The sequence below is a fragment of the Calonectris borealis genome, chromosome 35, assembly GCF_964195595.1.
Source record: "Calonectris borealis chromosome 35, bCalBor7.hap1.2, whole genome shotgun sequence".
In the NCBI taxonomy this organism is placed as follows: Eukaryota; Metazoa; Chordata; class Aves; order Procellariiformes; family Procellariidae; genus Calonectris; species Calonectris borealis.
In genome coordinates this window covers 640826-922303 of record NC_134346.1, presented here as the reverse complement: position 1 = coordinate 922303, position 281478 = coordinate 640826, and the positions used below count along the sequence as shown (strand labels likewise).

At 58.0% G+C, this 281478-nt stretch overlaps 12 protein-coding genes and 1 long non-coding RNA gene across 18 annotated transcripts in view; 10 read left to right on the top strand and 3 right to left on the bottom strand.

Annotated features, from left to right (window-relative positions):
* Positions 1 to 24274, bottom strand: part of FCGBP (Fc gamma binding protein) — a 26934-nt gene extending 2660 nt beyond the window's left edge. The window contains exons 1-16 of the mRNA XM_075134988.1: positions 20609 to 24274; positions 20187 to 20518; positions 19362 to 19977; positions 17108 to 17709; positions 16082 to 16649; positions 14796 to 15382; positions 13556 to 14123; positions 12681 to 12880; positions 12017 to 12158; positions 11135 to 11466; positions 9336 to 9909; positions 8296 to 8894; positions 7255 to 7819; positions 5543 to 6144; positions 2506 to 3019; positions 201 to 400 (exon numbers count right to left, since the gene is read on the bottom strand). Coding sequence (XP_074991089.1) covers positions 201 to 400; positions 2506 to 3019; positions 5543 to 6144; positions 7255 to 7819; positions 8296 to 8894; positions 9336 to 9909; positions 11135 to 11466; positions 12017 to 12158; positions 12681 to 12880; positions 13556 to 14123; positions 14796 to 15382; positions 16082 to 16649; positions 17108 to 17709; positions 19362 to 19977; positions 20187 to 20518; positions 20609 to 21716 — 8109 coding nt within the window. The 5' untranslated portion in view covers positions 21717 to 24274. The remainder of the gene's footprint in view (positions 1 to 200; positions 401 to 2505; positions 3020 to 5542; positions 6145 to 7254; positions 7820 to 8295; positions 8895 to 9335; positions 9910 to 11134; positions 11467 to 12016; positions 12159 to 12680; positions 12881 to 13555; positions 14124 to 14795; positions 15383 to 16081; positions 16650 to 17107; positions 17710 to 19361; positions 19978 to 20186; positions 20519 to 20608) is intronic.
* Positions 24275 to 28728: 4454 nt separating this feature from the next.
* Positions 28729 to 35086, top strand: LOC142074354 (sushi, nidogen and EGF-like domain-containing protein 1). Of its 3 annotated transcripts, XM_075134952.1 has the most exons (8): positions 28729 to 28822; positions 29390 to 29453; positions 29572 to 29607; positions 30010 to 30140; positions 30627 to 30908; positions 32959 to 33096; positions 34644 to 34834; positions 34936 to 35086. In XM_075134952.1, the coding sequence occupies exons 2-8, from the start codon at positions 29417 to 29419 to the stop codon at positions 34937 to 34939; spliced, it is 819 nt and encodes a 272-aa protein (XP_074991053.1). In that variant the 5' UTR covers positions 28729 to 28822; positions 29390 to 29416; the 3' UTR covers positions 34940 to 35086. The 3 variants fall into 3 exon arrangements, with proteins under 3 accessions (XP_074991053.1, XP_074991051.1, XP_074991052.1); XM_075134950.1 differs by lacking the exon at positions 28729 to 28822 and having other exon boundaries at positions 29190 to 29453; XM_075134951.1 differs by lacking the exon at positions 28729 to 28822 and having other exon boundaries at positions 29385 to 29607.
* A 16293-nt stretch (positions 35087 to 51379) lies between these two features.
* Positions 51380 to 52658, top strand: LOC142074388 (alpha-tectorin-like). Its single transcript, XM_075134987.1, has 2 exons — positions 51380 to 51652; positions 52293 to 52658. The coding sequence occupies exons 1-2, from the start codon at positions 51380 to 51382 to the stop codon at positions 52656 to 52658; spliced, it is 639 nt and encodes a 212-aa protein (XP_074991088.1).
* A 244-nt stretch (positions 52659 to 52902) lies between these two features.
* On the top strand, positions 52903 to 54149 carry LOC142074356 (alpha-tectorin-like). The gene has a single exon (XM_075134953.1). The coding sequence runs from the start codon at positions 53203 to 53205 to the stop codon at positions 53677 to 53679; it is 477 nt and encodes a 158-aa protein (XP_074991054.1). The 5' UTR covers positions 52903 to 53202; the 3' UTR covers positions 53680 to 54149.
* A 646-nt stretch (positions 54150 to 54795) lies between these two features.
* LOC142074387 (IgGFc-binding protein-like) lies at positions 54796 to 63286 on the top strand. Its single transcript, XM_075134986.1, has 7 exons — positions 54796 to 55414; positions 56541 to 57133; positions 57671 to 58244; positions 58817 to 59016; positions 60084 to 60464; positions 60670 to 60956; positions 62733 to 63286. The coding sequence occupies exons 1-7, from the start codon at positions 54796 to 54798 to the stop codon at positions 62788 to 62790; spliced, it is 2712 nt and encodes a 903-aa protein (XP_074991087.1). The 3' UTR covers positions 62791 to 63286.
* A 65017-nt stretch (positions 63287 to 128303) lies between these two features.
* Positions 128304 to 139461, bottom strand: COX6B1 (cytochrome c oxidase subunit 6B1). Of its 2 annotated transcripts, none has more exons than XM_075135001.1 (4): positions 139444 to 139461; positions 133320 to 133429; positions 133118 to 133218; positions 128304 to 128559 (listed from the first exon to the last, which is right to left on the bottom strand). In XM_075135001.1, the coding sequence occupies exons 2-4, from the start codon at positions 133423 to 133425 to the stop codon at positions 128506 to 128508; spliced, it is 261 nt and encodes an 86-aa protein (XP_074991102.1). In that variant the 5' UTR covers positions 133426 to 133429; positions 139444 to 139461; the 3' UTR covers positions 128304 to 128505. The 2 variants fall into 2 exon arrangements, with proteins under 2 accessions (XP_074991102.1, XP_074991101.1); XM_075135000.1 differs by having other exon boundaries at positions 133320 to 133427; positions 139424 to 139457.
* Positions 139462 to 142034: 2573 nt separating this feature from the next.
* On the top strand, positions 142035 to 161092 carry FBL (fibrillarin). Its single transcript, XM_075134996.1, has 9 exons — positions 142035 to 142085; positions 143315 to 143368; positions 145411 to 145545; positions 146562 to 146656; positions 149374 to 149544; positions 152829 to 152961; positions 157320 to 157432; positions 159867 to 160012; positions 160909 to 161092. Exons 1-9 carry the CDS (start codon positions 142076 to 142078, stop codon positions 160928 to 160930), a joined length of 879 nt encoding a protein of 292 aa, XP_074991097.1. The 5' UTR covers positions 142035 to 142075; the 3' UTR covers positions 160931 to 161092.
* Positions 161093 to 162178: 1086 nt separating this feature from the next.
* Positions 162179 to 196287, top strand: LOC142074394 (dual specificity tyrosine-phosphorylation-regulated kinase 1B-like). 3 transcript variants are annotated; one of them, XM_075134995.1, is made up of 11 exons: positions 162179 to 162291; positions 168455 to 168594; positions 171414 to 171533; positions 172432 to 172614; positions 174389 to 174536; positions 177851 to 178137; positions 181019 to 181165; positions 183187 to 183327; positions 187049 to 187352; positions 190665 to 190771; positions 195548 to 196287. In XM_075134995.1, the coding sequence occupies exons 2-11, from the start codon at positions 168532 to 168534 to the stop codon at positions 196226 to 196228; spliced, it is 2181 nt and encodes a 726-aa protein (XP_074991096.1). In that variant the 5' UTR covers positions 162179 to 162291; positions 168455 to 168531; the 3' UTR covers positions 196229 to 196287. The 3 variants fall into 3 exon arrangements, with proteins under 3 accessions (XP_074991096.1, XP_074991095.1, XP_074991094.1); XM_075134994.1 differs by lacking the exon at positions 162179 to 162291 and adding an exon at positions 166353 to 166469 and having other exon boundaries at positions 174470 to 174536; XM_075134993.1 differs by lacking the exon at positions 162179 to 162291 and adding an exon at positions 166358 to 166469.
* LOC142074399 (uncharacterized) lies at positions 191591 to 192088 on the bottom strand. Its single transcript, XR_012670597.1, has 3 exons — positions 191929 to 192088; positions 191716 to 191888; positions 191591 to 191675 (listed from the first exon to the last, which is right to left on the bottom strand). It is a non-coding gene; the product is annotated as an uncharacterized LOC142074399 (long non-coding RNA).
* A 15128-nt stretch (positions 196288 to 211415) lies between the features above and the next one.
* Positions 211416 to 214664, top strand: LOC142074396 (kallikrein-8-like). The gene is made up of 5 exons (XM_075134998.1): positions 211416 to 211468; positions 212929 to 213076; positions 213416 to 213669; positions 213965 to 214101; positions 214355 to 214664. The coding sequence occupies exons 1-5, from the start codon at positions 211426 to 211428 to the stop codon at positions 214505 to 214507; spliced, it is 735 nt and encodes a 244-aa protein (XP_074991099.1). The 5' UTR covers positions 211416 to 211425; the 3' UTR covers positions 214508 to 214664.
* A 10539-nt stretch (positions 214665 to 225203) lies between these two features.
* On the top strand, positions 225204 to 238345 carry LOC142074386 (trypsin-like). The gene is made up of 7 exons (XM_075134985.1): positions 225204 to 225442; positions 226222 to 226253; positions 227595 to 227717; positions 230699 to 230873; positions 233794 to 234041; positions 234381 to 234517; positions 237993 to 238345. The coding sequence occupies exons 1-7, from the start codon at positions 225204 to 225206 to the stop codon at positions 238143 to 238145; spliced, it is 1107 nt and encodes a 368-aa protein (XP_074991086.1). The 3' UTR covers positions 238146 to 238345.
* Positions 238346 to 250684: 12339 nt separating this feature from the next.
* LOC142074397 (kallikrein-14-like) lies at positions 250685 to 263797 on the top strand. The gene is made up of 5 exons (XM_075134999.1): positions 250685 to 250721; positions 255335 to 255497; positions 257393 to 257646; positions 259195 to 259331; positions 263622 to 263797. The coding sequence occupies exons 1-5, from the start codon at positions 250685 to 250687 to the stop codon at positions 263781 to 263783; spliced, it is 753 nt and encodes a 250-aa protein (XP_074991100.1). The 3' UTR covers positions 263784 to 263797.
* An 8165-nt stretch (positions 263798 to 271962) lies between these two features.
* On the top strand, positions 271963 to 280269 carry LOC142074385 (kallikrein-14-like). Its single transcript, XM_075134984.1, has 6 exons — positions 271963 to 272011; positions 272240 to 272332; positions 272422 to 272584; positions 274424 to 274677; positions 277938 to 278074; positions 280117 to 280269. The coding sequence occupies exons 1-6, from the start codon at positions 271963 to 271965 to the stop codon at positions 280267 to 280269; spliced, it is 849 nt and encodes a 282-aa protein (XP_074991085.1).
* The last annotated feature ends 1209 nt before the right edge of the window (positions 280270 to 281478 follow it).

Here is a 281478-nt window from a genome sequence, read left to right as displayed (position 1 = left end):
GGGGCGTGCAACGCTCCCCTCGCAAGGGCGCGAGCGCCCGTGGGGCGTGCAACGCTGCAACGCTCCCCTCGCAAGGGCGCGAGCGCCCGTGGGGCGTGCAACGCTGCAACGCTCCCCTCGCAAGGGCGTGAGCGCCCGTGGGGCGTGCAACGCTGCAACGCTCCCCTCGCAAGGGCGCGAGCCTCCCCAGCAGCACCCACCTCAAAGTAGCGGCCACGGTGCAGGCACCCGCAGGAGTCCATGGGGACGCACTCGTCCCCGTTGAAGAGGAAGCCCTCGTCGCACTGGCAGCCCTCGAAGCACTTGTTGGTGCACTGGGTGCTGGCCGAGAGGCTGGCGCAGGTGCGGTCGCAAGTGCGGGTGCAGAGTTCGTAGTGGCTGTTGGGAGGGCAGGAGAGGGCTGGCGGGCGAAAAGCAGAAAGAAAAGCGATGACTTCACTATTTGCTGTTTATTTGCTCCTTTTCCAAGGAATTTAAAAAAAAAAAAAAAAAGCACTTTGCAGAAGTCGTTGCAAGAGTAAATATTGCACAAAGGCGGATGCTGCACGCAAACCACTTCCCCCAGCAAAAAATCCCCCCCCCCCGCCCCAAACTTGCGCAGCTGGCTTTCCCCTTGCAAAAAAATTCAAAGCAAAACCAAATTTTGCGGGCAACCGCCTCCCCGCCTTGCCAAAAGTTGCAGAAGTAAAGCACCGCTGCGTGCGGCTGTTTCCCCCTTGCTGAAAGTTCCAATCGCTGCGTGCAACTCCTTTCCCCTTGCAGAATAAAGCCACCGCTGCATGCAACTGCTTTCCTTCTTGCAACTTTTGCAAAACTAAAGAGCAGGTGCATGCAACCACTTCCCCCCCCCCCGCAGAAACACAAGCCTGCTGCATACAACCACTTTCTTGCAAAAATGCAACCCTGCTGCAAGCAACCGCTTTCCCTTGTGGAAATGCAAGCCCCTGCATGCAACTGCTTTGCCCTTGCAGAAACTCAAACCCACTGCATGCAACTGCTTTCCTTCTTGCAACCTTTGCAAATCAAGAGCAGCTGCAGGCAATCGCTCCCTCCCTTACAGAAATGCAACCCCCCTGCATGCAACCGCTTTCCCTTGCGGAAGTGCAACCCCCACATGCAACCACTTTCCCGTGCAGAAATGCAACCCCCGCATGCAACCACTTTCCTGTGCAGAAATGCAACCCCCCTGCATACAATCACTTTCCCGTGCAGAAACGCAAACCCGCTGCATGCAACCACTTTCCCTTGCTGAAATGCACCCCCCCCCCATGCAACCACTCTCCCATGCAGAAATGCAACCTCCCCGCATACAACCACTTTCCCTTGCAGAAATGCAAACCCGCTGCATGCAACCATTTTCCCTTGCAGAAATGCACACACACCCCCCCCCCCCGGAACCACTTTCCCTTGCAGAAACGCAAACCCGCTGCATGCAACCACTTTCCCTTGCAGAAATGCACCCCCCCGCATGTAACCACTTTCCATTGCAGAAATGCACCCCCCCGCATGCAACCACTTTCCCTTGCAGAAATGCACCCCCCCCCCATGCAACCACTTTCCCTTGTAGAAATGCACCCCGCCTGCATGCAACCACTTTCCCTTGCAGAAATGCACCCCGCCCCCCCACCCCCGGAACCACTTTCCCTTGCAGAAACGCAAACCCGCTGCATGCAACCACTTTCCCTTGCAGAAACGCAAACCCGCTGCATGCAACCACTTTCCCTTGCAGAAACGCAAACCCGCTGCATGCAACCACTTTCCCTTGCAGAAATGCACCCCCCCGCATGCAACCACTTTCCATTGCAGAAATGCACCCCCCCGCATGCAACCACTTTCCCTTGCAGAAACGCAAACCCGCTGCATGCAACCACTTTCCCTTGCAGAAACGCAAACCTGCTGCATGCAACCACTCTCCCATGCAGAAATGCACCCCCCCGCATGCAACCACTTTCCATTGCAGAAATGCAACCCCCCCCATGCAACCACTTTCCCTTGCAGAAACGCAAACCCACTGCGTGCAACCACTTTCCCTTGCAGAAATGCACCCCCCCGCATGCAACCACTTTCCATTGCAGAAATGCAACCCCCCGCATGCAACCACTTTCCCTTGCAGAAACACAAACCCGCTGCATGCAACCATTTTCCCTTGCAGAAATGCACACACCCCCCCCCCCCCCCCGCCCCCCCGGAACCACTTTCCCTTGCAGAAACGCAAACCCGCTGTATGCAACCACTTTCCCTTGCAGAAACGCAAACCCGCTGCATGCAACCACTTTCCCTTGCAGAAATGCACCCCCCCGCATGCAACCACTTTCCATTGCAGAAATGCACCCCCCCTCATGCAACCACTTTCCCTTGCAGAAAACGCAAACCCACTGCGTGCAACCACTTTCCCTTGCAGAAATGCACCCCCCCCCCCGCCCATGGAACCACTTTCCCTTGCAGAAACGCAAACCCGCTGCATGCAACCACCCCCCCCCCCCCCCCGATCCTCCGGTGACTCACGGCACTTGGCAGCTGCCCGCCACTCCTGCAGCTGCCCGCCGGCGGCCTGGCAGGCAGCGGCGTAGGCCTGCAAGCTGCGACACAACGCTCCGGCGCCCGGCTGACCGCACTGCTCCTGCATGCACCCAGCCACGTGCTCCTGGGGTGCCACCACCCCGTGGCACCCGGCGAAGGGTCCCGTCGCCTCCGTCAGCACCCCGCAGGGCCCCGGGGTGGCCGAGGGGCAGGTGGGGGGTGGGGACCCATGGGTGCAGGTGGTTGTGAGGGTGCCCCAAGCGGCCCCCAGCTCCTGGGGGGTGGTGAGGTCATCGCTGGCGTCGCCGTTGAAGTTGCCGCAGAGGCCCTCGGTGCGGCGGCGGTAGGAGGCGGGGAGGGTGAGCAGCGCGTAGGCGCTGCCGTCGTAGAGGAGTTTGAGGGCGCCCTGCACCTGCAGCACCCGGTGGGTGCCCTCCTGGGACACCGTCACGGCCCCTGCGGCCAGCGTCAGCGGCAGGAGGTGCTGCTCGCCGTCCACCTGCGGAGAGGACAGAGGGGTGAGTGGGGGGTGTGCAGCCCCAAAGTGGGGTTTGCACCCCAAAAGAGGGTTTGCACGTCCTGCTGTGCACCCCAACGTCAGGTTTGCACCCCAAAGTGGGGCTTGCACTGCCTGCTGTGCACCCCAAAGCAGGGTTTGCACCCCAAAACAGGATTTGCATGTCCTGCTGTGCACCCCAAAGCAGGGTTTGCACCCCAAAACAGGGTTTGCACATCCTGCTGTGCACCCCAACGTCAGGTTTGCACCCCAAAGTGGAGCATGCACTGCCTGCTGTGCACCCCAAAGCAGGGTTTGCACCCCAAAACAGGGTTTGCACATCCTGCTGTGCACCCCAATGTCAGGTTTGCACCCCAAAGTGGGGCTTGCACTGCCTGCTGTGCACCCCGAAGTCACGCTTGCACCCTGAAATGGGGTTTGCATGTCCAGCTGTGCACCCCAAAGGGGGGTTTGCACCCCAAACCAGGATTTGCATGTCCTGCTGTGCACTCCAAAGCAGGGTTTGCACCCCAAAACAGGGTTTGCATGTCCTGCTGTGCACCCCAAAGCAGGGCTTGTACCCTGAAGCAGGGCTTGCACATCCTGCTGTGCACCCCAACATCAGGTTTGCACTCCAAAGTGGGGCATGCACTGCCTGCTGTGCACCCCAAAGCAGGGTTTGCACCCCAAAACAGGGTTTGCATGTCCTGCTGTGCACCCCAATGTCAGGTTTGCACCCCAAAGTGGAGCATGCACTGCCAGCTGTGCACCCCAAAGCAGGGTTTGCACCCCAACACAGGGTTTGTACGTCCTGCTGTGCACCCCAAAGCAGGGTTTGCACCCCAACACAGGGTTTGCACGTCCTGCTGTGCACCCCAACATCAGGTTTGCACCCCAAAGTGGGGCATGCACTGCCTGTTGTGCACCCCAAAGTCATGCTTGCACCCTGAAATGGGGTTTGCATGTCCAGCTGTGCACCCCAAAGCAGGGTTTGCACCCCGAAGCAGGGCTTGCACATCCTGCTGTGCACCCCAACATCAGGTTTGCACCCCAAAGTGGAGCATGCACTGCCTGCTGTGCACCCCAAAGCAGGGTTTGCACCCCAAAACAGGGTTTGCACGTCCTGCTGTGCACCCCAATGTCAGGTTTGCACCCCAAAGTGGAGCATGCACTGCCAGCTGTGCACCCCAAAGCAGGGTTTGCACCCCAACACAGGGTTTGCACGTCCTGCTGTGCACCCCAATGTCAGGTTTGCACCCCAAAAGAGGGTTTGCACATCCTGCTGTGCACCCCAACATCAGGTTTGCACTCCAAAGTGGGGCATGCACTGCCTGCTGTGCACCCCAAAGCAGGGCTTGCACCCCCGAAGCAGGGCTTGCACATCCTGCTGTGCACCCCAATGTCAGGTTTGCACCCCAAAGTGGAGCATGCACTGCCTGCTGTGCACCCCAAAGCAGGGTTTGCACCCCAACACAGGGTTTGCACGTCCTGCTGCGCACCCCAACGTCAGGTTTGCACCCCAAAGTGGGGCTTGCACTGCCTGCTGTGCACCCCAAAGCAGGGTTTGCACCCCAAAACAGGGTTTGCATGTCCTGCTGTGCACCCCAAAGCAGGGCTTGTACCCCGAAGCAGGGCTTGCACATCCTGCTGTGCACCCCAACATCAGGTTTGCACTCCAAAGTGGGGCATGCACTGCCAGCTGTGCACCTCAAAGCAGGGTTTGCACCCCAACACAGGGTTTGCACGTCCTGCTGCGCACCCCAAGGTCAGGTTTGCACCCCAAAGTGGGGCTTGCACTGCCTGCTGTGCACCCCAAAGTCACGCTTGCACCCTGAAATGGGGTTTGCATGTCCAGCTGTGCACCCCAAAGGGGGGTTTGCACCCCAAACCAGGATTTGCATGTCCTGCTGTGCACCCCAAAGCAGGGCTTGCACCCTGAAGCAGGGCTTGCACATCCTGCTGTGCACCCCAATATCAGGTTCGCACCCCAAAATGGGGCATGCACTGCCTGCTGTGCACCCCAAAGCAGGGTTTGCACCCCAAAGCAGGGCTTGCATGTCCTGCTGTGCACTCCAATGCAGAGTTTGCTTCCCAAAGCAGGGTTTGCACGTCCTGCTGTGCACCCCAACATCAGGTTAGCACCTCAAAGCGGGGCTTGCACAGCCTGCTTTGCACCCCAAAGTCACACTTGCACCCTGAAATGGGGATTGCACATCCTGCTGCGCACCCCATAGCGGGGTTTGCATGTCCTGCTGTGCACCCCAACATCAGGTATGCACCCCAAAGCGGGGCTTGCACCCCAAAGCAGGGCTTGCACCTCCTGCTGTGCACCCCAACATCAGGTATGCACCCCAAAGCGGGGCTTGCACAGCCTGCTTTGCACGCCAGAGCAGCGTTTGCACCCCAGAGCAGGGTTTGCACATCCTGCTCTGCACCCCAAAATGGCATTTGCAAGCTAAAGAGGAGTTTGCACACTGGGCTTTGCACCCCAAAGTGGTTATTGCACCCCAAAGCAGCTCCACTCACCGTCACCTCCCACTGGGTGCCCCTGGCCATGCCAACGGTGACTCCGTGCACAGCGACCAGCAGCCGGCGGATGAACGGTCCCTCCTCGCCGCTCTCCTTCTCCACCTCCACTGTGAAGGGCACCAGCGTGTCCTCGGGGCCGGTGGCCTCGACCGCCGCCAGCGTGTAGGTGCAGGTGCCGGCAAAATGCAGCGGGCGCCCGTCGAAGGTGCTGTAGGAAACGGCACCCAGCACCTGACAGCGCCCGCACTCCTGGGGGTAGCAGCCCCGCACCCCGTCCTGCACCGTGCACACCTCGCCTGCCGCGCAACCCTCCGGCCGGCACTCCACCACCCCGGCTTCTTTGCAAGTGCAACGCTCGCTGCAACGAGGGCAGGCGAAAAACTCCTCGCCCATCTTGTAGTAGTGACCCTCGTGCAAGCAGCCGCACTGGGCCAGGGGGACGCAACGGTCGCCGCTCAGCAAGAAACCATCGTCGCAGAAGCAGCCTTCGGCGCAGGGTGCGGCTTCCTCACATTCCTCTGCTTCTGCTTGGCCACGGCACGTGGCCGGGCAGGCTGGGCCACAGAGCTCGTAGTGCTGGTTCGGGGGGCAGACGGGGCCTGCGAGGGGGGGAAAAAATCAGCAAGGGTGGTGTTTGCAGAGCTCCAAAACCTTTGTGCATGCAAGCCCTAAATCTCCCGTGCAACCCAGAAAGCCTCGGTGCATGCAAGCCCCAAACCTTTTGTGCAAACTGGACAGCATTAGTGCACACGAGCCCCGAACGATTCGGGCATGCAAGCCCCAAACCCTCCGTGCAAACTGGAGAGCCTTCATGCATGCAAGTCCTACCCCCCCCCATGCAAACCAAAAAGCTTCCGTGCATGCAAGCCCCAAACAGTTCATGCATGCAAGCCCCAAACCCTCTGTGCAAACCAGAAAGCCTTCGTGCTTGCAAGCCCAACCACCTTCATGCATGCAAGCCCTAAACCCTTCGTGCAACCCAGAAAGCCTTTGTGCATGCAAGCCCCAAACGATTCATGCAACCCAGACAACCTTTGCGCGTACAAGCCCCAAACAATTCGTGCATGCAAGCCCCAAAACCTTGGTGCAAACCAGACAGACTTGGTGCATGCAAGCCCAACCACCTTCGTGCATGCAAGTCGCAAAACCTCGGTGCAAACTAGAAAACCTTCGTGCGTGCAAGCCCTTCATGTCTGCAAGCCCCAAACTCTTCGTGCATGCAAGCCCAACCACATCTGTGCAAACTAGAAAGCCTTCATGCATGCAAGCCCCAAGCCCTTTGTGCAAATGAAAAAGCACTCGTGCATGCAAGCCCCAAACCCTTAGTGCAAGCAAAAAAAGCACTGTGCATGCAAACACCGACCACTTCTGTGCATGCAAACACCAACCACTTCTGTGCATGCAAACACCAACCACTTCTGTGCATGCAAACACCAACCACTTCTGTGCATGCAAACACCAACCACTTCTGTGCATGCAAACACCAACCACTTCTGTGCATGCAAACACCAACCACTTCTGTGCATGCAAACACCAACCACTTCTGTGCATGCAAACACCAACCACTTCTGTGCATGCAAACACCAACCACTTCTGTGCATGCAAACACCAACCACTTCTGTGCATGCAAACACCAACCACTTCTGTGCATGCAAACACCGACCACTTCTGTGCATGCGACCCCCAGGAGATCCCTGAGCCCCACGTACTGCAGAAGGCGGCGGTGCGCCACTGCCTGATGCGGATGCCCTGGCTCTGGCAGGCGGTGACGTAGGCCCTGATGGAGTGGCAGACCACTTCCTGATGCCCCTCGTAGAGGCACGTGTCGAAGAGACAATCGTCAAAGTAGGGAGCCGGGTCGATGGCGCTGTGGCAGGCGGTGAAGGGTCCTTGCTTCTTCACCAGGAACCCGCAGTGTTTGTCGCCCCGGTAGGCACGTTTCTCTGCTTCGGTGCAAACTTTGCAGCCCTCGGTGCAACCGGCCCAGCAACCGGGAACGTCGGCCACCTTCCAGGAGTCGGCAAATTGGATTTCGTCGGTAGCCGGCTGCCCGTTGGGCAAAGCGAAGTCATCCTGGGGGTCGCCGTCGGCGTTGCCGCAAAGGCCGCAGACAGCCCCCGAGTAGGTGTTGGGGAGGATGACTCTGGCGTAGCTGTACCAGTCGAAGGTGACGATGACCTCAAAGTCAGTCTTGATGAAGCCGTGAACGCCCCTGAGGTAGACCTGGAGCTTGTCGCCGTGGTTGAAGGGCAGATCCACCAGGAGTCCGTTGACCTGGAAAGGCAATGCGGGTTGCATGATACCATGCGACGCCTTTGAAGCCCACCAAGGCGCCCCGCGACGCCTTTGAAGCCCACCAAGGCGCCCCGCGACAAGATTGTGACTCAACCGCATGCCATGCAACGGCCTTGAAATCCACCAGATGCCAAGCAGTGACCTTGCAAACCAACCAGGCATCATGCAATGAGCTTGCAGCCCACCTGAACACCACACAACAAGCTTGCAACGCACCCGAACTCTACGTGATGAGTTTGCAGCCCACCCAAATGCCATGCAACAACTGTACAGCCCATCCAACCACCATGCAACAACCTTGCAACCCACCCGAATGTCTTGCAATGGGTTTGCAACCTAGCAGGACACCATGCATCAACCTTGCAACCAAACCCAACAGCATACAAGGACCTTGCAGCCCACCCAGATGCCATGCAATGACCTTGCAACTCAACCAGCACCTTATTCTCCCCTACCTTGAGCTTCTGGGGGTGCATCTGACTGAAGCTGAGGGTCACGTTGTAGACTTTCAGTGTGACCTCCTTGGTGTAGGAGACCACGCGGTTGCCCCGGTTGTTGTTCTCCACGGTGACGGTGAAGGGGACGAGGGTGGGGTCGTCGGAGCAGAGGGCAGCCAACTGGTAGACGCAGGTGCCCATAAAATCATAGCGGCGCCCATCAAAGGTGGTGTAATGGGGGTCGCCGGCGGCCACGCAGATGGAGCGGCTCTTGGCCACGCACCGCCGCACGCCCTTCACCACGGCGCACTTCTCGCCTAACTTGCAACCGGCTTCCTTGCATGTCACCATGCCCAAATCCGGGTCACACCTGCACCGAGATTGGCAGGTCTCATCGGCCCAAAACTCTTCACCGGGACGGTAGTAGCGACCCTCATGGGTGCAGCCGCAGCTGGCCACCGCCACGCACTGGCCGCCGCTGAGGACGTAGCCCTCGTTGCAGGCGCAGGTCTCCACGCAGGGCTGGGTGCAAGCGGCGGGTGCATCCCGATTGGTGCACGTGGCCGGGCAGGCGTTGCCACAGGCTTCGTAGTGGCTGTTTTCGGGGCAGGGTAATGCTGAGGGGGGGAAATGGGGCAATTAGAGGGGGAGGATGCAGCAGCGTCACGTGGGTATTGCAAAGAGTTCATGCGACGAGCGCTTTGCATGCAATGTCCCAGGGATGGATATTGCAGCGTGCGAACGCACCGAGCGCTTTGCACGCAACCTCCCAGGGATGGATCTTGCACCGTGCAAATGCACCGAGCGCTTTGCACGCAACCTCCCAGGGATGGATCTTGCACCGTGCAAATTCACCGAGCGCTTTGCATGCAACATCCCGGGGCTGGATATTACCCTATGCAAATGCACTGATTATTTTGCATGCAATGCCCCAGAGCTGGACATTCCCTTGTGCAAATAACACCGAGCGCTTTGCATGCACCATCCCACGCTAGATATTCCCCTTCTTTGCAAAAACCACCCCGCCACATAGACCGAGGAGGAAACCCGTTGCTTACGGCAGCCTGACGGTGTCCTCCAGTCGTGCACGACGGCCCCGTTCTTCTTGCAGGTGGACGTGTAAGCCTCCAGCACCTGGCAGAGGATTTTCTTCGCCCCGTCGCTCATGCACACGTCGTAGAGGCAGTTGCGATAGAAATCCCGGGGCTTGACGACATCGTGGCAAGCCTTGAAGGGTCCCTGGAAGCTTTTTTTGATGAGACCGCAATACTGGTTACCCCCATACAGCTCCCTTTTCTCCTCCTCGCACACCGGGCAGGTGCCTTCGCAATAATCCCAGCAAAATGGATCATCGTCGTCGGGGACTTTCCAACCTTTGGCCCAGGCCACCACGGCGGCGAGGTCGCTGCCGCTTTGGGGGACGTCGTCCTCGGGCTTGAGGTTGAAGTTGCCGCAGAGGCCGCAGGTGTGTTTGTAGTAGCTGCTGGGGAGGTCGATGAGCAGATGCCAGTTCCAGTCGTACGTTACCCGGAGCCCGAAATCTGTCTCCAGCACGGCGCTGAGCCCGCTCTGGAAGACCTGCACCTTGCCATCCTCCAGGCTCGCTGGGAGCAGCGTCACCATCCCGTTCACCTGCAGGTGGGGAGCACCAGATGTCAGCACGATGCACATGCATGCTGCGGTTGCACGCCCCAAGCCCACGTCAGTGCAATTGCCCCACTGCGGCACGAAATCGCTTCTGCAGCCGTTGCTCGCTGCAGTGTGCGATCACCTTGCTGTGGCACGTGATTGCCCACTGCAGTGGGCAATTGCTACTGGGGTGCTGCAGCATGCAGTCGCCTTGCTGCGGTGATGCAGCGGCATACAATCGCTTTGCAGCGGCGTGCAAGTGCTCACGGCGCAGTGCAATCGCCTTGCAGCGGCATGCAACGTCTCTGCAGCTGCCCACTGCATCATGCAATTACCGCTGGGATGTTGCTGCAACAGGCGACCACCGTTATGGCATGCAACCACGTGCTGTGGCATGCGACGCCCCGCTGCAGTGATACCGCAGTGTGTAACCACCCGCTGCAGCAATGCTATAGCGTGCAATTGTCCTCTGCGGCGTCCAACCACGCGCTGCAGCAAGGCTGAGGCCATGGAACCACTGCTTGATGTGCAATCACTGCTGTGGTGATCCTGCGGCAATGCAATCACCCACTGCAACGTGCAACCGTTCACCGGGGTGTGCAATCAGTGTTGCAGCACTACTAGAGCATGCAGTCACCCGCTGCAGTCTGCAGTTGCTGCTGCGACATTCAATCACCCGCTGCAGCATGCGACCACTGCTGCAGCGATGCAAACACCATTACAGCGTGCAACCACCCACCGCGAGCTCCGTGCCCGCCTGGCAAGATCCAAACTTGGAGCCAACCCTCATCAGGGGCTGCCGAGATGCTCCGTGCATCAAAACCTCTCCCAGTTTCACCACATCGCCGCCTTCGTCGGGCTTTGCTTTCACCTCACCCAACTCACATGCGCCGGCTGCCGCCGCAAACCTCCCTGGGGGGTGTCCCACCCGTTTTGAGGTTTCTTGGAGACCTACTGCAGGTGTCTTTGGTGGTTTTGGTTTCCCCAAGAGCCAGAAAACAACCTGAGGTTGCCCCATGCAAAGCAGCGTATTCCCGGCATATCCCAACGTTTCAAAAATCCACATTCCAGTTTGATTGATTTAGCCAAAAATAACGGTGGCCCTGATGAAGCAGGAAGGGGTGTTGAACGTGGTGGAGGAGACGGATGAAAAAGGAGGTGGGGAAGAGATGGATGAAAAAAAGAGATGGGGAAAGGCCAATTTCCTCTCCGTTTTAGGCCAACTCACCCTGACTTTGCCCACTTCCTTCCGGTGGATGGAGACGTGTTGACCGTAGACTTTGATGTTGGTCAAGCTCACGTAGGAGACGGATTTCACCCCGCCACGGATGTCGTTCTTGCCCTCCACCTTGAAGGGTACCAATCTGGTGTCGTTCCCGCAGGATTCGGCCATGGTGTAGGTGCAGGTGCCTTGGAAGTCAAAATCGAGCCCGTCGAAGGTGTGGTAGTGGGGGTCCCCCCAACCCCAGCAGGTGGCAACCAGGGACGGGACACACTTGGCTTGGCCATCCTTCAACTTGCACCTCTCCTTGGGCCGGCACCGAAGGGCTTTGCAGGGGTCTGGAAGGAGAAGAAACCATGGGAGAAACGACGAGAGAAGTCCTGGTGAAGGGCACATCCCATATCACCATGCAAACCAAGCATCTTCACCAGTGTTGTGGTCCCACCAAGTCTCCTCTGCTCCCCCTTGGGCTTTGGCAGGAGATTGGCAGCTCCAAGATGGAAATCAGAGCACAACAATCCCTCGCCAAACCCAAATTTCCCCTTTTCAGCTGTCTTTCCCCCTGCCATCGCTTGGAAAAGTGTCAAGATTGGGTTCATCGTTACCCAAGATTGCAGCCGTCCTTCAAGAAGGTGCCGCCACGGTTAAAATAGGACATCTGAGTGGATGCAAAGCCAAGGGATGGCTTTTCTGAAGCTCCTCCAAAATCCTCCCACCACATCCCTGACCCTCTTAGGGTTGGAGATGGGATCTGTGGCCTCCATCTCACCTTGCTGTAGGGTTTCCACCTCAGCCCACACCTCTAAATGAAACATCCAGAGGATCTGCTCTGGCGCCGAGATCCCTTTTTTCCCCCCCCCCCACTCAAGCAACCCCATTTTTCCTTACTTTGGTTGATGCAACCCAAGACCCCATCCCGGATTTCGCAGGTTTCGTCATCGGTGCAGCTGTGGCTGCTGCAAGTCAAGTCCTTGCCGGGGACACAAGTGCAACGCTGCTGGCACTTATCCTTCAAGACCGACTCGTGGGGCTGCAGGGCGAGAGGTTGCAATGAGAAGAGCAAACTGTGTTACGCATAAATGCATAAAAATACGTAGAAGGAGAAAGACGTCGTATATTGAGGTCTACGGGAGAGAATAAGCAGCTTTGCAAAATGCAAAAATGTTGAAGAATTTATCGCTTTTGTTGAAATTAAAAAAAAATGCAGAAATAAACCCCCTCCCTTTGCCCTCTTCTACCTCCTCTGAAGGAAAAATATGTTATTATTTAGTACCTTCAGCTATAGAAAGTGTAGCTACATCTGGGCATCCACATCTGTGCTAGCACCTTTATGCCAAGCGATAAAAGAGATGGAAACGCCCCAATTTTCTTCATAGGAAACCACAGAATCGCTCGGCAGATGGAAGATTTTAAGGGTTGGTTTTTTTTTTTTCCCCGCAAGGTGCTTTGGGCCGTGCACACGTCGCCTTTGGAGCGACGTGCTGCAACGCAGACAGGCGGAAAATGTTAAAAAAACCACCCCAATCCCCCCCAAAACTCAGGAGATTCCTACCTTGTAATATCTCCCATCCACAAAGCATCCACATTTGTCCTTGGGAACGCAGCCTTGCCCGTCAAAGATGTACCCTGTGTCGCAGCGGCAGCCTTCGAGACAGGTTTTGGGACATTTGGAGGCATCTACGAGCCCTGTGCAGCTGTTGGCGCAGAGGTTGGTGCAGAGGGAGTAGCTGCTGTTGGCCGGGCAGCTGAGGGCTGGAAGGAAAAAGGTGATAATTCCAAGACCCAACATCGAGTAGAAAAGCGGTGCCAGCCCAGGGTTGCCCCTCAGGGAGATGGCAGAACCTGAACGCTGATGAAAACGCAACCCGTTGGCGCTTGGTGTTGGAGATAAGTGGGAAAAACCAACACAAGCCCAAGCAGGTGAATTTTTCTTGGTGTCGGGCTTTTCCCATCTGCCCCCAGCATCAGTGAAAGTTCACGCCGTTGGCTTTTTGCATTGGCGCCCCGATACCAACGAAAATGCACCTGGTTGGTGCTTCCGTTGGTTCTTCCCACTTGTCCAAAATGCCAATGAAAATCCACCTCGGCGGCACTTGCGTTGGTTTCTCCTGCTTGCCCAAAACATGGGTGAAAACACACCCGGGTGACGCTTGCGTTGGCTTTTCTCACGTATCCCCAACGCCGCTGAAAATGCAACCCCTCGCGTTGGCTTTTCCCAGGTGCAATTATTTTCATGCCGTCATCATCCTCCCCACCCTGGGCTCCCAACCCAACAGCACCCCGTGCATCGAGGGTGGGCAGCGCCGACACCTGGCCCCAACGTCCCTTAGAAATAAATTGTAAAGCCCTGCCTATTATTTCAATTAATCCCAACGAGATGTGACTTCACGGCGTGGAAGGCGTTTCCCACCCGTGACCCCCGCTTACGGCAGAAGGATGGTCTTCTCCAAGCCTCGATGACGACACCGGCGTCTTGGCAAGCTGTGGCGTAGCTCTGGATGCTCTGGCAGAGGACGCGGGTGTCCCCCTCAGCGAGGCAAAGGTCGTGGAGGCAGGTTTGGAAATACAGGGCTGGGTTGATGAGGTGGTGGCAGGAGTCAAAGGGGCCTTTTGGGACCGTGAGGATGCCGCAGTAGTTGGGTTTCTGCAGGACCGCCGCCTTCTCCTCCGTGCAGACAGGGCAGTCATCCTCGGGACAGTCATCGTTGCAGGACGCATCAGGTGTTTTCCAAGCAGGGCCAAAGACCACCGCGTTGGGGGCCTGTTGGCCATTGGGGAGGAGGAAATCATCGTTGCGTTGCCCGTTGTAGTTGCCACAGAGCCCACAGAGGTGGCCCTGGTAGCTCTGCGGGACTGTGACCATCACGTGGTAGAGGAGGTCATAGCGTATGACAAGGCCGAAGTCAGTCTGAAGTAGGACGCCCATCCCGTGTTGGAGCACCTGGACCCGTCCATTGCTCAGGATGGCCGGGAGGTGGTGGGATATGGAGTCCACCTAGGACAGGGAGAGAGAAATCCTCCAGTGAGCCTCAAGGACGCTACCAGGAGAAGGCTATGGAGGTAGGAACAAAAAACCTTGCGGGAAACACCCTCCAACCAACTTTTAAATGAATTTATGGCTCCCACTTTGAAACTGGAAGGCAAAGTGGGGATGAGCACGGCTTTGTCTTCGAGATAGGGGCGAAGTCTTCCCTCCATCAAGGAAAAATGATTTTTGGGCTCCCGTGTTCACACCAGAAAAGAGGTGGACCACAAAACATGGCCTTGCTGTGGCCACGCAGCTCTTGCTTCATGCCAGAGTCAACGTGAGCCTGTAGACTTTGACACCAACACGCTTGCAGCCAAAAAGAGGTACAGCTCTGCTTCAAGGACCATGACAGGTCCCTTGTTGCCTCACACCAAGGTCGACATGAACCTGTAGACGTTGGCACTCGAAAAAGAGAAGGACCACAAAGCACAGACTTCCTGCGATGGTTCCCCTCTCACCTTGTGTCGAGGTCAACATGAGCCCATAGACTTTGACACCAGCACATTTGCATCCTAAAAGAGGTGGACCATCAAAGCATGGACCTACCACAACTTTTTCCCTCTTGCCTCATGGCAAAGTCAACATGAGCCCATAGACTTGGTTGGCCAGAAAGAGGTGGACCACGAAGTACCGCCTTACCGTGACAGTTCCCCTCTTGCCTCGCGTCAAAGTCAACGTGAGGCCGTAGACTTCAACGGACAATGCTTGGATGCCAGAGACCTTCCTCTTCTGCCGGGCGTCCTTCTTGATTTTTACAACGAACGGTTTGACGTTGTCACCGGCACAGGTCTCCGTGAGGATGTAGGAGCAGGTGCCCGAGATGTTGAAAGCCATCCCATCGAAGGAGATATAGGTACGGTCCCCAGTGGCCACGCAGGCCCCGGGTGAGGCAGGTGGGCATTGGAAGACGCCATCGATGACTTTGCCTTCGCTGCCTCCTGGGCAAGAAATTTTTTGGCAGACCACGGTACCGCCAGCCTGGCACTGACATTTCTCCTGCTTGGTGGGGAAGAAGGTCTCCTCCGCCTTGTAGTAGAAGCCCTGGTGGAGGCATCCGCACTGGGACATGGGAACGCACTCGTCGCCGCTAAGCACGAAACCTTCGTCGCACACGCAGCCCTCCCTGCACCGCTCCAAGCATTTCACCGGGGTGTAGATGCTGCTGCAGGTCTGGCTGCAGTCCTGGGAGCAGATCTCGTAGTGGCTGTTTGCAGGACACGAAATACCTGCCACGAGACAAAGGAGATTCGTTAGAAGCGAGGAAATTACAGGCTGGACCCTGCAATTTTCCTGCAATTAGGGACGCAGTTGTGCCTGGTGATGACGTTCACCAGATGTAGGGTTTTTTTTTACCCAATTGCTTCAGGGCTAAGTCTGATCTCTTGTTCAGAGTGGACATGATGAGGGAAGAGGTGTCCATAAGGGACGTTTCAACCCTTCTGAGGTGGGGGGTTTAGGCCCCTGAATCACCCGGTTTTTCCCATAGTCGTGGAGGAGACGAGGACCTTCCCTCAAGCAACGGAATCGCTCCCCTGTTGGTCCCCAATCAGCTTCCAGGACAGGTCCCTCTCCCTTAATGTAGACATTTTGGGGGCATCTGATGTGTTTTGACCTCCAAGCGAGCCAGGCAATTAGCCCTCACTCCTGTTTTAGCCAATGCAAAGGAATTGGTGCTTATTGGGGCTAAATTATTCGACCGGATGAGACATCTCGTTCCCTGGAAGGGTTTGTTTCTGGGCATTGGCTGTAAACAGAGACGATGGGACCAACCTAGACTTTCGGTGGGATAAAGCACCGCTAAATGAGATGATTCCCACCTCTGGTTTGTCCCCACATGGGTTTGGCCCAGGATTGGGGTTCCCTGGGATGTTCACGATCCCTCGTGAAGCAAAAAAAAAAAACCCCTTCCGATTAACCCAACTTACTGCAGAAATCGTCCGTCCTCCATTTCCTGATGGTCACCCCAGCGTCCTGGCAGGCAGCAGCGTAGCGGGCGATGATCAGGCACATCACACTTTCCTGGTCTGGGAAGAGGCAAAAATCATGCACGCAGTTTTGGAAGTATTTGACGGCGTCCACGTGAGCATGGCAAGCTATGAAGGGGCCATCCACTTGCTGGATGATTCCGCAACCCATTTTTGAGAACTTCTGGTGCCGCAGAGCCGCTGCGATGGTAGGACATTCCACCTTCGACTCCTCCACGCAACCTGGGATGTCGGTCACCTTCCAGCTGTGCCCGAAGGTGTCTGGGTTTGATGTCACTTGGCCGTTCTTCATCATCATCTCATCGTCCGTGTTCCCGTTGTAGTTCCCGCAAAGGCCACACAGGGCGTTTGCGTAAGCCCTGGGCGCCGACACGGTGATTTGGCTTTGCCAGTCGTAGGTGACAGTGAGGCCGAAGTCGGTCTCTACCACCACTTCCTGCCCACCTTTGTAGATGGAGATCTTCCTATCTCCGTGGCGATATGGTAGGTTGACCAACTGGTCATTGATCTGGGGACAAAAGCAAAAAAAAAAAAAAAAAAAAAAAGAAAAATTTGGTATCCATTTGGTATTTTCACACCCACCTGCAATTTGGGCTCCAGCCAAAGCACCCAAATTATGTAGATGAAGACTCTTCAGATTTAATCATCTGCCCCAAATACAGATGCCCACCAGCTTTGAGTGCTTGAGGCTCCACGGCTTCTATCACACACCAATCTCCCGCTTCAGGTGGAGATCCTTACATTTAGGCAATTAAATCTCCTCTTGATTAACGTGGGGCAAAGAAACCTGGTAGCTCTGAATCTCAGCAGTGGTGTTGGATAAAAATATTCAGGGTTACCCAATACAGGAAAAAAAAAGATAGAGGAGTGAGGGTGGAAGAGAAGAAATGGGACAAGGAGGTTGGGGTGAGGAGCAGAAAGTGAAGAATGTGGAGATTGGATAAAAAAAACATTTGCTAAACTCACCGTGATTTTGCCAGGGTGTTCCTGGCTGATCACAATGTTTTTGTCGTAGACTTTGACTGTCACGAGAGTGATGGAGGAGGGAGGTTCGTCGTCCTGGTGGCCATTCTGCACCAGCACCTGGAAGTCCACCAGATCTTGGCTCTTCTTGCACAACCCAGCGAACTGGTACATGCACGTGCCCTGGAAGATGAATTTCCTGCCGTCAAAGCTCTCGTAGTGGGTGGCACCGACCGCCGTGCAGATCCCATAGTTCTTGGGATAGCAATCCTGGATGCCTTCCTCCACCCGGCATTCTTCCTCGGCACGGCAGCTGGCCCATCGGCACACGGCCCTCCGGGATGTCGCATCGCAGACGCAGCGTTTGGTACAGGTGTTATCACCCCAAAACTCCTCGCCGAGACCATGGAGGCGACCCTCGAAGACGCAACCGCACTCATCCCGGGGGATGCACTCGTTGGCGTCGAACACGAAGCCCTCCTGGCACTCGCAGGTCTCCACGCAGGCCGAGGCGTCGCAGTCAGCGGGCATCGCACCGTCGTTGCAGGTGGTGGGGCAGGCAGTGCCGCACGCGGTGTAATTGCTGTTCTTCGGGCAGGAGAGAGCTGTCAAAGGGATGGGACACCATGGTCATGGTGGGGATGAGGCTCCTTGGCCGTAAGAAGGCGCAGCAGAGCGTTAAGGAAACCTGCGTGGGCTTTCTGGAGTTTTACAAGTACTTTCTAGAGTCTCCAGGGACTTCCCAGACCTTCTGCATGGATCTTCTGAATGTACTTTCTGAAGTCCAGGACTTCCTGAACTATCTACCTGGACTTTTGGGACTCTCCATAGATTTCTTGGACCTTCTGCACAGATTTTCTGAATGGACTTGCAGCAGAGACTTTTGGGAGTCTCCACAGAATTTCTGCATGGAATTTTGGGACTTGGATTTTCCGCGCAGACTTTCTGGAGCCTGCGTGGACTCCCTGGACTTTCAGCAGAGACTTTTTGGAGTCTCAAAGGACTTTCTGGACCTTCTGAATGGATTTTCTGCATCGACTTTTGGGACTTGGACTTTCTGGACTAGCTACTGCGGCTTTTGGGATTTGGACTTTCTAGACTAGCTACTGGGACTTTTGGGAGTCTCCATGGACTCCCTGGACCTTCTGCATGGACATGCTTCTGGAGCCTGCGTGGACTCCCTGAACTTTCAGCAGAGACTTTTCAGAGTCTCAAAGGACTTTCTGGACCTTCTGAGTGGATTTTCTGGACTTTCAGCAGAGACTTTTGGGAGTCTGTACAGACTTCATGGACTTTCTGGTTGGACTTTTGGGACTTGGACATTCTGAAGTTTCTAGACAGACTTTCTGCATGGACTTTCTGCTTGGACTTGCTGCAATAACCTTTTCCAGCCCACGAGGCCAACCGTCTCCTGGGCTGCATCAAAAGCAGCGTGGTCAGCAGGTCGAGGGAGGTGATTCTGCCCCTCTGCTCTGCTCTGGTGAGACCCCACCTGGAGTATTGCGTCCAGCTCTGGAGCCCTCAGCACAAGAAAGACATGGACCTGTTGGAGCGGGTCAGAGGAGAGGCACAAAAATGATCAGGGGGATGGAACGCCTCTCCTATGAAGAAAGGCTGAGAGAGTTGGGGTTGTTCAGCCTGGAGAAGAGAAGGCTTCGGGGAGATCTTATTGTGGCCTTTCAGTACTTAAAAGGGGCTTCTAAGAAAGGTGGTGCAAAATTTTTAGCAGGGCCTATTGCAAGAGGACAAGGGGGAATGGTTTTAAACTAAAAGAGGGGAGATTTAGACTAGATAGAAGGAAGAAATTTTTTACAATGAGGGTGGTGAAACCCCGGCACAGGTTGCCCAGAGAGGTGGTAGATGCCCCATCCCTGGCAACGTCCAAGGTCAGGTTGGAGGGGGCTCTGAGCAACCTGATCTAGTTGAAGATGTCCCTGCCCACGGCAGGGGGGTTGGGCTAGATGATCTTTCGAGGTCCCTTCCAACCCAAACTATTCTATGATTCGAGGAATCTGCATGCTCGGGACCCACAGCCCTTTCAGGCCCAACTTTGTGCAGCCTCATTCAAAACGACCTGGCCCCACCTTGCTTGGGAGAGCAAGAGCGCTACGGAGAAACAAACGGCCCTGTTGATGCAGTTTCCCTTTTCTGCCCACTCCCGTACCTTCGCCCCTTAATTACACCCACTTTAATTAAGGTCGCAGCACCCTGCCCACCCCCCAGGGGGAGGATTTGCTGTCAACCAGGAGCTACTCACAACAACGTGCCAGCGTCCTCCAGTCAGAAACGGTGATTCCCTCCTCCTGGCAGTCGTCCGCATAGGCTTTGAGGGCTCGGCACAGCATGATGTGGAGCCCATCGTTCACGCAGAGGTCGTGGACGCAGTTTTTCAGGTAGACGCTGGGGTTGATGGTGGCGTGGCAGCTCTTGAAGGGCCCCAGCCGTTGGGTGAGCAACCCGCACGACGTCTCCCCCTTGTACTTCGCCGCCTCATCCCATTGGCAACGTCCACAGTCCCCGCTGCAGCTGTCCCAGCAGCGATGGCTCTCACTGGCCACCTTCCAGCTCCGGCCCAGCTCCACGGTGTCCTGCGCCAGGTTGCCATCAGGCATGAGGGAATCATCCTGGGGGTTGCCGTTGCTGTTGCCGCACATTCCGCACACTTTGCCGGAGAACATACCGGGGAGCTTCACCACCACGTGGTCATCCCAGTCGTAGAGGATCTTCAGCTTGAAGTCGGTTTTAATCAGCACAGACTTGCCCTTCTGCTGCAGCCGGAGTTTCCCTTGGGCGAGGGAGATGGGGAGGCGGGAGCGATGGTTGTTCACCTGGAGGAGGAAAAAAAAAAACAAACCATGAAAACCAAACAAATAACATCAAACATGGGGCAAAAAACGGAGTTTGCTGAGCTTTGAGGTGTCTTCCTGCAAGAGATGACCACGCAGTAGCGTCACCGACTCATGCACAACAAATCATAGAATCATTTAGGTTGGAAAAGACTTTTGAGAGCATCGTTAAATACATTATTCCAGTGAAATACCATAATATTGCTTTGGATTTGATAATTATTTTTCTTACATACCCTCACGATCCCGTTCTCGGACCTGACCACAGCGATGGTAACGTCATAGACGCGGACAGTCAAGGCACCGATGTGGGAGACTTTCAGGTTGCCCCTGTGTTCATTTTTGGCCTCAACGCTGAAGACGGGCAGGGTTGGATCCAGCTCACAGGTCTTGGTCAAGGTGTAGGTGCACGTTCCCATGAAATCGAAGGTTTTCCCATCAAAGGTTTGGTAGTGGGGATCGCCGGTGGCCCAGCAGGTCGAGACGGTTCCTTGGATGCAAGTGGGTTGTCCGTCCACCACCTCGCAGTTCTTGCAGTCCAGGTCTTCGCAGGAAAGCGGAGCAGAAGCTGCAGAAAAAGGGAAAAAAACCCATGGATGGCAACCATGGAGAAGACCCAGCCGTTGGCAAGATGCAACCATGTGTTGGTCCTACTTACTCGTGGCACAAAGACCAGCGAAACCGTAACCGATGTAATTCTGGAAGCCGAAGACCAGGAGCCCAAAGGGTGTCTGCTGGTGCTCAGCGGTCTGGATTTCTGCCGGCTTCCTCATGGTGACGGTGGCCCAGGAGAAGTCTGTGCCGGGAATTGCTTGCCAGGACATGCTCCTCTCTATCTTCTGGTTGAGGGTGGTGGTGCTGGCTTCTGTGTTACGGGCGATGAGGACCACGTGGTTCTCGTAGCCATCCAGGCTGTTGACCCGGTAGGACGTGCAGTAGGTGGAGACGGGTGGGATGTTGAGTAGGAAGGGGTCTTGCCTAAGTGAGCCCTTCTTGGAACCGGTGAAGAAGAAAACCACCTGAATTGCAGCTGTAGCGCTCACGTAAAGAGGTGAATTTTGGCTAATCTCAAACTTCCGGACCTCCCCAGCCGCAACGTTCTTGGCGGCAACTGAATTACCCCTGTTGTAGGTGATGGAGGCTTCCTTGGCCGCCACCACGTAGGCGAAGTCGGTGTCCTTCTGCAAGGGGTTGGGGGGGACGACGTAGGTTTTCCCCCACGCGGCGACAGGCAGAAGCTGCTCAACCACGTAATCGCAGCCCGTGCGCACCTTCACACAGCTGTGTCCGCTGAAGACGGCAACAGCGTTGTCCGATGTGATCTCGGTGCCGGACAAATCGTGGCTGCTTTGCAGTTGCAAGCTATGGTAGGGGTTCAAGAAGATGCGGAGGGTGGAGCCAGGGGAGTAATTCCTCCCTCTGTAATAAAACTTGCCCTTCATGTTGATGGAAACGGTGGTCGAAGTCTTCCCGGCCGCCACGACAAACTCCTTCAAGCCTTCTTTGTTGGTGCTGTCTGGCGTCACCACGTAATATTTGTTGCCCAACTTATCTACAGGCAAAACAGTGGTGGCACCCACGGTGTAACTTTTGGAACTGACAAAGACCACGGAGATCTCCTTGGTGGATTGAATCAAGACGGCTTTATCCGAAAGCCGGCTGCCGACAAGCTCCATGTTCCTGGGGACGCGCATGGAAACCGTCTCGTCTTTCCCAAGGGTGACGGTGTCGGTGAAGGTGCTACCGTGCGTCGTCACCGTCACCATGGTGGAGTCGAAGTAAGCTGTGAAGAGGAGCTGGATGTCGGCGCGGGCGCCTTCCTCGTCGTTCTGCAGGAAGACGGTGAAGAATTCCTTGCCACGGAAAGTTGCGGTAGAAAGACCTGGGAAAAGCAGGGAAAAAGTTTTTTGGTTTTCTGCAGAAATTATAGTAATTTCTGCAAAAAAAAAAAAAAAAAAAATCAAAAAATAAGGCTGCTTTTTTGGTGCAGAAACTTGCAATAGGAAGTTCTGCAAAAAAACAAGGAATGAGGGGTTTGGAGCTGAAAAAACCTGCCATAAAAGGGTCTGAAAAAAAAATAAAAAAATAAGGGAATAACATTTTTTTGCAGCAGAAACACACAGTAGAAAGTTCCAAAGAAATAAGTTTTGCGGCAGAAATTGCAATAGAAGTTTCTGAAAATTAGAAACTGGGGAATAAGGGTGGTTTTTTTTTTTTTTTCCTTGCAGAAAGATATAGTTAGAAAGTCTTGAAAACTGAAAATGGGGAACAAAGACTTTTTGCTGCAGAAATTGCAATAGAAAGTGTGGGGTTTGGTTTTTTTAAAGCACATAATAAAGGGGGTTTATTGCAGAAGTTGTAGTAGAAAAGCCCCCCCCAAAAAAATCAGGAAATAAGGGCATTTTGCAGCAGAAACCTGCAGTAGAAAGGTCTAGGGGGAAAAACAAAAAAAGGGTGGAAAAGGTTTTTTTGGATGCAGAAATTGCAATAGAAAGTCCTAAAAAAACTCCACTGGAAATAAATCTTTTTTACTGCAGAAACTTGCAGTAAAAAAATCTTAAAAAACAGGTAGTAAGGGCTTCTGTTGCTGAGGAAAATAAAAATAAGAGTCTTTTGCTGGGGAAAAATGGGGAATGTGGGCTTTTTCTGGGGAAAAAAAATGAGTAATGAGGGATTTTTGGTGAAAAGAAAACAGGTTTTAAGGGCTTTTTGGAGAAAAACTCCTAGGCAATAAGGGTTTTTCTTTAAAAAAACCAAACAAAACCAATAAAAAAAGGTAATAAGGGCTTTTTCTAAGTTTTTTTTTTTTTTAAGGAAAAACACACCCAGGTCTGTGGCTGTTTCCTTAAAAAAAAAAAAAAAAAATTAAGGGTTTTTTCTTAAAAAATGCAGATAAGGGCTTTTTCTGAAAGGGAAAAAACAGATAAGAGGGTTTTGGTGAGGAACAGGTGATTTTTTTTTTGTGAAAATAGAAGAGGTGATAAGGGTTGTTTTTTTTCTCTGAGAAAACAGGTAATAAAGTGGTTTGGTTCCCCCCCCCCAGGGGAAAAAAAACCCCAAATACCACAAACCAAAAAAAGCAGGAATTATGGGCTTTTTAATGCTATAAAAACATGAAGGATTAAGGGCTTTTTCCTGAAAAAAAAAAACCCAAAACAGGTTAAAAAGAGCTTTTTTTTTTTCTTCTTAAATTAAAAAACCCACCACAAATCAAACAGATAATATGGACTTTTTTATATATATAATAAAAACCCCCAAACAACAGAGAATAATGGCATTTTGTATCATGAACAGGTGAGAAGTATTGTTTTTTGTAAAAAACAAGACCATAGGGAATAATAGTGTTTTTTTTCTTAAAAAAACTCCGACAAACCTGGGAATAAGATTTTTATGCTCAAAACCAAACAGGTAATATGGACTTTTTGGTGAAAAAACCCAGGAAATTAGGGCTTCTGCTAGAAAAAAAAACCACCCAAAGACATGGTAAGAGCTCTTTGATTAAAAAGCAAACAAACAAACAAAAAAAACCCCACAAAAACCCTCACCCACAAAAAAACAAGGGAAAAAAACAGGTGATAAGGGTTTTTTAATAGAAAAAAATAGGCAATATGGGCTTTTTTTTGGTAAACCCAGGAAATTTGGGCTTTTTTTTTTTTTTCCCCTTAAAGAAAACAGGGAATAAGGGCACTTTGGTGAAAAACAGGGAATGATGAGATTTGGCTGGAAATAAAAACAGGTAATAAGGGTTTTTTTTTTTCTGACAGAAAAAATAAATGAGTTTTTTTCTGAAAGAAGAGTAGCTAATAAGGGGTTTTTTTTGCTGGAAAACAAAGAGGTGATAGCGGGGGTTGGTGAAAAAAAAAAAAAAGGAATTTATTTCCTACAAAAAAGGTTGATAAGGTCTTTTCCTTGTAAGGAAATTGTGATAAGGGCTTTTTTTTTCTGAAAAAGAGACGATAATAAGGGCTTTTTGGTGAAAAAGAGCTGGTGATAGGGGCATTTCAGTGAAAGAAAACAGCTAATAATGACTTTTTGGTAAGAAAAAAAAAAGAAGACAGGTGGTAAGGGCTTTTTTTCTGAAAGAAACAGGGAATAAAGACTTTTTTTTTCCTGGGAAAAAAGCCAAACCAGATAAGGGCTTTTTTCCTGAGGGGAAAAAAAACAGGTAAAAAAGGAATAAGGGTTTTTTTCTTAAAATAAAAACAAATAAAAGGGTTTTTTCCTTAAAAATAAGAAAAAAAGAGAAGCAATGAGGGCTTCCCCCCCCCCCCCAAAAGAAAGCCCTAGGGGTATAAGGGCTTTTTTTTTCTAGGAAAAAAACCCAAACAGGAAATAAGAAATTTTTTTTACCTCGGAAAAAAAAAAAACCAACAACCTCAAACAAAGAGGGAACAAGTGCTTTTTTCTTTAAAAAAATTAGGAAATAAAGGCTTTTTTTTTCCCTGAAAAAAAGGTGATAAGGGCCTTTTGCCAAAAAAAAAGAAAAGGAGGTGATAAGGACTTCTTGGGGTGGGGTGGGGGGGCGGAAATCAGATGAGAGATTTTTGCTGAAAAGGCAAAGAGGTAATAGAATCTTCTTTGCTAGGAGAAAATGAGGGAATACGGGGAAAATGAGGGAATAAGGGGAAAATGAGGGAATAAGGGGAAATTTTTTGAAAAACAGGGAATAAGGACTTTTTGCTGCAGACACCTGCAGTAGAAAGCCCTAAAATAACATCCAAACCTGGGAAATCAGAGGGTTTTTTTTTGGGGGGGGGGGGGGAATGGGGTTGGGTTGTTGCTCACCACAGAAGAGAGCCAGCCAGGCTGGGAGCTGCCAGGTCCTGCCCATAGCTGGAAAAAAAAAAAAAAAAAGCCAAAAAATATGAAACCGCGCTTTTTTTGCAGGAAAAAAAACCACGCAGGGATGAGCAGAGGTGACCCAGGTGTCTCCAGCATCCTCTTTTGGTCCAAAATTGTCCCAAAAGACTTTTTCTACCCCATGGAAACCTTTTCCAACTCACTTTGGATTGGGCCTGAATTCTACTCGAACCCCTCAGCCCAATGACACCCCAATTGTCCCATTGCCACCCCGTCCAACCCAACAATCCCCAACCCCTTCCTGATGCCACCTCGAAGACCTCTGTTGCCATCAAACCCTCCCAGTAACCTTCCACAAGGATGAAATCCCCCCTAAATTACCAAAACTCAGGTCAAAAAAGGGGCCGAATTACTAGGACAACCCTCCCTCCCACCTTCCAGATGTTCTCACAGCTGCTGGTCCCCCACCATCACTCAACATCTGTTGGGGTTAACACCCAGATTGTTGCACCCAATGGGGATTTACGGCACGGGTTTCATCAAAAACAACTCAACCTGGGTTTGGGAGAGAAAAAAATCTCTTTCTTATATAGTTTTATGGTCAATTTAACCCACCTGGGACTCCTGCTTGGTGGGTGAAGGCATCATTGACACCTTGTTTTGCTCAGATGGGACCCACCTGGGCTCATGCCCGAAAGGACGAGGAAAAATGCAAGAAAAAAAAGGCAAATTAAGACCCCCAACTTACCGGCAGGCTCCTTTCTGCCTCAGCGTCTCTCTTTGCTCTCCCCGAAGCCCATGGACACTTGAGGATGGATGAAAAAAAACTGCAGGGTTGGTCCCAAAATCTCCCTTTTTATAACCAGATGGGGTTTATCTGTGTTTTCCTGAGAATCTTCTCGCAGAGCTCCCTCTGGGACCAGCGAGAGAAGGAATTGGCTCCGAAAAGGGCTAATTTGGGCCGATTCAGCAGAATCTCGTGAAAGGGGATGGGGTAGGGGCTGCCGAGTCCTGGCACGGCCCAAGGAGGTCGGGTTGCGAAACTGCCCCCGGGGTTCCTGAGAATTGGAGTTTCTGGGGGATGTGGTGGAGCCAGGACATGAAAATGTGCAGCTGGTTTCCTTCACCTGCAACGTTTTCCTTGCAAAAAGTCTGCTGAGGATATTGCGACGGGTGCAGGATCCACAGGGAACATTGCAATGGGTGCAGGATCCACAGGGGAATGTTGTGACGGGTGCAGGATCCACAGGGGACATTGCGATGGGTGCTGGATCCACAGGAGATGTTGTGATGGGTGCAGGATCCACAGGGGACGTTGCAATGGGTGCTGGATCCACAGGGGACGTTGTGACGGGTGCAGGATCCACAAGGGACGTTGTGACGGGTGCAGGATCCACAGGGGACATTGCGATGGGTGCAGGATCCACAGAAGATGTTGCAATGGGTGTAGGACCCACATGGGATGTTGCGATGGGTGCAGGATATGCAGTAGATGTTGCAATGGATGATGGAGCCACAGGAGACAGTGATGGGTGCAGGATCTACAGGAGATGTTGCGATGGGTGCAGGATCTGCAGCATATGTTGCAAGGGATGCATGATCCACAGGAGACAGTGATGGGTGCAGGATCCACAGGAGATGTTGTGATGGGTGCAGGATCCACAGGGGACGTTGCGATGGGTGATGGATCCACAGGGGATGTTGTGACGGGTGCAGGATCCATAAGGGACGTTGTGACGGGTGCAGGATCCACAGGGAACATTGCGATGGGTGCAGGATCCACAGAAGATGTTGCAATGGGTGTAGGACCCACATGGGATGTTGCGATGGGTGCAGGATATGCAGTAGATGTTGCAAGGGATGCGTGATCCACAGGAGACAGTGATGGGTGCAGGATCCACAGGGGACGTTGCGACGGGTGCAGGATCCACAGGGGACATTGCGACGGGTGCAGGATCCACAGGCAACATTGCAACAGGTGCAGGATCTACAGGGGATGTTGCAATGGATGCAGGATCCATAAGGGACGTTGCGACGGGTGCAGGATCCACAGGGGACATTGCAACAGGTGCAGGATCTACAGGGGATGTTGCAATGGGTGCAGGATCCACAGAAGATGTCGCAATGTGTGTAGGACCCACAGGGGGCGTTGCGATGGGTGCAGGATCCGCAGGGGACATTGCGACGGGTGCAGGATCCACAGGGAACATTGCAACAGGTGCAGGATCTACAGGGGAATGTTGCAATGGGTGCAGGATCCACAGAAGATGTCGCAATGGGTGTAGGACCCACAGGGGGCGTTGCGATGGGTGCAGGATCCACAGGAGACATTGTGATGGGCGCAGGATCCACAGGGGACATTGCGACAGGTGCAAGATCCACAGGAAATGTTGCGATGGGTGCGGGACCCACAGGAGACATTGCGATGGGTGCAGGATCCACAGGGGACATTGCAACGGGTGCAGGATCCACAGGGAATATTGCGATGGGTGCAGGACCCACAGAAGATGTTGCGATGGGTGCAGGATCTGCAGTGGATGTTGCAATGGATGCGGGATCCACAGGGAATATTGCGATGGGTGCAGGACCCACAGAAGATGTTGCGATGGGTGCAGGACCCACAGGGGACGTTGCGATGGGTGCAGGATCCACAGGAGACATTGCGATGGGTGCAGGACCCACAGGGGACATTGCGATGGGTGCAGGATCTGCAGCAGATGTTGCAATGGATGCAGGACCCACAGGGGACATTGCGATGGGTGCAGGACCCACAGGGGACGTTGCGATGGGTGCAGGATCCACAGGAGACATTGCGATGGGTGCAGGACCCACAGGGGACATTGCGATGGGTGCAGGATCTGCAGCGAATGTTGCAATGGATGCAGGACCCACAGGGGACATTGCGATGGGTGCAGGACCCACAGGGGACGTTGCGATGGGTGCAGGATCCACAGGAGACATTGCGATGGGTGCAGGACCCACAGGGGACATTGCGATGGGTGCAGGATCTGCAGCGGATGTTGCAATGGATGCAGGACCCACAGGGGACATTGCGATGGGTGCAGGACCCACAGGGGACGTTGCGATGGGTGCAGGATCCACAGGAGACATTGCGATGGGTGCAGGACCCACAGGGGACATTGCGATGGGTGCAGGATCTGCAGCGAATGTTGCAATGGATGCAGGACCCACAGGGGACATTGCAATGGATGCAGGACCCACAGGGGACATTGCGATGGGTGCAGGACCCACAGGGGACATTGCGATGGGTGCAGGACCCACAGGGGACGTTGTGACGGGCGCAGGACCCACAGGGGACATTGCGATGGGTGCAGGACCCACAGGGGACGTTGTGACGGGCGCAGGACCCACAGGGGACGTTGCGATGGGCGCAGGACCCACAGCCGTCACTGCTAACATCATTTAATATTTCTTTGCTGTTGCAAACGCCTTTGGACGCATAAATCCCGCTTGCACGCACGACGTCCCCAGCTGCACCCCGCCACCCTTCCGAGGCTTTCACTCTTCCGGCCCCCCCCCCCCCCCCCACTGCTGAGACCCCCCCCAAAATTTCATCAAACTGCTGGAAACGCTATGCACAGCGCATTTTTGCCCCGTGACCCCCTGTTCGCTGCCTCCGGGGCGGGGGGGGGGGGGGGGCGGGGAGGAGCGAACGGGTGTTTTTCTGAGATTAATTAAAAAAATCCCTTATGGGAATTCCCGAGAACTTCAAGCCCACCCCGCATCCGCCGCGTCTCCTTGCCAAACCCTTATCTGGGATTCAGAAAACATCAGGAGGAGCCAAATGTCTCCCGTGTCTTGAAATTTATCTCTCCGGAGACTCCGGGGGACTCCGGATCCACGTTGCCTCGATGGGGCAGAAAATTGGCAGATTCCACCGTATTTATGGAATTTTTTTTCATGGTGGAGGGGGGCCGGGAGGGCTGCGTGTTAAAAGAAGGGGCAGGATGCAACCGAAAAGCCATTTCTTGGTGGCTGAGCTCGTGTCGCTGCCTCTTTTCTCCTCTCCTCGCCTTTCCCTGGGGAAATCGGGACGCAGCGAGATCTCGAGGTAAGAGATTTTATTTCCGTTGCGCGCGTCCATCGCTCCCGTAAATCCTTTCTCTTTAAATTGCTTAAATTGCACGAATTCGAGCAGTCCCTCTCTCTTCAAATGGCTTAAAATTGCACGAATCGAGCAGAAATGCTCCTAAAAAAAGCAAAGGAGGATTGTGCTGCTCCGGCTCTGGAGTTTGTTTTGCAAAATGCCCACGTGGGTGCTCATCAAATCACCCCGTGCGTCCTCCATCCTGCCTCAGTTTCTCTTTTTCCAGCCAGGAAAACAATCAGGTGGGTTTTTTTTTTTTTCACCACGTTCGGGCAAAATGGGATGAGTAAAGGGTTAAAATACACTCGGGAAATCTGATTTTTCTCAAGTCTCGGTCGGCAATAAAAATAAAACTTTCCTAGTCGTGCAATTCTTTAAAAAATGGACAAAATAATTCATCCCCATCACACCGTGGGGTAAAAATACCATGAAAAGAGCCCAACTGATATTTTAATGAGAAACCTTTCACCTCCAGAGCATCGTTGGGCTGCTTCATCGGCTCGGATTTTTTTTTTTTTTTCATTTTTACAGGATTTTTACAATTTTGCAAGAGCTGGGATGAAGCCCTCCTTCGCTTTCCTGCTCCTGATGTTAGGTAGGTTATAAACCAACCAACCAACCAAAAGACACAGTTTTCTTCTGAGGATGCTGCTAGATGGAAAAGTCATGGGTGATGGTTCCTGGGTTAATATTTCCCCCCATCTCTTCTCCAGGAGCTGTGATGAACGTCCAACCGCCGCAAGAAAAAGGTGGGTATTTGGGTTGCGGGGTCTTGCATTAATTGATGGTATTTCCACCCAAAACGGGGTTGTTTCTGTTTTAGTTTGGGAAACGGGAAGGGAGCAGAGCTTCCTCCTGGCTGCATCGTGATTATATGGAAATCGGATGTTTTATTTTTTGCCCTCTTTGCCCTCAAATTTGCGTATACCCCGTGCGATTCCCATGGGGTAATTCCCTTCAGCCCCAGTTTCAACCCAACCGTTGGACATCCAGGAGAAGCCAACCCCATTTTTAGGTAACGTGGAGCACGGGTCCCATTTAAAAATCAGGAATCCCAAACCCCGCGGGTTTCACCCCCAAATCCATGAAGTTGGGATGATATTTGCCCCCCCCCCCCCGCCCCCAACACCTCAACCTCTGCCTTCCTGCAGCGTCCCTGCTCTACCCCTACGGTCTGAACCAGGGTGACCATAAGAACCCCAAACTTGATGATGGGACATCGAAGAAGGTCTCCCTCGCCGTGCCCTTCACCTTCTACGGCAAAGAGTACCGGACCCTTTACGTACGTGAACCAAAATTCCACGTCTTCCTTGCACTTCTCTCCATTTTCCGATTCCTCCCCCCCCCCTTTTTTTTTTGCTCCCTTTTCCAGTCCAGGTTGTCACTTGCCCCCCAACAAAATCTACCCGTCCATGGGATTGACCTGGTTGCCTTAATACGAGGTATTTTCTGGTGCATCAAAGCATCCTCGTATGGTTGGTGGATCTTGGGAGGAGACCTACACCCTTTTGGAGCAGTGGTTGGGAGGTCTGTGGCCAAGTTTAGGGTGTTATATCCCACCGCCACCCTCTTTTTGATAGAGCTGGAGATGCAATAGTGACCTAAACACCTCCAATATGGCCGTTGGGATGCAGAAGTCGGTGGTAAGACCACATCTGGGTCCTGTGTCCATCTCCAGGGTACCACAACCAAGTCAAGGGGTTGACCACGCGATAGGGTTCCAACATAGGTTGCTGCCCTATCGGGGTTGACCCGGTGTCTTCTGCAGGTGAACAACAACGGCGTGATTTCTTTTGACACCCGGGTCAGCCAATACACCCCCGACCCCTTCCCCCTGGCTGACGGACGCCCCTTCGTGGCCCCGTACTGGGGAGACGTGGACAACGTGCTGGGAGGGGATGTCTTCTACCGAGAGACCACCGACCCTACCCTGCTGACACACATCACCGAGAACATCAACCAATATTTTCCCAAGATCCCCTTCACCGCCACGTGGGCTTTCGTGGCCACCTGGGACCACGTGGCCTACTACGGCTCTACCACCCAGAAGGTAAGGTGCGCAGTCATGACTTGAAGGCCAAATGAGGTCACGCACCTGAAAATGAATTTATCCCACCCTGACTCGGGGCAGAGGCAAGCAGGCAAATGCCTTTTGGAGAGCAAAACGAATCACGACCTCGAATCTGTCATCGATTTGATGACTGAAGGTGGAGCCAAGCCCAAACCAGAGCTCGGCTGCAGGCGCTCAATTTGGTGGCCTTCGCAAGCCATTCGTTCGCTCTCGCAACCCCCGGCGTTTGCCTTGTGACCCCTGCGTTGGCCTTATGACCAACCGCGGGCTCTCATGACCCGCTTGTTGTCCTTATGACCCATTTGTTGCCCCTGCAACCCTTTTGTTGGCCTCACATTCCATTCGCTGGCCTTTGCGACCCATTTGTTGGCCTTACAATCTATTTGTTGGCCTTTGTGACCTCTTCCTTGGCCTTCGCGTTCCATTCGTGGCCTTCACGACCCATTCGCTGGCCTTCACGACCTATTTGTTGGCCTTACAATCTATTTGTTGGCCTTTGTGACCTCTTCCTTGGCCTTCGCGTTCCATTTGTGGCCTTCACGACCCATTCGCTGGCCTTCACGACCCATTTGTTGGCCTTACAATCTATTTGTTGGCCTTTGTGACCTCTTCCTTGGCCTTCACGTTCCACTCGTGGCCTTCACGACCCATTTGCTGGCCTTCGCGACCCATTTGTTGGCCTTACAATCTATTTGTTGGCCTTTGTGACCTCTTCCTTGGCCTTCGCGTTCCATTCGTGGCCTTCATGACCCATTCGCTGGCCTTCGCGACCCATTTGTTGGCCTTACAATCTATTTGTTGGCCTTTGTGACCTCTTCCTTGGCCTTCATGTTCCATTTGTGGCCTTCACGACCCATTTGTTGGCCTTACAATCTATTTGTTGGCCTTTGTGACCTCTTCCTTGGCCTTCACCTTCCATTCGCTGGCCTTCACGACCCATTTGTTGGCCTTACAATCTATTTGTTGGCCTTTGTGACCTCTTCCTTGGCCTTCGCGTTCCATTCGTGGCCTTCACGACCCATTCGCTGGCCTTCACGACCTATTTGTTGGCCTTACAATCTATTTGTTGGCCTTTGTGACCTCTTCCTTGGCTTTCGTGTTCCATTCGTGGCCTTCACGACCCATTTGCTGGCCTTCACGACCTATTTGTTGGCCTTACAATCTATTTGTTGGCCTTTGTGACCTCTTCCTTGGCCTTCACGACCCATTCGTGGCCTTCACGACCCATTTGTTGGCCTTACAATCTATTTGTTGGCCTTTGTGACCTCTTCCTTGGCCTTCACGTTCCATTCGTGGCCTTCACGACCCATTCGCTGGCCTTCGCGACCCATTTGTTGGCCTTACAATCTATTTGTTGGCCTTTGTGATCTCTTCCTTGGCCTTCACGTTCCACTCGTGGCCTTCACGACCCATTCGCTGGCCTTCGCGACCCATTTGTTGGCCTTACAATCTATTTGTTGGCCTTTGTGACCTCTTCCTTGGCCTTCACGTTCCATTCGTGGCCTTCACGACCCATTCGCTGGCCTTTGTGACCCATTTGTTGGCCTTACAATCTATTTGTTGGCCTTTGTGACCTCTTCCTTGGCCTTCGCGTTCCATTCGTGGCCTTCACCACCCATTCGTTGGCCTCCATGACCCATCCATTGGGCTTTCCCACCCATTCATTTGCCTTCATGACATTTGAGGTGAGCATGTATCCTCCGGTCCCTCTGTCCCACCTGCCAATCCTGGATGGGTACACGAAACCCCATGGAGCTCCTCGACTGTCCCTAGGTGCTGACAACTTTGCCACGGCACTGTTCCTCTGGCCACCTCATGCCAAGATAGAGGCTGTGGTAGAGCCCCGAAAGTGCTCGTCTGAAGGTAGACACCAAAAAACCAACCTGGATGGGTCATGCTTGACCAAGATGGCTTCCTTGCACAGCTCAGGGCAAGGAGTCTACACCTGCGTGCAGCCCTCAGGGTTAAATCCCATCCATATCTGCTCATCCCACCACTGATGGTGTTATCTCCTCTTCCCTTTTTGCAGGGGAACACCTTCCAAGCCACCCTGACCACTGACACCAAGACGTCCTTCATCATCCTCAACTATTGGGATATCCAATGGACTACGGGGGCGGCAAGCGATGGTGACCCCGAAACAGGTCTTGGAGGCACCCCGGCCCACGTACGTGGGGTTGAAGGAAAAGCGGAGGGAAATGGGATGAAGGGAGTTGAGGAATGGGGGAGGAGGTTGATCAATAATGGGGTTTTTTTTGGGACAAGACCAGGTTTGCCGAAGGTAGGACTTCGGTCCCCAATGTTTTTGGGGAAAAAAACACTGAAGGTAGGACTTTGGCCCATAAATTTTTTTGTAGAAGATAATGTTGAAGATAGGTTTGGCCCCTAATTTTTTGGGGGGACAACACCAGGTTCATCCAAGACTGGAAGTTGGCCTGTACCATTCCAGGGGGAACAACAATGCCAATGGGAGGATGGTGGCCCACAACGTTTTTGGGGGAAAACACCGGGTTCACTCACGGCAGGAGGTTGTCCCATACCATCTTCTGGGGACAATGGTGGTGAAGGTTGGAGGTTGGCCCACAACGTTTTTGGGGGAAAACACCAGGTTCACTCACAGCAGGAGGTTGTCCCATACCATCTTCTGGAGACAATGGTGGTGAAGGTTGGAGGTTGGCCCACAACGTTTTTGGGGGAAAACACCAGGTTCACTCACAGCAGGAGGTTGTCCCATACCATCTTCTGGAGACAATGGTGGTGAAGGTTGGAGGTTGGCCCACAACATTTTTGGGGGAAAACACCGGGTTCACTCACGGCAGGAGGTTGTCCCATACCATCTTCTGGGGACAATGATGGTGAAGGTTGGAGGTTGGCCCACAACATTTTTGGGGGAAAACACCGGGTTCACTCACAGAAGGAGGCTGTCCCATATCATCTTCTGGAGACAATGGTGGTGAAGGTTGGAGGTTGGCCCACAACGTTTTTGGGGGAAAACACCAGGTTCACTCACAGCAGGAGGTTGTCCCATACCATCTTCTGGAGACAATGGTGGTGAAGGTTGGAGGTTGGCCCACAACATTTTTGGGGGAAAACACCGGATTCACTCACAGCAGGAGGTTGTCCCATACCATCTTCTGGGGACAATGGTGGTGAAGGTTGGAGGTTGGCCCACAACATTTTTGGGGGAAAACACCGGGTTCACTCATGGCAGGAGGTTGTCCCATATCATCTTCTGGGGACAACGATGACAAAGGTCGGAGATTGGCCCATAACGTTTTTGGGAGGACAATGTCAGGTTTGCTGACAGTAGGAGGTTGGCCTGTGATGTTTTGGGGGACGACATCAGGTTCACCAAAGATAGAAGGTTGGTCCACCACACTTCTTGGTGACAACAGTGTCAAAGGTAGGAGGTTGGTCCACCACACTTTTTGGTGACAACAGTGTCAAAGGTAGGAGGTTGGTCCACCACACTTCTTGGTGACAACAGTGTCAAAGGTAGGAGGTTGGTCCACCACACTTTTTGGTGACAACAGTGTCAAAGGTAGGAGGTTGGTCCAAAGGTAGGAGGTTGGTCCACAACATTTTTTGGTGACAACAATGTTGAAGGTAGGAGGTTGGCCCAGAACGTTTTTTGGGGACACCACACCACCACCAGTAGGAGGTTGTCCCACGCCATTAATCCCTCCAAATCCTTCATTTTGGCCCCCTTTCCAGGCCGGCTTCAACAGCGGAGATGAAACCAACTTCTACAACATTCCCGGCTCCCAGACCGAAGCCATCATCAACATCACCAAGACCTCCAACGTCAACGTCCCGGGGCGTTGGGTCTTCCAGGTGGATGACTTTAAGGTGACGGGGGTCCCCACCGAGGTGCCCAAGATCGCCGACAGCAACAACTGCTGGTTGTAAGTTGGATTTTTTGGGGTGGAAACCTAGAAAAAAGGGAGAATTGAGAATTGCGTGGAAACCGGTTTCCTCCTCTTGCGTTCTTGGTTTCTTCCTGCAGATAAATCAAGGCGTCTGGGGCAGAGGAACCGTCCCCATTGTCCCCGTCATCCCCGTCCCCATCGTCCCCCCCCCCCCCGTCAGACGCGTAGGATGGGGTCGCACGATGGGACGCATCAACCTCCACCAGACCAATAAAATCCCAGCTGAGACGTCGCGGCTCCCGTGTCGTCGTCATTTCTCACGGGTGTCCACGTGGCGGGGGGGGGTTGGACGAGGTGGGCGTGAAGTCATCTTTTTTTTTTTTTTTGCCTCTTTGTGCATTAATTTCTGGGGTTTTGCACTCTACGTGCATGAATTTACGAATTTTTTACACATTTTTGCCCCCGGCCTACACAAATATATATATATTTGCATCTGTGTACGTGAATTTATGATTTGTTGCCCTCTGTGTCCGCGAATTTATGATTTTTTTTTTGTACATTTAGGACTTTTTGCCCTCTGTGGGCAGAAATTTATCTTTTTTTTTTTTTTTTTTGCCTGCGCGTTCAGGAATTTGCGATTTTTTGCACTCTATGGGCACAAATTTATGCTTTTTTTTATGCCTCTCTGCGTGCATTTATGATTTTTTTCATGTCTGTGTGCGTGAATTTATGATTTATTGCTCTCTGTGGATGATTTTTTTTTTTTTTCACTCTCTCTGCATATATTTACGAAATTTTTTTGCCCCTCTGTGTGTGAATTTACGATTTTTTCTTTATCTGTACAAATTGATGAAGTTTCGCCTTCTGCACGCACAAATTTATGATTTTTTTGCCCTCTGTGTACACAAATTTATGATTTTTTGCCTCGTCTCTGCACAAATTTATTATTTTTTTTGTTTGGGTGCATGAATTTGAATTTGTTGCATTCTACATGCAAACATTTATGACGTTTTGTCCCATTTGCATAAATTTTTTTTTTTTTGCCCTCTGTGTGTATGAATTCCTGATCTTTTTCGCACTACGTGCACAAATTTTTAATTTTTGCCCTGTGTGCATAAATTTCTCATTTTTTGCCCTCTTTGTTGTGATTTTTTGCACTCTTTGTGCACAATTTTTTTTTTTTTTTTGCCGGTGTGCCCGATTTTTTTGCACTCTGTGCCGGAATTAGTGATTTCTTGTAGTCTATGTCACGCGTCTTTTGCAGAAAATGCCAAAAAATGATTTCCAAATGCTCTGGGCTTATTTTGTTTCTGATAATCCCGGGATTTTTCCCCTGTTTATGGGCATTTTCCTACAGGAACAGGAGATTGGGATTGTGTCAAGAGGCCAAGTGACTAATTTAGGGGAACCCCCCAAATTTTACGGGAAAACAATCAGCTAAAAAAAACCCCACAAAGTGGGAATTTTTTTCCCTAAAGATGAATTTTTTTCCGGAAAGAAAAATTTTTGCCCTAAGGAGAAAGTGGTTTTGCACGTGGAAATGAACACGGACACGCAACCTTGCGACGCACAGCACACTGGTGCGCACAACACGCAACACGCACGCGAAGGACACACGTGCGCGTGACACACGTGGGCATGGCACACGTGGCACGCGAACGACACACGTGCGCGTGACACACGTGCGCATGGCACACGTGGCACGCGCACGACGTGCTAATGTGCACAGCATGCATGAACACAACACGCTACAGCACACGTTTGCGCACCGTGCAGGCCATGGGTGCAACACGACACGTGTGCAACACAACGCACGCTAGGCGTGCACACATGTGCGCAACACACAACACACAACACATGCGTGCAACTCAACACATGCATGCAACACAGCACATGCATGTAACAATACACGTGTGCAACACAACACATGCGGGCCACACAACAGTCAACACAAGGTGCACACGCATGTGCACAACACAACACGTGTGCAACACAACACGTGTGTGCAACATAACACAGCGCACATGTGCACAACACACACACACCACAACACACACGAGGTGTGCACACAACGTGCACAACACACGCCACGCAACACGTGTGTAACACAGCCCAACACAACATACACGAGGTGTGCACACAACGTGCACAACACACATTTGCACACCACGCCACACAACACACGCAACACAAGACAACACTCGGCACATCAGGTGTGCACACAGTGTGCACAACACACAACACACAACACGTGCGTGCAACACAATACATGCATGCGATACAACACAACAGTCAACACAAGGTGCGCACGCATGTGCACAACACAACACGTGTGCAACACAACACGTGTGTGCAACACAACACAGCGCACATTAGGTGTGCGCACATGTGCACAACACAAAGCACAACACAACACACACGAGGTGTGCACACAATGTGCACAACACACAACACACAACACATGCGTGCAACACAACACAACAGTCAACACAAGGTGCGCACGCATGTGCACAACACAACACGTGTGCAACACAACACGTGTGTGCAACGCAACACAGCGCACATCAGGTGTGCGCACATGTGCACAACACACACACACAACACAACACACACGAGGTGTGCACACAACGTGCACAACACACATTTGCACACCACGCCACACAACACACGCAACACAAGACAACACTCGGCACATCAGGTGTGCACACAATGTGCAGAACACGCAACACACAACACACAACACGTGCGTGCAACACAACACATGCATGCGACACAACACAACAGTCAACACAAGGTGGGCTCGCATGTGCACAACACAACACGTGTGCTACACAACACGTGTGTGCAACGCAACACTCAGCGCACATTAGGTGTGCGCACATGTGCACAACACACACACACACAACACAACACACACGAGGTGTGCACACAATGTGCACAACACACATTTGCACACCACGCAACACAACACACGCAACACAAGACAACACTCGGCCCATCAGGTGTGCGCACAGTGTGCACAACACACAACACATGCATGCGATACAACACAACAGTGAACACAAGGTGCGCACGCATGTGCACAACACAACACGTGTGCAACACAACACGTGTGTGCAACGCAACACAGCGCACATTAGGTGTGCGCACATGTGCACAACACACACACAACACAACACTCAATACACACGAGGTGTGCACAGAACGTGCACAACACACATTTGCACACCACGCCACACAACACACGCAACACAAGACAACACTCGGCACATCAGGTGTGCACACAATGTGCAGAACACGCAACACACAAAACATGCGTGCAACACAATACGTGCACGCGACACAACACAACAGTCAACAGAAGGTGCGCACGCATGTGCACAACACAACACGTGTGTGCAACGCAACACAGCGCACATTAGGTGTGCGCACATGTGCACAACACACACACAACACAACATACACGAGGTGTGCACACAACGTGCACAACACACGCCACGCAACACGTGTGTAACACAGCCCAACACAACATACACGAGGTGTGCACACAACGTGCACAACACACATTTGCACACCACGCAACACAACACACGCAACACAAGACAACACTCGGCACATCAGGTGTGCACACAATGTGCACAACACACAACACACAACACATGCGTGCAACACAATACGTGCATGCGACACAACACAACAGTCAACAGAAGGTGCGCACGCATATGCACAACAACACGTGTGCAACACAACACGTGTGTGCAACACAACACAGCGCACATTAGGTGTGCGCACATGTGCACAACACACACACAACACAACATACACGAGGTGTGCACACAACGTGCACAACACACATTTGCACACCACGCAACACAACACACGCAACACAAGACAACACTCGGCACATCAGGTGTGCACACAATGTGCAGAACACGCAACACACAGCACATGCGTGCAACACAACACGTGCACGCGACACAACACAACAGTCAACAGAAGGTGCGCACGCATGTGCACAACACAACACGTGTGTGCAACGCAACACAGCGCACATTAGGTGTGCGCACATGTGCACAACACACACACAACACAACATACACGAGGTGTGCACACAACGTGCACAACACACGCCACGCAACACGTGTGCAACACAGCACAACACAACATACATGAGGTGTGCACACAACGTGCACAACACACATTTGCACACCACGCCACACAACACACGCAACACAAGACAACACTCGGCACATCAGGTGTGCACACAATGTGCACAACACACAACACACAACACACAACACATGCGTGCAACACAATACGTGCATGCGACACAACACAACAGTCAACACAAGGTGCGCACGCATGTGCACAACACAACACGTGTGCTACACAACACGTGTGTGCAACGCAACACAGCGCACATCAGGTGTGCGCACATGTGCACAACACACACACACAACACACACGAGGTGTGCACACAACGTGCACAACACACGCCACGCAACACGTGTGCAACACACCACAACACTCAATACACACGAGGTGTGCACACAACGTGCACAACACACATTTGCACACCACGCCACACAACACACGCAACACAAGACAACACTCGGCACATCAGGTGTGCGCACAGTGTGCACAACACACAACACATGCGTGCAACACAATACATGCATGCGACACACCACAACAGTCAACACAAGGTGCGCACGCATGTGCACAACACAACACGTGTGCAACACAACACGTGTGTGCAACGCAACACGGCGCACATTAGGTGTGCGCACATGTGCACAACACACACACACACACAACACTCAATACACACGAGGTGTGCACACAACGTGCACAACACACATTTGCACACCACGCCACACAACGCACGCAACACAGACAACACTCGGCACATCAGGTGTGCGCACAATGTGCAGAACACACAACACACAACACATGCGTGCAACACAATACATGCATGCGACACACCACAACAATCAACACAAGGTGCGCACGCATGTGCACAACACAACACGTGTGCAACACAACACGTGTGTGCAACGCAACACAGCGCACATCAGGTGTGCGCACATGTGCACAACACACACAACACAACACTCAATACACACGAGGTGTGCACACAACGTGCACAACACACATTTGCACACCACGCCACACAACACACGCAACACAAGACAACACTCGGCCCATCAGGTGTGCACACAGTGTGCACAACACACAACACACAACACGTGCATGCGACACAACACAACAGTCAACACAGACTAGGAGTGCACACACATGCACAACACACAACACACAACATGCTACATGCACCATAGGACAACACGCAACACCCAACACACAAGGCGTGTGCACAGCACACACCGTGTTCGCACACAACACACGTACACAACACCAACCACAACACAACAGATACCACACGCTCTGCCCCCCACACCCCGGGGGCGCACACAACACACACTACTGTGCACATACAACACACGTGAGGTGTGTGCCCTAAATACACGCCATGGGGGACGCACAAAAATGTCACACCAGCAACACACTCTGACGTCACACACACACACCCCCCACACACAACTTGGCACAAACACCTCCAAAACGCTGTACGCACAACATGCTTGACACCGCACACCACACACAACACACAATTTAGCACAACCCCCCCCAAAATGCCGCACCCACAACGTGCTCTGACATGACACAACACACAACACAACACGCAACTTGGCACAAACACCCCCAAAACTTCACACCCACAACACGCTCCGACATGACACAACATGCACACAACACACAATACACAATACAACACACAATTCGGCACAAACACCCCCAAAAATGTCGCACCCACAACACGCTCCGACATGACACAACACACACACACCACACAATACACACAACACACAACTTGGCACAAACACCCCCAAAACACTGCACCCACAACATGCTCTGACATGACACAACACACAACACAACACACAATTCGGCACAACCCCCCTCAAAACTTTGCACCCACAACGTGCTCTGACATGACACAACACACAACACACACCACACAACTTGACACAAACACCCCCAAAACATTGCACCCACAACACGCTCTGACATGACAAAACGTACACACAACACACAATACACACAACACACAACTTGGCACAACCCCCCCCCCAAAACACTGCACCCACAACACATTCTGACATGACACAACACACAACTGACAACACAACACACAACTTGGCACAAACACCCCCAAAACTTCGCACCCACAACATGCTCTGACATGACACAACACACACACACCACACCACACACAACACACAATTTAGCACACACACCCCCAAAATGCTGCACCCACAACACGCTCTGACATGACACAACACACACTACACACCACACACCACACAACTTGACACAAACACCCCCAAAACATTGCACCCACAACACGCTCTGACATGACAAAACGTACACACAACACACAATACACACAACACACAGCTTGGCACAACCCCCCCCCCCAAAACACTGCACCCACAACACATTCTGACATGACACAACACACAACTGACAACACAACACACAATTTAGCAAAAACACCCCTAAAACTTCGCATCCACAACACGCTCTGACATGACACAACAGACACACACCACACCACACACAACACACAATTTAGCGCAAACACCCCCAAAATGCTGCACCCACAACATATTCTGACATGACACAACACACAACACACAACTTGGCACAAACACCCCAAAAACATTGCAACCGCAACATGCTCTGACACAACACAACACACAACACACAACACACCACACAATTTAGCAGAAACACCCCCAAAACGCTGCACCCACAACACGCTCTGACACGACACAACACACACAACACACACCACACGCAACTTGGCACAAACACCCCCAAAACGCTGCACCCAAACGCTGCACCCACAACACGCTCCGACATGACACAACACACACACAACACACAACACACCACACAACTTGGCACAAACACCCCAAAAACATCGCACCCACAACACGCTCTGACACGACACAACACACACACCACACACAGCACACACCACACACAACTTGGCACAAACATCCCCAAAACTTCGCACCCACAACACGCTCCGACATGACACAACACACACACAACACACCACACACAACACACAACTTGGCACAAACACCCCCAAAATGCTGCACCCACAACATGCTCTGACATGACACAACACACAACACACAACACACAACTTGGCACAAACACCCCAAAAACATCGCACCCACAACATGCTCTGACACAACACACACACAACACAGAACACAACACACAATTTAGCAGAAACACCCCCAAAACGCTGCACCCACAACACGCTCCGACATGACACAACACACACAACACACACCACACACAACACACAATTTAGCACAAACACCCCCAAAATGCTGCACCCACAACACGCTCTGACATGACACAACACACACACCACACGCCACATGCAACTTGGCACAAACACCCCCAAAACGCTGCACCCAAACGCTGCACCCACAACACGCTCCGACATGACACAACACACACACAACACACACAACACACAATTTAGCACAAATGCCCCCAAAATGCTGCACCCACAACACGCCCTGACACGACACAACACACACACACCACACAATACACACAACACACAACTTGGCACAAACCCCCTCAAAATGCTGCACCCACAACACGCTCTGACATGACACAACACACAACACACACCACACAACTTGGCACAAACACCCCCAAAAACATTGCACCCGCAACATGCTCTGACACAACACAACACACACACAACACACAACACACCACACAATTTAGCAGAAACACCCCCAAAACGCTGCACCCACAACATGCTCCGACATGACACAACACACACCAAACACAGCACACACCACACACAACTTGGCACAAACACCCCCAAAACTTCGCACCCACAACACGCTCTGACATGACACAACACACACCACACAACACACAACTTGGCACAAACACCCCCAAAAACATTGCACCCACAACACGCTCCGACACGACACAACATGCACACAACACACAATACACAATACAACACACAATTCGGCACAAACACCCCCAAAAATGTCGCACCCACAACACGCTCCGACATGACACAACACACACACACCACACAATACACACAACACACAACTTGGCACAAACACCCCCAAAACTTTGCACCCACAACACGCTCTGACATGACACAACACACACACACCACACCACGCACAACACACAATTTAGCACAAACACCCCCAAAATGCTGCACCCACAACACGCTCCGACATGACACAACACACACACACCACACAATACACACAACACACAACTTGGCACAAACACCCCTAAAACGCTGCACCCACAACATGCTCTGACACGACACAACACACACTACACACCACACACCACACAACTTGACACAAACACCCCCAAAACATTGCACCCACAACACGCTCTGACATGACAAAACGTACACACAACACACAATACACACAACACACAACTTGGCACAACCCCCCCCCCAAAACACTGCACCCACAACACATTCTGACATGACACAACACACAACTGACAACACAACACACAACTTGGCACAAACACCCCTAAAACTTTGCACCCACAACACGCTCTGACATGACACAACACACACACACCACACCACACACAACACACAATTTAGCACAAACACCCCCAAAATGCTGCACCCACAACACGCTCCGACACGACACAACACACAACACACAACTTGGCACAAACACCCCAAAAACATTGCACCCACAACATGCTCTGACACCACACAACACACAACACACAACACAACAAACAATTTAGCAGAAACACCCCCAAAACGCTGCACCCACAACACGCTCTGACATGACACAACACACACAACACACACCACACACAATTTAGCACACACACCCCCAAAATGCTGCACCCACAACATGTTCTGACATGACACAACACACACCACACACCACACAACTTGGCACAAACACCCCAAAAACATCGCACCCACAACACGCTCTGACACGACACAACACACACCACACACAGCACACACCACACACAACTTGGCACAAACATCCCCAAAACTTCGCACCCACAACACGCTCCGACATGACACAACACACACACCACACACAGCACACACCACACACAACTTGGCACACCCCCCCCCAAAACGCTGCACCCACAACACGCTCCAACATGACACAACACACAATACACACAACACACAACTTGGCACAACCCCCCCCAAAACGCTGCACCCAAACGCTGCACCCACAACACGCTCCGACATGACACAACACACACACCACACACAGCACACACCACACACAACTTGGCACAAACATCCCCAAAACTTCGCACCCACAACACGCTCTGACACGACACAACACACACCACACACCACACAACTTGACACAAACACCCCCAAAACATTGCACCCACAACACGCTCTGACACGACACAACACACAACACAACACACAATTCGGCACAACCCCCCTCAAAACTTTGCACCCACAATGTGCTCTGACACGACACAACACACACTACACACCACACACCACACAACTTGACACAAACACCCCCAAAACATTGCACCCACAACACGCTCTGACATGACACAACACACACCACACAACACACACCACACAACTTGACACAAACACCCCCAAAACATTGCACCCACAACACGCTCTGACATGACAAAACGTACACACAACACACAATACACACAACACACAACTTGGCACAACCCCCCCCCCCAAAACACTGCACCCACAACACATTCTGACATGACACAACACACAACTGACAACACAACACACAACTTGGCACAAACACCCCCAAAACTTCGCATCCACAACACGCTCTGACATGACACAACACACACACACCACACCACACACAACACAAAATTTAGCGCAAACACCCCCAAAATGCTGCACCCACAAAATGTTCTGACATGACACAACACACACCACACACCACACAACTTGGCACAAACACCCCAAAAACATTGCACCCGCAACATGCTCTGACACAACACAACACACACACAACACACAACACACCACACAATTTAGCACACACACCCCCAAAATGCTGCACCCACAACATGCTCCGACACGACACAACACACACACAACACACAATACACACAACACACAACTTGGCACAAACCCCCCCAAAATGCTGCACCCACAACACGCTCTGACACGACTCAACACACACCACACAACACACAACTTGGCACAAACACCCCAAAACATTGCACCCACAACACGCTCCGACACGACACAACATGCACACAACACACAACACACACCACAACACACAATTCGGCACAAACACCCCCAAAAATGTCGCACCCACAACATGCTCCGACATGACACAACACACACACCCCACACAATACACACAACACACAACTTGGCACAAACACCCCCAAAACGCTGCACCCACAACACGCTCTGACATGACAAAACGTACACACAACACACAATACACACAACACACAACTTGGCACAACCCCCCCCCCCAAAACACTGCACCCACAACACATTCTGACATGACACAACACACAACTGACAACACAACACACAACTTGGCACAAACACCCCCAAAACTTCGCATCCACAACACGCTCTGACATGACACAACACACACACAACACACCACACACAACACACAACTTGGCACAAACCCCCTCAAAATGCTGCACCCACAACACGCTCTGACATGACACAACACACAACACACACCACACAACTTGGCACAAACACCCCAAAAACATTGCACCCACAACATGCTCTGACACAACACAACACACAACACACAACACACCACACAATTTAGCAGAAACACCCCCAAAACGCTGCACCCACAACACGCTCTGACATGACACAACACACACAACACACACCACACACAATTAGGCACACACACCCCCAAAATGCTGCACCCACAACACGCTCTGACATGACACAACACACACACAACACACAACACACCACACAACTTGGCACAAACACCCCAAAAACATCGCACCCACAACACGCTCTGACATGACACAACACACACACAACACACAACACACCACACAACTTGGCACAAACACCCCAAAAACATCGCACCCACAACACGCTCTGACATGACACAACACACACCACACACCACACACAACTTGGCACAAACATCCCCAAAACTTCGCACCCACAACACGCTCCGACATGACACAACACACACACCACACACAGCACACACCACACACAACTTGGCACACCCCCCCCCAAAACGCTGCACCCACAACACGCTCTGACATGACACAACACCCAACACCCAACACCCAACACACCACACAATTCGGCACAAACACCCCCAAAACTTCGCACCCACAACACGCTCTGACATGACACAACACACAACACACAACACACAACTTGGCACAAACACCCCCAAAAACATTGCACCCACAACACGCTCTGACACGACACAACACCCAACACCCAACACACCGCACAATTCGGCACAAACACCCCCAAAACTTCGCACCCACAACACGCTCCGACATGACACAACACACACACCACGTGACTTCTCACAACCCCCCGGCCCCCATAGCCCCTATTCGTCATCCCCCAAAAGGGATTTTTTTTTGGAAAAAAAACCCACCTCCCTTTTTCCTTTTTTTTTTGCTTTTTTTTGGCCCATTAACGCACCCCATTCCTGCAAAAAAAACCCCACCCCACCCATTTTGTACCCCTCGCCCCCGCTTGTAATTTTGGGGCAATTTCAACCTCGCCGGCAAAAAAAAACCCTAAAAAATCTTCTTATTTAGTAATTCAGACCTTTTTTGCCATTTGCATCAACCTCCGGCCTGGCTTTAATCAAAACAATGTTTTTCTCCCCGTTTTCACCTTTTTTTCTCGCCAAAAATGATGTCAAAGCGCTGGGTGGGTCGGTCCCCTGGGGTCATCTGCATTTGTCATTTTTTTTCCTTTCTTTCTGCAAAAAATAATAAAAGGAGGAACAGGAGCCGGTTGCCCTGGGTCGCTCTCGGCATTTGCATCAAGGATTTGAGGACAAAACAGAGCTTTTTGGGGCTGGATAAAAACCAGAGGCAGGTAAGGGGGAAAAAAAAAAAATATAAATAAATAGATTTTTTTGCAGCGAAGAGCCCAAAGTGCGAAAGTACCTCTGGAAATTCCTCAAATATCGCCCCAGCGCTGGGTTTGTTCCCAGTAGGAGCTGAATTCAACTGTTTCTGAGGGGATTTGGGGGGGAAAAAAGGGAAAAAAGGGGAAAAAAGGGGAGGAAAGGGAAAAAAGGGGAGGAAAGGGAAAAAAGGGGAGGAAAGGGAAAAAAGGGGAAAAAAGGGGAGGAAAGGGAAAAAAGGGGAGGAAAGGGAAAAAAGGGGAGGAAAGGGAAAAAAGGGGGAAGACGAGGGAAAGGAAAAAAGGAAGAAAAGGAGAAAAAAGAGGGGATTTGGGGGAAAAAGAAGGAAAAGGGAAAAATGGGGCAAAATAAAGAAGGGAAATAGGGAAAAAAGGGAAAAAAGGGAAAATGGAAAAAAGGGAAAAGGAGAAAAAAAGAAAAGAGGGGAAAGGGTAAAAAGGAAAAAAGAGAAGGGGAAAAAGGCAAAAAAGGGGGGGGGAAGGGGAAAGAAAGGAAAAAAAGGGGAAAGAGGGAAAAAAAGGGGGGGAAGGGGAAAAAAGCAAATATGTTCAGAGGAGAGATTGAATTTTGTAAAAATTTGGGGGGACCCAAATGCATCATCCTGGCTCTGTTTCCGTGGAGATGTGAAATGATGGGGGGGTGGTCTTTGGATAGGGGGGAGGGCACGTGTAAATACCAAAAAAACCCAGATTTTGGGGCCAGGTGCAAGTGCAATAAAATGTAGATTTTTGGGACAGGTGTAAGTGCAATAAAATAGTGACTTTTGGGATGAGTATGAGTGAAAAAAACAGATTTTGGGGCGAATGCAATAAAACGCTTATTTTGTGGATGAGTGCAAGGGCAAAAACCGCAGATTTTTGAGGATGCGTGTGAGCCCGAGTGCAATAAAATGCTAAATTTTGGGACATGTGTAAGCGCAATAAACCTCAGAATTTTGGGCCATGGGCAAACGCAAATGCAATTTAAAAAAGTCAGAGAATTTGATCGTTTTCTTACCTTCTGCAGCCAAAACACCATGGACGGCAGCCTGGCCCGGGGAAAAGCTGATGTGCCGCTGCGGGTCTGGACCATCGTGTTATGGGGTGAGTTCAAACAGGGTAAAGAAATGCATCATAACCTGGAAAATTCCCCCCCCCCCCCCCCCAAAATGTGAATCACCTCAAAATAAGATTTTTCCAGTCCAAAAGGCCACATTTCACACCCCCATCCCGTGCAATGATTGAGAAGAGACAAAATCCCCCCCCGTGACATGTAGAGGGGAAAACCAAGAGGCAAACACCCCACCCAAGACATGTTTTGGGGGGATTGGTTGAAAATAGGACAATTTTTGCCCCTGGTTGCAACCCAGCGCCTGCCATGGTCCTTCAGCATCATCTCTGAGTGTGGCTGTCCACATTTCCACCCCCGTGGCCTTTTGGAGGTGAAAGGGGACGCCTTAAAAATCCCAATTCTCCCCATCGAATTCCTTCATCCGGCACGAAACCCACCCAAAAAGCCCATCTTTTGCCCAGGAAATTAATTGCTATTTCTTCAAATTGCTATTTCTTCAAATTGCTATTTCTTCAAATTGCTAGCCCGTCAAATCAAAAGTCCGTCAAATCAAAAGTCCGACAAATCAAAAGTCCGTCAAATCAATGTTAATTCAAGCTGTTATTCCTCAAAAATAATATTCCATCAAATCAATAGTCCATCAAATCGCTATTCCTTAGCCATCAAGATTAAATCAGGTGCCACCTCAACCCCAACTTGAGTCTTGGTCCCCAGCTAGGGTTGCCAAATCTGACCTTATGGATGATGAAGGCGCTGATGGCAAATTCTCCTCTTCCTCGGGCTTTTCTAGGTGTTTTTTACTTGCTCAATGTCGCTGCGTCGGCTCCGCATCACCTGGGGGAAGACTTTGTGGTGGCCTTCATGCAAAACGGTTTGCAGCAGACCCTCAACAGCGACTTCAAGCTGCTCATCACCGGTTATTCGCCCTTCACGTCCGTAACCATCTCCATGAAGAAGCCAGGCTTGAGGATGACGGTGCAGGTGACCACAGGCCAAACCATCCTGGTGAAGATCCCGCCCCAAGCAGAGATGGTGGGAAGTAAAACCTTCGACAACACCGTGGTGGTGAGGGCCAACAATGCCATCTCCTTGGTGATGGTCAACGAGAAACCCACCTCAATTGACTCAGCCGTGGTATACCCAGTGCACAGTTGGGGCACGGAGTACCACGTTGTGACGCCCAACGTGGGCACTGACCGCTATGGTGAGTTTGTGGTGGCCGCTTGGGATGAGCCCACCATGGTTGACGTGCACCTCAAAGCCACGGTGACCTACCAAGGCCGGTCTTACCCCCGGGGCTCAGTGCTCCCCATCAGATTGGAGCCGTTCCAAGCAGCCCAGCTCCAAAGCCCATCTGATATGTCTGGCACAAGGATCGTGGCGCAGAAACCCGTGGCCGTCTTCACCGGCCACACTTGCTTGGCCAGGTTCACCCACTGCGACCATTTGGTGGAGCAGCTCCAACCCACTTCCAGCTGGGGCACCACCTTTATCGTGCCGCCGTTGCCTTTCGAGACTCAGTCCGATATCATCTACGTCTCCACCTCCCAGCCGACACGCGTGGAGTCTCAACACGGGGTGACCAGGACCGTTCGGGAGCTACGGCCCAGCCGGTCAACGCTCTATGGACTCCAAGCCTTAAATGCCTTGTACCTCTCTGCCAACGCTGGCATCCAGGTCATTTTTTTTGCCGACGGAGGTAATAAAGATGCCATCTCTTATGATCCATTTTTTATGACCGTCCCAGATGTCTCCAGCTACTGCCACTCCTATAACATCTTTACCTTGGATGGTTACGATAATTACGCCCTGTTGATAGCCAGGACCTCGGAGACGTCTGGTATGACGCTCAACAAAATGCCGTTGAGAAATGTCGTGTGGAAGCCTGTCCCAGGCACCGACTATGCCTGGGCCGGGCAGAGTTTGGGCAGTCAATTCGCTGTCCATACGGTGGAGCACAAGACGTCCCCTTTCGGGTTGCTCAGCGTGGGGATCCGGGAACAAAAAGCCTATGGGTCGGCGGCCGTTTGCGACAGCGGTGAGTGCCCCGTGGTCACCTCCAGCACCCTTCACCCCCTTTTGGCTTCCCACCTGCCCCCTCTCAAAAGCGTGGTTGCAATGCAAGGCAAAACCACACGTTTTTAAGAGTCAAAATTTAGTCCTTCGAGCCGGGTGTCTATAACATCCCCTTTCCATCCCCGGAGCCGATAAACGCTGAGCTCACATCTAGAAAAGTATCTAAAATTAGCTGTTTTGAGCTGAAACCCAGCTTTTTTTCTTGCAGCACAAGGATAAGCAGGTTTAAAAAGGGGGTAATTCATCCAAAATGGCTTTGGAGGGGATATTTCTTCTATAAATAATCCATAAATAAATCACCTGTAATTAAACAATCAATGAAAGGAGCCTCAAGCGATCAACTCAGACATTCAAGTTTAAGCTTAAGGTGGCTAAACCCACCCGGGATAAATTTTTATCTATAAATAATCTATAAATAAATCATCTGTAATTAAACAATCAATGAAAGGAGCCTCAGTCGATCAACCCAGATGTTCAAGTCTAAGCTTAAGGTGGCTAAACCCACCCGGGATAAATTTTTATCTATAAATAATCTATAAATAAATCATCTGTAATTAAACAATCAAAGAAAGGAGCCTCAAGCGATCAACTCAGACATTCAAGTTTAAGCTTAAGGTGGCTAAACCCACCCGGGATAAATTTTTATCTATAAATAATCTATAAATAAATCACCTGTAATTAAACAATCAATGAAAGGAGCCTCAAGTGATCAACTCAGACATTCAAGTTTAAGCTTAAGGTGGCTAAACCCACCCGGGATAAATTTTTATCTATAAATAATCTATAAATAAATCACCTGTAATTAAACAATCAATGAAAGGAGCCTCAAGCGATCAACTCAGACATTCAAGTTTAAGCTTAAGGTGGCTAAACCCACCCGGGATAAATTTTTATCTATAAATAATCTATAAATAAATCATCTGTAATTAAACAATCAATGAAAGGAGCCTCAGTCGATCAACCCAGATGTTCAAGTCTAAGCTTAAGGTGCCTAAACCCACCGTGGATAAATCCCTGCTTTAATATAGTAGAGATCTGGAGGTGCTGGTTGACCTTCTACAGTGACGGTGATGCTTGCACTGTCCCCGAGGCCACATCTGGCAGCCAAGTCATCCCCGCAAATAATTGTGCGCGATTTCTTCCAGATCCCTGCCGGCTCGTGAAATGCCGCGCGAAGGAGACGTGCAAGATGGAAAAGGGGGAGGCGGTGTGCGTGCACGACTACATGGGAACCTGCATGGGGTCGCAGTCCCCGCAATACCACACCTTCGACGGGATGACCGTGGACATCCGGGGCGGCTGCACCTACACCATTGCCAAGTATTGCGGCAACGATCCCACCCTGGTGCCTTTCGTCGTGGAGGAGAAGAAGAGCGAAGGCAATTTTAAGGAGTGGTTGACCAACGTCTACGTGTATGGCTACAACATCTCCATCCACAAGGGAGAGGGAGGCAAAATCCAGGTGGGTTTTTCCAGGCCGTGGCAGTGTTCTTCTGGACAAAGCCTTCTGGGCCAAGTGGAAGAGGATAAAACATTGCGGTGGGGGAGGTTGAAATAAAAATTTAGGAGAACCACCAAAACCACCGAGTATGGGGAAATTTTCCATGACAAATCAAGACATGGCAAAGGAGAGAGGGTGCTTTGTACCTAACTCCAGATGTCTTTAATTAAACCATGCTCGCTTTTTGATTAGCATGAAGAAAAAGGCAATTTTAAGGTTGGCTTTATCCATGAGGTCCACCAACCATGGAGGTCTACCACAAAAAAGGAATCTAGGTGAGACCTAGGTCTATTTTGCAAGGTTAGATGTGGTTTCTCCCACCCGTACAGTTTGGTGGTCTTAACATAAATGAGATGTTAAGCTTAGAAGTTGAAGGAGATGGTTCTCCCATGACCCATTTGGGTTTTGATCTTTTCCCGTTAAAGCCTATTGCGTATCTACAGGACGTGGGACAAAATTGCCGGTTTATGCTGACCATTGCTTCTTCCTGAAAGAAAATTTCTCTTTCTGATTGTATCTCTATGCTTTTTGGGAGTTGCGAACTCTTAGCAAAGCCACCATCCGCTGAGATTTAATTCTTCTTTTTCTCCTTTCCCCCAAGGTCAACAACAAACTCACCAGCCTACCAGCCAACCTGGAAGCGGGGAAGATCCAGATCTCTCAAAACGAGGGCCGGACCATCCTGCAAATGGATTTTGGGCTGCAGGTGACCTACGATGAAGACTGGGCCATAATGGTGGCGGTTCCCAGTAGCTATTTCGGGGCCACCTGTGGACTCTGCGGCAACTTCAACGAGGACACGGAGGACGAGACGACACTTGCCGATGGCACTCAGGCTGCCAGTGTGGAGGATTGGGCCGAAAGCTGGCGAGATCCCTCCTGTCAGGATGATTGTGAAGGCCAGGAGACGCTGCAGGACACAGCAGGCTGTGGTGAGCTCATATGGGGGGGTCCCCAAGCATTTTGAGGGAGAAAGAAGGGGATCCACATGGGGATCTGGCCGCGGGTATCTGAGAGCTGCTGCCCAGGCCACCAAGTTGATGCTTGTAAGCGTCAACTTAACCAACATCTCCAGCATGGGGGAAGGGTCGCGTTGCTCTTTTCATGCCAAACCACCCCAAAATCCACATTATCTGACTTCAGCTGTCCATAACACACCGAATTACGTAGGGGTTTTCTTGAGGGCCATCCCCACGGGGTGTCTCATGGACTCTGAATCACTTGTGGGCATCAACTGAGCCAACATCTCCAGCGTAAGAACCCGATGTCCCTCTTAGGAAAGTGCTTAGCTCATCCCTTGTGTTGCCCTTTTTTTTTTTTTTGAGATCTTCTGCTCAAATATCATCCTCACAGCTCAGAGATGCCCCAAAAACAGCCACTTCGAGGCCTGTGGGACGGCGTGCCCTGCCACCTGCGCCGACCCCAAAGCCCCCGCGTCCTGCAGCGAGCCGTGCACGGCGAGCTGCCAGTGCAACGAGGGCTTCGTCCTCCGCGATGGCGCGTGCGTCCCAATGGAGACCTGCAGTTGTTTCCACAACGGTCGCTCCTACAAGATCCAGGAGGAGTTTTGGGAGGACGGGAGCTGCCAGAGCCGGTGTCGATGCGAGGTGGGGGGCAAGGTGGCTTGCAAGAAGGCTGGGTGCAAGGCCCACGAGAAATGCATCACGGTCGACGGCGTCCCCAGCTGCCAGGCGAACAAGTACTTCACCTGCATCGGGACAGGCGATCCTCACTACACCACCTTCGATGGGTTGAAATATGACTTCCAAGGGACGTGCATCTACCAGTTTGCAGCCCTCTGCACCCAGGATCCCAAACTGGTCCCCTTCACCGTCAAGGTGGAGAACAACAACCGGGGCAACAAAGCTGTATCCTTCACCAAAACCGTCACTTTGGAGGTCTACGGCAACGTCATCAGCATGAGCCAGGAGCATCCGCGCAAGGTCAAGGTAGGTGTCCACCAAGGACCTCATGCAACTTGCACCTAAACTGCTTGTTTGCTCTGTTTTCCCCCAAATCCCCCCTTTTTTTCCTCATGCACGCCTCCGTGGAAGCATCAATTTCTGTCTGCCGTCTCCAGAGGGAGCCCTGAGCAGCTAGTTTGGATTTAAACACCTTATTTTTAACCACTTAAAGAAATCCATATTAAAAAAAAAAAAAAAGAAAAAAACCCTACAACTTGTTTATGGCGTGCTGGAAACAGCCGATTTTCCCTCCGGCAAACTAAACGAGTAAAAAATATCCATGAATAATAGCAAAAATACTTTCACATTCAAAAGCATCCACTTCGCTTGACGTCTTCAGCTTCCTTTTTTTGCTCCCATGCGGCCGTCTGAGTTTATATTTCCTTTCTCCCCGACAGCTGCAAACTGACTCAATTAATTTGGGAAAAGTTCAATTCCCGCCTTGTTTCAGCCAAAGTGTTGCACAAAAGGGTTAGCTACAACTTTTCCTTTGTTTTTTCTCTCTGAACAATAATATTTTCCGCTTAATATCGAACCCTATGCCTGGAAATCCTCCTCATGCGAAAGGTTTTTGCAGAAACACCCAAATCTCAAGGGATTTTTTGCATTTCTGCTGGAAATTCTCTCCAGGCGAAGTGTTTACCAAAAAAACACCCCAAACTTGACTGATTTGAATTTGCCCTGAAAATCCTCCCTTTGCAAAAGGTTTTGCAAAAATGCCCAAATCTCAAGCGATTTGCGTTGGTTTTGCAGAAACGTGCAATTCTTGAGTAATTTGCGTTCGCCTGGAAATCCTTCCTGGGTTTTATAAAAACACCCAAATCTCAAGCAATTCGCATTTTATCCAGAAATTCTCCCCATGCAAAGAGTTTACCAAAAATGCTCCAAACTCGCCTGATTTGAATTTGCCCAGAAATCCTCCCCGTCCAAAGGTTTTTTGCGAAAACGCTCAAATCTCAACTGATTCGCGTTTGCCCAGAAATCCTCCCCGTGCAACCGGTTTTTGCAAAAAACACCCAAATCTCAAGTGATTTGCATTTTGTCCGGAAATTTTCCTCATGCAAAATAGTTACCAAAACCACCCAAATCTTGACTGATTCGGCCCAGAAATCCTCCCCGCCCGGATCTCGAGCGGCTTGCATGAGCCGTTTGCCACCCGGTGCCACCACCGACCCTCCACACCACCTCCCCCAGGTCAACGGCGCCTTTGTGGAGCTGCCGTTCACCCAGAAGGGCCAGTTCGAGCTCTACCACAGCGGCGTCCACGGCTTCGCCCGCACCGCCTTCGGCTTGCGGGTCAGCTTCGACTGGTACAGCTACGCCCGCGTCATCCTCCCCGATTCCTACGCCGGCGCCGTCTGCGGCCTCTGCGGCAACGCCAACGGCGACGCCGACGATGACTTCATCACCCGCGATGGCAAACGGGCCGCGGATGAAATCCGGCTGGCCGATAGCTGGAAGGTGGGAGATGTCCCCGGTTGCTCGGCTGGTTGCGTGGGGGATTGTCCGGTATGCAACGAGGAGCAGAAACAGCCCTACCGCGGTGACGCCTATTGCGGGGTGATTGCCAGAGCTGGGGGGCCCTTCCGGGCCTGTCACCGCGTCATCAACCCCGTGCCCTTCCTTGAGGATTGCGCCTTCGACGCCTGCCACTACAAAGGCCACCGGGCCACCTTGTGCAAAGCCATCGCCGCCTACGTGACGGAGTGCCAGAGCCACGGCATCGGCGTGGAGCAGTGGAGGACGCCGTCCTTCTGCGGTGAGTGAAGTCAGAGATTTGGCCATAAAAATAAGGTTTTGAGCCCAACCACCCACTCTTGGCTTTGCTTAGAGCCAACGGAAACACAAAACGCCTCCAAAATTGGGTTTATTTGCCCGTTTCCAACATCTCCTCGCAACGCAATTATTTTATCCTCTCCCTCCATGACCCCGAGGCCAAACGATGAGTTTAGATGCAAATACGGATGTGGGGAAATTCCCTCCAACTCGTTTCCAAAGCAAAATTCCTTCCTTCCTTCATGCAACAGTGCAAAATAAATCCCCGTTGCCCTCCAGATTCTTCCCTGCTGCAAAGCAGGGGAATGCAAAATCAGTCCCCGTCGCTCTCCGGAGCGATAATTGAGGCTCAACCACTCAAGATTTGCTTGGATTTGCACCCTAGGCTTTGGGCTGATGAAAGAATTGGATTTATCTACCCCGTTTCCAACCGTTCCTTCCAGAAAAAGGATTTTATTCTCTCCCTCCACAGCCCCGAGGCCAAACGATGAGTTTAGATGCAAATAGGGACGCGGAAAAATTCCCTCCAACTCATTTCGGAAGCGATTTGTTTCTCCTTCCTGCAACAGAGCAAAGCAAATCCGTATCGCCCTCCACATTCCTCCTTCATGCAAGGAAGGGAAATGCAAAATAAATCCCCGTTGCTCGCCACGTATTTCATTAACGCAACGAAGGGAAATGCAAAATAAATCCCCGTTGCTCGCCACGTATTTCATTAACGCAACGAAGGGAAATGCAAAATAAATCCCCGTTGCTCGCCACGTATTTCATTAACGCAACGAAGGGGAATGCAAAATAAATCCCCGTTGCTCGCCACGTATTTCATTAACGCAAGGAAGGGGAATGCAAAATAAATCCCCGTTGCTCGCCACGTATTTCATTAACGCAACGAAGGGAAATGCAAAATAAATCCCCGTTGCTCGCCACGTATTTCATTAACGCAAGGAAGGGAAATGCAAAATAAATCCCCATTGCACTCCGGAGCGATATTGATGCTCCACCACTTGCTTGCATTTGCGCCCCAGGCTTTGGTGCAATGATGGAAATAACTCACCCTGATGGCTGCAAATCCAAGCGGGGCTTCATATTTTTTCCTCGGATTCTTGCAGGTCCCTCCTGCCCCCGTCATTCACACTACGAGCTCTGCGGGAGCAGCTGCCCGGCCACGTGTCGGCGCCAAGCCGTTCCCGAGGGCTGCGCGTCGGTGCTGTGCATCGAAGGCTGCTTCTGCGACGAGGGCTTCGTCCTCAGCGGTGACGAGTGTGTGCCGGCGGGCGAGTGCGGCTGCGAGCACCGGGACCGCTACTACAAGAAGGGTGAGGATTTCTACGCCTCGTGCCGGGAGAGATGCCGCTGCAAAGCCAACGGGGTGGTGGAGTGCGAGGAGGTCTTCTGCAGCGCCCACGAGGAGTGTCGAGTAGAGGACGGGGTGCTGGGATGCTACCCCACCAGCTATGGGCGGCTGGTGGTGTCAGGTGACCCCCACTACGTGACGTTCGATGGGCGAGCCTTCGATCTGCTGGGGTCCTGCACTTACGTCCTGGCGCGGCTCTGCAAGCCGGAGCCGCGGCTGACAAACTTCTCGATCCTGCTGGAGCACGACGTGGGCGGTCGGGGCAACGTGGCCCTGATGAAGAAGGTGGTCATCTCCATCCATGGGTACACAATCAGCATGGAGAGGGGACGGAAATGGGAGGTGATGGTAAGTCAGGAGGGTCCCGTGCCTCGGTGGGCATGCAAAATCTGTGGTGCACATGTGCATGCAAAATCCCTTGGTCCACGCATGCATGCGAAATCCCCTGGTGCACACATCTGTGCAAAATCCCCTGTGCACACACGCATGCAAAAGCTCCCGGTGCATGCAAAATCCCTCCACTGGTAAGTTAGGATGTCTCTGTCCCTGTTCCCAAAATCCTTCGGTGCACACGCGTGCGTGCAAAATCCCCTGGTGCATGCATGCATGCGTGCAAAATCACCTGATCCAGAAGTTGGGATGTCCCCATTCCTCGGTCCACGCGTGTGTGCAATATCCCCTGGTGCATGGCTGCACGCCAAATCCCCTGGGGCACACGTGTGTGCAAAAGCCCCTGCTGCACGAGCGCGTGCAAAATGTCCCGGTGCATGCGAAACCTGTTGGTGCACTCGTGCAAGAAGAAATCCATCGGTGAGTGCATGCATGCGAAATCCCCTGCTGCACCCGTGCGTGCAAACCCCACCCCATCCTACGTGCACACCCCAGGTGGACGGGGAGCGCTACACCCTGCCACTGGTGATGGAGGACAAGAAGCTACGGATTGGCCAAGAAGGGAACAACATCATCCTCCAAACCGCTGCCGGCCTCCGGCTCCTCTACAATGTGGCCACCTACCTCCTCGTCACCATCCCCGACGCCTACCGGGGCCGCATGTGTGGACTGGGTGGCAACTACAACGGGGACCCCAGTGATGACTTCCAGCTGCCCGGCGGGTCTCTGGCACAGAGCACCGAGGAATTCGTCACCTCCTGGAAGATGCCGATGGAGGACGGAGCGTGCACCGATGGCTGCAACGGCAAGGTCTGCCCTATATGCGATGCCACCGACTCTGCTCCCTATGGCGCCAGCGACTCCTGCGGGCTCATCCGGGACCCGGCGGGACCTTTTGGGCCGTGTCACCCACGGGTGAGCCCGGTGGAGTATTTCAACCATTGCCTCCATGATGTTTGTGCTGCCAACGGCGCCCATGATGTCCTGTGCCACAGCCTCCAAGCCTATGCCGCCGCTTGCCAAGCTGCCGGGGCCGAGATCGGCGGGTGGAGAACGACCACTTTTTGCCGTAAGTGCTCCAGAACGGAGCCGCTTCGACTCCTGTTTTCCTCTAAAGCCACATTTCCCTCCAGCAAAACCCTCCAGTTTTGCAATCATGGCTTTTTTTTCTTGCTTTTGAGGCAAACGCGCCTTTCTTACCTGGACCAAGAAGACATACGAATGACCTGTGTAATATCACGCAAGGTTGCCTTTTGCTTAACTCCCCCCAAAATCTATCAAATAGCCCAGAAACTAGTTTTAAACCTCCCCCAAAAACCTCATTTCGGGGCTTCAATCACCTATTTCCCACTAAAAACACCCTGGAAAAAAGAAATTCCAGCTCACCACCTCCAAAACATCAATATTTGCGTCAAGTGAGTTCAAAACGAGCGTCTCTTTACTTTGCCTCGAGGTGATTGGTGATATGCAAATGCTTTCACTTGGATGTTAGAAGCGGGATTCGGTTGTTTTAGCATCTTTTGGAGCCATCAGAGATGCCTAAGACCATTGGTCAGCCAGGGGGATGCCCCACTGGGTCCAGGAAAAAAGGGTCGTGATTTTTTGGGGGGGCAATAATGGTATTTCTCCCTTTTTTCCCAGCCCTCTCCTGCCCACCCCACAGTCACTATGAGCTCTGCACCCGTACCTGCGACTTCACCTGCGCCAGCCTCTCCGTGTCGGCCCCGTGCAGCTGGGCATGCTTCGAGGGTTGCCAGTGCGACGATGGGTACCTCTTCGATGGAGAAGCCTGCGTGTCCCTGGAGCGGTGTGGCTGCATGCGCCAGGGCCGGTATTTCAAGGTGAGGTTGACCATCAAGACTTGGCATTGGTGGGTTTGGTGGAAATCAGGTTGAGGAAGGATTGTGGGGCAGGTTGGCCCACCTGGATGATGCAACTGGTTTGAGGATTCAGTTTTTGATGGGGTAGGTTGTCCCATCTCATCGATGCAACTGGTTTGGGGACTCAATCTTCAATGAGGTGGGTTGTCGCAACTAGATGATGCAACTGGTTTGTGGCCTCAATCTTTGATGAGTTGGGTTCATCCATTGAGTTGATGCAACTAACTTGGGGTCTCAATCTTCAGTGAGGTGGGTTGTCCCATCTAGATGGTGCAACAGGTTTGGAGACTCATTCGATGAGGTGGGTTGTCCCATCTAGATGATGCAAGAGGTTTGGAGACTCATTCGGTGAGGTGGGTTGTCCCATCTAGATGATGCAAGAGGTTTGGAGACTCATTCGGTGAGGTGGGTTGTCCCATCTAGATGATGCAAGAGGTTTGGAGACTCATTCGGTGAGGTGGGTTGTCCCATCTAGATGATGCAAGAGGTTTGGAGACTCATTCGGTGAGGTGGGTTGTCCCATCTAGATGATGCAAGAGGTTTGGAGACTCATTCGGTGAGGTGGGTTGTCCCATCTAGATGGTGCAACAGGTTTGGAGACTCATTCGGTGAGGTGGGTTGTCCCATCTAGATGATGCAAGAGGTTTGGAGACTCATTCGGTGAGGTGGATTGTCGCATCTAGATGATGCAACGGATTGGGAGATTCCATCTTTGATGAGGTTGGTTGTCCCACTTAATCAATGCAACTGGTTTTGGGACTCAATCTTCGATGAGGTGGGTTGTCACCTCATTTTAAGGACACATCTCCAAAAAAATGCAATTAATATCATCCTAAAATGCATATTTTGCTCCGTGGGACCAGGGGAAAAAGGACAATTAATTCATTGAGTTGCACAAACTCCACCAAACCCATCTCACGGTTTTTCTTTCTCTCTCTGGGATTTCTTCCCCCCTTGAAAGTGGGAAATTCCCCCAAAATTTGGGGATGGTGGCCATGTGAATTAACCTCGGAGCCTTTCCTTTCCAGGCGGGTGAGACCGTCATCTCCAGCAACTGTTCCATGAAATGCAATTGCCACCCGTCCCAGGGACTTGTTTGTGAGGACATACGGTGTCCCCCGGATGAGGTCTGCGCCACGCGGGACGGGGCGCAGCGGTGCATTAAGCGGGAAGGCCAGTGTCGGGTCTCCCCGGGGGCCTCCTTGACCACATTTGACGGTACCAAGGGAAGGTTCCTCGCCAGTGGCACCTACAAAGTGGCCGCCCTTTGCAACGAGCAGTCACCCAACTGGTTCAAAGTGGTGGTGGAGGTCAGCGAGTGTCGGGACGACAGCATCCCGGCTGCCGTGGCCGTTTTCGTCTTCTTCCGCGAAGCTTTTATCAATGTGAATAACAACATGGAGGTGTGGGTAAGCCGGGGCAGGGTGATGGGCAACCCTTGAAGACGAGCAAGCTGAGTAATTAAATTAAGACATGGAATTTGGGTGGGATTTATCTCCTCTTCCTTTAGACGCCCTTAGGTGTTCAACCCCAATGAGATCTTTGTGCTGTACTATTTTTACGGGGCAGCTTGGGATTTTTTAACCCGTTTCTGGCATTTTTGCCTTGCTGCAGGTGAATGGTCTTTTCACCCGCCTTCCAGCTATGGTGTCCAAAGCCATTTCCTTGAGCGCGGTGGCGGGGAACATCACCATCTCCCATACTTCGGGGATGGATGTGCTCTTCAGCCCCAGCGGGGAGGTGACGGTGACCGTAGGGGCTGCCTTGGTCAATCGGCTCTGCGCTCCCTGTGGCAACTTCAATGGTGACCCCAGCGATGACCTGAAGCTGCCTGATGGCCGGATTGTGAGGAGCATCGCAGAGGTTGTTGATGCCTGGAAAGCCAGGGATTTTACGGGATGGTGAGTGACCCCAAAAGACACCCCCCCCCCAAACCATGGGTTGATATTTTTTTAAGCCTGGGCAAGCAAGAGGGTAGGGAACAACCTCCATGGGGCATCAACGGGTTGGGCTAGGCGGCATCCGGGAAGGACTTCTCCATCTTCTTTGGTTTCATCCACAGCGACTGACACACAAACCCAAGGAAATTATTCGGGTAAGTGACTCTTCTCCTCCTTTGCTGTCACATCTCACGCTACAAATGCTCCTGCAGCCCCATGATCGGATGAGGCTTAGTTTGTTCGACCCTCCCTAATTAATTACCTGAATCATTGGGGGTTTCTGGTGCCTGGACCAGCCTTAGGGGGACACCTTAGCTTCGATGTAGGACATCCTGTATAAAATGGGTATCGACCAAAATCACGATGCCCAGGAAAAATTGAGCCAAGATCAAGCTGAAAATTGGTTCTGCGGTGCCTCATGGGATGTTTTCTGCTTCGTTGTGCTGCTCGGGTTTGTCCCCGTAAGAAGCAGAAAGAGGCAAATAGAGGGTGACTTTGTTGAATATAGGTAGATTTCACTACGTATAGAATGGTCTTGCTGAATATAGGGTAATTTTACCCAATATAGAATGATCTTGCTGAACATAGGGCCTTCTGGCAAAATACAGAGCGATTTTGCCGAATATAGGGCAACTTTGCCGAATATAGGGCAACTTTGCCGAATATAGGGCAACTTTGCTGAATACAGGACAACTTTGCCAAATATAGGACAACTTTGCCAAATATAGGACAACTTTGCCGAATATAGGACAACTTTGCCGAATATAGGGCAATTTTCCCACCTAGAGGGTGATCTTACCTAATACAAAGCAAGCTTGCCAAATATAGGGTGATCGAGCTGAATATAGGGCCGCCTTGCCAAATATAGAGCGATCTTGTTGAATATAGGGCACTCTTCCTGAATATATAGTGATTTTGCCAAATAATGAGCAACCTTGCCCAATATAGAGCTTTTTTTGCCAAATATAGAGCTATTTTGCCCAATATAGAGCTATTTTGCCTAATATAGAGCTATTTTGCCCAATATAGAACTATTTTGCCCAATATAGAACTATTTTGCCCAATATAGAGCCCTTTTGCCACATATAGAGTTATTTTGCCCACCATAGAGCCATTTTGACCAATACAGAGCCATTTTACTGAACATAGAGCAACCCCAAAGCCACCCCCACAGGGCAATGAAGATCCCTCCAAGGGTCGTCCCATCTCCACCTTCTGCTTGCTTGCCCGCACACCTCACCCTCGTGCGCCCACCGGCCCTGCCCTCACTCCACCACCTTCCCCGGCCCCCCCCACCGCGCTGCCCATCCTGCACGGCACCTCCACACCAACACTTAACACCCCAACATGCCCTAACACCACCGTTTAACCCCTCCTTCCCCTCTGCTGCTGGCCACGAGGATGCTCCTGAGGGAGATCGGACAAGGTTGCAACAATGGGGTGGTGGGTGGAGAGGGAACTGCAATTTTTTGGCGACATCCACGACACGGAGGATGAAGCCAAGAACGCCGTAAGGCAGTGGCCAGGCTTGAAATTTTTTTTTGAGCGTAATCCCATGCACGGGGACAGGATCTGCCTCGTAAAAACATGGTTGCGTTGAGCAAAACTCACCTTTTGGGAAGGGGAAGATGCAACTTTCTGCCTCCCCATGAGGATGTGATGACGAGGGTGAGGAAAGGCTGCCGGTTCCTCTTCAAAGGGGGCCCTGACGACCACCCCGTGTTTCGTCTCTTCCAGCCGCGTCTCCAACCTCGTGCGGATGGAGATGGAAGCCCCCGTCTACCCTATGCAGTAGGCGAAACCACGAGGGGACTGATGTGAGAGGACGGTTCCCGCACGCGCACGCGCACCAGTTCATGCGCTTCTTGTAAATACTCCTGCAGAGGTTTTCGTGCCTCTAGAGGCACCAACCGGCGTCCCAGGTTGAGTTTCTGCAAGCGCAGAAGGAAAACCAGCACTGAGCTATGACGGACGTCTATAGCAGCAGGTCACACGGCCTCAAATACCTGTAAAAAAAAGAGCAAACGCTTGATCTGGCCTCAAATCGGTGAGAAAAAAGGTGTATTTTAAAGACCTGATCTACTTCAGGTAGAACCCAAAGCTGAGATGATCCAGCTGCACCGGAGTGGCCTGAAGGAAAGCAAGATAAACACCTCAAGCCAAAATAAACATAAAATTGAGGTCAACGGACCCAAATCCTAGCCATTTTTCCCCAGAAATGCACTATTCCCGTTGACTGTTTTCAGTATAACGCTGCCTGCTGTCGGGTAAATCAATAAACCCCTTTTTACAAAGTTTTTTCCCGTGGCTTTGTGGGGTTTTTTTTGCTTTGTAATTTCTGGGGCGGGGGGGGGGGGGAGCGGGAAAAATGGGAATTGTCGTCTTTGTTTCCACTGTTGGTGGGGAAGCACCCCAATATTTTTCCTGTGGGGAAACACCTCAATGTGGTTTCCCACAGGGAAAATATCCATGTATTTGTCATGATGAAACACCCCAACGTGTCTCCCATGGGGAAACAACCCACCCAGCGTGTCTTCTCACGGTCAAACAACCCACCCAACGTGTCTCCCATGGTCAAACAACCCAACGTGTCTCCCACGGTGAAACAACCCACCCAGCGAGTCTTCCCATGGTCAAACAACCCACCCAACACACCTCCTACAGTGAAACACCCCAACACGTCTACCATTTTGAAACACCCCAACGTGTCTTCCTGCGGTGAAAACACCCCATCGTGTCTTCCACAGTCAAACAACCCACCCAACGTGTCTCTCGTGGTCAAACAACCCAACGTGTCGCCCATGGGGTAAAAGGTCACCCAATGTGTCTCCCATGATCAAACAACTCACCCAACATGTCTCCCACGGTGAAACAACCCACCCAGCGTGTCTTCTCATGGTCAAACAACCCACCCAACGTGTCTCCCATGGTCAAACAACCCAACGTGTCTCCCACGGTGAAACAACCCACTCAGCGGGTCTTCTCACGGTCAAACAACCCACCCAACACACCTCCGACAGTGAAACACCCCAACACGTCTACCATTTTGAAACACCCCAACGTGTCTTCCTGCGGTGAAAACACCCCATCGTGTCTTCCACAGTCAAACAACCCACCCAACGTGTCTCCCGTGGTCAAACAACCCAATGTGTCACCCATGGGGTAAAAAGTCACCCAATGTGTCTCCCATGATCAAACAACTCACCCAACATGTCTCCCACGGTGAAACAACCCACCCAGCGTGTCTTCTCATGGTCAAACAACCCACCCAACGTGTCTCCCATGGTCAAACAACCCAACGTGTCTCCCACGGTGAAACAACCCACTCAGCGGGTCTTCTCATGGTCAAACAACCCACCCAACACACTTCCTACAGTGAAACACCCCAACACGTCTACCATTTTGAAACACCCCAACGTGTCTTCCTGCGGTGAAAACACCCCATCGTGTCTTCCACAGTCAAACAACCCACCCAACGTGTCTTTCATGGTCAAACAACCCAACGTGTCTCCCATGGGGTAAAAAGTCACCCAATGTGTCTCCCATGATCAAACAACTCACCCAACATGTCTCCCACGGTGAAACAACCCACCCAGCGTGTCTTCTCATGGTCAAACAACCCACCCAACGTGTCTCCCATGGTCAAACAACCCAACGTGTCTCCCATGGGGAAACAACCCACCCAGCGTGTCTTCTCATGGTCAAACAACCCACCCAACGTGTCTCCCATGGTCAAACAACCCAACGTGTCTCCCACGGTGAAACAACCCACTCAGCAGGTCTTCTCACGGTCAAACAACCCACCCAACACACCTCCGACAGTGAAACACCCCAACACGTCTACCATTTTGAAACACCCCAACGTATCTTCCCGTGGTGAAACACCCCATCGTGCCTTCCCATGGTCAAACAACCCACCCAACACATCTCCCACGGTGAAACACCCCAATACGTCTCCCATGGTGAAACACCACCATTTTCCATCGGGAAACACCCCAACATATTTTCCGTGGTGAAACACCCCAAATTATTTCCAACTTCAGAGTACGGCTGTGGGAGCTAGACCTTTTCGGAGGCGACACAAACACAACCTCAGCTCTTCTGTGACTTCACGCAGGGAGGTAGCAACAGGCTGAGTAATTAAAAACAAATAAAGAATAATGAACAACTTGGGAAAACAGAGAATTGGCTGCTCGATGAGTAAATTCTTGGGCTCGTTGAAGCCAGAAACTTGCTCCAATTGACAGCAGCCACGCGTACACGTCCCTGTGCATCCACTGTCCTTCTCTTTGGGAAGTTTTTTTTAATATAATATTTCAATAGCCCCACCTTGAAACATTAAAAAAGGAAAAAAAAAAAACCCAACTTTTTCCTGCGAAGTCCGTGCAAGGTCACTCTGTTTCCACCAAAAACTTTCCTTCCATCGAGTCAGCAGGAAAACGTTGCCATCAGCAGCCGCTCGACTTCGGGGGTATTTCACTTGAAGCGAGAAACCCACAATAATTATGGGGTTTGGGCAATCCCACACGATCAGAGAGAGCGGGGGAATATCCTGAAGGGATTAATGACAAAGAATCCCCATGCAATTAATTAGAACAGATCCCAAAGCAATTAGAACAAATCCCAAAGCAATTAGAACAAATCCCAAAGCAATTAGAAAACCCCCTGAAGTATTTATAAGAAAGCCCAAAATATTTATACCGTCCCAAAGCAATTATAAAATAACCCCAAAGAAGCTAGAAGTTATCTCAAAGCATTTATAACAAATCCCGAAGCGATTACGGGAAAAAACCCCAAAGTCTTTCCAAATTATCCCAAAGGAATTCTAGCAAGTCCCCAAGCAATTAAAATAAATCCCAAAGCAATTATAAACTCCTCTCAAACTAATTATACTATCTCAAAGTAATTATACTATCTCAAAGTAATGATAAAAAACTCCAAAGTACTTCGATATTATCTCAAAGCATTTATAACAAATCCCGAAGCGATTACGGAAAAATCCCAAAGCCTTTCCAAATTATCCCAAAGGAATTCTAGCAAGTCCCCAAGCAATTAAAGCAAACCCCAAAGCAATTAAAACAAACCCCCAAGCAATTAAAACAAGCCCCAAAGCAATTATGAACCCCTCTCAAAGTAATTATACTATCCCAAATTTAATTCTAAAATACTCCAAAGTACCTGGAAGTTATCTCAAAGCATTTATAACAAATCCCGAAGCGATTATGGAAAAATCCCGAAGTCTTTCCAAATTATCCCAAAGGAATTCTAGCAAGTCCCCAAGCAATTAAAACAAATCCCAGAGCAATTAAAACAAATCCCAGAGCGATTAAATAAAATCCCGAAGCAATTATAACAAAATCCCAACGCAATTAAAGCCAAACCCCGACGCAATTAAATAAAATCCCGCTCCATTTATAAATTATCCTCAAAGAATTCTAACAAACCCAAAACGAGTAAAAAAAAAAATGTTATAAATCACTTAATTTTGGCCTCTCGCAACCTGCCGCAGAAACAGCCGCCCCTGATGATCTTCCCCAGAACAGCAAATTCACCAGAAATGACGCAAAACCCCATCCTAAATTAAAGGGAATTCATCACTTGTGGGTTTTGGATGTTTTCCCCGGGCACGGGACTTAATTTGTTATTTTTGAACCCAAATATTTGCTGGGGGACGGAGTTTAAGGATTTCCCTGGAAAAATGTTTTCTCCCATGTTGCTTATAAACCAGGTGGTTTCTCTTCTAGGAAAGGGCGTTTTCCTGGGGAATTCATTCCCGGGGGTGAAGAAATTACCTTTTTTTCCCCCAAAAAAAAAGGACCGGGAGATTGGTCCTTTCCCAGCTGGGCAAAAAAACTTAACGGGGTGCAGGAAAACAGGGGATCGGACCCAGATCGGGTGGAGGAATTGCATTTTATCGCCCCCAAATGTCAACCTTAAAAAGATGCGTGGAAAAAAATCACGCGCAATTTTATTACCGGTGCGATGGGGGGAGTTTTGCGACTCCCTGCCCGATGGGTTCAAGGTCGTTTAGGGGTGGGTGAAATCCAAAACAAGGCCCGCTGCACTGTGAAGCAAGGCCGGTTGCAATGGTTAACGAGGTGCATTGCAACCTGCAGCGTGGTGCATTGCAACCTGCAGTGGTGGAGCATTGCAACCCAGTGCGAGGTGCATTGCAACGTGCAGTGTGGTGCATTGCAACCCAAAGCTATGTGCGTTGCAACCCAAAGAGAGATGCATTGCAACCCACAGCGTGGAGCATTGCAACCTGCAGCGTGGTGCATTGCAACCCAAAACAAGGTGCATTGCAACCCAAAGCATAGTGCATTGCAATCTGCAGCATGGAGCATCGCAATCCAAAGCAAGGTGCCTTGCAAAACAAGGCAAGGTGCATTGCAACACACAGTGAGGTGCATTGCAACCTGCAGCGTGGAGCATTGCAACCTAAAGCAAGGTGCATTGCAAACCACGGAGTGGTGCATTGCAACCCAAAGCGTGGAACATTGCAATCCAAAGCATGGTGCATTGCAACCTGCAGCATGGAGCATTGCAACCCAAAGTGAGGTGCATTGCAACCCAAAGCGAGGTGCCTTGCAAAACAAGGCAAGGTGCATTGCAACACACAGTGAGATGCATTGCAACCTGCAGCGTGGAGCATTGCAACCTAAAGCAAGGTGCATTGCAAACCACAGAGTGGTGCATTGCAACCCAAAGTGTGGAGCATTGCAAAACAAAGCATGGTGCATTGCAACCTGCAGCATGGAGCATTGCAACCCAAAGCGAGGTGCATTGCAAAACAAAGCGTGGTGCATTGTAATGCACTGCAATACAAACCAATGTGCACTGAATCCAAAATCAGCGGCGTTGCAATCCAGAACAAGGCCCCTTGCAATCCATAGCAAGATGCATTGCAATCCACAGCGCGGCACGTTGCAAACCAAAGTAACAAGCGCTGCAATCCTTAGCAAGGAGCGTTGCAAACCAGAACAAGGCCTGTTGCAACCCAAAGTAAGCGACACTGCAGTCCACAGCAAGGCACGTTGCAAACTAAAGCAACGGGAGTTGCAAACCAAAAGCAAGGCCCGTTGCAATCCAAAGCAGCAGGCTTTGAAATCCGCAGCCAGGGGCATTGCAAACCACAGCGAGGGGCTTTGCAATCTGCAGCAATGGGCATTGCAAACCATGGTGAGGGGCATTGCAAACGAAAATGAGGGACATTGCAAAGCACGGTGAGGGGCGTTGCAATCCGCAGCGGGGGGCGCTGCAAACCACAGCAAGGGGCATTGCAATCTGCAGCAACGGGCATTGCAATCCAAAGCAAGGGGCATTGCAAACCACAGTGAGGGGCATTGCAATCCACAGCGAGGGGCATTGCAAACCACGGAGAGGGGCATTGCAAACCACGGAGAGGGGCATTGCAAACCACGGAGAGGGGCATTGCAAACCAGAACAAGGCCTCTTGCAACCCAAAGCAAGGGACACTGCAATCCACAGCAAGGCACGTTGCAAGCTAAAGCAACAGGTGTTGCAAACCAAAGCAAGGCCCGTTGCAATCCAAAGCAGCAGGCTTTGAAATCCGCAGCCAGGGGCATTGCAAACCACAGCGAGGGGCTTTGCAATCTGCAGCAATGGGCATTGCAAACCACAGCGAGGGGCATTGCAATCTGCAACAAGGGGCATTGCAAACCACGGCGAGGGGCATTGCAAACCACAGCGAGGGGCATTGCAATCCACAGCGAGGGGCATTGCAAACCACAGCGAGGGGCATTGCAATCTGCAACAAGGGGCATTGCAAACCACGGAGAGGGGCATTGCAAACCAGAACAAGGCCTCTTGCAACCCAAAGCAAGGGACACTGCAATCCACAGCAAGGCACATATTGCAAGCTAAAGCAACAGGTGTTGCAAACCAAAGCAAGGCCCGTTGCAATCCAAAGCAGCAGGCTTTGAAATCCGCAGCCAGGGGCATTGCAAACCACGGCAAGGGGCATTGCAAACCATGCAAGGGGCATTGCAAACCATGCAAGGGGCATTGCAATCCACAGCGAGGGGCATTGCAATCCACAGCGAGGGGCATTGCAAACCACGGAGAGGGGCATTGCAAACCAGAACAAGGCCTCTTGCAACCCAAAGCAAGGGACACTGCAATCCACAGCAAGGCACGTTGCAAGTTAAAGCAACAGGTGTTGCAAACCAAAGCAAGGCCCGTTGCAATCCAAAGCAGCAGACTTTGAAATCCACAGCCAGGGGCATTGCAAACCACGCAAGGGGCATTGCAAACCACAGCGAGGGGCATTGCAAATCACAGCGAGGGGCATTGCAAACCACAGCGAGGGACATTGCAATCTGCAACAATGGGCATTGCAAACCACGGAGAGGGGCATTGCAAACCAGAACAAGGCCTGTTGCAACCGAAAGCAAGGGACACTGCAATCCACAGCAAGGCACGTTGCAAGTTAAAGCAACAGGTGTTGCAAACCAAAGCAAGGCCCGTTGCAATCCAAAGTAGCAGGCTTTGAAATCCGCAGCCAGGGGCATTGCAAACCACAGCGAGGGGCTTTGCAATCTGCAGCAATGGGCATTGCAAACCACAGCGAGGGGCATTGCAATCTGCAGCAAAGGGCATTGCAAACCATGGTGAGAGGCATTGCAAACGAAAATGAGGGACATTGCAAAGCACGGTGAGGGGCGTTGCAATCCGCAGCGGGGGGCGCTGCAAACCACAGCGAGGGGCATTGCAATCTGCAGCAACGGGCATTGCAATCCAAAGCAAGGGGCATTGCAATCCAAAGCAAGGGGCATTGCAAACCACAGCGAGGGGCATTGCAATCTGCAACAATGGGCATTGCAAACCACGGAGAGGGGCATTGCAAACCAGAACAAGGCCTGTTGCATCCGAAAGCAAGGGACACTGCAATCCACAGCAAGGCACGTTGCAAGTTAAAGCAACAGGTGTTGCAAACCAAAGCAAGGCCCGTTGCAATCCAAAGCAGCAGGCTTTGAAATCCGCAGCCAGGGGCATTGCAAACCACGGCGAGGGGCATTGCAATCTGCAACAAGGGGCATTGCAAACCACGGCAAGGGGCATTGCAAACCACAGCGAGGGGCATTGCAATCCACAGCGAGGAGCATTGCAATCTGCAACAATGGGCATTGCAAACCACGGAGAGGGGCATTGCAAACCAGAACAAGGCCTGTTGCAACCGAAAGCAAGGGACACTGCAATCCACAGCAAGGCACGTTGCAAGTTAAAGCAACAGGTGTTGCAAACCAAAGCAAGGCCCGTTGCAATCCAAAGCAGCAGACTTTGAAATCCACAGCCAGGGGCATTGCAAACCACAGCGAGGGGCATTGCAATCCACAGCGAGGGGCATTGCAATCTGCAACAAGGGGCATTGCAAACCACGGAGAGGGGCATTGCAAACCAGAACAAGGCCTGTTGCAACCGAAAGCAAGGGACACTGCAATCCACAGCAAGGCACATATTGCAAGCTAAAGCAACGGGAGTTGCAAACCAAAGCAAGGCCCGTTGCAATCCAAAGCAGCAGGCTTTGAAATCCGCAGCCAGGGGCATTGCAAACCACGGCGAGGGGCATTGCAATCTGCAACAAGGGGCATTGCAAACCACGGCGAGGGGCATTGCAAACCACAGCGAGGGGCATTGCAATCCACAGCGAGGGGCATTGCAATCTGCAACAAGGGGCATTGCAAACCACGGCGAGGGGCATTGCAATCTGCAACAAGGGGCATTGCAATCCAAAGCAAGGGGCATTGCAAACCACAGCGAGGGGCATTGCAAACCAGAACAAGGCCTGTTGCATCCGAAAGCAAGGGACACTGCAATCCACAGCAAGGCACGTTGCAAGTTAAAGCAACAGGTGTTGCAAACCAAAGCAAGGCCCGTTGCAATCCAAAGCAGCAGGCTTTGAAATCCGCAGCAATGGGCATTGCAAACCACGGCGAGGGGTATTGCAAACCACGCAAGGGGCATTGCAAACCATGCAAGGGGCATTGCAAACCACGGCGAGGGCCGTTGCAACCCGAAGCAATGCACGCTGCAAACCCCAGCAAGGCCTCTCGCAACCCAAAGCAGCTCACCCTGCAACCCAAAACCCCGCGCGCTGAAATCGCAAGCCGGAGGCCGTCACGCCGCCCCGCTTTCCACCTTCCCAACCCTTTCAGCCCCGATTATGCAAGATCCCCGGGGGCGGCGGAACCCTTATTGCTTTTTATTTACCTCCGGGGGGAGCAGAAATATCAGGTGTCTCCTCCCCCGGGGTGGCCACGTCTCAGCTGTCCCCATGTCATAATAAAATGTCATAATAAAACAAAGGCGCAAGCGGGAAGCGAAGGCGCGGGAGGGCGGTGGGAGCAACCGCCTTTGGCAGCGGGAGGCCTAAATTTCCCAGAAATCCGAGAGGAGCTGGCGGGATGCCCGGTTGCTTTTGCAACCCGAGCTGCCGCGGTTGGCCAGGCCACGGTTGCGAGCAAGAACAAGCCGGGATGCTGCAGGAAAAATGACGCAAGGGCTTCTGTTTTGTAAAGGTTTTGCAAAAAAATCCCGGCGTCGCACGGCTGGCGGATGCAATTTTCAGGCCCCGGGGGGTGGGGGGAGGGAAAAACCGCAGCGTGCAAACACCGAGGGGTTCAATTTTCCCCGTGGCACGCGCGGCTTGCTCTGCAAAAAGCAAAGGTTTGCAAGGAGCAAAAGGTTTCCCCGGGGGTTAATCCCCTCCTGACCTTTTGCAACCCCGTGGCTGCCTGTGAAAAGCAAAGTCTTCTCTTATCTAAATTTTTTTTTTTCTTCTTTTTCCCCCAAAAGGAACCCGGATCTGGGCAGGTTTTGGTGGGGTTTGTTTGAAATTCGTCAGGATGAGGTGATGGAGGTGGAGGAAAAGGAGAGGCGAGGAGGGAGGGTGATGCAATGGGTTTGCGTGGGGATGCAAAAAGGGGGAGGACTAATCCAGTGTGGGTGCAAAGGCAAATAGTGCAATGATTTAAGCCGGTGCAAATGCAAAAAGAAGGAGAAATAATCCAAATGCGAACGGTGCAAAGATTTAACCTGGTGCAAATGCAAAAAAAAGGCAGAGAAAAAATTATTTAAACCCGATGCAAATGCAAAAAATGGAGAGAAATCATTAAACCCGATGCAAATGCAAACGGTGCAATGATGAAAAATGATGTAGGTGCAAAAGGAGGGAAGAATAACGGGGCCCAAGTGCAGAAGCAAACAGTGCGATAATTTAACCCGGTGCAAATCGGAAAAAAAAGGAGAAATAATGCAACTCGATGCAAATGCAAACGGTGCAATGATTAATCTCGGCGCAAATGCAAAAATAAGGAGAAATAATCCAGTTTGGGTGCAAACACAAACAGAGCAACGATTTAACCTCATGCAAATGCGAAAGGAGGGAGGAATAATCCAGCTCGGGTGCAAATACAAACGGTGCAATGATTAATAATGACGCAGATGCAAAAAGAGGGAGGAATAACCAGGCCCAAGTGCAGAAGCCAACGGTGCAATGATTTAACCCCACGCAAATGCAAAAAATGGAGAAAAAGAAGTAAAATCGAGGCAAATGCAAACGTTGCAATGATGAAACCTGGTGCAAATGCAAAAGGAGGGAGAAATAATCCAGCCTGGGTGCAAATGCAAACAGTCCCAGATATCCGGGTTGTCCCCCCTCCCGGATGCCTGGGTCTCCCCGATATCTGGGTCCCTTCTGGACACCTGGGTCCTTCTTGGATGCCTGGGTACCCCCAAGACCTCTGGGTCCCTCCCAGATGTCTGGGTTCCCGCTCAGATGCCTGGGTCCCCCCAAGACCCCTGGGTCCCCCCCAAATGCCTGGGTCTCCCCAAGACCCCCGCGTCCCCCCCAAATGCCTGGGTCCCCCCAAGACCCCCGCATCCCCCCCAAATGCCTGGGTCTCCCCAAGACCCCTGGGTCCCTCCCAGATGCCTGGGTCCCCCCAAGACCCCTGGGTCCCCCCCAGATGCCTGGGTCCCCCCACGACCCCTGCATCCCCCTCAGATGCCTGGGTCCCCCCACGACCCCTGGGTCCCCCCCAAATGCCTGGGTCCCCCCAAGACCCCTGGGTCCCCCCCAGATGTCTGGATCCCCCCTACACACCTGGGTTCCCCCCAAATGCCTGGGTCTCCCCAAGACCCCCGTGTCCCCCCCAAATGCCTGGGTTCCCCCAAGACCCCTGGGTCCCCCCCAAATGCCTGGGTCCCCCCAAGACCCCTGGGTCCCTCCCAGATGCCTGGGTCCCTCCAAGATCCCTGGGTCCCCTCCAGATGCCTGGGTCCCCCCAAGACCCCTGGGTCCCCTCCAGATGCCTGGGTCCCCCCAAGACCCCTGGGTCCCCCTCAGATGCCTGGGTCCCCCCAGGACCCCTGGGTCCCCTCCAAATGTCTGGGTCCCTTCAAGAGCCCTGGGTCCACCCCAGACCCCTGCGTCCCCCCCAAATGCCTGGGTCCCCCCAAGACCCCTGGGTCCCTCCCAGATGCCTGGCTCCCCCCAAGACCCCTGGGTCCCCCCCAGATGCCTGGGTCCTCCCAAGACCCCTGCGTCCCACTGAGATGCCTGGGTCCCCCCAAGACCCCTGGGTCCCCCTCAGGTGCCTGGGTCCCCCCAGGACCCCTGGTCCCCTCCAAATGTCTGGGTCCCTTCAAGACCCCTGGGTCCCCCCCAGACCCCTGCGTCCCCCCCAAATTCCTGGGTCCCCCCAAGACCCCTGGGTCCCTCCCAGATGCCTGGCTCCCCCCAAGACCCCTGGGACCCTCCCAGATGCCTGGGTCCCCCCAAGACCCCTGGGACCCTCCCAGATGCCTGGCTCCCCCCAAGACCCCTGGGTCCCCCCCAGATGCCTGGGTCCTCCCAAGACCCCTGCGTCCCACTGAGATGCCTGGGTCCCCCCAAGACCCCTGGGTCCCCCCCAGAAGCCTGGGTCCCCCAGGGCCGGTGATAATCAGCCCCAGTATCTGCCATTGGTTCCCAGCCGTGGGGGACGCTGGCACCCAGCCGGGCTGTGATGAAATCACCATTGGTGGCAGCACCCATGGGTGCTCCCAGCCTTGCCAGGCACCTGCTGGGTCACCTGCTGCTCAGACGCTGTGTGGTAACGCTCCCCTGGGGTGGGGGACTCAGACGTTGGGGGGGGGGGTCCCACGCATGTGGGGGGACCCAGGCATCTGGGGGGACCCAGGCATCCGGGGAGACCCTCTATGGAAGGGGACGCAGGTGTCATGGGTGTCCAGGAGGGACCCAGGCTTCTGAGGAGACCCCCTCCATGCAAAGGGACCCAGGCATGCGGGGGGCACCCGGGCACCCAGGGGGACCCAGACATCTGGGGGGACCCTCCCTTTAAAGGGACCCAGGCATCTGGGGGGACCCAGCTCTGGGGGGACCCAGGCATTTGGGGAGACCCTCCGTGGAAGGGGACTTGGGTGCCCAGGTAGGACTTGGGTGCCCAGGAGGGACCCAGCTGTCCAGGAGGACCCGGGCATACGAGGAGATCCCCTCCATGGAAGGGGACCCAGAGTCTAGGGGGGGACCCAAGAGTCCTGGGGGGACCCAGGCGTCTGGGGGGACCCTCCCTGCAAAGGGACCCAGGCATCTGGAGGGACCCTCCGTGAAAGAGGACTTGGGTGCCCAGGTGGGACTTGGGTGCCCAGGAGGGACCCAGCTGTCCAGGAGGACCCGGGCATACGAGGAGACCCCCTCCATGGAAGGGGACCCAGAGTCCGGGGGGGACCCAAGAGTCCTGGGGGGACCCAGGCATCTGGGGGGACCCTCCATGAAAGGGGACTTGGGTGTCTAGGTGGGACCTTGGTGTCCAGGAGGGACCCAGGCGTCCGAGGAGACCCCCCTCCAGGGAAGGAGACCCAGGTGTCTGGGGGGGGACCCAGGCATCTTGGGGGGACCCAGGCATCCAGGGGGGGACCCAGGCATTCAGGGGGACCCAGGCATTTGGGGGGGACCCAGGCGTTCAGGGGGCATCCAGGAGTCCGGGGGGGGGGCGCATCTGGGTGCCAGTAACCCCCCGTTTAACCCTTTACCTCCCCCCAGCCCCACCCCAGATCTTGGGGGGACCCAAGCATCCCCCCACTCTTTGTTTTACAGCCATGATGGGCACGGCCATGAAGGTGCTGGTGGGGGTCGCACTGGTTTTACTGGGAGGTAAGTGTTGAGGGGGAGAAGGGGGTGGACATCTGGGTCTCCTGGGCTGGGGGGGCTGGGGGGGGGCCCGGACACCTGGGTCCTCCTGGGGGCATCCCAGATGCCTGGGTCCTCTTGGGGGGGGGGGGTGGACACCTTGTTCGCACTCTCGTGTCGCTGCTGCCATCTGCTGCCCTACCTCGGACATGCTAATTTATGCTAATGCATGCTAATGTATGCCAATGTAGGCTAATGTGCACTAATGCACCCTCTTGCACATGGTTGCACCCCCCTTTTGCGTCACGTTTTTGCAGCCTGTTCTTGCACCCCCTTCTGCACCTGCTTTTTGCACCCCCTTTTCGCATCGCCTTTTGCACCCTGTTCATGCACCCCCTTTTGCAACCACGTTTCGGCACGCCCCTCTTGCGCTGCCTTCTGCATCTCCTTTTGCATCCCATTTCGCGTCCCCTTCTTGCATCGCCTTTTGCATCGCATTTTTGCGCGCTCCCCTTGCATCCCCTTTTGCATCCCCTTTTGCATCCCCTTTTGCATCTCCTTGCGCTGCCTTTTGCGTCGCTTTTTGCACCGCGTTTTTGCACGCTCCTCTTGCACCCCCTTTTTGCATCGCATTTTTGCACGCTCCTCTTGCACTGCCTTTTGCGTCGCCCTTTGCATCGCCTTTTGCACTGCGATTTTGCACCGTCCTCTTTGCACCCCCTTTTGCAACCCTGTTTTGCACCCCCTTCTTGCACACCCTCTTTGCATCACCTGTTGCATCGCACTTTTGCACGCTCCTCTTGCCTTGCCCTCTGCACCCTGCCTTTTTGCACCCACTTTTGCACCCCGTCTTGCACCCCTCTCCCTGCCCCCCCTTTCTACCGGACCCCACAGCCGCCCTCTCCCCCCTCGCAGCCTCCGCCGCCTCCCCCCGCGTCGGCCACCATTTTCTCGCCATCCTCAACTCCAACAGCGGCCGGACCCGGCCACGTTTCCTCCGCCCAGTCCCCAACAGCACCCTACACCTCCAGAGCACCCACAACCTCAACGCCAGGCGGGTGCTGCACTCCCAGCTCAACGCCACCACCGCTGACCACGTGACCGAGCAGCCACCGCCACGTTGGGGACATCAGTTCGTGGTGGCGCCCCTGGGCGCGAAGCAAAGCTGCAGCGACGTTGCCTACGTCCTCGCGGCGCGGAGCACCCACCTCCGCTACGCCACCGGCGCCACCGCCGCTTGGGCCACGTTGCGAGCCGGCGACGTCCTGCCCATCGCCCTGCGACCGTTGCAAGCCGTGGCCGTGACTGCAAGCTCCGCCGTGGCCGTCTACTATTTCCACGCCGGCACCAAACCCTTCGTGGCGGCCGTGGCACCCTTGGGCGAGTTTTGCAGCTCTTACCGCGTGCACGCCCCGCCCGGTGCCACCGTCGTACTGGTGGCAGCGGGCGGCGGGGCGGAGGTCACGGTGGACGGGCGACCGCTGGGGGCCGGTGGCTGGCGGCGGGTGCCCGGAGGGGATTTTTGGTGGCGGGAGGTGGCGTTGGGTGACGCCGGCGGCAGCCACCGTTTGCAGCGACCCAACGGCACCTTCGGGGTGTTGAGCTACAGCGTCGGCCTGGGCGAGGCGGCCTCCAAGAGCTGGGAGGTGTGCGAGTGCGGTGAGTGGTGGTGTTGCATGCTCCTCGGGGCGCAACGGTGGTGTTGCACGCTCCTCGGGGTGCAACGGTGGTGTTGCATGCTGCTTGGGGTGCAATGGTGGTGTTGCATGCTTCTCGGGGTGCAGTGGTGGTGTTGCACAGTATTGAGGGTGCAATGGTGGTGGTGCATGCTGCTTGGGGTGCAACGGTGGTGTTGCACACTCCTTGGGGTGCAGCGGTGGTGGTGCACAGTATTGAGGGTTCAATGGTGGCGTTGCATGCTTCTCGGGGTGCAATTCTTCTGTTGCACACTCCTCAGGGTGCAATGGTGGTGTTGCATGCTCCTCGGGGTGCAAAGAAAATATTGCACGCTCCTCGGGGTGCAACCTCCTCATTGCATGTTCCTCAGGGCACAACAGTGGTGTTGCACGCTCCTTGGGGTGCAATGGTGGTGTTGCATGCTTCTCGGGGTGCAGTGGTGGTGGTGCACAGTATTGAGGGTTCAATCGTGGCGTTGCATGCTTCTCGGGGTGCAATGGTGGTGTTGCATGCTCCTCGGGGTGCAATGGTGGCGTTGCATGCTCCTCGGGGTGCAACGGTGGTGTTGCATGCTGCTTGGGGTGCAATGATGGTGTTGCACGCTCCTTGAGGTGCAACGGTGGTGTTGCATGCTGCTTGGGGTGCAATGGTGGTGTTGCATGCTTCTCGGGGTGCAGTGGTGGTGTTGCACAGTACTGAGGGTGCAATGGTGGTGGTGCATGCTGCTTGGGGCGCAACGGTGGTGTTGCACACTCCTTGGGGTGCAGTGGTGGTGGTCCACAGTATTGAGGGTTCAATGGTGGCGTTGCATGCTTCTCGGGGTGCAATCCTTCTGTTGCACACTCCTCAGGGTGCAATGGTGGTGTTGCATGCTCCTCGGGGTGCAAAGAAAATATTGCACGCTCCTCGGGGTGCAACCTCCTCATTGCATGCTCCTCAGGGCACAACAGTGGTGTTGCACGCTCCTCGGGGTGCAATGGTGGTGTTGCATGCTTCTCGGGGTGCAGTGGTGGTGGTGCACAGTATTGAGGGTTCAATCGTGGCGTTGCATGCTTCTCGGGGTGCAATGGTGGCGTTGCATGCTCCTCGGTGTGCAACGGTGGTGTTGCACGCTCCTCGGGGTGCAACGGTGATGTTGCACGCTCCTCGGGGTGCAACGGTGGTGTTGCATGCTGCTTGGGGTGCAATGATGGTGTTGCACGCTCCTTGAGGTGCAATGGTGGTGTTGCATGCTCCTTGGGGTGCAATGGTGGTGTTGCATGCTTCTCGGGGTGCAGTGGTGGTGTTGCACAGTATTGAGGGTTCAATGGTGGCGTCGCATGCTTCTCGGGGTGCAATCCTTCTGTTGCACACTCCTCAGGGTGCAATGGTGGTGTTGCATGCTCCTCGGGGTGCAAAGAAAATATTGCACGCTCCTCGGGGTGCAACCTCCTCATTGCATGCTCCTCAGGGCACAACAGTGGTGTTGCACGCTCCTCGGGGTGCAATGGTGGTGTTGCATGCTTCTCGGGGTGCAGTGGTGGTGGTGCACAGTATTGAGGGTTCAATCGTGGCGTTGCATGCTCCTCGGGGTGCAATGGTGGCGTTGCATGCTCCTCGGTGTGCAACGGTGGTGTTGCACGCTCCTCGGGGTGCAACGGTGGTGTTGCATGCTGCTTGGGGTGCAATGATGGTGTTGCACGCTCCTTGAGGTGCAATGGTGGTGTTGCACGCTCCTTGGGGTGCAATGGTGGTGTTGCATGCTTCTCGGGGTGCAGTGGTGGTGTTGCACAGTATTGAGGGTGCAATGGTGGTGGTGCATGCTGCTTGGGGTGCAACGGTGGTGTTGCACACTCCTTGGGGTGCAGTGGTGGTGGTGCACAGTATTGAGGGTTCAATGGTGGCGTTGCATGCTTCTCGGGGTGCAATCCTTCTGTTGCACACTCCTCAGGGTGCAATGGTGGTGTTGCATGCTCCTCGGGGTGCAAAGAAAATATTGCACGCTCCTCGGGGTGCAACCTCCTCATTGCATGCTCCTCAGGGCACAACAGTGGTGATGCACGCTCCTCGGGGTGCAATGGTGGTGTTGCATGCTTCTCGGGGTGCAGTGGTGGTGGTGCACAGTATTGAGGGTTCAATCGTGGCGTTGCATGCTTCTTGGGGTGCAATGGTGGCGTTGCATGCTCCTCGGTGTGCAACGGTGGTGTTGCACGCTCCTCGGGGTGCAACGGTGGTGTTGCATGCTGCTTGGGGTGCAATGATGGTGTTGCACGCTCCTTGAGGTGCAACGGTGGTGTTGCATGCTGCTTGGGGTGCAATGGTGGTGTTGCATGCTTCTCGGGGTGCAGTGGTGGTGTTGCACAGTACTGAGGGTGCAATGGTGGTGGTGCATGCTGCTTGGGGTGCAACGGTGGTGTTGCACACTCCTTGGGGTGCAGCGGTGGTGGTGCACAGTATTGAGGGTTCAATGGTGGCGTTGCATGCTTCTCAGGGTGCAATCCTTCTGTTGCACACTCCTCAGGGTGCAATGGTGGTGTTGCATGCTCCTCGGGGTGCAAAGAAAATATTGCACGCTCCTCGGGGTGCAACCTCCTCATTGCACGCTCCTCAGGGCACAACAGTGGTGTTGCACGCTCCTCGGGGTGCAATGGTGGTGTTGCATGCTTCTCGGGGTGCAGTGGTGGTGGTGCACAGTATTGAGGGTTCAATCGTGGCGTTGCATGCTCCTCGGGGCGCAACAGTGGTGTTGCACGCTCCTCGGGGTGCAACGGTGGTGTTGCATGCTGCTTGGGGTGCAATGGTGGTGTTGCACGCTCCTTGAGGTGCAATGGTGGTGTTGCATGCTCCTTGGGGTGCAATGGTGGTGTTGCATGCTTCTCGGGGTGCAGTGGTGGTGTTGCACAGTACTGAGGGTGCAATGGTGGTGTTGCATGCTGCTTGGGGTGCAATGGTGGTGTTGCATGCTTCTCGGGGTGCAGTGGTGGTGTTGCACAGTACTGAGGGTGCAATGGTGGTGGTTCATGCTGCTTGGGGTGCAACGGTGGTGTTGCACACTCCTTGGGGTGCAGTGGTGGTGTTGCACAGTACTGAGGGTGCAATGGTGGTGGTGCATGCTGCTTGGGGTGCAACGGTGGTGTTGCACACTCCTTGGGGTGCAGTGGTGGTGTTGCACAGTACCGAGGGTGCAATGGTGGTGGTGCATGCTGCTTGGGGTGCAATGATGGTGTTGCACGCTCCTTGAGGTGCAATGGTGGTGTTGCACGGTCCTTGGGGTGCAATGGTGGTGTTGCATGCTTCTCGGGGTGCAGTGGTGGTGTTGCACAGTACTGAGGGTGCAATGGTGGTGGTGCATGCTGCTTGGGGCGCAACGGTGGTGTTGCACACTCCTTGGGGTGCAGCGGTGGTGGTGCACAGTATTGAGGGTTCAATGGTGGCGTTGCATGCTTCTCAGGGTGCAATCCTTCTGTTGCACACTCCTCAGGGTGCAATGGTGGTGTTGCATGCTCCTCGGGGTGCAAAGAAAATATTGCACGCTCCTCGGGGTGCAACCTCCTCATTGCATGCTCCTCAGGGCACAACAGTGGTGTTGCACGCTCCTCGGGGTGCAATGGTGGTGTTGCATGCTTCTCGGGGTGCAGTGGTGGTGGTGCACAGTATTGAGGGTTCAATCGTGGCGTTGCATGCTCCTCGGGGTGCAACGGTGGCGTTGCATGCTCCTCGGTGTGCAACGGTGGTGTTGCATGCTGCTTGGGGTGCAATGATGGTGTTGCACGCTCCTTGAGGTGCAATGGTGGTGTTGCATGCTCCTTGGGGTGCAATGGTGGTGTTGCATGCTTCTCGGGGTGCAGTGGTGGTGTTGCACAGTACTGAGGGTGCAATGGTGGTGGTGCATGCTGCTTGGGGTGCAACGGTGGTGTTGCACACTCCTTGGGGTGCAGCGGTGGTGGTGCACAGTATTGAGGGTTCAATGGTGGCGTTGCATGCTTCTCGGGGTGCAATCCTTCTGTTGCACACTCCTCGGGGTGCAATGGTGGTGTTGCATGCTCCTCGGGGTGCAAAGAAAATATTGCACGCTCCTCGGGGTGCAACCTCCTCATTGCATGCTCCTCAGGGCACAACAGTGGTGATGCACGCTCCTCGGGGTGCAATGGTGGTGTTGCATGCTTCTCGGGGTGCAGTGGTGGTGGTGCACAGTATTGAGGGTTCAATCGTGGCGTTGCATGCTTCTCGGGGTGCAATGGTGGTGTTGCATGCTCCTCGGGGTGCAATGGTGGCGTTGCATGCTCCTCGGGGTGCAACGGTGGTGTTGCACGCTCCCCGGGGTGCGATGCCGATGCAGCACGTTCCCGGGGCTGCAGCCCCTCCTGGTTGCACCCGTTTGCAACGCCACCTCCCCTCCTTCCTCCCCCCCCAGACGAACCCGACCCGTGCCACGGCATCCTCTGCCGCCCCGGCGAGCGCTGCCACGTCTCCTCCTGCCGCCCCCGCTGCGAGGCCGTGGCCGATGCCACGTGCCAGCTGCAAGCCGGTGCCCGCACCTTCGACGGTGCTGCCTTCACCCTGCCCGGTCCGTGCCGTTACGTCGTGGCCCGGACCTGCGGTCCCGACGCCTCCCTGCCTGCGTTCAGCGTGGAGGCCGCGGTGCTCGACGCCGGCGTCACCTCCCTCCTCGTGAGGGTCTACAACGTCACCGTGGCCACCGGCCGGGGCGAGGAAGGATTTGTCCGGGTGAGGGGAGCGGCAGACGGATTTGGGGGCAGGGGGTGGAGCTGATGCATGCTCTTGCACGCTGATGCAGGCTCTTGCAAGCCTGTGCTTGCTCTTGCACGTAGCTGCATCCTTGTGCCCGTGTGTGCATGCTCTTGCATGCGGCTGCATGCTCCTGCACATATGTGCATGCTCTCGTGTGCACTGCATTGCTTTTGCACCTTGCATGCTTATACTTGCTCTTGCACGCGGTGTGCACGCCCTTGCACGCTGATGCACGCTAGTGCATGCAATTGCGTGCTTTTGCGCAAGGCTGAACCCTCTCGCACGCTAACGCAGGCTCTTGCACGTGACTGCATGCTCCTGTATGTGAGTGCACGCTCTTGCATGCAATCCATTGCTGCTGCGCATGACCGCCTGCTCTCGCACGCTAATGCACGCTCTCGCACTGTGGACTCTTGCATGTGTGTGTTCTCGCATGCTGATGCACAGTTTTGCATGCGATTGCATGCTCATGCAGGCTCTTGCACGCCTGTGCACGCTCTTGCGTGCAATTTATTGCTGGCGCACATGACTGCACGCTCGTGCACGCTCATGCGGGCTCTTGCACGTGTGTGCATGCGCTCGCAGGCAATTTATTGCTGTTGCACAACTGTGTGCTCTTTCATACTAATGCAGGCTTCTGAACGCGTCTGCACGCTCTTGCAAGCCTGTGCATGCATTCGCAAGCCTGTGCATGCTCTTGCACGCCCGTGCATGCTCTTGCACGCCCTCGCACGTGACATCTCCCTGCAAAACCCCGAGCCTCCGTCCTCCGTCTCCCCCCCGGGCAGGTGAACAACCGGAGTTTCCCGCTGCCGGTGGAGTTGCACGGGACGCGTGTCCGGGTGTCACGGCGCGGCGCCGGGCTGCTGCTGGAGACCGACTTCTCCCTGCGCGTGGCCTACGACTGGCGAGGTGCCACCAACGTCACCGTCCCCGGCACCTTCACCGAGCACGTCTGCGGCATCTGCGGCGACATCAGCGGCGACACCGGCTCCTCCAACAGCACCGAAGCTTTCTGCGGGCGTCTGGCCCGGGGGGAGCTTTTTGGGGTGTGCCAGGGGGTGGTGGATCCCTGGGGGTACCTGGAGGGGTGCATGGGGGAACCCTGCAGCAACGGCAGCGCTTGCCAGGCCCTGGCGAGCTACGCGGCGGCGTGCAAGGAGCGGGGCGTGCAAGTGCCCGACTGGCGGAGGGCGGAGGGGTGCGGTGAGTGGGGAGCGGGGGGCGGGGGGTTGCAAAGCTCTGGGATTCGGGGTGCGCACTGGGATTGGGGGGGGGGGTTGCAATGCAGACGTTGCACTGGCATTGGGGGTTGCACTGGGATTTGGGGTTTGCAATGCAGGTGTTCCACTGGGATTGGGGGTTTGCACTGGGATTTGGGGTTTGCAATGCAGGTGTTCCACTGGGATTGGGGGTTTGCACTGGGATTGGGGTTTGCAATGCAGGTGTTCCACTGGGATTGGGGGTTTACACTGGGATCGGGGTTTGCAATGCAGGTGTTCCACTGGGATTGGGGGTTTGCACTGGGATTTGGGGTTTGCAATGCAGGTGTTCCACTGGGATTGGGGGTTTGCACTGGGATTTGGGGTTTGCAATGCAGGTGTTCCACTGGGATTGGGGGTTTGCACTGGGATTTGGGGTTTGCAATGCAGGTGTTCCACTGGGATTGGGGGTTTGCACTGGGATTTGGGGTTTGCAATGCAGGTGTTCCACTGGGATTGGGGGTTTGCACTGGGATTTGGGGTTTGCAATGCAGGTGTTCCACTGGGATTGGGGGTTTGCACTGGGATTTGGGGTTTGCAATGCAGGTGTTCCACTGGGATTGGGGGTTTGCAAATCACGTTGCACTGGGATTGGGGTTTGCAATGCAGGTGTTCCACTGGGATTTGAGGTTTACACTGGGATCGGGGTTTGCAATGCAGGTGTTCCACTGGGATTTGGGGTTTGCACTGGGATTGGGGTTTGCAATGCAGGTGTTCCACTGGGATTGGGGGTTTGCACTGGGATTGGGGGTTTGCAGATCACGTTGCACTGGGATTGGGGTTTGCGATGCAGGTGTTCCACTGGCATTTAGGATTTGCGCTGGGATTGGGATGTGCACTGGGATTTGGGGTTTGCAAATCACGTTGCACTGGGATTGGGGTTTGCAATGCAGGTGTTCCACTGGGATTGGGGGTTTGCACTGGGATTTGGGGTTTGCAATGCAGGTGTTCCACTGGGATTGGGGGTTTGCACTGGGATTTGGGGTTTGCAATGCAGGTGTTCCACTGGGATTTGAGGTTTACACTGGGATTGGGGTTTGCAATGCAGGTGTTCCACTGGGATTGGGGGTTTGCACTGGGATTGGGGTTTGCAATGCAGGTGTTCCACTGGGATTTGAGGTTTACACTGGGATCGGGGTTTGCAATGCAGGTGTTCCACTGGGATTTGGGGTTTACACTGGGATCGGGGTTTGCAATGCAGGTGTTCCACTGGGATTGGGGGTTTGCACTGGGATTTGGGGTTTGCAATGCAGGTGTTCCACTGGGATTGGGGGTTTGCACTGGGATTTGGGATTTGCAATGCAGGTGTTCCACTGGGATTGGGGGTTTGCACTGGGATTGGGGTTTGCAATGCAGGTGTTCCACTGGGATTGGGGGTTTGCAAATCATGTTGCACTGGGATCGGGGTTTGCAATGCAGGTGTTCCACTGGGATTTGGGGTTTGCAAATCACGTTGCACTGGGATTGGGGTTTGCAATGCAGGTGTTCCACTGGGATTTGAGGTTTACACTGGGATCGGGGTTTGCAATGCAGGTGTTCCACTGGGATTTGGGGTTTGCACTGGGATTGGGGTTTGCAATGCAGGTGTTCCACTGGGATTTGGGGTTTGCACTGGGATTTGGGGTTTGCAGATCACGTTGCACTGGGATTGGGGTTTGCGATGCAGGTGTTCCACTGGGATTTAGGATTTGCGCTGGTATTGGGGTGTGCACTGGGATTTGGGGTTTGCAAATCATGTTGCACTGGGATTGGGGTTTGCCATGCAGGTGTTCCACTGGGATTTGGGGTTTGCACTGGGATTGGGATTTGCACTGGGATTGGAGGTTGCACTGGGATTTGTAGTTGCAATGCAGTCGTTGCACTGGGATTTGGGGTTTGCACTGGGGTTTGTAGTTGCAATGCAGTCGTTGCACTGGGATTTGGGGTTTGCACTGGGATTGGGGGTTTGCACTGGGATTCGGGGTTGCAATGCAGTCATTGCACTGGGATTGGGGTTCGCACTGGGATTGGGGGTTGCAATGCCCATGTTGCACTGGGATTGGGTGTTCCACTGGAATTTGGCGTTTGCACTGGGATTAGGGGTTGCTCTGCGATTGGGGTTTGCAACACCCAGGTTGCTACTGGGCTCAGGATTTGCAATGCAGAGGTCGCACCGCAGAGCCCCACCACCATCTCACGCCCGAGGTGCAGTTTCGCACTTTGCAGCTTTCACCTCTCCCCTCCTGTCCGCAGCCCTGCCCTGCCCCGAAAACAGCCGCTACAACCCCTGCGGCTGCCCCCGGATGTGCACCCACCTCAACGGCCCCGAAAACTGCTCGACGCCCTGCCAGGAGACCTGCGAGTGTGCCCAGGGCTTCGTGTTCCTCAACAGCAGCTGCGTGGCCACGGCGGTGGCTTGCGGTTGCCACCACGCCGGCCACCGTTACACCCCTGGGCAGCGCTTCTGGGCGGGTGACAATTGCACCCGCAGTTGCCTCTGCGACCCCGAGGTGCAGCAGGTTCGGTGCCGGGAGGACGGGTGTCGCAGGGGCGAGCAGTGCGCGGTGGAGAAGGGGGTGACCGGGTGCTACCCCCAGAGCTACCGGACGTGCAGCTCCGGGAGGGACCTGCGTTATGTCACCTTCGACGGGCAGCGCTATGATTTTGCGGGCAGCTGCCTCTACGAGTTCGCCGGGGCGTGTGGGGCGAGCGGGAGCCTGGTGGGCTTCCAGGTGTTGGTGCAGAACAAGGGGCAGGGGCTGCACGGCTCCTCCTTCGCCCGTTCGGTCCAGGTCATCGTCTACGGGTACAACGTCACCCTCAGCCACGACTTCCCGGGGAGGGCCATGGTGAGGGTGGCCCCATCATGGAGCCCCGATGGGGTTTTGGGGGGGGTGATGGGAGTGTGGTGGGGTCCTGATGGGTGTGGGGGTTGGGAAGGGGGTGGGAGTTGAGTTTGGGGTTGAGGGTGGGGTTGGTGATGGGGTTGAGGTTAAGGTTGATGTTGGGGTTGAGTTTTGGGCTTGGTTGGATTTGGGGTTGGAGTTTGGGTTGAGGGTGAGGGTGATGTTGGTGTTGGGGTCGAGGTTGGGGTTCGGGCTGGATTTGGGGTTGGACTCGGGCTTGAGGGTGGGGTTGGGGATGGGGCTGAGGTTGAGGTTGATGTTGGGGTTGAGTTTTGGGCTACGGTTGGATTTGGGTTGGAGTTGGGGTTGGGGTTGGGGTTGAGGTTGATGTTGGGGTTGGGGATGGGGTCGAGGTTTGGGTTAGGGTTGGATTTGGGGTTGGAGGTGGGGTTGAGGTTGGGCTTGATGTTGATGTTGGTGTTGGGGATGGGGTCCAGATATGGGCTAGGGTTGGATTTGGGGTTGGAGGTGGGGTTGGGGATGGGGCTGAGGTTGAGGTTGAATGGGGATGGGGTGGAGGTTTGGGTTAGGCTTGGATTTGGATTTGGAGTTGGGGTTTGGGTTGGGGTTGAGGGTGGGGTTGAGGGTGGGGTTGGGGATGGGGCTGAGGTTGGGGTTGAGTTTTGGGCTTGGCTGGATTTGGGGTTGGAGTTGGTGTTGGGGTTGGGGTTGAGGTTGATATTGGGGTTGGGATGGAGCTGAGTTTGGGTTAGGGTTGGATTTGGGGTTGGGGTTTGGGTTGAGGGTGGGGTTGGAGTTTGGGTTGAGGTTAGGGTTGATGTTGGTGTTGGGGTCAAGGTTTGGCTTAGGGTTGGATTTGGGGTTGGAGGTGGGGTTGGGGTTGAGGTTGATATTGGGGTTGGGGATGGGGTCAAGGTTGGGTTAGGGCTGGTGTTGGGGTTGGACTTGGGCTTGAGGGTGGGGTTGGGGATGGAGTTGATGTGGAGGTTGATGTTGGGGTTGAGTTTTGGGCTACGGTTGGATTTGGGGTTGGAGTTGGGGTTGGGGTTGGGGTTGAGGTTGATATTGGGGTTGGGGATGGGGTCGAGGTTTGGGTTAGGGTTGGATTTGGGGTTGGAGGTGGGGTTGAGGTTGGGCTTGATGTTGATGTTGGTGTTGGGGATGGGGTCCAGATATGGGCTAGGGTTGGATTTGGGGTTGGAGGTGGGGTTGGGGATGGGGCTGATGTTGAGGTTGAATGGGGATGGGGTGGAGGTTTGGGTTAGGCTTGGATTTGGAGTTGGGGTTTGGGTTGAGGTTGGGATTGGAGTTAGGTTTGAATTAGGGTTGGGGTTTGGGATTGGTGTTGCATTTGGGGTGGGGTTTGAGGTTTAAGTAGAGGGTTGGGGTTGAGGTTTGGCTTTGGGTTGGGCTTGGGGATGGGGTTTGAGATGGGCTGAAGGTTGGGATTGAATTTAGGGTTTGGGTCAAGGCTAGACTTAAGGTTGGGGTTGGAGTTGAAGCTGAAGTTGGGTTTTCTGGTTGGGTATTGAGTGTGGGATTGGGTTTGGGTTGAGACTGGATCTGGGCTGGGCTTGGGGTTGGTGTTAGAGGTTGGGTTCATCTTGAGGTTACAACTGGGGGTTAGCGTTGGAGGTTGGGGTTGGGGTGGGTTTTGGGGTTGATGTTGGGGCTGGTGTTGAGTTTGGGCTTGAGGTTGGGGTTGGGGTTTGGATTGAGGTTGGGGTTAGGGTTGAAGCTGGATTTGGGGTTGGGCTCGGGGTTGAGGTTGGCGTTGGACTTGAGGTTAAAATTGGGGTTTGGGTTGGGGTGAGGTTGAGGTTGGGATTGGGGTTGAGGTTGGGGTTTGGGGTTGAGGTTGGGGTTGACCTTTCTGTTTGGGTCTGGTTTGAGGTGAACATTGGGGCTCTGCCAGCACCGCTGCCACCCCTCCCCCAAGCTCAGCCCCGCTTCGGTTGCTTCCCCCCCCACATCGAGCACCCCATAACTCACCCCTGTCCCCTCACAGATTGATGGTCTATTGGTCAACCTACCCCACACCCTACCTGAGGGCAAGATCTCCATCACCCGCCGGGGCTGGGGCACCTTCTTGCGCACCGACTTCCACCTGACCATCTCCTTTGATGGGCAGAGCTACTTGGCTGTCACCGCCCCCAGCACCTACGCTGGGGCTCTGTGTGGCCTCTGTGGCAATTTCGATGGTGACCCCCACAACGACATCCCCAAGGTGGTGACAACGACGGTGCCGGGTTGCAGCGAGCCAGCGCCACGCCAATGCTCCAGCCGTGCCATCATCGGCCGCAAGCAGCGGGCCAATGGGGAGGAGTGTGGGCTCATCTTGTTTTCCGAGGGGCCGTTCCGGTCTTGCCACCCCCGAGTTGACCCCGAGAGCTATTTCCAGGCTTGCATCACCGATTACTGCGTCTTCCGAGGGCACAAGGCCATCGTCTGCCAGGCGGTGACGGGCTACGCCGCTGCTTGCCAGGAGGCTGGGGTTGTCCTCGAGCCCTGGCGCTCCAAGACCTTCTGCGGTAGGTGGCCTCAGGGGTTTGCCAAGACAGTGGGAGTAGGAGAATCCCTGGATTTGGATCTCCGTCCAAGCTAGTTGGAGTAGGAAAATCTTTGGATAGTGGTTTCCACTGGAGATAGTGTCAAGAGGGAGATGGGAGCATCCTGGGAGGAGGAAAATCCCAGATTGGGATCTCTATCTGAGCTAGTTGGAGGAGGAAAATCCTTGGATAGGCATCTCCATCCAAGTTGGGGTCAAGAGGGAGATGGGAGGATCCTCGGAGGTGGAAAATTCTTGGATAGGGATGTCTGTCCAATCTGGGGTCAAGAGGGAGATGGGAGGATCCTCAGAGGTGGAAAATCCTGGAGAGGGATCTCCCTCCAACCTAGTTGGAATAGAAAAATCCTTGGATGGGGATGTCCATCCAAGTTGGGGTCAAAAGGGAGATGGGAGCATCCTCAGAGCAGGAAAATCCCGAATGGGGATCTCCATCTGAGGTCATCACAGTGCAAAAATCCCCGGATTGGGATTTTCATCTGGTTTGGGTTCAAAAAGGAGACGGGAAGATCCATGGAGGAGGAAAAACCTGACAGGAACCTCCATCCTCAAACCACCCCCCCCCATCACCCCCAAAGTTGAGCAGTTTTGGGGACAACACCGTAGCCCCACGCCCCCCCGTGCCCTTCCCAGACCCCAAATCCCCCTTTTCTCACCCCAAACCACTGACTCCTCCTCGTGCCCCGCCCCCAGCACCCACCTGCCCCCCGCGCTCGCGCTACGAGCTCAACGGCACCGCTTGTCCCGCCACGTGCGGCCACCCCGGCAACCCGGAGACCTGTGACCTTCCGAGGACCGAAGGGTGTTTCTGCGACCAGGGTTTCATCTTCAGCGGCGAGCGTTGCGTGTCACCCCCCGACTGCGGTTGTCACCACCGGGGACATTACTACCACCGGGGAGAGGAGTTTTACCCCGAGGATGGGTGCGCCAAGCGGTGCCGTTGCACGGCGGTGGGGACGGTGACGTGTTGGGTGGCCCCGTGTCCTCCAGGACAGGAATGCCGGGTGGAGAGAGGCGTACGAGGTTGTCACGGTGGGCAGCGTGGCCGTTGCGTCCTCTTGGGCGCCCGGCGCTTGGTCACCTTCGACGGGTTGAATTTCACCCTCGGTGGCTCTTGCCGTTATGTCCTGGCCAAGGTCTGCCAAGAGGGTGGCCACGAGTTGGAGGTGACGCTGGAAAATGACGGAGGTGTCAGCGTGGCGGTCGGGGGCTCCCGGATCACCATGCGGAGCGGGAACATGTGGACAGTTGACGTGAGTGTTTGTCTTCTTGGTGGGCAACCATCAGCTCAACCCCTTTGAGCCATAGTCCCATCCCAATGGGTCGCCCTTGGATGGATCCCACTAACCTCAACCATCAGGATGCTGCTTGTCCTCTTCAGTGGCCCTAAAAAGGTCTCTGAGATCCTTCTTCTCCTCTTCACTTCTTCTCAAAAGCTTTTCAGGATCCTTCTTGTCTTTATCAGCCCTAAAAAGCTCGCTGAGATCCTTCTTCTCCTCTTCACCTCTTCCCAGAAGCTTTCCAAGATCCTCCTTCTTCTCTTATCTCCCCCAAAATGTTCTCTGAGATCCTTCATCTCGTCTTCACCTCTTCTCAAAAGCTTTCCAGGATCCTCCTTCTTCTCTTATCTCCCCTCAAAAGCTCGTTGAGATCCTTCTCCTTTTCATCTCTTCTCAAAAGCTTTCCAGGATCCTCCTTCTTCTCTTACCTCCCCCAAAAAGCGCTCTGAGATCCTTCTTCTTTTATCTTCCCAAAAAAGGTGTCCAAGATCCTTTTCCTCTTCATTTCTTCTAAAAAGCTCTTCAGGATCCTTGTTCTTCTCTCCCCTAAAAGCTCTCCAAGATCCTTCTTCTCCTCTTCCTCTCCCCAAAATGGCTCTCCTGGCCCTCATCCCCCTTTCTCCACCACCTTCTGCCACGATTTCTCCTTTCCCTCTGCCCCCAACCCAATTTCTCCGTTGGGGAATGAATCCTGACCCATCACCCTACCAAAATTGGGTTTATCCGCTGGAAAAAAAATGCCGGAAAAGGCCGTGGGGTGGGATCTGTGGGCTCCAGAGGGACACGTGTGGGGTGAAACACCTCATCCATCGCTGTGGGTGCACCCAAGGGTGATGGGGCAAGGTGAAGGGACATCTCACCCCCTTCATCTCCTTCCTCCCTTGCCCGCAGGTGGACGGGGAGACCCGCGCCCTACCACTATCGGTGGGCGATGAGAAGACCTGGGTGACCCAAGAGGGGAACAGCATCGTCCTTCAAACGGCCCCGGGCCACCGGCTCGTCTACGCCTCCACCGCCGTCCTCTTGGTCACTGTCCCCAGCACCTACGCGGGGCAGATGTGCGGCCTCTGCGGTGACTTTGACGGCAACGGTGACAACGATTTCATGGGACCCAACGGCACCCGGGTCAACGGGAGCCAGGAGTTGGTGGTGGCCTGGAAGTTGCCGGATGAATCCGTACCCTGCTCGGACATCTGTGAAACGTGTCCTGTCCACCCACTGGATGCCACCGGACCCTACCGCGCGGAGAGCTCATGTGGGATGATGGTGGTGACACCAGGGCCCTTCAGCGGCTGCCACGGCCAGGTTGGACCTGAGGACTTCCTGGAGCACTGTCTCCAGGAGATGGTCCTCACCGCCGGAGCCACGGACACCCTGTGCCGGAGTCTGCAAGCCTACACCACGGCCTGCCAGGAGGCTGGAGCTCCGGTGAAGGTCTGGAGGACGGAGAGCTTCTGCCGTGAGTATCTTCAGCGGGTGGCAAAGGTGGGGGAGATGGGATGGCAAAGATGGGATGGGATTGTAACCATGGGATGGAGATGGGATTGCAACCACGGGATGGGATTGCAAAGGTGGGATGGAGATGGGATTGCAACCACGGGATGGGATTGCAAAGGTGGGATGGAGATGGGATTGCAACCATGGGATGGAGATGGGATTGCAAATATGGGATGGGATTGCAAACACGGGATGGGATTGCAGAAATGGGATGGGATTGCAAAGATGGGATGGGATTGCAACCATGGGATCGAGATGGGATTGCAACCATGGGATGGGATTGCAAAAATGGGACGGGATTGCAAAAATGGGATGGAGATGGGATTGCAACCATGGGATGGGATTGCAACCATGGGATGGAGATGGGATTGCAAAGATGGGATGGAGATGGGATTGCAAACACGGGATGGGATTGCAACCATGGAATGGAGACGGGATTGCAAAAATGGGATGGAGATGGGATTGCAACCATAGGATGGGATTTCAAACGTGGGGTGGGGATGGGATTGCAAACACGGGATGAGATTGCAAAAATGGGATGGGATTGCAACCATGGGATGGAGATGGGATTGCAAAGATGGGATGGGATTGCAAACACGGGATGGGGTTGCAGAAATGGGATGGGATTGCAAAAATGGGATGGAGATGGGATTGCAACCATGGGATCGAGATGGGATTGCAACCATGGGATGGGATTGCAAAAATGGGACGGGATTGCAAAAATGGGATGGAGATGGGATTGCAACCATGGGATGGGATTGCAACCATGGGATGGAGATGGGATTGCAAAGATGGGATGGAGATGGGATTGCAACCATAGGATGGGATTTCAAACATGGGGTGGGGATGGGATTGCAAACACGGGATGGGATTGCAAGTGTGGGATGGGATTGCAAATATGGGATGGGATTGCAGAAATGGGATGGGATTGCAAAAATGGGATGGAGATGGGATTGCAAACACGGGATGGGATTGCAACCATGGGATGGAGATGGGATTGCAAATATGGGATGGGATTGCAGAAATGGGATGGGATTGCAAAGATGGGATGGAGATGGGATTGCAACCACGGGATGGGATTGCAAAGGTGGGATGGAGATGGGATTGCAACCACGGGATGGGATTGCAAAGGTGGGATGGAGATGGGATTGCAACCACGGGATGGGATTGCAAAGGTGGGATGGAGATGGGATTGCAACCATGGGATGGAGATGGGATTGCAAATATGGGATGGGATTGCAAACACGGGATGGGATTGCAGAAATGGGATGGGATTGCAAAAATGGGATGGGATTGCAACCATGGGATCAAGATGGGATTGCAACCATGGGATGGGATTGCAAAAATGGGACGGGATTGCAAAAATGGGATGGAGATGGGATTGCAACCATGGGATGGGATTGCAACCATGGGATGGAGATGGGATTGCAAAGATGGGATGGAGATGGGATTGCAAACACGGGATGGGATTGCAACCATGGAATGGAGACGGGATTGCAAAAATGGGATGGAGATGGGATTGCAACCATAGGATGGGATTTCAAATATGGGGTGGGGATGGGATTGCAAACACGGGATGGGATTGCAAGTGTGGGGTGGGATTGCAAATATGGGATGGGATTGCAGAAATGGGATGGGATTGCAAAAATGGGATGGAGATGGGATTGCAAACACGGGATGGGATTGCAACCATGGGATGGAGATGGGATTGCAAATGTGGGATGGGATTGCAAACACGGGATGGGATTTCAAACATGGAATGGAGATGGGATTGCAAATATGGGATGGGATTGCAAATATGGGATGGGATTTCAAACATGGGATGGAGATGGGATTGCAAACATGGGATGGGATTGCAAATATGGGATGGGATTTCAAACATGGGATGGAGATGGGATTGCAACCATGGGATGGGGATGGGATTGCAAATACGGATGGAGATGGGATTGCAAACGCGGGATGGAGACACCACCGTTCCAGTTTCAATCCCAATCTGGGGATGGAACCAGCACCCAAAGGTCCCCTTCCCCCCACCTCATCCCCCCACCTCCTCGCCCCCCCCTCCCCCCCCAGCCCTACCCTGCGGCGAGCACAGCCTCTACGCCCTCTGCGCCCGCTCCTGCCAGGGCAGCTGCGCCCGCCTTGCCCACCCGCTGCCCTGCGCCGGCCCCTGCTTCGAGGGCTGCCGCTGCGCCGAGGGTTTCTTCACCGACGGGCACCGCTGCCTCCTCCCCAGCACCTGCGGCTGCTTCCAGGACGGGCGGTACATCCCGGTAAATCCCGGAAAATTGGGGGGAGGGGGGGTGATGGGGTCCCCAAATCCTCCCTGGGAGCCCCAAAACCACCCCAAGGATCCCCTAAACCACTCTCACGGACCCTCCGAGTCCCCCCCAGGACCCCACTCTCAAGCCCCCCTGGGGACCCCCTCAGCCCCCCTGAAACCCCCAAACTCTTCCAGAAGACACACCAAATCACTCCAGGGACCCCCCAAACCTCCCCAAAGATCCCCCCCAAACCTCCCTGGGGACTTTCCAATCCCCCTGAGACCCCCTCAGCCCCCCTGAAACACCCAAACCCCTCCAGGGGATCCCCTGGAGTGGTATAGGGGTTTCAGGGGGGCTGAGGGGAACCCCAGGAAGTTTGGAGGGTCCCCAGGGAGGTTTGGGGGGTTCTTGGGAGGGTTGAGGAGTCCCTGTGGAGGTTTGGGGTGTCCCTGGGGTGGTTTTGGGGCTCCCAGGGGGGATTTGAGGGGTCACCTGGAGGGGTTTGGGAGTTTCAGGGTGGCTGAGGGGGTCCCTGTGGGGTTGGAGGGTCCCCAGAGAAGTTTGGGGTGTCCCTGGGATGGTTTTGGGGGTCCCTCGAGTGGTTTGGGGGTGCCTGGGGGGATTTAAGGGGTTGTGAGTGGGGGTTGGAAAGTCCCTGGGGTGGTTTGGGGGGATCCCTGGAGCAGTTTTGGGGGTCCCTGGGGGGTTTGGGGAATCCCTGGGGTAGTTCTGGGGTACACGAGGTGTTTTGGGGGGTGTAAAGGGTCTCCGGGGCTTTGCAGGTGTTGGAGGACGCCTTGGTGGGCAACTGCACCCAGCGCTGCACCTGCTACCTGCACAGCACCCTGCTCTGCGAGGGTGCCCGCTGCCCGCCGGGGACGGGCTGCGGGCTGGGGGGGGGGCGGCGGCTCTGCCTGCCCCGGGGGGGACCCTGAGGGGGACCCCGAGGGTGACTCCCCCCACCCCCACCCTGAGAGTCATGGGGGGGGGGGGGATTGGGGTGTTGTGGGGGGATGCGGGATGGAGGGTGCCGGGGGATTGGGGGGGGCGGTTGGGATGGAGCATCCCGGGGGATTGGGATATTGAGGGGGGATTCGGGATGGAGCATCCCAGGGGATTGGGATATTGAGGGGGGATTCGGGATCGAGAATCCCAGGGGATTGGGATATTGGGGGGGGATTCAGGATCGAGAATCCCAGGGGATTGGGATATTGGGGAGGGATTCGGGATGGAGCATCCCAGAGGACTGGGATATTGTGGGGAGATTCGGGATGGAGCATCCCAGGGGATTGGGATATTGAGGAGGGATTCGGGATGGAGCATCCCAGGGGATTGGGGTGTTGAGGGCGGATTCGGGATGGAGCATCCCAGGGGATTGGGGTATTGAGGGGGGATTTGGGATCGAGAATCCCAGGGGATTGGGATATTGAGGGGGGATTTGGGATGGAGGATCCCAGGGGATTGGGATATTGGGGGGGGATTCAGGATCGAGAATCCCAGGGGATTGGGATATTGGGGAGGGATTCGGATGGAGGATCCCAGGGGATTGGGATATTGAGGAGGGATTTGGGATGGAGCATCCCAGGGGATTGGGGTGTTGAGGGCGGATTCGGGATGGAGCATCCCAGGGGATTGGGGTATTGAGGGGGGATTTGGGGTGGAGCATCCCAGGGGATTGGGATATTGAGGGGGGATTTCGGATGGAGGATCCCAGGGGATTGGGATATTGGGGAGGGATTTGGGATGGAGCATCCCAGAGGACTGGGATATTGTGGGGAGATTCGGGATGGAGCATCCCAGGGGATTGGGATATTGAGGGGGGATTCGGGATCGAGAATCCTGGCCAGGGGATTGGGATATTGGGGGGGGATTCAGGATCGAGAATCCCAGGGGATTGGGATATTGAGGAGGGATTTGGGATGGAGCATCCCAGAGGACTGGGATATTGTGGGGAGATTCGGGATGGAGCATCCCAGGGGATTGGGATATTGAGGAGGGATTCGGGATGGAGCATCCCAGGGGATTGGGGTATTGAGGGGGGATTTGGGATCGAGAATCCCAGGGGATTGGGATATTGAGGGGGGATTTGGGATGGAGGATCCCAGGGGATTGGGATATTGGGGGGGGATTCAGGATCGAGAATCCCAGGGGATTGGGATATTGGGGAGGGATTCGGATGGAGGATCCCAGGGGATTGGGATATTGAGGAGGGATTTGGGATGGAGCATCCCAGGGGATTGGGGTGTTGAGGGCGGATTCGGGATGGAGCATCCCAGGGGATTGGGGTATTGAGGGGGGATTTGGGGTGGAGCATCCCAGGGGATTGGGATATTGAGGGGGGATTTCGGATGGAGGATCCCAGGGGATTGGGATATTGGGGAGGGATTTGGGATGGAGCATCCCAGAGGACTGGGATATTGTGGGGAGATTCGGGATGGAGCATCCCAGGGGATTGGGATATTGAGGGGGGATTCGGGATCGAGAATCCTGGCCAGGGGATTGGGATATTGGGGGGGGATTCAGGATCGAGAATCCCAGGGGATTGGGATATTGAGGAGGGATTTGGGATGGAGCATCCCAGAGGACTGGGATATTGTGGGGAGATTCGGGATGGAGCATCCCAGGGGATTGGGATATTGAGGAGGGATTCGGGATGGAGCATCCCAGGGGATTGGGGTATTGAGGGGGGATTTGGGATCGAGAATCCCAGGGGATTGGGATATTGAGGGGGGATTTGGGATGGAGGATCCCAGGGGATTGGGATATTGGGGGGGGATTCAGGATCGAGAATCCCAGGGGATTGGGATATTGGGGAGGGATTCGGATGGAGGATCCCAGGGGATTGGGATATTGAGGAGGGATTTGGGATGGAGCATCCCAGGGGATTGGGGTGTTGAGGGCGGATTCGGGATGGAGCATCCCAGGGGATTGGGGTATTGAGGGGGGATTTGGGGTGGAGCATCCCAGGGGATTGGGATATTGAGGGGGGATTTCGGATGGAGGATCCCAGGGGATTGGGATATTGGGGAGGGATTTGGGATGGAGCATCCCAGAGGACTGGGATATTGTGGGGAGATTCGGGATGGAGCATCCCAGGGGATTGGGATATTGAGGGGGGATTCGGGATCGAGAATCCCAGGGGATTGGGATATTGAGGAGGGATTTGGGATGGAGCATCCCAGGGGATTGGGGTGTTGAGGGGGGATTCGGGATGGAGCATCCCAGGGGATTGGGGTATTGAGGGGGGATTTGGGGTGGAGCATCCCAGGGGATTGGGATATTGAGGGGGGATTTCGGATGGAGGATCCCAGGGGATTGGGATATTGGGGAGGGATTTGGGATGGAGCATCCCAGAGGACTGGGATATTGTGGGGAGATTCGGGATGGAGCATCCCAGGGGATTGGGATATTGAGGGGGGATTCGGGATCGAGAATCCCAGGGGATTGGGATATTGAGGAGGGATTTGGGATGGAGCATCCCAGGGGATTGGGGTGTTGAGGGCGGATTCGGGATGGAGCATCCCAGGGGATTGGGGTATTGAGGGGGGATTTGGGGTGGAGCATCCCAGGGGATTGGGATATTGAGGGGGGATTTGGGATGGAGCATCCCAGAGGACTGGGATATTGTGGGGAGATTCGGGATGGAGCATCCCAGAGGACTGGGATATTGTGGGGAGATTCGGGATGGAGCATCCCAGGGGATTGGGATATTGAGGGGGAATTCGGGATGGAGCATCCCAGGGGACTGGGATATTGAGGGCGGATTTGGGATGGAGCATCCCAGGGGATTGGGGTATTGAGGAGGGATTCGGGATGGAGCATCCCAGGGGACTGGGATATTGAGGGGGGATTCGGGATGGAGCATGCCAGGGGGATTGGGATATTGAGGGCGGATTCGGGATGGAGCATCCCAGGGGATTGGGATAGTGAGGGGGGATTCGGGATGGAGCATCCCAGGGGATTGGGATATTGAGGTTGGATTCGCGATGGAGCATCCCAGGAGGATTGGGATATTGAGGGGGGATTCGGGATGGAGCATCCCAGGGGATTGGGATATTGAGGGGGGATTCGGGATGGAGCATCCCAGGGGATTGGGATATTGAGGGGGGATTTGGGATGGAGCATCCCAGGGGATTGGGATATTGAGGGGGGATTTGGGATATATTATCTCAGGGGTTTGGGATTTTGGGGGTGGGATTTGGGATGGAGCATCCCAGAGGATTGGGATATTCCAGGGAGTCAATTCGTTCCTAACAGACCCCAAATCCCCATTTCTTCCCCCAATTCTCTGTGTGTCCCCCGCTCCTTCCCCCATAAATGCACAGGAAAAAAAAAACAACGGGAAAACCCGGTGCTTTTCTCTGCCCATCCCCCCCCCCCCCCAAAGCCACCCTGGGGTCTCCCAAAAACACCCCGGGGTCCCCCGAAACCACCCCAGGGACCCCCAACCCCCCTGCAGACACCTCCAACCTCCCTGGGGTCCTCCTAAATCCCCTTGGGACCCCCAAACTGCTCCAAGGATCCTCCAGATCGCCAGGGACCCCGCCAAAACATGTCGTGTACCCCAGAACCACCCCAGGGATTCCCTAAACCCCCCAGGGACCCCCAAAACTGCTCCAGGGATCCCCCCAAACCACCCCAGGGACTTTCCAACCCCCACTCACAACCCCTTAAATCCCCCCAGGCACCCCCAAACCACTCGAGGGACCCCCAAAACCATCCCAGGGACACCCCAAACCTCCACAGGGATTCCTCAACCCTCCCAAGAACCCCTCAAACCTCCCTGGGGACCCTCCAAACTCCCTGGGGATCCCCTCAGCCCCCCTGAAACCCCTAAACCATCCAGGGGATCCCCAAATCCCCTCTGGGAACCCCAAAACCACCCCACGGATCCCCTAAACCACTCTCACGGACCCTCCAAGTCCCCCCCAGGACCCCACTCTCAAGCCCCCCTGGGGACCCCCTCAGCCCCCCTGAAACCCCCAAACCCTTCCAGAAGATGCCCCAATCACTCCAGGGACCCCCCAAACCTCCCCAAGGATCCCCCCAAACCTCCCTGGGGACTTTCCAACCCCCCTGAGACCCCCTGAGCCCCCCTGAAACACCCAAACCCCTCCAGGGGACCCCCCCAAGTCACCCCAGGGACCCCCCCAATTCCTCCCCAAGGGATCCCCCCAAACCTCCCCAGGGACCCCCTAAACCACCCCAAAGACATCCCAAACCTGCTGGGGACTCTAAATACCCCTCTGGGATCCCCTCAGCCCCCCCCCAAAACCCCCAAAACCCTCCACGGGACACCCAGATCCCCGCTGGGAACCCCAAAACCACCCCAGAGACCCCCTAAACCACCCCAGGGATCCCCCAAACCATCCCAGGGACCACCCAAACCTCCCTAGGGACTCTACATACCCCTCTGGGACCCCCTCAGCCCCCCCCTAGAGCCCCCAAACCACTCCAGGGGACCCCTCAAATCCCCCCTGGGAACCTCAAAACCACCCCAGAGACCCCCCAAACCTCCACAGAGACCCCCTCAACCGCCCCAAACACCCCCCCAAACCTCCTGGGGACTCTACAGCTCCCCCTGGGGACCCCCTCAGCCCCCCTGGAGCCCCTAAACCACTCGAGAGGATCCCCCAAATCGCCCCTGGGAACCCCCAAAACCATCCCAAAGACCCCCCCAAACCTCCCTGGGAACTCTACATATCCCTCTGGGACCCCATCACCCCCCCCAAAACTCCCAAACCACTCCAGGGGACACCCAAATCCGCCCTGGGAACCCCAAAACCACCCCAGAGAGCCCCTAAACCACCTCAGGGATGCCCCAAACCACCCCAGGGACCCCCCAAACCTCCACAGGGACCCCCTCAACCCCCCCAAACAGCCCCCCAAACCTCCCGGAGACTCTACAGCTCCCCCTGGGGACCCCCTCAGCCCCCCCTAGAGCCCTCAAACCACCGCAGAGGACCCCCCAAATCCCACCTGGGAACCCCAACCCCCCCCCGGGACCCCCTAAAGCACCCCAGGGACCCCCTCCTCCCCCAAGACCCCCATCTGGGTGTCAGAAGGGGCACCCAGGTATCCGTGGGGGGGGTACCCAGGAGTTTGGGGGAGGGCACCCAGGTGTCCGGGGCCCCTCGTTAGCGGCTCCCCGGACCGTGATGCCCCGGTGCCGCCTGTTCATTTGCTCAGCAATTAACGGCGACGGGGGAGGGGCTGACCCACAACCGGACGCCTGGGTGCCTTTGCGGGGGGGTGGGTGGGGAGGGGTCCCGGATCCCTGGGTCCTTTGGGGGGGGTGGGGAGGGGTGCCGGACCCCCTGGGTACTTTGGGCGGGGTGGGGAGGGGTCCCGGACCCCTGGGTCCTTTGGGGGGGAGGGGTCCCAGATCCCTGGGTCCTTTGGGGGGGGATGGGGAGGGGTGCCGGACCCCCTGGGTATTTTGGGCGGGGTGGGGAGGGGTCCCGGACCCCTGGGTCCTTTGGGGGGGGTGGGGAGGGGTGCCGGACCCCCTGGGTACTTTGGGCGGGGTGGGGAGGGGTCCCGGACCCCTGGGTCCTTTGGGGGGGAGGGGTCCCAGATCCCTGGGTCCTTTGGGGGGGATGGGGAGGGGTGCCGGACCCCCTGGGTACTTTGGGCGGGGTGGGGAGGGGTCCCGGACCCCTGGGTCCTTTGGGGGGGAGGGGTCCCGGACCCCTGGGTCCTTTGGGGGAGTGGGGAGGGGCCCAGGACCCCTGGGTCCTTTGCGGGGGAGGGGTCCCGGATCCCTGGGTCCCTTTTGGGGGGGGGTGGGGAGGGGTTCCGGATCCCTCGGTCCCTTGGAGGGGGGTGGGGAGGGTCCCCGAACCCCCTGGGTCCCTTTGGGAGGGATTGGGGGGAGATGGGGAGGGGTCTCCGGACCCCTGGGTCCCTTGGGGGGTTTAGAGGGGGATGGGGAGGGGGTATCCGTACACCTGGGTCCGTTTTGGGGGGTAGGGAGGGGCCCCAGAACCCCGGATCCCTTTTGGGGGGGTGGAGAGGGGTCGCGGACCCCCTGGGTCCTTTGGGGGGGGATGGGGAGGGGATGGGGAGGGGGTTCCCGGACGCCTGGGTGCCTTTTGGGGGGTGGGGAGGATCCCAGACCCCTGGGTCCCTTGGAGGGGGTGGGGAAAGGTCCTGGACCCCTGGGTACCTTGGGGGTCTGGGGGGGGATGGGGAGGGGGTCCCCGGACGCCTGGGTGCCTTTTGGGGGGTGGGGAGGGTCCCTGGCCCCCTGGGTCCCATTGGGGGGGAGGGTCCCCCGACCCCCTGGGTCCTTTGGAGGGGTTTGGGGGGGGGATGGGGAGGGGGTCCCCGGATGCCTGGGTCCCTTGGGGGGGGGGTTGGGGGGTGATGGAGAGGGGGTCCCCGGACGCCTGGGTGCCTTTTGGGGGGTGGGAAGGGGTCCCGGACCCCCTGGGTCATTGGGGGGGCGTCTAGTGGGGGATGGGGAGGGGGTTTCTGGATCCCTGGGTCCCTTTTGGGGGGGTCTGGGGGGGGATGGGGAGGGGGTCCCGGCCACCTGGGTGCCTTTTGGGGGGGTGGGGAGGGGGTCTTTGGGGGAGGAGATGTTTGGGGAGATCCTTGGGGACATTTGGGGTGTCACCCCCAGATGCCTGGGTCTGCCCCCCCCCCCCCCTTTCACCTGGGTCCCTGGGTGCTCCACGGGGCTCTGCCCAACCCCCACCCCCGGCCACCTGGGTCCCTGGGAGTCCCCCCCTCCCCAGTCCCCCCCTGCCCCCCCCCATCTATTGTTCCAGAGAACAAAAGGCTCCCGCCCTGTCGCAGCCCCAATTATCCGGGGCAGGAGAGCAGAGGGACCCGGTGTCCCCAAACAGGGCCCCGCCCCCACGGCTGGGGGAAGGGAGGGATGGGGGGGGGGGTGTGGGGTGGAGAAGGAGGGATGGAGAGATGGATGGAGAAGGAGGGGGGGAGGGATGGAGAAGGAGAGAGGGAGGGATGGAGAGATGGATGGAGAGGGAGGGATGGAGGGAGAAGGAGGGAGGGATGGAGAAGGATGGAGAAGGAGGGAGGGATGGAGGGAGAAGGATGGAGAAGGAGGGAGGGATGGAGAAGGAGGGAGGGATGGAGAGATGGAGAGAGAAGGAGGGAGGGATGGAGGGAGAAGGATGGAGAAGGAGGGAGGGATGGATGGATGGAGGGGGGGAGGGAGGGAGGGATGGAGAAGGAGGGAGGGATGGAGAAGGATGGGGGGAGGGATGGAGAAGGATGGAGAGATGGAGAAGGAGGGAGGGAGGGATGGAGGGAGAAGGATGGAGAAGGAGGGAGGGATGGAGAGATGGATGGGGAAGGTGGGAGGGATGGAGAAGGAGGGAGGGATGGAGAAGGATGGAGAAGGAGGGAGGGATGGAGAAGGATGAAGAAGGAGGGAGGGAGAAGGATGGAGAAGGAGGGAGGGATGGAGAGATGGATGGAGAAGGAGGGAGGGATGGAGAAGGATGGAGGGATGGAGAGATGGAGGGAGGGAGGAGAGAGAGTGGGAGGACGGAGGGATGGAGAAGGAGGGAGGGATGGAGGGGTGGAGAAGGAGGGAGGGATGGAGGGGTGGAGAAGGAGGGAGGGATGGAGAAGATGGAGGGGTGGATGACGGAGAAGGATGGATGGATGGAGAAGGATGGAGGGAGGGATGGAGGAATAGGTGGGTGGATGGAGGGACAGACGGACAGAGGGATCATCGGAGGGAGGGAGGGAGGGAGAGGTGGGTGGAAGGAGGGCCGGGTGGGGGGACGGTTGGATGAAGGGGTGAACGGAGGGAGGGAGGGAGGAATGAATTGAGGGATCATTGGACGGACGGAGAGGTGGAAGGATGGCTGGAAGGGCAGATGGAGGGATGGAGAGAGGGAGGGACAGACGGAGGGATGGAGGGGTGGACGGACAGATGGAGGCACCATTGAGTGGACAGGTGGATGGAGGGATGGACGGACGGAGGGAGGGAGGGATCATTGGATGGAGATATGGATGGAGATCTGGATGGAGGGATGGACGGACGGACAGATGGAGGGGTGGACGGACAGATGGATGAAGGCCCCATTGAGTGGACAGATGGATGGAGAGATGGACGGATGGACGGACGGAGGGATCATTGGATGGAGATATGGATGGAGGGATGGATGGACAGGTGGATGGAGGCACCATTGAGTGGACAGATGGATGGAGGGGTGGATGGACGGACGGATGGAGGGATCATTGGATGGAGATATGGATGGGGGGATGGATGGAGGGAGGGATGGATGGATGGAGGGATCATTGGATGGAGATATGGATGGGGGGATGGATGGAGGGATGGACGGACGGATGGAGGGGTGGACAGACAGGTGGATGGAGGCACCATCGAGTGGACAGATGGACGGAGGGACAGACCACAGAGGACCCACCCCACCCCCCCACCGCCCCGCTGGCGCCAGCCCGGACCCAGATCCGTCCAGCCCCAGATCTTATCTCTGCCCTGGGGCCAAGGTGCCCCCCAGGCCACACCCTCTCCATGGGGACCAGTGGGGCGGCACTGGGGGGGGCGGAGCCAGCACGTCATTGGTTGATGCCACCCAATTGGCCCCTATAAAAACCCAGAGCCCTTGGAGGAGTCACAGCCCCGTGGCCCCGGCATGGTGAGTCCCGGACATCTGGGTCCCCTTTCCATTCTGGGGGGGGTGGGGGGGTGGGATCTATGGGGTCTATGGGGCAGGGTGGGTCCCGGACACTGGGGTCCCCTGTCCAGCTGTGGGGTCTATGGGGCAGGATGGGTCCCAGACACCAGGGTCTCCTCACCAGCTGTGGGGTCTATGGGGCAGGGTGGGTCCTGGATGCCAGGGTCTCCTCACCAGCTGTGGGGTCTATGGGGCAGGGTGGGTCCTGGACACTGGGGTCCCCCCACCCCCTTTCTCATGGTCGTTTCTTCAATGTGTGGGACAGATGGGGCCTCCTTGGACGTTGCTCCTCTGGGCTTGGTTCATCCTCCAATGCGGTAAGTCCCATTTGACCAAAATCCCCGTTTCTCCACCCAAATTCCACCCCGCTCCTCTCTCCATCCAGCTCCATCCAGCTCCTCCTTCCCCACCCTGTCCCACTTCATCTCCAACCTCATCCCACCTCTCCTTTTCCATGTCCAACCCCAAATCTGGCCTTTCCAGCCCCAAATCCATGCCCCCTTTCATCCCACCTCTCCTTTTCCATCTCCAACCCCAAATCTGGCCTTTCCAGCCCCAAATCCACGCCCCCTTTCATCCCACCTCTCCTTTTCCATCTCCAACCCCAAATCTGGCCTTTCCAGCCCCAAATCCACGCCCCCTTTCATCCCACCTCTCCTTTTCCATCTCCAACCCCAAATCTGGCCTTTCCAGCCCCAAATCCACGCCCCCTTTCATCCCACCTCTCCTTTTCCATCTCCAACCCCAAATCCGGCATTTCCAGCCCCAAATCCACGCCCCCTTTCATCCCACCTCTCCTTTTCCATCTCCAGTCCCAAATCTGACCTTTCCAGTCCCAAATCCACGCCCCCTTTCATCCCACCTCTCCTTTTCCATCTCCAACCCCAAATCTGGCCTTTCCAGCCCCAAATCCACGCCCCCTTTCATCCCACCTCTCCTTTTCTACCTCCAACCCCAAATCTGGTGTTTCCAGCCCCAAATCCACGCCCCCTTTCATCCCACCTCTCCTTTTCCATCTCCAACCCCAAATCTGGCCTTTCCAGCCCCAAATCCATGCCCCTTTTCATCCCACCTCTCCTTTTCCATCTCCAACCCCAAATCTGGTGTTTCCAGTCCCAAATCTGGCCTTTCCAGCCCCAAATCCACGCCCCCTTTCATCCCACCTCTCCTTTTCCATCTCCAACCCCAAATCTGGCCTTTCCAGCCCCAAATCCATGCCCCCTTTCATCCCACCTCTCCTTTTCTACCTCCAACCCCAAATCTGGCCTTTCCAGCCCCAAATCCACGCCCCCTTTCATCCCACCTCTCCTTTTCCATCTCCAACCCCAAATCTGGCCTTTCCAGCCCCAAATCCACGCCCCCTTTCATCCCACCTCTCCTTTTCCATCTCCAACCCCAAATCCGGCATTTCCAGCCCCAAATCCACGCCCCCTTTCATCCCACCTCTCCTTTTCTATCTCCAACCCCAAATCTGGCATTTCCAGCCCCAAATCCACGCCCCCTTTCATCCCACCTCTCCTTTTCCATCTCCAACCCCAAATCTGGCCTTTCCAGCCCCAAATCTGGCCTTTCCAGCCCCAAATCCACGCCCCCTTTCATCCCACCTCTCCTTTTCCATCTCCAACCCCAAATCTGGTGTTTCCAGCCCCAAATCTGGCCTTTCCAGCCCCAAATCCACGCACTTTTTCATCCCACCTCTTCCTTTGCATTTCCAACCCCAAATCTGGCGTTTCCAGCCCCAAATCGGGCATTTCCAGCCCCAAATTCCCTTCCTCGGGAATGGGCTGCAGTGCTCAACCCCTGGAGAATCCCCACCATTAAATCCCCCGGTGAGCATTGACCCAAGGGAGGAAAGAGCTAATTTTAGTGGGAAAAGAGCAAAAAACGATGGAGAATTCTGCCTCATTGGACAACAGAAGAAGATGCCCCACCCCGCAGTGGATTCTCTGCTGTCTGATAAGGGGTTGGGCTCACTGAGCTTCTGGTTTTCTTCCCCAGGTGCCGATCCACCAGCCCAGAGCGGAGCCAAGCTCTGCCTCGGGGTGCGATGTGGAGCAGGGAGCACCTGCAAAATGTCGGACGCCGGACCAAAATGCGTCCCCTTGCCCTCGTGCAAAAACTACCAGTGCAAGGAGGGGACGCAGTGCGAGATGGTGGACGGGTGGCCCAAGTGTGTGCCGTTGCCTTCATGCAAGAACTTCCGTTGTGGGACAGGAACCCAGTGCAAGATGGTTGATGGGTGGCCCAAGTGCGTCCCGTTGCCTTCATGCAAGAACTTCCGCTGTGAAGCTGGCACCCAGTGCAAGATGGTTGATGGGTGGCCAAAATGTGTCCCGTTGCCTTCATGCAACGACGTCCGTTGTGGGACAGGAACCCAGTGCAAGATGGTGGATGGGAGGCCCAAGTGCGTCCCGTTGCCTTCATGCAATGACGTCCATTGTGGGACAGGAACCCAGTGCAAGATGGTGGATGGGTGGCCCAAGTGTGTCCCATTGCCTTCATGCAACGACATCCGTTGTGGGACAGGAACCCAGTGCAAGATGGTGGATGGGTGGCCAAAATGTGTCCCATCATGCAAGAACTTCCGTTGTGGGACAGGAACCCAGTGCAAGATGGTTGATGGGTGGCCCAAGTGCGTCCCGTTGCCTTCATGCAAGAACTTCCGCTGTGAAGCTGGCACCCAGTGCAAGATGGTGGATGGGTGGCCCAAGTGCATCCCATTGCCTTCATGCAACGACATCCGTTGTGGGACAGGAACCCAGTGCAAGATGGTGGATGGGTGGCCCAAGTGCGTCCCGTTGCCTTCATGCAAGAACTTCCGCTGTGAAGCTGGCACCCAGTGCAAGATGGTTGATGGGTGGCCCAAATGTGTCCCGTTGCCTTCATGCAATGACATCCGTTGTGGGACAGGAACCCAGTGCAAGATGGTTGATGGGTGGCCAAAATGTGTCCCATTGCCTTCATGCAAGAACTTCCGTTGTGGGACAGGAACCCAGTGCAAGATGGTTGATGGGTGGCCAAAATGTGTCCCGTTGCCTTCATGCAAGAACTTCCATTGCAAGGTGGGAACCCAGTGCAAGATGGTGGATGGGTGGCCCAAGTGCGTCCCGTTGCCTTCATGCAAGAACTTCCGCTGTGAAGAAGGAACCCAGTGCAAGATGGTGGACGGGTGGCCCAAGTGCGTCCCGTTGCCTTCATGCAAGAACTTCCGTTGTGGGACAGGAACCCAGTGCAAGATGGTGGATGGGTGGCCCAAGTGTGTCCCATTGCCTTCATGCAAGAACTTCCGCTGTGAAGAAGGAACCCAGTGCAAGATGGTGGATGGGTGGCCCAAGTGTGTCCCGTTGCCTTCATGCAACGACGTCCGTTGTGGGACAGGAACCCAGTGCAAGATGGTGGATGGGTGGCCAAAATGTGTCCCGTTGCCTTCATGCAAGAACTTCCATTGCAAGGTGGGAACCCAGTGCAAGATGGTGGATGGGTGGCCCAAGTGTGTCCCGTTGCCTTCATGCAAGAACTTCCGTTGTGGGACAGGAACCCAGTGCAAGATGGTTGATGGGTGGCCCAAGTGCGTCCCATTGCCTTCATGCAAGAACTTCCGCTGTGAAGAAGGAACCCAGTGCAAGATGGTTGATGGGTGGCCAAAATGTGTCCCGTTGCCTTCATGCAAGAACTTCCGTTGTGAAGCTGGCACCCAGTGCAAGATGGTGGATGGGTGGCCCAAGTGCGTCCCATTGCCTTCATGCAACCACGTCCGTTGTGGGACAGGAACCCAGTGCAAGATGGTTGATGGGTGGCCAAAATGTGTCCCATTGCCTTCATGCAAGAACTTCCGTTGTGAAGCTGGCACCCAGTGCAAGATGGTGGACGGGTGGCCCAAGTGCGTCCCATTGCCTTCATGCAACGACGTCCGTTGTGGGACAGGAACCCAGTGCAAGATGGTGGATGGGTGGCCAAAATGTGTCCCGTTGCCTTCATGCAAGAACTTCCGCTGTGAAGAAGGAACCCAGTGCAAGATGGTTGATGGGTGGCCCAAGTGTGTCCCACTGCCATCATGCAAGAACTTCCGCTGTGAAGCTGGCACCCAGTGCAAGATGGTTGATGGGTGGCCAAAATGTGTCCCATCATGCAAGAACTTCCGTTGTGGGACAGGAACCCAGTGCAAGATGGTGGCCGGGTGGCCCAAGTGCGTCCCCACGCCCTCGTGTCACAGCGTCCCCTGCAAGGGAGGGACGCGATGCCAGATGGTGGCCGGGAGACCCAAATGCGTCCCCACACCCTCGTGTCACCGCTTCCGCTGCGGCGAGGGCATGCGATGCAAGATGGTGGGGGGTTGGCCAAAATGCGTCCACCTCCCGCCCTCCTGTCGAGCTATTCGCTGCCCGAAGGGGACCCAATGCAAGATGGCCGCCGATTGGCCCAAATGCATCCGTAAGCAGCTCTTCCAAAGGGAGGCTCCACCACCTCCCGCTCTCCACGTGTCACCTTCGTGCCACCACCGGCCCTGTCCCAAAGAGTCCACGTGCAAGGTGGTAGATGGTTGGCCCAGGTGTGTCCCAACCAAGATGTCCTCAAGACGACCTTCTTGCGGTGACATCCGCTGTCCCAAAGGGACCACGTGCAAGATGACGGATGGGTGGCCCCACTGTGGTGGAAATCAACCTTCCTGTCAGAACATCCAATGCCAGGAAGGAACCGCCTGTCAGATGATTGCTGATTGGCCCAGGTGTGTCCAAATCAAGATGATCTCTAGAGAACCTTGCCGGGATGTCCAATGTCCCAAAGGAACCTCCTGCAAGATGATCGACGACCAACCGCGTTGCGTCCACAACCCTCCCTCCTGCGATGACGTCCAATGCCAGAAGGGAACCATCTGTCACGTGGTTGATGGGTGGCCTTGGTGTGGACCAATGAAAACCTCCCGTTCGCAACTCGGCCGCAAAAGTCCAACGTGTGAAGACATCCGTTGCCAAAAGGGGACGGTGTGCAAACTTCTGGAGGGGTGGCCCAAATGCGTCGGTCCCCTCCCCTCCTGCGGTGACATCCAGTGTCCCCAAGGTACCCTCTGTAAGATGATCACCGGTTGGCCCAAATGCATCCACAACCCGCCCTCCTGCGGCAACTTCCTGTGTCCAAAAGGGACCGTGTGCCTCATGGCGCACGGTTGGCCCCGCTGCGTGCAGAGAGGGCCGTCCAACCGCCAATCAGCTTCTTCCACTTGGGTGGGAACCAGGAAATATTCCCGTCCCATCTCAAAACAAGCGGCCGGCGTGCGACCGTCCTGCACCAACCTACGGTGTCACCAAGGGACCACGTGCAAGATGATGGATGGTCAACCACGGTGTGTCCATAACCCCCCGTCCTGCCAGGACACCCAATGCCAGGAGGGAAGCACCTGCCAGATGGTTGATGGTTGGCCACGGTGTGTCCAAACCAAGATGTCTCCTCCACAACCTTCTTGTAGTGATGTCCACTGTCCCCAAGGAACCACGTGCAAGATGATGGACGGTCAACCACGGTGTGTCCATAACCCCCCGTCCTGCAGTGACATCCAATGCCAGAAGGGAACCACCTGCCAGATGGTTGATGGGTGGCCACGGTGTGTCCAAACCAAGACTTCTCGGAGGCCACCTTCTTGTAGTGATGTCCACTGTCACCAAGGGACCACGTGCAAGATGATGGATGGTCAACCACGGTGTGTCCATAACCCCCCGTCCTGCCAGGACACCCAATGCCAGAAGGGAACCACCTGCCAGATGGTTGATGGTTGGCCACAGTGCATCCAAACCAAAATGTCGCCTCCACAACCTTCTTGTAGTGATGTCCACTGTCCCCAAGGAACCACGTGCAAGATGATGGACGGCCAACCACGGTGTGTCCACAATCCGCCCTCCTGCCAGGACGTCCAATGCCAGAAGGGAGCCACCTGCCAGATGGTTGATGGTTGGCCACGGTGTGTCCAAACCAAGATGCCCCTCAGGAAACCTTCTTGCAATGATGTCCACTGTCCCCAAGGAACCACATGCAAGATGATGGATGGCCAACCACGGTGTGTCCACAACCCACCCTCCTGCAGTGACATCCAATGCCAGAAGGGCACCACCTGCCAGATGGTTGATGGTTGGCCACGGTGCATCCAAACCAAGACTTCTCGGAGACCACCTTCCTGTAGTGATGTCCACTGTCCCCAAGGAACCACGTGCAAGATGATGGACGGTCAACCACGGTGTGTCCATAACCCCCCGTCCTGCCAGGACACCCAATGCCAGAAGGGAACCACCTGCCAGATGGTTGATGGTTGGCCACAGTGCATCCAAACCAAGACTACTCAGAGACCACCTTCCTGTAGCGATGTCCACTGTCCCCAAGGAACCACGTGCAAGATGATGGATGGTTGGCCACGGTGTGTCCACAACCCGCCCTCCTGCAGTGACATCCAATGCCAGAAGGGAGCCACCTGCCAGATGGTTGACGGTTGGCCACGGTGTGTCCAAATCAAGATGCCCCTCAGGAAACCTTCTTGCAATGATGTCCAGTGTCCCCAAGGAACCACGTGCAAGATGATGGATGGCCAACCACGGTGTGTCCACAACCCACCCTCCTGCAGTGACATCCAATGCCAGAAGGGAGCCACCTGCCAGATGGTTGATGGTTGGCCACGGTGTGTCCAAACCAAGACTTCTCGGAGACCACCTTCCTGTAGTGATGTCCACTGTCCCCAAGGAACCACGTGCAAGATGATGGACGGTCAACCACGGTGTGTCCATAACCCCCCGTCCTGCCAGGACACCCAATGCCAGAAGGGAGCCACCTGCCAGATGGTTGATGGTTGGCCACGGTGCATCCAAACCAAGATGTCTCCTCCACAACCTTCTTGTAGTGATGTCCACTGTCCCCAAGGGACCACGTGCAACTTGATTGACAGCCAGCCACGGTGTGTCCAAAACCCGCCCTCCTGTCAGGACATCCAATGCCAGAAGGGAACCACCTGCCAGATGGTTGATGTTTGGCCACGGTGTGTCCAAACCAAGACTTCTCGGAGACCACCTTCCTGTAGTGATGTCCACTGTCCCCAAGGAACCACGTGCAAGATGATGGACGGTCAACCACGGTGTGTCCATAACCCCCCGTCCTGCCAGGACACCCAATGCCAGGAGGGAACCACCTGCCAGATGGTTGATGGTTGGCCACGGTGCATCCAAACGAAGATGTCTCCTCCGCAACCTTCTTGTAGTGATGTCCACTGTCCCCAAGGGACCACGTGCAACTTGATTGATGGCCAACCACGGTGTGTCCACAACCCGCCCTCCTGCAGTGATGTCCAATGCCAGAAGGGCACCATCTGCCAAATGGTTGATGGTTGGCCACGGTGTGTCCAAAGCAAGACTACTCGGAGACCACCTTCCTGTAGTGATGTCCACTGTCCCCAAGGAACCACGTGCAAGATGATGGACGGTCAACCACGGTGTGTCCATAACCCCCCGTCCTGCCAGGACACCCAATGCCAGGAGGGAACCACCTGCCAGATGGTTGATGGTTGGCCACGGTGCATCCAAACGAAGATGTCTCCTCCGCAACCTTCTTGTAGTGATGTCCACTGTCCCCAAGGGACCACGTGCAACTTGATTGATGGCCAACCACGGTGTGTCCACAACCCGCCCTCCTGCAGTGATGTCCAATGCCAGAAGGGCACCATCTGCCAAATGGTTGATGGTTGGCCACGGTGTGTCCAAAGCAAGACTACTCGGAGACCACCTTCCTGTAGTGATGTCCACTGTTCCCAAGGAACCACGTGCAAGATGATGGACGGTCAACCACGGTGTGTCCACAACCGACCATCCTGCAGTGATGTCCAATGCCAGAATGGAACCACCTGCCAGATGGTTGATGGTTGGCCACGGTGTGTCCAAACCAAGACTTCTCGGAGACCACCTTCCTGTAGTGATGTCCACTGTCCCCAAGGAACCACGTGCAAGATGATGGACGGTCAACCACGGTGTGTCCATAACCCCCCGTCCTGCCAGGACACCCAATGCCAGAAGGGAGCCACCTGCCAGATGGTTGATGGTTGGCCACGGTGCATCCAAACCAAGATGTCTCCTCCACAACCTTCTTGTAGTGATGTCCACTGTCCCCAAGGGACCACGTGCAACTTGATTGACAGCCAGCCACGGTGTGTCCAAAACCCGCCCTCCTGTCAGGACATCCAATGCCAGAAGGGAACCACCTGCCAGATGGTTGATGTTTGGCCACGGTGTGTCCAAACCAAGACTTCTCGGAGACCACCTTCCTGTAGTGATGTCCACTGTCCCCAAGGAACCACGTGCAAGATGATGGACGGTCAACCACGGTGTGTCCATAACCCCCCGTCCTGCCAGGACACCCAATGCCAGGAGGGAACCACCTGCCAGATGGTTGATGGTTGGCCACAGTGCATCCAAACGAAGATGTCTCCTCCGCAACCTTCTTGTAGTGATGTCCACTGTCCCCAAGGGACCACGTGCAACTTGATTGATGGCCAACCACGGTGTGTCCACAACCCGCCCTCCTGCAGTGATGTCCAATGCCAGAAGGGCACCATCTGCCAAATGGTTGATGGTTGGCCACGGTGTGTCCAAAGCAAGACTACTCGGAGACCACCTTCCTGTAGTGATGTCCACTGTTCCCAAGGAACCACGTGCAAGATGATGGACGGTCAACCACGGTGTGTCCACAACCGACCATCCTGCAGTGATGTCCAATGCCAGAATGGAACCACCTGCCAGATGGTTGATGGTTGGCCACGGTGTGTCCAAACCAAAACTTCTCGGAGACCACCTTCTTGTAGTGATGTCCACTGTCCCCAAGGAACCACGTGCAAGCTGACGGACGGTTGGCCCCGCTGTGTCCACAACCTGCCCTCCTGTCAGGACATCCAATGCCAGGAGGGAACCACCTGCCAGATGGTTGATGGTTGGCCACGGTGTGTCCAAACCAAGTTGTCCTCAACACCACCTTCTTGCAGGGACATCCAGTGTCCCAAAGGGACCACGTGCAAGGTGACAAACGGTTGGCCCCAATGTGTCCAAAACCCGCCCTCCTGCCAGGACATCCAATGCCAGAAGGGAACCACCTGCCAGATGGTTGATGGGTGGCCACGGTGCGTCCAAACCAAGACCATACTGAGGCAACCGTCTTGCAGAGACGTCCAGTGTCCCAAAGGGATCACGTGCAAGATGCTCCATGGGTGGCCTCAATGTGTCCACCACCAGCCCTCCTGCAGTGATGTCCACTGTCCCCAAGGCACCACGTGTAAGATGACGGGTGATTGGCCCCGCTGTGTTCAAATGCGACCTTCCTGTGACGACGTCCAATGCCAGAAGGGAACCACGTGTCAGATGGTCGATGGTTGGCCCCGATGTGTCCAAACCAAGACGTCCCTCAGGCGACCTTCTTGTAGCGACATCCAATGTCCTAAAGGGACCATGTGCAAGGTGACCAATGGGTGGCCTCAGTGTGTCCACAACCCGCCTTCCTGCCAGGACGTCCAATGCCAGAAGGGAACCACGTGTCAGATGGTCGATGGTTGGCCCCGGTGTGTCCAAACCAAGACGTCCCTCAGGCGACCTTCTTGTAGCGACATCCAATGTCCCAAAGGGACCACGTGCAAGATGACGGATGGTTGGCCGCTGTGTGTCCAAACCCCACCTTCTTGCAATGACATCCAATGCCAGAGAGGAACTGTGTGCCACATGGTGGCTGGTTGGCCACGGTGTCTCCAAGCCAAGACTTCCATTAGGAGACCTTCTTGCAATGATGTCCACTGTCCCAAGGGAACCACGTGCCGCGTGGTCAACGGGTGGCCCCAGTGTGTCCAAAATCGTCCCTCCTGCGGTGACATCCAATGCCAGAAGGGAACCACCTGCCAGATGGTTGATGGGTGGCCCCGGTGTGTCCAAACCAAGACCTCCATTAGGAGACCTTCTTGCAGAGATGTCCACTGTCCCAAGGGAACCACGTGCAAGATGACAGATGGGTGGCCGCATTGTGTCCACAACCCGCCCTCCTGCCAGGACACCCAGTGCCAGAAGGGAACCACCTGCCAGATGGTTGATGGGTGGCCACGGTGCGTCCAAACCAAGACCACCACTCAGAGACCTTCTTGCAATGATGTCCACTGTCCCAAAGGGACCACGTGCAAGACACTACATGGGTGGCCCCAATGTGTCCACCACCAGCCCACCTGCAGTGACGTCCACTGTCCCAAGGGGACCACGTGCCATGTGGTCAACGGGTGGCCCCAGTGTGTCCAAAATCGTCCCTCCTGCAGTGACATCCAATGCCAGAAGGGAACCACCTGTCAGATGGTTGATGGGTGGCCACGGTGCATCCAAACCAAGACCTCCATTAGGAGACCTTCTTGCAGCGACCTACAGTGTCCCAAAGGGACCACGTGCAAGATGACAGATGGGTGGCCCCAATGTGTCCACCACCAGCCCACCTGCAGTGACGTCCACTGTCCCAAGGGGACCACGTGCCACGTGGTCAACGGGTGGCCCCAGTGTGTCCAAAATCGACCTTCATGCAGTGACATCCAATGCCAGAAAGGAACCACCTGCCAGATGGTCAACGGGTGGCCCCGGTGTCTCCAAACCAAGACCTCCATTAGGAGACCTTCTTGCAACGATGTCCACTGTCCTCAAGGGACGACGTGTAACATGATTGACGGCCAACCACGGTGTGTCCATAACCCGCCCTCCTGCCAGGACGTCCAATGCCAGAAGGGAACCACGTGTCAGATGGTTGATGGGTGGCCCCGGTGTGTCCAAACCAAGATCTTACCAAGGCGACCTTCATGCAGTGCCATCCGCTGTCCCAAAGGGACCACGTGCAAGATGCTGCAGGGGTGGCCCCAGTGTGTCCACAACCCGCCCTCCTGTAACGACATCCAATGCCAGAAGGGAACCACGTGCCAGGTCGTAGATGGTTGGCCCAGGTGTGTCCAAACCAAGATCTCCCTTAGGAGACCTTCTTGCAGGGACGTCCAGTGTTCCAAGGGGACCACGTGCAAGATGCTCCATGGGTGGCCACAATGTGTCCACAACCAACCATCTTGCAATGACATCCAGTGTCAAAAAGGCAGCGTGTGTCAGATGGTGGACGATTGGCCACGGTGTCTTCAGCGTCAACCAACGTGCAAGGACATCCAGTGTCCTCAAGGGACCTCATGCAAGATGACAGACGGGTGGCCCCACTGCGTCCAGAACCAACCTTCCTGCCATGATGTCCAATGCCAGAAGGGAACCACCTGCCAGATGGTTGATGGGTGGCCCAGGTGCATCCAAACCAAGACCTCCATTAGGAGACCTTCTTGCAGAGATGTCCACTGTCCCAAAGGGACCACGTGCAAGATGACATCTGGTTGGCCCCACTGCGTCCACAACCAGCCCTCCTGCAGCGATGTCCACTGTCCCCAGGGGACCACGTGCCAGGTGGTCAACGGGTGGCCCCAGTGTGTCCAAAACCGTCCCTCCTGCAGTGACATCCAATGCCAGAAGGGAACCACCTGCCAGATGGTTGATGGGTGGCCCAGGTGTGTCCAAACCAAGACCTCCATTAGGAGACCTTCTTGCAACGATGTCCACTGTCCCAAGGGGACCACGTGCCAGATGACAGATGGGTGGCCCCACTGTGTCCACCACCAGCCCTCCTGCAGCGAAGTCCACTGTCCCAAAGGCACCACATGCAACATGGTCAACGGTTGGCCCCGGTGTGTCCAAACCAAGAGCTCCATTAGGAGACCTTCTTGCAGAGACATCCAGTGTCCCAAAGGGACCACGTGCCAGATGACAGATGGGTGGCCCCAATGTGTCCACCACCAGCCCTCCTGCAGCGATGTCCACTGTCCCAAAGGCACCACGTGCAACGTGGTCAACGGTTGGCCCCGGTGCGTCCAAACCAAGACCTCCATTAGGAGACCTTCTTGCAGAGACATCCAGTGTCCCAAAGGGACCACGTGCCAGATGACAGATGGGTGGCCCCAGTGTGTCCACCACCAGCCCTCCTGCAGTGATGTCCACTGTCCCAAAGGCACCACGTGCAACGTGGTCAACGGTTGGCCCCGGTGCGTCCAAACCAAGAGCTCCATTAGGAGACCTTCTTGCAGAGACATCCAGTGTCCCAAAGGGACCACGTGCCAGATGACAGATGGGTGGCCCCAGTGTGTCCACCACCAGCCCTCCTGCAGCGATGTCCACTGTCCCAAAGGCACCACGTGCAACATGGTCAATGGGTGGCCCCAATGTGTCCAAAATCGTCCCTCCTGCAGTGACATCCAATGCCAGAAGGGAACCACCTGCCAGATGGTTGATGGGTGGCCCCGGTGCATCCAAACCAAGACTTCCCTGAGACAACCTTCTTGCAGTGATGTCCAGTGTCCCAAGGGGACCACGTGCAAGATGCTACATGGGTGGCCCCAGTGTGTCCACAGGCAGCCGTCCTGTCATGATGTCCACTGTCCCCAAGGGACCACGTGCAACGTGGTCAACGGTTGGCCCCGGTGTGTCCAAAACCATCCCTCCTGCAGTGACGTCCAATGCCAGAAGGGAACCACCTGCCAGGTGGTTGATGGGTGGCCCCGGTGCATCCAAACCAAGACCACCATTAGGAGACCTTCTTGCAACGACATCCAATGTTCCAAGGGGACCACGTGCAAGATGACAGCTGGGTGGCCCCACTGCGTCCACCGCCAACCCTCCTGCAGTGACATCCGATGTCCCAAGGGCACAACCTGCGCCATGACAGATGGGTGGCCCCGCTGTCTTCCCGGCTCTCCCCTCTTCGGCTCTGTCTCCTGGGGTCACCCCGTTTCCGTCCTTCCATTTTCCCCTGGGATCTCCTCGTCTCCCATGTCCTGCGTCGGCATCCACTGCGTCACCATCCCCAGGTCCTGCCAGCACGTTGCCTGCAAACCCGGCACTGCCTGCGTGGTGGTGCACGGCCATCCCGCCTGCGTCTCCAGACCCTCCTGCAAGAACCTCCACTGCAAGGCGGGAACGGGCTGCAAGGTCCTCAACGGGTGGCCCCGCTGCGTCCGCGTCCCTTCCTGCCGTGACCTGCGATGCCCAAACCAGATGACGTGTCGGGTGGTGGAAGGGTGGCCCAAGTGCGTGCAGATGACAAGGAGCGCCCCCGTCACGTCTTGCGCCAACCTCTCTTGCAAATCCGGGACCGTGTGTCGCGTGGTGGAAGGGGTCCCTCGTTGCGTCCCCCCCAAACCCACCTGCGCCACGGTGCACTGCTTGGAAGGCACCACCTGTCACGTGGTGGAGGGTTGGCCCAAGTGTTTGCCCACCCAACCCACCTGCAGCACCATCCGTTGCCCCGTGGGCACCACCTGCCAGAAGGTGGGAGATTGGCCCACGTGCATACCCAACAAACCAGCCTGCGACACCGTCCGTTGCCCGGCTGGGACCACCTGCCAGATGGTGGAGGATTGGCCCAAATGCTTGCCCAAGAAGCCATCTTGTACCGAGATGCATTGCCCGGCGGGGACAACCTGCCAGACGGTGGAGGATTGGCCCACGTGTGTGCCCAACAAGCCGTCGTGCAACGATATCCATTGTCCAGCTGGAACCACTTGCCAGATGGTGGAGGACTGGCCCAAATGTTTACCCAAGAAGCCATCTTGCAACACCGTGCATTGCCCAGCTGGAACGACGTGTCAGATGGTGGAAACCTCCCCCAGATGCATTCCCAAGAAGCCATCGTGCAAAGACCTGCGTTGTCCGAAGAGGACAACGTGTCAAATGGTGGAAGGTTGGCCCAAATGCGTAACCACCAAACCCTCTTGCAACGATTTGCGTTGTCCGTCCGGAACCACGTGCAAAATGGTGGAAACCTCCCCCAGTTGCGTTCCCACCAACCCATCTTGCAACGATGTCCATTGCCCCAAGGGGACGAGGTGTAAGATGGTGGAAACCTCCCCCAGATGCCTCCCTATCTCGCAGCCCCCACTCGTCTGCCACGTTTTGGGGCGGTGGCGCTACCGGGCCTTCGATGGGAAGAACTACGGCTTGGTCGGAGCTTGCACCCAGACGTTGGTGACCACCTGCGGCACCCAGTTGCCCACCCTCCAGGTCACGGTGGGTGGCCAAGCGGGCAGAGGACCAGCCGCCACCTTCGGCCACGTCACGCTGCGCGGTGCCGGCTACGAGGTTGTCCTGCTCCGAGGAGAGGAGACGATGGCGAGGGTGAGGATACGGCCCTGGGCGGAGCATGGGGTGTGGCAGGGGTGGGGGTGTCTTCTCCAGGAGGGGACCCAGGTGTTCGGGTGTCCCAGCCCGTGTCCCCTCCCCGCAGGTGGCCGGGCGCCAGGCCCGCCTCCCCCTCTCGTTGGCGGGGGGGAGGGTGCGCCTGGAGCGGCGGGGGGGCCAGCGGCGGGTGACAACAGCCACGGGGGTGCGGGTGGCCTTCGGCGGGGACGGCGCGGTGACGGTGACGGCGCCGGCGACGCTTCGGGGCCAACTCTGCGGGGTCTGCGCCCAGCCCGAGGAGGGGGACGGCGGGGGAGAGGGGACGCGGTGTCGTGAGTGGGGTATGGGGACAGGGGCCATGAGTGGGGGGAAAGGGGGGGGATGGGGGGGTGGAGGGGGTCAAGAAATGGGTGAAGGAGGAGGGAGGGAGGGAGAAAGAGTGGAAGAAGGAGGGAGGGATGGAGAAATGGGTGAAGGTGGAGGGATGGAGAAGGATGGAGGGATGGGTGGATGGAGAAACAGTAGGAGAAGGACGGAGGGATGGAGAAATGGATGAAGATGGAGGGATGGAGGGTTGGAGGGATGGAGGAGGAGTGGAAGAAGGATGGAGGGATGGAGAAATGGGTGAAGGTGGAGGGATGAAGGGTTGGAGGGATGGAGGAGGAGTGGAAGAAGGATGGAGGGATGGAGAAATGGGTGAAGAAGGGTGGAGGGAAGGGTGGATGAAGAAAGAGGTGAAGAAGATGAAGGGATGAAGGGACAGAGGGCTCAAGAAATGGGTGAAGGAGGGAGAGAGGGAAGGAGGGATGAAGAAAGGGTGGAAGAAGGATGGAGGGATGGAGAAATGGGTGAAGAAGGAAGGATGAAGGGTTGGAGGGATGGAGAAAGGGTGGAAGAAGGATGGAGGGATGGAGAAAGGGTGGAAGAAGGACAGAGGGATGGAGAAACGGGTGAAGATGGAGGGATGGAGGGTTGGAGGGATGGAGAAAGGGTGGAAGAAGGATGGAGGGATGGAGAAATGGGTGAAGATGGAGGGATGGAGGGTTGGAGGGATGGAGAAAGGGTGGAAGAAGGACGGAGGGATGGAGAAATGGGTGAAGAAGGGTGGAGGGAGGGGTGGAGGGAGAAAGAGTGGAAGAAGAATGGATGGAGACATGGATGGAGGGATGGAGAAAGAGTAGAAGAAGGATGAAGGGATGGAGAAATGGGTGAAGAAGGACAAAGGGGTGGAAGGAGAGCTGGAGAACCAGGTGAAGAAGGATGGAGAAGGGGCTACGTGGGTGATGGTGGGGTGGAAGGATGGAGAAATGGATGAAGATGGAGGGATGAAGGGTTGGAGGGATGAAGGGTTGGAGGGATGGAGAAAGAGTAGAAGGATGAAGGGATGGAGAACTGGTGAAGAAGGACAAAGGGGTGGAAGGAGAGCTGGAGAACCAGGTGAAGAAGGATGGAGAAGGGGCTACGTGGGCGATGGTGGGGTGGAAGGATGGAGAGATGGTTTGAGGGATCATCGGAGGGTTGGATGAAGAACCTTTCCAGAAGGACAACTGGCCCAACCCCCTGCTCCTCCTGTCCCCACAGCCCCCTCCTGCTCATCCAACCCCTCCCAGGAGCCCTGTGTCCCCAACCCCGTCCCCAACCCCCTCGTCCCCAACCCCGTCCCCACCCCCGCCACCTGCTCTGCCCTGGGCATGGGCCACCTCCGCACCTTCGACTGGCTCCACCGGGACTTCCCTGTCTCCTGTGACCACCTCCTGACCGGCCTCTGCCCGGCCGCCGGGGGGGCTGAGCCCTTCCGTGTCCTGGTACGCGGTGGCCCCGGTGGCATCGGCGGCGTCGAGGTCCTCGTGCATCGGACGCGCGTGGGGCTGGAGCCCGGGCGGGTCACGGTGAGGAGCTCGGGGCGGGGGGAGGGGAGGGGGGCGAGGAAAGCGAGGGGGGGGGTGAGGAAGGGAGGAGGAGGGGGGCGAGCGAGGAAGAGGAGGGGGGCGGGAGGGTGGAGGAAGGCCAGGAGGAGGCGTGGATGCCGAGTAGCTGGGAGTGAGTGGGGACGGGTTTGTTGGTCAAGTGACGGGGGGGGGGGGAGTGAGGACTGGTTTATACTGGTCTGGGTGGTCCGAGGAGTGGGGGAGTAACGGGTGGGGAGGCGGAGGGAGTTGAGGGAGGAGGGGAAAGGTGGAGTAGAGCTGGAAGTGCTGAGTAGTCAGGGAGTAAAGTGTGAGTAGGGAGTGAGTAAAGTGTGAGGAGTGAGTGGGGAGTGAGTAAAGCATGAGTGGGGAGTGAGTAAAGCGTGAGAAGTGAGTAAAGTGTGAGTGGGGAGTGAGTAAAGTGTGAGTACGAGTGAGTAAAGTGTGAGTGGGGAGTGAGTAAAATGTGAGTACGAGTGAGTAAAGCGTGAGTAGGGAGTAAAGCGTGAGTGGGGAGAGAGTAAAGCGTGAGTGGGGAGTGGGGAGTGAGTAAAGCGTGAGAAGTGAGTAAAGTGTGAGTGGGGAGAGAGTAAAGTGTGAGTAAAGCGTGAGTAGGGAGTAAAGCGTGAGTGGGGAGAGAGTAAAGCGTGAGTGGGGAGTGAGTAAAGCGTGAGGAGTGAGTAAAGTGTGAGTGGGGAGTGAGTAAAGTGTGAGTACGAGTGAGTAAAGCGTGAGTAGGGAGTAAAGCGTGAGTGGGGAGTGAGTAAAGCGTGAGGAGTGAGTAAAGTGTGAGTGGGGCGTGAGTAAAGTGTGAGTACGAGTGAGTAAAGCGTGAGTAGGGAGTAAAGTGTGAGTGGGGAGAGAGTAAAGCGTGAGTGGGGAGTGAGTAAAGCATGAGTGGGGAGTGAGTAAAGTGTGAGGAGTGAGTGGGGAGTGAGTAAAGTGTGAGTAGTGAGTGGGGAGTGAGTAAAGCGAGAGTGGGGAGTGAGTAAAGTGTGAGTAGTGAGTAAAGCGTGAGTAGGGGGTTTGTTCCCACCCAGTCCTCACCACAAGGTGCCTTGGAGGGCTGGTGCCAAGCGGTGAGTAGCTTGTGGGTAAACTATGAGTAGTGAGTGAGTAAGCTATGAGTGGCGAGGGAGTAAACTGTGAGTGGCGAGGGAGTAAACTGAGTGGTGAGTGAGTAAAGTACGAGTAGAGCGTGAGTAAACTATGAGAGGTGAGTAAATTGAGTGGCAGGTGAGTAAATTACGAGTAATGAGTGAGTAAACTATGAGCAGCGAGTGAGAAAATGATCAGCGGCGAGTGAGAAAATTGAGTCACTTGCAAGTAAACCCCGAGTAAGGAGAGAGTAAACCCCGAGCAACAAGCAAGTAAACCATGAGTAACGAGTGAGCAAAGCACAAGTAACGAGCGAGTAAACCCCAAGTAACGAGCAAGTAAACCCTGAGTAATGAGCGAGTAAACCCTGAGTAACGAGCAAGTAACGAGTGAGCAAACACCGAGTAACAAGCGAGTAAACCCAGAGTAACAAGTGCGTAAACATGAGTAACAAGTGAGTAAACATGGGTAAACTGCGAGTAACGAGCAAGTAATCCACGAGTAGTGAGCCAGTAAACGGCGAGTAACGAGCGAGTAAACCCCGAGTAATGAGCGAGTAAACACGAGTAACGAGCAAGTAAACTCAAGTAACGAGCGAATAAACCCTGAGTAAGGAGCAAGTAAACCCTGAGTAAGGAGCGAGTAAACCCCAAGTAACGAGCGAGTAAACCCCGAGTAAGGAGCGAGTAAACCCCGAGTAACGAGCAAGTAAACACAAGTAACGAGGGAGTAAACCCTGAGTAAGGAGCGAGTAAACCCCGAGTAAGGAGCGAGTAAACACAAGTAACGGGCGAGTAAACCCTGAGTAAGGAGCAAGTAAACCCCGAGTAATGAGCAAGTAAACACAAGTAACGAGCAAGTAAACTCAAGTAACGAGCGAGTAAACCCTGAGTAAGGAGCGAGTAAACCCCGAGTAAGGAGCGAGTAAACCCCAAGTAACGAGGCAACAGGCGCCAGGCTGGCCGACCGCTGATTCTGCCCCCCCCATAACCCCCATTTCCCCCCCCCCCCAGGTGAACGGGGTGCCCACCCGCCTGCCCCACAGGGTGGGGACCTCGGCGCTGAGCCTGGAGCCCCACGGGTGGGAGGTGACGGTGAGGACCCCCCGGGGGGTGACGGTGACCTTCGACGGGCGCCACGGCAGGGTGAGCGTCCGGGTGCCGGGGGTTTACGGGGGGCGGCTCTGCGGGCTCTGCGGGGACTGGGACGGGGACCCCCGCAACGACGTGGCGCCAGCGGGTGGGGGGGCGGAGGAGGGGTGCGGCGGGGAGGTTTTGGGGTGCGGGGTGGGTGGGGGGGTGGGGAAAAGCCAGGCAGAGGGTGGGGGCGAGTGCGGGGTGGTGGTGAGTAAGGAGGGACCTTTCCGGTTGTGCCACGGGACCGTTCACCCTGAAACCTACTACCGGGATTGCGTCGCCGACGGGTGCCACCGCGAGGGCGTCTGCCGCGTCCTCGCTGCCTACGCCGCCGCCTGCCAGGAGGCCGGGAAGAGGGTGCTGGAATGGCGCTCCGAGGGCTTCTGCCGTAAGTCACCCGCCCAGCACCCAGGTGTCCCCTGGGCGGGGCGGGGGGCAGCCCCATGGAGCATCCAGGTGTCCCTGGGTGGGGGGGACCAGCCCCATGGAGCACCCAGGGACCCCGGTGTCCAGGTTGGGGGGACACCAGCCCCATAGAGCACCCAGGGACCCCGGTGTCCAGGTTGGGGGACACCAGCCCCATAGAGCACCCAGGGACCCCGGTGTCCGGGGTGGGGGGACACCAGCCCCATAGAGCACCCAGGGACCCCGGTGTCCAGGTTGGGGGGACACCAGCCCCATGGAGCACCCAGGGACCCCGGTGTCTGGGGTGGGGGGACACCAGCCCCATAGAGCACCCAGGGACCCCGGTGTCCAGGTTGGGGGGACACCAGCCCCATAGAGCACCCAGGGACCCCGGTGTCTGGGGTGGGGGGACACCAGCCCCATAGAGCACCCAGGGACCCCGGTGTCTGGGGTGGGGGGACACCAGCCCCATAGAGCACCCAGGGACCCCGGTGTCTGGGCGGGGGGGGACACCAGCCCCATAGAGCACCCAGGGACCCCGGTGTCTGGGGTGGGGGGACACCAGCCCCATAGAGCACCCAGGGACCCCGGTGTCTGGGTTGGGGGGACACCAGCCCCATAGAGCACCCAGGGACCCCGGTGTCCGGGTTGGGGGGGACAACATGGACCCATAGAGCACCCAGGGGGGACCCAGGCACCCCGGGGGGGTCCCAAGCACCCTGGGGGGGGACCCAGTTATCCCCCCCAACAACCCCCTCTTCCCGCCCCCTCCCAGCACCCAACTGCCCAGCGGGCACCCGCTACGCCGTCTGCGCCCCAGGCTGCACCCAAGGGTGCCGGGAGGGCTGCGTTCCCCCCCCCAGTGCTGGAGACACCCAAGGGTGCTCGGCGGTGCCGGCGGCGGGTGTCACCGGCACCCCGGGGACCTGCCGGGCCGTGGGGACCCGGCACTACGTGAGCTTCGACGGGGCGGCCGCAGCGGTGGGGGACAACTGCTCCTACGTGGTGGCACGGAGCTGCGGCCCCCCCGGTGTCCACCCCACCTTCGATGTCACCGTCACTGACCCACCCCGGGGTGGCACCGGCAGCCGTAGGGTCACCGTCAGCGTGGAGCAGCAGCGCTGGGTGCTGCGGGGAGGGGACCCTGGCGTCGTGGAGGTGAGGAGGGGTGGGGGGGTGGTGCAATGGGGTGGGGGAAGGGGGGGGTGGAGAAGGAGATGGATGGAGAAGGATGGAGAAGGATGGATGGATGGATGGATGGATGGATGGATGGATGGATGGATGGATGGATGGATGGATGGAGGATGGAGAAGGATGGATGGATGGAGAAAGATGGAGAAGGATGGAGAAGGATGGATGGAGAAGGATGGAGAAGGATGGATGGATGGAGAAGGATGGAGAAGGATGGATGGAGAAGGATGGAGAAGGATGGATGGATGGATGGATGGAGGATGGAGAAGGATGGATGGAGAAGGATGGAGAAGGATGGATGGATGGATGGATGGAGAAGGATGGATGGATGCATGGAGAAGGATGGAGAAGGATGGATGGATGGATGGATGGATGGAGAAGGATGGATGGAGAAGGATGGATGGAGAAGGATGAGAAGGATGGATGGATGGAGAAGGATGGATGGATGGATGGATGGAGAAGGATGGAGAAGGATGGAAGGATGGAGAAGGATGGAGAAGGATGGAGAAGGATGGAGAAGGATGGATGGAGAAGGATGGATGGAGAAGGATGGAGAAGGATGGAAGGATGGAGAAGGATGGATGGAGAAGGATGGATGGAGAAGGATGGAGAAGGATGGAAGGATGGAGAAGGATGGAGAAGGATGGAGAAGGATGGATGGAGAAGGATGGAAGGATGGAGAAGGATGGATGGAGAAGGATGGAGAAGGATGGAGAAGGATGGAGAAGGATGGATGGAGAAGGATGGAGAAGGATGGAGAAGGATGGATGGAGAAGGATGGATGGAGAAGGATGGAGAAGAATGGATGGATGGAGAAGGATGGAGAAGGATGGATGGATGGAGAAGGATGGAGAATGATGGATGGATGGATGGAGAAGGATGGATGGATGGAGAAGAGCATGGACAGATGGATGGAGAAGACAACTGACTAGGTGAATGGAGAAGAATGGATGGAGATGGATGCATGGAGAAGGATGATGGATGGAGAAAGATGATGGATGGAGAAGGAAGGATGGATGGATGGATGGATGGATGGATGGATGGATGGATGGATGGAGGACATGGATAGATCAATAGAGAGGTGGGTAAATGGAGAAGACCAGGCTGGGTGGATGGAGAAGGGCACGGACAGACAGATGGAGGAAGAAGGACAGATGGATGGATGGAGAAGGATGGATGGAGATGGATGGATGGAGGAGCATGGAGTGATGGAGAACGTTAGAAGGATGGATGGAGATGGATGGGTGGATGAGGAAGGATGATGGAGAAGGTTGGAAGGATGGAGAATGGACGGATGGAGGTTGGGAGGATGTAGGATGGATGGATGGAGAAGGATGGATGGAGGTTGGAAGGATGGAGAAGGATGGATGGAGGAACGTGGAGGGATGGAGAAGGTTAGAAGGACGGATGAATGGAGAAGACTGGCTGGCTGGAGGACAAACGGACGGCTGGCCAGAAGGAACAGGGTGGAGGCCCAGGCGGGGCAACCAATCAGGTCCCTCCACTCACCCCCACCCCGCCCCCTCCCACAGGTGGACGGGACCACGGTGCCGCTGCCCTTCTGCCTTCAGGGCCGGACCATCTGCGTGACACCCCACCAGGGTGCCACCACCCTCCTCCTCCTCACTGACTTTGGCCTCCGGGTGACCACCGGGCCCGGGGTTGCGGTGGCCGTCACCGTGTCCCCACGCTATCGCAACGTCACCTGCGGCCTCTGCGGCAACTTTGATGGTCATCCCTACAACGACCATCTCCACAAGGCCACCACCTCCACCACCACGTGTCATCGTCCCTGCCCAGGTCCTACGTGTCCTCCTTGCCACCAACCTCCCAAGAAGGCCTTCATCCACACTGAGCTCTGTGGTCTTCTTCGGGCTCCTCGAGGTCCTTTTGGGGACTGTCACCACCTGGTCCACCCTGGGATCTTCTTTGACGTCTGCCTCCGGGAGCTCTGTGAGGCTCCTGGGGACAAAGAGGTCCTCAGTGAGGTCCTGGGTGCCTACGAAGCCGCCTGCCGCCAGGCCGGGGCTCGGGTGGGACCCTGGAGCACCCCCAAAGTCTGCCGTGAGTTGGGGATCAGGGGGACATGGGGTGGGAGAGGGACATGGGGGCGTGGGTCCTCTTGGGGGGGGGTTCCTACGTGGCCATCCATGATGTCACCTATGGGTTTGTGTCCTTCCATGATGTTCTCCAGCTCTGTCCTTCCATGACACCCCTTCGTGTCCATGATGACCTGTGTCCATCCATGATGTTCTCCAGCTCTGTCCTTCCATGACACCCCTTCGTGTCCATGATGACCTCTGTGTCCATCCATGATGTTCTCCACCTCTGTCCTTCCATGACACCCCTTCGTGTCCATGATGACCTCTGTGTGTCCATCCATGATGTTCTCCACCTCTGTCCTTCCATGACACCCCTTCGTGTCCATGATGACCTCTGTGTGTCCATCCATGATGTTCTCCACCTCTGTCCTTCCATGACATCCCTACGTGTCCATGATGACCTCTGTGTCCATTCATGACGTTCTCCACCTCTGTCCTTCCATGACACCCCTACGTGTCTACGATGACCTCTGTGTGTCCATCCACGACGTTCTCCATCTCTGTCCATCTGTGACATCCTTACGTGTCCCCCCATGGTGTCCCCTTTGTACCTGTCCACCCGTGGTTGTCCTACAACTGTCTGACCAACCATGACACCCCTACGTGTCCACAACGTTCTCCACGTGCTCCTCCATGACGTTCTCCATCTCTCCATCCATCCACGACATCCTCATGTGTCCATCCGTGGTGTCCCCTACGTGACTGTCCAGCTGTGACATCTCTACGTGTCCATGATGACCTCCAGGTGTCCATCCGTGACATCCCTACGTGTCCACCATGTCTTCTATCCCTGCCTCCATCTCTTTCTCCATCCATGACTCCCTGATGACCTTTATGTGTCCATCGGTGACATCGCCATGTGTCCATGATGTCCTCCACCTCTCTGCCCATCTGGGACCTCCCTACGTGTCCATCCGTGGTGTCCCCTCTGTTTCTCTTCACCCGTGACATCCCTGCGTGTCCTTCCATGATGTTCTCCACCTCTCCGTCCACCGGTGACATCCCCATGTGGCCACGATGTCCCCTCTGGGTCTGTCCATCCATGACGTCCCTACACATCCATGATGTCCCCCAACGCATCCGTGATGTCCTCCATCCCTCTGTCCCTCCATGACCTCCCTACCTGTCTCCTCCGTGTCACATGTCCCCATGTCCCCACCCAAGCTCTTTGTCACCTACAGCCCCGTGGTGCCCCGAGGACTCTCGCTGCCGCCCCGGTGACACCTGTGTCACCCACCGAACGCTGCTGCCACGGGACCTGTCTGCAGGTGAGGGGACACCATGGGGACAGAGATGGGAAAGGACCTCCAGGTGAGGGGACACCATGGGGACAGGGATGGGAAGGGACCTCCAGGTGAGGGGACACCATGGGGACAGGGATGGGAAGGGACCTCCAGGTGAGGGGACACCATGGGGACAGGGATGGGAGGACCTCCAGGTGAGGGGACACCATGGGGACAGGGATGGGAGAACCTCCAGGTGAGGGGACACCATGGGGACAGGGATGGGAAGGGACCTCCAGGTGAGGGGACACCATGGGGACAGGGATGGGAGGACCTCCAGGTGAGGGGACACCATGGGGACAGGGATGGGAGGACCTCCAGGTGAGGGGACACCATGGGGACAGGGATGGGCGGACCTCCAGGTGAGGGGACACCATAGGGACAGGGATGGGAAGGGACCTCCAGGTGAGGAGACACCATAGGGACAGGGATGGGAAGGGACCTCCAGGTGAGGGGACACCGTGGGGACAGGGATGGGAGGACCTCCAGGTGAGGGGACACCATGGGGACAAGGGATGGGAGGACCTCCAGGTGAGGGGACACCATAGGGACAGGGATGGGAGGACCTCCAGGTGAGGGGACACCATGGGGACAGGGATGGGCGGACCTCCAGGTGAGCGGACACCATAGGGACAGGGATGGGAAGGGACCTCCAGGTGAGGAGACACCATAGGGACAGGGATGGGAAGGGACCTCCAGGTGAGGAGACACCATGGGGACAGGGATGGGAGGACCTCCAGGAATGGGATGGGGACATGGGGATGGAGATCCCAGGAACAGAGGAGGAATGGAAGGATGAGGAGGTGGGTGGAGGAAGGAGGAGATGAAGCAACCACTGAAGGACAGATGGACGGTTGGGTGAGTGGAACCATAGAAGGATGAACGATTTGATGGACGAATCAAGGAGCTTCTTCAGTGGGTTCTCCAGCCATCTGTCCATGGAGATATGGATGGAGAAAGCACAGAAGATGGATGGATGGATGGATGGAGAAGTAGAAAGCCATTGAAGAAGGATAGAGATGGATGGTTGGGTGGATGGATGGAGAAACCACTGAAGATGGATGGATGGATGGATGGAGATGGATGGAGATGGATGGATGGACAAACCACTGAAGATGGACAGATGAAGACGGATGGATGGAAAGATGGATGGAGAAACCATTGAAGATGAATGGATGGAGAAACCACTGGAGAGGGATGGATGGATGGAGATGGATGGGTGGAAAGATGGATGGAGAAACCAGTGAAGATGGATGGATGGATGGAGAAACCACTGAAGATGGATGGATGGATGGAGATGGATGGAGATGGATGGATGGAGATGGATGGATGGAGACGGATGGAGAAACCACTGAAGATGGATGGATGGAGAAACCACTGAAGATGGATGGATGTAGATGGATGGATGGAGAAACCCTTGAAGATGGACGGATGGATGGATGGAGATGGATGGATGGAGAAACCACTGGAGATGGATGGGTGGAGGCAAGAGGAGGAAGAGGAGGAGATCTGGATGATGAAGGGAGGCATGGGGAGATGGCTGGAGCGGTGGTGGGCTGGAGATGACACCCTGACCCCGTGTCCTCCCCCAGGCCAACTGCTGGGAGCGCTGCCGCTGCGAGGTCTCGGCCAGACCCTGGTGGCCCCCGCGGACGCCGTGGGCCAGATCCTGGGGTTGCCCCTGGGTCTCCGGCCCCTCCAGGGTGTCCCCTTGGTCCCATAGTCCCCAAAGAGCACCCAGGGGTGGGACCCAGGTGTCCGGGTGGGGGGGTTGTCCCCTTCCCCTGGCCGTCCCACCCCAACTTTTCATCAATAAAAACCTTCTGCCTCCACCTCTGGGGACCCCTCTGATCTGTCCCCTCCCCCCACCAGGGCACCCAGGTGGCCGGGGGGGGCACCCACACATCTGGGGGGGGCACCCACACATCTGGGGGGGGGCACCCACCCCCACCCCGAGGACAACCCCCACCCCCCCAGCAAAACCCACACCCGGGACCAGTTCAACCCTTTATTGGCCACCACCCAGGTGACAGCGGTGTCCCCTCCCCCACCCCGGTGACAATCGTGTCCCCCCCCCCACCCACCCCAGGGTGGGAGATGGCTGTGTCACCCCTCCCCCCCCACCCCGGTGATGGCCATGTCACCACGCCCCGCCCCCGGTGACACGGATGTCCCCTCCCCGGGGGCCGGTGAAGCTCAGATCTTGCCAGGGAAGGTCCCCTCCTCGCGGTACTCGTCCCACGTTGTCACCTGTGGGGTGAGAGGGTGACAGCGTGAGTGACACGAGGGCGGTGGGGACCTCGCAGGGACCATGAGGGACACGGTGACAGCGCGGGGAACTCGTGACATTATGGGGGAGATGGTGACACCATGGGGGACTTGGTGACACCACGGGGGACTTGGTGACACCATGCGGGGGACTTGGTGACACCATGCAGGGGGACACAGGAACCATGGTGACATCCTGGGGGAGATGGTGACACCATGAGGGACTTGGTGACACCACGGGGGACTTGGTGACACCATGCGGGGGACTTGGTGACACCATGCAGGGGGACACAAGAACCATGGTGACATCCTGGGGGAGATGGTGACACCATGGGGGACTTGGTGACACCACGGGGGACTTGGTGACACCATGCGGGGGACTTGGTGACACCATGCGGGGGGACACAGGAACCATGGTGACATCCTGGGGGAGATGGTGACACCATGGGGGACTTGGTGACACCATGGGGGACACAGGGACCACGGTGACATCATGGGGAACATGGTGACACCATGAGGGACTTGGTGACACCATGGGTGGCACAGGGACCGCAATGATGCCAGGGGGAACATGGTGACACCACAGGGGACACAGGGACCATGGTGACATCATGGGGGACACGGTGACAGCACGGGGAACAAGTGACATCACGGGGGACATGGTAACACCATGGGGGACTTGGTGACACCATGGGTGGCACAGGGACGGCAGTGATGCCATGGGGGACGTGGTGACACCATGGGGGACTTGGTGACACCAGGGGGGACTTGGTGACACCAGGGGTGGCACAGGGACCGCAGTGATGCCATGGGGGACGTGATGACACCAGGGGGGACTTGGTGACACCAGGGGGGACTTGGTGACACCATGGGTGGTGCAAGAACATGGTGACACCATGGAGGACTTGGCGACACTATGGGTGGCACAGGGACTGCAGTGACGCCATGGGGGACATGGTGACACCATGGGAGACTTGGTGACACCAGGGGTGGCACAAGAACATGGTGACACCATGGCGGATTTGGTGACACCACGGGGGACACAGGGACCACGGTAACATCATGGGGGAAATGGTGACACCATGAGGGACTTGGTGACACCAGGGGGGACACAGGGACCACGGCGCCATCATGGGGGACATGGTGACACCACGGGGGACTTGGTGACACCATGGGTGGCACAGGGACCGCAGTGATGCTATGGGGGACATGGTGACAGCAGGGGGGACTTGGTGACACCATGGGTGGCACAAGAACATGGTGACACCACGGGGGATTTGGTGACACCACAGGGGACTTGGTGACACCACAGGGGACACAGGAACCACGGTGACATCATGGGGGACATGGTGACACCATGGGTAGCACAGGGACCGCAGTGATGCCATGGGGGACATGGTGACACCACGGGGGACTTGGTGACACCATGGGTGGCATACGGACCGCAGTGATGCCATGGAGGACACGGTGACACCACGGGGGACTTGGTGACACCACGGGGGACACAGGGACCACGGTGACATCATGGGGAACATGGTGACACCATGGGGGACTTGGTGACACCATGGGTGGCACAGGGACTGCAGTGATGCCATGGGGGACTTGGTGACGCCATGGGGGACACAGGGATCATGGTGACATCATGGGGGAGATGGTGACACCATAGGGGACTTGGTGACACCATGGGTGGCACAGGGACCACACTGATGCCATGGGGGACATGGTGACACCATGGGGACCCTGAGGACTGTGGGGACACCCTGAGAACACCGTGGGGGTCCAGAGAGGGACCCAAGGACCATGGGGACACCGTGGGGGACCTGGGGGCTGGGGGGACACCCTGGGGTCACCGTGGGGGACACCACAGGGACACTGTGGAGACCCTCAAGACCATGGGGACACCCTGGGGACACTCTGGGGACTCTGAGAGCCATGGGGACATCTTGGGGCCCTTGAGAGGGACCTGAGGATCATGGGGACATCATGGGGGACCTGAGGACCATGGAGACACCATGGGGGACCTGAGAGGGACCCAAAAACCATGGGGACACCATGGGGGACCTGAGAGGGACCCAAAGACCATGGGGACACCGTGGGGGACCTGAGAGCCATGGGGACACCGTGGGGACACCAAGGACCGTGGGGACATCGTGGGGACACGCTGGAAATCCTGAAGGATGTGGGGGCACCCTAGGGACACTGTGGGGCCCTCGAGGGGGACCTGAGGACCATGGGGACATTGTGGAGACACTGTGGAGGACCCGAGGACCACGGGGACACCATGGGGGACCCGAGAAGGACTCAAGGACTATGGGGACACCCTGGGGGACCTGAGAACCATGGGGACATTGTGAGGACCTCGTGGGGACACCGTGGGGACATGCTAGGGATCTTGAGGGCTGGGGGGACACCTTGGGGACTTCAAGGGGGACCTGAGAACCATGGGGACATCGTGGGGACACGCTGGGGATCCTGAGGGCTCTGGGACACCTTGGGGACCTCAAGAGGGACCTGAGGACCATGGGGACACCCTGGGGGGACCTGAGGACCATGGGGACATTGTGAGGACATCGTGGGGACACCGTGGGAGACCTGAGGACCATGAGGACACTGTGGAGACACCATGGGGGACCTGAGGACCATGGGGACATCATGGGGGACCCAAGAACCATGGGGACATTGTCAGGACACCACGGGGGACCTGAGCCCCATGGGGACATCGTGGGGACACCATGGGGGACCCCAGGACTATGGGGACACCCTGGGGGACCCGAGCGGAACTCAAGGACCATGGGGACACCTTGGGGACACCATGGGGGACCTGAGGACCGTGGGGACACCCTGGGGACACGCTGGGGATCCTGAGGGCTGTGGGAACACCGTGGGGACACCATGGGGGACCTGAGGACCATGGGGACATCGTGGGGACACCGTGGAGGACCTGAGGACCATGGGGACATTGTTAGGACACCGTGGGGACACCATGCAGGACCTGAGGACCGTGGGGACACCCTGGGGGACCTGAGGACCATGGGGACATTGTCAGGACACCGTGGGGACACCATGGGGGATCCAAGGACCATGGGGACACTGTGAGGACACCATGGGGGACCTGAGCACCATGGGGACATCGTGGGGACCTCAAAGGGGACCCCAGGACTATGGGGACACCATGGGGGACCCGAGAGGGACTCAAGGACCATGGGGACACCTTGGGGACCTCAAGACCATGGGGACACCCTGGGGGGACCTAAGGACCATGGGGACATTGTGGGGACACCGTGGGGGACCCGAGGACCATGGGGACACTGTGGGGACACCGTGGGGGACCTGACGACCATGGGGACATCATGGAGACACCATGGGGGACCTGAGGACCATGGGGACATCATGGGGGACCTGAGGACCATGGGGATATCGTGGACACACTATGGGGGACCCAAGGACCGTGGGGGACCTGAGCACCATGAGGACACCGTGGGGGACCCAAGGACAATGGGGACACCGTGGGGGACCCAAGAAGCACGGGGACATTGTGAGGACACTGGGGGGGACCTGAGGACCATGGGGACATCGTGGGGACACCATGGGGGACCTGAGCACACCCTGAGGACACCGTAGGGGACCCGAGGACCATGGGGACATTGTGAGGACACCGTGTGGGACCTGAGGACCATCGGGACATCATGGGGACACCATGGGGGACCCGAGGACCATGGGGACATTGTAAGGACACCGTGTGGGACTTGAGGACCATCGGGACATCATGGGGACACCATGGCGGACCTGAGGACCATGGGGACATCGTGGGGGACCTGAGGACCATTGGGACATTGTGAGGACACCGTGGGGGACCTGAGAACCATGGGGACATCGTGAGGACACCATGGGGGACCCGAGAACATCGTGGGGGACCTGACGACCATGGGGACACCATGGGGACACCATGGGGACACCATGGGGACACCATGGGGGACCTGAGCACACCCTGAGGACACCGTGGGGGACCCGAGCACCATGGGGACATTCTGAGGACACCGTGGGGGACCTGAGGACCATGGGGACATTGTGAGGACACCGTGTGGGACCTGAGGACCATGGGGATATCATGGGGACACCATGGGGGACCTGAGGACCACAGGGACATCGTGGGGACACCATGGGGGACCTGAGCACCATGAGAACATCGTAGTGGACTTGACAACCATGGGGACATTGCGAGGACACCGTGGGGAACCTGAGGTCCATGAGAACATCGTGGTGGACCTGAGGACCATGGGGACATCGTGGGGACACCACGGAGGACCTGAGGACCATGGGGACATCATGGGGACACCATGGTGGACCTGAGGACCATGGGGACATCGTGGGGGACCTGAGCACCATGAGAACATCGTGGGGGACTTGAGGACCATGGGGACATTGTGAGGACACCATGGGGACACCGTGGGGGACCTGAGGACCATGGGGATATCGTGGTGGACCTGAAGACCACGGGGACGTTTTGGGGCCACCACGGGGCCAGGGAGGTGCCACTCACCCAGGAGGTGGGACAGAGGGACTTGTAGACGCGGTAGTACCACTGGCAGGGGCCGGCGTCCGCCCCCTTGGCCGCCATCGCCTTCTCGCAGCGGTGGAAATCTGGAGGGGGGGGGAGGGGACAAAGAGGGGACATTTAGGGACATTTGGGGACACTCGGGGACACTTGGGGACACTCGGGGACGTGGGGGGGGGGGGGGTACCCAGGTAGTTCTGCCAACAGTTCTTGGTCTGGTTCTGGTTGGGGAAGCGGCTGTCGAAAGGAGCCGTCTTGTACCGGTCCAGTTTGGCCTTGATGTCCTCCGCCATGGCTAAGGGGGTAATTAACAGGGTAATTAATCTCCCTGGTTAATTAATAATTAATTAGGGCCCCCCCCGCAGGAATAATTAATCACCCCAGGGAATAATTAATGGATCGCGGGGGAATGAAAAAAAAAGGGGGGTGGGACCAGAGATGGGAATGGGGGGAGTGTGGACACTGAGGCTGCCTTCTCAGCTAATTAACCAGGTTAATTAATCCCCTGGGACTAATTAATAATCTGCTGGGACTAATTAACACTCTTCAGGAATAATTAATCACCACAGGGAATAATTAATGGCTCGTGACAGAATTAAAAAAAAGGGGATGGGAACAGAGATGGGAATGGGGGGAGTGTGGACACTGAGGCTCCTTCCTCAGCTAATTAACCAGCTTAATTAATCTTCTGGGACTAATTAATAATCGCCTAAGATTAATTAACGCTTTCTAGGAATAATTAATTGTTCCTGGAAATAATTCAGCCCCTTTCTCAAAATAATTAGTGCCCCCTTCTCAAGAATAACGGGGGGGGCATTGAAAACGAGGCATCTCCTGGGAAGTAATTAACCAAGTTAATTAGTCCGCTGGGACTAATTAATAATCTGCTGGGACTAATTAACACTCTTCAGGAATAATTAATCACCCCAAGGAATAATTAATGGCTCGCATGGGAATTAAAAAAAAGGGGGATGGGAATAGAGATGGGAATGGGGGGAGTGTGGACACTGAGGCTCCCTTCTCAGCTAATTAACCAGCTTAATTAATTTTCTGAGACTAATTAATAATCACGTAAGATTAATTAACGCTTTCTATGAATAATTAATTGTTCCTGAAAATAATTATGCCCCTTTCTCAGAATAATTAGTGCGCCCTCCCCAGGAATAAGAGAGGGGGTGTTGAGAATGAGGCATCCCCTGGGAAGTAATTAACCGTGTTAATTAATCACCTGGGACTAATTAATAATCTGCTAAGACTAATTAACACTCTTTAGGAATAATTAATCACTTTTGGAAATAAATAAGCCCCTCCCCGAGAACTAATTCCCCCCTCCCCATCGGGAATAACAACTTGGGGGGGGGGGGGATGAGGTTAATTAATTAATAATTCTCTGAGACTAATTAATAATTCCCTGAGACTAATTAGCACTTTTCAGCAATAATTAATTGTTCCTAGAAATAATTAAGCCGCTTTCTTATAATAATTAGTGCCCCTTCCCCACAAATAACAAAGGGGATGATACTGAAGGGGGGTGTTGAGAATGAGGCACCCCCTGGGAGATAATTAACCGAATTAATTAACATCCTGGGACTAATTAATAAGCTCCCGGCACTAATTAACGCTTTCTAGCAATAATTAATAGTTCCTGAAAATAATTAAGCCCCTTCCTCAGAATAATTAATCCCCCCGGTCCAGCATCAGGAATAACAAAGGGGGGGGGTGGAGCATGAGGCACCCCCAGGGGGTAATTAATGGGGCTAATTAACTTCCTGTTACTAATTAATAATTCCCTGAGACTAATTAACACTCTCTACCAATAACTAATTGTTCCTGAAAATAATTAAGCTATTTTCTCACAATAATTAATCCCCCCCCCCCCCCCCCCCCGAAATAACAAAGGGGATGGTAAAGAGGGGGTGTTGACAATGAGGCATCCCCAGGGGCTAATTAACAGGCCTAATTAACCCCCTGGCACTAATTAATAACCTCTCAGGACTAATTAACTGTCTCTGGAATTAATTAAGCCCCCAGGGAATAATTAACACCCCCCCCAAGGCAGGCAATTACAGGGCTATAAAAATGGGGGGGGCAGGATTGGGGGGGGGCACCCCTCGGGGGTAATTAATGGGGCTAATTAACCACCCCATGACTAATTAATGCCCCCCCTGGGATTAATTAATACTCCTCAAGATTAATTAATGCCCCCCCGGGATTAATTAATCCCCCCTCCCCGCCAATAATACAGGGGATGGCAGCAGGGGGAGGGTAACAAGGGGGTGGTGAAGGTGGGAAACACCCCTGGGGCACTAATTAATGAGGGTAATTAAGCACCCTGAGACTAATTAATATTCATCAGGACTAATTCAACTCTTCTAGAAATAATTAATCACCCCTGGGATAATTGCTCCTGGGAATGAGAAAGAGAAGGGTAACGAGGGATTGGGGGTGTTGGGGGCGGGGATAATTAATAGGGCTAATTAACACCCCTGATACTAATTAATATTTTCCTAGTACTAATTAATATTCCTCTTAGCTTAATTAACACCCCCACAGGACTAATTAACTTCTAAAAATAATTAATCCCACCTGGGAATAATTAGTTGGGGGGGAACTGGGGGGGCATTGAGTGGGACACACCCCAGGCAGGTAATTAATGACGTTAATTAATCCCTGAGACTAATTAATATCCCCCCAGACTAATTAATTTTCTCTTGGGATAATTAATTAGTTCCAGGAATAATTAATTCCCCTCCCCCGGAGTAGGATGGGGGGATTGGGGGGGGGGGCCAGGAGGCCCCCCGACATAATTAGCGGGGTTAATTAATGAGTCTAATTAATCAATTAATTAATCTAATTAACCACTGGATTGATTAATTACTGTGCCAATTAATTAATTGCCCCAGGGCTAATTAATGGTCTCAGGGAGTAATTAATTGCCCCGCAAATAATTAATTAGCCTGGGAATACAGGGGGGGCTGGGGGACACTTAATTAACAAGGTCATTAACGGGGCTAATTAATAGCTGCGGGGGGGGGCCCTCCCAGTGCTCCCAGTGCTCCCAGTAACACCCCAGTGCCGTCCCAGTAAGCCCCCAGTGCTCCCAGTAACCCCCCAGTGCCCTCCCAGGAACCCCCAGTAACCATCCCAGAGCTCCCAGTAACCATCCCAGCACTCCCAGTAAGCCCTCAGTGCCCTCCCAGTGCTCCCAGTAACCATCCCAGCGCTCCCAGTAAGCCTCAGTGTCCTCCCGGTGCTCCCAGTAATCCCCAGTGCCCTCCCAGTGCTCCCAGTAACCGTCCCACCACTCCCAGTAAGCCACAGTGTCCTCCCAGTGCTCCCAGTAACCCCCCGCGCCCTCCCAGGGCTCCCAGTAGCCCTCAGTGCCCTCCCAGTAACCCTCAGTGCCCTCCCAGTAACCCCGAGTAACTGTCCCAGTGCCCCCAGTAGCCCTCAGTGCCCTCTCAGTGCTCCCAATAATCATCCCAGTGCTCCCAGTAAGCCTCAGTGCCCTCCCAGTACCCTCCCAGTGCTCCCAATAAACATCCCAGTGCTCCCAGTACCCCTCAGTGCCCTCCCAGTAAGCCTCAGTGCCCTCCCAGTACCCTCCCAGTAACCCCCAGTGCCCTCCGAGTGCTCCCAATAACCCCCCCAGTGCCCTCCCAGTAGTCCTCCATAACCGTCCCAGTGCTCCCAGTAGTACCCCTCAGTGCCCTCCCAGTGCTCCCAATAATCATCCCAGTGCTCCCAATACCCCTCAGTGCCCTCCCAGTACCCTCCCAGTGCTCCCAATAATCATCCCAGTGCTCCCAATACCCCTCAGTGCCCTCCCAGTAAGCCTCAATGCCCTCCTAGTGCCCTCCCAGTGCTCCCAGTACCCCTCAGTGCCCTCCCAGTAAGCCTCAGTGCCCTCCCAGTGCCCTCCCAGTGCTCCCCATAAACATCCCAGTGCTCCCCATAAACATCCCAGTGCTCCCAGTACCCCTCAGTGCCCTCCCAGTAAGCCTCAATGCCCTCCCAGTGCCCTCCCAGTGCGCCTCAGTGCCCTCCCAGTGCCCTCCCAGTGCCCTCCCAGTAAGCCTCAGTGCCCTCCCAGTGCCCTCCCAGTGCTCCCCATAAACATCCCAGTGCTCCCAGTACCCCTCAGTGCCCTCCCAGTAAGCCTCAATGCCCTCCCAGTGCCCTCCCAGTGCTCCCAGTGCCCTCCCAGTGCCCTCCCAGTAAGCCTCAGTGCCCTCCCAGTGCCCTCCCAGTGCTCCCCATAAACATCCCAGTGCTCCCAGTACCCCTCAGTGCCCTCCCAGTAAGCCTCCCAGTGCTCCCAGTAACCCCCAGTGCTCTCCCAGTGCTCCCAATAACCCCCAGTGCCCTCCCAGTGCTCCCAATAACCCCCAGTGCCCTCCCAGTGCTCCCAATAACCTCCCAGTGCCCTCCCAGTAGTCCTCCGTAACCGTCCTAGTGCTCCCAGTGCTCCCAATAACCAGCCCAGTGCTCCCAGTACCTCTCTGTGCCTTCCCAGTAGCCCTCAGTAACCGTCCCAGTGCTCTCCCAGTGCCCTCCCAGTAGTCCTCAGTAACCGTCCCAGTGCTCCCAGTAATCCTCCCAGTGCCCTTTCAGAAAGCCCCCAGTCCCTTCCCAGTGCTTCCAGTAACGCCCAGCCCCCTCCCAGTGCTCCCAGCCCCCTCCCAGTGCTCCCAGCCCCCTCCCAGTAACCCCCAGTCCCTCCCAGTGCTCCCCCAGTGCCCTTCCAGGAAGCCTCCAGTCCCTTCCCAGTGCTCCCAGTACCCTCCCAGTAACGCCCCGTCTCCTTCCAGTCAACCCCCAGTCCCTCCCAGTAACTCCCATTGCCCTTGCACTAACCCCCCAGTGCCCTCGCAGTGCCCTCTCAGGATGCCCCCAGCCCCCTCCCAGTGCTCCCAGTACCCTCCCAGTAACCCCCAGCCCCCTCCCAGTGCCCTCTCAAGAAGCCCCCAGTGCTCCCAGTAGCCCCGCCAGCCCCCTCCCAGTGCTCCCAGTACCCTCCCAGTAACCCCCAGCCCCCTCCCAGTGCCCTCTCAAGAAGCCCCCAGTGCTCCCAGTAGCTCCCCCAGTCCCTCCCAGTGCTCCCAGTAACCCCCAGTGCCCCTCCAGTAACCCCCCAGTGCCCTCCCAGTAACCCCCCAGTGCCCTCTCAAGAAGCCCCCAGTGCTCCCAGTAACCCCCCAGCCCCCCCCCAGTGCTCCCAGTAACCCCCAGTCCCCTTCCAGTAACCCCCCAGTGCCCTCCCAGTAACCCCCCAGTCCCCTTCCAGTAACCGCCCAATGCCCTCTCAAGAAGCCCCCAGTGCTCCCAGTAACCCCCCAGCCCCCCCCCAGTGCTCCCAGTAACCCCCAGTCCCCTTCCAGTAACACCCCAGTGCCCTCCCAGTAACCCCCCAATGCCCTCTCAAGAAGCCCCCAGTGCTCCCAGTAACCCCCCAGCCCCCCCCAGTGCTCCCAGTAACCCCCAGTCCCCTTCCAGTAACACCCCAGTGCCCTCCCAGTAACCCCCAGTCCCCTTCCAGTAACCCCCCAATGCCCTCTTAAGAAGCCCCCAGTGCTCCCAGTAGCCCCCCCAGCCCCCCCAGTGCTCCCAGTAACCCCCAGTGCCCTTCCAGTAACCCCCCAGTGCCCTCCCAGTAACCCCCCAGTGCCCTCTCAAGAAGCCCCCAGTGCTCCCAGTAGCCCTCCCAGCCCCCCCAGTGCTCCCAGTAACCCCTAGTGCCCTTCCAGTAAACCCCCAGTGCCCTCCCAATAACCCCCCAATGCCCTCTCAAGAAGCCCCCAGTGCTCCCAGTAACCCCCCAGCCCCCCCCAGTGCTCCCAGTAACCCCCCAGTGCCCTCCCAGTAACCCCCAGTCCCCTTCCAGTAACCCCCCAATGCTCTCTCAAGAAGCCCCCAGTGCTCCCAGTAACCCCCCAGCCCCCCCCTCAGTGCTCCCAGTAACCCCCAGTCGCCTTCCAGTAACCCCCCAGTGCCCTCCCAGTAACCCCCAGTCCTCTTCCAGTAACCCCCCAATATCCTCTCAAGAAGCCCCCAGTGCTCCCAGTAGCCCCCTCCAGCCCCCCCCCAGTGCTCCCAGTAACCCCCAGTGCCCTTCCAGTAACCCCCCAGTGCCCTCCCAGTAACCCCCCAGTCCCCTTCCAGTAACCCCCCAGTGCCCTCCCAGTAACCCCCAGTTCCCTCCCAGTAACCCCCCAGTGCCCTCCCAAGAAGCCCCCAGTGCTCCCAGTAACCCCCCCAGTCCCCTCCCAGTGCTCCCAGTTCCCCCCTCACCGGCCGCCGCCGTCTCCCCTCAAAGTGACTTTCACCGCCCCTCCCGCCGGAACCAACGAGATGCAGCGGAAGTGCAGCGCGCCGCCGGAAGTGACGCAACCTCCCCGAACGTAACGGAAGGGGAGGAGCCATCGAGAGGCGGGCGGGGAGAGGCGGTGGGCGGGGCCAGAGCTCGGAGGACCGCGGCGGCCATAGAGAGGAGGCGGGAGGACTGAGCGTCGCCAGGGGCGGGAGGCCCCCGACCCAACCCGGAAGTGCCCCAAAATCCCCCGAAATGACCCCAAAACCCCTCCCCCCCCGACCCCAAAACCGCCATTAACGGCCTCCTCATGCCCCCAAATCCCCCGCAGCCTCCCCAAAACCCCGACGCTCGCCCCAAAATGGTCCCCGGGGACCCCCAAAATGGCCCCCAGGGACCCCCCTCAAACCGGCCCAAAATGGCCGCCAGGACCCCCCGAACGGCCCCAGATTCCCCCCCCCCCAGGACCCCCCCAAAGATCTCCAGGACCCCCTAAATTGTCCCAAATACCCCCCGAGACCCCGCCCCCCCCCCCGGGACCCCCTAAATGGCCCCAAATCCCCCCAGGACCCCCCAAAAGCCCCATCCCGGTCCCCAAATCCCCCCCAGGACCCCCCCAAAAAGCCCCATTTCTGTCCCCAAATTCCCCCCAGGACCCCCCAAAATGTCCCCGTCACCCCCAGGACCCCCCAAAATCTCCATCCCTGTCCCCAAATCCACCCTCCCAGGACCCCCAAATCCCCCCAGGACCCCCCAAATCCCCATCTTTGCCCCCAAATCTCCCCCAAAATGTCCCCAGTGACCCCCAGGACCCCCCAAAATCCCCATCCCTGTCCCCAAACACCCCCAGGACCCCCAAATATCCCCCCCCGAACCCCAAAATATCCCCTGCCACCCCTAGGACCCCCCCAAATGTCCCATCCCTGTCCCCAAATCCCCCCAGGACCCCCAAATCCCCCTCAGGACCCCCAAAATCCCCATCCCTGTCCCCAAATATCCTCCCAGGACCCCCAAATACCCCCAGGACCCCCCAAAAAGCCCCATTTCTGTCCCCAAATCCCCCCCAGGACCCTGCAAAATGTCCCCTGTCACCCCCAGGAGCCCCCAAAATCCCCATCCCTGTCCCCAAATCCCCCCCCCAGGACCCCCAAATCCCCCTCAGGACCCCCAAATCCCCCATTCCAGTCCCCAAATCCCCCCTCAGGACCCCCAAATACCCCCAGGACCCCCCAAATCCCCATCTTTGCCCCCAAATCCCCCCCAAAATGTCCCCAGTCACCCCCAGGACCCCCCAAGTGCCCCATCCCTGTCCCCGAATACCCCCAGGACCCCCAAATATCCCCCCCGAACCCCAAAATGTCCCATCTTTGCCCCCAAATCCCCCCCCAGGACCCCCCAAAATGTCCCCAGCCGCCCCCAGGATCCCCGAAAAAGCCCCATCCCTGTCCCCAAATCCCCCCCAGGACCCCCAAGTCCCCCTCAGGACCCCCCAAATCCCCATCCCTGTCCCCAAATCCCCCCCCAGGACCCCCAAATACCCCCCAGGACCCCCCAAATCCCCATCTTTGCCCCCAAATCCCCCCCAGGACCCCCCAAAATGTCCCCAGCCACCCCCAGGACCCCCCAAAATCCCCATCCCCATCCCCAAATCCCCCCCAGGACCCCCAAATCTCCCATTCCAGTCCCCAAATCCCCCCCCAGGACCCCCAAATACCCCCAGGACCTCCCAAATCCCCATCTTTGCCCCCAAATCCCCCCTGGACCCCCCAAAATGTCCCCTACCACCCCCAGGACCCCTCAAAATCTCCATCCCAGTCCCCAAATCGCCCCCCCAGGACTCCCAAATCCCCCTCAGGACCCCCAAAATCCCCATCCCTGTCCCCAAATATCCTCCCAGGACCCCCAAATCCCCCCAGGACCCCCCAAATCCCCATCTTTGCCCCCAAAACCCCCCCAGGACCCCCCAAAATGTCCCCTGCCACCTCCAGGACCCCCCCAAAGCCCCATTTCTGTCCTTAAATCCCCCCTCCAAGTGCCCCATCCCTCTCCCCAAATGCACCCAGGACCCCCCAGATCCCCATCTTTGCCCCCAAATCCCCCCCAGGGCCCCCCAAAATGTCCCCAGTCGCCCCCAGGACCCCCCAAAATCCCCATCCCGGTCCCCAAATCCCCCCCAGGCCCCCCCAAAACCCCCATTTCTGTCCTTAAATCCCCCCAGAACCCCCCCAAGTGCCCCATCCCTGTCCCCAAATCCCCCCCAGGCCCCCCCAAAACCCCCATTTCTGTCCTTAAATCCCCCCAGGACCCCCCCAAGTGCCCCATCCCTGTTCCCAAATCCCCCCCAGGCCCCCCCAAAACCCCCATTTCTGTCCCCCACTCCCCCCCCACCCCCCCTTTGGTTCCTGGGGGTCCCCCGGGGTTTTTCAGGGTCACCGGCGGGCGCTGGGACCCGGGGGAGCCTCTCCCGCCCCCCGCCCCCGGGCACTTCCGCCCGGCCTAGGGCGGGGCCGCGGCGTCGGGGGGGTGAAAGCGCATGCGCGGTGCCTGGGAGAGGGGGCGGGGCCTGCGGGAGGCGCTTCCGGTTCCGGGGGTGCGAGAGTGGCGCGTGTGGCCCCGCGTGGAGCAGCGGCGGGATGAGGCCAGGTGGGGACTGGGATAAACTGGGGGGGGACTGGGAGGGACTGGGGTATACTGGGAGGGACTGGGATGGGACTGGGACGGGTTGGGATGGGACTGGGATGTGCTGGGAGGGATTGGGATGGGGGACTGGGAGGGACTGGAGAGCACTGGAAGTAACTGCGGGGTGAGTGGAGGGGAATGGGATGTACTGGGGGGGACTGGGATGGGACTGGGAGTAACTGGGGGGTGACTGGGATGTACTGGGAGGGGGCTGAGGAGTCTGGGATGGGACTGGGAGGGACTGGGATGGACTGGGAGCACTGACATGGGACTGGAGCAGACTGGGAGGGACTGGGCTGTACTGGGAGAGGTTGGGATGGACTGGAATATACTGGGAGAGATTGGGATGGGACTGGGGGCCACTGGGAACAACTGGGGAGGGACTGGAATGTGCTGGGGGAGACTAGACTGGGATATACTGGGAGCGAGTGGAAACGGGAGTGGGAAGGATTGGGGTATACTGGGATGGGACTGGGGAGCACTGGGGGATTGGGGTTGAACTGGGAGTGATTGGGGGGAAACTGGGAGTAACTGGGGTGACTGGCAGGGACTGGGATGGGACTGGGATATACTGGGAGGAACTGGGATATACTGGGAGGGAATGAGACTGGGATGGGACTAGGGGGTACTGGGGGGATTGGGGTTCGACTGGGGGTACTGGGATGGGACTGGGTTATACTGGGGCTGGAACGGGATTGAGGAGCACTGCCGGGACTGGGAATAACTGGGGAGGGACTAGGAAGGAGTGAGGGGTAACTGGGAGGGACTGGGATGGGAATTGGGGTGACTGGGAGAAATGAGGTGGTACTGGGAGGTAACTGGGATGGACTGGGGAGCACTGGGAGGGGCTGGGATGGGACTGGGAGAGACTGGAGAGACCCTGGGGAGGAACTGGGAGGTAACTGGGAGGGACTGCGATGGGACTGGGAGAGACTGGGAGGTAACTGGGATGGAGTGGGGGGCACTGGGAGGGCCTGGGAGGCGCTGGAGAGGCACTGGGGTGTGACTGGGAGGTAACTGGGATGGACTGGGGGGCACTGGGATGACTTAGGGGGATTGAGCGGGAGGGACGCTGGGGGTGGTTGGGCCAAACTGGGAATACTGGGAGCCTGGGGAGGGGTTACTGGGAGGCTCCTGCAGCCGTCCCAGTCCGTCCCAGTGCTCCCAGTATGCCCAGTATCGGTTCCCGGCAGGTTTCAGCCCCCGGGGGGGGCGCGGCGGCCGCGGCGGCTTCCGGGGGGGGCGGGGTGAGTGCAGCCCCTCCCAGTGCTCCCAGTAAGGCCGCTCCAGCCTCTACTGGGAGCCCCAGTTCCCCTCCACCCTGCCCAGTTTCCCTCCCCTAGCTTGCCCAGTTCCCCCCGTCCCCCCTCCCAGTATGCCCAGTTTTCCTTAACCCACCCCCCAATATGCCCAGTTCCCCTCCCAGTATGCCCAGTCCCCCCACCAGTTCCTTCCCAGTATGCCCAGTTGCCCCCCAGTTTCCCCCCCCATTCTGTCCAGTGTCCCCCCCCATCCTGCCCAGTTACTCCTTGTCCCCTTCCCAGTATACCCAGTTAGCTTTAAGTAAGTCCATTCCCAGTATGTCCAGTTCGCACCTCAACGTTCCCAGTATGCCGGCTTCCCCTTCCAGTATGCCCAGTTCTGCTTCCCAGTGTGCCCAGTTCCCCCCCCAACATTCCCAGTATGCCCACTTCCGCCTCCCAGTATGCCCAGTTCCCCCCACAACGTTCCCAGTATGCCTAATTCTGCCCCCAACGTTCCCAGTATGCCCAGTTCCCCCCCCAACGTTCCCAGTATGCCCACTTTCTTCTCCCAGTATGCCCAGTTCCCACCCCAACATTCCCAGTATGCCTAGTTCCCCCCCAGTATGACCAGTTCCCCCCCCAACGTTCCCAGTATGCCCACTTTCTTCTCCCAGTATGCCCAGTTCCCCCCAACATCCCCAGTATGCCTAGTTCCCCCCCCAGTATGCCCAGTTCCCCCCCCAACATTCCCAGTATGCCCACTTCCTCCTCCCAGTATGCCCAGTTCCCCCCCCAACATTTCCAGTATGCCCACTTCCGCCTCCCAGTATGCCCAGTTCCCCCCCCAACGTTCCCAGTATGCCCACTTTCTTTTCCCAGTATGCCCAGTTCCCCCCCCAACATTCCCAGTATGCCTAGTTCCCCCCCCAGTATGACCAGTTCCCCCCTCAACGTTCCCAGTATGCCCACTTTCTTCTCCCAGTATGCCCAGTTCCCCCCAACATTCCCAGTATGCCTAGTTCCCCCCCCAGTATGCCCAGTTCCGCCCCCAACGTTCCCAGTATGCTCACTTCCTCCTCCCAGTATGCCCAGTTCCCCCCCCAACATTTCCAGTATGCCCGCTTCCGCTTCCCAGTATGCCCAGTTCCCCCCCAACGTTCCCAGTATGCCCACTTGCTGTCCCAGTATGCCCAGTTCCCCCTCCCAGTGTGCCCACTTCACCCCCCAACATTCCCAGTATGCCCAGTTCCCCCCCAACATTCCCAGTATGCCCAGTTCTCCCCCAACATTCCCAGTATGCCGAGTTCTGCTTCCCAGTATGCCCACTTCCCCCTCCAACATTCCCAGTAAGTCCATTTCCCCCTCCCAGTATGCCCAGTTTCCCCCTCAACATTCCCAGTATGCCCAGTTCCCCCTTTCAGTGTGCTCAGTTCCCCCCCCAACATTCCCAGTATGCCCACTTCCCCCTCCAACATTCCCAGTATGCCCAGTTCCCTTTCCAGTATGCCCAGTTCCCCCTCTCAGTATGCCCAGTTCCCCCCCATCATTCCCAGTATGCCCACTTCCGCCTCCCAGTATGCCTAGTTCCCCCCCCAACATTTCCAGTATGCCCACTTCCGCCTCCCAGTATGCCCAGTTCCCCCCCACAACATTCCCAGTATGCCCACTTCCCCCCCAACATTCCCAGTATGCCTACTTCCATCCCCCAGCATGCCCAGTTTCCCTTCCCAGTATGCCCACATCCCCCTCCAACATTCCCAATGTGCCCACTTCCCCTCCCAGTATGCCCAGTTCCCCCCCAGTATGCCCAGTTCCCTCTCCCAACATTCCCAGTATGCCCAGTTCCCCCCCCAGTATGCCCAGTTCCCTCTCCCAACATTCCCAGTATGCCCAGTTCCACCCCCAGTATGCCCATTTCCCCCCCCAACATTCCCAGTATGCCCAGTTCCCCCTCCCAGCATACCCAGTTCCCCCCCCAACCCCCTCCCAGTCCCCCCCACTCATTCCCAGTTCCCCCCAGTAAGCCGGCTGCCCTTCCCCCGCAGGCGGCGGTTTCCAGCCCCGTGGGGGCGGGGCGCGGGGGCGTGGTGGCCCCGCCCGAGGGGGGAGGGGCGGCCGGGGGGGCCGCGGCGGCTTCCGGGGGGGGAAGAAGGTGACGGTGGAGCCGCATCGGCACGAAGGTACGGGGGCGGGGCTGGGGGGGGGGCGGGGCTAAGGGGGCGGGGCTAGGGGGGCGGGGCTAGGGGGGCAGGGCTGGGGGCGGAGTGGGGGGCGGGGCTGGGGCAGGTGGAGGGGGGTCTATGGGGCGGGTGGGGGGCAGTTGGGGGTCCCATGGGGCGGGTGGGGGGGTCCCATGGGGCAGTTGGGGGGCAGGTGGGGGTCCCGGGGGGCAGGTGGGGGTCTTGGGGGGCAGGTGGGGGTCCCATGGGGCGGGTGGGGGTGTCCCATGGGGCAGTTGGGGGGCAGGTGGGGGTCTTGGGGGGCAGGTGGGGATCCCGGCGGGCAGGTGGGGGTCCTGGGGGGCAGGTGGGGGTCCCATGGGGCGGGTGGGGGGGTCCCATGGGGCAGTTGGGGGGCAGGTGGGGGTCTTGGGGGGCAGTTGGGGGTCCCATGGGGCGGGTGGGGGGGTCCCATGGGGCAGTTGGGGGGCAGGTGGGGGTCCCGGGGGGCAGGTGGGGGTCCCATGGGGCGGGTGGGGGGGTCCCATGGGGCAGTTGGGGGGCAGGTGGGGGTCTTGGGGGGCAGGTGGGGATCCCGGCGGGCAGGTGGGGGTCCTGGGGGGCAGGTGGGGGTCCCATGGGGCGGGTGGGGGGGTCCCATGGGGCAGTTGGGGGGCAGGTGGGGGTCTTGGGGGGCAGTTGGGGGTCCCATGGGGCGGGTGGGGGGGTCCCATGGGGCAGTTGGGGGGCAGGTGGGGGTCCTGGGGGGCAGGTGGGGGTCTTGGGGGGCAGGTGGGGGTCCCATGGGGCGGGTGGGGGGGTCCCATGGGGCAGTTGGGGGGCAGGTGGGGGTCCCATGGGGCGGGTGGGGGGGTCCCATGGGGCAGGTGGGGGGCAGGTGGGGGTCTTGGGGGGCAGGTGGGGGTCCCATGGGGCGGGTGGGGGGTCCCATGGGGCAGTTGGGGGGCAGGTGGGGGTCTTGGGGGGCAGGTGGGGGTCCCGGGGGGCAGGTGGGGGTCGCTGACCCCCCCCCCCAGGGGTGTTCATCTGCCGGGGGAAGGAGGACGCGCTGGTCACCCGCAACCTGGTGCCGGGGGAGTCGGTCTATGGGGAGAAGAGGATCTCCGTCGAGGTACTGGGAGCAACTGGGAGCAACTGGGAGAGACTGGGAGGGTGGTAGGGGTAACTGGGAAGGGTCTGGGGGTAACTGGGAGGGGGCGAGGAAGCGACAGGAGAGAATTGGGGAAGGTTATGAGGTGTTGGGAGGAACTGGGAGGCACTGGGAGGGAACTGGGAGGGGATTGGGGGGTACTGGGAGGGAAGTAGGGAAAGTTAGGAGGCACTGGGTGTAACTGGGAAGGGGGGATGGGGTAAGTGGGAAGGATCTGGGGGGCACTGGGAGGGGACTGGGAGGCACTGGGAGGGGGCTGGGGCTAATTGGGAGGCACTGGAAGGGGGCTGGGGGTAACTGGGAATGAGCTGGGGGGAACTGGGAGGCACTGGGAGGAACTGGGAGAGGATAGGAGGGCAGTGGGAGCAACTGGGAGGGGAGTGAGGAAGAGTAGGAGGGACTGGGAGGGACTGGAGTAACTGGGAGGGACTGGAGTAGCTGGGAGGGATGTGGGGAAGAGTTGGTGGCGCAGGAGAGTGACTGGGAGGCACTGGGAGGTGGGACTGGTGGCACTGGGAGGGTGTTGGTGTCCTCGGAGTGCCACAACTGGTGTGTGACTGGTGACATGTCCGTTGATGTCCCCTATGCACGTCATGGTGACACCAAGCTTGAAGGCCTCACCAGGACCTTATCAAGCTCCATACTGGGAGCACTGGGAGGTGGCACTGGTGGCACTGGGAGAGTGTGGGTGTCCATGAGACCTCACAACTGGTGGGTGACGTATTCCTTGATGTCCCCTGTCCACGCGATGGTGACACCAAGCTTGAAGGTCTCACCAGGACCTTCTCAAGCACCATACTGGGAGCCCTGGGAGGTGGCACTGGTGGCACTGGGGGATGGTACTGGTGACACTGAGGAGTGACACTGGTGGTACTGGTGGCACTGGGAGAGTGTTGGTGCCCCCCGCACAACTGGTGCGTGATGTGTCCCTTGACGTCCCCTGTCCATGTGACGGTGACACTGAGGTTGAGGGCCTCATCAGGACTTTCTCAAGCTCCATACTGGGAGCACTGGGAGGTGGCACTGGGAGGGTGTGGGTGTCCATGGGACCTCACAGCTGGTGGGTGAGTGGCCCTTGATGTCTCCTGTGCCCGTGATGATGACATCAAGCTTGAAGGCCTCACCAGGACCTTCTCAAGCTCCATACTGGGAGCACTGGGAGGTGGCACTGGTGGCACTGGGAGGGTGTGGGTGTCCATGGGACCTCACAGCTGGTGGGTGAGTGGCCCTTGATGTCTCCTGTGCCCGTGATGATGACATCAAGCTTGAAGGCCTCACCAGGACCTTCTCAAATTCCACACTGGGAGCACTGGGAAGTGACACTGGTGGCACTGGGAGGGTGTGGGTATCCCTGGGGTGCCACAACAGGTGCGTGACGTATCTCCTGATGTCCCCTGTCCCCAGGACGGTGACACCATGGTTGAGGGTCTCAGCAGGATCTTTTCCGGCTCGATACTGGGAGCACTGGGTGGTGGCACTGGTGGCACTGAGAGGTGGTACTGGTGACACTGAGCAGTGGCACTGGTGATACTGGTGGCATTGGGAGGGTGTTGGTGTCCCCGGGGTGCCACAACTGGTGTGTGACTGGTGACGTGTCCCTTGACGTCCCCTGTCCACGTGATGGTGACACCAAGCTTGAAGGCCTCACCAGGACCTTCTCAAGCTCCACACTGGGAGCACTGGGAGGTGGCACTGGTGGCACTGGGAGAGTGTGGGTGTCCATGAGACCTCACAACTGGTGGGTGACGTATTCCTTGATGTTCCCTGTCCACATGATGGTGACACCAAGCTTGAAGGTCTCACCAGGACCTTCTCAAGCAGCATACTGGGAGCACTAGGAGGTGGCACTGGTGGTACTGGTGACACTGAGGAGTGGCACTGGTGGTACTGGTAGCACTGGGAGAGTGTGGGTGTCCATGGGACATCACAACTGGTGGGTGACGTATTCCTTGATGTCCCCTGTCCATGTGATGGTGACACCAAGCTTGAAGGTCTCAGCAGGACCTTCTCAAACTCCATACTGGGAGCACTGGGAAGTGACACTGGTGGCACTGGGAGGGTGTGGGTATCCCTGGGGTGCCACAACAGGTGCGTGACGTGTCTCCTGATGTCCCCTGTGCCCAGGACGGTGACACCATGGTTGAGGGCCTCACCAGGACCTTGTCGGTCTCCATACTGGGAGCACTGGGTGGTGGCACTGGTGGCACTGGGAGGTGGTACTGGTGACACTGAGGAGTGGCACTGGTGATACTGGTGGCACTGGGAGGATGTTGGTGTCCCTGGGGTGCCACGACTGGTGACGTGTCCCTTGACGTCCCCTGTCCACGTGATGGTGACACCAAGCTTGAAGGCTTCACTAGGACTTTCTCAAGTTCCATAATGGGAGCACTGGGAGGTGGTACTGGTGGTACTGGTGACACTGAGGAGTGGCACAGGTGGTACTGGTAGCACTGGGAGAGTGTGGGTGTCCATGGGACATCACAACTGGTGGGTGACGTATTCCTTGATGTCCCCTGTCCATGTGATGGTGACACCAAGCTTGAAGGTCTCAGCAGGACCTTCTCAAACTCCATACTGGGAGCACTGGGAAGTGACACTGGTGGCACTGGGAGGGTGCGGGTGTCCGTGGGACCTCACAACAGGTGGGTGACATGTCCCCTGATGTCCCCTGTCTCCAGGATGGTGACACCAAGGTGGAGTACCGCGCCTGGAACCCCTTCCGTTCCAAGTTGGCGGCCGCTATCTTAGGTGGCATCGACCAGATCCACATTCGCCCCGGGACCAAGGTCCTCTACCTGGGCGCCGCCTCGGGGACAACCGTGTCCCACGTCTCCGACATCGTGGGACCGGTAAGGACACGGGGCCACCGGGGCCTTGGGGACGTCCCCATGGGGTCCTGGGGTGAGGGGACGCGAGGGTGAGGTCATTATGTCCTTGGGGGCAGGCTGGAGGTGGCATCTCAGACACTTTGAGGAACATCTTTGAGGTTCTGTGGGAACGTTGCTGTGGGGTGGTGGGATGAGGGGAGGTGGGGTGGGACTGGGAGGCCCTTGGGGACGTCCCCATGGAGTCCTGGGGTGAGGGAACGCGAGGGTGAGGTCATCAAGTCCTTGGGGACAACCTGGAGGTGGCATCTCAGCCGCTTTGAGGAACATCTTTGAGGTTCTGTGGGGACATTGCCGTGGGGTGGTGGGACGAGGGGAGGTGGGGTGGGACTGGGAGGCCCTTGGGGACGTCCCCATGGGGTCCTGGGGTGAGGGGACGCGAGGGTGAGGTCATCAAGTCCTTGGGGACAACCTGGAGGTGGCATCTCAGCCGCTTTGAGGAACATCTTTGAGGTTCTGTGGGGACATTGCTGTGGGGTGGTGGGACAAGGGGAGGTGGGGTGGTGGGAGAAGGGGAGGTGGGGTGGTGGGCGAAGGGGACGTGGGTGGCACTGGGAGGCCCTTGGGGACGTCCCCATGGGGTCCTGGGGTGAGGGGACGCGAGGGTGAGGTCATCAAGTCCTTGGGGACAACCTGGAGGTGGCATCTCAGCCGCTTTGAGGAACATCTTTGAGGTTCTCTGGGGACATTGCTGTGGAGTGGTGGGACAAGGGGAGGTGGGGTAGTGGGAGAAGGGGAGGTGGGGTGGTGGGCGAAGGGGACGTGGGTGGGACTGGGAGGCCCTTGGGGACGTCCCCATGGGGTCCTGGGGTGAGGGGACGCGAGGGTGAGGTCATCAAGTCCTTGGGGACAAGCTGGAGGTGGCATCTCAGCCGCTTTGAGGAACATCTTTGAGGTTCTGTGGGGACATTGCTGTGGGGTGGTGGGAGAAGGGGAGGTGGGGTGGTGGGAGAAGGGGAGGTGGGGTGGTGGGCGAAGGGGACGTGGGTGGCACTGGGAGGCCCTTGGGGACGTCCCCATGGGGTCCTGGGGTGAGGGGACGCGAGGGTGAGGTCATCAAGTCCTTGGGGACAAGCTGGAGGTGGCATCTCAGCCGCTTTGAGGAACATCTTTGAGGTTCTGTGGGGACATTGCTGTGGGGTGGTGGGACAAGGGGAGGTGGGGTGGTGGGAGAAGGGAAGGTGGGGTGGTGGGCGAAGGGGACGTGGGTGGCACTGGGAGGCCCTTGGGGACGTCCCCATGGGGTCCTGGGGTGAGGGGACGCGAGGGTGAGGTCATCAAGTCCTTGGGGGCAGGCTGGAGGTGGCATCTCAGCCTCCTTGAGGAACATCTTTGAGGTTCTGTGGGGACATTGCTGTGGGGTGGTGGGAGAAGGGGAGGTGGGGTGGTGGGAGAAGGGGAGGTGGGGTGGTGGGCGAAGGGGACGTGGGTGGCACTGGGAGGCCCTTGGGGACGTCCCCATGGGGTCCTGGGGTGAGGGGACGCGAGGGTGAGGTCATTAAGTCCTTGGGGGCAGGCTGGAGGTGGCATCTCAAACACTTTGAGGAACATCTTTGAGGTTCTGTGGAGACGTTGCTGTGGGGTGGTGGGATGAGGGGAGGTGGGGTGGGACTGGGAGGCCCTTGGGGACGTCCCCATGGGGTCCTGGGGTGAGGGGACGCGAGGGTGAGGTCATCAAGTCCTTGGGGACAACCTGGAGGTGGCATCTCAGCCGCTTTGAGGAACATCTTTGAGGTTCTGTGGGGACATTGCTGTGGGGTGGTGGGAGAAGGGGAGGTGGGGTGGTGGGCGAAGGGGACGTGGGTGGCACTGGGAGGCCCTTGGGGACGTCCCCATGGGGTCCTGGGGTGAGGGGACGCGAGGGTGAGGTCATTAAGTCCTTGGGGGCAGGCTGGAGGTGGCATCTCAGACACTTTGAGGAACATCTTTGAGGTTCTGTGGGGACGTTGCTGTGGGGTGGTGGGACAAGGGGAGGTGGGGTGGTGGGAGAAGGGGAGGTGGGGTGGTGGGCGAAGGGGACGTGGGTGGGACTGGGAGGCCCTTGGGGACGTCCCCATGGGGTCCTGGGGTGAGGGAACGCGAGGGTGAGGTCATCAAGTCCTTGGGGGCAGGCTGGAGGTGGCATCTCAGCCACCTTGAGGAACATCTTTGAGGTTCTGTGGGGACGTTGTCATGGGGTGGTGGGACAAGAGGAGGTGGGGTGGGACTGGGAGGCCCTTGGGGACGTCCCCATGGAGTCCTGGGGTGAGGGGACGCAAGGGTGAGGTCATCAAGTCCTTGGGGACAACCTGGAGGTGGCATCTCAGCTACCTTGAGGGACATCTTTGAGGTTCTCTGGGGACGTTGCCGTGGGGTGGTGGGAGAAGGGGAGGTGGGGTGGTGGGCGAAGGGGACGTGGGTGGCACTGGGAGGCCCTTGGGGACGTCACCGTGGGGTCCCGGCGTGAGGGGATGGGAGGGTGAGGTCATCAAGTCCTTGGGGACAACGTGGAGGTGGCATCTCCATCTTCTTGAGGGGCATCTTTGAGGTTCTGTGGGGATGTTGTCATGGGGTGGAGGAACAAGGGGAGGTGGAGTGGTGGGAGAAGGGGACGTGGGGTGGCACTGGGAGGCCCTTAGGGACGTCCCCATGTTCTTGGAGGTGTTCTCCACCGTGAGGACCCCAGGGATGTCGCCATGGGTGGTGACACCATGTTCTTGGAGATGTTCTCCACCGTGAGGAGCCCAGGGATGTCCCCATGGGTGGTGACACCATGTTCTTGGAGATGTTCTCCACCATGAGGAGCCCAGGGATGTCCCCATGGGTGGTGACACCATGTTCTTGGAGATGTTCTCCACCATGAGGAGCCCCGGGATGTCCCCATGGGTGGTGACACCATGTTCTTGGAGATGTTCTCCACCGTGAGGAGCCCAGGGATGTCCCCATGGGTGGTGACACCATGTTCTTGGAGATGTTCTCCACCGTGAGGAGCCCAGGGATGTCCCCATGGGTGGTGACACCATGTTCTTGGAGATGTTCTCCACCGTGAGGAGCCCAGGGATGTCCCCATGGGTGGTGACACCATGTTCTTGGAGATGTTCTCCACCGTGAGGAGCCCAGGGATGTCCCCATGGGTGGTGACACCATGTTCTTGGAGATGTTCTCCACCATGAGGAGCCCAGGGATGTCCCCATGGGTGGTGACACCACGTTCTTGGAGATCTTCTCCACCATGAGGTGGTGGGGTGACCTCCCTGTCCCCGTCCCCAGGAGGGGCTGGTTTATGCCGTGGAGTTCTCCCATCGCTCGGGCCGTGACCTCATCAACGTGGCCAAGAAACGGACCAATGTCATCCCCGTCATCGAGGACGCCCGGCACCCTCACAAATACCGCATGCTGATTGGTGAGTGGGGACGGGACAGGGCCCGGGCGTGGTTTAGGGGGGCCTGGAGAAGAACTTTGAGGGTCTTCAGAAGGTCTTGGAGAAGGTTTTGGGGGTCTTCAAGGAGGTTGGGGAGAAGGTCTGGAGGTATCTAAAAGAGGTTTTGGGGTGCTCTTGGGTGCTGTGGGGATCTAAGGTGGGTTTTGGGGTCCCATGGTGGTTCTTGGGGTGCTTTGGAGGTCCTAGAGGAGAACTTGGGGGTCTTCAGAAGGTTTTGGAGAAGGTTTTGGGGGTCTTCAAGGAGGTTTTGGGGTTTGGGAGAAGGTCTGGAGGTATCTGGGAGAGGTTTTTGGGGTGCTCTTGGGTGCTGTGGAGATCTAAGGTGGGTTTTGGGGTACTTTGGGAGTCCCATGGTGGTTCTTGGGGTGCTTTGGAGGTCCTAGAGGAGAACTTGGGGGTCTTCAGAAGGTCTTCGAGAAGTTTTTGGGGGTCTTCAAGGAGGTTTGGGAGAAGGTCTGAAGGTATCTAAAAGAGGTTTTGGGGTGCTCTTGGGTGCTGTGTGGGCCTAAGGTGGGCTTTGGGGTCCCATGGTGGGTCTTGGAGTGATTTGGGGGTCGTAGAGGAGAACTTGGGGGTCTTCAGAAGGTCTTGGAGAAGGTTTTGGAGGTCTTCAAGGAGGTTTGGAGGTTTGGGAGAAGGTCTGGAGGCACCTGGAGGTATCTGGGAGAGGTTTTTGGGGTGCTCTTGGGTGCTGTGGGGATCTAAGGTGGGTTTTGGGGTGTTTTGGGGGTCCCATGGTGGGTCTTGGCGTGCTTTGGGGGTCCTAGAGAAGAACTTGGGGGTCTTTAGAAGATCTTGGAGAAGGTTTTGGAGGTCTTCAAGGAGGTTGGGGAGAAGGTCTGGAGGTATCTAAAAGAGGTTTTGGGGTGCTCTTGGGTGCTGTGTGGGCCTAAGGTGGGCTTTGGGGTCCCATGGTGGGTCTTGGGGTGCTTTGGAGGTCCTAGAAAAGAACTTGGGGGTCTTCAGAAGGTCTAGGAGAAGGTTTTTGGGGGTCTTCAAGGAGGTTTTGGGGTTTGGGAGAAAGTCTGGAGGCACCTGGAGGTATCTGGGAGAGGTTTTTGGGGTGCTCTTGAGTGCTGTGGAGATCTAAGGTGGGTTTTGGGGTACTTTGGGAGTCCCGTGGTGGGTCTTGGGGTGCTTTGGAGATCCTTGAGAAGAACTTGAGGATCTTCAGAAGGTCTTGGAGAAGGTTTTTGGGTGTCTTCAAGGAGATTGGGGAGAAGGTCTGGAGGTATCTAAAAGAGGTTTTGGGGTGCTCTTGGGTGCTGTGGGGATCTAAGGTGGGTTTTGGGGTCCCCGGGGGATCTTGGGGTGCTTTGAAGGTCCTAGAGGAGAACTTGGGGATCTTCAGAAGGTCTTGGAGAAGGTTTTTGGGGGTCTTCAAGGAGGTTTTGGGGTTTGGGAGAAGGTCTGGAGGTATCTGGGAGAGGTTTTTGGGGTGCTCTTGAGTGCTGTGGAGATCTAAGGTGGGTTTTGGGGTACTTTGGGAGTCCCGTGGTGGGTCTTGGGGTGCTTTGGAGATCCTTGAGAAGAACTTGAGGATCTTCAGAAGGTCTTGGAGAAGGTTTTTGGGTGTCTTCAAGGAGATTGGGGAGAAGGTCTGGAGGTATCTAAAAGAGGTTTTGGGGTGCTCTTGGGTGCTGTGGGGATCTAAGGTGGGTTTTGGGGTCCCCGGAGGATCTTGGGGTGCTTTGAAGGTCCTAGAGGAGAACTTGGGGATCTTCAGAAGGTCTTGGAGAAGGTTTTTGGGGGTCTTCAAGGAGGTTTTGGGGTTTGGGAGAAGGTCTGGAGGTATCTGGGAGAGGTTTTTGGGGTGCTCTTGAGTGCTGTGGAGATCTCAGGTGGGTTTTGGGGTCCCATGGTGGTTCTTGGGGTGCTTTGGAGGTCCTAGAGGAGAAGTTGGGGGTCTTCAGAAGGTTTAGGAGAAGGTTTTGGAGGTCTTCAAGGAGGTTTGGAGATTTGGAGGTCTGGAGGTACCTGGAGGTATCTCCAAGGGAGTTTTGGGGTGCTCTTGGGTGCCGTGGGGACCTACGCTGCGTTTTGGGGTGCTTTGGGGGGGTCCTAGAGGAGTTCTGGGGTGCTGGGGGGTCGAGAAGGGGATTTGTGGGTTTCCCAATTTTGGGGTGCTCTGGGGGGCGGGGGGGGTCTGGGGTCATTTGAGGTGTCCCTGATTTTGGGGTGCCCTGGGGGGGTTATGAGGATTTGGGGTGCTGGGGTTGGGGTCAGGGGGATTTTGGGGCACCCTTATTTTGAGGGGGGGGTCGGGGGGATTTTGGGGTGCCTGGGGAGGTCCCAATGGGGTTTTGGGGTGCCCCTGATTTTGGGGTGCCCTGGGGGGGGGTTACGAGGATTTGGGGGTGCTGGGGGGGGTCAGGGGCATTTTGGGGCACCCCTATTTTTGGGGGGGATCAGGGGGATTTGGGGGTGCTGGGGGGGTGCCAGGGGGGGTTTTGGGGTATTCTGGGGGGAGTCGGGGGGGTTTTGGGGTGCCCCTGATTTTGGGGTGCCCTGGGGGGGGCTCGGCAGGATTTTGGGGTGCCCTGGGGGGGGGGGTCAGGGGCATTTTGGGGCACCCCTATATTTGGTGGGGGGTCGGGGGTTTTGGGGGTGCTGGGGGGTGCTGGGGGGGGGGTTGGGGTTCCCGGGGGGGGTGTCAGGGGGGTTTTGGGGTGCCCCTGATTTGGGGGTGCCCTGGGGTGGCTCGGCAGGATTTTGGGGTGCCCTGGAGGGAGTTAGGAGGATTTGGGGGTGCTGGGGGGGGCGGTCAGGGGCATTTTGGGGCACCCCTATATTTGGGGGGGGGTCGGGGGGATTTGGGGGTGCTGGGGGTTGCTGGGGGGGGGTTGGGGTGCCCGGGGGGGCTCGGTAGGATTTTGGGGTGCCCTGGGGGGCGGTTACGAGGATTTGGGGGTGCTAGGGTGGGGGTCAGAGGGATTTTGGGGCACCCCTATTTTTGGGGGAGTGTCAGGGGGATTTGGGGGTGTTGGGGGGGTGCCAGTGGGGTTTTGAGGTGCTCTGGGGGGGGTCGGGGGTTTTTGGGGTGCCCCTGATTTTGGGGTGCCCTGGGGGAGGGGTTACGAGGATTTGGGGGTGCTGGGGGGGGTCAGGGGCATTGTGGGGCACCCCTATTTTTTGGGGGGATCGGGGGGATTTGGGGGTGCTGGGGGGGTGCTGGGGGGGGGGTTGGGGTTCCCGGAGGGGGTGTCAGGGGGGTTTTGGGGTGCCCCTGATTTGGGGGTGCCCTGGGGTGGCTCGGCAGGATTTTGGGGTGCCCTGGAGGGAGTTAGGAGGATTTGGGGGTGCTGGGGGGGGCGGTCAGGGGCATTTTGGGGCACCCCTATATTTGGGGGGGGGTCGGGGGGATTTGGGGGTGCTGGGGGGTGCCGGGGGGGGGTTGGAGTGCCCGGGGGGGCTCGGCAGGATTTTGGGGTGCCCTGGGGGGCGGTTACGAGGATTTGGGGGTGCTGGGGTGGGGGTCAGAGGGATTTTGGGGCACCCCTATTTTTGGGGGAGTGTCAGGGGGATTTGGGGGTGTTGGGGGGGTGCCAGTGGGGTTTTGAGGTGCTCTGGGGGGGGTCGGGGGTTTTTGGGGTGCCCCTGATTTTGGGGTGCCCTGGGGGGGGGTTACAAGGATTTGGGGGTGCTGGGGGGAGTCAGGGGCATTTTGGGGCACCCCTATATTTGGGGGGGATCGGGGGGGATTTGGGGGTGCTGGGGGGGTGCCAGGGGGGGTTTTGGGGTGCTCTGGGGGGAGTCGGGGGGGTTTTGGGGTGCCCCTGATTTTGGGGTGCCCTGGGGGGGGCTCGGCAGGATTTTGGGGTGCCCTGGGGGGGGCGTCAGGGGCATTTTGGGGCACCCCTATATTTGGGGGGGGGTCGGGGGTTTTGGGGGTGCTGGGGGGTGCTGGGGGGGGGGTTGGAGTGCCCGGGGGGGCTCGGCAGGATTTTGGGGTGCCCTGGGGGGCGGTTACGAGGATTTGGGGGTGCTGGGGTGGGGGTCAGAGGGATTTTGGGGCACCCCTATTTTTGGGGGAGTGTCAGGGGGATTTGGGGGTGTTGGGGGGGTGCCAGTGGGGTTTTGAGGTGCTCTGGGGGGGGTCAGGGGTTTTTGGGGTGCCCCTGATTTTGGGGTGCCCTGGGGGGGGTTACGAGGATTTGGGGGTGCTGGGGGGGGTCAGGGGCATTTTGGGGCACCCCTATATTTGGGGGGGATCGGGGGGGATTTGGGGGTGCTGGGGGGGTGCCAGGGGGGGTTTTGGGGTGCCCGGGGGAGGTCGGGGGGTTTTGGGGTGCCCCTGATTTTTGGGGGTGCCCCCCCAGGCATGGTGGACGTCATCTTCGCGGACGTGGCGCAGCCGGACCAGACCCGGATCGTGGCCCTGAACGCCCACAACTTCCTGCGCAACGGCGGCCACTTCGTCATCTCCATCAAGGTAGCCACCAGTAACCACCAGTAACCACCAGTAAACACCAGTAAACACCGGTAGCCACCAGTAAACACCAGTATCCGGCACTGGGAACCGGCACTGAGCGGTCGTGGGGCAACAGGAACCAGTAACAGGGAACCAGGAGACAGAAGGGACTCGTGATGGGGCACTGGGAACCAGTAAGGACCAGTAACGAGGCGCTGGGAACCAGTAAGGACCAGTAAGCAGCCACTGGGCACCAGTAAGGTCTAGTAACGGGGCACTGGGCACCAGTAAGGACCAGTAGGGGGGCGCTGAGCACCAGTAATGACCAGTAATGGGCCACTAGGAACCAGTAAGCAGCTACTGGGCACCAGTAAGGACAAGTAACAGGGCACTGGGCACCAGTAAGGACCAGTAGGGGGGCGCTGAGCACCAGTAATGACCAGTAATGGGCCACTAGGAACCAGTAAGCAGCTACTGGGCACCAGTAAGGACCAGTAAGGGGGTGCTGGGCACCAGTAATGACCAGTAATGGGCCACTAGGAACCAGTAAGCAGCTACTGGGCACCAGTAAGGACCAGTAAGGGGGCGCTGGGCACCAGTAAGGACCAGTAATGGGCCACTAGGAACCAGTAAGCAGCTACTGGGCACCGGTAAGAACCAGTAAGGGGGCACTGGGCACCAGTAATGACCAGTAATGAGCCACTAGGAACCAGTAAGCAGCTACTGGGCACCAGTAAGGACAAGTAACAGGGCACTGGGCACCAGTAAGGACCAGTAGGGGGGCGCTGGGCACCAGTAATGACCAGTAATGGGCCACTAGGAACCAGTAAGCAGCTACTGGGTACCAGTAAGGACCAGTAAGGGGGCGCTGGGTACCAGTAAGGACCAGTAAGGGGCCACTAGGAACCAGTAAGCAGCTACTGGGCACCAGTAAGGACCAGTAAGGGGGCGCTGGGCACCAGTAATGACCAATAATGGGCCACTAGGAACGAGTAAGCAGCTACTGGGCACCAGTAAGGACCAGTAAGGGGGTGCTGGGCACCAGTAATGACCAGTAATGGGCCACTAGGAACCAGTAAGCAGCTATTGGGCACCAGTAAGGACCAGTAAGGGGCTGCTGGGCACCAGTAATGACCAGTAATGGGCCACTAGGAACCAGTAAGCAGCTACTGGGCACCAGTAAGGACCAGTAAGGGGGTGCAGGGCACCAGTAAGGACCAGCAATGGGCCACTAGGAACCAGTAAGCAGCTGCTGGGCACCAGTAAGGACCAGTAAGGGGGCACTGGGCACCAGTAATGACCAGTAATGAGCCACTAGGAACCAGTAAGCAGCTACTGGGCACCAGTAAGGACAAGTAACAGGGCACTGGGCACCAGTAAGGACCAGTAGGGGGGCGCTGGGCACCAGTAATGACCAGTAATGGGCCACTAGGAACCAGTAAGCAGCTACTGGGCACCAGTAAGGACCAGTAAGGGGGCGCTGGGCACCAGTAATGACCAGTAATGGGCCACTAGGAACCAGTAAGCAGCTACTGGGCACCAGTAAGGACCAGTAAGGGGGCGCTGGGTACCAGTAAGGACCAGTAACCGGCCACTAGGAACCAGTAAGCAGCTACTGGGCACCAGTAAGAACCAGTAAGGGGGCGCTGGGCACCAGTAAGGACAAGTAACAGGGCACTGGGCACCAGTAAGGACCAGTAGGGGGGCGCTGGGCACCAGTAATGACCAGTAATGGGCCACTAGGAACCAGTAGGCAGCTACTGGGCACCAGTAAGGACCAGTAAGGGGGCGCTGGGTACCAGTAAGGACCAGTAACCGGCCACTAGGAACCAGTAAGCAGCTACTGGGCACCGGTAAGAACCAGTAAGGGGGCGCTGGGCACCAGTAAGGACAAGTAACAGGGCACTGGGCACCAGTAAGGACCAGTAGGGGGGCGCTGGGCACCAGTAATGACCAGTAATGGGCCACTAGGAACCAGTAGGCAGCTACTGGGCACCAGTAAGGACCAGTAAGGGGGCGCTGGGTACCAGTAAGGACCAGTAAGGGGCCACTAGGAACCAGTAAGCAGCTACTGGGCACCGGTAAGAACCAGTAAGGGGGCGCTGGGCACCAGTAAGGACAAGTAACAGGGCACTGGGCACCAGTAAGGACCAGTAGGGGGGCGCTGGGCACCAGTAATGACCAGTAATGGGCCACTAGGAACCAGTAGGCAGCTACTGGGCACCAGTAAGGACCAGTAAGGGGGCGCTGGGCACCAGTAAGAACCAGTAGGGGGGCGCTGGGCACCAGTAATGACCAGTAATGGGCCACTAGGAACCAGTAAGCAGCTACTGGGCACCAGTAAGGACCAGTAAGGGGGCGCCGGGCACCAGTAAGGACCAGTAATGGGCCACTAGGAACCAGTAAGCAGCTACTGGGCACCAGTAAGGACCAGTACGAGGCTCTCCCCCCCCAGGCCAACTGCATCGACTCGACGGCGCCGGCCGAGGCCGTCTTCGCGGGGGAGGTGAGGAAGATGACGGGGGAGCAGATGAAGCCGCAGGAGCAGCTGACGCTGGAGCCCTACGAGAGGGACCACGCCGTGGTGGTGGGCGTCTACAGGTGGGACTGGGAGCACTGGGAGGGACTGGGATATACCGGGAGGGGAATGGGAGGGACTGGGAGATGACTGGGAGGGGACTGGGAGGCACTGGGATATACTGGGAGCTGGCTGGGAGGGGACTGGGACATACTGGGACATACGGGGAGGGACTGGGAGGGATTGGGAGGGGATTGGGACAAACTGGGAGGGGACTGGGGCATACTGGGATATGCTGGAACATACTGGGAGGGACTGGGAGGGATTAGGAGGGGACTGGGATAGACTGGGAGGGGATTGGGACAAACTGGGAGGGGACTGGGACATACTGGGAGGGATTGGGAGGGGACTGGGATAGACTGGGAGGGACTAGGAGGGGACTGGGAGGAGATTGGGATAGATGGGGAGGGACTGGGATAGACTGGGAGGGACTGGGACACACTGGGAGGGGTTTGGGGGGCACTGGGACATACTGGGAGGGGATTGTGGGGCACTAGGAGGGGACTGGGAGGGCTGGGACATACTGGGAGGGGACTGGGAGGGGACAGGGACATACTGGGCTATACTGGGAAATACTGGGAAGGGTTTGCGGGGCAGTGGGAGGGGACTGGGAGAGACTGGGACATACTGGGAGGGGATTGGGGGGCACTGGGAGGGGACTGGGACATATTGGGAGGGGATGGGGTGGGACTGGGACATACTGGGAGGGGTTTGGGGGGCAGTGGGAGGGACTGGGAGATACAGGGAGGGGATTGGGGGGCACTGGGAGGGGACTGGGACATACTGGGAGGGGACTGGGGGGTACTGGGAGGGGATGGGGAGGGACTGAGACATACTGGGAGGGGACTGCGACATACTGGGCTATACTGGGACATGCTGGGAGGGGGTCACGTGACCCAGGTGCCCCCTCTCTCCCCAGGCCCCCCCCCAAGCAGAAGTGACGCCTCTTCACCCCTCCCCCCCGGGGGGGGCGGATCCGGGGGGGCGGGGCCTGCGGCTGCCCCGCCCCCTCCTGCCCCCCTGCCCCGCCCCCCCGTTTTTGGGGTGAATTTGGGGCTTTTTGGGGGCGGGGGGGACCCGGCATTAAAGTGACGGGAAAATGGCTCGTGGCTGGGGGCCGGGGTAATTAGCTGGGGGTAATTAATGGGGGGTAATTAATGGGGTAATTAATGGGGGTAATTAACCCCTGGGGGTAATTAATGGGGGGTAATTAGTGGGGGAGTAATTAAAGGCAGGGGTAATTAACGGGAGTAATTAATGGGTGGGTAATTAACCCCTGGGGGGGTAATTAATGGGGGGTAATTAACCCCTGGAGGGGTAATTAAGGGGGGTAATTAAACGGGGGTAATTAACCCCTGGGGTAATTAACGGGGGGTAATTAATGGGGGTAATTAACAGGGGTAATTAACCCCCGGGGGGTAATTAATGGTGGGGTAACTAACGGGGGGTAACTAATGTGGGGTAATTAATAGGGGGTAGTTAACGGGGGGGTAATTAACAGGGGGTGTAATTAACCCCTGGGGGAGTAATTAACCCCTGGGGGGGCAGATTGGGGGGTAATTAACCCTTGGGGGGGGTAATTAGCCCCTGGGGGGGCGGAGACGGGGGTTAATGAAGCCCTGGGGGGTTAATTAAGCCTCTGGGGGGGTAATTAACACTTGGGGGGGGGTAATTAAGCCTGGGGGGGTGGATTGGGGGGGTTAATTAACCCTTGGAGGGCTAATTAAGCCGGGGGGGGGGGCAGATTGGGGGCATAATTAGCCCCTGTGGGGGGTAATTAACCCCTCGGGGGTGTTAATTAACCCCGGGGGGGGGCAGATTGGGGGGTAATTAAGCCCTGGGGGGGGGTAGAGGGGGGGCGGTGCTGAAGGGGGCGTGGCTCCATTACGCCGCACCCCTTAGCGGCGCCGCGGGGGGCGTGGCTGCAGCCGAGTCCCCGCCTCTCGTCGTCCTGCGCATGCGCTTCGGCGCCGGCGCCCTTCCCCCGCCTTTGGGGGCGGGCGGGGGGGAGCGGGACGAGCAGCGCGCATGCGCCGTAGCTGAGGAGGGGGGGGCAAGACGGGAGGTGGCTTCCACCCTATTGGGCGAAAAGAGAAGGTTCGCCGTGACTTGATTGGTTGAAGGTGAAAAAGGGGCGGGCAGGCGCCTGCGCAGAAGCCGGCGGCGGTTTGTTGTGGCCGCCATTTTCCTCGGGCATTACTGGGAAATCCCCGCGGCGCCGCCGCCGCCGCCCCCGGCCCCGGCCCCGGCCCCGGCCCCGCCGCCGCCTCCGCCCCGCTCAGCGCCGCCGCCGCCGCCGCAGGTGAGACCTTCCCCGGGACGGGGCCTCCCTCGGGAACCGGTTGCTTGCGCCCGTCCGGGGCTGCCGGTTTTCCTCTGCCCTTCCCCCGGCCCGGCCCCGGGGGGCCCGGAACTGGGACCGGTGGGGGGCTCCCAGTACCGGTGGGGGGCTCCCAGTACCGGGGTGGGCCCCCCGGCACCAGTATGGGTCTCCCGGCACCAGTATAGATCCCCCAGGACCAGTATAACTCTCCCGGCACCAGTATGAACTTCCCGGTACCAGTATGGGTCCCCTGGCACCAGTAGAGGTCTCCCAGTTGTCCCAGTACAGGTGTGACTCTCCCGGCACCAGTATGGGTCCCCCGGCACCAGTATAGCTCGCCCAGTACCAGTATGGGTCTCCCGGCACCAGTATGAACTTCTGAATACCAGTATGGGTCTCCCGGCACCAGTATAGATTCCCCAGGACCAGTATGAGTCACCCGGCACCAGTATGAACTTCCCGGTACCAGTCTGGGTCCCCTGGCACCAGTATAGGTCTCCCAGTTTTCCCAGTACAGGTGTGACCCTCCCGGCACCAGTATGAGCCTCCCAGGACCAGTATAGGTCCCCCGGCACCAGTATAGCTCGCCCAGTACCAGTATGGGTCCTCCAGCACCAGTATAGATCTCCCAGTTGTCCCAGTACAGGTGTGACCCTCCCAGTACCAGTATGGGTCTCCCGGCACCAGTATGAGCCTCCCAGGACCAGTATAGATCCCCCAGGACCAGTATGGGTTCCCCAGTACCAGTATAACCCTCCCGGCACCAGTATGAACTTCTGAATACCAGTATGGGTCTCCCGGCACCAGTATAGATCCCCCAGGACCAGTATAACCCCCCCGGCACCAGTATGAACTTCCCAGTACCAGTATGGGTCCCCTCGCGCCAGTATAGATCTCCCAGTTGTCCCAGTACAGGTGTGACCCTCCCGGCACCAGTATGAGCCTCCCAGGACCAGTATAGATCCCCCAGGACCAGTATGGGTCCCCCAGTACCAGTATAACCCTCCCGGCACCAGTATGAACTTCTGAATACCAGTATGGGTCTCCCGGCACCAGTATAGATCCCCCAGGACCAGTATAACCCCCCCGGCACCAGTATGAACTTCCCAGTACCAGTATGGGTCCCCTCGCGCCAGTATAGATCTCCCAGTTGTCCCAGTACAGGTGTGACCCTCCCGGCACCAGTATGAGCCTCCCAGGACCAGTATAGATCCCCCAGGACCAGTATGGGTCCCCCAGTACCAGTATAACCCTCCCGGCACCAGTATGAACTTCTGAATACCAGTATGGGTCTCCCGGCACCAGTATAGATCCCCCAGTACCAGTATAACCCTCCCGGCACCAGTATGAACTTGTCGGTACCAGTATGGGTCTCCCGGCACCAGTAGAGGTCTCCCAGTTGTCCCAGTACAGGTGTGACCCTCCCGGCACCAGTATGGGTCTCCCGGCACCAGTATGAGCCTCCCAAGACCAGTATAGATCCCCCAGGACCAGTATGGGTCCCCCAGTACCAGTATAACCCTCCCGGCACCAGTATGAACTTGCCGGTACCAGTATGGGTCTCCCGGCACCAGTATAGATCCCCCAGGACCAGTATAACTCTCCCGGCACCAGTATGAACTTCCCGGTACCAGTATGGGTCCCCTGGCACCAGTAGAGGTCTCCCAGTTGTCCCAGTACAGGTGTGACCCTCCCGGCACCAGTATGAGCCTCCCAGTACCAGTATAGATCCCCCAGGACCAGTATGGGTCCCCCAGTACCAGTATAACCCTCCCGGCACCAGTATGAACTTCTGAATACCAGTATGGGTCTCCCAGCACCAGTATAGATCCCCCAGGACCAGTATAACCCTCCCGGCACCAGTATGAACTTCTGAATACCAGTATGGGTCTCCCGGCACCAGTATAGATCCCCCAGGACCAGTATAACCCTCCCGGCACCAGTATGAACTTCCCGGTACCAGTATGGGTCCCCCGGCACCAGTAGAGGTCTCCCAGTTGTCCCAGTACAGGTGTGACCCTCCCGGCACCAGTATGAGCCTCCCAGGACCAGTCTGGGTCCCCCGGCACCAGTATAGCTCGCCCAGTACCAGTATGGGTCCCCCAGAACCAGTATAGCTCTCCCAGTTGTCCCAGTACAGGTGTGACCCTCCCAGTACCAGTATGGGTCTCCCGGCACCAGTATGAGCCTCCCAAGACCAGTATAGATCCTCCAGGACCAGTATGGGTCTCCCAGTACCAGTATAACCCTCCCGGCACCAGTATGAACTTCTGAATACCAGTATGGGTCTCCCGGCACCAGTATAGATCCCCCAGGACCAGTATGAGTCACCTGGCACCAGTATGAACTTCCCGGTACCAGTATGGGTCCCCTGGCACCAGTAGAGGTCTCCCAGTTGTCCCAGTACAGGTGTGACCCTCCCGGCACCAGTATGAGCCTCCCAGGACCAGTATAGATCCCCCAGGACCAGTCTGGGTCCCCCGGCACCAGTATAGCTCGCCCAGTACCAGTATGGGTCCTCCAGCACCAGTATAGATCTCCCAGTTGTCCCAGTACAGGTGTGACCCTCCCAGTACCAGTATGGGTCTCCCGGCACCAGTATGAGCCTCCCAGGACCAGTATAGATCCCCCAGGACCAGTATGGGTCCCCCAGTACCAGTATAACCCTCCCGGCACCAGTATGAACTTGCCGGTACCAGTATGGGTCTCCCGGCACCAGTATAGATCCCCCAGGACCAGTATATCCCTCCCGGCACCAGTATGAACTTCTGAATACCAGTATGGGTCTCCCGGCACCAGTATAGATCCCCCAGGACCAGTATAACTCTCCCGGCACCAGTATGAACTTCCCGGTACCAGTATGGGTCCCCTGGCACCAGTAGAGGTCTCCCAGTTGTCCCAGTACAGGTGTGACCCTCCCGGCACCAGTATGAGCCTCCCAGGACCAGTATAGATCCCCCAGGACCAGTATGGGTCCCCCAGTACCAGTATAACCCTCCCGGCACCAGTATGAACTTCTGAATACCAGTATGGGTCTCCCGGCACCAGTATAGATCCCCCAAGACCAGTATGAGTCTCCCGGTACCAGTATGAACTTCCCGATACCAGTATGGGTCCCCCGGCACCAGTCTGGGTCCCCCGGCACCAGTATAGCTCTCCCAGTTGTCCCAGTACAGGTATGACTCTCCCAGCACCAGTATGTGTCCCCCGGCACCAGTACGGGTCCCCCAGCACCAGTATAGTTCTCCCAGTTGTCCTAGTACAGGTGTGACCCTCCCAGTACCAGTATGGGTCCCCCAGCACCAGTATGAACCTCCCAGTATAGCTGTCCGAGTTGTCCCAGTACAGGTATGACTCTCCCAGTACAAGTATGGATTCCTTACTACCAGTATGAGTCTCCCAGCACCAGTATAGCTCTCCCAGGTATCCCAGTACAGGTACGACCCTCCCAGTACAAGTACGGATCTCCCGCTACCAGTATGACCCGCCCAGCACCAGTATGGATCCCGCAGAACCAGTATGAGTCTCCCAGCACCAGTATGGATCCCCCAGTACCAGTATGATCTTCCTGGCACCAGTATAGATTTCCCAGTTTTCCCAGTACCGGTATGACGTTCCTGACACCAGTATGATTCCCCCAGGACCAGTATGACTCTCCTAGCACCAGTGTAGATTTGCCAGTTGTCCCAGTACAGGTGTGACTCTCCCAGGACCAGTATGGATCCCCCACAACCAGTATGAGCCTCCCAGTACCAGTATAGATCCCCCGGGACCAGTATGAGCCTCCCAGTTGTCCCAGTACTAGTATGACTCTACCACCACCAATATGGATTTCCCAGTACCAGTATAGGATTTTCAGTTTTCCCAGTACCAGTATGGATTCCCCAGTACCAGTATGACCCTGCTGGATCCCCCAGTGTTCCCAGTACCAGTATGCATCCCCCCATATCAGTATAGCTGCCCCAGTTGTCCCAGCACAGGTGTGACTCTCCCAGTATCAGTATGAGTGTGCCAGTACCAGTATGCATCCCCCAGTTCTCCCAGTACCAATATGGAACCATGGATTTTCCCAGCACCAGTATGAATTCTCCACTTCCACCCAGTACCAGTACGACTCTCCCAGTACTACTGTGAGTCTTCCAGTTCTCCCAGTACAGGTATGCTCTTCCCATATTGGTTTGGGTCCCCCAGTACTGGTTGGACATCCCAGTTCCTCCCAGTCCCATCCCAGTTCCCCCCAGTTCCTCCCTGCACAGCATCCCAGTCCCATCCCAGTTCCCCCCAGTTCCTCCCCCCACTCATCCCAGCCCTCTCCCAGTTCTCCCCAGTCCCATCCCAGTTCCCCCCCATCCCAGCCCTGTCCCAGTTCCGCCCCCCCACAGGTAAACTGAGGCACAGAACCCCCCCAGTACTACCTCCCAGTTTCTTCCCCCCCATACTGGGCCATACTGGTTTCACCTGGGCCCTTTGAGCCCCTTAATGCCCCCCCGGGGGCGGGATTTAGGACCCAGGGGAGGGTATTTAGGCCCCGCCCAGCTCCAGGGCTGCCAGTTCCCTATTGGCTGCCGAGAAGGGCGGGCAGCCAATGGGAAGCCTGTTGCCATGGCGGGTGACACCAGTGGGTAGAACGGCCTCTCCCCCCCCTCCCCGCCCTGTGTTCACTCTGGGCCCTACTGATGGCTCGGGGAGGGGTGTGGCCTCCTGGGGGGCGGGGACAGGCCGGGGGCACCCGCCCTGTGTTCACTCTGGGCCCTACTGATGGCCGGGAAAGGGGTGTGGCCTCCTGGGGGGCAGGGCGGGCTGGGGGCACCCACCCCGTTCACTCTGGGCCCTACTGATGGTCTGGGAAAGGGGTGTGGCCTCCTGGGGGGTGGGGGCAGGCTGGGGGCACCCGCCCCATTCACTCTGGGCCTTACTGATGGCCGGGGAAGGGGTGTGGCCTCCTGGGGGGCGGGACAGGCTGGTGGCACCCGCCCCGTTCACTCTGGGCCCTACTGATGGCCAAGAACCCATCTCGCTCCCTCCAAGGGCGAGGTCATTCGTTGGGCGCGTTCACTCTGGGCCCTACTGACGGTCGACCGTTGGTTTTGCCCACCCCGAGGGATGAGGTTGTTGCTTGTGTTCACTCTGGGCCCTACTGGTGGCTACAGGTTAATCCTGCCTGCTCAACGCGGCGTGGCTGGGGCCGCGTTTTGTGCGCGTTCACTCTGGGCCCTACTGGCGGTCGACCCTCGATCTTGCTCCCTCCAATTGATGAGATTGGCCCGTTCGTTGTGTGCGTTCACTCTGGTCCCTACTGATGGTCGACCGTTGATTTTGTCCACTGCCAGAGATGATTTCAGGCCATATTTTGTGCACGTTCACTCTGGTCCCTACTGACGGTTGAACGTTGATTCCATCCCTTCTAAAAGATGAAATTAGGCTGCTTGTTGTGCACGTTCACTCTGGTCCCTAGTGATGGTCAACCGTTGATTTTTGTCCACTGCCAGAGATATTTCGGGCCATATTTTGTGGGTGTTCACTTTGGACCCTACTGGTGGTTGAACGTTGGTTTAGTCTCTTTTAAAAGATTAAATTAGGTCACGTGTTGTCCGCGTTCACTCTGGTCCCTAGGGATGGTGGATTGTTGATTTTGTCCACTGCCAGAGGTGATTTCAGGCCATATTTTGTGAGCATTCACTCTGGTCCCTACTGACGGTTGAACGTTGATTCTATCCCTTCTAAAAGATGAAATTGAGCCGCTTGTTGTGCACGTTCACTCTGGTCCCTACCGATGCTTGAACGTTGGTTTAGTCCCTTCTAAAAGATTAAATTAGGCCATGTGTCGTCCACGTTCACTCTGGTCCCTACTGATGGTCGACTGTTGATTTTGTCCACTGCAAGAGTTGAGCTCAGGCCATGTTTTGTGTGCGTTCACTCTGGTCCCTACTGACGGTTGAACGTTGATTTAGTCCCTTCTAAAAAATGAAATTAGGCCACTCGTTGTGCGCGTTCACTCTGGTCCCTACTGATAGTCAACACCAACCACAGCTCCCTGCTCCCTGGAGTGGCCGTGGCGGGTTTGGGGGGGGGCAGGGCTGATTCAGGGCCCCGCCCCCCAGCCCCGGCTGAGCCTTCCTCCCCCCCCGCTCTCTCCCCGCAGGTGGCGGCAGCCGTGGCCGCAGCGCAGGATGCCCGGGGCCGGCCTGGCCGGGCTCTTGGCTCCGCTCTGAGCCCACCATGTCGGGCCAGCCCGGCCATGCCCCCTTCGCCAGCCTCCAGCCCATGGCCGAGCCCCCCCAGGTACCCCCAAACCGGGGCGGGGGGGCACCCCGGGGTGGGGGAGTGTCACTGGGACCCCTGGGACCGACGGGCGGTGGGCACTAGGACCCCTGGGACCCCTGGAATGGGGAGGGGGGGCACTAGGACCCCTGAAATGGAGGGGGGGGCATTAGGACTCCTGGGACCCCTGAAATGGGGAGGGGGGGCACTAGGACCCCTGGGACCCCTGGAATGGGGAGGGGGGGCACTAGGAGCCCTGGGACCCCTGAAATGGGGAGGGGGGGCACTAGGAGCCCTAGGACCCCTGAAATGGGGAGGGGGGGCACTAGGATCCCTGAGACCCTTGAAATGGGGAGGGGGGGGCGCTGGGACCCTTGAAATGGGAGGGGGGGCACTTGGACCCCTGGGACCCCTGAAATGGGGAGGGGGGACACTAGGACCCCTGGGACCCCTGAAATGGGGAGGGGGGGCACTAGGACCCCTGGGACCCCTGAAATGGGGAGGGGGGGCACTAGGACCCCTGGGACCCTTGAAATGGGGCAGGGGGGGGTGCTGGGACCCCTGAAATGGGGAGGGGGGGCACTAGGACCCCTGGGACCCCTGAAATGGGGAGGGGGGGCACTAGGACCCCTCGGACCCTTGGGGGGGGGCACTGGGACCCCTGGGACCCCTGGGGGCACCTCTGGGAATGCTGGAGCTCCCAGTTCCCCCCAGTGCCCCCCAAGAGCCTACTGGGACCCCCTCAGCCCCCCCCAATTCCTCCCATATCCCCCCTATAGAGCCCACTGGGACTCCCAGTTCATCCCAGTGCCCCCCCAGAGCCTACTGGGAACCCCTCCAGCCCACCAGGACCCCCAAAATCCCCTCTCAACCCCCCTGGGTGCTGTTGGGGGGGGTCAAGGCTGGTCCAGGGTCCCCTGGGGACCCCCCCAATCCCCCAGTTCACCCCAATCCCCCCTCCCAGAGCTTACTGGGACCCCCAGTTTACCCCAGTGCCCCCCAGAGCCTACTGGAAACCCCCCCAGCCCACCAGGACCCCCAAAACTCCTCTCAACCCCCCTGGGTGCTGTTGGGGGGGGGGGGGGGGGGGCAAGGCTGGTCCAGGAACCCCTGGGGACCCCCCCCAATCCCCCAGTTCACCCCAGTGCCCCCCAGAACTTACTGGGACCCCCCCCCAGCCCCCCCATATCTCCCCCCCTCCCCACTGCGACCCCCAAAACCCCCTCTCAAGCCCCCTGGGTGCTACTGGGGGGGGTCAAGGCTGGTCCAGGATCCCCTGGAGACCCCCCCAATCCCCCAGTTCACCGCAGTCCCCCCTTCCAGAGTCTACTGGGACCCCCAGTTCACCCCAGTGCCCCCTCAGAGCCTACTGGGAAGCCCCCCAGCCCACCAGGACCCCCAAAATCCCCTCTCAACCCCCCTGGGTGCTATTGGGGGGGGGGGTCAAGGCTGGTCCAGGGACCCCTGGGGACCCCTCCAATCCCCCAGTTCACCCCAGTCCCCCCTCCCAGAGCCCTCTGGGAGGCCCAGTTCACCCCAGTGCCCCCCCCCGAGCCTACTGGCACCCGCCCAGCCCCCATCAGGACCCCCAAACCCCCCTCTCAACCCCCCTGGGTGCTACTGGGGAGGGGTCAAGGCTGGTCCAGAGTCCCCTGGGGACCCCCCCCAATCCCCCAGTTCACCCCAATCCCCCCTCTCAGAGCTTACTGGGACCCCCAGTTTACCCCAGTGCCCCCCAGAGCCTACTGGAAACCCCCCCAGCCCACCAGGACCCCCAAAACCCCTCTCAACCCCCCTGGGTGCTGTTGGGGGGGGGGGTCAAGGCTGGTCCAGGAACCCCTGGGGACCCCCCCAATCCCCCAGTTCACCCCAGTGCCCCCCAGAACTTACTGGGACCCCCCCCAGCCCCCCCATATCTCCCCCCCTCCCCACTGCGACCCCCAAACCCCCCTCTCAACCCCCCTGGGTGCTACTGGGGGGGGTCAAGGCTGGTCCAGGATCCCCTGGAGACCCCCCCAATCCCCCAGTTCACCGCAGTCCCCCCTCCCAGAGTCTACTGGGACCCCCAGTTCACCCCAGTGCCCCCCCAGAGCCTACTGGGAACCCCCCCAGCCCAGCAGGACCCCCAAAACCCCTCTTAACCCCCCTGGGTGCTGTTGGGGGGGGGGGGTCAAGGCTGGTCCAGGATCCCCTGGAGACCCCCCCAATCCCCCATTCACCCCAGTCCCCCCTCCCAGAGCCCTCTGGGAGGCCCAGTTCACCCCAGTGCCCCCCCCGAGCCTACTGGCACCCGCCCAGCCCCCATCAGGACCCCCAAACCCCCCTCTCAACCCCCCTGGGTGCTATTGGGGGGGGGTCAAGGCTGGTCCAGGGACCCCTGGGGACCCCTCCAATCCCCCAGTTCACCCCAGTCCCCCCTCCCAGAGCCCTCTGGGACCCCCAGTTCACCCCAGTGCCCCCCCGAGCCTACTGGGACCTGCCCAGCCCCCATCAGGACCCCCAAACCCCCCTCTCAACCCCCCTGGGTGCTACTGGAGAGGGGTCAAGGCTGGTCCAGAGTCCCCTGGGGACCCCCCCCAATCCCCCAGTTCACCCCAATCCCCCCTCCCAGAGCTTACTGGGACCCCCAGTTTACCCCAGTGCCCCCCAGAGCCTACTGGGAACCCCCCCAGCCCACCAGGACCCCCAAACCCCCCTCTCAACCCCCCTGGGTGCTACTGGGGGGGGGGTCAAGGCTGGTCCAGGATCCCCTGGGGACCCCCCCCAATCCCCCAGTTCACCCCAATCCTCCCTCCCAGAGCTTACTGGGAGCCCCAGTTCACCCCAGTGCCCCCCCCCAGATCCTGCCGGAGCTGAGCCTGCTGCAGCGCCGCATCCCCCTGAGCTTTCGGGACGCGGGGAGCGCCCCCCTGCGCAAACTCTCCGTCGACCTCATCAAGACCTACAAGCACATCAATGAGGTCAGCGTGGGTGCTGGCACCCGCGGGTGCTGGGGGGGGGGGAACACGGTGACACCCACCCTGGGGCAGCCCCGGGGTTGCTGGGGGGGTTTCTGGCACCCATGGGTGCTCCGGGAGGGGTAGATCCCCCGTCTCCCCACGGTCCCCCCACATGCCCTCCCCAGCCTCCCGCATCCCCCCCCATCCCCCACAAGTCTCGTCTCCCCCCCCCACGAGTGTCCACCCCCCCCCACGGGTGTCCCCCCCACCCCCACGAGTGCCCACTCCCCCCCACGGGTGTCCCCCTCCCCCCCACGGTCCCCCCACATGCCCTCCCCAGCCTCCCGCATCCCCCCCCCATCCCCCACAAGTCTTGTCTCCCCCCCCACGAGTGTCCACCCCCCCCACGGGTGTCCCCCCCACCCCCACGAGTGCCCACTCCCCTCCACGGGTGTCCCCCTCCCCCCCACGGTCCCCCCACATGCTCTCCCCATCCCCCACAAGTCTCCCCCCTCCCCCCCCAGGTCTCCCCCTCCGCCCCACGAGTGTCCACCCCCCCCACGGGTGTCCCCCCCACCCCCACGAGTGCCCACTCCCCTCCACGGGTGTCCCCCTCCCCCCACGGTCCCCCCACATGCCCTCCCCAGCCTCCCGCATCCCTCCCCCTCCCCCCCACGAGTGTCCACCCCCCCCACACGGGTGTCCCCCCCACCCCCACGAGTGCCCACTCCCCCCCACGGGTGTCCCCCTCCCCCCCACGGTCCCCCCACATGCCCTCCCCATCCCCCACAACTCTCCCCCCCATCCCCCCCAGGTCTCCCCCCCCCCCACAAGCGCCCACCCGCCCCCTACAAGCGCCCACCCCCCCCCCACGAGTGTCCACCCCCCCCCCACGGGTGTCCACCCCCCCCCCACTCAGGTCTACTACGCCAAGAAGAAGCGGCGGGCGCAGGCGGCCCCCCCCGAGGCCCCCCGCAAGGAGCGGCGCCTCTGCAACCAGGGCTACGACGACGACAACCACGACTACATCGTCCGCAGCGGCGAGCGCTGGCTGGAGCGCTACGAGATCGACTCCCTCATCGGCAAGGGCTCCTTCGGCCAGGTGGGGGCCACCCACCCACTCCCACCCGCCCACCCGGCACCCACCGGTGTCCACGCGTCCCTCGGGGTTAAGCCCCGGGGCGTCCCTGGGGTCCCCATCGCATCCCCGTGGTGTCCTTGGGGTCCTTATAGCATTTTTGGTGTCTCCACAGCACCCACTGGTGTCTCCACAGCACCCACTGGCGTCCCCACAGCACCTTTGGGGTCCCCCCGCCACCCACTGGTGTCCCCGCGTCCCTTGGGGTTCAGCCAGAGGTGCCCCGGGGTATCCCTGGGGTCCCCATGATGTCCCCATGGCCTCCGTGGGATCCTTACAGCATTTCTGGGGTGCCCACAGCACCCACTGGTGTCCCCACAGCACCCACTGGTGTTCCTGTGTCCCTTGGGGTTCAGCTGTGGGGTCCCTGTGACATCCCTGGGGTCCCCGTGGCATCCTTGAGGTCCTTACAGCATTTTTGGGGTGCCCACAGCACCCACTGGTGTCCCCACAGCACCTTTGGGGTCCCCCCCCGGCACCCACTGGTGTCCCCAGGTCCCTCGGGGTTCAGCCCTGGGGTCCCCATGACGTCCCCGTGGCGTCCCTGGGGTCCTTACAGCATTTTTGGGGTCCCCTGGCAGCCACTGGGGTCCCCACGGCACCTTTGGGGTCCCCCCGGCTCCCACCGGTGTCCCCAGGTCCCCTCTGTACTCCTGGGGTCCCCCCGCCAGTTTTGGGGTCCCCCCAGCATTTGCCCCCAAAACCCATTTTTTCCCCCCAACCCCCCCTCTCCCCCCCACCCCCCCTGCGCCCCCCCAACCCCCCCCACCCCACCCCCCCAACCCCCCCCGCACCCCCCAACACTCTCCCCCCCCTGCACCCCCAACCCCCCTGCGCCCCTCAACCCCCCCACCTCCCCCCCACCCCACCCCCCTGCCCCCCTCCCCCCACCCCACCCCCACAACCCCTCTCCCCCCCCCCCCGTGCCCCCCAACCCCCCTCTACCCCACCCCCCCAACCCCCCCCGTGCCACCCAACCCCCCCCACACCCCCCAACCCCCCTCCCCCCACCTCCCTGCGCCCCCCAACCCCCCCACCCCACCCCCCCCACCCTCCCCGTGCCCCCAACCCCTCCCCCCACCCCACCCCCCCAACCCCCTCCCCCCACCTCCCTGCGCCCCTCAACCCCCCCATCTCCCCCCACCCCACCTCCCTGCACCCCCCAACCCCCCCACCCCACCCCCCCAACCCCCCCGTGCCCCCCAACCCCCCTCCCCCCCACCTCCCTGCACCCCCCAACCCCCCCCCCCACCCCCCCAACACCCCCGCACCCCCCAACCCCCCTCCCCTCCACCTCCCTGTGCCCCCAACCCCCCCGCACCCCCCAACCCCCCTCCCCCCACCTCCCTGCACCCCCCAACCCCCCTCTACCCCACACCCCCAACCCCCCCCACACCCCCCAACCCCCCCCGTGCTCCCCAACCCCTCCCCCCCCCACCCCCCCAACCCCCCCCACACCCCCCAACCCCCACCTCCCTGCGCCCCCCAACCCCCCCGCACCCCCCAACCCCTCCCCCCCACCTCCCTGCGCCCCCCAACCCCCCCCGTGCTCCCCAACCCCCACCTCCCTGCACCCCCCAACCCCCCTCTACCCCACTCCCCCAACCCCCCCCACCCCCCCCAACCCCCCCCACCTCCCTGCGCCCCCCAACCCCCCCCCCACCTCCCTGCACCCCCAACCCCCCTCTACCCCTCCCCCCCACCCCACCCCCCCCGCACCCCCCAACCCCCCCCCCAGGTGGTGAAGGCCTACGACCACCAGGCCCGGGAGTGGGTGGCCATCAAGATCATCAAGAACAAGGCCGCCTTCCTGCACCAGGCCCAGATCGAGCTGCGCCTCCTCCAGCTGATGAACCGCCACCAGGCCGAGATGAAGTACTACATCGGTACGGGGCTATAGGGGCTATAGGGGCCATAGGGGCTATAGGGGCTATAGGGGGCTATGGGGAGGTTTGGGGCCTATGGGGGGGGTTGGGGCCTATGCGGGAGTTTGGGGCCTGTGGGGGGATTTGAGGCCTATGGGAGGGTTTGGGGCCTGTGGGGGGGTTTGGGGCCTATGGGGGGGGTTGGGGCCTGTGGGGGGGCTGGGGTCTATAGGGGGGGTGTCTATAGGGGCTGGGGCTATAGGGGCTGGGGGCTATAGGGGGGGTTGGGGGTTTATGGGGGAGGTTTGGGGCCTGTGGGGGGGTTTGGGGCCTGTGGGGGGGTTTGGGGCCTATGCGGGAGTTTGGGGCCTGTGGGGGGATTTGAGGCCTATGGGAGGGTTTGGGGCCTATGGGAGGGATTGGGGGCCTGAGGGGGGGCTGGGGTCTATAGGGGGGATGTCTATAGGGGCTGGGGCTATAGGGGGGGTTGGGGGTTTATGGGGGGGGTTGGGGGTTTATGGGGGAGGTTTGGGGCCTGTGGGGGGGTTTGGGGCCTATGGGGGGGGGTTGGGGCCTATGGGGGGGTTTGGGGCCTGTGGGGGGATTTGAGGCCTGTGGGAGGGTTTGGGGCCTATGGGGGGGGTTGGGGCCTGAGGGGGGGCCAGGGTCTATAGGGTGGGTGTCTATAGGGACTGGGGCTATAGGGGGGGTTGGTGGTTTATGGGGGGGGTTTGGGGCCTATGGGGGGGGGTTGGGGCCTATGCGGGGGTTTGGGGCCTGTGGGGAGATTTGAGGCCTATGGGAGGGTTTGGGGCCTATGGGGGGGGTTGGGGCCTGAGAGGGGGCCGGGGTCTATAGGGGGGGTGTCTATAGGGGCTGGGGCTATAGGGGGGGTTGGGGGTTTATGGGGGGGGTTGGGGGTTTATGGGGGGGGTTTGGGGCCTGTGGGGGGGTTTGGGGCCTATGGGGGGGGGTTGGGGCCTATGCGGGGGTTTGGGGCCTGTGGGGGGATTTGAGGCCTATGGGAGGGTTTGGGGCCTGAGGGGGGCCGGGGTCTATAGAGGGGGTGTCTATAAGGGCTGGGGCTATAGGGGCTGGGGCTATAGGGGGGGTTGGGGGTTTATGGGGGGGGTTTGGGGCCTGTGGGGGGGTTTGGGGCCTATGGGGAGGTTTGGGGCCTATGCGGGAGTTTGGGGCCTGTGGGGGGATTTGAGGCCTATGTGGGGGTTTGAGACCTATGGGAGGGTTTGGGGCCTGTGGGGGGGCCGGGGTCTATAGGGGGGGTGTCTATAGGGGCTGGGGGCTATAAAGGCTGGGGGTTATAGGGGGGGTTTGGGGCCTATGGGGGGGGGGTTGGGGCCTGTGGGGGGGATTTGAGGCCTGTGGCGGGATTTAAGGCCTATGGGAGGGTTTGGGGCCTATGGGGGGGGTTGGGGCCTGAGAGGGGGCCGGGGTCTATAGGGGGGTGTCTATAGGGGCTGGGGCTATAGGGGGGGTTGGGGGTTTATGGGGGGGGTTTGGGACCTATGCGGGAGTTTGGGGCCTGTGGGGGGATTTGAGGCCTATGGGAGGGTTTGGGGCCTATGGGAGGGATTGGGGGCCTGAGGGGGGGCTGGGGTCTATAGGGGGGTGTCTATAGGGGCTGGGGCTATAGGGGGGGTTGGGGGTTTATGGGGGGGGGGTTGGGGCCTGTGGGGGGGTTTGGGGCCTGTGGGGGGATTTGGGGCCTGTGGGGGGATTTGAGGCCTATGGGGGGGTTTGGGGCCTATGGGGGGGGTTGGGGCCTGAGGGGGGGCTGGGGTCTATAAGGGGGGTGTCTATAGGGGCTGGGGCTATAGGGGCCGGGTGGGGCGTATAGAGCGTGTCTATAGAGGGTGGGGCCTATGGGGGGAGTTTGGGGCCTATGGGGGAGTTTGGGGCCTGTGGGGGGGCCGGGGTCTATAGGGGGGTTGTCTATAGGGACTGGGAGCTATAGGGGGGGGTTGGGGTTTATAGGGGGGGTTTGAGGCCTATGCAGGGGTTTGGGGCCTAGGGGGGGGGTTTGGGGCCTGTGAGGGGGCCGGGGTCTGTAGGGGGAGTGTCTGTAGGGGCTGGGGCTATAGGGGCTGGGGCTATAGGGGCTGGGGCTATAGGGGCTGGGCTTATGGGGGGGGTTTGGGACCTGTGAGGGGGCCGGGGTCTATAGGGGGAGTGTCTGTAGGGGCTGGGGCTATAGGGGCTGGGGTTTATAGGTGGGGTTTGGGGTTTATAGGAGGGGTTTGGGGCCTATGCGGGGGTTTGGGGCCTGTGGGGGGGTTGGGGCCTGTAGGGGGGCCAGGGTCTATAGAGGGGGTGTCTATAGGGGTTGGGGGTTTATAGGAGGGGTTTGGGGCCTATGCGGGGGTTTGGGGGCCTGTGGGGAGATTTGGGGCCTGTGGGGGGGTTGGGGCCTGTGGGGGGGCCGGGGTCTATAGTGGGTGTGTCTATAGGGGCAGGGGCTATAGGGGGGGGTTGGGGCCTATGGGGGGGTTTGGGTCCTGTGGCGGGGGCCGGGGTTTATAGAGGGGGTGTCTATGGGGGTTGGGGTCTGTGGGGGGGTTTGGGGCCTATGGGGGAGTTTGGGGCCTGTGGGGGGGCCGGGGTCTATAGCGGGGGTGTCTGTAGGGGCTGGGGGCTATAGGGGCTGGGGGCTATAGGGGGGGTTGGGGGTTTATAGGGGGGGATTTGGGGCCTGTGGGGGGGTTTGGGGCCTGTGGGGGGGGGGTTGGAGCCTATAGGCGGAGCAGGGATCTATAGGGGGGGTGTCTACAGGGGCTGGGGACTATAAAGGCTGGGGGTTATAGGGGGGGTTTGGGGCCTATGGAGGGGGGGTTGGGGTCTATAGGGGGGATTTGGGGCCTATGGGGGGTGTTTGGGGCCTATGGGGGGGGTTGGGTTTATAGGGGTGGGTTTGAGGCCTGTGGGGGGGTTTGGGGCCTGTGGGGGGGTTGGGGTCTATAGAGGAGGATTTGGGGCCTATAGGGGGGATTTGGGGCCTATGGGGGCGTTTGGGGCTTATGGGGGGGTGGGGTCTGTGGGGAGAGGGTCGTGATTTATAGGGGGGGTTGGGGTCTATAGAGGAGGGTTTGGGGCTTATGGGGGGGTGGGGTCTGGGGGGGGGTTTATAGAGGAGGATTTGGGGTCTATGGGGAGGGTTTGGGATCTATAGGAGGATTTGGAGTCTATGGCGGGGGTGGGGGTCTATGGGGGGGTTTGGGGCCTATGGGGGGTCCCAAGGCCGCCCTCCAACCGCCTCCCCCTCCCCCCATTTTCCTCCCTGCCCCTCCCCCCGCCCTCCCCCCCCCCCCCAAAACCAGTCCACCTCAAGCGCCACTTCATGTTCCGCAACCACCTCTGCCTGGCCTTCGAGCTCCTCTCCTACAACCTCTACGACCTCCTCCGCAACACCAACTTCCGCGGCGTCTCCCTCAACCTCACCCGCAAGTTCGCCCAGCAGCTCTGCGCCGCCCTCCTCTTCCTCGCCACCCCCGAGCTCAGCATCATCCACTGCGACCTCAAACCCGAGAACATCCTCCTCTGCAACCCCAAACGCTCCGCCGTCAAAATCGTCGACTTCGGGAGTTCCTGTCAGCTCGGCCAGAGGGTGAGGCCCCCCCGACACCCCCCCCCCGGGGACACGCCCACCTCGTTTGGCTCCGCCTCTCGGGTGGGGAAGACCCGCCCCCAGGGTGCTAAGTCCTTTCCCAGGCTGGTTTGGGGCTATGGACCATGAAGCCCCGCCCCCTTGAGGATGAAGGACCACCCCCTTGAGGATGAAGCCCCACCCACAGTCCATAGGGACACCCCCCTGCCTTGGCTCCGCCTCCCAGGCTGGGAAGACCCGCCCCCAGGGTGCTGAGTCCTTTCCCAGGCTGGTTTGGGGCTATGGACCACGAAGCCCCACCCCCTTGAGGATGAAGCCCCGCCCCCTGAAGGAATTAGCCCTGCCCCCTGAAGGAATTAGCCCCGCCCCCAGGCCATAAAGACACACCCCCTGCCTTGGCTCCGCCTCCCGGGCCGGGAAGACCCACCCCCCAGGATGCTGAGTCCTTGCCTGGGCTGGTTTAGGGCTATGGACCACTAAGCCTTGCCCCCTGGAGAGCTAAGCCCCACCCCCAAGGCATAAGGACACACCCCTTGCCTTGGCTCCACCTCCCAGCCTGGGAAGACCCGCCCCCAGGGTGCTGAGTCCTTTCCCAGGCTGGTTTGGGGCTATGGACCATGAAGCCCCACCCCCTTGAGGATGAAGCCCCGCCCACTGAAGGAATTAGCCCTGCCCCCTGAAGGAATTAGCCCCACCCCCAGGCCATAAGGACACACCCCCTGCCTTGGCTCCGCCTCCCAGCCTGGGAAGATCCGCCCCCAGGGTGCTAAGTCCTTTCCCAGGCTGGTTTGGGGCTATGGACCATGAAGCCCCGCCCCCTTGAGGATGAAGGACCACCCCCTTGAGGATGAAGCCCCACCCACAGTCCATAGGGACACCCCCCCTGCTTTGGCTCCGCCTCCCAGGCTGGGAAGACCCGCCCCCGGGGTGCAGAGTCCTTCCCCAGGCTGGTTTGGGGCTATGGACCACGAAGCCCCACCCCCTTGAGGATGAAGCCCTGCCCCCTGGAGAGCTAAGCCCCACCCCCAGGCCATAAGGACACACCCCTTGCCTTGGCTCCGCCTCCTGGCCTGGGAAGACCCGCCCCCCCCAGGATGGAGAGTCCTTCCCTGGGCTGGTTTGGGGCTATGGACCATGAAGCCCCACCCCCTTGAAGATGAAACCCTGCCCCCTGAAGGAATTAGCCCCACCCCCAGGCCATAAGGACACACCCCCTGCCTTGGCTCCGCCTCCCGGCCTGGGAAGATCCGCCCCCAGGGTGCTGAGTCCTTTCCCAGGCTGGTTTGGGGCTATGGACCACGAAGCCCCACCCCCTTGAGGATGAAGCCCTGCCCCCTGAAGCAATTAGCCCTGTCCCCTGAAGGAATTAGCCCCGCCCCCAGGCCATAAAGACACACCCCCTGCCTTGGCTCCGCCTCCTGGGCTGGGAAGACCCGCCCCCCCAGAATGGAGAGTCCTTTCCCAGGCTGGTTTGGGGCTATGGACCACGAAGCCCCACCCCCTTGAGGATGAAGCCCCGCCCCCTGAAGGAATTAGCCCTGCCCCCTGGAGAGCTAAGCCCCACCCCCAGGCCATAAAGACACACCCCTTGCCTTGGCTCCACCTCCTGGGCTGGGCAGACCCGCCCCCCCAGAATGGAGAGTCCTTCCCTGGGCTGGTTTGGGGCTATGGACCATGAAGCCCCACCCCCTTGAGGATGAAGCCCCGCCCACTGAAGGAATTAGCCCTGCCCCCTGAAGGAATTAGCCCCGCCCCCAGGCCATAAAGACACACTCCCTGCCTTGGCTCCGCCTCCCGGCCTGGGAAGACCCGCCCCCAGGGTGCTGAGTCCTTTCCCAGGCTGGTTTGGGGCTATGGACCATGAAGCCCCGCCCCCTTGAGGATGAAGGACCACCCCCTTGAGGATGAAGCCCCACCCACAGTCCATAGGGACACCCCCCTGCCTTGGCTCCGCCTCCCAGGCTGGGAAGACCCGCCCCCAGGGTGCTGAGTCCTTTCCCAGGCTGGTTTGGGGCTATGGACCATGAAGCCCCACCCCCTTGAGGATGAAGCCCTGCCCCCTGAAGGAATTAGCCCTGTCCCCTGAAGGAATTAGCCCCGCCCCCAGGCCATAAAGACACACCCCCTGCCTTGGCTCCGCCTCCCGGGCCAGGAAGACCCGCCCCCAGGGTGCTGAGTCCTTTCCCAGGCTGGTTTGGGGCTATGGACCACGAAGCCCCACCCCCTTGAGGATGAAGCCCTGCCCCCTGAAGGAATTAGCCCTGCCCCTGAAGGAATTAGCCCCGCCCCCAGGCCATAAAGACACACCCCCTGCCTTGGCTCCGCCTCCTGGGCTGGGAAGTCCCGCCCCTGGGATGCTGAGTCCTTCCCCAGGCCCATTTGGGGCCATGGACCACTAAGCCCCGCCCCCTTGTAGATGAGGGACCGCCCCCTTGAGGATGAAGCCCCGCCCCAGGCCATAAGGACACACCCCCTTCCCTTGACTCCACCTCCCAGACTGGGGCAGACCTGCCTCAGTCCCATTTGAGTGTTCTAAGCCCCGCCCACTATGGGGCCAAGCCCCGCCCTCTGGGACCTGATCACGCCCCCTCCCTGTAGCCACGCCCCTTCCAGCTCACCCTGCCCCAGTGTTCTCCTGCCCCTGGGGGCTGAGCTCCGCCCCCTTTGGGCCCGGCCACGCCCCTTGGGTGTAGCCACGCCCCCTGAGCAATCACCCCGCCCCTTTTTAAAGACACAACCCCCCCATCTCTCAAAGGGGCTCTGCCACTCCCTTTAGCGCTAAACCCCGCCCCTGGGCGGCATGGCCCCGCCTCCCCGGCACAACCCCGCCCCCCGGGGCATGTCCCCGCCCCCTCCAGCTGACGCCCCGCCCCCTCCCCAGATCTACCAGTACATCCAGAGCCGCTTCTACCGCTCCCCCGAGGTGCTGCTGGGGCTGCCCTACGACCTGGCCATCGACATGTGGTCCCTGGGCTGCATCCTGGTGGAGATGCACACGGGCGAGCCCCTCTTCAGCGGCGCCAACGAGGTGGGCGGGGCCTGAGGGAGTGGGCGGGGCCTGCTGGGCGAGGGGGCGGGGCCTGCAGGTGAGGGGTGGGGCTTGGGGCGGGGAGGTGGGGTCAGGCCCTGGGGGTGGTGCACACCGGTGAGCCCCTCCTCAGCAATGTCAACGAGGTGGGCGTGGCTTGGGAGAAGGGGCGGGGCCTGCTGGGTGTGGGGGCGGGGCCTGAGGGTGAGGGGTGGGGCTTGGGGCGGGGAGGTGGGGTCAGGCCCGGGGGAGGTGCACACCGGTGAGCCCCTCCTCAGCAATGTCAACGAGGTGGGCGTGGCTTGGGAGAAGGGGCGGGGCCTGCTGGGTGTGGGGGCGTGGCCTGGGGGTGAGGGGTGGGGCTTGGGGCGGGGAGGTGGGGTCAGGCCCGGGGGAGGTGCACACTGGTGAGCCCCTCCTCAGCAATGTCAACGAGGTGGGCGTGGCTTGGGAGAAGGGGCGGGGCCTGCTAGGTGTGGGGGCGTGGCCTGCTGGGCGTGGGGGTGGGGCCTGAGGGTGAGGGGTGGGGCTTGGGGCAGGGAGGTGGGGTCAGGCCCGGGGGAGGTGCACACCAGGAAGTGTCTCTTCAGCAGCAGCAGCGAGGTGGGCGTGGCTTGGGAGAAGGGGCGGGGCCTGCTGGGTGTGGGGGTGGTGCCTGAGGGTGAGGGGTGGGGCTTGGGGCGGGGAGGTGGGGTCAGACCCGGGGGAGATGCACACCAGCGAGCCCCTTTTCAGCAATGCTAATGAGGTGGGCGGGGCTTCGAGAAGGGGCAGGGCCTCGTGATACGGGGGTGGGGCCTGCAGGTGAGGGGGTGGGGCTTGGGGCAGGGGAGGCGGGGTCAGACCTGGGGAAGTTACGTACTGGGGAGCCCCTCTTTGGCCGTGCTAAGAAGGTGGGTGGGGCTTGGGGCGAGGGGGCGGGGCCTCAGGATGAGGGGCGGGGCTTGGGGCGGGGAGGCGGGGCCATGCACAGTGGGGAGCCTGTATTTAGCCGTTCCAATCAGGTGGGCGTGGCCTCCTGCCCAAGGGGGCGGGGTCTCCTGGGAGGGGGCGGGGCCAGGCCTGTTGGGGTTGCACATTGAAAGCGCCTCTGAGGTGGGTTGGGCTTATACAGGGGGGCGGGGCCTGACAGGGAAGGGGTGGGATCTGGGTGGGGCAGGGCTAAGAGTGGGGGCGTGGCGTCATGGGTTGGGGCGGGGCTTCAAGTGGGCGGGGCTTCACCAAGGTAAGCGGGATGAGACCCCAGGGACGTCCCTGGGTGGCCTTGGGGACCCTGGGGAGGTCCCCAAGGGGTCAGGGTGGCCTTGGGGACCCCAGAGATGTCCCCAACGGGGTCAGGGTGGCCTTGGGGACCCCGGGGACGTCCCCAGTGGGGTCAGAGTGGCCTTGGGGACCCTGGGGACATCTCTGGGAGGACCAAGGTGGCCTCAGTGACACCGGTGATGTCCTGGGCAGGGTTGAGGTGGCCTTGGGGACATCAAAGATGTTCTGGGCAGGGCCGAGATGGCCTTGGGGACATCGAGGGTGCCCTGGGCAGGGCCAGGGTGGCCTTGGGGACATCAAGGGTGTCCTGGGCAGGGCCGGAGTGGCCTTGGGGACATCAAGGGTGTCCTGGGCAGGTCCAAGGTGGCTTTGGGGACCTCGGGGACATCCTGACAAGGCCAAGGTGGCCTTGGGGACATCAAGGGTGTCCTGGGCAGGTCCAAGGTGGCTTTGGGGACCTCGGGGACATCCTGACAAGGCCAAGGTGGCCTTGGGGACAACAAGGGTGTCCTGGGCAGGTCCAAGGTGGCTTTGGGGACCTCGGGGACATCCTGACAAGGCCAAGGTGGCCTTGGGGACATCTGCGTCCCCAAGTCACTTTGGAGGCCCACCATGATGATCTCAAGGCTGCCACATCCCCTTTGCTGTTCCCCAACTGGTGGGGTGGGCTTGGATGTTACTGGGGACAGTGGTGGCCTTGGGGACAGTGGTGGCCTTGGGGACAACGGTGACGTCCCCCCCCGTGTCCCTGTCCCCAGGCCGACCAGATGAACCGGATCGTGGAGGTGCTGGGGCTGCCCCCCCCCCACATGCTGGACCAGGCCCCCAAAGCCCGCAAATACTTCGAGAAGCTGCCGGAAGGGGGGTGGGCCCTCAAAAAGAACAAGGAGAGCAAGAAGGTGAGTGGGATGCTCCCAGTTTGGACCAGTATAAACCGGTATGACCCAGTAGGCCTTTAGGACCACCTAGTATGGTCCAGTAGATCTTCAGAACCTCCCAGGATCTACTCAGTTCCTCCCAGGTGCTTCCTAGGATGTCGCAATGGCTCTGAATTGTATCCCAGTGTTTCCCAGTATGGCCCAGTAGCACTTCAGGGTCTCCCAGTAGAGACCAGTATAGTCCAGTAGGCCTTTAGGGCCACCCAGTATGGTCCAGTAGATCTTCACAACCTTCCAGGACCCACTCAGTTCCACTTTGGTGCTTCCCAGGATGTCTCAATGGCTCTGAATTGTATCCCAGTGTCTCCCAGTATGGCCCAGTAGCCTTCAGGATCTCTCAGTATAAACCAGAATGGTGCAGTAGCCCTTTAGGGCCACCCAGTATGGTCCAGTAGATCTTCAGAACCTCCCAGGATCCACTCAGTTCCTTCCAGATGCCTCCCAGGATGTCCCAATGGCTCTGAATTGTATCCCAGTGTCTCCCAGTATGGACCAGTAGCCCTTGAGGATCTCCCAGTATAAACCAGTATGGTGCAGTAGCTCTTTAGGGCCACCCAGTATGGTCCAGTAGATCTTCAGAACCTTCCAGAACCCACTCAGTTCCTCCTTGGTGTTTCCCAGGATATGTCAATGGCTCTGAATTGTATCCCACTGTCTCCCAGTATGGTCCAGTAGCCCTTTAGAGTCTCCAGTATGGACTAGTATGGTCCAGTAAGCCTTTAGGGTCACCCAGTATGGTCCAGTATATGTTCAGAACCTTCTCGGACCCACTCAGTTCCTCCCAGGTGCTTCCCGGGATGTCCCAACAGCTTTGAATCATAGCCCAGTGTCTCCCAGTATGGCCCAGTAGCATTTCAGGGTCTCCCAGTATGGACCAGTATGGTCCAGTAGGCTTTTAGGGTCACCCAGAATTGTCCAGCAGATCTTCAAAACCTCCCAGGATCCGCTCAGTTCCTCCCAGGTGCCTCCCAGGATGTCCCAATGGCTCTGAATTCTATCCCAGTGTCTCCCAGTATGGACCAGTTGCCCCTCAGGGTCTCTCAGTATGGCCCAGTATGACCCAGTATCCGTTCAGAGCCTCCAAGGGCCCCCCTCAAACCCCCTTCCCCTGCCCCAGGGACCCCCAAAACCCCCTGGATCTCCCCCAAACTCCCCCCCCCCCCAACCTCCTTCCTTTGCCTGAGGGACTCCCAGATCCCCCCAGGAATCCCCCAGGGACCCCCAAACCCCTCAGATCCCCCCCAGGGACCCCCCAAACCATCAGATCCCCCCAGGGACCCCCTAAACCTCCTTTCTCTCCTCCCCGAGGACCCCCAAACCCCTCAGTTCCCCCCAAGAATCCCCAAACCATCAAATCTCCCCCAAGAATCCCCTAAACCTCCTTTCTCCCCCCCCAAGGACCCCCAAACCCCTCAGATCCCCCCAAGAACCCCCAAACCCTTCAGATCTCCCCCCAGGGACCCCCAAGCCATCAGATCTCCCCCCAAGAACCCCCTAAACCTCCTTTCTGACCCCCAAACCCCTCAGATCTCCCCCCAAGAACCCCCAAACCATCAGATCTCCCCCCAGGGACCCCCAAAGCATCAGATCTCCCCCCAGGGACCCCCAAACCATCAAATCTCCCCCCAAGGACCCCCAAACCATCAGATCTCCCCCAAGAACCCCCTAAATCTCCTTTCTCCGCCCTCAGGGACCCCCAAACCCCTCAGATCTCCCCTCAGGGACCCCCAAACCATCAAATCTCCCCCCAAGAACCCCCTAAACCTCCTTTCTGACCCCCAAATCCCTTAGATCTCCCCTAAGGACCCCCAAACCCCTCAGATCTCCTTCCAGGGACCCCCAAACCATCAAATCTCCCCCCAAGAACCCCCTAAACCTCCTTTCTCCTCCCCCAGGGACCCCCAAACTCCTCAGTTCCCCCCAAGAACCCCCAAACCATCAGATCTCCCCCCAAGAACCCCCTAAACCTCCTTTCTGACCCCCAAATCCCTTAGATCTCCCCCAAGGACCCCCAAACCCATCAGATCTCCCCCAAGGAACCCCCAAACCCCTCAGACCTCCGCCCAGGGACCCCCAAACCATCAGATCTCCCCCCAAGAACCCCCTAAACCTCCTTTCTGACCCCCAAATCCCTTAGGTCTCCCCTAAGGACCCCCAAACCCCTCAGATCTCCTCCCAGGGACCCCCAAACCATCAAATCTCCCCCCAAGGACCCCCTAAATCTCCTTTCTCCCCTCCCCGGGGACCCCCAAATCCCTTAGATCTCCCCCAAGAACCCCCAAACCCATCAGATCTCCTCCCATGGACCCCCAAACCCCTCAGATCTCCCCCCAGGGACCCCCAAACCATCAAATCTCCCCCCAAGGACCCCCTAAACCTCCTTTGTCCCCCCCCAGGGACCCCCAAACTCCTCAGTTCCCCCCAAGAACCCCCAAACCATCAAATCTCCCCCCAAGAACCCCCTAAACCTCCTTTCTCCCCTTCCCTGGGGACCCCCAAACCTCTCAGATCTCCCCCAAGGACCCCCAAACCATCAGATCTCCCCCCAGGGACCCCCGAAGCATCAGATCTCCCCCCAAGGACCCCCTAAACCTCCTTTCTGACCCCCAAATCCCTTAGATCTCCCCCAAGGACCCCCAAACCCATCAGATCTCCCCCAAGGACCCCCAAACGATCAGATCTCCCCCCAGGGACCCCCAAACCATCAAATCTCCCCCCAAGGACCCCCAAACCATCAGATCTCCCCCAAGAACCCCCTAAATCTCCTTTCTCCGCCCCCAGGGACCCCCAAACCCCTCAGATCTCCCCCCAGGGACCCCCAAACCATCAAATCTCCCCCCAAGGACCTCCTAAACCTCCTTTGTCCCCCCCCAGGGACCCCCAAACTCCTCAGTTCCCCCCAAGAACCCCCAAACCATCAAATCTCCCCCCAAGAACCCCCTAAACCTCCTTTCTCCCCTTCCCTGGGGACCCCCAAACCTCTCAGATCTCCCCCAAGGACCCCCAAACCATCAGATCTCCCCCCAGGGACCCCCTAAACCTCCTTTCTGACCCCCAAATCCCTTAGATCTCCCCCAAGGACCCCCAAACCCATCAGATCTCCCCCAAGGACCCCCAAACGATCACATCTCCCCCCAGGGACCCCCAAACCATCAGATCTCCCCCCAAGAATCCCCTAAACCTCCTTTCTCCCCCCCCAGGGACCCCCAAATCCCTTAGATCTCCCCCAAGAACCCCCAAACCCATCAGATCTCCTCCCACGGACCCCCAAAACCTTCAGATCTCCCCCCAGGGACCCCCAAACCATCAAATCTCCCCCAAGAACCCCCTAAATCTCCTTTCTCCGCCCCCAGGGACCCCCAAATCCCTCAGATCTCCCCCCAGGGACCCCCAAACCATCAAATCTCCCCCCAAGAACCCCCTAAACCTCCTTTCTCCCCCCCCAAGAACCCCGAAACCATCAGATCTCCCCCCAAGAACCCCCAAACCATCAAATCTCCCCCCAAGAACCCCCTAAACCTCCTTTCTCCCCCCCCAGGAACCCCCAAACCATCAGATCTCCCCCAAGAACCCCCTAAACCTCCTTTCTCCCCCTTTCTGGGGCCCCCCAAACCCCTCAGTTCCCCCCTCCCAGAACCTTCTCCCCCCCACCCACCCATTCCCACCTCTCTCCCCCCCGTAGGAATACAAGGTGCCGGGGACGCGACGACTCCACGAGGTGCTGGGGGTGGAAAGCGGGGGGCCGGGGGGCCGTCGGGCGGGGGAGCAGGGCCACGCCCCTTCCGACTACCTGAAGTTCAAGGACTTGGTGTTACGGATGTTGGATTACGAACCCCGAAGTCGCATCACCCCCTTCTACGCTCTTCAACACAACTTCTTCAAGAAGACCAACGACGAAGGTACCAACACCAGCAACAGCACCTCCACCAGCCCCGCCATGGAGCATAGTCACAGCACCAGTACCACCAGTTCCATCTCCAGTTCCGGTAAGGATGTTAAATCCTTCACCAGTAGGTTTCTAGGTGATGGATCTTGATGGGCTTTGGAGTTTTGAGGTGGAGCAAAATGTGGCAACGGGGGCTTGGGCGTGTCCCGTTCTCGTCGTTGTTCCTCCAGGCTCCATGTCCTGCTGGGTGGTGGCCTGGTGAGCCACCACAAGCTCTTGGTCTTGTCCCACCAGGCTCCATGTCTGGCTGGGTGGTGGCTCCCCAGGCCACCACGACACCCAGTCCTGTCCCGTCCCTGTCCCTGTCCCATCAGACTCCATGTTCTAAGTGGTTTCATCTCCCCAGGGTCATCATGGTGGCCCAAAATGTGGCCCTGGGTCTTGGTCACATCCTGTCCCCATCCCTGTCCCACCAGGCTCCATGTCTGGCTGGGTGGTGGCTCCCCAGGCCACCACGACACCCGGTCCTGTCCCATCCCCGTCCCTGTCCCACCAAGCTCCATGTTCTATGTGGTTTCATCTCCCCAGGTCATTGTGGTGGCTCGGTCCTGTCCCGTCCCTGTCCCTGTCCCACCAAGCTCCATGTTCTAAGTGGTTTCATCTCCCCAGGTCATTGTGGTGGCCCAAAATGTGGCCATGGGTCTTGGTCACGTCCTGTCCCCATCATTGTCCCTCCAGGTTCCATGTCCTGCTGGGTGGTGGCCTGTTGAGCCACCACAAGCTCTTGGTCTTGTCCCACCAGGCTCCATGTCTGGCTGGGTGGTGGCTCCCCGGGCCACCACGACACCCAGTCCTGTCCCATCCCTGTCCCTGTCCCACCAGACTCCATGTTCTAAGTGGTTTCATCTCCCCAGGGTCATCATGGTGGCCCAAAATGTGGCCCTGGGTCTTGGTCACATCCTGTCCCCATCCCTGTCCCACCAGGCTCCATGTCTGGCTGGGTGGTGGCTCCCCAGGCCACCACGACACCCGGTCCTGTCCCATCCCCGTCCCTGTCCCACCAAGCTCCATGTTCTATGTGGTTTCATCTCCCCAGGTCATTGTGGTGGCTCGGTCCTGTCCCGTCCCTGTCCCTGTCCCACCAAGCTCCATGTTCTAAGTGGTTTCATCTCCCCAGGTCATTGTGGTGGCCCAAAATGTGGCCATGGGTCTTGGTCACGTCCTGTCCCCATCATTGTCCCTCCAGGTTCCATGTCCTGCTGGGTGGTGGCCTGTTGAGCCACCACAAGCTCTTGGTCTTGTCCCACCAGGCTCCATGTCTGGCTGGGTGGTGGCTCCCCGGGCCACCACGACACCCAGTCCTGTCCCGTCCCTGTCCCTGTCCCACCAAGCTCCATGTTCTAAGTGGTTTCATCTCCCCAGGTCATCGTGGTGGCCCAAAATGTGGCCATGGGTCTTGGTCACGTCCTGTCCCCATCATTGTCCCTCCAGGCTCCATGTCCTGCTGGGTGGTGGCCTGGTGAGCCACCACAAGCTCTTGGTCTTGTCCCACCAGGCTCCATGTCTGGCTGGGTGGTGGCTCCCCGGGCCACCACGACACCCAGTCCTGTCCCGTCCCTGTCCCTGTCCCATCAGACTCCATGTTCTAAGTGGTTTCATCTCCCCAAGGTCATCATGGTGGCCCAAAATGTGGCCCTGGGTCTTGGTCACGTCCTGTCCCCATCATTGTCCCTCCAGGCTCCATGTCCTGCTGGGTGGTGGCCTGTTGACCACAAGCTCCTGGTCTTGTCCCATCCCTGTCCCACCAGGCTCCATGTCTGGCTGGGTGGTGGCTCCCCAGACCACCACGACACCTGGTCCTGTCCCATCCCCGTCCCTGTCCCACCAAGCTCCATGTTCTATGTGGTTTCATCTCCCCAGGTCATTGTGGTGGCTCGGTCCTGTCCCATCCCTGTCCCTGTCCCACCAGGCTCCATGTCCCGCTGGGTGGTGGCTCCCCAGGCCACCACGACACCCAGTCCTGTCCCATCCCTGTCCCTGTCCCACCAAGCTCCATGTTCTAAGTGGTTTCATCTCCCCAGGTCATCGTGGTGGCCCAAAATGTGGCCCTGGGTCTTGGTCACGTCCTGTCCCCATCATTGTCCCTCCAGGCTCCATGTCCTGCTGGGTGGTGGCCTGTTGAGCCACCACAAGCTCTTGGTCTTGTCCCACCAGGCTCCATGTCTGGCTGGGTGGTGGCTCCCTGGACCACCACGACACCCAGTCCTGTCCCGTCCCTGTCCCTGTCCCATCAGACTCCATGTTCTAAGTGGTTTCATCTCCCCAGGTCATCATGGTGGCCCAAAATGTGGCCCTGGGTCTTGGTCACATCCTGTCCCCATCCCTGTCCCACCAGGCTCCATGTCTGGCTGGGTGGTGGCTCCCCAGGCCACCACGACACCCGGTCCTGTCCCATCCCCGTCCCTGTCCCACCAAGCTCCATGTTCTATGTGGTTTCATCTCCCCAGGTCATTGTGGTGGCTCGGTCCTGTCCGTCCCTGTCCCTGTCCCACCAAGCTCCATGTTCTAAGTGGTTTCATCTCCCCAGGTCATTGTGGTGGCCCAAAATGTGGCCATGGGTCTTGGTCACGTCCTGTCCCCATCATTGTCCCTCCAGGCTTCATGTCCTGCTGGGTGGTGGCCTGTTGAGCCACCACAAGCTCTTGGTCTTGTCCCACCAGGCTCCATGTCCCGCTGGGTGGTGGCTCCCCGGGCCACCACGACACCTGGTCCTGTCCCGTCCCTGTCCCTGTCCCACCAAGCTCCATGTTTTAAGTGGTTTCATCTCCCCAGGTCATCATGGTGGCCCAAAATGTGGCCATGGGTCTTGGTCACATCCTGTCCCCATCATTGTCCCTCCAGACTCCATGTCCTGCTGGGTGGTGGCCCACTGAGCCACCACAAGCTCCTGGTCTTGTCCCAGCCCCATCCCTGTCCCACCAGGTTCCAAGTTCTGCTGGATGGTGGCTCCCCAGGCCACCACGACACCCAGTCCTGTCCCATCCCTGTCCCTGTCCCACCAGGCTCCATGTCCTGCTGGATGGTGGCTCCTGGGACCACCACAGCACCTGGTCATGTTTCATCTCCATCCCTGTCCCACCAGGCTCCATGTCCAGCTGGGTGGTGGCTCCCCAGGCCACCACAGCACCCAGTCCTGTCCCATCCCTGTCCCACCAGGCTCCTGCTGGGTGACAGCTCCTCGGGCCACCACCATGCCTTGAAACCCCACCATGGCTCTCGTTCCCATCCCTTCTCCACCCCAACCTTTCCAACTCCATGTCCTCCTGGATGACATCTCCCCAGGCCACCCCATCCCCTTGGGGACATCTCCGTCCCATGCCACCGCCGCTGATGTCCCCGTTGTCCCTGGCAGGTGGCTCCAGCGGCTCCTCCAATGACAACCGCAGCTACCGCTACAGCAACCGCTACTACGGCAGCGCGGCCCCCCCCCCCACCGACTACGAGATGCAGAGTCCCCAGGTACCATCGGCAGCACCCATGGGTGCCCCACCCACCCCCGGGGACACCCCGGCCAGGGCGGGTGGGAGACATGGACCTTGGGGACCTCCTGGTCCCAGCGGGTGGGAGACATGGACCTTGGGGACCTCCTGGGCCCAGTGGGTGGGGACTTTGGGGACACCAGAAAGCATGAGGTTGTATTGACCATGACATGGGGACTTTGGGGACCTCCTTGGCCATGGCGGGTGGGAGACATGGACCTTGGGGACCCTCAGGATCCATCTAATGACACCGGGTGGGAGACATGGACCTTGGGGACCTCCTGGTCCCAGCGGGTGGGAGACATGGACCTTGGGGACCTCCTGGGCCCAGTGGGTGGGGACTTTGGGGACACCAGAAAGCATGAGGTTGTATTGACCATGACATGGGGACTTTGGGGACCTCCTTGGCCATGGCGGGTGGGAGACATGGACCTTGGGGACCCTCAGGATCCATCTAATGACACCGGGTGGGAGACATGGACCTTGGGGACCTCCTGGGCCCAGCGGGTGGGAGACATGGACCTTGGGGACCCTCAGGATCCCTCTGTTAACACTGGGTGGGAGACATGGACTTGGGGGACACCAAGGACCCTGAGGTGGCACTGGCCATGAGGTGGGGACCTTGGGGACCTTCCTGGCCATGGCAGGTTGGAGATAGGGATCTTGAGGACACCTCGGTCCCAGCGGGTGGGAGACATGGACCTTGGGGACCTCCTGGGCCCAGTGGGTGGGGACTTTGGGGACACCAGAGAGCATGAGGTTGTATTGACCATGACATGGGGACTTTGGGGACCTCCTTGGCCATGGCAGGTGGGAGACATGGACCTTGGGGACCCTCAGGATCCATCTAATGACACCGGGTGGGAGACATGGACCTTGGGGACCTCCTGGTCCCAGCGGGTGGGAGACATGGACCTTGGGGACCTCCTGGGCCCAGTGGGTGGGGACTTTGGGGACACCAGAGAGCATGAGCTTGTATTGGCCATGACATGGGGACTTTGGGGACCTCCTTGGCCATGGCAGGTGGGAGACATGGACCTTGGGGACCCTCAGGATCCATCTAATGACACCGGGTGGGAGACATGGACCTTGGGGACCTCCTGGTCCCAGCGGGTGGGAGACGTGGAGCTTGGGGACACCGAGAACCCTGAGGTGGCACTGGCCATGACATGGGGACCTTGGGGACCTCCTTGGCCATGGCAGGTGGGAGACATGGACCCTGGGGACCCTCGGGATCCCTCTAGTGACACCAGGTGGGAGACATGGACCTTGGGGACACCAAGGACCCTGAGGTGGCACTGGCTATGGGATGGGGACCTTGAGGACCTCCCTGGCCATGGCAGGTGGGAGACATGGACCTTGGGGACACCAAGGACCCTGAGGTGGCACTGGCTATGGGATGGGGACCTTGAGGACCTCCCTGGCCATGGCAGGTGGGAGACATGGACCTTGGGGACACCAAGGACCCTGAGGTGGCACTGGCCATGGGATGGGGACCTTGGGGACCTTCCTGGCCATGACAGTGGGAGACGTGGGGACATCCTAGTCCCAGCAGGTGGGAGATATGGACCTTGGGGACCTTTGGGATCCCTCTAGTGACACCAAGAGGGTGACATGGACCTTGGGGACATCCTGGTCACAACCAGTGGGAGACATGGACCTTGGGGACCCCCTGGCTCCACTGGCCACAAAATGAGGACCTGTGGGACCCCAGGGACGCCATGGCCATGAGGTGGGGACCTTGGAGACCTCATGGCCATGTGCCACCTGGGCACCCAGGGTGGGAATGTTGGGGACCCTGGAGTCACGTGCCACCCACCCAGAGCATTTTGGGGACCCCATGGCCATAAGGTGGGGACCTTGGGGACACCATGACCACGAGGTGGGGACCTTGGGGACCCTGTAGCTACGTGCCACCCACCCAAGATACCCTGAGAACCCCATGGCCACCAGGTGGGGACCTTGGGGACACCATGACCATAACGTGGGGATCTTGGGGGCACCAAGACCACGAGGTGGGGACCTTGGGGACCTCATGGCCATGACGTGGGGACCTTGGAGACCCCATAGCCACGTGCCACCCACCCAGGGCACCCTGAGGACCCCATGGCCACAATGTGGGGACCTTGTGGCCCTCATGGCCACCAGGTGGGGACCTTGGGGACCTCATGGCCAGAAGGTGGGGACCATGGGGACCCCATGACCATGACATGGGAACCTTGGGGAGACCGTGACCATGAGGTGGGCACCTTGGGGACCTCATGGCCACGATGTTGGGACCTTGGTGACCCCATAGCTACATGCCAGCCACCCAGGGCACCCTGGGGACCTCATGGCCAGAAGGTGGGGCCCTTGGGGACACCATGACCATAACGTGGGGATCTTGGGGGCACCATGACCACGAGGTGGGGACCTTGGGGACCTCGTGGCCATGACGTGGGGACCTTGGAGACCCCATAGCCACATGCCACCCACCCAGGGCATTTTGGGGACCACATGGGCAGAAGGTGGGGACCTTGGGGACCTTATGGCCACCAGGTGGGGACCTTGGGGACCTCATGGCCATAAGGTGGGGACCTTGACACCTTGGCCATAACATGGGGACCCTGGGGACTTCATAGCTACGTGCCACCTACTTGGGGCACCCTGGGGACCCCATGGCCACCAAGTGGGGAACTTGGGGACACCATGGCCATGACATGGGGACCTTGGGGACCCCGTAGCCACGTGTCACGCCCCCAGAGCATTTTGGGGACCCCATGACGTGGGGACCTTGGGGACACCATGACCACGAGGTGGGGACCTTGGGGACCTCATGGCCAGAAGGTGAGGACCTTGGAGACCCCATAGCCACGTGCCACCCACCCAGGGCACCCTGAGGACCCCATGGCCACAATGGGGGGACCTTGTGGACCTCATGGCCACCAGGTGGGGACCTTGGGGACCTCATGGCCAGAAGGTGGGGACCATGGGGACCCCATGACCATAACATGGGGACCTTGGGGAGACCATGACCATGAGGTGGGCACCTTGGGGACCTCATGGCCACGACGTTGGGACCTTGGTGACCCCATAGCTACATGCCAGCCACCCAGGGCACCCTGGGGACCTCATGGCCAGAAGGTGGGGACCTTGGGGACACCATGACCATGAGATGGGGACCTTGGGGACCCCATAGCCACATGTCACCCACTCAGGGCACCCCAGGGACCCCATGGCCACCAGGTGGGGACCTTGAGGACCCCACGACCACGAGGTGGACACCTTGGGGACCTCATGGCCATGACATGGTGACCTTAGAGACCCCATAGCCACGTGTCACCCACTTGGGGCACCCTCGGGACCCCATGGCCATAAGGTCGGGACCCTGGGGACACCATGACCATGTGGTGGACACCTTGGGGACCTCATGCTCATGACGCGGGGACCTTGGGGACCTCATGACCATGACGTGGTGTCCTTGGGGACACCAAGACCATGAGGTGGACACGTTCGGGACCTCATGGCCATGACGTGGGGACCTTGGAGACCCCATAGCCACATGTCACCCACTTGGGACACTCTGGGGACCCCATGGCCACCAGGTGGGGACCTTGGGGACACCATGACCATGAGGTGGACACCTTGGGGACCTCATGGCCATGATGTGGGGACCTTCAAGACCCCATAGCCGCGTGCCACCCACCCGGGGCACCCTGGGGATACCATGCCCGTGACATGGGGACCTTGGGGACACCATGATCATGAGGTGGACACCTTGGGGACCTCATGCCCGTGACATGGGGACCTTGGGGACACCATGACCATGAGGTGGACACCTTGGGGACCTCATGCCCGTGACGTGGGGACCTTGGGGACACCATGACCATGAGGTGGACACCTTGGGGACCTCATGCCCATGATGTGGGGACCTTGGGGACACCATGATCATGAGGTGGACACCTTGGGGACCTCATGCCCGTGACATGGGGACCTTCGGGACACCGTGACCACGAGGTGGACACCTTGAGGACCTCATGGCCATGACGTGGGGACCTTGGGGACACCATGCCCACGAGGTGGACACCTTGGGGACACTATGCCCATGACGTGGGGACCTTGGGGACACCATGCCCACGAGGTGGACACCTTGGGGACCTCATGCCCATGACATGGGGACCTTGGGGACACCATGCCCACGAGGTGGACACCTTGGGGACACCATGCCCATGACGTGGGGACCTTGGGGACACCATGACCATGAGGTGGACACCTTGGGGACCTCATGCCCATGACGTGGGGACCTTGGGGACACCATGACCATGAGGTGGACACCTTGGGGACCTCATGCCCATGATGTGGGGACCTTGGGGACACCATGCCCACGAGGTGGACACCTTGGGGACACCATGCCCATGACGTGGGGACCTTGGGGACACCATGACCATGAGGTGGACACCTTGGGGACCTCATGCCCATGACGTGGGGACCTTGGGGACACCATGACCATGAGGTGGACACCTTGGGGACCTCATGCCCATGACATGGGGACCTTGGGGACACCATGACCACGAGGTGGGGACCTTGGGGACCTCATGGCCATGACGTGGGGACCTTGGGGACACCATGCCCACGAGGTGGACACCTTGGGGACACCATGCCCATGAGGTGGACACCTTGGGGACCCCATAGCCACGTCTCACCCACTTGGGGCACCCTGGGGACACCGTGGCCACCCACCTCTAACCACCCCCCCCCTCTCTCTCTCTCCCCCCAGGCCCCCCCAGCGCAGCCGCCCCGCCCTTGGCCCGGGGGGGACCCGGCCGCCCCTCCCCCCCCCGCCAGCGACGCCTTCGCCCCCTCGGGACCCCCCAACCCCCCTCCGGCCCCGCCCGGCGGGGGAGGGGCAGCAGCAGCAGCAGCAGCAGGAGGAGGAGGAGGGGGAGGGGGCGCCCCTCCCCCCTTCCCGCGCCCTCCCCCACCCCACCACCACCACCACCACCACCACCACCACCACCATCAGCAGCAGCACCAGCACCACCAGCACCACCAGCAGCACCCGCCGGCGGCCCCCCCAGTTTCCGGGGGGGTCCCCCCAAGCGACCGGATGGATTTGGGGGGGGGGGCACCCCCCCAACCTCCTCCCCCTCCTCCTCCTCCTCCTCCTCCCCCACCCCCACCCCCACCCCCCCCTCCCCCCCCCCGGCACCACCCGGACTGTCACCCCTTCGTCCCCTCGGGGTGCCGGACTCGAGGGGGGGGGGTGAGCGGAGGGGGGGGTGGGGGTGGGGGTGGGGGTGGGATAGGAGGGTCACGAATTGGGGGGGCGGGGGGGGGCCACCCCCTGGAAGGTCCCCACCCCCCTTACGGGGGTCCCCATTTCCGGGGACCCCCCCAACGCGAGGACTCGGCCATTTTGGGGGGCTGCGTCCCCCAAAGCACCGCCGCCAGCTCTTGACGGCCCCTCCCCCCACCCCCCACCCGTGTCCCCTCCCCCACCCGGGCGGTGTCGGCGTCCCCTCCCCCTCCCCCCCCCCCCCGCGGCGCTTTATTATTATTATTATTGTTATTATTAATTATTATTAAGTGTTATTGGGGGCGGGGAGGGGGAAATGGGGGGGGATGGGGGGGTGCAGCCCCTTGGGGGGGCACCCATTCATCTTGGGGGGGGGGGCACCCACCCGTTTTGGGGGGTGTCACCTCTTGAGGGGGGCACCCACCCATTTTGGGGGGGGGCACCCACCTATTTTGGGGGGTGTCACCTCTTGAGGGGGGCACCCACCCATTTTTGGGGGGGTGGCACCCACCTCTAGGGGGGGCACCCACCTATTTTGGGGGGTGTCACCTCTTGGGGGGGGCACCCACCCATTTTGGGGGGGTTGTCACCCATTTTGGGGGGGGGGCACCCACCTCCAGGGGGACACCCACCCATTTTGGGGGGGGGGGGGGGGCTGCTGCCTCTCGGGGGGGGAGCACCCACATCGTTCGGGGGGGCACCCATGGGTGGGGGAGGGGCACCCATGGGGGGGTGCCCCCCCCCTTCGGCTTTTGTCTTTAATTCCTTGTACCAAAGACGGTGCCCCCACCCCCACCCATGGGTGCTGCCCCTCCCCCCCCCGCCCCCACCCATGGGTGCTGCCCCCGCCCCCACCCATGGGTGCTGCCCCTCCCCCCCCCCCCGCGGGGGGGTCCCCCGGGGGGGGCCAGTGAATAAAACGGTGACAGCAGCGCCCGCGGGTCCCCTCACTGCTCCGGCCATAGGGGGGTCTATAGGGACCGGGGGGGCTCTATAGGGTATGGGGGGGCTCTATAGGGTATAGGGGAGCATAGGGACCGGGGGGGCTCTGTAGGGTATGGGGGGGCTCTATAGGGTATAGGGGAGCATAGGGACCGGGGGGGCTCTATAGGGTATAGGGGGGCTCTATAGGGTATAGGGGGGTATAGGGGAGGATAGGGACCGGGGGGACTCTGTAGGGTATAGTGGAGTATAGGGGGGGTATAGGGGGCGCCTATAGGGACCGGGGGGGCTCTATAGGGTATAGTGGAGTATAGGATGGTATAGGGGGAGCCTATAGGGTATAGGGGGGTATAGGGACTGGGGGGGTTCTATAGGGTATAGGGGGGACTCTATAGGGTATAGGGGGGTATAGGGACTGGGGGGGTTCTATAGGGTATAGGGGGGGCTCTATAGGGTATAGGGGGGTATAGGGACCAAGACGGCTCTGTAGAGTATAGGGGGGTATAGGGACCGGGGGAGCTCTATAGAGTATGGGGGTATATAGGGACCGGGGGGGCTCTATAGGGTATAGGGAGTGTATAGGGACTGGGAGGGCTCTGAAGGGTATAGGGAGGGTATAGGACCGTGGGGACTCTATAGGGTATAGATAGAATATAGGTACTGAGGGGGCTCTATAGATTACAGGGAGGGTATAGGGACCAGGGGGACTCTATAGGGTATAGGGGGGTATAGGGACTTCGGGAGCTGTATAGGATATAAGTAGAGTATAGGAACTGGGGGGGGTCCTATAGGGTATAGGGTGCCTTAGGGACCGGGGGGGTTATATAGGATATAGGGAATGTATAGGAACCAGGGGTACAGGGACCGGGGGGGGTATCTATAGGGTATAGGGAGGGCATAGGGACCGGGGGGGCTCTGTAGGTTATGGGGGGGGTATAGGGACCAGGGGGGTATCTATAGGGTATAGGGGGGTATAGGGACCAGGGGGAGTTCTATGAGATACAGGGGAAGTTTAGGGACCGGGGGATCTCTATAGGTTACAGGGGGGATATAGGGACCGGGGGGGATCTATAGGGTATAGGGGAGGTTTAGGGACCAGGGAGGCTCTATAAGGTATACGGACTGGGGGGGCTTTATAGGGTATGGGGGACTATAGGGACCGGGGGTGGTGTGTGCTATAGGGTATAGGGGGGTATAGGGACCAGGGGGTCTCTATAGGTTACAGGGGGTGTATACGGACCGGGGTGGCTCTATAGGGTATAGGCGTGCATAGTGACCGGGGGGGGCTCTATAGGGTATAGGGGAGGTATAGGGACCGGGGGAGCTCTATAGGATATAGGGGTTTAGAGGGATCAGGGAGGAATCTATAGGGTATAGGGAGGGTATAGGGACCGGGAAGGGATCTATAGTGTATAGGGAGGGTATAGGGATCGGGGGGGCTCTATAGCATATGGGGGGGACTATAGGGACCGGGGGGAGGGGCTCTGTAGGGTATAGGGGAGGTTTGGGGACCGGGGGGCTCTACAGGTTATAGGGGAGGTACAGGACTGGGGGGCTCTATAGGATATAGGGGGGATATAGGGGATGGGATGGGCCTCTATAGGGTATAGGGGCTGGGACGGACCCTATAGAGTATAGGGGAACTATAGGGCCGGGGGTGGTCCATATAGGGTATAGGGGGCTGTAGGGGATCCTCTATAACGTTGGAAGGAGCTATAGGGATGGGAGGGGAGCCCTGTAGTGTATAGGGGAGCTATAGGGATGGGGGGACCTTGTATAAGGTTGGGGGAAGCTGTAGGGGCTGGGTGGGTCCCTATAGGATACAGGGGAGCTATAGGGCCTGGGGGGACCCTGTAGTGGCTGGGGGAGCTGTAGGCACTGGGGAACTCTCTATAGGGTCAGGGGGAGCTATAGGGGCTGGGGGAGGTCGCTATAGGGTCTAGGGGAGCTGTAGGGACTGGGGGGGGCGGGGCTATAGAGTATAGGAGAGCTATAGGGAATGGGCAGGGGGGTGACACTACAGGGTAAGGGAAGCTATAGGGGCTGTGGGGGGACCCTATAGGATATAGGGGCCCTATAGGAATGGGGGGCCTTTTATAGCATCAGGGGGAGCTGTAGGACTTGGGGGGGGGGTCTATAGGTTATAGGGGAGCTATAAGGACGGGGGGACCATATGTAGGATCAAGGAGAATTATGGGGACCATAGCGGCCTTTTATAGGGTTAGGGGGAGCTGTAGGGACTGGGGGGGATCCTATAGGGTCTAGGGGAGCTGTAGGGACTGGGGGGATCCTGTAGGGTATAGGGGAGCTGTAGTGACTGGGGGGGGATCCTGTAGTGTATAGGGGTGCTGTAGGGACTGGGGGGATCCTATAGTGTATAGGGGAGCTGTAGGGACTCGGAGGGGATCCTATAGGGTGTAGGGGAGCTGTAGGGACTGGGGGGGATCTTATAGGGTATAGGGGAGGTGTAGGGACTGGCAGGATCCTATAGAATATAGGGGAGCTGTAGGGACTGGGGGATCCTATAGAGTATAGGGGTGCTGTAGGGACTGGGGGGGGATCCTATAGCGTATAGGGGTGCTGTAGGGACTGGGGGGGACGCTATAGAGTGTAGGCATGCGGTAGGGACTGTGGGGATCCTATATCGTATAGGAGAGCTATAGGGACTGGGCAGGGTGGTGACACTACAGGGTAAGGGAAGCTATAGGGGCTGTGGGGGGACACTATAGGATATAGGGGCCCTATAGGAATGGGGGGCCTTTTATAGCATCAGGGGGAGCTTTAGGGACTTCGGGGGGCGTTCTATAGGTTATAGGGGAGCTATAAGGACGGGGGGACCATATGTAAGATCAAGGAGAGTTATGGGGACCACAGGGACCTTTTATAGGGTTGGGGGGAGCTGTAGGGACTGGGGGGATCCTATAGTGTATAGGGGAGCTGTAGGGACTCAGGGGGGATCCTATAGGGTCTAGGGGAGCTGTAGGGACTGGGGGGGATCCTATAGGGTATAGGGGAGCTGTAGGGACTGGGGGGGATCCTATAGGGTCTAGGGGAGCTGTAGGGACTGGGGGGATCCTGTAGGGTCTAGGGGAGCTGTAGGGACTGGGGGGGATCCTATAGGGTATAGGGGAGCTGTAGGGACTGGGGGGGATCCTATAGGGTATAGGGGAGCTGTAGGGACTCAGGGGGGATCCTGTAGGGTCTAGGGGAGCTGTAGGGACTGGGGGGGATCCTATAGGGTCTAGGGGAGCTGTAGGGACTTGGGGGGGATCCTATAGTGTATAGGGGAGCTGTAGGGACTGGGGGGGATCCTATAGGGTATAGGGGAGCTGTAGGGACTTGGGGGGGATCCTGTAGTGTATAGGGGAGCTGTAGGGACTGGGGGGATCCTGTAGGGTCTAGGGGAGCTGTAGGGACTTGGGGGGGATCCTATAGTGTATAGGGGAGCTGTAGGGACTGGGGGGGATCCTATAGGGTATAGGGGAGCTGTAGGGACTGGGGGGGATCCTATAGGGTATAGGAGAGCTGTAGGGACTGGGGGGGGATCCTATAGGGTCTAGGGGAGCTGTAGGGACTTGGGGGGGGATCCTATAGGGTCTAGGGGAGCTGTAGGGACTGGGGGGGGATCCTATAGGGTATAGGGGAGCTCCTCCATCCCCTGATCCCCCTAACTCTGCCCTTCCCCACCCCACCAAAACCCACCTCCAGACCCTCCCCCACCCCCTTACCTCTGCCCCGCCCCTCCCACCCCGGCTCGTGGCCTTGGGGGCGGAGCAGCTCCAGCCAGAGACACGCCCCATTGGCCATCCCGAGTAGAACCGCGCCTCCGAGGGGAACCACCCCATGCTGGTGACGCGGCGCCCAACCGGCAGCCCGGGTGGCACCCGGTGTCCCGATGGTGGCACCCAGTGGGTCGGCTCGCGTTGGGGCAGCAGCACCCTGAACGTCCCACCCCAAAGTGGGGGGGGTGGAGCCCAAACTGGAGGAGGGGCCATGGGGATGGAGAACCTTGAGATGACCTGTCAAGGGGTGGACCCCAAAGTGGGGGATTTGATCCCAAAATGGAGGGCGAGGTCATGGTGATGGAGATCTTCGAGGTGACCCATCAATGGGTGACCCAAAAGTGGGGGGGTGGAGCCCAAACTGGAGGCGGGGCCATGGAGATGGAGAACCTTGAGGCGACACGTCAAGGGGTTGACCCAAGAGTGGGGGATTTGAGCCCAAAATGGAGGGGGGGGCCATGGTGATGGAGATCTTTGAGGTGACCCATCAATGGGTGACACAAAAGTGGGGGATTTCAACCCAAAATGGTGGCGGGGCCATGGGGATGGAGGTCCTTGAGGTGCCACATCAATGGGTGACCCAAAAGTGGGGGATTTGAACCCAAAATGGAGGGGGGGGCCATGGTGATGGAGGTTCTTGAGGTGACACATCAAGGGGTTGACCCAAGAGTGGGGGATTTGAGCCCAAAATGGAGGAGGGGCCATGGGGATGGAGAACCTTGAGGTGACCCATCAATGGGTGACCCAAAAGTGGGGGGGTGGAGCCCAAACTGGAGGCGGGGCCATGGAGATGGAGAACCTTGAGGTAACACGTCAAGGGGTTGACCCCAAAGTTGAGGGATTTGAGCCCAAAATGGAGGGCGAGGTCATGGTGATGGAGATCTTTGAGGTGACCCATCAATGGGTGACCCAAAAGTGGGGGATTTGAGCCCAAAATGGAAGGTGAGGTCATGGGGATGGAGATCTTTGAGGTGACCCATCAATGGGTGCCACCCAAAAGTGGGGGGGTGGAGCCCAAACTGGAGGCGGGGCCATGGAGATGGAGAACCTTGAGGTGACCCATCAATGGGTGACTCAAAAGTGGGGGATTTCAGCCCAAAATGGAGAGTGAGGTCATGGGGATGGAGATCTTTGAGGTGACCCATCAATGGGTGCCACCCAAAAGTGGGGGATTTGAACGCAAAATGGAGGGGGGGGCCATGGGGATGGAGAACCTTGAGGTGACATGTCAAGGGGTTGACCCAAAAGTGGGGGATTTCAGCCCAAAAGATGGGGGGGGGTGGGAAGAGTTGGGTGCTTCTGGGGCAATTTGGGTATTTTGGGGACAAGTTGGGCATTTTGAGGGGCAATTTAGGTGTTTTGGGGCATTTTGGGTGTTTGGGGGGGCAATTTGGGCATTTTTGGAGGAATTTGGGTGTTTCTGGGGCAATTGGGTGTTTGGGGGAGCAATTTAGAGGTTTGGGGGGCAATTTTGGTGTTTGAGGGGCAATTTGGGTATTTTGGGGGCATTTTGGGTGTTTCTGGGGTTGATTTGGGTGGTTTGGGGGGCAATTTGGGTATTTTTCGAGGAATTTGGGTGTTTGAGAGGCAATTTGGGTGTTTGGGGGAGCAATTTTGGTTTTGGGGGGGCAATCAGTGTTTGAGGGGCACTTTGGGTTTTTTGGGGTCATTTTGGGTGTTTCTGGGGGTGATTTGGGTGTTTTGGGGGGCAATTTGGGTCTTTTTGGAGGAATTTGGGTGTTTGAGAGGCAATTTGGGTGTTTGGGGGAGCAATTTAGGTTTTTTGGGGGTAATTTGGGTATTTCAAGGGGCAGTTCGGATGTTTTGGGGGGCAATTTGGGTATTTTGGGGTCAATTTGGGTGTTTTGGGGGGCAGTTTTGGTGTTTGAGGGGCAATTTGGGTATTTCAAGGGGCAATTTGGGTGTTTTGGGGGCAATTTGGGTGTTTCTGGGGGCAAAATGGATGTTTTGGGGGGCAGTTTTGGTGTTTCTGGGGCAATTTGGGTGTTTCAAGGGGTAATTCGGGTATTTGGGGGGCATTTTGGGTGTTTTGGGGGCAATTTGGGTATTTGGGGGGCATTTTGGGTGTTTCTGGGGGTGATTTGGGTTTTGGGGGGGCAATTTCGTGTTGGGGGGGGCTATTTCGGTGTTTGAGGGGTAATTTTGGTGTTTGGGGGCAAAATGGACATTTTGGGGTCAATTTGGGTGTTTTGGGGTCAATTTGGGTGTTTTGGGGGCAATCTTGGTGTTTGAGGGGCACTTTGGGTTTTTTGGGGACAATTTGGGTATTTAAAGGGGCAATTTGGGTGTTTTGGGGGCAATTTGGGTGTTTCTGGGGGCAAAATGGATGTTTTGGGGGGCAGTTTTGGTGTTTCTGGGGCAATTTGGGTGTTTCGGGGGCAATTTGGGTGTTTGGGGTTATTTTGGGTGTTTCTGGCAGCAATTTGGGTGTTTTGGGGGGCAATTTGGGTATTTTGGGGGCATTTTGGGTGTTTCTGGGGGCAAAATGGGTGTTTGGGGGGTTATTTTGGTGTTTCAAGGGGTAATTTGGGTGTTTTGAGGGTAATTTGGGTGTTTTGGGGAGCAATTTGGGTATTTGGGGAGCATTTTGGGTGTTAGAGCAGCAGTTTGGGTGTTTTGGGGGGCAATTTGGTATTTTGGGGAGCAATTTGGGTATTTGGGGGGCATTTTGGGTGTTTCTGGGGGTGATTTGGGGTTTTGGGGGGCAATTTCGTGTTTGGGGAGCAATTTGGGTATTTGGGGGGCAATTTGGACATTTTGGGGTCAATTTGTGTGTTTCTGGGGGCAAAATGGGTGGGGGGGGCAGTTTTGGTGTTTCTGGGGGTAATTTTGGTGTTTTGAGGGCAATTTGGGTGTTTTGAGGGTAATTTGGGGTGTTTCTGGCAGCAATTTGGGTGTTTTGGGGGGCAATTTGGGTATTTTTGGAGGAATTTGGGGTGTTTTGGGGGGCAATTTTGATGTTTGAGGGATAATTTGGGTGTTTGAGGGGCAATTTGGACATTTTGGGTCTATTTGGGTGTTTTGGGGGCAATTTGGGTATTTGGGGGGCAATTTGGGTGTTTCTGAGGGCGATTTGGGTTTTGGGGGGGCAATGAGGGTGTTTTGGGGGGCAATTTTGGTGTTTGAGGGATAATTTGGGTGTTTGAGGGGCAATTTGGACATTTTGGGGTCAATTTGGGTGTTTGGGGGGAAAATTGGGTGGTTTGGGGGGCAGTTTTTGGTGTTTCAAGGGGTAATTTGGGTATTTTGGGGGCAATTTGGGTGTCAGAGCAGCAGTTTGGGTGTTTTGGGGGCAATTTGGGTATTTTGGGGGCATTTTGGGTGTTTCTGGGGCAATTTGGGTGTTTTGGGGAGCAATTTAGGTGTTTTGGGGGCATTTTGGGTGTTTCTGGGGGTCATTTGGGGTTTTGGGGGGCAATTTTGTGTTGGGGGGGGCAATTTGGGTGTTTGAGGGGTAATTTGGGTGTTTGGGGGGCAATTTGGACATTTTGGGGTCAATTTGCCGACATCTGCCAGGTGAGCTGGGGCAACTGGGAGCGCTGGGAGCACTGGGGGGAAGTGGCGGGAGCTGGGGGCAAGTGGGAGCACTGGGTTGTTGGGGGCATTGGGGGCATTGAGGGCAGGGGGTAACTGGGAGCACTGGGAGCAACTGGGAGCACTGGGGTCACCTGAGGTGTGGGGGACATTGAGGACAGTGGGGGCAACTGGGAGCACTGGGGGCAACTGGGAGCACTGGGGTCAACTGTGGTGTGGTGGACATTGAGGGCAGGGGGGGAACTGGGGCTAAGTGGGGGTAAATGGGAGGAACTGGGAACATTGGTTTGTGGGGCACATTGGGGGCAAATGGGGGCAACTGGGAGTGCTGGGGGCAACTGGGAGTGTTGGGATGGGGAGCCATTGGGTCAAATGGGAGGAACTGGGAACAGTGGCTTGTGGGGCACACTGGGGGTAACTGGGAGCACTGGGAGCAACTGAAGAAGGGGGGGGGAATCTCCCTGCCATACAGGGAGGGAGGCAAACTGGTCCCAGTGTCCCCCAGTTTGGGACAGAGGACACCGCCTACATCAACCTCTGCCGCTACGTCCCCTGGAGCGTCTTGAAGGGAAACTGAGGCACCGGCCACCCCCACCCCCGCCTTAATCATCCCCCGGGTTGGGGCTGGTGATGCAACCCCCGTGTCGTGATTTGGGGGGGCTCTGATGGACCCCGAGGTGGGGGGGGGGGTTGGGAGATGGGGGTGACCCCGTGGGGGGGAGCAGAGTTAAGGGGATCCTTGTTGGGGGGCAGAGTTCAGGGTAGATCGATTTGGGGGGGCAGAGTTCGGGGTAGATCAATGTTGGGGGGCAGAGTTCAGGGTATATTGATTTTGGGGGGCAGAGTTAAGGGTAGATCGATGTTGGGGGGCAGAGTTCAGCGTAGATCGATTTGGGGGGGCAGAATTAAGGGTAGATCGATTTTGGGGGGCAGAGTTAAGGGTGCATCGATGTTGGGGGCAGAATTAAGGGTGGATCGATTTTGGGGGGCAGAGTTCAGGGTAGATCGATGTTGGGGGGCAGAGTTCAGGGTAGATCGATTTTGGGGGGCAGAATTAAGGGTAGATCGATGTTGGGGGGCAGAGTTCAGGGTAGATCGATTTTGGGGGGCAGAGTTAAGGGTGCATCGATGTTGGGGGGCAGAGTTCAGGGTAGGTCGATTTTGGGGGGGCAGAATTAAGGGTAGATCGATGTTGGGGGGCAGAGTTCAGGGTAGATCGATTTGGGGGGGGCAGAATTAAGGGTAGATCGATTTTGGGGGGCAGAGTTAAGGGTGCATCGATGTTGGGGGGCAGAGTTCAGGGTAGATCGATTTTGGGGGGCAGAGTTCAGGGTAGATCGATGTTGGGGAGCAGAGTTCAGGGTAGATCGATTTTGGGGGGCAGAGTTAAGGGTGGATCGATTTTGGGGGGCAGAATTAAGGGTGGATCGATTTTGGGGGGCAGAGTTAAGGGTGCATCGATGTTGGGGGGCAGAATTAAGGGTGGATCGATTTTGGGGGGCAGAATTAAGGGTGAATCAATTTTGGGGGGCAGAGTTAAGGGTGCATCGATGTTGGGGGGCAGAATTAAGGGTGGATCGATTTTGGGGGGCAGAGTTCAGGGTAGATCGATTTTGGGGGGCAGAGTTCAGGGTATCCCCTTGTTGGGGGCAGAGTGGGAACAGTGGGGGCAGGGCATTGTGACCCCCCCCCCCCCTAAAATCAGACACCGCCCCCCCCCCAATTAATCACTCGCCCCCAATTAATCACTCGCCCCCAATTAACCTCAGCCTGCCCGCAACGAACTCTCCCTGATGCAAAGCATCATGGGAGCTCTGTGCAGGCTGGGACAGCCCAGGTTAATTAGTGCCGAATAATTATGACCTTGACGACTTGCCTGGAGCTCAATTAACACCTGAGCTCATTAAGAGGCCTCTTAATGAGCCCAGAGCTGATTGGGTAATGCCGGGCCCAGGGCAAGTCGAGACAATCCAGGAGGGGCTGAGTCAGCCCAGCCCAGCCCAGCCCACCCCAGTGACAGGGCAGGGTTAAACTGGGATTGCCAGAGAACTGGAAGGACCCGTTCCCAGTCAGCGGCTCCCTGCCCCTGAGGTGTGGTGGGATCTGGGAGGTTCCCCGAGGTCCTCTGGGGTTGGACTGGGGAGGAACTGGGAGGCCCCAGTGGTGGTGCGGAGGAAGAGGATGTGGGAAACCTCTCATCTTCCTCTAGAGGGACCAAGAGAAATGGGGGTGGCTGATGATCACCCCGACGTCCGGCATGGGGGTCACCATCCCCCCCACCCCGATCTTGGGACCATGGGGGACCACGTGAGGGGCTGGGGATGTCCACGGGGTTTGGGGGTGACCAGGAAGGAAGGCAAGGGGGGCCAGAAGGAGAAAGGTTGAGAGACCAGGAGGAAAGATGGGTGAGAGGAAGGATGAGCCACGTCTCAGCACCTCTTGGCCAACCCTGCGTTCTTCATCCAATGAGGAGCCACGGTTCAAGGTTGACCCTCATCAGCTCCTCTCGGCCAACCCTGGTCCTGCATCCAATGAGGAGCCACGGTTCAAGGTTGACCCTCATCAGCGCCTCTCGGCCAACGCTGGTCCTGCATCCAATGAGGAGCCACGGTTCAAGGTTGACCCTCATCAGCTCCTCTCGGCCAACCCTGGTCCTGCATCCAATGAGGAGCCACGGTTCAAGGTTGACCCTCATCAGCTCCTCTCGGCCAACCCTGGTCCTGCATCCAATGAGGAGCCACGGTTCAAGGTTGACCCTCATCAGCGCCTCTCGGCCAACGCTGGTCCTGCATCCAATGAGAAGCCACGGTTCAAGGTTGACCCTCATCAGCGCCTCTCGGCCAACCCTGGTCTTGCATCCAATGAGAAGCCACGGTTCAAGGTTGACCCTCGTCAGCGCCTCTCGGCCAACGCTGGTCCTGCATCCAATGAGGAGCCACGGTTCAAGGTTGACCCTCATCAGCTCCTCTCGGCCAACCCTGGTCCTGCATCCAATGAGGAGCCACGGTTCAAGGTTGACCCTCATCAGCACCTCTCGGCCAACGGTGGTCCTGCATCCAATGAGGAGCCACGGTTCAAGGTTGACCCTCATCAGCACCTCTCGGCCAACCCTGGTCTTGCATCCAATGAGGAGCCACGGTTCAAGGTTGACCCTCATCAGCACCTCTCGGCCAACCCTGGTCTTGCATCCAATGAGGAGCCATGGTTCAAGGTTGACCCTCATCAGCGCCTCTCGGCCAACGCTGGTCCTGCATCCAATGAGAAGCCACGGTTCAAGGTTGACCCTCATCAGCACCTCTCGGCCAACCCTGGTCTTGCATCCAATGAGAAGCCACGGTTCAAGGTTGACCCTCATCAGCTCCTCTCGGCCAACCCTGGTCCTGCATCCAATGAGGAGCCACGGTTCAAGGTTGACCCTCATCAGCACCTCTCGGCCAACCCTGGTCTTGCATCCAATGAGGAACCACGGTTCAAGGTTGACCCTCGTCAGCTCCTCTCGGCCAACGCTGGTCCTGCATCCAATGAGAAGCCACGGTTCAAGGTTGACCCTCATCAGAGACACGTCCCAGCACCTCTCTGCACCCAATGAGAAGCCACATTTTAGGGTTGACCTCCACTGGAGACACGTCCTGGTGGCCTCTCGACCACCTTCTCCAGAAGTTACCTTTTGGAGTCCAACCCCATCAAAGACACGCCCCCTCATCCATCTTCATCCAACCCAAGGTCTTACAGCCAGTGAGAAGCCACGTTTTGTGGTCCAACCCCATCTGAGATGTCTCCTGGTGCCTTCTCAACCACCCTCATGGTCTTGGACTGAACAAGGAGCTCCATTTTGGGGTTGACCACACCAGATACGTGTCCTGAGGTCCTCTTGATTGTCCTCATCTAACTGTGGGTTCCCACAACCACCAAAGAGCCACGTTTTGGGGTTGACCCCACTGGAGATGCGTCCTGGTGTCCTCTCAACCGTCCAACCACAGGTCTCTTGTCTGGTGAGGAGCCACGTCTTGAGGTTGACCCCACTGGAGATGCGTCCTGGTGTCCTCTCAACCATCCAACCACAGGTCCCGTGTCTGATGAGGAGCCACATTTTGGGGTTGACCCCACTGGAGATGCGTCCTGGTGTCCTCTCAACCGTCCAACCACAGGTTCCGTGTCCGGTGAGGAGCCACATCTTGAGGTTGACCCCACTGGAGATGTGTCCCGGTATCCTCTCAACCATCTTCATCCAGCCCCATGTTCTGGTACCCACCAAAGAGCCACGTCTTGAGATTGATCCCACTGGAGATGCGTCCTGGTGTCCTCTCAACGCTCTTTATCCAGTCCCATGTTCTGGTACCCACCAAGGAGCCACATTTTGGGGTTGATCCCAGTGGAGATGTGTCCCGGTGTCCTCTCAACCGTCCAACCACAGGTGCCGTGTCTGGTGAGGAGCCACGTTTTGGGGTTGACCCCACTGGAGATGCGTCCTGGTGTCCTCTCAACCATCCTCATCCAGCCCCACATTCTGGTACCCACCAAAGAGCCACATTTTGGGGTTGATCCCACTGGAAATGTGTCCTGGTGTCCTCTCAACCATCTTCACATAGCCCCACGTTCTGGTACCCACCAAAGAGCCACGTCTTGAGGTTGACCCCACTGGAGATGCGTCCTGGTGTCCTCTCAACCATCTTCATCCATTCCCACGTTCTGGTACCCACCAAGGAGCCACGTTGTGGGGTTGACCCCACTGGAGATGCGTCCTGGTGTCCTCTCAACCATCTTCACATAGCCCCACATTCTGGTACCCACCAAAGAGCCACATTTTGGGGTTGATCCCACTGGAGATGCGTCCTGGTGTCCTCTCAACCATCTTCATCCATTCCCACGTTCTGGTACCCACCAAGGAGCCACGTTTTGGGGTTGACCCCACTGGAGATGCGTCCTGGTGTCCTCTCAACCATCTTCATCCAGCCCCATGTTCTGGTACCCACTGAAGAGCCACGTCTTGAGGTTGATCCCACTGGAGATGTGTCCTGGTGTCCTCTCAACCATCTTCATCCATTCCCACGTTCTGGTACCCACCAAGGAGCCACGTTTTGGGGTTGATCCCAGTGGAAATGTGTCCTGGTGTCTTCTCAACCATCTTCATCCATTCCCACGTTCTGGTACCCACCAAAGAGCCACGTTGTGGGGTTGACCCCACCGGAGATGAGTCCTTGTGTCCTCTCAACCATCTTCATCCAACCCCACATTTTGGTACCCACCAAAGAGCCACGTTTTGGGGTTGATCCCACTGGAAATGTGTCCTGGTGTCCTCTCAACCATCTTCATCCATTCCCACGTTCTGGTACCCACCAAAGAGCCACGTTTTGGGGTTGACCCCACCGGAGATGAGTCCTTGTGTCCTCTCAACCATCTTCATCCAACCCCACATTTTGGTACCCACCAAAGAGCCACGTCTTGAGGTTGATCCCACTGGAGATGTTTCCCCCTGCCCTTTTGACCATTCTCATCCCAACCCAGTTCCCCCACCCAGTGGGTCCACCCCACGGCACAGCTTTCCCGGAGCTTGCCGGAAGATGTCGGAACCGTGGTCGGATTAGAGGAGAAGGCGGAGGAAGCCGTTTCCTCCTCCGGTCCCAGATAAAAACCCGGGGTTGGCCGTGGCAGGAGGAAGACGCGCCCGCGGCCGCGGCGCTTTCCCAGCTCGGGTGGAGCCTTCCCTCCCCGTGGCCGCGCGGCCCCACGCCAGCCCCAGGTAAGAAGCTGGGGCCCCTGAGGTTGGGGTGGGGGGTTGGGTGGCACCCGTTGAGGGATGGAGGGGGAGGGGGGGTCCCTGGAGTGCCCCGAGGGGGAGTCAGGGCGGCTCCCGGCCTTCCCTTGCCTCTCTCGGCCCTTCCCCCGCCCTCCCTCTCGCCCTCGGGTTTTTCTCGTCCTCCCTTGTCCTCCCCTCCCTTCCCTTCCCCTTCCCTGTCCTCCCGTCCTCCCTTCCCTCCTTTCCCGTCCTCCCTTCCCCCTTTTCCGTCCTCCCTTCCCCCTTTTCCGTCCTCCCTTCCCCCTTTTCCGTCCTCCCTTCCCCCTTTTCCTTCCCCTTTTCCCGTCCTCCCTTCCCTCCTTTCCTGTCCTCCCTTCCCCCTTTTCCTTTCCTCCTTTTCCTGTCCTCCCTTCCCTCCTTTCCCGTCCTCCCTTCCCCCTTTTCCTTCCCCTTTTCCCGTCCTCCCTTCCCTCCTTTCCTGTCCTCCCTTCCCCCTTTTCCTTCCCTCCTTTTCCCGTCCTCCCTTCCCTCCTTTCCCGTCCTCCCTTCCCCCTTTTCCTTCCCTCCTTTTCCCGTCCTCCCTTCCCTCCTTTTCCCGTCCTCCCTTCCCTCCTTTTCCCGTCCTCCCTTCCCTCCTTTCCCGTCCTCCCTTCCCCCTTTCCCGTCCTCCCTTCCCCCTTTCCCGTCCTCCCTTCCCCCTTTTCCTTCCCCTTTTCCTGTCCTCCCTTCCCTCCTTTCCTGTCCTCCCTTCCCCCTTTTCCTTCCCTCCTTTTCCCGTCCTCCCTTCCCTCCTTTCCCGTCCTCCCTTCCCCCTTTTCCTTCCCCTTTTCCCGTCCTCCCTTCCCTCCTTTCCCGTCCTCCCTTCCCCCTTTTCCTTCCCTCCTTTTCCCGTCCTCCCTTCCCTCCTTTCCCGTCCTCCCTTCCCCCTTTTCCTTCCCCTTTTCCCATCCTCCCTTCCCTCCTTTTCCGTCCTCCCTTCCCTCCTTTTCCGTCCTCCCTTCCCTCCTTTTCCCGCCCTCCCTTCCCCCTTTTCCATCCTCCCTTCCCCCTTTTCCTTCCCCCCTTTTCCGTCCTCCCTTCCCCCCTTTTCCGTCCTCCCTTCCCCCTTTCCCGTCCTCCCTTCCCCCTTTTCCTTCCCCTCTTTCCCATCCTCCCTTCCCCCTTTCCCTTCCTCTTTTCCCGTCCTCCCTTCCCTCCTTCCTCCCTATCCTCATTTACCTCCTCTCCCCTCGTGTCCCCAAAAGTCCCCACCCCGACCCCCACCCTGACCCCCACCCAGCTGGGGGTCACCCAGGGCCGAAGTCACCCCCTCGCCATCTCCCCGTAGCTCCCGGTCCTCCGGCATGAAGGTCCTGCTCGTGATGCTCCTGGCGCTGGTAGCCACAGGTAGGAGAGGTCCTGAGGGTCCCGTGTCCACCCGTGGGACCCCCATGTCCACCCGTGGGACCCCCATGTCTACCCTGAAGAGTCCTGTGTGCACCCCGGAGGTCCCAAGTCCACCTGTGGAACCCCCACACCCACCTTGGTTGCCCCATGACCACCCATGGGATCCACACATCCATCCCGAGGAGTCCCATATCTGCCCGTGGGACCTCCACACCCATGTTGGATGCTCCATGTCCACCCATGGGACCACCATGTCCATCTTGAATGCCCCATGTCCTCCTGTGAGCCCCCCACATCCACCCCAAGGAGTCCCATATCTGCCCGTGGGACCTCCACGCCCACCTTGGATGCCCCCTGTCCACCCATGGGACCACCGTGTCCATCTTGGATGCTCCATGTCCTTCTGTGGGACCCCCACATCCACCCCAAGAGGTCACGTATCTTCTCTACGGGTCCCACGTCTGCACGTGGGCCACCCCCACCCCCATATCTACCTTGGATGACCCATTTCCACACATGGGACCCCCACGCCCACCTCGTAGGACCCATGACCTGTCACAGGACCCCCATGTCCACCTTGTAGGACCCATGTCCACCTGTGGGACCCCCATGTCTTCTCCAAGGGGTCTCGTGTCTTCCCCAGGGGTCCTGTTTCCACCCATGGGATCCCCCACGTCCACCTTGGATGCCCCACGTCCACCTGTGGGACCTCCACGTCCACCTTGGACACCCCACATCTATCTGTGGGATCCCTGTGTCCTACCCAGGAGCCCCACATCTGTCCTAGGTGCCCCATGCCTACCCGTGGGACCCCCATTTCCACCCGTGGGACCCCCACATCCACCTTGGGTGTCCTGTGTCCACCCATGGCACCCCCACATCCATCTGCAGGACCCCTGTGTCCACCTCAGGGGTACTACGTCTACCCATGGGACCACCAAGACCACCCTGGGGGCCCTTGTCTATCGTGGGTGTCCCCCGACCACCCCAGGCACCCCACATCTACTCATGGGACTGTCCCACATCCACCTTGGGTGTTCCTCAACCATACCTGAGACCCCCACGTCCACCCATGTGACCTTCTGTGGCTGGCATGGGTGCCCCACATCTGCCCCAGAGGAACTCATGTCCACCTCCATGGGCCCCACCTTCACCTATGAAACCCCCCATGTCCACCCATGGGACCTCCCCCCATTCACCCCAGGACCCCCCCATCTCTCCCAGGTGTCCCCTGTCCATCCCATGGAGCTCCTGGTCTCTCCTATGCTGGACTGACCTCTTCCACCACTGGTTCACCTCCTTGTCCAGGACTCAGGGGACACGGGGACAGGGCCACAAGGTGGCAACGTCACACCAGAGGGTCCCAGCCTACCCGTGTCCCATATTCCTGGGGTGGGTGACATCAGAGAGGGTCCCAGACCACCCCAGGTTCCCTGGGTCATGTCCCTTTGTCCCCACAGCCTCGAGGAACGTCCTGTGGGTGATCGAGGGGACCTCCTGTGACCTGCCCTGGCAGGCTGCCCTCTTCAAAGGGGAGAAGTTCATTTGCGGGGGGACGCTGGTGGACAAGAACTGGGTGCTGACGGCCGCCCATTGCCACGTCCCGGGGTAGGAGGCCGTGGGGGCAGCGGTGCCTTGGTGGGTTTGGTGTCGATGAGTTGAAGTCAACCAGGAATTGGACCAGGTGGCACCTGAGGTCCTGTTTTCCAGGTTGGGAGGGTTGGTGGCATCTCAACGGGTTTCACTCTGCCCCTTTTCTGCCGGCGTATAACCTAAACTCCGCCCTTTTTTGGGGGAAGCCAGAACCTTAACTCCGCCCTTTTCTGCTTTTGCTTCTTCTGCCCTTATCCGTCACCTTCTGGGACCACGGCTCTGACTCTTTGTGTGGGTCCACGTGACCTCCTGTGTCCCACCACCACCAAACCCTGATACCTTCGTCTCCATCAGCTTCATCACCGTGCGGCTGGGGGGCCGGAAACACAAGGATTCAGGTGACACCGAGCAACGACGACACTCGGCCAAGGTCTTCAGGTACCCCCATTACAACGAGACCAACAAGGATGGTGACCTGATGCTCATCAAGTTCCTCCTGCCCGTCCACGTCAACAAGCAGGTGAAGCCGCTGGCGTTGGCCTCCCGCTGCCCCGTGCCCGGCAAGACCTGCCAGATCTCAGGCTGGGGGTCCACCACCAGCCCTGAAGGTAGGAAACTGGTCACCTGAGGACCAAGATATCTTGAGAACCCCTAGATGTGTGTCCAGGCTCCCCCAAAACTCCCCTCCCAGTCCCGTTGGTCCCACTTTAACCCTTAGGCACCCTTGAACCCTGAGGGAACTCAGGTGTCCAGGTGACCTGGAAGCCTTGGAGCTCCTGCTTGGTGCCAACAAGAGGGGAGATGAACTCCAGGGTAAAGAGGACAAGAGGTCCAAGCTGGGTCCTGGATTGAATCACTTCGTCCAGCCCCCCCAGGTGACCTCATGCCCTCCATCACCCGCAGTCACCTTCCCTGAGGACCTTCACTGCGCCAAGGTCACCATCGTCTCAGAAGAACAATGTCGGCGCATCTACCCCAACTCCATCACCAGCAACATGGTGTGCGCGGGCGAGACCCGGGGTCGGGCTGACTCCTGCCAGGTGGGTGCAGGGTCCCACGGGCTGAGAACGGGCACAATTCGGTGCAGGCGACAGCACCTAGAAGGGATTTGGGTCTGCAAGGGTGGGAGGTGAGATGGTGTCACATGGTAGGGGAGAGGAGAACATCTCCTTGGTGGTATTTTGAGGGGTGGAGATGCCAAGCCAGCCCTGAAACGGCTCCAGATTTGGGGTGATTCTTGAGTCCCAGACCCCCACGTGCTCCCCCCACCCACCCACCCATTTTCCTCGTCAGGGTGACTCCGGGGGACCCCTCATGTGTGATGGGCGGCTCCAGGGTATCGTCTCTTGGGGTCCGGGCATCTGCGGGGACCCCAAGAAACCCGGCGTCTACGTCAACCTCTGCAAATACACCCGGTGGCTTCAGGACACCATGAGAAGGAACTGAACCCCAGGTCCCAATCCATCCCCAGTCCCAACGGGATGAACCCCACAGCTCCTCCTCCTCCTCCTCCTCCTCCTCCTTCTCCCTGATGAAGGTCCCCAGGGTTCGGCCGGTCCGAGCGCTGGGGCGTATGCCCTGGGGGTGGGGGGAGGGGTTGGCCAACGGGACGCTGTTGAGATGTCGATGAATAAAGTTTTTTTGACGTGGCTTTTCACCATGTCTTTAACGGGTGGAGAGCAGCTCCGCTAGGTCAAGGTGACCTGAGTTGTCCCCAGATCTCCTAGGGGCAGAGGAAGACCCAGCTCACCAGTTTTGGAGTAGACCTGTTATGGGGTTGACCTGTTGACTCCACCATGGGGTAGACCCATTGCCCTGGCCATGAGGTAGACCTGGTGACCCCACTCCAGTAGACCTGGTGACCCCACTGTGGGGCAGATCTGATGACCCCACCATGGGGTGACCACCATGAGGTAGACCTGGTGACCCCACTGCAGTAGACGTGTTGACCTCACCATGGGGCAGATCTGATGGCCCCACCATGGGGTAGACCACCATGAGGTAGACCTGGTGACCCCACTGCAGTAAACCTGGTGACCCTACTGTAGGTAGACCTGATGACTCCACCATGGGGCAGACCTGTTGACCCCACTGCAGTAGACCTGGTGACCCCACTGTGGGGCAGATCTGATGGCCCCACCATGGGATGACCACCATGAGGTAGACCTGGTGACCCCACTGCAGTAGACCTGGTGACCTCACCGTGGGGCAGATCTGATGACCCCACCATGGGGTGACCACCATGAGGTAGACCTGGTGACCCCACTCCAGTAGACCTGGTGACCCCACTGTGGGGCAGATCTGATGGCCCCACCATGGGGTGACCACCATGAGGTAGACCTGTTGACCCCACTGCAGTAGACCTGGTGACCTCACCATGAGGCAAATCTGATGACCCCACCATGGGGTGACCACCATGAGGTAGACCTGGTGACCCCACTGCAGTAGACCTGGTGACCCCACTGTAGGTAGACCTGGTGACTCCACCATGGGGCAGACCTGTTGACCCCACTGCAGTAGACCTGGTGACCCCACTGTAGGTAGACCTGGTGACTCCACCATGAGGTAGACCTGGTGACCCCACTGCAGTAGACCTGGTGACCCCACTGTGGGGCAGATCTGATGACCCCACCATGGGGTGACCACCATGAGGTAGACCTGGTGACCCCACTGCAGTAAACCTGGTGACCCTACTGTAGGTAGACCTGGTGACTCCACCATGGGGCAGACCTGTTGACCCCACTGCAGTAGACCTGGTGACCTCACCGTGGGGCAGATCTGATGGCCCCACCATGGGGTGACCACCATGAGGTAGACCTGGTGACCCCACTGCAGTAGACTTGGTGACCCCACTGTGGGGCAGATCTGATGGCCCCACCATGGGGTGACCACCATGAGGTAGACCTGGTGACCCCACTGCAGTAGACCTGGTGACCCTACTGTAGGTAGACCTGGTGACTCCACCATGGGGCAGACCTGTTGACCCCACTGCAGGTAGACCTGGTGACCTCACCGTGGGGCAGATCTGATGGCCCCACCATGGGGTGACCACCATGAGGTAGACCTGGTGACCCCACTGCAGTAGACCTGGTGACCCCACTGTGGGGCAGATCTGATGGCCCCACCATGGGGTGACCACCATGAGGTAGACCTGGTGACCCCACTGCAGTAGGCCTGGTGACCCCACTGTGGGGCAGATCTGATGGCCCCACCATGGAGTAGACCACCATGAGGTAGACCTGGTGACCCCACTGCAGTAGACCTGGTGACCCTACTGTAGGTAGACCTGGTGACTCCACCATGGGGCAGACCTGTTGACCCCACTGCAGTAGACCTGGTGACCCCACCGTGGGGCAGATCTGATGACCCCACCATGGGGTGACCACCATGAGGTAGACCTGGTGACCCCACTGCAGCAGACCTGGTGACCCTACTGTAGGTAGACCTGGTGACTCCGCCATTGGGTGACCACCATGAGGTAGACCTGGTTACCCCACTGTGGGGCAGATCTGATGGCCCCACCATGGGGTGACCACCATGAGGTAGACCTGGTGACCCCACTGCAGTAGACCTGGTGACCCTACTGTAGGTAGACCTGGTGACTCCACCATGGGGCAGACCTGTTGACCCCACTGCAGGTAGACCTGGTGACCTCACTGTGGGGCAGATCTGATGGCCCCACCATGGGGTGACCACCATGAGGTAGACCTGGTGACCTCACTGTAGTAGATCTGGTGACCCCACTGTGGGGCAGATCTGATGGCCCCACCATGGGGTGACCACCATGAGGTAGATCTCTTGACCCCACTGCAGCAGACCTGGTGACCCTACTGTAGGTAGACCTGGTGACTCCGCCATGGGGTGACCACCATGAGGTAGACCGGGTGACCCCACTGTGGGGCAGATCTGATGGCCCCACCATGGGATGACCACCATGAGGTAGACCTGGTGACCCCACTGCAGTAGACCTGGTGACCCCACTGTAGTAGATCTGTTGACCCCACCATGGGGCAGATCTGATGGCCCCACCATGGGGTGACCACCGTGAGGTAGACCTGGTGACCCCACTGCAGTAGACCTGGTGACCCTACTATAGGTAGACCTGTTGACCTCACCATGGGGCAGACCTCTTGACTGTGTCGGGGTCACCCAGGGTTCTTTGCACCACTGGAGACGGGGGGGACAAAATCCAGCTTGGTGTGTCCCCCCCTAAGAGCAACAAGCCCTTGCAATGCCCTGGAACCAGACCTTCCTTCTTGATGCCTCCATCCCAGCCCCATCTCCATGTTGACCAGACCTCCATGGACACGTTGACCAGACCTCCATGGACACGTTGACCAGACCTCACCTGAAGAAATCACCTCCTGGAGGCCAAACTTCCCCGTTCTCCTGGAGCTGAGGCTTCTATTTTGCAGGAGAGGGTGGGGTTTTTTTTCCCCTCCATGAGGTCCTCATGGTGGTGGGGTGGGATGGAGAGCGGTGTCAGCCCGTGACGTGTCTACAGGACGTGGCGGTGGGGTTGGTGGGCTGCAAAAGGACCTCGATGTCTTTCCCGGTGCAAGAAGAGACCTGGCAAGGTCAGATCATCACGTGTCGTTCCCTCGTGGCTCAGCGGGGCAGGGAGCGACGCTGGTGGCCTTGCGCAAGGTGTCACCCTCCCTCTTCCCCCACGTGGCCGAGGCCCGGCGCGTTGGAGGGTGTGGACCTTGTCTGGCCGCCACGGTGGGGAAAGAGGTTTTGGTCCAGGTCCAAATCTCCAGGGAGGTGGAGGAGCAATTGCCCGTCATCGCTGGGGCCAACGGTGGCCGCTGGTGACTTCCAGCTCTTGCTCGGCATTTCACGGGAAGGTTTGACCACGTTGAAGCTCCCATGAAGAAGGTTTGACATGGAGGGTCCCATGTTGGTGGCCATCAGCTGTGGTGGGCTGCCACGTTGGGCTCCAGCACAGGCAGCTCCAGCTCCTGCATCATCCATGAAGGGCTGGTCAAGGTGCCCGTTGGGATCTCATCAACGTGTCTGTGGAGGTCTGGTCAATGTGTCCATGGAGGTCTGGTCAACGTGTTCATGGAGATCTGGTCAATGTGACCATGGAGGTCTGGTCAACGTGTTCATGGAGATCTGGTCAATGTGACCATGGAGGTCTGGTGAACGTGTCCATGGAGGTCTGGTCAACATGTTCACGGAGATATGGTCAACGTGTCCGTGGAGGTCTGGTCAACGTGTTCATGGAGGTCTGGTCAACGTGTCCATGAAGATCTGGTCAACGTGTCCATGGAGGTCTGGTCAATGTGTCTGTGGAGGTCTGGTGAATGTGTTCATGGAGGTCTGGTGAACATGTCCATGGAGGTCTGGTCAATGTCCTCATGGAGGTCTGGTTAATGTGTCCATGAAGGTCTGGTGAACGTGTCCATGGAGGTCTGGTCAACATGTTCACGGAGATATGGTCAATGTGTCCATGGAGGTCTGGTGAATGTGTTCATGGAGGTCTGGTCAATGTGTCCGTGGAGGTCTGGTCAACGTGTCCATGGAGATCTGGTCAACGTGTCCATGGAGGTCTGGTCAATGTGTCTGTGGAGGTCTGGTGAATGTGTTCATGGAGGTCTGGTGAACGTGTCCATGGAGGTCTGGTCAATGTCCTCATGGAGGTCTGGTTAATGTCCTCATGGAGGTCTGGTCAACGTGTCCATGATGGTCTTGTCAACATGTTCATGGAGGTCTGGTGAACATGTCCATGGAGGTCTGGTCAACGTGTCCATGGAGGTCTGGTCAACATGTCCATGGAGGTCTGGTCAATGTGTTCATGGAGATCTGGTCAATATGTCCATGGAGGTCTGGTGAACGTGTCCATGGAGGTCTGGTCAATGTGTCCGTGGAGGTCTGGTGAACATGTCCATGGAGGTCTGGTCAATGTGTCCGTGGAGGTCTGGTCAACGTGTCCATGGAGGTCTGGTGAACGTGTCCATGGAGGTCTGGTTAATGTGTTCATGGAGGTCTGGTCAACGTGTCCATGATGGTCTTGTCAACGTGTTCGTGGAGGTCTGGTGAACGTGTCCATGGAGGTCTGGTCAACATGTCCACTGGGATCTATCAACATGTTTATGAAGGCACAGTCAAGGCATCCATTGGGGTCTACCTAACATGTTTGTGGAGGTCTAATGAGGTCTACCCCCTGTGCCCACGCAGGGTTGGTCAATCACGTTGTTGGGGTCTACACAACAAGGCCGTGGAGGTCTGGTCACTGCAGCCCTTGGGGTTAAGGTCAAGATGTTCATGGAGATGTAGGTGACACAGCCAGGTCCATGGGGTCCGGTAAGTCACCGTGTCTGTGGAGGTGAAGTTGAACCATCTCTTAGTCACCATGGAGGACCACCACGGCACCTGGTCCTGCTGGCCGTGAAGATGAGCCACCAGCGGGGAAGGAGACACCGATTGGCAACCATGGGTGAACAAGGAGGTCTCCAGGTTCACGGTGGGTGTGGGACCATGGGGGTGAATTCGTGTGAGCCCAAAGGCAAGTGGGTGCGTGTCGGTGCCACCACCGTGCCAGGAATAGTTGGAGTGTGGCCGCTGCCACCGCATCGGAGAAACTGGCACCCGACACCACCACTCCTGTGTCACCCGTGTCCCCTGAGCCACCCCTTGGGTCACCCAGGGCACTGCCACCCACGGTGCTACCAGCCCATGTGTCACCTAGGGCCACCCCCCCACCACCACCACCACCACCCGGGTCAGCCAGGGCACTGCCACCCTCTTGTGTCACCCAGGGCACTTGCCACCCACGATGCTGTCACTTCATGTGTCAACCAGGGCCACCTACCATGTCACCTCTTGTGTCACCCCGGGGCCACCCTGGACACAGCGCTCCCAGGCCTGTGAGGACATCTGGGAGGGGACAGGGATGGGGTGGGGGTGGTGGCATGTCCCCTCCCTGCCACTGTAAGCTGGCAGGGGAGCCGGGAGCTCCTGGGTGGCCCTGGCAGTGGGTGGCAGGTCCAGGCTGGCTCTGCCTGGGCCCGCAGGGTAATTAGGTAATTAGCGCTAATTACGCCACTGAGATGGGAGCTGGGAGGAACTGGGAGAACAGGTTGGACCCAGCCTCAGCCCCCAGCGCTGCGCTGATGTCATCGCCCCCCCCCCCGCCATCTCCGTGGGGCTCTGGGGCCCCTCATGTCCTCCCCCGTGAGTCCCCCCCATGTCCCTACTTCTGTCCCCCCACGTCCCCTCGTGCCCCCCCCCAAGTCCCCCGTGGGCTCCTGGGTCCCTCACGTCCCCCCATGTCCCTTCATGGTCCCCTGTGTCCTCTCATGTCCCCCTCATGTGTCCCTGTGTCCCCTCATGACCCCCCCCATGTCCCCTCATGTCCCTTCATGGTCCCCCGTGTCCCCTCATGTGTCCCTGTGTCCCCTCATGACCCCCCCCATCCCCTCGTGTCCCTTCATGGTCCCCCGTGTCCCCTCGTGTCCCCCTCATGTGTCCCTGTGTCCCCTCATGACCCCGCCCATGTCCCCTCATGTCCCTTCACGGTCCCCCGTGTCCCCTCGTGTCCCCCTCATGTGTCCCCTCAGGACCCCCCCATGTGCCCTCGTGTCCCTTCATGGTCCCCCGTGTCCCCTCGTGTCCCCCTCATGTGTCCCCTCAGGACCCCCCCATGTCCCCTCATGTCCCTTCACGGTCCCCCGTGTCCCCTCATGTCCCCCTCATGTGTCCCTGTGTCCCCTCATGACCCCCCGCCATGTGCCCTCATGTCCCTTCATGGTCCCCCGTGTCCCCTCATGTCCCCCCTGTGTCCCCCTCATCTCCCCCTGTGTCCCCTCATGACCCCCCCATGTCCCCCCGTGTCCCTTCATGGTCCCCCATGTCCCCTTGTGTCCCCCTCATGTGTCCCCTCATGCCCCCCCCATGTCCCCTCATGACCCCCCCATGTCCCCTCATGACCCCCCCATGTCCCCTCGTGTCCCTTCATGGTCCCCCATGTCCCCTCGTGTCCCCCTCATGTGTCCCCTCATGACCCCCCCATGTCCCCTCGTGTCCCTTCATGGTCCCCCTCATGTCTCCCTGTGTCCCCTCATGACCCCCCCATGTCCCCTCGCGTCCCTTCATGGTCCCGTGTCCCCTCTGATAGAGCAGATCCCCATGGATGGGATCCCCGTGGATGGGATCTCTGTGGACCTTCACAGCCAAGGCTTCGAGAGAGCGGATCCTCATGGACAGGATCCCCATGGATGGGATCTCTGTGGACCAGATCTCCGCAGCTGATGGTGTCTGTAGGGTGGATCCCCATAGGCAGGATCCCCAGGATGGGATCCCCATGGGTGGGATCTCTGTGGACCTTCACAGCCGAGGCTTCTATAGAGCGGATCCCCATGGACAGGATCTCTGTGGACCTTCGTGGCTGAGGTTTCTATAGAGCAGATCCCCATGGATGGGATCCCCATGGGTGGGATCTCTGTAGACCTTCATGGCCAAGACTGTCTACAGAGGAGATCCCCATGGATGGGATCCCCGTGGATGGGATCTCTGTGGACCAGATCTCCGCAGCTGATGGTGTCTGTAGGGTGGATCCCCATAGGCAGGATCCCCAGGATGGGATCCCCATGGGTGGGATCTCTGTGGGCCTTCACAGCCGAGGCTTCTATAGAGCAGATCCCCATGGACAGGATCTCTGTGGACCTTCGTGGCTGAGGCTTCTATAGAGCAGATCCCCATGGATGGGATCCCCATGGACAGGATCTCTGTGGACCTTCATGGCTGAGGCTTCGATAGAGCAGATTCCCATGGATGGGATCCCCATGGATGGGATCTCTGCGGACCAGATCTCCGCAGCTGATGGTGTCTGTAGGGTGGATCCCCATAGGCAGGATCCCCATGAATGGGATCCCGATGGATGGGATCTCTGTGGGCCTTCATGGCCAAGACTGTCTACAGAGGAGATCCCCATGGATGGGATCCCCGTGGATGGGATCTCTGTGGACCAGATCTCCGCAGCTGATGGTGTCTGTAGGGTGGATCCCCATAGGCAGGATCCCCCGGATGGGATCCCCCTGGTCTGAAGCCTTGCGGAATTGACCTCCATGGCCCTGGATCACCATCTCCTCGTGGGTGGCACCTCAGTGGACAGGATCCCAGTGGACGAGATCTCTGCCCACCACATCTCTCCACCAGGATCACCATGGCCCAGGTGGTCTCTAGAAGGGATCTCCATGGATGGGATATCCACGGATGATCTCCGCAGCTGACGGATCTCCACAGACAAGATCCCTGTAGCTGAGATCTCCGTGGACCAGACCTCCACGGGATGGGATTTCCATGGACCAGATCTCCATGGATGGGATCTTAGTGGACCAGACCTCCATGGGCTGGGATCCTGGTGGACAGGATCCTGGTGGATGGGATCTTTGTGGACCAAATCTCCATGGGAGGACATCACCATGGATTAACCTGGTGGATTAGGTCTCCATGGACCAGACCTCCACGGGATGGGATCTCCAGGGGATGGCATCAAGGTAAGTGAGATCTCCATGGACCAGGGATGGGATCTCCAGGGGATGGCATCAAGGTAAGTGAGATCTCCATGGGCCAGGCCTCCATGGGATGGGATCTCCAGGGGATGGCACCAAGGTAAGTGAGATCTCCATGGACCAGACCTCCATGGTTTGGGATCTCCAGGGGATGGCATCAAGGTAAATGAGATCTCCATGGGCCAGGCCTCCACGGGATGGGATCTCCAGGGGATGGCATCAAGGTAAATGAGATCTCCATGGGCCAGGCCTCCACGGGATGGGATCTCCAGGGGATGGCATCAAGGTAAATGAGATCTCCATGGGCCAGGCCTCCACAGATGGGCTCCCCAAGGCCACAACCTCTTCGTTGAGGATCTCCGCAGACCAGATCTCCATGGGTTCTGCTGGGACGGTTGCCCTTCCAGGATCTCCAGCTTCACCTCCAGGTTTAGGACCGAACCCAGCCTCAGGCTTCCTCTTGCCACCAGCAGAGAGCGAGATCAGCATCTCCAAACCGTGATTCATCTCAACCCAGCCTTTCCTTTCGTCAGGACTCAGCTCCTGGGCTTCTCCGCCCTTAATTGCTCGTCAGGTTGTTAATTGCCTTGAGCTGCTCCCAGCCTCGTCTCCTCTCCCGGCCCTGCCGAAGAGGCCGTTGAAGAGGCACAGAGGTGCCTTCACACCATCCCTGGAGCTCTTGCATCCAGCTCTGGTCCTATCAACATCAAGGATGGCCAGGCTGGGGTGGCTTTAGAAGATCCATCGGTGCCTAAAATCCTTTCGGGATCTTCTCGCTGCAGGACGTGCCGGAACTTGAGCTCAGCTCGGGAGGAGAACCATCGGTGAAGAACCTCCCGGAAGGAGATACCAGGGGCTGGCAATCGCTGCTGAGCTCAGCAGGAATTTCGGGCCACCCACCCCGTTCGCCCGGCTCCTGGTTCACGCCCCGGCACGCACGCGAAACCCGCCCCGGGAAGGGCCGGGAGACGCCGGGGTCCTCAGCTGCTGCCACTGGCCCAGGTGGAGATAGTCCAGGTGGCCTTGGGGACAGTGGGTGACACCTGACCACGGAATGGTCACCTCCCACCTTGGAAACCCTCCAGACTCTTGTGCCGTTGGGGTTGGGGGAGGAAGGAAGGGGAGGTGACACATCTCCGGGGTTGGGGACATTGTCCATCTCGGGGGGGGACAAGTGGCAACCCCTTGGTGGCCCCTTGACTCACCAGAAGCGACTCGCAAGGTTCAGCTGGGTTGGCAGCGGGACGTGGCCTCGCCCATCGCTCACCCACATCTGCGGCGTTACTCATCGGGGACGTGCAACCGGCGCCGGGTGCCAAAGGAAGGTGACACGTAGGTCCCTGGGGACCCCTGGTCCGGTGATGTCCTCCAGGGGCTGTCCCCTCCCCCCACCCTGGAGCCATGAGGGTCCTTCCTTGGAGGTGGCTGGGAGCACCCACACGTGGTCCCTTTGCGTCCTCGCACACGGGTGCACACGGGCACGGGGTGGGGGGGGAGCGTGTGCACACGCGTGTGTGGAACGTGATGTCCACCTGGCTTCTCGTGTGGGTGATGAGGGCGGGTGGATGGATGGGGGGAGGAGATGGGTGGAGGGATGGACAGGTGGATGGAGATGGATGGACAGATGGATGGACAGATGGATGGAGGGACGGACAGGTGGATGGACAGATGGAGGGGTAGATGGATGGATGGACAGATGGACGGACACATGGAGGGACGGACAGGTGGATGGACAGGTGGATGGAGGGGTAGATGGATGGATGGACAGATGGATGGACACATGGAGGGACGGACAGGTGGACGGACAGGTGGATGGAGGGGTAGATGGATGGACGGACGGACAGATGGATGGAGGGATGGATGTAGGGATGGACAGATGGATGGACAGATAGATGGAGGGATGGACAGGTGGATGGACAGATGGATGGACACATGGAGAGATGGACAGGTGGACGGACAGGTGGATGGAGGGGTAGATGGAGGGACAGACGGACAGATGGATGGAGGGATGGACAGATGGATGGACAGATGGAGGGATGGATGGACAGATGGATGGAGGGACGGACAGATGGATGAAGGGATGGAGGAATGGAGAGGTGGATGGAGGGATGGATGGAGGGATGGATGGACAGATGGACAGGTGGATGGAGAGATGGATGGAGGGATGGATGGACAGATGGACAGATGGATGGAGAGATGGATGGAGGGACGGACAGATGGATGGCGAGATGGAGGGACAGACAGATGGATGGAGGCATGGACAGATGGATGGAGGGATGGACGGGTGGACAGACGGATGGAGAGATAGATGGAGGGGTAGGTGGAGGGATGGACAGATGGATGGACAGGTGGATGGACAGGTGGATGGAGGGGTAGCTGGAGGGACGGATGAAGGAATGGATCGATAGCTGGAGGGATGGACGGATAGATAGGAGGACAGACGGACAGACAGCTATCCAGCTCGCTGGAAAGACAGAGAGAGAGACGGTTAGCCAGATGGACGGACAGACGGACAGAGATGGGCAGAAAGCCGTAGAGATGAAGGGAGAGAGGTGTGAGTAGATAGACTGACCCATTGCAGATGGCCGGACAGACGGACAAACAGACGGAGAGATGAACGGCCGATGGCCAGGTGGGACAGAGAGATGGACAGAGAGGCTGTTGGACAGACAGACTTGCAGTCAGCTGGACAGACGGACGGCCAGACGGACGGGTGGACAGCTGGATGGCGAGCCTTACGGTCAGGAGGAGAGATGGAGCCAGCTGGGTGGAGAAGCAGGTGGGCAGACAGACAGACAGACGGCTGGACAGATATCCAGGCAAACTTACAGTTGGTTGGACAGACAGACAGACAGATGGCTGGGTAGGTAGCCAGAGGGACGGACAGAGGGACGGACAGAGGGACGGACAGACAGGTAGACAGCTGGGTCAACAGACAGACGGATGGCCAGCTGGATGGATGGACAGAGGGACGGACAGCCAAGTAGACAACTGGACTGACAGACAGACAGACAGACAGGAAGGATGGGCAGGCGAGTGGACAGCCGGCCAGGCGGACTTACAGCCAACCGGCTGGGTGGACAGACAGACAGACACACAGACGGACAGACAGACTTACAGACGACCAGTTGGGCAGACGGACAGACAGACAGACTTACAGCCAACCGGCTGGGCAGACAGACAGACAGACAGACTTACAGCCAACCGGCTGGGCGGCCGGACAGACAGACAGACTTACAGCCAACCGGCTGGGTAGACAGACAGACAGACAGACCTACAGCCAACCGGCTGGGCAGACAGACAGACAGACAGACAGACCTACAGCCAACCGGCTGGGCGGCCAGACAGACAGACAGACTTACAGCCGACCGGCTGGGCAGACAGACAGCCGGACGGACAGGCAGCCGGACAGCCGGACAGCCAGATGGACAGCCGGACGGACAGCCGGACAGCCGGACGGACAGACAGACAGACAGACAGACAGCCGGACAAGCAGCCTTACAGCCGGCCGGGCAGCGGACAGGGCAGGAGGCAACACCACGACGTTTCACAACTGGGGCCGGGTTGGGGTACCCTGGGTGGGGGTGGGGTGAGGGAACCCCCCCCCCTCCCCCGCTCTTTTAACCCCTCCCCCACCCACAGGGAGGGGCGAACCAGCCGGTCCGCCCGGATTGGTTGGTTTTTTTTGTTTTGTTGTTTTTTTTTTTTAAGGACTCCTCACCCCCGTGTCCGGGGCGGGTGCTTTAGGTGGGAGGAGCGGGCGTTTCCCCCTTTTTTTTTTTTTTTTGGGAACCGAGGAACCCCCGCGGCGTTTCCTTCGGGACATCAAAGCCACAAATCACCCGCGGGTGCCCCCGGGGCGGGGGGGGGGAGACACCCACAGGCCACGCTTGTCCCGTTGCCGGACCCGTCACCCAACTGCTCTTGACTCATCCCGGCGGAGACACGGCCTACTTTTCATCCCGGCTATAAATATGCCCAAATCACCGGCTCTCGGCTTTCCGACGTGCCGAGCCGGCTCCGTTCTTCTCCTCCGGCAGGTGAGTTCCATCCCCGTTGGCCACGGGATCACCCACGTCCCTCCGAGGGATGGGTGCTGCGGGGTGGCGTGGGAATGGGGTATCTGGGAGGGGGTTTTCCCATCTCTTGGGGGATGTTTCTCATGGATTGGATCCGTCCATCTCCACGTGGTGGCTCTGGTTTGGATGGGTTTGGTGGGAACGTCTTCCGTATCCCAGTTGAGCTCGGATCCGTCCATCCCCACCTGGTGGCTCTGGTTTGGATGGGTTTGGTGGGAACGTCTTCCGTATCCCAGTTGAGCTCGGATCCGTCCATCCCCACCTGGTGGCTCTGGTTTGGATGGGTTTGGTGGGAACGTCTTCCGTATCCCAGTTGAGCTCGGATCCGTCCATCCCCACCTGGTGGCTCTGGTTTGGATGGGTTTGGTGGGAACGTCTTCCGTATCCCAGTTGAGCTCGGATCCGTCCATCCCCACCTGGTGGCTCTGGTTTGGATGGGTTTGGTGGGAACGTCTTCCGTATCCCAGTTGAGCTCGGATCCGTCCATCCCCACCTGGTGGCTCTGGTTTGGATGGGTTTGGTGGGAACGTCTTCCGTATCCCAGTTGAGCTCGGATCCGTCCATCCCCACACGCTCAGCCCACGTGGTGGCTCTGGTTTGGATGGGTTTGGTGGGAACATCTTCCGTATCCCAGTTGAGCTCGGATTTCCCAGTTTCACTGGGAGATCGGGAGGGAGGTGGTTCTTCCTGAGCTCCTGCAGGTGGGTTTGGTGCCACCGGAGAGCTGAATTCAACTGAAAAGGGGTGGAGAAGAAGGACCAAGACCACCCCAAGGTCTCTAAGGGTGAAGGTGCACCAAAACACCACCAGCAACTCGGTCACGTCACCTCCATCCCACGTGGGAGGCAGAAGGACACATCTGAGGACCTTCTCACGTGGTATCGGCCGTTTTCCTGCAGCTCCCGGGGTTGATCCAATTTGATTTCTCTGCCCCAGGAATGGTTCGTGACGGGCACGGGATCTTCGGCTTCATCTCCATCTTCATCCTCGCAGCCGGACTCTTCTTGACCGTCCCACCGCCGGCGCGAGCTCAGGTGAAGGGCAACGAAGGCGATGAGCGTAAGTCAAAACCGGCGGCCAAGGAGAAGGGGGGATGGAGCCACCACGGGCGTTTCACGGGTGCTTTGTAGGGGAACGTGCCCGACGGGATGGGATGGAATGGGGTGGGATGAGGATGAGGAGATGCCTTCTCCTGGCTCGTGGGAATCTTGCCGACGGGAAGGTTTGGGCAAGGCCCTACAGTTTCGAAACCTGTTTTGGTTTCGAGCTGAGATAAAACCACCCCCCCCCCCGCTTGATGTGGAGAAATGGCCCCGAAAGAGACACAGGAGGAAAATTCCCGCATCCCGATGGAGGAGCTGGGATCTCCGGGATTAATTTTTTTCCCTCCTCTGGAAGTTCGTACGGAGATTTCGCTCCGAGCTGCAAAAAAGAGGAGACAGAAAGGGGTGAGGGAAAGAAAGGGGGGACTTAATCCCCATGGGAACATCTTTTTCCTTTCTTCTGGCCTCCAAAACTGATGTTCTACCAAAAGGGAACCCCAAATATCCGGGCGTCCGTTAGGGTGGAAAGAAGAATCCCCGTCATTTCTGACTCTTGGTTGCGAAGACCTCGGATCTGACCTGATCTTGGTGCCTTTTAACCCAAATTTGTGTCCCCAGAGCGGAATCTGAAACTCCCAAGTCCTGCCGAGAAGGTCGTGTCCAGACAAAATGGCTGGATAATTTGCTCCGTGATTGTTTTCTTGGGGGGGGGCAGGTTTCTCATTTGGGATGGAGGCACCATCCATGGTTGAAACTTCTCTGGTTACTTCTGGAAATCCAGGGGATGGCTTCTCCTCCAGGTCAGGAGCCACCATCCACGTTCTCCACCGATTGACCTTTGTGGATGGATACCCTTCCACCGTGGGAGCTCAGGGGAAGCTGCTGAGATGCCTTCAAGGAGCTTGGTGGAATCTAAACCTGCTGGTTGGTCTCTAAAGGCTCAAGGATGGCCTTTGAGATGACCAGGGATGCTTCCCCGATGAGAATTTGCGGGAGGATGGTTCCCACCCTCTGACTTTGGCAGCGCTGCCGGGACCGGATAGTTGGCGAATTCCAGGTGGCTTGAAAACTCGGGCGTCTCCCATTGCCACCCAGCACAGGCTGTAATCCCCACCAGCACAAACCAGTCCCACCGGTAAATTCCAATGTCCCAACCATCGGTGGAAGGCAAATTGCAGATGTCGTGGATCGGAGCCACCTTACAGCTCTTCTCCCGGGTGGTCAACGTTTGGAATCGCGACTTCTCCCCTAAAATAGCCCCCCAAAAAATCTGGGATAACCCAGGACTCGACCTCAACACCCAGGAGAACATCTCGGAGAACAAGGACTTGATGTCTCCTGGTTTTGGGGTGGGAGGGAGGTCTTTTTCTTGAAAAAAACCCACCTTTTTTTTTTTTTTTTTAAATCTTGTCTCCTCCCACTTGGACACAACTCAGCGTCCGGGGTCTTCTCCAGTGGTTTTGGCAGAGGTGCCACCTGAGCTTTCCAAAAGGCTGTAGATGGAGGTCAGGAGGGACATCAGGACTACGTGGGGAGGTTTTGGACTCCCGTTGTGTGGACATCCAAGCGGAGGTCTGCGTGGTCACGGCCTCAGGATGGTCACGGCCTCAGGATGGTCACGGCCTCAGGATGGTCACGGCCTCAAGATGGTCACGGCCTCAGGATGGTCATGGCCTCAGGATGGTCATGGCCTCAAGATGGTCACCCTGCAGACCTCATTCATCATAAATAACCTGACAAGGGGAGGGGCACCTCATCTTGTAGCCACCTGACGTTGGATGGGGTCCTCTCTCCAAGGACCATCAACGTTGGGCAACTCCAGCGGACGCCCATCTGCTGCAGCCACCTAAAGGGGAGGGAGATGTTTCTGCAGCCACCTAAAGGGAAGGGAGATGTTTCTGCAGCCACCTAAAGGGGAGGGAGATGTTTCTGCAGTCACCTAAAGGGAAGGGAGATGTTTCTGCAGCCACCTAAAGGGAAGGGAGATGCCTCCAGAGACCTGAAAGCTTGAGAGATCCATGTCAGAAGTGGGGGCTTCAAGTGGTGAGACCCCTTTTTCTACGCTATGACCAAACCAAGCTGATGACCCTTCTCTTTCATCTCAATCAACTTGATGGGACCAAGATATCTCAGTTCCGGAGGGACGGAAGGATTTGCATTCCTGAGTGAACTCCTCTTATCATTTCTCCCTGCGTCAGGACTTCTCCTGCTTGTGTTGATGCAACCAGCTCCTAGCCTGGCCCTAACTGGGAGTTCTGGGTACATGAGGCATCCGAGGAGGTAGGAGGTTTTTCGAGCTGGTCCTACAGGCTTTCTCACCAACGGAGGACGAAGAAATCAGCTCTTTTAGGGGTGCGTCACCTCCCTTTTGGAGTCCAATCTTGGGCTGGGAGGAATCTTAGATGCCCCTCCCAGAAGCACATGGTGAAATCGGAGGAGATAAGTGGCCCCCTGGTGACTTCCTTGATGCGCGGTGATTTCCAGGACAGCTCATTGGTACAATCCGACGTGAAGGACCGGTCCCAGGGTGGGGAGGGTCTCCTTGTGGGAGTTCTCACCTCAATTCTCTGTCTGGGATGGGTGGTCAAGTCATGGAGTTCCATCAAAGGGCACCGGGAGAAAATAGACCTTCAAGGATTGGTTTGATCTTGGCTGGCTTTTAACGGGTCCCCAAAATATCTCTTTTTTATCCCAAAAAAAAAAAAAAAAAAAAGCCTGGTGGGACCCCCCCGGTTGGGTGGCTCAGGAAATTCAAAAAAAAGATGATTTTTAGGGTTTTTTGGTTTTTGTTTTTTTTTTTTGAAGATGATTTTGACCGTTCTGATGGGAGTTGGAGCTTTGAAAAACAGAGACCACCTCCCTTTTTCTCTTTCTCTCCGCTTTTTGAAAAACCTCCCTTTTTTTTCTTTTTTTGCACCGTTTCGCCGCCTTTTCCACCCAAAAAAAAAAAAACAAACCCCGGCAGGGTTTTTTTTTGGTGACGGTGCCTTTTGGTGCTTTGTCTTCCAGTACCGGAGGAGGACGAATCCCGAATCATCGGTGGGAGACCCTGCTCTATCAACCAGCGACCTTTCCAAGTTGCCCTCACCAAAAGAGGTCAAATCTTGTGCGGTGGAAGCTTGATAGGTGCCCAATGGGTCCTGACAGCCGCCCACTGCAAGCAGCCAATCGGGTAAGTTGGATTCATGGGGGCTTCTTTTCCTCAACGGGAGAGGTGGGTCCTCCAGGTGTTAAGTGCCCAGATGTTGGCACTTCCAGAGGATGATGCCTTCAGATGGTGGTATCCAGCGAGAGATGTCCCAGATGTTGGCATCTCCAGAGTTTGTTGCCTCCAGATGTGAACACCTTTAGATTTTGGTGGCCAGAAGTTGAATCTGGTACCTCCAGGGATTGGTGCCTCCAGGGATTGGTACCTCCAGAGGTTGGTACCTCCAGAGGTTGGTACCTCCAGAGGTGGGTACCTCCAGGGTTTGGTACCTCCAGAGGCTGGTTCCTCCAGGGTTTGGTACCTCCAGAGGTTGGTACCTCCAGAGGCGGGTACCTCCACAGTTTGGAACCTCCAGAGGCTGGTTCCTCCAGGGTTTGGTACCTCCAGAGGCTGGTTCCTCCAGGGTTTGGTACCTCCAGAGGCTGGTTCCTCCAGGGTTTGGTACCTCCAGAGATTGGTACCTCCAGAGGTTGGCACCTCCAGGGTTTGGTACCTCCAGAGGTGGGTACCTCCAGGGTTTGGTACCTCCAGGGTTTGGTACCTCCAGAGATTGGTACCTCCAGAGGTTGGTACCTCCAGGGTTTGGTACCTCCAGAGGCTGGTTCCTGCAGGGTTTGGTACCTCCAGAGGTGGGTACCTCCAGGGTTTGGTACCTCCAGGGTTTGGTACCTCCAGAGGCTGGTACCTCCAGGGTTTGGAACCTCCAGAGGCTGGTTCCTCCAGGGTTTGGTACCTCCAGAGATTGGTACCTCCAGAGGTTGGTGCCTCCAGGGTTTGGTACCTCCAGAGGTTGGTACCTCCAGGGTTTGGTACCTCCAGAGGTGGGTACCTCCAGAGATTGGTACCTCCAGAGGTGGGTACCTCTAGAGATTGGTACCTCCAGAGGTGGGTACCTCCAGGGTTTGGTACCTCCAGAGGTGGGTACCTCCAGGGTTTGGTACCTCCAGAGGTGGGTACCTTCAGGGTTTGGTACCTCCAGAGGCGGGTACCTCCACAGTTTGGAACCTCCAGAGGCTGGTTCCTCCAGGGTTTGGTACCTCCAGAGGTGGGTACCTCCAGGGTTTGGTACCTCCAGAGGTGGGTACCTTCAGGGTTTGGTACCTCCAGAGGCGGGTACCTCCACAGTTTGGAACCTCCAGAGGCTGGTTCCTCCAGGGTTTGGTACCTCCAGAGGCTGGTTCCTCCAGGGTTTGGTACCTCCAGAGATTGGTACCTCCAGAGGTTGGTACCTCCAGGGTTTGGTACCTCCAGAGGTGGGTACCTCCACGGTTTGGTACCTCCAGAGATTGGTACCTCCAGAGGTTGGTGCCTCCAGGGTTTGGTACCTCCAGAGGTTGGTACCTCCAGGGTTTGGTACCTCCAGGGTTTGGTACCTCCAGAGGTGGGTACCTCCAGAGATTGGTACCTCCAGAGATTGGTACCTCCAGAGGTGGGTACCTCTAGAGATTGGTACCTCCAGAGGTGGGTACCTCCAGGGTTTGGTACCTCCAGAGGTGGGTACCTCCAGGGTTTGGTACCTCCATAGGTGGGTTCCTCCAGAGGCTGGTTCCTCCAGGGTTTGGTATCTCCATAGGTGGGTTCCTCCAGAGGCTGGTTCCTCCAGGGTTTGGTATCTCCATAGGTGGGTTCCTCCAGAGGCTGGTTCCTCCAGGGTTTGGTATCTCCATAGGTGGGTTCCTCCAGAGGCTGGTTCCTCCAGGGTTTGGTATATCCATAGGTGGGTTCCTCCAGAGGCTGGTTCCTCCAGGGTTTGGTATCTCCATAGGTGGGTTCCTCCAGAGGCTGGTTCCTCCAGGGCTTGGTACCTCCAGGGTTTGGTACCTCCACGGTTTGGTACCTCCAGAGGTTGGTACCTCCAGAGGTGGGTACCTTCAGGGTTTGGTACCTCCAGAGGTGGGTACCTTCAGGGTTTGGTACCTCCAGAGGCTGGTACCTCCACGGTTTGGTACCTCCAGAGGCTGGTTCCTCCAGGGCTTGGTACCTCCAGAGGTGGGTACCTCCAGGGTTTGGTACCTCCAGAGATTGGTACCTCCAGAGATTGGTACCTCCAGAGGTTGGTACCTCCAGGGTTTGGTACCTCCAGAGGCTGGTACCTCCAGGGTTTGGTACCTCCAGAGATATCCCGAGGTTGGTATGTCCAGATATTTGTACCCCAGATGTTACCTCCAGAGCCTGGTGTCCCACGGCCAGTAGTTCTAGATGTTGATGGGTATCTCCAGATGTTGGTGTCCGGGTGTTGGTACCTCTAAAGGGCAATGAAGGTACAACCATCCTCCCCATGGAGACTGGAGAGGCTGATGTGGCCTTTGCAAGGTGACAACCTCCACCTAAGAACTCCTAGGGGAACCAACCCCCCCCCCCGTTTTGAGGTCCATCACCCCCTTTTTTCAGGTGACGACACTAAGCGGAGCCGGTTCCCCCTCACAGCCAAGTTTCTCCAGCTTCTCCACAAGGTCCTGTGAGAGGACGTTGGACATTTTGGAGGGGAAATAATGGAGGTGGGGGGAAAGGCAGAAGAAAAGTTGGCAAGAAGTTGGGCTCAGGGCAACGTTGCTGAGATGTTGCAGGTGGGATTCCTGGAGTCAGGAAGATGAAGTCAAGGAGTCGAAGTCAAGAGTTTCCCGTGGAGATGGGAGATGTCCCCAGGGTACCTGAACCACCAAAGAGCTCTTTGGAGGAGAACTGGCCCATGAATCCTGTTTTCCTGGTCTCCTCCTTGAGGGAAATGGGATAAGGTGGTCCCACGGCCGTATCACCTTGACTCTGCCCTGTGGAGAAGCTTCAACTTGATCATCTCCTTGATGGACCACCCTTGAGGCCAAAGGTTTATGTATCTCCTCTGGAGGGACCACCACTGATTTCTTGATCTTCTTCCCCCACCCAGGGACGTCAGAGTGTTAATCGGGACGGACACGTTACGGGATGGGACGGGGGAAGTGAGGTCCATTTCAAAGTTCTACGTCCATCCGGCCTACAACCCCCACAAGAACGACAACGACTTCATGCTCCTGAGGTTGAACAAACCCGTTCAGTTCAGCAACAACATCAAGAAGATCAGATTAGCCACCAAGTGTCCCACGGATGGGATGAGGTGCAGCGTCTCTGGTTGGGGTACCACCAAGTCCCCTGGAGGTACTGGCTCGTGATGGAGACCTCGGTGGAAGAGGTGGGATGAGGGGGAGGTAACTGGGTAGGGGAGAGGGCTCGTCAAGGAGATCAGGTGGTCTTCTCAGTTGGGAAAATGGGATAAGGGCTTCCTTGATGTCACCCTAACCCTGTCCAATGAGCAGCTCCCTCCTGGAGAATGACGTCCACTTGGGTTTTCCCTTTGGTGTTGGGTTCCCTCGCTGATGGAGATATCTCCGTCGTCCACCTCCCAAAGAACCCCACCAAAAAGTGTCACGAGATCTGCTCAGGCCTCAGCCTCGACCTTCTCACCTTCTCTTTCTCCATCCCCACCTCGTTCCTCAGCAAAGCTGCCCAAAAATTTGCAATGCGCCGTCATCCAAACCTTCGGGAAGGGCAAGTGCGCCAGGGCTTATGGGAACGCCGTCACCCCCAACATGTTCTGCGCCGGCGTCCCCCAGGGGGGCATCGATTCCTGCCAGGTAAGAGGTGGGGGGGGGGGGGGGGAGGTGATGTCCCTTCAGCCACCTCCCAGGTGGCTGCTGGGGAAAGGAGGGGCTTGGTGTGGCTTTGAGTTCAAACACAAGGTGAGATGGGTCCACGCAAGTCTTGGGTTCCTTCAAACCAAGCCATAAAAGCAGGGAATGACCAGGGCACGTGGTGGGTTCATGCGAGGTTTGGGTTCTCCACAACCACCTCACGCTTGAGCCACGGAGGTGGGGATGGGCGCTGGCACGTGGACAAGTCCACGCAAGGTTTGGGTTCCTTCATTATCTCCAACCCAACCCATGAAACCAGGGAATGACCACGGCACGTGGTGGGTTCATGCGAGGTTTGGGTTCTCCACAACCACCTCACGCTTGAGCCACGGAGGTGGGGATGGGCACTGGCACGTGGACAAGCCCACGCAAGGTTTGGGTTCCTTCAAACCAAGCCATAAAAGCAGGGAATGACCAGGGCACGTGGTGGGTTCATGCGAGGTTTGGGTTCTCCACAACCACCTCACGCTTCAGCCACGGAGGTGGGGATGGGCTCTGGCACGTGGACAAGTCCACGCAAGGTTTGGTTTCCTTCATTATCTCCAACCCAACCCATGAAACCAGGGAATGACCACGGCACGTGGTGGGTTCATGCGAGGTTTGGGTTCTCCACAACCACCTCACGCTTCAGCCACGGAGGTGGGGATGGGCTCTGGCACGTGGACAAGTCCACGCAAGGTTTGGTTTCCTTCATTATCTCCAACCCAACCCATGAAACCAGGGAATGACCACGGCACGTGGTGGGTTCATGCGAGGTTTGGGTTCTCCACAACCACCTCACGCTTCAGCCACGGAGGTGGGGATGGGCTCTGGCACGTGGACAAGTCCACGCAAGGTTTGGGTTCCTCCATTATCTCCAACCCAACCCATAAAAGCAGGGAATGACCACGGCACGTGGTGGGTTCATGCGAGGTTTGGGTTCTCCACAACCACCTCACGCTTGAGCCACGGAGGTGGGGATGGACTCTGGCACGTGGACAAGTCCGCGCAAGTCTTGGGTTCCTTCAAACCAAGCCATAAAAGCAGGGAATGATCAGGGCACGTGGTTTGGGTTCTCCACAACCACCTCACGCTTCAGCCACGGAGGTGGGGATGGGCTCTGGCACGTGGACAAGTCCAGGCAAGGTTTGGGTTCCTCCACCGTTATCTCCAACCCAACCCATAAAACCAGGGAAAGGCCACAGCACGTGGACGGGTCCAGGCAAGTTTTGGGTTCCCACCAACCACCTTCTGCTTGAGCCACAGAGCCGCGGCTGGCTCACGGCACATGGACAGGTCCAAGGAAGGTTTGGGTTCCCACCAACCACCTTCTGCTTGAGCCACAGAGCCGCGGCTGGCTCACGGCACATGGACAGGTCCAAGGAAGGTTTGGGTTCCCACCAACCACCTTCTGCTTGAACCACGGAGCCGGGACTGGCTCACGGCACGTGGACAGGTCCAAGGAAGGTTTGGGTTCCCACCAACCACCTTCTGCTTGAACCACGGAGCCGGGACTGGGTCACGACACGTGGACAGGTCCAAGGAAGGTTTGGGTTCCCACCAACCACCTTCTGCTTGAACCACGGAGCCAGGGCTGGCTCACGGCACGTGGACAGGTCCAAGGAAGGTTTGGGTTCCCACCAACCACCTTCTGCTTGAGCCACAGAGCCGCGGCTGGGTCACGGCACGTGGACAGGTCCAAGGAAGGTTTGGGTTCCCACCAACCTCCTTCTGCTTGAACCACGGAGCCGGGGCTGGCTCACGGCACATGGACAGGTCCGAGGAAGGTTTGGGTTCCCACCAACCACCTTCTGCTTGAACCACGGAGCCAGGGCTGGTTCACGGCACGTGGACAGGTCCAAGGAAGGTTTGGGTTCCCACCAACCACCTTCTGCTTGAACCACGGAGCCGGGACTGGTTCACGGCACGTGGACAGGTCCAAGGAAGGTTTGGGTTCCCACCAACCACCTTCTGCTTGAACCACGGAGCCAGGGCTGGTTCACGGCACGTGGACAGGTCCAAGGAAGGTTTGGGTTCCCACCAACCACCTTCTGCTTGAACCACAGAGCTGGGGCTGGCTCACGGCACGTGGACAAGTCCAAGGAAGGTTTGGGTTCCCACCAACCACCTTCTGCTTGAACCACGGAGCCCGGGCTGGCTCACGGCACGTGGACAGGTCCAAGGAAGGTTTGGGTTCCCACCAACCACCTTCTGCTTGAGCCACGGAGCCGGGACTGGGTCACGACACGTGGACAGGTCCAAGGAAGGTTTGGGTTCCCACCAACCACCTTCTGCTTGAACCACGGAGCCGCGGCTGGCTCACGGCACGTGGACAGGTCCAAGGAAGGTTTGGGTTCCCACCAACCACCTTCTGCTTGAACCACGGAGCCACGGCTGGGTCACGGCACGTGGACAGGTCCAAGGAAGGTTTGGGTTCCCACCAACCACCTTCTGCTTGAGCCACGGAGCCAGGACTGGCTCACGGCACGTGGACAGGTCCAAGGAAGGTTTGGGTTCCCACCAACCACCTTCTGCTTGAACCACGGAGCCAGGGCTGGCTCACAGCACGTGGACAGGTCCAAGGAAGGTTTGGGTTCCCACCAACCACCTTCTGCTTGAACCACGGAGCCAGGGCTGGCTCACAGCACGTGGACAGGTCCAAGGAAGGTTTGGGTTCCCACCAACCACCTTCTGCTTGAACCACGGAGCCGGGACTGGGTCACGACACGTGGACAGGTCCAAGGAAGGTTTGGGTTCCCACCAACCACCTTCTGCTTGAACCATGGAGCCAGGGCTGGCTCACGGCACGTGGACAGGTCCAAGGAAGGTTTGGGTTCCCACCAACCACCTTCTGCTTGAGCCACGGAGCCAGGGCTGGTTCACGGCACGTGGACAGGTCCAAGGAAGGTTTGGGTTCCCACCAACCACCTTCTGCTTGAACCATGGAGCCAGGGCTGGTTCACGGCACGTGGACAGGTCCAAGGAAGGTTTGGGTTCCCACCAACCACCTTCTGCTTGAACCACGGAGCCAGGGCTGGCTCACGGCACGTGGACAGGTCCAAGGAAGGTTTGGGTTCCCACCAACCACCTTCTGCTTGATCCACGGGGCCGCGGCTGGCTCACGGCACGTGGACAGGTCCAAGGAAGGTTTGGGTTCCCACCAACCACCTTCTGCTTGAACCACGGAGCCGGGACTGGTTCACGGCACGTGGACAGGCCCAAGGAAGGTTTGGGTTCCCACCAACCACCTTCTGCTTGAACCACGGAGCCAGGGCTGGCTCACGGCACGTGGACAGGTCCAAGGAAGGTTTGGGTTCCCACCAACCACCTTCTGCTTGAACCACGGAGCCCGGGACTGGCTCACGGCACGTGGACCGGCCCATGCAAGTTCTTCATCCCTCAAGCAAATCCCACCACGTGACCTTCTCCCCCCACCCAGGGTGACTCCGGGGGCCCGCTGGTGTGCAACGGGGTGCTGCAAGGCGTGGTCTCATGGGGCATGGCCGTCTGCGGGCGCCGGGGCCAACCCGGCGTCTACTCCAACGTCTGCCGAGCCACGCCCTGGATCAGGAAATGCATCGGGAAGCAGTGAGACCTCCAGCTCCACCACCTTCCTCCCCCCCCACCCACCCCCCACCCCACCCTGCCCCTCCCCCACGAGGGACTTCTTGGGGCTGGGGTGGGACGGGCAGGAGACAAAAAAAAAAAAAACCCAACCCCCACACAACCTCTCCCAGAATGCACTGGGGCAAGGGTGAAATTTGGGTGGAAAAATAAAGGAAAAAAGAGCGAAACCGGGGAGACGGAGTCATGGAGGGGTGGGGGGGAGGGGCTGGGGTCTCCAGGGCACCCCAGTAAGGGGGGGGGGAGGGATGGGGACACACCCCCCCCCCGAGACCTGTCCTGCTCAGTGGGGGGGGGGGGGGGACTGGATTTGGGGGGAATTGGGGGCACTGGGAGCACTGGGGAGAGGGTGGCAGGGGGAATTGGGGGGGGACTGGGTTTGGGGGAGGAATTGGGGGCACTGGGAGCACTGGGGAGCAGGTGGCAGGGGGAATTGGGGGGGACTGGATTTGGGGGCGTAGGGGGAATTTGGGGCACTGGGAGCACTGGGGAGAGGGTGGCAGGGGGAACTGGGGGGGGACTGGGTTTGAGGGGGTGGGGGGAATTGGGGGCACTGGGGAATGGGTGGCAGGGGGAATTGGGGGGGGGACTGGGTTTGGGGGGGTAGGGGGAATTGGGGGCACTGGGAGCACTGGGGAACGGGGGTCAGTGGGAGACAGGGGTAACTGGAATTGGGAGGCAGTGGGAATTGGGGGCAGTGGGAGCACTGGGGAGCGGGTGGCAGGGGGAATTGGGGGGGACAGGATTTGGGGGGGCAGTGGGAATTGGGGGCACTGGGAGCACTGGGGAACGGGGGTCAGTGGGAGACGGGAGTAACTGGAATTGGAAGGCAATGGGAATTGGGGGCACTGGGAGCACTGGGGAGCGGGTGGCAGGGGGAATTGGGGGGGGACAGGATTTAGTGGGGGTAGGGCGAATTGGGGGCACTGGGAGCACTGGGGAACGGGGCTCAGTGGGAGACGGGCGTAACTGGAATTGGGAGGCAATGGGAATTGGGGGCACTGGGGAGCGGGCATCAGTGGGAACCGGGGGCGTAACTGGAATTGGGGGGGCAGGGGGCACTGGGGGCACTGGGAATGCTGGGGAGTGGGGGACAGTGGGAATCGGGGTTAACTGGATTTGGGTGGGATTGGGGGGGGGGCAGTGAGAATTGGAAGTACTGGGAGCACTGGGGAGCGGGGGGGCAGTGGGAATTGGAGGGGAGGGGGAACTGGGAGCACTGGGAATTGGGGGCAGTGGGAGACAGGAGGTAACTGGATTTGGGAGGGAACAAGCATTTAATGAGCGACCCGGGCAAATATCCCTCGTTAGCGTTAACGAGAAACCCCCTCTCCGTTTATGAGGAGACACAGGGGAAAGGGACTAATTAATAAGCCTAATTAATAGAGATAATTAATCCTTGGCTGAATCCCGGGAGCTTTCTTCTCCCAAACTCTCGAGGCAGCCATGGAGACCCCGCCCTAATTAATTACCTAATTAATGAATGAATTAATTGCACCAGTCAAGGAGCGGAGGCAGCGCTAATTAGGAGGCTCGTTGAAAGCCAAGGTCACGCGGGGCGGGGGGGGAGGGGGTGTCTCTGGGGACATGGTGACACGAGGACATGGTGGAAGGTCCTTCGTGGGCATGTGGAGAGGGACAGGGAAACCTCGTTAGGACTAATTAAGTCTTCTAATTAGCTGAAGGCCTGAGGGGAGCTCGGGAAGGGAACAGCTCTTTCCTTTGAGCTGGCGGCGCTGTTTTGGGGCCTGTCCCCAGATGTCCCCAGGTCTTGGGGTTCCTCAAGGAACATTGGCTCCTTGGGGTGACAAGTTCATGAGAACTTCATGGGAGACCTGGCAGGGGGAGGAAAGGGGACACCTTGGGGACACCTTGGGGACACCTTGGGGACACCCAAGGACCTGGTTGGTTAAGTGGTGACAAGGTGTCCACCGGTGGCCATCCTGCTCCATGCCAGGGATGGGTGCCCACCACCATGGGTGGCATCTGATCTTGGAGGTGGGGACAGACGCCCGTCCCCATGGGTGACATCTGCACCTGCGATGGGTGTCGGTCCCCATTGGTGGCATCTGACCTTGGAGGTGGGGACAGGCGCCTGTCCCCATGGGTGACATCTGCACCTGCGATGGGTGTCGGTCCCCATTGGTGGCATCTGACCTCAGAGATGGGGACAGGCGCCCGTCCCCATGGGTGGCACCCTCACCCATGAGGGGTGTCGGTCCCCGTTGGTGGCATCTGACCTTGGAGGTGGGGACAGGCGCCCGTCCCCATGGGTGACATCTGCACCTGCGATGGGTGTCGGTCCCCGTTGGTGGCATCTGACCTTGGAGGTGGGGACAGGCGCCCATCCCCATGGGTGACATCTGCACCTGCGATGGGTGTCAGTCCCCATTGGTGGCATCTGACCTCAGAGATGGGGACAGGCGCCTGTCCCCATGGGTGACATCTGCACCTGCGATGGGTGTTGGTCCCCGTTGGTGGCATCTGACCTCGGAGGTGGGGACATGCGCCCGTCCCCATGGGTGGCACCCCCCTGAGCTCCATCCCCATCCCTGTCCCTTGTCCCCATCCCTGTCCCAGGGTCCCCAAGCCGAACCCGTTGCCCCGAAGCCACCTCGAGGTGCCCAAACCGGCCACCCCAGTTCTTGGCGGGACCTGGCGGGTGCTCAAGAAAGGAGGTGACAAATGAGGTGGCGATGACGACGCAACCGGGATGGGGACACGGGGTGGGGGTGGGGGCCCTTGGTGCAGACACAAGGACGTGGCCGTCAGTACCCAGAGGTCCTTTGCTCCTGTTTTGGGGTCCCCTTTGCTCCAATTCTGGGGTACCCCAAACTCTGCCCCACCTTTGGGGGTCCCCTTCACTCTGCTCCTGTTTTGGGGTCCCCTTTGCTCCTCTTTTGGGGTCCCCTTTGCTCCAGCTTTGGGGTCCCCTTCACTCTGCTCCTGTTTTGGGGTCCCCTTTGCTCCAATTTTGGGGTTCCCCAAACTCTGTCCCTCCTTTGGGGGCCCCCTTAGCTCTGCTCCTGTTTTGGGGTCCCCTTTGCTCCTCTTTTGGGGTCCCCTTCACTCTGCTCCTGTTTTGGGGTCCCCTTTGCTCCAATTTTGGGGGTCCCCAAACTCTGCTCCAGTTTTGGGGTCCCCTTTGCTCCTGTTTTGGGGGTCCCCTTAACTCTGCTCCTGTTTTGGGGTCCCCTTTGCTCCAATTTTGGGGGTCCCCAAACTCTGCTCCAGTTTTGGGGTCCCCTTTGCTCCTGTTTTGGGGGTCCCCTTAACTCTGCTCCTGTTTTGGGGTCCCCTTTGCTCCAGTTTCGGGGTTCCCCAAACTCTGCCCCTCGTTTGCGGGTCCCCTTAACCCTGCTCCTGTTTTGGGGTCCCCTTTCCTCCAGTTTTGGGGTCCCCTTAACTCCAGTTTTGGGGGTCCCCAAACTCCGCCCCCCTTTGGGGGCGTCCTCTTAACTCCGTCCCCCCTTTGGGGGGGTCCCCTTAACCCTGCTCCTGTTTTGGGGTCCCCTTTGCTCCTGTTTTGGGGGTCCCCAAACTCTGCCCCTCCTTTGGGGGTCCCATTAACCCTGCTCCTGTTTTGGGGTCGCCTTAACTCCGCCCCCCCTTTGGGGTCCCCCCCCTTAACTCTGCTCCTGTTTTGGGGTCCCCTTTGCTCCTGTTTTGGGGTCCCCTTAACTCTGCTCCTGTTTTGGGGTCCCCTTTGCTGTTGTTTCGGGGTCCCCTTAACTCTGCTCCTGTTTTGGGGTCCCCTTTGCTCCTGTTTTGGGGTTCCCCAAACCATGCCCCTCCTTTGGGGTCCCCGTCTCTCTGCTCCAGTTTTGGGGTCCCCTTTGCTCCTGTTTCGGGGTCCCCTTCACTCTGCTCCAGTTTTGGGGTCCCCTTTGCTCCTGTTTCGGGGTCCCCTTAACTCTGCTCCTGTTTTGGGGTCCCCTTTGCTCCTGTTTCGGGGTCCCCTTAACTCTGCTCCTGTTTTGGGGTCCCCTTTGCTCCTGTTTCGGGGTCCCCTTAACCCTGCTCCTGTTTTGGGGTCCCCTTTGCTCCTGTTTCGGGGTCCCCTTCACTCTGCTCCTGTTTTGGGGTCCCCTTTGCTCCTGTTTCGGGGTCCCCTTCACTCTGCTCCTGTTTTGGGGTCTCCTTTGCTCCTGTTTTGGGGTCCCCTTAACTCTGCTCCTGTTTTGGGGTCCCCTTTGCTTCTGTTTTGGGGTCCCCTTTGCTCCTGTTTTGGGGTCCCCTTCACTCTGCTCCTGTTTTGGGGTCCCCTTTGCTCCTGTTTCGGGGTCCCCTTCACTCTGCTCCTCTTTTGGGGTCCCCTTTGCTCCTGTTTTGGGGTCCCCTTAACTCTGCTCCTGTTTTGGGGTCCCCTTTGCTCCTGTTTTGGGGGTCCCCTAACCCTGCTCCTGTTTTGGGGTCCCCTTTGCTCCTGTTTTGGGGTCCCCTTCACTCTGCTCCTGTTTTGGGGTCCCCTTTGCTCCTGTTTTGGGGGTCCCCTTAACTCTGCTCCTGTTTTGGGGTCCCCTTTGCTCCTGTTTTGGGGTTCCCCAAACCATGCCCCTCCTTTGGGGTCCCCTTAACTCTGCTCCTGTTTTGGGGTCCCCTTTGCTCCTGTTTCGGGGTCCCCTTCACTCTGCTCCTGTTTTGGGGTCCCCTTTGCTCCTCTTTTGGGGTCCCCTTAACTCTGCTCCTGTTTTGGGGTCACCTCTGCTCCAGTTTCGGGGTTCCCCAAACTCTGCCCCTCGTTTGCGCGTCCCCTTAACCCTGCTCCTGTTTTGGGGTCCCCTTTCCTCCAGTTTTGGGGTTCCCCAAACTCCGCCCCCCTTTGGGGGCGTCCCCTTAACTCCGTCCCCCCTTTGGGGGGGTCCCCTTAACCCTGCTCCTGTTTTGGGGTCCCCTTTGCTCCTGTTTTGGGGGTCCCCAAACTCTGCCCCTCCTTTGGGGGTCCCATTAACCCTGCTCCTGTTTTGGGGTCGCCTTAACTCGGCCCCCCTTTGGGGTCCCCCCCCTTAACTCTGCTCCTGTTTTGGGGTCCCCTTTGCTCCTGTTTCGGGGTCCTCTTTGCTCCTCTTTTGGGGTCCCCTTAACTCTGCTCCTGTTTTGGGGTCCCCTTTGCTGTTGTTTCGGGGTCCCCTTAACTCTGCTCCTGTTTTGGGGTCCCCTTTGCTCCTGTTTTGGGGTCCCCTTAACTCTGCTCCTGTTTTGGGGTCCCCTTTGCTCCTGTTTTGGGGGTCCCCTAACCCTGCTCCTGTTTTGGGGTCCCCTTTGCTCCTGTTTTGGGGTCCCCTTCACTCTGCTCCTGTTTTGGGGTCCCCTTTGCTCCTGTTTTGGGGGTCCCCTTAACTCTGCTCCTGTTTTGGGGTCCCCTTTGCTCCTGTTTTGGGGTTCCCCAAACCATGCCCCTCCTTTGGGGTCCCCTTAACTCTGCTCCTGTTTTGGGGTCCCCTTTGCTCCTGTTTCGGGGTCCCCTTCACTCTGCTCCTGTTTTGGGGTCCCCTTTGCTCCTGTTTCGGGGTCCCCTTAACTCTGCTCCTGTTTTGGGGTCCCCTTTGCTCCAGTTTTGGGGTCCCCTTCACTCTGCTCCTATTTTGGGGTCCCCTTTGCTCCTGTTTCGGGGTCCCCTTCACTCTGCTCCTGTTTTGGGGTCCCCTTTGCTCCTGTTTTGGGGTCCCCTTAACTCTGCTCCTGTTTTGGGGTCCCCTTAACTCCAGTTTTGGGGGTCCCCAAACTCCGCCCCCCTTTGGGGGCGTCCCCTTAACTCCGCCCCCCCCTTTGGGGGGGTCCCCTTAACCCTGCTCCTGTTTTGGGGTCCCCTTAACTCCGCCCCCCCCTTTTGGGGTCCCCCCATCCCCCATGGGTAGCCCCACCCCCCACGCCCCCCTCACCTTAGCCCCGCCCAACGTGGGTGGGATCCGGCCCCGCCCACCGCCCGGCCCGGCCCCGCCCTGTCATTAAGGGATTATGGGGGAGGGCGAAGGGGGAAACTGAGGCACTCAAGGAGGTGGGAGGGGCCTGAAGGAGGGGAAGCCCCTCCCCTCCCTCCAGAGCTGCAGGGGATTGTGGGTAATTTGGGGCCGTGGGGCATTTGGCCCCGGTGCAGCTGCCGGGAGGTGACCTGGCAGCAAGGAAGAGGATGGCACTGGGATGAACTGGGAGGCACTGGGATGAACTGGGAGGCACTGAGAAGGACTCTGGGAGGCACTGGGAAGGACAGGAAGGGCACTGGGAGGCACTGGGACACGCTGGGAAGTACAAGGAGGCTCGGATAGATGTGGGGGGATGAACTGGGAGGGACTGGGAGGCACTGGGAAGGACAGGAAGGGCACTGGGAGGCACTGGGAAGGGCACTGGGACACACTGGGAAGCACAGGAAGGCTCGGATAGGTGTGGGGGATGAACTGGGGAGCACTGGGAAGGACAGGAACGGCACTGGAGGGCACTGGGACACACTGGGAAGCACAGGAAGGCCCTGATAGGTATGGGGGATGAACTGGGAGGTATGGGGATGAACTGGGAAGGACAGGAAGGGCACTGGGAGGCACTGGGAAGGGCACTGGGACATACTGGGAAGCACTGGAAGGCTCTGATAGATATGGGGGTGAACTGGGAAGGCAGGAAGGGCACTGGGAGGCACTGGGAGGTCCTAGAGGAACTCAGAGGGTGCACTGGGATGCACTGAGGTGCACTGGGATATACTGGGAGGCCCCAGGGGAGCAGGGCATTGCCCCAGGGACACTGAGACACAAACTGGGACACAAACTGGGAGGCACTGGGAGGTGCCCAGATGCACTGCGAGACTCTAGAAGGCACTGGGAAGCATTGGGGGAGACTGGGAGACACTGGGAAACACTGTGAGGCACTGAAATTTACTGGGAAATGCTGGGAGGCACTGGGATATACTGGGATGCTCTGGAAGGCAATGGGACATACTGGGTTGGACTGGGAGGCACTAGGAGGCACTGAGACATGCTGGGAGGCACAAGGATGCAATGGGAGGCACTGGGAGGACCCAGGAGGAACTGGGTGGCACTGGGAAGCCCCAGCAGGCACTGGGTTGAGCTGGGAGGCACTGGGAGGCACTAGGAGGTACTGGGAGGTACTGGGAGGCACTGGGAGGGCCCACGAGGCCTTAGGAGGTACTGGGAGGCACTGGGAAGCCCTAGAAGTCAAAGGGAAGTACTGGGAGGCACTGGGAGTCCCTAGAAGACACTGGGAGGCACTGGGATGCTCCAGAAAGACCCTGCAGGTACTGGGAGGTACTGGGAGGTCCCAGGAGTTACTGGGAAGGAGTGGGAGGTATGGGGATGCCCAGGAGGCTGCAGGGCAGCCGCGCCTGGAGACACTGGGAAGGCACTGGGAAGCACTGGGATGCCTCAAGAGGCACCAGAAAGGCACTAGGATGGCCCAGGAGGCACTGGGAAGCACTGGGAGGCACTGGGAGGCTGTGGGAGGCACAAGGAAGGCACTGGGAAGGCACTGGGAGGCACTGGGAGGCTGTGGGAGGCACGAGGAAGGCACTGGGATGGCACTGGGAGGCACTGGGAGGCACTGGGATGTCCCAGAAGGCACTGGGAAGGCACTGGGAAGGCCCTGGGAAGGCACTGGGAGGCACTAGGATACCCCAGGAGGGACTGGGATGCCCTGGGAAGGCACTGGGAGGCCCTGGGAAAGCACTGGGAAGCACTGGGAAGGCACTGGGAGGCACTGGGAGGCACTGGGATACCCCAGGAGGCACTGGGAGGCCCTGGGAAGGCACTGGGAAGGCACTGGGAGGCACTGGGAAGGCACTGGAAGGCACTGGGAGGCACTGCGAGGCACTGGCATACACCAGGAGGCCCTGGGAAGGCACTGGGAAGCACTGGGAGGCCGTGGGAAAGCACTGGGAAGGCCCTGGAAAGACACTGGGAGGCACTGGGAAAGCACTGGGAAGCACAGGGAGGCACTAGGATGCCCCAGGAGGCACTGGGAGACACTGGGAGGCACTGGGATGCCCCAGGAGGCACTGGGAGGCACCGGGCAGACCCTGGAAAGGCACTGGGAAAGCACTGGGAAGCACTGGGAAGGCCCTGGAAAGGCACTGGGAAGCACTGGGAAGCACTGGGAAGGCCCTGGAAAGGCACTGGGAAGCACTGGGAAGGCACTGGGAGCCACTAGGATGCCCCAGGAGGCACTGGGATACCCCAGGAGGCACTGGGAAGCTCTTGGAAGGCACTGGGAAGTACTGGGAAGGCCCTGGAAAGGCACTGGGAGGCACTGGGAAGGCACTGGGAAAGCACTGGGAAGGCACTGGGAGCCACTAGGATGCCCCAGGAGGCACTGGGATACCCCAGGAGACACTGAGAGGCACGAGGAAGGCACTGGGAAGCACTGGGAAGGCCCTGGAAAGGCACTGGGAAGGCACTGGGAGGCACTGGGAAAGCACTGGGAAGCACTGGAAGCCTCTTGGAAGGCCCTGGGAAGGCACTGGGAAGCACTGGGAAGGCCCTGGAAATGCACTGGGAAGCACTGGGAAGGCGCTGGGAGGTACTGGGAAAGCACTGGGAGAAACTGGGAGGCACTAGGATGCCCCAGGAGGCACTGGGATACCCCAGGAGACACTGGGAGGCCCTGGGAAGGCACTGGGAAGCACTGGGAAGGCCCTGGAAAGGCACTGGGAAGCACTGGAAAGTCACTGGGAAGCACTGGGAGGCACTGGGATACCCCAGGAGGCACTGAGAGGCCCTGGGAAGGCCCTGGGAAGGCCCTGGGAAGGCACTGGGAAGCACTGGGAAGGCCCTGGAAAGACACTGGGAAGCACTGGGAAGGTGCTGGGAGGTACTGGGAAGCACTGGGAGGCACTAGGATGCCCCAGGAGGCACTGGGATACCCCAGGAGACACTGGGAGGCCCTGGGAAGGCACTGGGAAGCACTGGGAAGGCCCTGGAAAGGCACTGGGAAGCACTGGAAAGGCACTGGGAGGCACTGGGAAGGCACTGGGAAGCACTGGGAGGCACTGGGATACCCCAGGAGGCACTGAGAGGCTCTGGGAAGGCACTGGGAAGGCCCTGGAAAGGCACTGGGAAGCACTGGGAAGGCCCTGGAAAGGCACGGGGAAGCACTGGGAAGGCACTGGGAGACACTGGGAAAGCACTGGGAAGCACTGGGAGGCACTAGGATGCCCCAGGAGGCACTGGGATACCCCAGGAGACACTGGGAGGCCCTGGGAAGGCACTGGGAAGCACTGGGAAGGCCCTGGAAAGGCACTGGGAAGCACTGGAAAGGCACTGGGAGGCACTGGGAAAGCACTGGGAAGCACTGAGAAGGCACTGCGAGGCACTGGGAAGGCACTGGGAAAGCACTGGGAGGCACTAGGATGCCCCAGGAGGCACTGGGATACCCCAGGAGACACTGGGAGGCCCTGGGAAGGCACTGGGAAGCACTGGGAAGGCCCTGGAAAGGCACGGGGAAGCACTGGGAAGGCACTGGGAGGCACTGGGAAGGCACTGGGAAGCACTGGGAGGCACTAGGATGCCCCAGGAGGCACTGGAAGGCACTGGGATACCCCAGGAGGCACTGAGAGGCTCTGGGAAGGCCCTGGGAAGGCCCTGGGAAGGCCCTGGGAAGCACTGGGAAGGCCCTGGAAAGGCACTGGGAAGCACTGGGAAGGCACTGGGAGGCACTGGGAAAGCACTGGGAAGCACTGGGAGGCACTAGGATGCCCCAGGAGGCACTGGGATACCCCAGGAGACACTGGGAGGCCCTCGGAAGGCACTGGGAAGCACTGGGAAGGCCCTGGAAAGGCACTGGGAAGCACTGGGAAGGCACTGGGAGGCACTGGGAAGGCACTGGGAAGCACTGGGAGGCACTGGGATACCCCAGGAGGCACTGAGAGGCTCTGAGAAGGCACTGGGAAGGCCCTGGGAAGGCCCTGGGAAGCACTGGGAAGGCCCTGGAAAGGCACTGGGAAGCACTGGAAAGGCACTGCGAGGCACTGGGAAAGCACTGGGAAGCACTGGGAGGCACTAGGATGCCCCAGGAGGCACTGGGATACCCCAGGAGACACTGGGAGGCCCTGGGAAGGCACTGGGAAGCACTGGGAAGGCCCTGGAAAGGCACTGGGAAGCACTGGAAAGGCACTGGGAGGCACTGGGAAAGCACTGGGAAGCACTGAGAAGGCACTGCGAGGCACTGGGAAGGCACTGGGAAAGCACTGGGAGGCACTAGGATGCCCCAGGAGGCACTGGGATACCCCAGGAGACACTGGGAGGCCCTGGGAAGGCACTGGGAAGCACTGGGAAGGCCCTGGAAAGGCACTGGGAAGCACTGGGAAGGCACTGGGAGGCACTGGGAAGGCACTGGGAAGCACTGGGAGGCACTGGGATACCCCAGGAGGCACTGAGAGGCTCTGGAAAGGCCCTGGGAAGGCCCTGGGAAGGCACTGGGAAGCACTGGGAAGGCCCTGGAAAGGCACGGGGAAGCACTGGGAAGGCACTGGGAGGTACTGGGAAAGCACTGGGAAGCACTGGGAGGCACTAGGATGCCCCAGGAGGCACTGGGATACCCCAGGAGACACTGGGAGGCTCTTGGAAGGCACTGGGAAGCACTGGGAAGGCCCTGGAAATGCACTGGGAAGCACTGGGAAGGCGCTGGGAGGCACTGGGAAAGCACTGGGAAGCACTGGGAGGCACTGGGATACCCCAGGAGGCACTGAGAGGCTCTGGGAAGGCCCTGGGAAGGCACTGGGAAGGCACTGGGAAGCACTGGGAAGGCCCTGGAAAGGCATGGGGAAGCACTGGGAAGGCACTGCGAGGCACTGGGAAAGCACTGGGAAGCACTGGGAAGGCACTGCGAGGCACTGGGAAAGCACTGGGAAGCACTGGGAGGCACTAGGATGCCCCAGGAGGCATTGGGATACCCCAGGAGACACTGGGAGGCCCTCGGAAGGCACTGGGAAGCACTGGGAAGGCCCTGGAAAGGCACTGGGAAGCACTGGAAAGGCACTGCGAGGCACTGGGAAAGCACTGGGAAGCACTGGGAGGCACTAGGATGCCCCAGGAGGCACTGGGATACCCCAGGAGACACTGGGAGGCCCTGGGAAGGCACTGGGAAGCACTGGGAAGGCCCTGGAAAGGCACGGGGAAGCACTGGGAAGGCACTGGGAGACACTGGGAAAGCACTGGGAAGCACTGGGAAGGCACTGCGAGGCACTGGGAAAGCACTGGGAAGCACTGGGAGGCACTAGGATGCCCCAGGAGGCACTGGGATACCCCAGGAGACACTGGGAGGCCCTGGGAAGGCACTGGGAAGCACTGGGAAGGCCCTGGAAAGGCACGGGGAAGCACTGGGAAGGCACTGGGAGACACTGGGAAAGCACTGGGAAGCACTGGGAGGCACTAGGATGCCCCAGGAGGCACTGAGAGGCTCTGGGAAGGCACTGGGAAGGCCCTGGGAAGGCACTGGGAAGCACTGGGAAGGCACTGGGAGACACTAGGATGCCCCAGGAGGCACTGAGAGTCTCTGGGAAGGCACTGGGAAGGCCCTGGAAAGGCACTGGGAAGCACTGGGAAGGCACTGGGAGACACTGGGAAAGCACTGGGAAGCACTGGGAGGCACTAGGATGCCCCAGGAGGCACTGGGATACCCCAGGAGACACTGGGAGGCCCTGGGAAGGCACTGGGAAGCACTGGGAAGGCCCTGGAAAGGCACTGGGAAGCACTGGGAAGGCACTGGGAGCCACTAGGATGCCCCAGGAGGCACTGGGATACCCCAGGAGGCACTGGGAAGCTCTTGGAAGGCACTGGGAAGTACTGGGAAGGCCCTGGAAAGGCACTGGGAAGCATTGGGAAGGCACTGGGAAAGCACTGGGAAGCACTGGGAGCCACTAGGATGCCCCAGGAGGCACTGGGATACCGCAGGAGACACTGGGAGGCACGAGGAAGGCACTGGGAAGCACTGGGAAGGCACTGGGAAGCACTGGGAAGCACTGGAAAGGCACTGGGACGCCCTGGGAAAGCACTGGGAAGCACTGGGAGCCACTAGGATGCCCCAGGAGGCACTGCGAGGCACTGGGAAAGCACTGGGAAGCACTGGGAGCCTCTTGGAAGGCCCTGGGAAGACACTGGGAAGCACTGGGAAGGCCCTGGAAAGGCACTGGGAAGCACTGGGAAGGCACTGGGAGACACTGGGAAAGCACTGGGAAGCACTGGGAGGCACTAGGATGCCCCAGGAGGCACTGGGATACCCCAGGAGACACTGGGAGGCCCTGGGAAGGCACTGGGAAGCACTGGGAAGGCCCTGGGAAGGCACTGGGAAGCACTGGGAAGGCACTGGGAGGCACTGGGAAGGTACTGGGAGGCACTGGTTGGCACCTGTACCACCCCAGGCCGGGGTGTGGTGGGAGGGTGAGACCGCCCCGACCGGCCCCGCTCCCTCCCGGGGTGGCCCCAGCCCGGGCGGGGCCCGATGGGGATTTAAGGGGCTGGGCCCTTCGCCCCGCCACCCTCCTCTTCCTCCCATCGCCCGCCCGCCGCCATGGAGCGCCTCCTGCCGCTGCTGCTCCTGGCCGCCAGTGAGGGCACTGGGGGGCACTGGGAGGGCGCTGGGAGGCACTGGGGGGGCGCTGGAGGGCACTAGGGAGGCGCTGGGGGGAACTGGGAGGCACTGGGAGGGCACTGGGAGGCACTAAGGGGGCGCTGGGGGGCACTGGGGAGTGTTGGGAGGGCACTGGGAGGCACTGGGGGGGCACTGGGGGGGGAACTGGGGGCAGTGGAGGGGTGCTGGGGGGTGCGAGGGGGCAGTGGGAGGGCACTGGGAGGCGCTGGGGGTGTACTGGGAGGGCACTGGGAGGCACTGGGGTGTACTGGGAGGGCACTGGGAGGCACTGGGGGGGCACTGGGAGGCGCTGGGGGGGCGCTGGGGGGCACTAGGGGGGCGTTGGGAGGCACTGAGGGGGCGCTGGGGGGCACTGGGAGGGCACTGGGAGGCACTGGGAGGGCGCTGGGGAGCACTGGGGGGGTGCTGGGAGGGCGCTGGGAGGCACTGGGGGGGCACTGGGGGGCACTGGGAGGGTGCTGGGGAGTAATAGAGAGTGCTGGGAGGGTGCTGGGGGGCACTGGGGAGTGCTGAGAGGGCACTGGAGGGTACTGGGAGGGTACTGGGTGGCACTAAGATGGAACTGGGGAGCACTAGGGGGTGCTGGGAGAGCACTGGGAGGCACTGGGACGGCACTGGGGAGTACTGGGAAGGAGCTGGAGGTGAACTGGGGACACTGGGAGGCAATGGGAGTATACTGGTGTGAGTGGGAGGGAAAGAGAAAGCACCGGGAGGCAATAGAAGGCATGGAACTGGTACTGGGAGGGAGCTGTGGGTGAACTGGGGGCACTGGGAGGCAGTGGGAGCGTACTGGTGTGGGTAAGAGGGAAAGAGAAGATACTGGGGAACACTGCAAGGGGGGCACTGGGAAGAACTGGGAGCACTGGTGGAGTGTAGAAGGGAATGAGGAGGTTGCAGGAGGGTAATGAAGGGCACTGGGAGGGTACTGGGAAGGAGTTGGAGGTGAACTGGCGGCACTGGGAGCACACTGGTGGCACGTGGGAAGGAATGGGGAAGCACTGGGAGGCACCAGGGAGACACTGAGGGGTACTGGGAGGGAACTGGAAGGTGCTGAGGGTGTACTGGGAGAGAACTGGGGGCACTGGGAGGCGCTGGGAGGGAACTAGAGGCTACTGGGAAGACTTGGCAGGCAGCGGGAGGAAATGGTGTGACGCAGGGAGGCACTGGGAGGCACTGGGAGGCACTGGGGGCCTCATAGGGGGAATGAGGCAGTGTTGGGAAAGAACTGGGAGGCACTGGGAGGGCACTGGGAGCCACTGATAAGCAGTGGGTGGGAAGCAGTAGGGCACTGGGGACACTGGGAGGGAAAGGAAGAACTGGGAGGACACGGGGGTGACACTGGGAGGTGCTGGGTGGCCCAGGAGACCCCCCAGAAGGGAACTGGGAGGCACTGGGAGGAAACTGGGAGGGAACTGGGAGACACTGATAAGCAGTGGGTGGGAAGCAGTAGGGCACTGGGGACACTGGGAGGGAAAGGAAGAACTGGGAGGACACGGGGGTGACACGGGGAAGTGCTGGGTGGCCCAGGAGACCCCCCAGGAGGGAACTGGGAGGGAACTGGGAGGCACTGGGAGGAAACTGGGAGGGAACTGGGAGACACTGGTAGGCAGTGGGTGGGAAGTGGTAGATCACTGGGAGCACTGGGAGGGAAAGGAAGAGCTGGGGGACACAGGGGTGACGCTGGATGGTGCTGGGTGGCCCAGGAGACCCCCCAGGAGGGAACTGGGAGGGAACTGGGAGGCACTGGGAGGGAACTGGTAGGCACTGGGAGGGAACTGGAGGGCACTGGTAGGCGGTGGGTGGGAAGTGGTAGATCACTGGGAGCAACTGGGAGGGAAAGGAAGAGCTGGGAGGACACGGGGGTGACACGGGGAGGTGCTGGGTGGCCCAGGAGACCCCCCAGGAGGGAACTGGGAGGGAACTGGGAGGCACTGGGAGGGAACTGGAGGGCACTGGTAGGCAGCGGGTGGGAAGTGGTAGATCACTGGGAGCAACTGGGAGGGAAAGGAAGAACTGGGAGGACACGGGGGTGACACGTGGAGGTGCTGGGTGGCCCAGAAGACCCCCCAGGAGGGAACTGGGAGGGAACTGGGAGGCACTGGGAGGGAACTGGTAGGCACTGGGAGGGAACTGGAGGGCACTGGTAGGCAGTGGGTGGGAAGCGGTAGATCACTGGGAGCAACTGGGAGGGAAAGGAAGAACTGGGAGGACACGGGGGTGACACGTGGAGGTGCTGGGTGGCCCAGGAGACCCCCCAGGAGGGAACTGGGAGGGAACTGGGAGGCACTGGGAGGGAACTGGTAGGCACTGGGAGGGAGCTGGAGGGCACTGGTAGGCGGTGGGTGGGAAGTGGTAGATCACTGGGAGCAACTGGGAGGGAAAGGAAGAGCTGGGAGGACACAGGGGTAGTGCTGGGTGGCCCAGGAGACCTCCCAGGAGGGAACTGGGAGGGAACTGGTAGGCACTGGGAGGGAACTGGAGGGCACTGGTAGGCGGTGGGTGGGAAGTGGTAGATCACTGGGAGCAACTGGGAGGGAAAGGAAGAACTGGGAGGACATGGGGGTGACACGGGGAGGTGCTGGGTGGCCCAGCAGACCCCTCAGGAGGGAACTGGGAGGGAACTGGGAGGCACTGGGGGGGAACTGGAGGGCACTGGTAGGCGGTGGGTGGGAAGTGGTAGATCACTGGGAGCAACTGGGAGGGAAAGGAAGAGCTGGGAGGACACAGGGGTAGTGCTGGGTGGCCCAGGAGACCTCCCAGGAGGGAACTGGGAGGGAACTGGTAGGCACTGGGAGGGAACTGGAGGGCACTGGTAGGCGGTGGGTGGGAAGTGGTAGATCACTGGGAGCAACTGGGAGGGAAAGGAAGAGCTGGGAGGACACGGGGGTGACATGGGGAGGTGCTGGGTGGCCCAGGAGACCCCCCAGGAGGGAACTGGGAAGGAACTGGGAGGCACTGGGAGGGAACTGGAGGGCACTGGTAGGCGGTGGGTGGGAAGTGGTAGATCACTGGGAGCAACTGGGAGGGAAAGGAAGAACTGGGAGGACACGGGGGTGACACGGGGAGGTGCTGGGTGGCCCAGGAGACCCCCCAGGAGGGAACTGGGAGGGAACTGGTAGGCACTGGGAGGGAACTGGAGGGCACTGGTAGGCAGCGGGTGGGAAGCGGTAGATCACTGGGAGCAACTGGGAGGGAAAGGAAGAACTGGGAGGACACGGGGGTGACACGTGGAGGTGCTGGGTGGCCCAGGAGACCCCCCAGGAGGGAACTGGGAGGGAACTGGTAGGCACTGGGAGGGAACTGGTAGGCACTGGGAGGGAACTGGAGGGCACTGGTAGGCAGTGGGTGGGAAGCGGTAGATCACTGGGAGCAACTGGGAGGGAAAGGAAGAACTGGGAGGACACGGGGGTGACACGTGGAGGTGCTGGGTGGCCCAGGAGACCCCCCAGGAGGGAACTGGGAGGGAACTGGGAGGCACTGGGAGGGAACTGGTAGGCACTGGGAGGGAGCTGGAGGGCACTGGTAGGCGGTGGGTGGGAAGTGGTAGATCACTGGGAGCAACTGGGAGGGAAAGGAAGAGCTGGGAGGACATGGGGGTAGTGCTGGGTGGCCCAGGAGACCTCCCAGGAGGGAACTGGGAGGGAACTGGGAGGCACTGGGAGGGAACTGGAGGGCACTGGTAGGCAGCGGGTGGGAAGTGGTAGATCACTGGGAGCAACTGGGAGGGAAAGGAAGAACTGGGAGGACACGGGGGTGACACGTGGAGGTGCTGGGTGGCCCAGGAGACCCCCCAGGAGGGAACTGGGAGGGAACTGGGAGGCACTGGGAGAGAACTGGTAGGCACTGGGAGGGAACTGGAGGGCACTGGTAGGCAGTGGGTGGGAAGTGGTAGATCACTGGGAGCAACTGGGAGGGAAAGGAAGAACTGGGAGGACATGGGGGTGACACGGGGAGGTGCTGGGTGGCCCAGGAGACCCCCCAGGAGGGAACTGGGAAGGAACTGGGAGGCACTGGGAGGGAACTGGAGGGCACTGGTAGGCGGTGGGTGGGAAGTGGTAGATCACTGGGAGCAACTGGGAGGGAAAGGAAGAGCTGGGAGGACACAGGGGTAGTGCTGGGTGGCCCAGGAGACCTCCCAGGAGGGAACTGGGAGGGAACTGGGAGGCACTGGGAGGGAACTGGAGGGCACTGGTAGGCAGTGGGTGGGAAGTGGTAGATCACTGGGAGCAACTGGGAGGGAAAGGAAGAACTGGGAGGACACGGGGGTGACACGTGGAGGTGCTGGGTGGCCCAGGAGACCCCCCAGGAGGGAACTGGGAGGGAACTGGGAGGCACTGGGAGGGAACTGGAGGGCACTGGTAGGCAGTGGGTGGGAAGCGGTAGATCACTGGGAGCAACTGGGAGGGAAAGGAAGAACTGGGAGGACACGGGGGTGACACGTGGAGGTGCTGGGTGGCCCAGGAGACCCCCCAGGAGGGAACTGGGAGGGAACTGGTAGGAAACTGGGAGACACTGGGAAAGAACTGGGAGGGCCCAGGTAGGTGCTGAGCCCCGTCTCTGCACCCATAGCGGCCGTAGGGGACGAGAACCGGATCGTGGGGGGCCACAGCTGCCAGAAGAAACGTCACCCCTACCAGGTGGTCCTCCTGGGTCCTCAGAAGAACATCCACTGTGGTGGGGTCCTCATCGGCAAGTCATGGGTGCTGACGGCCGCCCACTGCGACACCAAGAGGTGGGGTGGCCCTGGTGGGGTGAGACCACCTCTTGTGGGGTGGGGTGGGGTGGGGGGGTCCCTTCTTTGACCACGGGTTACTGGGAGGAACCATGGAGTGGTCCATCAGGAGCTGGAGGTGGCCCCGGTCGTGGTAGAACCTGGTTGGGTTTCATCTCAATGGGGGTTGGAGAACCTCAAAGGGAGAGGTGGGGTTGTCTCTAGCTCAGGTCCTCCTCCCCACCCCATGGCCTTCTGGGAGATGTTTCTCTTCCCATCAACCATGAAGCCAGTCAACCAGTTGGGACTGGGTGGCTAAGTGCTGGGTAGAGAGGAGGCCCAGTATGACCACTGAGTTGGCTTCCCAAGGCCACCATCCCCTTGGCTTCCCAGTATGACCATCTTGTTGGGTTGGCCACCACAACCATCTAGGTGGGCTCCCAGAGTGACCATCTAACTGGGTTGGCCACCACAACCATCTAGGTGGGCTCCCAAAATGACCATCTAACTGGGTTGGCCACCACAACCAGCTAGGTGGCCTCCCAGAATGACCATCTAACTGGGTTGGCCACCACAACCATCTGGTTGGGCTCCCAGAATGACCATCTAACTGGGTTGGCCACCACAATCATCCAGCTGGGCTCGCAGAATGACCATCTAACTGGGTTGGCCACCACAACCATCTGGTTGGCCTCCCAGAGTGACCATCTCATGGGGTTGGCCACCACAATCATCCGGCTGGGCTCCCAGAATGACCATCTAAATGGGTTGGCCACCACAACCATCTAGGTGGGCTCCCAGAATGACCATCTAACTGGCTTGGCCACCACAATCATCCAGCTGGGCTCCCAGAGTGACCATCTAACTGGCTTGGCCACCACAACCATCTGGTTGGCCTCCCAGAGTGACCATCTAACTGAGTTGGCCACCACAACCATCTGGTTGGGCTCCCAGAGTGACCATCTCATGGGGTTGGCCACCACAACCATCTAGGTGGGCTCCCAGAACGACCATCTAACTGGCTTGGCCACCACAACCAACCAGCTGTCTTCTCCTGAGCCTGGCCAAGAGGTTCTCAAACCCAGTGTCTCCTATCTCTTGAGGTTCTGCAGGGTCAGGTAGATACCTCCCCAAGAACCACGTGATCCCTCTCTCCAGGAGAGGCTGGGCCATGGCCACCATGACAGGACCCATGGTCCTCACTCTTCCATGGAGGTCTCCTCCTTCGGCCACCTGAGGCAATCGGGTGGTGGCCACGTGGGAAGGCTGGCCAAGAAGGACCTGAACTTCCCTCCAGATTTGGTGTCTGAAGAGAGGTCCCCTCCTCTCCCCATTCCCACCAGCTCTCTGGACTGGGACCTGGCCTGGATCAGAACAGGTTGGGTGGCGGGGACAAACCAGTTTGAGGAACCTGTGACACTGGTGTGACTGGCTTGGGCAGGAGCACCTATGTGCTGAGCCCATGGGAGGACCACGGAGGCCACCGTCCCCGCTCCATGGAGGCTCAAGTCATCTCCTCCAGGTAGAGATGTGGGACCTTCCTCCGTGGTTTTGGTGGCCTGAGCTTCTCCTGACGCACAGGGGGAGAAAAAAAACGGGGAAGAAAACCCAAATTTGAGGGTTTGGTTGGACACGGTGAGGACCTGGAGAACGACCAGAACATCTGGGTCCTCAGCTTGGACCTGCTTCTTCTTGGATTGGACCAAGGAGGACTTGGTTTTACTTTGGTTGACTCTCCAGAAGACCTCTTGGGTGTCTTTGGACTCCGAGCCTCAGTTTCCCCATCTGCTTAAAGATATTAAGGAAAGGAGAAGAAGCCTTTTGCCACCATCACCACGTAGACCTTCCCTGACCACCTCCACCAGAGATGGTTCTCCACCAGAGAACCTCACCGTGGTTCTTATCTCCACCCCCAGGTCCATCCCCATCCGCATGGGTGACCACAGCTTGAAGACCAAGGAAGGGACGGAGCAGTGCATCAACTCGGCCAAGGCCTTCATCCACCCCGACTACAACCCCACCACCCATGACAGTGACATCATGTTGCTGAAGCTCCAGAAACCGGTCCGTTTCACCGACCACATCCACCCCGTGGACCTCCCCAAACGTTGTCCCCCACCCAATACCGAGTGCATCGTGTCCGGTTGGGGCAGCACCAGCAGCCCTGAAGGTAGGTGGAAACATCTTCTTGGAGCACGTGGTGGTGGTGGTGGTGGGAGCCTGAAAGGGACCTGGGGACATCTTAGCGTCTTGGGGACATCTCAGTGTCTTGGGGACATCTCAGTGTCTTGAGGGCATCTCAGTGGCTTGGGGATATGTCAGGATCTTGAGGACATCTCAGCATCTTGGGGACATCTCAGCGTCTTGGGGATATCTCGGCATCTTGGGGACATCTCAGCATCTTGGGGGCATCTCAGCATCTTGAGGGCATCTCAGTGTCTTGGGGATATCTCAGGATCTTGAGGGCATCTCAGTGTCTTGGGGACATCTTAGCGTCTTGGGGACATCTCAGCATCTTGAGGGCATCTCAGCGTCTTGGGGACATCTCAGTGTCCTGGGGGCATCTCAGCGTCTTGGGGACATTTCAGCATCTAGGGGACATCTCAGCAGCTTGGGACATCTCAGCATCTTGAGGGCATCTCAGTGTCTTGGGGACATCTCAGTGTCTTGAGGGCATCTCAGCATCTTGGGGGCATCTCAGCGTCTTGGGGACATCTCAGCATCTTGGGAACATCTTAGCATCTTGGGGACATCTCAGCATCTTGAGGACATCTCAGCATCTTGGGGGCATCTCAGCATCTTGGGGACATCTCAGTGTCTTGAGGGCATCTCAGCGTCTTGAGGGCAACTCAGCATCTTGGGGGCAACTCAGCATCTTGGGGGCATCTCAGCATCTTGGGGACATCTCAGTGTCTTGAGGGCATCTCAGCATCTTGAGGACATCTCAGTATCTTGGGGACATCTCAGCAGCTTGGGACATCTCAGCGTCTTGAGGGCGTCTCAGTGTCTTGGGGACACCTCAGCGTCTTGGGGACATCTCAGCAGCTTGGGACATCTCAGCGTCTTGGGAACATCTCAGTGTCTTGGGGGCATCTCAGTGGCTTGGGGACATCTCAATGACCCAGAAACACCTCTCCTGGGTGGATGCCATGAGACATCCATGTGACTCCTTTGGAGGTCTCCGTTCTCCACCAGCTCCATACCACAACTACTGGGACGACACTGGGGAGTACTGGGGACATCTTGGGGACATCTTGGTGCCTTGGGGATATGTCAGCATCTTGGGGACATCTCAGCAGCTTGGGGACATCTCAGTATCTTGGGGACATCTCAGCAGCTTGGGACATCTCAGCATCTCGGGGATATCTCAGCGTCTTGGGGACATCACGGCATCTTGGGGACACCTCAGCATCTTGGGGACACCTCAGCGTCTTGGGGACATCTCAATGACCCAGAGACACCTCTCCTGGGTGGATGCCATGAGACATCCATGCGACTCCTCTGGAGGTCTCCGTTCTCCACCAGCTCCATACCACAACCACTGGTGACTCCAAACCACCTCCAACCTGGCCCTTCAGCTTCCATCTTCAGATCATCTTCCATGATGGGTTCTCACCCTTGGAAGGAGAAGGTCCCTCCTCTTACCGTCCTCCCTTGGCACCCTTCCCTGGACCTGAGGTGTCTACCAGGACCTCCCACCGTCTCCCATTGTCCCCAGGGTACTTCCCAGATGTTCTCCAGTGCGCCATGGTCTACACCATGCCCAACGAAGAATGCTCCAAACTCTACCCCAAAGGCATCACCAAGAACATGCTCTGCGCCGGCGTCAGCTCGGGTGGCACCGATTCTTGCCAGGTAGGTCTGGGTGGGGGTGGAGGGGTTGCCCCTCCCCCACCCACCCCCACCCACCCACCCCCGCACCCCCACCCTGGTGGGGGGGGGGGCAGCTTCAACCCTGAGGAGCCACCCCAATGGAGAAGAATTGGGGTGGGGCACCCTGTCACACTTGGCGTTGAGGACCCCCAACTCCGGGGCCACGGGCTGCTGGAGGGACCCCCTCTGAGCACCGCGGGGACCCCTGGGTGCTATAGGGACCACCTGGGTTCCATAAGTACGCTGGGTGCTATAGGAACCCCTCACCAAGCACCATGCACACCCTTGGGTGCTATAGGGGCTTCTGGGTGCTATAGGGGCCTCTGGGTGTTATAGGACCCCCCCTAAGCATTGTACAGCACCCTGGGTGCTAGAGGGACCCCCTGGGTGCTATAAGGGGTGAAGACCCCCAGGGTGCTATAGGGACCACCTGGGTTCCATAAGTACGCTGGGTGCTATAGGAACCCCTCACCAAGCACCATGCACACCCCTGGGTGCTATAGGGGCTTCTGGGTGCTATAGGGGCTTCTGGGTGTTGTAGGACCCTCCCTAAGCATTGTACAGCACCCTGGGTGCTAGAGGGACCCCCCTGGGTGCTATAAGGGGTGAAGACCCCCAGGGTGCTATAGGGACCACCTGGGTTCCATAAGTACGCTGGGTGCTATAGGAACCCCTCACCAAGCACCATGCACACCCTTGGGTGCTATAGGGGATTCTGGGTGCTATAGGGGCCTCTGGGTGTTATAGGACCCCCCCCTAAGCATTGTACAGCACCCTGGGTGCTAGAGGGACCTCCCCTGGGTGCTATAAGGGGTGAAGACCCCCAGGGTGCTATAGAGACCACCTGGGTTCCATAAGTACGCTGGGTGCTATAGGAACCCCTCACCAAGCACCATGCACACCCCTGGGTGCTATAGGGGCCTCTGGGTGTTGTAGGGGCCTCTGGGTGTTATAGGACCCCCCCTAAGCATTGTACAGCACCCTGGGTGCTAGAGGGACCCCCTGGGTGCTATAAGGGGTGAAGACCCCCAGGGTGCTATAGGGACCACCTGGGTTCCATAAGTACGCTGGGTGCTATAGGAACCCCTCACCAAGCACCATGCACACCCCTGGGTGCTATAGGGGCTTCTGGGTGCTATAGGGGCCTCTGGGTGTTGTAGGACCCCCCCTAAGCATTGTACAGCACCCTGGGTGCTAGAGGGACCTCCCCTGGGTGCTATAAGGGGTGAAGACCCCCAGGGTGCTATAGGGACCACCTGGGTTCCATAAGTACGCTGGGTGCTATAGGAACCCCTCACCAAGCACCATGCACACCCCTGGGTGCTATAGGGGCTTCTGGGTGCTATAGGGGCCTCTGGGTGTTATAGGACCCCCCCTAAGCATTGTACAGCACCCTGGGTGCTAGAGGGACCTCCCCTGGGTGCTATAAGGGGTGAAGACCCCCAGGGTGCTATAGAGACCACCTGGGTTCCATAAGTACGCTGGGTGCTATAGGAACCCCTCACCAAGCACCATGCACACCCCTGGGTGCTATAGGGGCTTCTGGGTGCTATAGGGGCCTCTGGGTGTTGTAGGACCCCCCCTAAGCATTGTACAGCACCCTGGGTGCTAGAGGGACCCCCCTGGGTGCTATAGGGACCACCTGGGTTCCATAAGTACGCTGGGTGCTATAGGAACCCCTCACCAAGCACCATGCACACCCCTGGGTGCTAGAGGGACCTCCCCTGGGTGCTATAAGGGGTGAAGACCCCCAGGGTGCTATAGAGACCACCTGGGTTCCATAAGTACGCTGGGTGCTATAGGAACCCCTCACCAAGCACCATGCACACCCCTGGGTGCTATAGGGGCTTCTGGGTGCTATAGGGGCCTCTGGGTGTTGTAGGACCCCCCCCTAAGCATTGTACAGCACCCTGGGTGCTAGAGGGACCCCCCTGGGTGCTATAAGGGGTGAAGACCCCCAGGGTGCTATAGGGACCACCTGGGTTCCATAAGTACGCTGGGTGCTATAGGAACCCCTCACCAAGCACCATGCACACCCCTGGGTGCTATAGGGGCCTCTGGGTGCTATAGGGGCCTCTGGGTGTTATAGGACCCCCCCCTAAGCATTGTACAGCACCCTGGGTGCTAGAGGGACCTCCCCTGGGTGCTATAAGGGGTGAAGACCCCCAGGGTGCTATAGGGACCACCTGGGTTCCATAAGTACGCTGGGTGCTATAGGAACCCCTCACCAAGCACCATGCACACCCTTGGGTGCTATAGGGGCTTCTGGGTGCTATAGGGGCCTCTGGGTGTTATAGGACCCCCCCTAAGCATTGTATAGCACCCTGGGTGCTAGAGGGACCCCCCCTGGGTGCTATAAGGGGTGAAGACCCCCAGGGTGCTATAGGGACCACCTGGGTTCCATAAGTACACTGGGTGCTATAGGAACCCCTCACCAAGCACCATGCACACCCCTGGGTGCTATAGGGGCCTCTGGGTGTTATAGGACCCCCCAAAGCATTGTACAGCACCCTGGGTGCTAGAGGGACCCCCTGGGTGCTGTAAGGGGTGTGGTCAAGACCCCCAGGGTGCTATAGGCACCCCCCAAAGCACCATACAGATCCCTGGCTGCTATAGGGCCCCCCGCCCCCCCCAGGCACCGTACAGCTTGCTGGGTGCTATAGGGATCGCTGGCATTATAGGGACCCCCACATGCTATAGGGACCCCCACATGCTATAGGGACCCTTAGGTGGGGCCACGAGGCAGCCAACATATAGCCTTCTGGGTGCTATAGGGACCCCTAGAAATATGGGGACCTCCTGGGTGCTATAGGGACCCCCAAGAACTCTACAGGCCCCCCCCCCGGGTATTATGGGGACCACATGGCACTATAGGAACCTCCCCAGTGCTACAGGAACCTCCTGGGCCTCAGCTTCAGCACCCTATAGGGCACGGTGGTCTCCATGACCTGACCCTATAGGGCGTGGTCGTCTCCATGCCATGACCCACAGGCCATGGTGGTCTCCATGCTGTGACCCCATAGGGCATGGTGGTCTCCATACCGTGACCCTATAGGCCATGGTGGTCTCCATGCCCTGGCCCTGTAGGCCATGGTGGTCTCCATGCCCTGACCCCATAGGGTACAGTGGTCTCCATGCCCTGGCCCTATAGGGTACAGTGGTCTCCATGCCCTGGCCATATAGGGTACGGTGGTCTCCATGCCCTGACCCCATAAGGCATGGTGGTCTCCATGCCCTGGCCCTATAGGACATGGTGGTCTCCATGCCCTGACCCTATACGGCATGATGGTCTCCATACCCTGACCCTATAGGGCATGGTTGCCTCCATGCCATGACCCACAGGCCATGGTGGTCTCCATGCTGTGACCCCATAGGGCATGGTGGTCTCCATACCGTGACCCTATAGGCCATGGTGGTCTCCATGCCCTGACCCTATAGGCCATGGTGGTCTCCATGCCCTGGCCCTATAGGGTACAGTGGTCTCCATGCCCTGGCCCTATAGGGTACAGTGTTCTCCATGCCCTGGCCCTATAGGGTACGGTGGTCTCCATGCCCTGACCCCATAAGGCATGGTGGTCTCCATGCCCTGACCCTATAGGACATGGTGGTCTCCATGCCCTGACCCCATAGGGTACGGTGGTCTCCATGCCCTGACCCCATAGGTCATGGTGGTCTCCATGCCCTGACCCTATAGGCCATGGTGGTCTCCATGCCCTGACCCTATAGGACACGGTGGTCTCCATGCCCTGACCACATAGAACACGGTTGTCTCCATGCTGTTACCCTATAGGACATGGTGGTCTCCATGCCTTGACCCTATAGGACACGGTGGTCTCCATGCCCTGACCCTATAGGGCATGGTGGTCTCCATGCTGTGACCCTATAGGACACGGTGGTCTCCATGCCCTGACCCCATAGGCCATGGTGGTCTCCATGCCCTGACCCTATAGGACACGGTGGTCTCCATGCCCTGACCCTATAGGGCATGGTGGTCTCCATGCTGTGACCCTATAGGACACGGTGGTCTCCATGCCCTGACCCTATAGGCCATGGTGGTCTCCATGCCCTGACCCTATAGGACACAGTGGTCTCCATGCTGTGACCCTATAGGCCATGGTGGTCTCCACGCCATGACCCCACAGGCCATGGTGGTGCCCAAGGGCCAACCATGAGACCCAAGGGGTTCCCATGGGGTGAAGTTGGGGGGGGGGGCGTTTTGGGTGACCACCCCCCCCCCATGGGGTCATCTCATGGGGTTCTTCTCTCCACCAGGGTGACTCGGGTGGTCCACTGGTCTGCAGGGACGAGCTGCAGGGCATCGTGTCGTGGGGCATGCAGGTCTGCGGGCGACGGGGCAAACCGGGCGTCTACACCCGCGTCTGCGAGTTCACCCCTTGGATCCATGACATCATGAGGAGGAACAGCCACACCTAAGCCACGCCCAAAAGGAAGGGTCCTCTCCTCACCCAATCCCCCAAAACACCCGGGGGTCTTCTTCTCCCTTCTCCCATCCCTGCGCTCCAGGGAAGAGCTCCTGGAATAAAGCCCTGTGAAACGTGGCCACCTTCCATTGTCCCGTGGCTACCTTCCACCATCCCATGGCTACCTTCCACCATCCCGTGGCTCCACCATGGACCTCAACGCCATGGGACTTGGGGGAGGTGTGGGAGGATGATGGTCACCATGAGCAGAGTGAAGAAATGGCCCCAGTTGTGAGGGTTGGGGTTGGTGGCCATGGTGGTCAACTCGTGGCCACCCATGTTTGGTGCTGGTGGCCATGGTGGCAACCTGTAACCATACTTCAGGTGCTGGTGGCCGTGGTGGGATACTCATGGACATGTGTATCTGGTGCTGGTGGCCATGGTGGCAACCTGTAACCACATATCTGGTGCTGGTGGCCATGGTGGCAACCTGTAACCATACTTCAGGTGCTGGTGGCCATGGTGGGACACTCATGGACATGTGTATCTGGTGCTGGTGGCCATGGTGGCAACCTGTAACCATACTTCAGGTGCTGGTGGCCGTGGTGGCAACCTGTAACCATACTTCAGGTGCCGGTGGCCATGGTGGTACACTCATGGACATGTGTATCTGATGCTGGTGGCCATGGTGGCAACCTGTAGCTACACTTCTGGTGCTGGTGGCCATGGTGGCAACCCGTAACCATACTTCAGGTGCTGGTGGCCATGGTGGGACACTCATGGACATGTGTATCTGGTGCTGGTGGCCATGGTGGCAACCTGCAACCACATGTCTGGTGCTGACAGGCAACCCATGTCCAGCTCTAGAAGACATATGTTGAGGTCTGGAGGACACGTATGTCCAGATCTAGAGGACACATATGTCCACGTCTGGAGGACACAGCTGGCAATCCATGACCACACGTGTCCAGGTCTGGAGAACACATGTCCAGGTCTGGAGAACACATGTCCAGGTCTGGAGGCCACCTATGTCCAGGTCTGGAGGACACAGCTGGCAATCCATGGCCACACGTGTCCAGGTCTGGAGAACACATGTCCAGGTCTGGAGGACACAGCTGGCAATCCATGACCACGCGTGTCCAGGTCTGGAGAACACATGTCCAGGTCTGGAGGCCACCTATGTCCAGATCTGGAGGCCACCTATGTCCAGGTCTGGAGGACACAGCTGGCAATCCATGACCACACGTGTCCAGGTCTGGAGGCCACCTATGTCCAGGTCTGGAGGACACAGCTGGCAATCCATGACCACGCGTGTCCAGGTCTGGAGAACACATGTCCATGTCTGGAGGCCACCTGTCCAGGTCTGGAGGCCACCTATGTCCAGGTCTGGAGGACACAGCTGGCAATCCATGACCACGCGTGTCCAGGTCTGGAGAACACATGTCCAGGTCTGGAGGCCACCTGTCCAGGTCTGGAGGACACAGCTGGCAATCCATGACCATGCGTGTCCAGGTCTGGAGAACACATGTCCAGGTCTGGAGGCCACCTATGTCCAGATCTGGAGGCCACCTATGTCCAGGTCTGGAGGACACAGCTGGCAATCCATGGCCACACGTGTCCAGGTCTGGAGAACACATGTCCAGGTCTGGAGGACACAGCTGGCAATCCATGGCCACACGTGTCCAGGTCTGGAGGACACATGTCCATGTCTGGAGGACACAGCTGGCAATCCATGACCACGCGTGTCCAGGTCTGGAGGCCACATGTCCAGGTCTGGAGGCCACCTATGTCCAGATCTGGAGGCCACCTATGTCCAGGTCTGGAGGACACAGCTGGCAATCCATGGCCACACGTGTCCACGTCTGGAGGCCACATGTCCAGGTCTGGAGGCCACCTATGTCCAGATCTGGAGGCCACCTATGTCCAGGTCTGGAGGACACAGCTGGCAATCCATGACCACGCGTGTCCAGGTCTGGAGAACACATGTCCAGGTCTGGAGGCCACCTATGTCCAGATCTGGAGGCCACCTATGTCCAGGTCTGGAGGACACAGCTGGCAATCCATGGCCATGTGTGTCCATGTCTGGAGGCCACATGTCCAGGTCTGGAGGACACCTATGTCCAGATCTGGAGGCCACCTATGTCCAGGTCTGGAGGACACAGCTGGCAATCCATGACCACGCGTGTCCAGGTCTGGAGGCCACATGTCCAGGTCTGGAGGCCACCTATGTCCAGATCTGGAGGCCACCTGTCCAGGTCTGGAGGACACAGCTGGCAATCCATGGCCACGCGTGTCCACGTCTGGAGGCCACATGTCCAGTTCTAGAGGCCACCTATGTCCAGATCTGGAGGCCACCTATGTCCAGGTCTGGAGGACACAGCTGGTAATCCATGGCCACACGTGTCCACGTCTGGAGGCCACATGTCCATGTCTGGAGGCCACCTGTCCGAGTCTGGAGGCCACCTATGTCCAGGTCTGGAGGACACAGCTGGCAATCCATGGCCATGCGTGTCCATGTCTGGAGGCCACATGTCCAGGTCTGGAGGCCACCTGTCCAGGTCTGGAGGACACCTATGTCCAGGTCTGGAGGACACAGCTGGCAATCCATGGCCACACGTGTCCAGGTCTGGAGGACACATGTCCAGGTCTGGAGGACACAGCTGGCAATCCATGGCCACACATGTCCACGTCTGGAGGCCACATGTCCATGTCTGGAGGCCACCTGTCCGTGTCTGGAGGCCACCTATGTCCAGGTCTGGAGGACACAGCTGGCAATCCATGACCACGCGTGTCCAGGTCTGGAGAACACATGTCCATGTCTGGAGGCCACCTGTCCAGGTCTGGAGGCCACCTATGTCCAGGTCTGGAGGACACAGCTGGCAATCCATGACCACGCGTCTCCACATCTGGAGGCCACCTATGTCCAGGTCTGGAGGCCACCTATGTCCAGGTCTGGAGGACACAGCTGGCAATCCATGACCACGCGTGTCCACGTCTGGAGGCCACATGTCCAGGTCTGGAGGCCACCTATGTCCACAGCAAGAGGACACACATGTCCAAGCCTGGAGGACACACGTGTGAACCCACGAACGCTGACCCACCACCACGGACGTGCCCACGACCGACACGTCACCGTCACACGTGTCCATCTCTGGAGACCACGACCAGCGCCCCATGGTCCCACTTGTTCCCCCCCCCCCCACCATGAGACCACCCCACACCCCCACCCCCATATGCTGGGGCCACCCCACGGCCCCCCCCCCCCCCCCCCCCCCCGGGGCACCTGGGGTTATCACAGGCTTTGTAAACCAGGGTGCTGGCTCCTCCTGGGAGCGCGTGGGCGCCCTAATTGGTGCCAATTAAGAGCTCGCTAATGAGGCGGCCGCTAACGAGGCCCCCCCCCCCCCCCCAAAACAACCGGTCGGGCCACGCCCGTGGCGTGCAGCTCCGCCCGAGAAGCCGCACCGCCCTGTTTACACCATTTACACCCGCTTGGGATTTACGCAGGGTGCAAGCCCTGCCCTTCCCACCTGCTGGCCACGCCCCCCCCCCGCTGGCTGGAAGCCCCGCCCCAACCCACGTGCAAGCGGCGCAGGGTGACAGCACCCTCTAGTGCGAGTGTGCACCCATGGGTGTGCGGCGGGGGGGGGGGGATGTGCACCGGTGGGTAAACGCGTGTGGTGGACGTGTGTTGGGGACGTGTGGACGCGTGTTGTGGACATGTGTTGTGGACATGCAGACATGTGGACGTGTGTTGTGGACGTGTGTCATGGACATGTAGACGTGTGTTGTGGACATGTGGACATGTGTTGGGGACGTGTGGACATGTGTCATGGACATGTGGACGTGTGTTGTGGACGTGTGGATGCGTGTTGTGGACGTGTGGACGTGTGTTGTGGACATGTGGACATGTGTTGGGGACGTGTGGACATGTGTCATGGACATGTGGACGTGTGTTGTGGACGTGTGGATGCGTGTTGTGGACATGTGGACATGTGTTGTGGACATGTGTTGCAGACATGTGGACATGTGTTGGGGACGTGTGGACGTGTGTTGGGGACATGTGGACGCGTGTTGTGGACATGCGGACATGTGTCATGGACATGTGGACGTGTGTTGTGGACATGCGGATGCATGTTGTGGACATGTGGACATGTGTTGGGGACATGTGGACGTGTGTTGTGGACATGTGGACGTGTGTTGGGGACGTGTGGATGCGTGTTGGGGACGTATGTTGTGGACATGTGGACATGTGTTGTGGACGTGTGGACGTGTGTTGTGGACATGCGGACATGTGTTATGGACATGTGGACGCGTGTTGTGGACGTGTGGACGTGTGTTGGGGACATGTGGTGTGGACGTGTGGACGTGTGTTGGGGACGTGTGGACGTGTGTTGGGGACATGCGGACGTGTGTTGTGGACATGTGGACGTGTGTTGGGGACCTGTGGACGCGTGTTGTGGACATGCGGACATGTGTCATGGACATGTGGACGCGTGTTGTGGACATGTGGACGTGTGTTGGGGACATGTGGACGTGTGACATGGACATGTGGACATGTGTTGTGGACGCGTGTTGTGGACGTGCGGACATGTGTCATGGACATGTGGACGCGTGTTGTGGACATGTGGACGTGTGTTGGGGACGTGTGGACGTGTGACATGGACATGTGGACGTGTGTTGTGGACGTGTGTTGGGGACATGTGGTGTGGACGTGTGTCATGGACATGTGGATGTGTGTTGGGGATGTGTGGACGTGTGTTGTGGATGTATGGACATGTGTCATGGACGTGTGGACGTGTGTTGTGGATGTATGGACATGTGTCATGGACGTGTGGACGTGTGTTGTGGACGTGTGGACGCGTGTTGTGGACATGTGTCAGGGACGTGTGGACGTGTGTTGGGGACATGTGGACATGTGTCATGGACATGTGGACGTGTGTTGTGGACGTGTGGACGCGTGTTGTGGACATGTGGACATGTGTTGGGGACGTGTGGACGTGTGTTGTGGACGTGCAGACACGTGTTGGGGACACGTCTTGGGGACGTGTGGACATGTGCTGGGGATGTGTGGACATGTGTCGGGGACATGTGGACGTGTGTCATGGACATGTGGACCTGTGTTGTTGACGTGTGGACATGTGTTGCGGACATGTGGACATGTGTCAGGGACATGTGGACATATGTCGTGGACGTGTGGACGCGTGTCGTGGACGTGTGTTGTGGACGTGTGTCATGGATGTGTGGACGTGTGTCATGGACGTGTGGACATGTGGACATGTGTCGTGGACCTGTGTCATGGACATGTGGACATGTGGACGTGTGTCGTGGACCTGTGTCATGGACATGTGGACATGTGTTGGGGACATGTGGAGGTGTGGACATGTGCTGTGGAGGTGTGGACATATGTCATGGACGTGTGGACGTGTGTCATGGACGTGTGGAGGTCCGTTGTCACGTCGGGGTCTGCGTGTTCATGCGTGTGTTGACCACGCTCACGCGGACGCGCCACGAAAGCGCTGGAGAACCACGCGCAACAGCTTCGGTCTTCTGCTCCAGCCAACCTGTGCCTGATGGTCTCCAAAGCTGATTGGCCAATCAGGTGGTCTCCAAAGCTGGCCAGCCAATTGGTACGTGCCGACGTCTTAATTTCAGCCAATTAACATGCGCTGGTCTCTAAAGCTGATTGGCCAACCAGCACGTCCGAAGCTTGCTGGCCAACCAGCACGTGCTGATCTCTGAAGCTGGTTGGCCAACCAACACCTGGTGGTCTTCAAAGCCGGTTGGCCAATCAGCATGTGCTGATCTCCGACACCGGCCAATGAAATTTGCTGACTTGCAAAACCAGCTGGCCAATAGGTCTCCAAAGCCGTTAGCCAATGAACACATCCGCATCTCCAAAGCCGACTGGCCCGTTTCCAAAGTCACCGACCAATCAGATCACGTCGCCTCTCCAAAACCACCCCCAATCCCCTCCTTCCCCTTTTCCCCACCTTCACCTCCCGACGTTATCCCAACCAACCAATCGACACCTCCCCGCCCCTTCCACCCCGGGGCCAAACCAATCGGTGACCTCCTCCCCACCGATTGGCTCCTCCCCGACGTGAAGCAAGGGCGAGGCGGGTGCAAAACGCCGAGGGATTAAGGAGAAGGAGGTGACCGGGCGTCTTTCTCGCGCCCTTCGGACGCCTCCAGCTCAACCCCGGGGTGGGACGGGGCCCCCCCCCCCCCCGTGACGCCGTTATAAAACCCCGGGCGTTCACGTGGGAGAGGGACGGGCGCGGCGGCGGCAGCGGCGACGACGGCGACGATCGGGACGGTTTCGGCGGAGGGTTTTAAAGGGAGGGGGAGGGGTGTGGAAATACCCACACCCACCCAAAACGGAGGATTTTGCTTCGTTCCCGCAGTCGGGAGGAAAGGGGTGGCCCCACCCCCACTTCCCCTCCCTACCCCACCCCACCCCCCCCCGGGGGTACAGCGGGGACCTACGGAGAGGTTTGTCGGGATGAGGGGGGGGGGGGTGAGGGGGGTGAGGGGTGGGGGGTGATGGGACCCCTTCAGCAAGAGGTCGTGGTCCTTGGTCATTCTTTCCACCTGCTGCCCCTGGTCTCCAGCCACCCTTTCTTCTTACTTGCTTCATCCCTGATGTCCATCTCTCCTTCCTTCCCCAAGTTTGATCCATCCCTGGTCTCCATCCACCCCTCCTTCTCCATATTTGACCCATCCCTCCATCCCTGATCTCCATCCATCTCTCCTTCTCCATATTTGACCCATCCCTCCATCCCTGATCTCCATCCTTCCTTCTCCAGGCTTGCTCCGTCCCTGATCTCCAGCCTTCCTTCCCTTTTCCATGTTTCCACCATCCCTGATCCCCATCCTCCTTTCTCCAGGCTTGCTCCATCCCTCTGTCCCTCATCTCCATCCTTCCTTCCTTCTCCATGTTTGCTTCCTCCCTTGATCCCAGATCTCCATCCATCCCTCCTTCTCCATGCTTCCTCCATCCATCCCTCCTTCTCCACGCTTCCTCCATCCCTCCGTCCATGATCTCCATCCCTCCATCCATGATCTCCATCCCTCCATCCATGATCTCCATCCCTCCGTCCACGATCTCCATCCCTCCTTCCTTCTCCATGCTTGTTCCATCCCTCCGTCCATGATCTCCATCCCTCCATCCATGATCTCCATCCCTCCATCCATGGTCTCCATCCCTCCATCCATGATCTCCATCCCTGCCTCCTTCTCCGTGCCGGCCCCATCCCACCTTCCCCACATCCCTCCCTCCCTCCATCTCCCCTCCCTCTCCATCCCTCCATCTTCAGCCTCCCATCCTCACCCAGCCTCTTCTCAGGGAACCACCACCCATGTCCGTGGGGCCCACCACCTCTGGCCCTGGGGCCCACCTCCCATGTCCACGGGGAGCAATGACCCGCGCCCATGGGACCCATTTCCTTTATCTGTGGGACCCATGGCACATGGCCACAGGGAGTGGTGACCCACACCCATGGGTGGCTCCAACCCATGGCCATGGGAACCGTGACCCACAGTCACGTGGAGCCTTGACCCACTTCCATGGGGCCCCCAACCCTCTTCCATGGGGAGCAATGACCCATTGCCATGAGGAACCGTGACCCACGTTCATGGGGATCAATGACCCGTGGCCATGGGTGCCTTCAACCCATGGGAGACCATGACTCAGAGCCATGGGTGCCTCCAACCCACGGCCACGGCGAACCGTGACTCAGACCCCTGGGGAACCACGACCCATGGCCATGAGGAACCATGACCCACAGAGAACCACGACCCACAACCATGGGCCACCACGACCCACAACCACCGGGAACAATGACCCACGTTCTTGCAACCCCCCCCCCACCCATTTCCACGGGGAGCCATGACCCACATCCAAGGGTGCCTCCAACCCACAACCTTGAAGAACCAACCGTGTTGGGGGGGGGGTGGGGGGGGGAGGGGGACCACGACCCATATCTCTACGGGCCACGACCCACAAGCCCCTGCTCGAGGGAGGCATCCAAGGGCAGTTGTGAGGTGCTGGGAGGTCAATCGCCCCAAGACAAGGAGGAGGAGGCGGAGGAGTTGGTGGAACCCATAATTACGGGGCCTTCATTAACGATGACTGGGTTGATTGCCGCCGTGGCACCGGGGGATAATGATGTCACCCTTGCAAAAGCGCGATGACGGGGCGAATTGTGGAGCTCCGACAGCTGGGTGGAGGGAACCAGGGTGTGGGGGGGGGGACGGGACACCCCAAAATGATGGAGAGCTATCGCAATGCCCCCCCTTCCCCCCCCCCCCCCCCAAAAAAAAATGTGTGGAGGTACCACGCTGCCCCAAGAAACATCTCACCTTCTCCTGGAATGGGGCAGAAGGTCCAAGTGAAGCCACGAAAGGCAAGCCCCGCCCCCCACCCCCCCCACCCCCCATCACGGGATTGACACCTCTGCCCCACAGCGGCCACGGCGATGGAGTTGCGAGCCATGGTGACCCCCAGGCTATGGGACATCGTGAAGTTGCTGAGCACCTTGGTCTTGGTGGCATCCACGGGTGAGTGCAGGGGTGGAGGGGTGGAGACCGGTCAAGGGTGGAGATCCCGGGTGCGGTGGCGTTAAAACCGTGTCCTTCATCCCTCGCAGGGTCCTCGGTGACGGGTGAAACGCGCGTGGTGGGGGGTATGGACTGCCAACCCCACTCACAACCGTGGCAGGTGGCCATCCTCGACACCTACAGGCTCTACTGCGGTGGTGTCCTCGTGGCCCGGCAGTGGGTGGTGACGGCGGCCCACTGCACCACGCCGGGGTAAGGGTGGCGTCTTGCGTGTCACGGTTGCGCCGTGTTCCCTTGTACCCTCTTGTGCCACCGGTCCTACGTATCGTGGTCTTCATGGGTCACAGGTGTGGTGGTCTCACGTAGGTGATGGCCATGCGGTGGTCTCTGTGGTCTAGATGTGTCCCACACGTGGGCCATGCCGTGTCCCACACGTGTCCTGGCCATGCTGCAGACCCCATGGCCCACACGTGGACCATGCCATGGCCACATGTGGCCTGGTCATGCTGTAGACCCCATGTCCCACACGTGTCCTGGCCATGCTGCAGACCCCATGGCCCACACGTGGACCTTGCCATGGTCACACGTGTCCTGGCCATGCTGCAGACCCCATGGCCCACACGTGGACCTTGCCATGGTCACACATGTCCTGGCCATGCTGCAGACCCCATGGCCCACACGTGTCCTGGCCATGCTGCAGACCCCATGTCCCACACATGGACCATGCCATGGTCACACGTGTCCTGGTCATGCTGTAGACCCCATGGCCCACACGTGGACCATGCCATGGCCCACACGTGTCCTGGCCATGCTGCAGACCCCATGGCCCACACGTGGACCTTGCCATGGTCACACGTGTCCTGGCCATGCTGCAGACCCCATGGCCCACACGTGGACCATGCCATGTCCCACACGTGTCCTGGTCATGCTGTAGACCCCATGGCCCACACATGGACCATGCCGTGACCCACACGTGTCCTGGCCATGCTGCAGACCCCATGGCCCACACGTGGACCTTGCCATGGTCACACGTGTCCTGGCCATGCTGCAGACCCCATGGCCCGCACGTGGACCATGCCGTGACCCACACGTGTCCTGGCCATGCTGCAGACCCCATGGCCCACACGTGGACCATGCCATGTCCCACACATGTCCTGGCCATGCTGCAGACCCCATGGCCCACACGTGGACCATGCCATGTCCCACACGTGTCCTGGCCATGCTGCAGACCCCATGGCCCACACGTGGACCTTGCCATGTCCCACACGTGTCCTGGCCATGCTGCAGACCCCATGGCCCACACGTGGACCATGCCATGTCCCACACGTGTCCTGGTCATGCTGCAGACCCCATGGCCCACACGTGGACCTTGCCATGTCCCACACGTGTCCTGGCCATGCTGCAGACCCCATGGCCCACACGTGGACCATGTCATGTCCCACACGTGTCCTGGCCATGCTGCAGACCCCATGGCCCACACGTGGACCATGCCATGTCCCACACGTGTCCTGGCCATGCTGCAGACCCCATGGCCCACACGTGGACCTTGCCATGTCCCACACGTGTCCTGGCCATGCTGCAGACCCCATGGCCCACACGTGGACCATGCCATGTCCCACACGTGTCCTGGTCATGCTGCAGACCCCATGGCCCACACGTGGACCTTGCCATGTCCCACACGTGTCCTGGCCATGCTGCAGACCCCATGGCCCACACGTGGACCATGTCATGTCCCACACGTGTCCTGGCCATGCTGCAGACCCCATGGCCCACACGTGGACCATGCCGTGACCCACATGTGTCCTGGTCATGCTGCAGACCCCATGGCCCACACGTGTCCTGGCCATGCTGCAGACCCCATGGCCCACACGTGGACCATGCCATGGCCCACACGTGTCCTGACCATGCCATGTCCCACATGAACCATGGCCACCCCACAGTCTCTATGTCCCTTACGTGGGCCAGGCTGCCCACGGCCCACGCGTCCCAACCATACCATGCCCCACAAGTGTCGTGGCCACACCGTGACCTCCAAGCCCCACACGTGGGCCATGGTCTTGTGGTCCCACCCATCCTTCCTACCTGCCGTAGGATCACCACCATCCGCCTGGGCAAGCACAACCTCTACACGCGGGAGTGGGGCGAGGTGCAGAAGACGGTGCAGAAGTTGGTGGCACACCCCAACTACGACCCCACCAGCAAGGACAACGACATCATGATGATGAAGCTCCTGACGCCCGTCACCCTCACCAGCAGGATCCAACCCATCCCCGTGGCCTCATGCCTCCCAGAACCCGGCACCGTCTGCACCACCTCGGGATGGGGGGCTACCACCTCCCCAGAAGGTACCCAGTACCCGTGGCCTCTTCTGGATGCCTGGGTCCTCTCCTGGAGGTCTGGGTCCTCTTCTAGAGGTCTAGATCCTCTCCTGGAGGTCTAGGTCCTCTCCTGGAGGTCCTCTCCTGGAGGTCTGAGTCCTCTCCTTGAGGTCTAGGTCCTCTCCTGGAGGTCTGGGTCCTCTCCTTGAGGTCTAGGTCCTCTCCTGGAGGTCTGGGTCCTCTCCTGGAGGTCTAGATCCTCTCTTGGAGGTCTGGGTCCTCCCCTGGAGGTCTGGGTTTCCCCCCCTGGACATCTGGGTCATGTCCTTGGCACCTTGGTCCTCTCATGAGTGCCTGAGCCCTCTCCGTGACACCTGGGTCCCCTCCCAGATGCCTGGGTCTTCTCCTGAACACCCAAGTCCCCTCCTGGGCACCTACGTCCTCTCCTGGACATCTGGGTCCTCTCCTGGACACCTGGGTCCTCTCCTGAACCCCTGGGTCCTCTCCTGGACACCTGGGTCTTCTTCTGAACACCCAAGACCTCTCCTGGGCACCTGTGACCTCTCCTGGACACCTGGGTCCGTCTTCTCCTGGACAATTGGGTCCCTTCCCAGATGCCTGGGTCTTCTCCTGAACACCCAAGTCCCCTCCTGGGCACCTACGTCCTCTCCTGGACATCTGGGTCCTCTCCTGGACACCTGGGTCCTCTCCTGAACCCCTGGGTCTTCTCCTGAACACCCAAGTCCCCTCCTGGGCACCTACGTCCTCTCTGGGATGTCTGGGTCCCCTCATGGACACCTGGGTCCTCTCCTGGACACCTGGGTCTTCTTCTGAACACCCAAGACCTCTCCTGGGCACCTGTGACCTCTCCTGGACACCTGGGTCCGTCTTCTCCTGGACAATTGGGTCCCTTCCCAGATGCCTGGGTCTTCTCCTGAACACCCAAGTCCCCTCCTGGGCACCTACATCCTCTCCTGGACATCTGGGTCCTCTCCTGGACACCTGGGTCCTCTCCTGAACCCCTGGGTCTTCTCCTGAACACCCAAGTCCCCTCCTGGGCACCTACGTCCTCTCCTGGACACCTGGGTCCTCTCCTGAACCCCTGGGTCTTCTTCTGAACACCCAAGACCTCTCCTGGGCACCTGTGACCTCTCCTGGACACCTGGGTCCGTCTTCTCCTGGACAATTGGGTCCCTTCCCAGATGCCTGGGTCTTCTCCTGAACACCCAAGTCCCCTCCTGGGCACCCACATCCTCTCCTGGACATCTGGGTCTTCTCTTGGACATCTGGGTCCTCTCCTGGACACCTGGGTGGTCTCTTGGACATCTGGGTGGTCTCCTGGACACCTGAGTCCTCTCCTGGACACCTGGGTGGTCTCTTGGACATCTTGGGTGGTCTCCTGGAGACCTGAGTCCTCTTCCGGACACCTGGGTGGTCTCTTGGACAGCTGTGTGGTCTCTTGGACATCTTGGGTGGTCTCTTGGACATCTTGGGTGGTCTCCTGGACATCTGAGTCCTCTTCTGGACATCTGGGTGGTCAGCTGGACACCTGAGTCCTCTCCTGGACACCTGGGTGGTCTCCTGGACATCTTGGGTGGTCTCCTGGACACCTGAGCCCTCTTCCGGACACCTGGGTGGTCTCTTGGACATCTGGGTGGTCTCCTGGACACCTGGGTGGTCTCTTGGACATCTTGGGTGGTCTCCTGAACACCTGAGTCCTCTCTTGGACATCTGGGTGGTCTCCTGGACACCTGGGTGGTCTCTTGGACATCTTGGGTGGTCTCCTGGACACCTGAGTCCTCTCCCGGACACCTGGGTGGTCTCCTGGACATCTTGGGTGGTCTCCTGGACACCTGAGTCCTCTTCCAGACACCTGGGTGGTCTTTTGGACATCTGGGTGGTCTCCTGGACACCTGAGTCCTCTCCCGGACACCTGGGTGGTCTCCTGGACATCTTGGGTGGTCTCCTGGACATCTGGGTGGTCTCTTGGACATCTGGGTGGTCTCCTGAACACCTGAGTCCTCTCCCGGACACCTGGGTGGTCTCTTGGACATCTGGGTGGTCTCCTGGACATCTGAGACCTCTCCTGGACACCTGGGTGGTCTCTTGGACATCTGGGTGGTCTCCTGGACACCTGAGTCCTCTCCTGGACACCTGGGTGGTCTCTTGGACATCTGGGTGGTCTCCTGGACACCTGAGTCCTCTCCTGGACACCTGGGTGGTCTCTTGGACATCTGGGTGATCTCCTGGACACCTGAGTCCTCTCTTGGACATCTGGGTGGTCTCCTGGACACCTGGGTGGTCTGTTGGACATCTGGGTGGTCTCCTGAACACCTGAGTCCTCTCCTGGACACCTGAGTCCTCTCCTGGGCACCTGGGTGGTCTCCTGGACATCTTGGGTGGTCTCCTGGACACCTGAGTCCTCTCCCGGACACCTGGGTGGTCTCCTGGACATCTTGGGTGGTCTCCTGGACATCTGGGTCCTCTCCTAAGAAACGGGAACAAAAAGGGGGACAGCAGAGGAGGAAAGGGGAGGAAATAACGCGAAGTGAGGTCGATTTCTACCAAACACGGTGAAAAGAAAGAAGAAGGAATACGCGAAAAACGTCTAAAATCCTAGAAATCCAGCGGAAGAGGACGAAAATAAATGAAGTTAAATCAGCCGGGGAGGGGTGGGGGGGTGGGGAAATGAAAACCGATTTCCAAAAAAAAAAAAATGGGATCGAAGAGCTGAAATATCCGCGAAGGAAACGGGAGGAACCGCCAGGAAACCGTAAGAAAGCAAAAGGCGAAATTTAGGAGAAGGCATCCAAAAAAAAAAAAAAAAAAACCCACCAAAAAAAAAACCCCAACCCCCCCCCCCCCGCCGTATTTCCGGAATTTCCCTCTTCCGCTTCCAAAATTCCAACACCACTCCCCCTCCCCCCCACCTCCGCCCCGCCCCCGGGAAAAAAAGTTGCACCCACCGTGGGCCGTGTCTTCCTTTGAAAACACCCCCCAAACACCTCCTTTTTTTTCCTCCCCCCCCCCCCCCCAAAAACAAAAAAATCCCCAAAATCCCCTTTTTTTCGGGGCCGGGAGGGGGGGGGAGTTGTCGGCACCGGGAAGGGGGGGTTTGTTTTTTCGGGGGGGGGAGGGGGGGGAGGGGCAGGAGGGTGAATTTCTGCCGGTTCCCGGGTCGATTGCTCTGGTTTCTTTCTTCCCCTCCCCCCCCCCTCCTCCTCCTCCTCCTCCTCCTCCCCCCCACCCCCCCCCACCCCCCCCCCACCCTCCGTTTCCCGTCTCAGTCTCTTACCCGGACGTCTTGCAGTGCGTCAACGTCACCATCTTCTCGACGGCCGAGTGTCGCCGGTTATATCCCGGTTCCATCACCGAGAACATGCTGTGCGCCGGGAGCCTCCAAGGCGGTAGGGACTCCTGCCAGGTACGGCCAAAATGTCCCCCCCTCTGGTACCCGAGGGGGGGGAGTTGTCTTCAAGGTGGACCTTGGGGACAGAAGGGGACATGGTCTCCTTGTCATTAACCCCCCCCTCCTTCTGGTGGCTCATGAACCCAATGAGGGTTGGCCAAGCCATTGATGTTCTTCAATCCAACAAGGGTTGGCCAACTCAAGTGGAGTTGGCCATCTCAACAACAGCCGGCCAAGCCAAGAGCAGTTGAGGAACCCATTGATGTTCTTCAACGCAACAAGGGTTGGCCAAATCGTTCATAGTTGGCCACCTCAACAACAGCCGGCCAACCCAAGAGCAGTTGAAGAACCCATTGATGTTCTTCAATTCAACAAGGGTTGGCCAACTCAAGTGGAGTTGGCCACCTCAACAACAGCCGGCCAACCCAAGAGCAGTTGAGGAACCCATTGATGTTCTTCAACGCAACAAGGGTTGGCCAAATCGTTCATAGTTGGCCACCTCAACAACAGCCGGCCAAGCCAAGAGCAGTTGAGGAACCCATTGATGTTCTTCAATTCAACAAGGGTTGGCCAACTCAAGTGGAGTTGGCCACCTCAACAACAGCCGGCCAACCCAAGAGCAGTTGAGGAACCCATTGATGTTCTTCAATCCAACAAGGGTTGGCCAAATCGTTCATAGTTGGCCACCTCAACAACAGCCGGCCAAACCAAGAGCAGTTGCGGAACCCATTGATGTTCTTCAACCCAACAAGGGTTGGCCAACTCAAGAACAGCTGGCCAACCCAAGAGCAGTTGAAGAACCCATTGATGTTCTTCAACCCAACAAGGGTTGGCCAACTCAACAACAGCCGGCCAACCCAAGAGCAGTTGAGGAACCCATTGATGTTCTTCAACCCAACAAGGGTTGGCCAACTCAAGTTGGCCAACTCAGTGATGGCTGGAAAACCCAAAGAGAGTTGGACAACCTACAGGGGTGGTTGACCAACCCCATGATGGTTAAACAAGCCACCAACCGTTAGCTGATCCAATAGGAGTTGGTCACCCACCGCAATGATGGTGGAACAACTCAAGAGTTGGGGTCATGGGGTGGTTAACCCAGTTGTAGATTATCAACCTCAAAAAGGTTGACCAAACCAGTTGGAGGTGACCAATCCAGTGGCAGTTGGCCAACCCAATGGCGGTTGGCCAATCCAATGATGGCTGGCCAACCCCATGATGGTTGGCCAACCCCATGATGGCTGGACAACCCCATGATGGTTGGCCAACCCCATGATGATTGGACAACCCCATGATGGTTGGACAATCCCATGATGGTTGGACAACCCCATGATGGTTGGACAACCCAATGATGGTTGGCCAACCCAATGATGGTTGGACAACCCCGTGATGGTTGGCCAACCCCTTGATGGTTGGACAACCCCATGATGGTTGGACAAACCCATGATGGTTGGCCAACCCAATGATGATTGGCCAACCCCATGATGGTTGGCCAACCCCATGATGGTTGGACAACCCCATGATGGCTGGCCAATCCCATGATGGTTGGCCAACCCAATGATGATTGGCCAACCCCATGATGGTTGGACAACCCAATGATGGTTGGACAACCCCATGATGGTTGGCCAATCCCATAATGGTTGGCCAACCCCATGATGGTTGGCCAACCCCATGATGGCTGGACAACCCCATGATGGTTGGCCAACCCAATGATGGTTGGCCAACCCCATGATGGTTGGACAACCCCATGATGGTTGGACAACCCCATGATGGTTGGACAAACCCATGATGGTTGGACAAACCCATGATGGCTGGCCAACCCAGTGATGGTTGGCCAACCCAATGATGGTTGGCCAACCCCATGATGGTTGGACAACCCCATGATGGTTGGACAACCCCATGATGGTTGGCCAACTCAACAACGGTTAGTCAACCCAAAGAGGTCACCCAACCCAAAGAGATCCAACAATGGTGGGTCAAGCCACAAGGAGTTGGCCAAGCCAACAAGGGTTGAGGTGACCCAATGAAGAACGACGTCTTCACACCGCGTCTTTCCATAGGGTGACTCCGGAGGACCTCTGGTTTGCAACGGGACCCTCCAAGGTATCGTGTCCTGGGGCATGGAGAAATGTGGGCAACCCAAAAGACCTGGTGTCTACACTAAGGTCTGTAGATACGCCCAGTGGATCCAGAAGACCATGAGGGACAACTAGTGACACTCCACCAACCTCCAAGTGTCCAAGAAGAGGTCAGAAGACCACGTCCGCGCTACCGCTGCTCGCCGGGGGCAGGAACGCTGGGACAACAGAGGGTTGTGGCCAGGTTGTGGGTGAAACCAGGGTCACCTGGTGAAGCTGGTGAGAGGGTGGGTGGGAAGGCAGGAGAAATTAAAAGGTTGTGATGTTTGGTGGGAAATTTGGTCCTTTCAACCTGTCCTCCACCCCCCTCCCACACCCCCCCCCCCCCCCAAAAAAAAAAAGAGATGAATCCCAAACATCGCTTCTCCTCCAGGGTCATCCACAGACCCAGTTGTCCAATCACGGCCACGGGCTTCGTTTTGAGGTCAGATCTTTCCCATCATCCCCCCCTCCTCAAAAATATGTGACTTTCCGGGAGAAGAAGTGGATTTTCTTTGAAGATAAACCTCGGTTCCTTCACTCGCCCTCGCCTGTCATCTCCTGAGGACCAAGAACCTGGGACCGCGGTCGTTTTTCGATGGCGCTGAGGACTTAGAAAGCTGGTGGACAAGTCCTCCAACCCAAAATGGAGTTGGTCAACTCAAGAAGGGTAACCAACCAAAGGTGGTTGCCCAATTCAATCACTGCTGGTCATCCAGCACTGGTCTATCCAATAGGAGATGTCCAATGGGAATGAAGAACCCAATGAGTATCAGCCAAGGTAACAAGGGTCACCCAACCGATGAGGATCACCCACCCAATGATGGTTGGCCAAGCCAACAAGGGTCAGCCAAGCTGGTCATGGTTGGCTAACCCAAGGGAGTTGGTCAACCAATGATGGTTGGCCAAGCCAACAAGGGTCGGCCAAGCTGGTCATGGTTGGCTAACCCAAGGGGGTTGGTCAACCAATGATGGTTGGCCAATCCAACAAGGGTCAGCCAAGCTGGGCATGGTTGACTAGCCCAAGGGGGTTGGTCAAGCCAGTGAGGGTCACCCAACCAATCATGGTTGGCCAACCCAACAAGGGTCAGCCAAGCTGGTGATGGTTGGCTAACCCAAGGGAGTTGGTCAACCAATGATGGTTGGCCAACCCAACAAGGGTCAGCCAAGCTGGTGATGGTTGGCTAGCCCAAGGGAGTTGGTCAACCAATGATGGTTGGCCAACCCAACAAGGGTCAGCCAAGCTGGGCATGGTTGACTAGCCCAAGGGGGTTGGTCAAGCCAGTGAGGGTCACCCAACCAATC

Excerpts from the sequence above, each read along its gene's own strand:
- LOC142074354 (XM_075134950.1), top strand. The coding sequence starts at position 29,312 with ATGAGAAACCTTTCACCTCCAGAGCATCGTTGGGCTGCTTCATCGGCT. Across the intron at positions 30,141-30,626 it reads AAGAGTACCGGACCCTTTAC|GTGAACAACAACGGCGTGAT; the intron begins GTACGTGAACCA and ends TGTCTTCTGCAG. Across the intron at positions 33,097-34,643 it reads TTGGAGGCACCCCGGCCCAC|GCCGGCTTCAACAGCGGAGA; the intron begins GTACGTGGGGTT and ends CCCCCTTTCCAG.
- LOC142074388 (XM_075134987.1), top strand. The coding sequence starts at position 51,380 with ATGGAAAAGGGGGAGGCGGTGTGCGTGCACGACTACATGGGAACCTGC. Across the intron at positions 51,653-52,292 it reads GAGAGGGAGGCAAAATCCAG|GTCAACAACAAACTCACCAG; the intron begins GTGGGTTTTTCC and ends CTTTCCCCCAAG.
- LOC142074356 (XM_075134953.1), top strand. The coding sequence starts at position 53,203 with ATGGAGACCTGCAGTTGTTTCCACAACGGTCGCTCCTACAAGATCCAG.
- LOC142074387 (XM_075134986.1), top strand. The coding sequence starts at position 54,796 with ATGAGCCGTTTGCCACCCGGTGCCACCACCGACCCTCCACACCACCTC. Across the intron at positions 55,415-56,540 it reads GAGGACGCCGTCCTTCTGCG|GTCCCTCCTGCCCCCGTCAT; the intron begins GTGAGTGAAGTC and ends GGATTCTTGCAG. Across the intron at positions 58,245-58,816 it reads GAGAACGACCACTTTTTGCC|CCCTCTCCTGCCCACCCCAC; the intron begins GTAAGTGCTCCA and ends CTTTTTTCCCAG.
- COX6B1 (XM_075135001.1), bottom strand. The coding sequence starts at position 133,425 with ATGGCGGAGGACATCAAGGCCAAACTGGACCGGTACAAGACGGCTCCT. Across the intron at positions 133,219-133,319 it reads CTGTTGGCAGAACTACCTGG|ATTTCCACCGCTGCGAGAAG; the intron begins GTACCCCCCCCC and ends CCCCCCCTCCAG. Across the intron at positions 128,560-133,117 it reads CCCTCTGTCCCACCTCCTGG|GTGACAACGTGGGACGAGTA; the intron begins GTGAGTGGCACC and ends CTCACCCCACAG.
- FBL (XM_075134996.1), top strand. Across the intron at positions 143,369-145,410 it reads CGGCTTCCGGGGGGGGCGGG|GCGGCGGTTTCCAGCCCCGT; the intron begins GTGAGTGCAGCC and ends CTTCCCCCGCAG. Across the intron at positions 157,433-159,866 it reads ACTTCGTCATCTCCATCAAG|GCCAACTGCATCGACTCGAC; the intron begins GTAGCCACCAGT and ends CTCCCCCCCCAG.
- LOC142074394 (XM_075134995.1), top strand. The coding sequence starts at position 168,532 with ATGTCGGGCCAGCCCGGCCATGCCCCCTTCGCCAGCCTCCAGCCCATG. Across the intron at positions 172,615-174,388 it reads GCAAGGGCTCCTTCGGCCAG|GTGGTGAAGGCCTACGACCA; the intron begins GTGGGGGCCACC and ends CCCCCCCCCCAG. Across the intron at positions 178,138-181,018 it reads CCTGTCAGCTCGGCCAGAGG|ATCTACCAGTACATCCAGAG; the intron begins GTGAGGCCCCCC and ends CCCCCTCCCCAG.
- LOC142074396 (XM_075134998.1), top strand. The coding sequence starts at position 211,426 with ATGAAGGTCCTGCTCGTGATGCTCCTGGCGCTGGTAGCCACAG. Across the intron at positions 211,469-212,928 it reads CCTGGCGCTGGTAGCCACAG|CCTCGAGGAACGTCCTGTGG; the intron begins GTAGGAGAGGTC and ends TTGTCCCCACAG. Across the intron at positions 214,102-214,354 it reads GTCGGGCTGACTCCTGCCAG|GGTGACTCCGGGGGACCCCT; the intron begins GTGGGTGCAGGG and ends TTTCCTCGTCAG.
- LOC142074386 (XM_075134985.1), top strand. The coding sequence starts at position 225,204 with ATGGCCAGGTGGGACAGAGAGATGGACAGAGAGGCTGTTGGACAGACA. Across the intron at positions 234,042-234,380 it reads TACCACCAAGTCCCCTGGAG|CAAAGCTGCCCAAAAATTTG; the intron begins GTACTGGCTCGT and ends CTCGTTCCTCAG. Across the intron at positions 234,518-237,992 it reads GGGGCATCGATTCCTGCCAG|GGTGACTCCGGGGGCCCGCT; the intron begins GTAAGAGGTGGG and ends CCCCCCACCCAG.
- LOC142074397 (XM_075134999.1), top strand. The coding sequence starts at position 250,685 with ATGGAGCGCCTCCTGCCGCTGCTGCTCCTGGCCGCCA. Across the intron at positions 250,722-255,334 it reads GCTGCTGCTCCTGGCCGCCA|CGGCCGTAGGGGACGAGAAC; the intron begins GTGAGGGCACTG and ends CTGCACCCATAG. Across the intron at positions 257,647-259,194 it reads CAGCACCAGCAGCCCTGAAG|GGTACTTCCCAGATGTTCTC; the intron begins GTAGGTGGAAAC and ends CATTGTCCCCAG.
- LOC142074385 (XM_075134984.1), top strand. The coding sequence starts at position 271,963 with ATGACGGGGCGAATTGTGGAGCTCCGACAGCTGGGTGGAGGGAACCAG. Across the intron at positions 272,585-274,423 it reads GCCCACTGCACCACGCCGGG|GATCACCACCATCCGCCTGG; the intron begins GTAAGGGTGGCG and ends TACCTGCCGTAG. Across the intron at positions 274,678-277,937 it reads GGCTACCACCTCCCCAGAAG|TCTCTTACCCGGACGTCTTG; the intron begins GTACCCAGTACC and ends TTCCCGTCTCAG.